This window comes from Zalophus californianus, chromosome 3 (assembly GCF_009762305.2).
Source record: "Zalophus californianus isolate mZalCal1 chromosome 3, mZalCal1.pri.v2, whole genome shotgun sequence".
Taxonomy (NCBI): Eukaryota; Metazoa; Chordata; class Mammalia; order Carnivora; family Otariidae; genus Zalophus; species Zalophus californianus.
In genome coordinates, this window is record NC_045597.1 from 58,162,449 (window position 1) to 58,450,806 (window position 288,358).

Here is a 288,358-nt window from a genome sequence, read left to right on the forward strand (position 1 = left end):
GTCCTGGTGAGAATATTCCTCTTTCAGTAATTGATAAAACAAGTAAATGGTACATTTTAAAAGAGGTCATGACCCAAAGAAGAAATCACAAGGAAAATAAAATATTTTGAACTGAACGTTAATAAAAATACAACATATTAAACCATCTCATATTTGTGAGATAAAGCAGCTGAATCAGTGCCTAAAAGGGAATTTATCTAAAATGCTTACAACTTAAAATAAATTATTGAAGCTTCCACCTTACAAAGCAAAAGAAAAAAAAGAGGAAATTAACCTGAAGGAAGTTGAAAAAAGGAAACAATAAATTTAAGGAAAATCAATAAAATAGAACATGAATCCACTTATTAGTTCAGGGAAAATCGGTGTAACTAAAATTTGGTTCTTATAAAAGAACAATGGAGGCAATAAAGCTTTACTTAGACTGGTCAAGAAAAAAAATCAATGAAAAAAATTAAAAATTAATAAAGTTTTAAATGAGTTAAAAATTCATTGATATAATATACTGTATCATATCCTGGAGGGGAAAAAACCACACAATTATCTCAATAGATACAGAAAAAACATCTGACTAAATCTATTACCCTTTCATGACAAAAATACTTAACAAATTAGGAATAGAAAGAAAATTACTCAACCTAATAAGAGCTTCTGTGAAAATCCCTCCAGAGAACATGACACTTACCAGTAAAAGACTGGATGTGTTCTGCTAAGGAACAGAAACAAGACAAGGGTGTTTGTTCTCACCACTTCTATTCAACATTGTACTGAAGGTTCTAACCTGGGAAGTTAGGCAAGAAAATAAAATAAAAGGCATCCAGATTGGAAAGGAAGAAGTAAAATGATCTCTATTTTCAAATGATATGATCTTGTATATTAAAAAAAAAAAAAAGTCCTAGGAAATTCCTTAAAAACAATGAACAATCTAAGAATAAAATAGGAAAAGGGCGCCTGGGTGGCTCAGTTGTTAAGCGTCTGCCTTCGGCTTGGGTCATGATCCCAGGGTCCTGGGATCGAGCCCCACATCGGGCTCCCTGCTCAGCGGGAAGCCTGCTTCTCCCTCTCCCACTCACCCTGCTTGTGTTCCCTCTCTTGCTGCGTCTCTCTCTGTTAAATAAATAAAATCTTAAAAAATAAAATAAAATAAGGAAAACAAGTCCATTTGCAATAGTACCAAAAGAATAAAATACTTATAAATGAATTTAACTAAATAGTGTAATACTTATATTTTGAAAACTATAAGACATTGCTTAAAGAAAATAAAGAAGCCTCATTAAATGGAAAGACATTTCATGTTTATGCGTCATATGACTTACTATGGCAAAGTTAAGTTGGAAATATTCCCCAAACTGGCCTACATGTCAAAGCAATCCCTATTATATCTCAACTGGCTTTTTGCAGAAATTTACAAGCAGATCTAAAATTCATATGTAAATGAAATTTCAGAATCATCAAAGAATTCTTCAAAAATAAGGAAGAAAGCTGGAGCACTCACACTTTCCTACTTTAAAACTTACTATAGAACTATAGTAATCAAGATAGTGTGGTACTGACATGGATAAACATACAGATCAGTAGACCAGAATTGAGAGTCCTGAAATAAACCCTCACATTTCTGGTCAATTGATTTTCAACAAGGGTGCCAAGACAATTCAATATAGAAAACAAACAAACAAACCAACAAACATTCTTTTCCACAAATGGTGGCGTGACAGCTAGTATCCACACACAAAAAATGAAGTTGGACTCTTCCTTCACATTATAGACAAAGATCAGCTCATATGAATCAAAGACCTAAGTGTAAGAGCTAAACTACAAAACTCTCAGAGGAAAAGAGAATAGGACCTTATGATCTTGCTTTAGGCATTGATTGATTTCTTAGCTAAGCCACCACAAACACAAGCAACAAAACAAAATTAATTGGGCCTGATAAAAATTAAACTTTTGTGCTTTAAGAAACACAATTAAGAGAGTGGAAAGACAATTTTTAGAATGGGAAAAAATGTTTGCAAATCATATACCTAGAACACATAAAGAATACTTACAATTCAAGGAAGAAATAAAAAACTTGAACAGACCAATAACCAGCAAAGGAATTGAATCAATAATTAAAAAATCTCCCAACAAGCAAAATTCCAGGGCCGTATGGCTTCACAGGTGAATTCCACCAAACATTTAAGGAAGAGTTAATACCTATTCTTCTCAGACTGTTCCAAAAAATAGAAATGGAAGGAAAACTTCCAAATTCATTCCATGAGGCCAGCATTACTCTGATACCAAAACCAGATAAAGACTCTACTAAAAAAGAGAACTACAGGCCAACATCCCTGAACATGGATGCAAAAATCCTCCATAAAATACCAGCAAACTGAATCCAACAGTACATTAAAAGAATCATTCACTATGATCAAGTGGGATTTATTCCTGGGCTTCAAGGGTGGTTCAATATTCACAAATCAATCAACTTGACAAGTCAATCAACTTGATACACCACATTAACCAAAGAAAGGATAAGAACCATATGATCCTTTCGATAGATGCAAAAAAAAAAAAAAAAAAGCATTTGACAAAGTACATTTCATTCATGGTAAAAACCCTCAACCAAGTAGGGCTAGAGGGAACATACCCCAACATAATCAAGGTCATCTATGAAAAACCCACAGCTAATATCCTCCTCAATGGGGAAAAACTGAGAGCTTTTCGTCTATGGTCAGGAACATGACAGGGATGTCCATTCTCACCACTGTTATTCAACAAAGTACTGTAAGTCCTAGGTACTCTAACTTTATTATGATTAGTGTTTGCATGGCAGTTTATGTCCATCACTTTAACTTGGTCATGTCTTTGTGTTTAAAGTAAATCTCTTGTAAATAACATATCATTATGTCTTACTTTTTTATCCAGCCTGATTAGTACTGCCTTTCAGTTGAAGCTTCTTTGCTTTTCAATTATATCTTCTTTCAGTTTTTTGGAGTTTTTTGGTATAGTGATTATAATATGCATCTTTGATGAATTGATATTATGCAACTTTACATATAATGTAAGAACTTCACAACAGTGATTGTATACATTTTTAAATTACAAATCATATCATTTTTTTCTTATTACTAAATGTCATAATAGTACAATTGTACAAACCTAGATTTATTGTGTAAAAATAAAATTAATGAGGAGAAAAATCTTTGCATTGTTATTCATCCTTTGCGACCATTTTCTATATGTATATGCACTCCACTGCTTCTTCTGTGAACTTGCCACCACTCAGTATGAAATGCAATTAATGGCTCAGTCTCATGGGAGCATCTTTCAAGAGGTAATATAAATGACGCTTATCCCAGAACAAACTTCTGAGAAGACAGAGAATTTATCTGCTAGATTCCCTTGTCAAAATTTTTCCTCATGGATGTTGAATCCCACACATTTCTGGGTTGTTCATGTGTAGGCACTGACAAGTCCTGCAGCGTCTCATTTGTCTTTTAGCAACAGAAAAACTCCAGGGCAGGAGGTGAGACACAATATTGTTTGGTTATAAGATGAGCTGACCCTCAAGTTGTGCTAATGTGAAGTCTGTTGCCATAATAGCATAGTCCAACAGGTGTTGGCTATCACAATGTTGTCTGGGACAAAACAAGTGGCTAATGGCCCTGAGGCTGGTGAGGCCAAGAGCATCTGAGTACAGTGTTTAATAAAATGCATCTTTTTCACCACTCATTTTCATTAATGCTTCCCATTATATTCACCCCTATACTACAATAGAAGCAGCAGTTTTTGTGAGTAGATCCTTCACTTCCTCCCTAAGGGGGAAAGAACAGGTTCATTTCATCACAGAGTCTTGTTCAAGATGATATCCAGCCACCATTTCTGGAAAGACTTAAGGCAAGAAGGTTAATGAAACAAGGTGAAGTCCCTGCTGATGAAGATAATATCAAGGTCATAATTGATAATCTTCAAGTCTCTCTCCTCTATTCTTTTGTACCCTCATGTCAGTCTATCATGGGCCAATGTCTGTCAGCAGTGGGGCAGGGATGGGGGTAGATGTCATAGATGAGACAGCTCCCATTTGGCTAAGGACAATTCTCAGTCAATACTAATAGCAGCTGAGGGATGAGTGTGCGAGTAGGTAAAGAACATTTAAGCAAAGCACCAACAGCATCCTTCCACTACAAGGGGTTAATCCTACCTCCACTCTTTTTTTCTTGCACCCTTATTTCTAGTCACTGGGGGACATAGTACTATATATTAGCTGTTGGTTCAGTGCATATACTGTATCTTGGAGGGCATTCCCCAACTCTGCACTGTCTGGAATATTTTGCTATGCAAAAAAATCTAGCTAATACAGATGAGTTACATGGTTAAGACCATGGGCCTCTGTTAGTTGTTTCCCCTCTTTTGTCATAAAATATATTCTCTGGTCTGAGCCATTATTGTGAGAGAAACCATGTCAATATATCAAGCTTCCATAAATTCTTGAATATTGGTGATAGCAGAGGCACTGAGGACAAGGAAGGCAAATTCATAACTAGATTAGATACCAGTTCTGATAAGGATGCATTACTGCCTCCTCCAAGGTAGAAGTGGTCCAACGTAATTGATTTGCCATCAAGTGGCTGACTGGTCTTCTCAAAAAGTAATGGCATATTAAAGGCTCAGTTTCAGTATTTACAAGTGGCAAGTTGGGAATTCAGCAATGGCCATTAATCTAGATAGATCAGAATTAGTGAGGAGTCCATATTTTCTGGCCCATGCAATACTTTCATCACTGCCACCATGACCTCTCATTCAACATTATTACAACAATATTGACTGTATTCCCTATGCTGTACTTTTCATCCCTGACTTATTTATTTCATAACTGGGAAGTTTGTATCTCTTAATCCCCTTCACCTATGTTGTCATCACCCCACACCTCTCCCCTTGGGCAATAACTAGTTTGTTCTCTATATTTATGAGTCTGTTTCTGGTTTTTTGTTTGTTTTGTGTTTTAGATTCACAAAGAAAAAGGTTTTAGGGTTTTCTATACATAGAAAACCCTAAAGACCCCACCAAAAAACTATTAGAACTGATAAATGAATTCAGTAATGAGTTACAAAATTAATATATAGAAATCTGTTGTTTCTATACACTAGAAAGAGAAATTAACAAAATAATCCCATTTACAATTGCATCAAAAAGAATAAAATATCTACGAATAAACTTAACCAAAGAGGTGAAAGACCTGTATCTGAAACACTGATGAAAGACATTGAAGACCACACAAACAAATGGAAAGATGTACTATGCTCATGGATTGGAAGAATTAATATTGTTAAAATGTCCATGCTATCCAAAGCAATCTACAGATTCAATGCAATCTTTATCAAAATACCAATAGTATTTTTCACAGAATTAAAACAAATAATCCTAAAATGGGTATGTACCCAGAAAAGACTTCAAATAACCAAAGCAATCTTGAGAAAGAAGAACAAAGATGGAGATATCACAATCTCAGATTTCAAGCTATACTACAAAACTATAGTAATGAAAACGGTTTGGTACTGGCACAAAAATAGACAGATCAGTGGAACAGAACAGAAAGGCCAGTAATAAAACCTGTATGGTCAATTATCTGTGGTCATTTAATGGTCAATTAATCTACAACTTATATGGTCAATTAATCTACAACAAAGAGGGCAAGAATATACAATGGGTAAAAGACAGTCTCTTCAATAAATGGTGCTGGGAAAACTGGAAAGCTACATCCAAAAAAAAAAAAAAATGGTTGAACTGAACCACCATACTCAAAAATAAACTCAAAATGCAGTAAAACCTAAATGTAAGACCTGAAACCATCAAACCCTTAGATGGAAACCATAGGTAGTAATCTCTTGGATATTGGCCTTAGCAACATTTTTCTGGCTATGTCTCCTTCGGCAAGAAAGACAAATGCAAAAATAATTTACATCAAAATCACAATCTTTTAAAAAACTGCCAGTGGAAGCCTTCTGCCCTTCTCAGTGTGCCTTAAGGTGACAGTTGACTACCCTGAGGTATCATTTTCTTTTACAAAGTGTACAATTCTAGTAACGGAATCCATCCCAATCCCTACAATTATTATTCCCATACTGTTCAAGCATCACAGCCTCTACACATTCCAATGCTCCACCTTATAGGTGCACTGCATCCTGTTTGGCCACAGGTGGGGAGGCTTAGTAATTATGATACCACTGTGTGGCCCCACTTACTACCCACATACCATGCTTCGGTCTTTATTGCTGTCTAAGACCAGTGATTAAGCCAACTCTGATATCCCATCCTGAATGTCTTCGGGACACTTTGGAGCCAAGTCTTTTAGCTTTGGTTCTCTAGAAGATAGAGACTGAGTGCAATTTGAACAGGAGTGAAGGCAAAGGCGAGTGGGCAGGGAAGGAGCAGAAACTAAAACAATGATATAGTCCCAAACTAGTACCACTTGGTATCAAGCCCAGTTGATTGCTCAGTGTCAAGGGCTCATGCTAGGCATGGGGACACCCTAGTTAGCAGAACAGATATAGATGTACTCTCATGGACATGGCTGGCTTTATGGGCAGGTGAGCTGTGCAGTTCTATAAGGCTCCATTTAGAAAGGCATTGTGCTTTGTTTAATGTTCCACACTCACTATCTTGAAAATCTCAATAATTTGTGAAAAAGGGGCCTTACATTTTCATTTTGCACTGGGTCCTGCCAATTATGTTATCTGGTCCTGCTAATGTAAATTACAGTTTAGTAGGGGAAACAATCATATTCTCTCTCCTGAGGAATGTGAATTAGTGACATGGAGAGGGGGTCATTGTGGCAGGAGAAAATTATAAAGAGATGAAGACTAACAACGTTCACAGAGGCAGGAAGGACGGGAGCCAGCTACGGGATGGATGACAAAGTACATGAATGTAGCATGAGGGACTCTTATTTTTTAGTTTTTTTGTCTCTTTCACTTACCCCCCTAAACTAATCAATAATCTTGATTAATTAAGGTAAACAAAGTGGATCTCTGTTTCTTGGAATCTGAAAGAATCTAAGAACATACATATATGGAGGTGATTTAAATCATGGAAATGAAATAGAGGAAAAGGAGAGGAGAGCTGAGAATCTTTTAGGCCACTGTTATCTCACACTATCTCTGAAGGACCTTTCTTTTCTTTTTAATTTCATGAATTGATAGTTCTGGAAAATAAAACCTTTAAAAATACTTGAAAAATGAAATGAAAACAAAAAAGGCACACCAATTCCAAACTCACATTTTTTAATATTTTCAACAGATACAAAATTACATTTCAAAATCATAGAACAAAAAATTACATAGCATAAAAAAAGAAACTACAAAAACTACTTTGTTCACTGAAAGTGTGCATATAGGTTATTAATATAAAGATTTGCTAATACATGGTTAGGTTTTTTTTTTATCATTCCATAGTCATAACAACTAAATAAAAAGTTGGTAGTGAAGGAACAATTTTCCTATATTAAATGCTATATTTAACATTTTAAATTTGTCAGTAGTAACAGATTTTAACATGACAAATGAATGTTTCTTGTGTTAAACTACCTAAATTAGGTTGGATTGCTGACAATGCCTCTAGCAGGAGATATTATGTATCCAAACTGTTTCTATGTTTTACTCAGTAACACTCACAGTAGAGAAATTAGTTTCTCAAAGATATGTTTAAGGGAATGGAAGTGATTTTAAAACAATTTCAGCAAGCTCAGGACATTCACTTTTAATTTTTACCCAAAATGGAGCAAATAATGCTTGTTTCAAAATTCATCTTCCTTATCATTAATAGTATCAATTCTTTATCAGTTTCAAAAATTTGTCCTATTAAGTTATAGTTACATTTAAAGTGTCCTTCAGTTAAAGAAATGGATTCTGGATCCATGAATTCCCTATGTGTGGAGATTATTTGCATGGAAAATAAAAATTCCAAATGTTTTATCAAACTCATAATTAGTTTCTTTATATTTTATATGTGAATGCTACTGAATTTTGATGGCCTTATTCCTTCATCAGTCAGTTACAGTTTTAGTACTTTACTATGAGTTTTGGCTATGAACTCAATAAAAGGGGGATGATACTTCTGAATAAAATTAGTAAAAACACTTGGATCTTTAATTCTTTAGAATCACTTCTCTGGACATTGGTTTACTATTATTACTAACATACTACTGACATGTGTCTTTTCTTGACAAAACAGGACAGTAAGGCTTATTTCACCATCTATAATTTAGGGTTAAAAACAAATGACACAAATTTTACTTCCCTAATGTAGCTATGAATTTCAAAAAACAGGCTTGATTAAAAATTAAAATGACTGTCAATATAACAAGTTAGAAAAGTAAACAGATATTTACACTTTCACAGATTTGTATTCACTTTGGGGTTACAGTTAACGAACTAACCTTAAGATTTAACTCCTAATAACGTGGTCCTACTGCACAGGGAAGATTTTACTCCTAATAATGTGGTCCTACTGCACGGGACAAGGACACAGTCATGCCATCTGCAACCACGCAAGTTGCGAAACACCTGAACTGTCCCATATTCTGTTTAATGAGAGGTGTTCAAAGATCATGTGCCTGGATATAGCTGAAATATTAAATCGCTATAAATGCTGCTAAGCACTTACTCTTAATTTCTGTGCTTATTTCCTTGTGGATAAGATACAGGCAAACTGGCAGTGGTCTAAAGAACACACTTTGAGTTATGCTGCTCTAGGGAACCTGCACTGAAGACAGGGAGAAGAACCAGTGGGGAGTTTACAAAGGAACAGAAGGGAGGAGGAGGAGAAAAAGGAGACCACGGATTTGTGGAAAACTAGGGAAGTTTTAAGAAAGAGGAAGTGGTTAACTGTGTTAATTGCAAGAAAGGTCAAGTAGAATGAAGATCAGAAAGAAGTCATTGAATGAACAAGTAGGACATAGGTAACCTTTAAAAGAGTGATTTCACTGTTGGAGGAGGATCAGGAAAAGCATCTTTTAAGAATCTGCAGAATTTCTAATATTTCTTTGGTTGTGCAACAGAAAGCCATGTGGGGGATATAAAACTTCTGATCGACCGAATGTTTCTGAGTTGTGTGTAAGGATTTTAAATGTAGTAGAGAAACATAGTTAAATCAATCCATGGTAAAGACACACAACCTTTTGTAAATTGAGAAATCTGTCTTTGATTTATCACAACTGTGGTAAATCCAGAGCTTGATAAACTGGGTTTAAAGAAAGTCAGATCTACATATAGAGTTTACTTCAGTTCCCAGAACTTTCCTCCGCTCTCCTGGCCTCTCTGCTGTTAGCAAACAAGCATTTACTGTGTGCCTAACCCTGCTGGCTACTATAAGGCTACAACAAAGCCTAAGATTTGGTCTCTACCCTTGAAGGGGCTCATAGGATGCATATTATTAGTCATAATGCTTTCTGGTGTAAACAACTGAAAACCCCAGCTCAGTTGAGGTCAGCTCCAGGGTGGGCCAAATCAGAGACTCATTTGTCATGGAGGATGCAGATGTTTTTCATATTACTACTGTAACATCATTAACATTTCTGCCTTATCCTCAGGTCAGCTTGCCTGAAATCACAATGGCTGCGGCGACTGTTTCGGTGTCACAATCTCATGAGAATAGGTAAAGGTAGAAGAACCATGTCACCTCTGTATCTTATTTTATCAGGCTGCCAGCAGACAATCTTTGATGTTGCAAAGACCAAAACTACATCCTGAGCTCCTGCCTACACTAATCCCTGGCAAGGTGAAGAGGATTCCCACTTTGATGCTGTTCATTCTCTGGAGCTGGGGCTGGGTTTGGGCCCTACTTCCTGACAAACTTTTGGCCCCCAAGAGATGGCTTCTGAACTTAGGCAAGACTGGCTGTTGAGTAGGCCAATGACTGCCAACTCTTTTCACATCCTGACATGTATATCATGGTATATACAGAAAATGGTAATCCACTGTACAACTGGCTAAGATAAACCCAAGAGGTTTGCAACCCTGACTTGACTGAAGGCTCCTGCGGTCTCAACCCTGGTCAGCTCTTCCAAGGATGAGAGGGTTCACATAAGAACACAACTATATTTTATTCACAGTGCCTCAGTTGGGAAGTTCTGACCGGGCAATCCGCTGGATCTGCCAAAGAGAGAAAAACATGTACTCATACTAGACAGTCTATTATTATAGTAAATATTACAAGAGAAGACACGTAGTTTCTAAACCAACGTTCGGTGGTGTAAGCTCTTCCGGCAAGCTCTTCTCTGAGGTCTTCGTGCCTTTGCGCATGCTCCTCTTTTCTTGGTGCATTTTTTTTTTTTAAAGATTTTATTTATTCATTTGACAGAGAGCGGACAAGCAAGGGGAGCTGCAGGCGGAGGGAGAAGCAGGCTTCCCGCTGAGCAGTGAGCACTACAGGACGGGGTGGGGGGCGGGACCCAGCGTTAAGGTAGTTAAAATGGCCAGCACAATCCCTGGTACATAGTAAGCCCTCCTTACATGTTAGGTGTGCCTGGCAAACTTCTATTGAGCTGCCACTGCTTCTCTGAAGATGTCCCTTAGACATTTCGTTGGTGCCTCCCGTTTTGACACCGCTATTAGAACATTTATCACACTATAATTTGTTCTTTACCCACTCCCCCACTCCCCTTCTGTGAACAGTGACCCTAAAAGGCCAGTAATTGTTCTACACCTTATATCTCTCAGTGATCGTCAAAATTCACTTTCTGTTAGGTGCTCTACAAACGTTTGTTTTTGTTTTGGCCGATTCTGCCCAACGGATTGGGCGGGAGGAGCGTGCTAGAGAGGGAGGGCGCCGCCCACGGAGGGAGAGGGGCGTGACCGCCCAGGGTGCTCACGCTCGATATTCCCGGCGGGGCCAGAGTTGCAGCCCCAGATCAGCCCACAGATAAAAATGGGGCCCAATCTCACCCACCAGACCGTACGGTGCCCCGTTACCGGCACCCAGGCCTGAAAAGGAGAGTTTGGAGCGGAGACACGTCCGGGCGGCGGCGGCTGCCTCAGGGAGAGTGCCTTTGCCCAGGCCGGGGGTACACGCCCAGCCCGCCCGACCTCGCGCCCCCGCCCAGCGCACCGCTCGGCGCCCCGTTTCCCTCCCGATGCCGGCGGGCCCGGGAGCCTCGCGGACGTGACGCCGCGGGCGGAAGTGACGTTTTCCCGCGGTTGGACGCGGGGCTCGGTTGCCGGGCGGGGGAGGGCTCGTCCGGTTTTTCTCAGGGGACGTTCAAATTATTTTTGTAACGGGAGTCGGGAGAGGACGGGGCGTGCCCCGACGTGCGCGCGTCCTCCTTCCCCGGCTCTTCGCCACCATTCACTGGCGCCTGCCCTGGGGGGGAGTCATGCCGCCCAAAACCCCCCGGAGAGCAGCCGCCGCCGCCGCCGCCGCCGCCGCCGCCGCCGCCGCCGAACCCCCGCCGCCGCCGCCGCCCCCTCCCGAGGAGGACCCCGAGCAGGACAGTGGCCCCGAGGACCTGCCTCTGCCCAGGTGAGCGAGCAGAACCGCGGCGACCGCCACGAGAGAAGGGCGCCCCGAGAGTGCGTCGGGGCAGGCGCCCCGGCGTCTAGGCGGGGGCGCGTCTCCGCTGGCGGCCGCCTCCGGGCTGGAGGAGGGTCCTCCCGTGTCCCCCACCACCGCAGAGCGCCTGGAGGAGGGTGACAGGGGTCTGGGTTCGGGAACGAGGGGAAGGAAGCCGGGAAGGGTCTCGGCTCCAGCTTGACAGGTGTCGGGCGGGTGGGGCTCGGGTCCCTGAGCAAAGTGACAGGTGCCGCCTTTCCTCCTCTAGGCGGAAAAGCTTGCAGGCGGCGGGTGATTTAGAGGCCCCATCAAAGGCAAAAAAGAAAAAAGACTGACTAGTGTCTGCTGGAGATTTTGTCTCCTGTTGAGATCTGTAGTATTTCGGTGGTCGTTTGACTTTCTGTTTTGGTATTCTGCGATGCAACAGCTGAAAGTGTTCCTCTGGGCGTGCACTGCATCTGAAGCCCAGTCCTGGGAGAGGCCAACCAGGAAAGCCATCGGACGTGAAGTCCAGGGTCCTGCGTGTCAGTTGCCCCTAGGGTACTCGGCTGAGGTGTTTTTGTGGCGCTCCCTTATATTCAGAGCCATGGGTAGTTACTGGAGGAACATAACTCTTGAGAGGAACTGGTGTGTGGGAGAAAGTTTTGTAAGACGTTTAGTCTAAGTGCTTAAAAGTTGCTCAACTTTTCTTTTATTCCCGTCGCATAAAACTCTTGTATATTATTAATCTTCAGCATTTTTCATTATTTCTTTCATTTTGCCTTTGAGCCAGGAAACAACCTTGTGTCCTCTCGTTTTGTTTTTTTGGGGGGTACAAAATTAGTGATGTTCTTGTGCTCACATGAAACTTTTTTCCCCCCCCAAGTGGTATCTAACTTTAGGCGAGTCCATGATAATGTAGTAGAACATGACGGGGGGTATTTATTCCATTGCAACATTTCTACTTTTCTTGATTGTGAGACTTTATAGTTAAGAAGCTAAGGTTGAAAGAGTATGATTGCCATTATTATTGTCAGTACCGGTTCTACTTTGAGACTACATATCGATTTTGGAGGAATGGGATTCCTTTCAGTCCCTCACCTCTTCCTCCCCTGTTCTAGCCCGTTACCAAGTCCTATTCTTTCAACTTGCCAGACACTAACAGAGTTCAGACAAATTGTAAAAAAATTGGAATGGGCTTTTGGGATGGCCTGTGAAAGGCTATTAAAAATACATATGTTTAAATGGATTGTCTTATGGGTGAGTTAAAAATCACACTCACGGGAAAAAAAAGTCTAGGATGTTCTGGGAGAAGACACTTAATTTCTGAATAAGCTCTGATGTATCCAGTACTTGAAGGTTTTCATTTGGAAAAAGCAGTAAATTTACTCTAAAGAATTCCATGTTATCCAGTTATTATAGGGTAACCCAGAAATACTGAAATTATGGCCATCACCTGGGAAAAGAATGCCTTTCTTCCCCACCCCAACATTATGTTATATACTTTTAAATGATGGAACTATCAAAAAATCTCCTGTAAGTCAAAAGCATACAAGATACACTCTACTCTTGATTATCAATACCCACAAAAGGTTTCACTAGTATGGGCAGTTGAACTCTGTAGATTAGCTGCTTAGCAAGGGTAAAAACTAGTGCCAGGCAATCCGAAGCCTAGCAACTTGCTTAGGGATGGATTCAGGGCCCACTCCACCTGCACTTTCAGTGACAGTGTGTTTCTACCTTGAAGGTTGAGATCTTCTTTCTGTTGCATTATATCTGACCTAAGTGGTGAAGTTGGAAGGAAAACCTTCACTAGGAACAGCACTTCACCTTCATTGTTGACATAATCAAAAGTTAATTATGTTTTGAAGGAGGGTTGGCAGTCTGGAATAGTGGTCAAGGGCATGGATTATGGAATTAAACTATTGGGTTTCCCACTTACTGGCCATGACCTCGAATGAGTACTTTAACTTCTCTGATTTGGTACTTATCTGTAAAACAGGATAGTAAGAATACTTATCTAATAGGCTGATGTGTGGATTCCACTGAAACTATGCATCTAAGGTACTTTGTACAGACAGGACTAGAATAAATACTCAAAAATTATTAAGTATTCCTCATATTATTATTATTAGGTGTGAAATAGGCATTAAATGAATGAAAAGGAATTAGCCAACAAGAAATTATTGACTACCTATCTTGGGTAAGGAGGATCAAAGAGAAAAGGCTGAAATAAGCATAGCAGTAATTTATGTTAAGTTAATCATCATGTAAGAAATGCTAGTAGTTAGAGAGATTATGTGAGACATTGATAAGTTGTAGACTGCATTTTAGCAAAGTTCCTGATACTAAATTGATTCTGTCATGTTATATATGGGCTTTCTTTGTGCTGTTATTGTCATCCCAATTTTCCTATACAGCTTTAGCTATCATACTTACTTATACAAAACTATTTTGCTTTTTGAACTGTATGTGATTCACCAGGCCAGCAAACATCTTTCACTGTGTTGTATTTTTGTTGGAAACACTATGAAAAAGATAAACATGTTTAAATTCTACCTGTAATTTTGTTCAAGGATAAATAAGATTTTAAAGTATTTAGTGATGCTTTTTTTTCAGAACAGTGCTGTTATATGCAAACCATTGAAAGAAATGTTTACTTAATTAGTTTGATTTGTAAGTATATCCCTATTATATGTCTATTTTTATCTGGTAGGCTTGTGTTTGAAGAAACCGAAGAACCTGATTTTACTGCATTATGTCAGAAATTAAAGATACCAGATCATGTCAGAGAAAGAGCTTGGTTAACTTGGGAGAAAGTTTCGTCTGTGGATGGAGTATTGGTAAGGATTTCCTTAACATTTTTTGAAAAATTTCTCATTTTATTTATTTATTTTTTTAAAGAAAATTTTATTTATTTATGTTAGAGGGAGAGAGAGAGAGCCTGAGCACAGGGAGGGGCAGAGCGGGAGGGAGACAGAGAATCTTATTTTATTTTATTTTATTATGTTATGTTATGTCACCATACATTACATCATTAGTTTTTGATGTAGTGTTCCATGATTCATTGTTTGCGTATAACACCCAGTGCTCCATTTAATACGTGCCCTCCTTAATACCCATCACCAGGCTAACCCATCCCCCCACCCCCCTCCCCTCTAAAACCCTCAGAAGGAGACAGAGAATCTTAAGCAGACTCTGCTGAGCACAGAGCCCAATGCAGGGCTTGATCTGAGGACCCTGAGATCATGACCTGAGCCAAAACCCAAGAGTTGGACGCTAAACCGACTGAGCCACCCAGGCGCCCCCAAAATTTTCTCATTTAAAAAAATAATTTTGAATTACTCTAGATAATTTGGAAAATAGAAAAACATAAAGAAAAGAAAAGCAAGTAATAATTTTGTTACACAGAGGTAAATAACATACATCTGATAGCATTAAAAATTTTTAAAAATCTCCACAGGTAAACCCCTCCAAAGTATTTTAAAGCAAATCTTAGCTATCATATTTTATTCATACATACTTCACTCTGATACAAAGACTTTTTGAAAAACAAAGCCATACCTTATAATTTTTAGTATCTTATAATGTGTAGTGTTCAAAATTCCTGATTGTTTCAGAATTAGTTTTGTTAGAATTTAGAATCTTTGATAGCATTTGATATATTTCTTTCCTTTTTTTCTTTGCATAAGTATATGTGTGTATATGTAATATTACTACTACTAATAACACCAGCAAATAATTACTAGTGCTTTATATGTACTGGGGGAATATTATAAACATTTAAAAAAATAACTCATTCAACAATCCATTGAGATATGAAATAAAAAATCTTTATTTTACATGTAAAATGTAAAATCTTGATGTTTTAGAAGATACTGAAATAGAGTGAGGTTAAGTAACTCGATCGAGGTCCCTGGCTTGGTCATTTAAAACACAGATTTGGGACCATACATGTAATTACATATAGTTACATATAATAGTTTTGTATCTTGTTTTAAATTTTTTCTCTTTTTTTCATGAGTATTTTATTATGTTGTTAAATATTTTTTTGGTATTTGATAATGTTTCCAATGGTACTATAATATTTTATACATTAGATATATTTTAATTTGCTAAAACTCTTACTATTATTGGACATTTTTTTCCCCACAACTTTTTGGCACTGTAAAATGATGTGATAAACGTCTTTATTCATAAGAATAATGCCTGGCAAAAGGTAAGTCCTTGATAGTTTGTTAAATAAATTAATGAATAAATCTGATTATTGGAATACATTTTTACAAGTTGAATTACTGAGTCAACAGCTATGAACATTTATATATCTTTTGGGAATTATTGTTAAATTACACTCCAGACAGACACTTTTAATGAATTTACTTTCTTTTTAGCATTGTATTATTGTACATGTCTGTCTGTTTTTACTGATCAGATTAACACAGCAAAATATGTTAACGTACATCCCATAAAAATGTTTAAAACCATTAAAAAATTCTAGTATCTTAGTCCATTTGGACTATTTTAACAAAATACCACAGACTGGGTAGCTTGTAAACAACAGAAGTTTATTTCTTGCAGTTCAGGAGGCTGGGAAGTCAAGATCATGGTTTTGGCAGATTCTGTGTCTGTGTGAGGGCTCGCTTCCTCCTTCATAGATAGCACCTTGTCATTGGCTTTACAAGTCAGAAGGGGTGGGAGTTTTCTCAGGCTTCTTTTATAAGGCACTGGTCCCAATTATGAGGACAGAGCCCTCATGACCTAATCACTTCCTAAAGGCCACAACTCCTAATACCTTTACATTGGGCATTAGGTTTTAAGCATATGAATTTTGGGGGACACAAGCATTCAGTGCATAACCTCTGGTAATAAAAAAGAGAAAATGAATCCAATTTCAAAGACCTGAACATAATCTGGAGCTCCTTACTAAAAAGGGAGGAATATTGAAGTATCTTGGATGAATGACTTTGGTATTATCTTCCCAAAGCATTTGTACTTCCATTGATTTGGGTACTTCATGTACAAAGCTTTTTTTGTGCATATGCAGTTACAGGGAGTCATAGCTCCTTCACCTCTTGCTCACAAATGCTAGGCTTTTAGTTTTCAGAAAGTTGGGAAGGAGCAGCAGATTATAGAGAGTATTGGGGAATATTGGTAGTTTCCAATTTATGAGTGGGTTATGTTCCCAGTCTCTTTGTAAGTACAATATAGTAGTTAGGCTTCCAGGCTAGTTCACACAAAACTGTTTTTTTACTGAACTGTAACAGTAATAGTGTCTTCAGACTTGACTACAAGTATGAATAAATGTTACTACTTTCTTATCCTATGCTTTTACCCTGGCTTTATCCTTACCTTCCATAGTAACTGGCACAGTTTAAATCTCATTTCCTAGTGGAGCTGGAGGAAGACAAGGAAGGAATTTCATCTTTGGGATATTGGGTACCTGTTTTTTCCAGGGGTGTATGACAGAGGAGGATGTGGTATTGTCCTATTATAATTACCAGACGTTTACCTAGAAATATTATTTTAAATGATAGTTAAGTTTTTGAGGGTTGGCCTGAGCATTTAATCTCTGATTATACAGTCATTTCTAAGGGAGAATGTGACAGAGCTTGTGCAGAGAAGTGAATGTTATGACAAATGAACCCATTTCTGATGTAGCTATTCCATTCTAGCTATTCTAGATAACAGTTGGCTATCTTCTTTTAAACAAGAAGAAAAATGTAGTAGCAAAGGGAACTCTTTTTGGCAACTGGAAGTAGATGATGTTTATTGGAATAGAGGGTGGGTTAAGAGCAAGGATTTGTCATCAGACAGACTGACTCAAGTCTCAGTTCTACTGTTTACTAGCTCCATGATCTTAAACAAGTTACCTAAAATCTCCAAGCCTCAGTTTTGTTATTTGTAAAAATGACTAACAATAATTTCTGGATCTTGGAGTTAATAGTGTAGATTAACTTCATGCACATAAAGCACTTATTAGTGTAAATGAATGCCTATATTAGATCATGCAACCAGAATAATTTGACTTAAGAACTACCCTGGAAAATTTTATATTAATATAATTTTTTAGGAGAAGTTAATCAGTTAAAATCCTTGAATTTTTAAAAGTTATTTAAATTTCAGTAATATTTAATATACAGTGTAATGTTAGTTTACTGTACAGGATAGTGATTCAGTACTTCCGTACAACACCAGGTGCTCATTACAGCAAGTGCCTTCCTTAATCCCCATCACCTATATCACCAATTTCCCCACCCACCTCCCATCTGGTAACCATCAGTTTGTTCTCTGTAGTTAAGAGTCTGTTTCTTGGTTTGCCCCTCTCTCTTTTTTCCCCTATGATCATTTGTTTTGTTTCTTAAATTCTACAATAAGTAAAATCACATGGTATTTGTCTTTCTCTGACTGACTTATTTTGCTTAGCATAATATTCTCTAGCTCCATTATGTCATTGCAGATGGCAAGATTTCATTCTTTTTTATGGCGGCAATAATATTCTATTGTATAAATTCCACATCTTCTTTATCTGCTTATCAGTCAGTGGACACTTGGGCTATTTCCATAATTTGGCTATTACAGATAATGCTGCTATAAACATTGGGGTATCCCTTTGAATTGGTATTTTTGTATTCTTTGGGTAAATATCTACTAGTGCAATTACTGGATCATAGGGAAGTTCTATTTTTAACTTTTTGAGGAACCTCCATACTGTTTTCCAGAGTGGCTGCACCAGTTTATTCCCACAAACAGTGCAAGAGGGTTCCCTTTTCTCTACATGCTCGCCAATGCCTGTTATTTCTTGTGTTGTTGATTTTAGCCATTTTGATGGATGTGAGGTGATATCTCAGGTTTAATGTGTATTTCCTTGATAATGAGTGATATTAAGCATCCTGTCATGTATCTGTTGGCCATCTGTATGTCTTCTTTGGAAAAATGTCTATTCATGTCTTCTGCCCATTTTTTAATTGGGTTATTAATTTTGGGGGGTGTTTTATAAGTTCTTCATATATTTTGGATACTGACCCTTTATCTGATATGTCATTTGCAAATAACTTCTCCCATTCCATAGGTTGCCTTTTAGTTTTGTTGTTTCCTTTGCTGTGCAGAAGCTTTTTATTTTGATCAAGTCCCGATAGTTTATTTTTGCTTTTGTTTTCCTTGCCTCAGGAGACATATCTAGAAAGAAGTTGCTATGGCCAGTATCAAAGACGTTACTGTCTGCATTTTATTCTAGGATTTTTAAGGTTTCAGGTCTCACATTTAGGTCTCTAATCCATTTTCAGTTGATTTTTGTGTTTGGTGTAGGAAAGTGGTCCAGTTTCATCTTTGGCATGTTGCTGTCCAGTTTTCCCAAGACCCATTTGTTGAAGAGACTTTTTTCCCATTGGATAGTCTTTCCTGCTTTGTTGAAGATTAACTGACTATGTAGTTGTGGGTTCATTTCTGGGTTTTCTCTTCTGTTCCATTGATCTTTGTGTCTATTTTTGTGCTGGTACCATAGTTTTGATCACTGCAGCTTTGTAATATAACTTGAAATCTGGAATTGTGATGCCTCCAGCTTTGTTTTTTAAGACGGAATCAAAACCATATGAATATTTCAATAGATGAAAAAAAAACCCCATTTTACAAAGTACAATATCCATTCATGATAAAAATCCTCAACAAAGTAGGGTTAGAAGGAACATAACCTCAACATAATCAAGGCCATATAAGAAAAACCCACAGCTAATATCATCCTCAATGGGGAAAAACAGAGCTTTTCCTCTGCAGTCAGGGACGAGACAGGGACGTCCACTCTCACCACTGTTATTACTAGAAGTCCTAGCCACAGCTATCAGACAACAAAAAGAAATAAGAGACATCCAAATCAGGAAGGAAGGAGTAAAACTTTAACTATTCGCAGATGACACGATACTCTATATAGAAAACTTAAAAGACTGCTAGAACTAATACATGAATTCAGTAAAGTCTTAAGATTCAAAATCAACATACAGAAATCTGTTGCATTTCTATACACCAATAATGAAACAGCAGAAAGAGAAATTAAGGAATTGGTTCCATTTACAATTGCACCAAAAACAATACCTAGGAATAAACCTAACCAAAGAGGTGAAAGACCTGTATTCTGAAAACTATAAAACACTGATGAAAGAAATTGAAGATGACCCCAAGAAATGGAAAGACATTCCATTCTTATGGATTGGAAGAACAAATATTGTTAAAATGTCTTTACTATCCAAAGCAATCTACACAATGCAATTCCTATCAAAATACCAACAGCATTTTTCACAGAGCTTAGAACAAACAATCCTTAAATTTGTATGGAACCACAAAAGGCCCCAAATAGCCAAAGCAACCTTGAAAATAGTTGAATTTATAAATGTATGTGTAATGATTCTGATGTGGTACTTTTTCTAAAATTTAAGGAAAGGTTTGTGGTATTTTGTCTAGAAAAATGTTTTTCCCTTTTCGTATAAATGTTTAATAAGCGTGTAATATGTAATTGCTGTCATTATATTAGATGGTGTTCATACCGCATATAGCATATAAATAAGGGACTTTCCATTAAGAAATTGGCCAGGAGTGCTGTTATGTTGTGACTTACAGTGAATCAGTTGTTAGAATTTTGATTTTCTTTCTGCATCTTAAATGACTGCGTGGGTGAATGGAAACGGCCTTGGACCTGGAGGCAGGAAACTTTTGATTATAGTAGTTGCATTTTAGCCATAGGATTTTAGGTAAATTGGTGAATTCTCCAAGTCTCAGTTTGTTTATCTGTAAAGCAGAAATGACATCTGAATGTCAACCTCTTAGGGTTTTGTGTGTGTATATATATTCAAGAGCTTTGAAATATATTGCCCTTGTTAGAGGCATTTGTTTTTGTGATATGGGTCATTATGTATAGGAAGATAGTTGAAAGAAATAGTTTGGAATTGGAGTAATACTAGGCATTCCATGTAAGTTACACAGTACTACAGTCCTATGAAACCTCTTCATGCAGGGTTCTTCATGCAGGGCTGAAGTCCTTCTTTTGCAAATAACTTCTCCTTTGCAAAAGGTTCTTCTTTTAATAACCTTAAAAAAAAAACCAGAATATTTAATTAATTAATTAATTATTTTGAGAGAGAGAGTGTGCACATTCATGGGGGGGGCAAAGGAAGAGGGAGAGAGAGAATCTTAAGCAGGCTCCATGCTCAGTGCAGAGCCTGCTGCTGGGCTCGATCTCATGACCCTGAGGTCATGACCTGAGCTGAAATCAAGAGTTGGATGCTTAACTGACTGAGCCACCCAGGCGCCCCCAGTGACAGTTTTTTATTATCAAATATCCAGTGTTCAGAATTTTTCAATTTCATAAAATTTTTTCACACGTTGTAATCAGGATTCAAATGAGGTTCGTATATTGTAATTTGTTGACTTGTGTCTTAAATCTCTTAATCTATAGATTTTACCTTCTACTTCTGTTCCCCATCCCTTTCTTTTCTTATAATTTATTTGTTGAAGAAACTGGATGGTTTATTCTGTAGAATTTCCTACAGTGTGTATTCTGCAGGTTGCATCTCCTTCATTGTTTAACATATTTGTCTAATTCTCTGTATTTTCTGGAAATAGATCAGGCCTAGAGGCCTGGAAGAAATACTTCAGAGATATTTTTGTGAATGCCCATTGGGAGGCAAACATCTTGTTATGTCTCTTTTTTTGTTATAAGCGATTACTGTTGACCATTGACTGGATCCATAGGGGTTGCTAAATGGTAATCTGATAACTTTATCATTCCTCTTTCAATTATTAGTTGTAATAATCGAGAGAAACTTTTTTCGTTAACTGTTCTTTTTTTAAAGGTTTATTTATTTATTTATTTATTTATTTGACAGAGAGAGACTCAGCGAGAGGGAATACAAGCAGCGGGAGTAGGAGAGGGAGAAGCAGGCTTCCCGCGGAGCAGGGAGCCTGATGTGGGGCTCGATCCCAGGACCCCGGGATCATGACCCGAGCCGAAGGCAGACGCTCAATGACTGAGCCACCCAGGCGCCCCTCATTAACTGTTCTTATTCTAAAGTATAGTTCATCAGGAAAGGAAGGATAAGTGCTTTATGCTTTGCTTTTATTGACTAGTTTTTAAACTAACACATTTGTTCTGTAAGATTCTCCAAAGATGACCAATGATTGTAATCATCTTTCCAAATATTATGTTGACAGTGCCAGTAGACCAGGTTGGCTATACATAGATATTTAATAAGATCTTTATTCAATAATGTGACATTTTATAATTTCAAGAATGTTATCTAAGTGGGATTGTACGGTATTTAACCTTTGGGACTGGCTTTTTTCACTCGGAGTAATTCCCTGGAGAGTCATTGAAATTGTATATCAATATATTAGTTTGTTAGGGTTGCCATAACAAAATACTACAGACTGGGTGGCTTAAACAACAGAAATAAATTTTGTCATATTTCTGGAGACTAGAAGTCCAAGTTGAGATGTCAGCAGGTTGTTTCTTCTGGGACTTCTCTGTTTGGCTTGCAGATCGCCACCTTCTCCTTGCACTCTGGAATGCTTTTCCTATGTGCACGCATCCTTGGTGTGTTTTTTGTGTCCAAATTTCCTGTTCTTATAAGGACATTAATCAGATTGGATTAGGGCTCACCAAATGTCCTCACTTTATTGTACCTCTGTGAGGCCCTGTCTTCAAAACCAGTCACATTTTTGGATACTTAGAGTTAGGACTTCAGCATATGAGTTTTCAGGCGTTGGGCAGCGGGCACAAGTCAGCCCACTGCAATTTTTTGTTGTTGTTGTTCAGTAGTATTCTATGGCATGACTGGACCGCAGTTTGTTTAACCATTCACTCATTGAAAGATGTCTGCCTCATTTGTATGTTTTAGCTGTTATGAATACAGCTGCTGTGAACATTTGTGTATAGGTTTTTGTGTAGATACCAGTTTTCATTTTTCTGGGGGAGTGCAATTGCTGGTCATATGGTATGGTCATATGTGTTTAATTTTTTAAGAGCTGCCAAACTTTGTTCCAGCTGTACCAGTTTATATTCCTACCATCAATATATGGGTGATTCAGTTTCCTTGCGTCTTTGCCAACATTTGGTGGTGGTACTATTTTTTTAAATTAGCCATTCTTCTTGGTATGTAGTGATACCTCATTGTGGTTTGAATTCACAGTTTTCTGATGGCTAGTGATAGAGGATATTTTTTAAAATAGACTTTTCTTTTTAGAATAGTTTTAGGTTCACAGCAAAATTGAGCAGAGGGTACAGAGAGTTCCTATATACCCTCTGCCCCCACACATGATTAACCTTTTCCATTATCAACATTGCCACAAGAGTGCTACAGTTGATGAACCTACTCTGACACATCATTATCCCCCGAAGTCCATAGTTGCCGAAGGTCTTTTAAATGTGCTTATTTGCCATTGTTTATCATCATTAGTGTATTGTTTTTAATGTTTTTTGCCCATTTTGAGTTTCCATAGGCTTTCTATGTACACAATTATGTGTGAATAATGACAGCTTTATTTCTTCCTTTATAACCTTTTGCTTTCTTTCCCTTGCCTGTTGCACTGGCTAAGATTTCAATACAATGTTGAATAGAAGTGGTAAGAATTCCTACTCTTATGGAGAAATCATTCTGTCTTTTACCATTAAGTGTAATGTTAAGAGTAGGTTTTTCTTAGATGTCCTTTTTCAGATTAAGGAATTTTCCTTCTATTCCCAGTTTGCAGAGTTTTTTTTTTTTTATTGTAGCAAATAAATGTTGGATTTTATTAAATGCTTTTTCTGCATCTATTGTGATGATCATATTTTTCCTTTTTTAGACTGTTGATGTGATGAATAATATTGACTGTTAAAGCAATTTTCCATTCCTGTATAAATTCCACTTGATCATGATACAGTATCCCTTTCATATATTGTTGGATTTGATTTATTAAACTTTTGTTAAGAATTTTTGCATATTTATTCATGATGGATATTGGGTCTTTAGTTTTCTCTTTTTGGTTACAGGTTTTTTTTAGTGTTTTTTTTTTCCTTCAATTTTTGTTAGATTTTGTGACAGAATAATGCTGGCCTTATAGAATGAGTTGGGAAATATTTTGTTCTGTAATTTTTTTGTAGAGTTTGTGTAAAATTGGTATCATTTCTTTGTTAAATGTTTGGTAAAACCATCTGGGCCTCGAGGGTTTTTTTCTGTGGGAAAGTTTTTAACTACAATTTCAATTTCTTTAATAGATATGGGCAATTCAGTTTTCTTACTTTTTTTTTTTTTAAGATTTTATTTATTTGCCAGAGAGAGAGAGAGAGCGCGCATGGGCATTTGCACAAGCAGGGGGAGCAGCAGAGGGAGAAACGGGCTCCCCGCTGAGCAGGGCTGGGATCATGACCTGAGCTTAACAGACTGAGCCACCCAGGCGTCCTTTTTTTTTTTTTTTTTTGGTTTTCTTACTTTTTTGGCGAGCTTGGGCGGTGTGTGTTTTTCAAGGAATGGGTCAATCTAACTTGTTGAATTGGTATAAAATTGTTTATGATGTTCTTTTATTATTATACTTTATTATACCTTAATATTATTTTAGTAAACTTCACTATTGTATCTTACATGGTATGTATCATATATTATTAGTATAAAGCATGATGAAATGATCTCCTTATCCCTCATGTTTTTTGCTCTGAAATCTTTTTCTAATATTAATACAGACACTTAAGCTTTCTTTTGATAAATATTTTGTATCATATACCATTTTAAAAAAATACTTTTACTTTTAACCTCTTTGTATCTTTATTCAGTTGACCCTTGCACAACATGGGTTTGAAGTGGGTGGGTCCACTATACATGGATTTTTTTTTAAAGATTTTATTTATTCATTTGAGAGAGAGAGAGCACGAGAGTGGGGTGATGGGCAGAGGGAGAAGCAGACCCCCGCCGAGCAGGGAGCCCAATGCGAGACTTGACCCCGGGACCACGACCCAAGCCAAAGGCAGATGCCTAACGGACTGAGCCACTCAGGCACCTGGATTTTTTTTTCAGTAAATATAGTACAGTACTGTAAATGTATTTTCTCTTCATTATGATTTTCTAAGTAACATTTTCTTTTCTCTAGCTAACTTTATTGTAAGAATACAGTATATAATACATGTAACATACAAAATATATGTTAATCACCTGTGCGTATTATCTGTAAGGCTTCTGGTCAACAGTAGGCTATTAGTTAAGTTTTAGGGGAATCAAAATTATACATGGATTTTCTTCAGTTCATCCTTCTTTCCTTTCTTTTTTTCTTTTCTTCTTGAGAGAGATATGGGGGCAGGGAGAGAAGGGAGGGAGAGAGAGAATTTTAAGCAGCCTCCAAGCCCACCATGGAGCCCAATGTGGGGCTCCATCTCACAACCCTGAGATAAATGACCTGAGCTGAAATCAAGGGTTGGATGCTTAACTGACTGAGCCACCTAGGCGCCCCACAAAGATTTTCAATTTCATAGGGGTCAGCAGCTCTAACTCCCATGTTGTTCAAGGGTCAACTGTATTTAAAGTGGGTTTCTTATAGGCAACATATAGTTGGGTTGGTCTTTGCCTCTTAATTAGGGTTTTTAGACTGTTGACATTTAATGTGATTTTTGAAATGGTTGGGCTTCAGTCTACCACCTTGCTGTTTGTTTCTACTTGTCTCATCTTTTCTTTGTTGCTTTTCCCTCTTTTTATGCCTCTGTTTGCATTGACTATTTTTTTATGATTCCTTTTTTGTCATTTGTTGGCTGGCTTGTAAGCTATAACTTTTTTGTGTTATTTTAATCATTCTTTCAGGGTTTATAGCATATATTTGAAACTTTTCACAGTCTGTTTTCAAATGATATTATATTACTAAATGTACAGTATAAAAACTATGTCAGTATGCTTTCATTTCTTCCCTCATGGCTTTTATCCTGTTGTCATACATTTTACTTGTACATGTGATAGAAACCCCATAATATAGTGTTATTATTTTTGCTTTAAACAATTATTTTTTAAAGAAATCTAAATAATAATTTAAAAAAGTCTTTTTATTAGCCATGTAGCTATAATTTCCAGTGTTCTTCATTCTTTTATAAAGGTCCAGATTTCCATCTGGCATCACTTTCCTTCCTTGAAGGATTTTCCTTAACATTTTCTACAGTGCAGGTCTGATGATGAGTTCTGTCAGCATTCACACATCTGAAAGTCTTTATTTTGCCTTAGTTTTTTTTTTTTAAGATTTTATTTATTTATTTGAGAGAGAAAGAGCGTACAAGCTGGGGGAGAAGTAGAGGGAGAAGCAGACTCCCCAATGAGCAGACAGCCCAATGTGGGGCTCAATCCCAGGACTCTCAGATCATGACCTGAGCTGAAGGCAGCCGCCCAGCTGGCTGAGCCACCCAGGTGCCCCTTGCCTTAGTTTTTAAAAGATATTTTCATGGTTAAAAAATTGTAGCTTGGGGGAAACCTGGGTGGCTGAGTTGGTTAAGCATCTGCCTTTGGCTCAGGTCATGATCCCGGAGTTTTGGGATTGAGCCCTGAGTCAGGCTCCCTGCTCAGTGGGGAGTCTGCTTCTCCCTCTCTCTCTCTGCTTTCCCCCCTGCTTGTGTTCACTCTCTCTCTCAAATAAATAAATAAATAAATGTAAAAAAAACGTAGCTTGGCTTTTTTTCCCCAAGTCCCATTATGTTCTAGCTTGCATTGTTTCCAAAGATAAGTCTGCTACCATCCAAATCTTTGTTTCTCTGTATGTAAAATGGTGTATTTTATGATCTTCTTCTCCCTAGTGAATATTTAATGCTAGAAAATTGTTTATTTATTTTTAGAGAGAGAAAGAGCGTTCCGTTTTCTTCCTCTTGCATTAAGTGTTTTTATCAGATGATTTTGGATTTTGTCAAATGATTTTCGGTGCTTATTAATATAATGATGTTTTTTTTTTTTTCTCTCTTATTGGTATTACTTTAATTGATTTTCAGATCTTAAACCAGCATGGAACTTCTAGGATAAATCCTACTCAATCATGGTGTATAATCTTTTTTATATGTTTGTGAATTTGGTTTGACAGTATTTTGTTGAGGATTTTTGGCATATACTCATAGGAGATTTTATCTTTGTTTTCTTTCCTTATAATTGTCTTTGTCTGATTTCAGTATCAGGATAATACTGGCTTCTCACAGAGTGAGTTGGGAAATCTTCCCTCCTAAGCACTTTTTATGGAGGAGTCTGATGAATTGTTACTAATTTCTCTTTAAATGTTTGGTAGAACTCACCAGTGAAGCCATCTGGGCCTGGACTTTTCTCTCTGGGAAGTTCTAAAATTACTATTCAATCTCTTGCTATAGGTTTATTCAGATTGTTTCTTTTTGAGTCAGTTTTGGTAGTTTGTCTCTCTTAAGGAATTTGTCCATTTCATCTGTTATAAGCATTCATGTTATAATTCTTTTTATTTCTGTAAGGTTGGTCTTTATGTCCTTACTTCATTCTTAATTGTAACTGATTTAAGCCTTCTTTCTTTTGTCTTGGTCAGTCGAACTAAAAGTTTCTCTATTTTGGTGATCTCTTAAAAAAAAAAACCAGTTTTTGGTTTCATTGATTTTCACTTTTCTGTTCTCTTTCCTAAACTGTTTCTTTCCTATTTTTTTCCACCATTTAATGCTTTATATTTAATATGTATATCAGATAACATTATTAAAGTTAATTGTGAACTTTCATCATGAAATACTCAGATAGGTCTAATATATAATTATATATAGTGTAATTATTATAATAGTAAATAATTGGGCTGCCTGCTTTTAAATTGCTTTTCCTTCATGGAAGTTTTCATCGTTGGCCAATATTGTTTACTGCAGTGTATTTTCTTCTTCCTAAGGACCCATGCAAGGAATTTAACCTTCATCTTTGAATGAAGAGCAGCTAGGTTTCTTCTGAGAACTAATTTACTTAATTTTGTGGTCACTGTGAATCTTCTAATTGATTATTTACTATTTTGGATGCTAACATCCAAGGCATTATAGCATGCAGTTTTCCAGATACTAACATTTTTCCTGTTATTTTTTTATCATCACTTTTATACTTTGCTTTCAAAATTTCAGAGAAAAGTATATTCAAAACTCAAATATTCTTTTTTAATTTTTTTATTTTTAACATTATTTATTTAAAATTTTATTGTTATGTTAATCACCATACATTACATCATTAGTTTTGGATGTGGCATTCCGTGATTCATTGTTTGTGCATAACACCCAGTGCTCCACGCAGAGCGTGCCCTCTTTAATACCCATCACCAGGCTAACCCATCCCCCCACTCCCCTCCCCGCTAGAACCCTCAGTTTGTTTTTCAGAGTCCATCATCTCTCATGGTTCGTCTCCCCCTCTGATTTCCCCCCCTTCATTCTTCCCCTCCTGCTATTTTCTTCTTCTTCTTTTTTTCTTAACATATATTGCATTATTTGTTTCACAGGTACAGATCTGTGATTCAACAGTCTTGTACAATTCACAACACTTGCCATAGCACATTCCCTCCCCAATGCCTATCACCCAGCCACCCCATCCCTCCCACCCCCTCACCACTCCAGCAACCCTCAGTTTGTTTCCTGAGATTAAGAATTCCTCATATCAGTGAGGTCATATGATACATGTCTTTCTCTGATTGACTTATTTCACTCAGCATAACACCCTCCAGTTCCATCCATGTCGTTGTAAATGGCAAGATCTCATTCCTTTTGATGGCTGCATAATCCATTGTGTATATATACCACATCTTCTTTATCCATTCATCTGTCGATGGATATCCTGGCTATTTCCACAGTTTGGCTATTGTGGACATTGCTGCTATAAACATTGGGGTGCACATACCCTTTTGGATCCCCACATTTGTATCTTTGTGGTAAATACCCAGTAGTGCAGTTGCTGGATCGTATGGTAGCTCTATTTTCAACTGTTTGAGGAACCTCCATACTGTTTTCCAGAGTGATTGCACCAACTTGCCTTCCCACCAACAGTGTAGGAGGGATCCCCTTTCTCCACATCCCCGCCAACATCTGTTGTTTCCTGACTTGTTAATTTTAGCCATTCTGACTGGTGTGAGGTGGTATCTCATTGAGGTTTTGATTTGGATTTCCCTGATGCCGAGCGATGTTGAGCACTTTTTCATGTCTGTTGGCCATTTGGATGTCTTCTTTGGAAAAATGTCTGTTCATGTCTTCCGCCCATTTCTTGATTGGATTATTTGTTCTTTGGGTGTTGAGTTTGATAAGTTCTTTATAGATTTTTGGATACTAGCCCTTTATCTGATACGTCATTTGCAAATATATTCTCCCATTCTGTCGGTTGTCTTTTGGCTTTGTGGACTGTTTCTTTTGCTGTGCAAAAGCTTTTTATCTTGATGAAATGCCAATAATTCATTTTTGCCCTTGCTTCCCTTGCCTTTGGCGATGTTTCTCGGAAGAAGTTGCTGCGGCTGAGGTCGAAGAGGTTGCTGCCTGTGTTCTCCTTTAGGATTTTGATGGACTCCTGTCTCACGTTTAGGTCTTTCAACCATTTGGAGTCTATTTTTGTGTGTGGTGTAAGGAAATGGTCCAGTTTCATTCTTCTGCATGTGGCTGTCCAATTTTCCCAACACCATTTGTTGAAGAGACTGTCTTTTTTCCATTGGACATTCTTTCTTGCTTTGTCGAAGATTAGTTGACCATTGAGTTGAGGGTCCATTTCTGGGCTCTCTATTCTGTTCCATTGATCTATGTGTCTGTTTTTGTGCCAGTACCATACTGTCTTGATGATGACAGCTTTGTAATAGAGCTGGAAGTCCGGAATTGTGATGCCGCCAGCTTTGCTTTTCTTTTTCAACATTCCTCTGGCTATTCAGGGTCTCTTCTGGTTCCATACAAATTTTAGGATTATTTGTTCCATTTCTTTGAAAAAAGTGGATGGTATTTTGATGGGGATTGCATTGAATCTGTAGATTGCTCTAGGTAGCATTGACATCTTCACAATGTTTGTTCTTCCAGTCCATGAGCATGGAACGTTTTTCCATTTCTTTGTGTCGTCTTCAATTTCTTTCATGAGTATTTTATAGTTTTCTGAGTACAGATTCTTTGCCTCTTTGGTTAGATTTATTCCTAGGTATCTTATGGTTTTGGTGCAATTGTAAATGGGATCGACTCCTTAATTTGTTTCTCTTCTGTCTTGTTGTTGGTGTATAGGAATGCCACTGATTTCTGTGCATTGATTTTATATCCTGCCACTTTACTGAATTCCTTTATGAGTTCTAGCAGTTTTGGGGTGGAGTCTTTTGGGTTTTCCACATAAAGTATCAGATCATCTGCAAAGAGTGAGAGTTTGACTTCCTCTTTGCCGATTTGGATGCCTTTGATTTCTTTTTGTTGTCTGATTGCTGTGGCTAGGACTTCTAATACTATGTTGAATAGCAGTGGTGAGAGTGGACATCCCTGCTGCGTTCCTGACCTTAGGGGGAAAGCTCTCAGCTTTTCCCCATTGAGAATGATATTCGCTGTAGGTTTTTCATAGATGGCTTTTATGATATTGAGGTATGTACCCTCTATCCCTATACTCTGAAGAGTTTTGATCAAGAAAGGATGCTGTACTTTGTCAAATGCTTTTTCTGCATCTGTTGAGAAGATCATATGATTCTTGTTCTTTCTTTTGTTAGTGTATTGTATCACGTTGATTGATTTGCAGATGTTGAACCAACCTTGCAGCCCAGGGATAAATCCCACTTGGTCCTGGTGAATAATCCTTTTCATGTACTGTTGGATCCTATTGGCTAGTATTTTGGTGAGAATTTTTGCATCCATGTTCATCAAGGATATTGGTCTGTAATTCTCCTTTTTGATGGGGTCTTTGTCTGGTTTTGGGCTCAAGGTAATGGTGGCCTCATAAAATGAGTTTGGAAGTTTTCCTTCCATTTCTATTTTTTGGAACAGTTTCAGGAGAATAGGTATTAATTCTTCTTTAAATGTTTGGTAGAATTCCCCTGGGAAGCCATCTGGCCCTGGGCTTTTGTTTCTTGGGAGATTTTTGATGACTGCTTCAATTTCCTTAGTGGGTATATGTCTGTTTAGGTTTTCTATTTCTTCCTGGTTCAATTTTGGTAGTTGATACATCTCTAGGAAATGCACCCATTTCTTCCAGGTTATCTAATTTGCTGGCATAGAGTTGCTCATAATATGTTCTTATAATTGTTTGTATGTCTTTGGTGTTGGTTGTGATCTCTCCTCTTTCATTCATGATTTTGTTGATTTGGGTCATTTCTCTTTTCTTTTTGATAAGTCTGGCCAGGGGTTTATCAATCTTGTTAATTCTTTCAAAGAACCAGCTCCTATTTTGTTGATCTGTTCTACTGTTCTTTTGGTTTCTAGTTCATTGATTTCTGCTCTGATCTTTATTATTTCTCTTCTCCTGCTGGGTGTAGGCTTAATTTGCTGTTTTTTCTCTAGCTCCTTTAGGTGTAGGGTTAGGTTGTGTATTTGAGACCTTTCTTGTTTCTTGAGAAAGGCTTGTATTGCTATATACTTCCCTCTCAGGACTGCCTTTGTTGTATCCCAAAGATTTTGAACAGTTGTGTTTTCATTTTCATTGGTTTCCATGAAGTTTTTTAATTCTTCTTTAATTTCCTGGTTGACCCATTCATTCTTTAGTAGGATGCTCTTTAGCCTCCATGTATTTGAGTTCTTTCCGACTTTCCTCTTGTGCTTGAGTTCTAGTTTCAAAGCACTGTGGTCTGAAAATATGCAGGGAATAATCCCAGTCTTTTGGTACCGGTTGAGACCTGATTTGTGACCTAGGATGTGATCTATTCTGGAGAATGTTCCATGGGCACTAGAGAAGAATGTGTATGCCATTGCTTTGGGATGGAATTTCTGAATATGTCTGTGAAGCCCATTTGGTCCAGTGTGTCATTTAAAGTCTTTATTTCCTTGTTGATCTTTTGCTTAGATGATCTGTCCATTTCAGTCAGGCGGGTGTTAAAGTCCCCCACTATTATTGTATTGTTGTCAATGTGTTTCTTCGCTTTTGTTATTAATTGCCTTATATAATTGGCTGCTCCCATGTTAGGGGCATAGATATTTATAATTGTTAGATCTTCTTGGTGGATAGACTGTTTAAGTAGGATATAGTGTCCTTCCTCATATTACAGTCTTTGTTTTAAAATCTAATTTGTCTGATACAAGGATTGCCACCCCAGCTTTCTTTTGGTGTCCATTAGCATGGTAAGTGGTTTTCCACCCTCTCACTTTCAATCTGGGGGTGTCTTTGGGTCTAAAATGAGTCTCTTGCAGACAGCATTTCGATGGGTTTTGTTTTTTAATCCAATCTGATAGCCTGTGTCTTTTGATTGGGGCATTTAGGCAATTTACATTCAGGGTAACTATTGAAAGATAGGAATTTAGTGCCATTGTATGGCCTGTAAGGTGACTGTTACTGTATATTGTCTGTATTCCTTTCTGGTCTATGCTGCTTTTAGGCTCTCTCTTTGCTTAGAGGACCCCTTTCAATATTTCTTGGAGGGCTGGTTTCGTGTTTGCAAATTCCTTTAGTTTTTGTTTGTCCTGGAAGCTTTTTATCTCTCCTTCAATTTTCAATGACAGCCTAGCTGCATATTTTGAGAGGGGTTCTCTGTGCCTCCTGGGTTTTGATGCCTGTTTCCTTCCCCACATTAGGGAAGTTCTCTGCTATAATTTGCTCCAGTATACCTTCTGCCCCTCTCTCTCTTCTTCTTCTGGGATCCCAATTATTCTAATGTTGTTTCGTCTTATGGTATCGCTTATCTCTCGAATTCTGCCTTCGTGATCCAGTAGTTTATCTCTCTTTTTCTCAGCCTCTTTATTTTCCATCATTTGGTCTTCTGTATCGCTGATTCTCTTTTCTGCCTCATTTATCCTAGCAGTTAGTGCCCCCATTTTTGATTGCACTTCATTAATAGCCTTTTTGATTTCGATTTGGTTAGATTTTAGTTCTTTTATTTCTCCAGGAAGGGTTTCTCTAATAACTTCCATGCTTTTTTCAAGCCCAGCTAGTATCTTTAAAATCATGATTCTAAACTCTAGGTCCGACATCATACTAATGTCCGTATTGAGTAGGCCCCTGGCAGATGGTACTACCTCTTGTTCTTTTTGCTGAGGTGATTTTTTTCATCTTGTCATTTTGTCCAGAGGAGAATAGATGAATGAGACAACAAAATGCTAACAGGTTAACAACATCCCCAGCACATATACTCTAAACAAATCAGAAAAGACCTGAAACCAGGGGAAAAGAAAGGGAAAGAAAGAAAAAAGAAAGAGAAAAAAAAAGAAAAAGAAAAAGATAAAAACAAAAACAGAACAGAAGAAAAATAGAATATGATCAGGCTAGTGCATAGATCAGTGCCACACACTAGATTTTGGGTGTATTTTGGTCTGTTAGAAGAAAGTCCTTCTAAAATTTTAAAGAAAGAAATAAAGAAACAAAATAAGGGTTGATACAATGAAGGGATGGAAGATGACGGTAAAGATGAAAATTATAAAAGATTTTATAAAAGGAATTGGTAAGACAAGTTGCTTGAAAAAAGAAGATAAAAAAAAAAGGGAGAGAATGTGATCAGGCAGGAGACTAGAACAAAGCCATACACTAGTGATTTAGGGTATATTTTGATCTGTTAGAGGAAACTGTATCTCAAAATTTTAAAGAGAGAACAACTTATATATATATGCCCAAAATAAGGGTATCTACTATGAAGGGGTAGAATATGACTCTAAAAATGAAAAATAAAATTTTTTTTTTCCAAAAAGGGATTGATAAGATGTTGGTTGAAAAAGGGAAAAAGAAAAATTAAAAAAAAAAATCAGTTAAAAAATTAACTTTGAAAAACTAATGAATCAAGGTAAAAAAGCCATGAATTCTAGTGCAATATTCCCCTAGTGCTGGAATTCTCCCGTCCTCCTTGATCGGTAAACTTGGTCTTGGGTGGCTGTTCGTGCTGATCTTCTGGGGGAGGGGCCTGTTGCCATGGTTCCCAAATGTCTTTGCCAGAGGCAGGATTGCCCCGCCCTTGTTGGTTCTGGCTAAGCAATCTGCTTGGGTTTGCTCTCGGGAGCTTTTGTTCCCTGCAAGCTTTCCGTACAGCTTTGGAGGACGAGAGTGAAAATGGTGGCTTCCCAATCTCCGCCCGGAGGAGCCAAGAACTCGGGGCTGTGCTCCTCAGTGCGCCCCCAGAGAAAAGCAGTCAGTCACTCCCGTCTCCCCGGTCACCGGCCGCACTCCGTGCCCACCCGGCCTGTGACCGAGCATTTCTATCTCTGGCACCCGACTCAGTGTGGAGTCTCCAAACCCAGGCAGATACCTGTGGTGCGCTCCTGCACCGCTCCTCCCCGGGGGCGGAAGGGGAGTCTCCCCAGATCTGCCGCTTGTTGGGTCCCTGCTGGAGGAGCAGTGGCCCAACTCTGTCGCCGATCACAGTTTATGGCAACCCCGAGCTGAGAGCCCGTGCCTCGGCTTCACCTCTGCAGCCGGCTTCCCCGCTCCGATACCTGGGAGCTCTGCTGCACTTGGGCACCCCCGGTCTTTCTGTGACCCCAAGGGTCCTGAGACCACACTGTCCCGCGAGTGTTCCATCCCCCCGCTTAGCCACTGGAGTGATGTCCCTCAGCGGAGCCCACTTCTAAAAGTTCCGATTTTGTGCTCTGCTGCTCTATCACTTGCCAGAAGCAGCTGACGGAGGCCCCCTCCCCCGCCTTCTATCCTCCTGAATATGGCCTCAGATTCACTTTTCTGCACGTCCTACCTTCCAGTAAGTGGTCGCTTTTCTGTTCAGAGAGTTGCTGCCACTCTTCTCTTCGATCTCCTGTTGAGTTCGTAAGTGTTCAGAATGGTTTGATCCCTATTCAGCTGAATTCCTGAGACCAGACGAAATCCAGGTCTCCCACTCCTCCACCATCTTGCTTTGCCCCCTCAAATATACTTCTTTTTAAGAAATCACATTTTATAGTAATAAAAGTGAATATCCATTCTTTCTATTTCTACTTCTGTAGAAATAACCATTGATAAGTTTTCATTCATTCTCTACCTCCAATCCTTCCTCCTTCCACCTTACCACATAGATATAAAGATTTTTGTCTTACCTAATTGAGGTCTTATGAACTGTCTTAAAAGTGTAAATAATTACTATTTATTATTATTGGAGTAGGCAATAGGTTCACATGGTTCAAGATTCAAGAGAAATAAAAATTAAACAGTGAAGTCTCTCTCATTCCTATCCCGCAGACACGTACTTTTTCCCTCCAGAAGCAACTGATAGAAGTTTCTAGTTTTTGCATTGTTCTGCACCTTGCTTTTTTCATGTAGCAATGTATCTTGAAGAGCACCTCACCCTCTGTGTTTAGCTTGATACTTTTAGTGGATGTATTTTCCATTGTATGGACATATAATTTACTTATGTACTCCCTTGTGATAAAGATTTGGTTTATTTTTGAATAGTCGATACTACAAACCTCTGCAGTGAATATCTTTATAGCCACATTTAATGCACAAGAAGACTTCTGTAGTATAGATTTCTAGAAGTCTAACCACTGGGTCAAAATTTAATAGATTATATCTTTGTTCATAGAATGAAAGTCTTTGCTCAAATCTCACTTTTTCAATGAGATCTACCACTACAGATCTAATACTGTAATCTGCCCTTATTCTCCCTCAAATTCTCTATCCACTTTACTCTGCTATTTTTATAACATAGTATATAGCTTACTTATTTATACTGATTTTTGTTTATTGTCTTTCTCCTCCCCCTAAAGTGTCAGCTTCAGGAAACAGGAATGCTTATTTTGTTTATGTATTCCTAGCAGTTAAAATAGTGCTTGTTGCTGTAGGCATTTAATAAATATTTATTGATAATTAAATAAATAAGAGAATAATGTTCAGAATTACACTTCCCCAAAATGCCCAAGTTCTTTATCCATATATTTTAGATTTTTCCTTAATTTTATTATATATAGTTTTAAGATTTTTAAAAAAAATCCTTTCTATTATATTTTGGGATACAAATTATTGAAAAACAGCCATAATGTATTTCTTTCTAAAAAATTACCCCCCTCCCCCACAGGGTGCCGGAGTGGTGCAGTCAGTTAAGCCATTAGCTCTTGGTTTTGGCTGGGGTCATGATCTCAGTGTTGTGAGATTGAGCTCCACGTGGGGCTTTGCGCTCAACTTGGAGTCTGCTTCAGATTCTCTCTCCCTCTGACCCTCCCACTTGTGCTCTCTTTCTCTCTCTCTCAGATGTATAGATAAATCTTTAAAAAAAATTACCCGCCCTCCAGTTCCCCCCAAACATAGAGCCAGATCTGAATTTCATCCCACCTGTCTATTAGGAATAGATACCAGAAGGATACATCAAATACTCTTTCATAGGATTGAAATGACTGTTGAGATTGTTTATGGGCTTCCAGGTGTGCTAGGTTGTCAACAGGTGTTGCTTTGAAATAAATGGTTAAATAATCTGTCAGTGAATTAATATTTTTTCGTATTTACATTCATCGTAATTTTAAAGGCTTGACATTCATGATAATTGATGTTCAGATTGGTAGTTATTTTTTTTTTAAGATTTTATTTATTTATTTGCTAGAAAGAGAGCGAGAGAGGGAACACAAGCAGGGGGAGAGGGAGAGGGAGAAGCAGGCTTCCCGTTGAACAGGGAGCCTGACGTGGGGCTTGATCCCAGGACCCTGGGATCATGACCTGAGCTGAAGGCAGACGCTTAAAAACTGAACCACCCAGCCTCCCGATTGGTAGTTATTCCTATCTGCTTTATTTTCAACTATAAACAGATAATCAAGTTTATATGAGACCTAGGTATTTAGGAGAGTTTTGAAGTAAATTATTTTATCAAACTCTTAATACTCTTCCTGTTTTAATTTATCTTTTATATGTGCCTTAATTTTCTCATTGTACAAACTATTTTTTAAGGTAACTTGAATCTGAATCATATTGCACTCAAAACCACCAAACATTCATTATTAGCTTTCCCCACCTTGGCTCTGTTTCAGAAAGTCTACCAAAATTTTTTTAATTAAGTTTATTTTTCTTGTTTTATTCAAGACATAAAAGCCAACAGCCAATGCTTTTTATCAACGTGAAGGTAAATTGTGTTACTGTGCTACATTGAATTCTAACAAAAGTGACAAATGCCCATTCTAATTGCCTTCCTCACAAGGGCATTGTGTAACTGGATGGCTATTTTATTACCTGAGGTTTTATTGTAAGTAAACATATGGGTTTTCTTAAATTTTTTTAAATATTGGAAAATTTGCCAGATTATCATTTTATGACTTGGAATCCTAGAAACTCCCAGACCACAGCACTTTGATGATCAGTGATCTCTTTTGGTTCCCTTCCAATCTGGGATTCTTTTATTCTAATGCCAACTCATTTATTCATTATTGATATTTTCCTTTTTTTAAGTAGTATATGCAATATTGGTAGAAGGAGTTGGCATGCAAACTTTGGAGATACCTTTTATCCATATAATTCAATTTGAGTTGTAGGAATGACCTCTCTCAATGTTTTTCAACCTTGTTTCTAAGAATGGTAGATATCAGTTTCATAGATCTTTTACAGAAAAGCTGATTATTTAGTGGCTATTTGGGTTTGGTGGCAGTTTTCTCTCCTATATGGTTATATCTTCTTAGGTGGATCATCTTTGGGCCCCTGACCAAATAAACTAAGCAGACAGCTTGACCAGAAACTAAGTTCCAGGTTAGTTATTTAGTTATCTAGTATCATTTCTTTGTGTGAGTTACTATTGCTCATACTCCCTAGTTGTTACCAATGTGTGAATGGGAGTTGAAGAAGCTATAGTAGAACCATTTGTCTTACCTCATACTTTGTAGTGGTGATTGAATTGCTGCTTGTTTTTCTGAGCATACTAAAGGAGAAAAAAAAGCTATTCTATTCTATATTGGGGTATAGCTATTAGTACTGCTTTTAAAAAAATACACATTTAACACCAAGTTCGTGCTGGATACTTTCCTAAGCTCTTGGGGGTACAGCAATGAATTAGGCATAACTGTTTTACCTTCCAGGTATTTACAGACTACTTGGGATATGGACAAATAAGTAAGTAGATCACAGTTCAGTTAAGTGTTTAGATATTCCTATCCACTGAGTTCTGTAGAAGTTCTTAAGGGAGGGAGCCCCATCTCTTGTACAGTGGGCCAGGTAAATCTGGACTTGCTAGGTACTTATTTTTCTGGGAGTGGAGTCAAGTCTCTCCTCACAACGGCTTCGCGTAACTGTGGCTGATTCACCTGTTGGTCACTCCTGTGTGTTGTATCGGAAGTGTGATTGAGGACCAGTAAGCTTCGCTTTCGCATTCCTTTTCTTGGCTATGCCGCTCTTGACTTTCACTTCTTCTGAGTACATCAAAGAATGTTTCTAACACTAACTGCTGTCAGCCAGTATCACATAGGTGAGGGAGGTGGGATTTTCTGACACATTAGTCTGTTATCCCTTTGGTTCCTACATACAGCCTTGGTGAGGAGGAAATCCAAGAGTAGAAGATAAAGACAGCTCTTATCCCCTCTATTCCTCTAATACAATCCTATAATACATTTAATTTATAACCTTATTGTTAATCACTCATTACAATCCTGTGAGTCAAGAGTAAGGATGTGTCCTACTGACCGTGAGTTAGAAAGCATATTTCTTTTTTACAAAATATTTTATTTCTTTCTCTGAGAGAGAGAGAAGGCACGAGCACACCGTAGCAGGGGGATGGGCAGAAGGAGAGGGAGTAGCAGACTCCCTGCTGAGTGTGAAGCCTCAACTCCCTGATCCCAGGACGCTGGGATCATGACCTGAGCCGAAGTTAGATGCGTAACTGACTGAGCCACCCAGGCGCCCAAAAGCATATTTCTTATGGCTTATTTTCATCTTGATCATAGCTAGTATTTTAAACTTTTAAAATTGAATTGAAATTCATGTTGAGTTATGATAGGTAAGGTAATTTTCTGATGCCTCCAAGATGATTTGTGTTACCACATGGTGGCGCTCTTTTGCAAGTTAGTGCATTTTAAAGCAGCAAGGACACATCATCAATTGGGGGTTTATCATTAGGGTGGTTCAAGTGAACTAACCTAAACGCTACCTTAATATGTAGCCTCTTCAAGTGTTGATTGTAGATTTTGATTTAAACTATAATATATGTAATTAATGTTTTAATATCTTTAAGATTTTTCTCATTAGTATTCCTAGTATTTCTCTTTATTGCTTTGTATAAATTTAGCACTTATTTATTTATTTTTAAAGATTTTATTTATTTATTTGACAGAGAGAGAGAGAGAGGGATCACAAGTAGGCAGAGCAGCAGGTAGAGGCAGAGGGAGAAGCAGGCACCCCTCTGAGCAGGGAGCCTGATGTGGGGCTCGATCCCAGGACCCTGGGATCATGACCTGAGCCGAAGGCAGATGCTTAACTGACAGAGTCACCCAGTGCCCCTAGCACTTTTTAATTTATTGATTGACTTTTCCTACTATAATTGTAAGGAATTTTTAGAAAATATATCTAGGATTAATGAAGAAAAAGAAAACCATTTGTAATCCTACCACATAGAGATATTAACATTTTGATATGTTTTTGCTTTCCCTTTTAAAAAAGTTTCACCCAACTGTGATCAAAGTATACTCAGAATTTTGTATTTTGGTGGTGTTTTTTTTTTTTCTCTTAACACATCTTTGATATTTTCCCATGTCCTTATAATCTTTGAAATATTTGAAGGGTTTTATATCATTGTGTGATAGAGCTGCATCACAATTTACTTAAATATTCTACTTTAAGATATTTAGGTTTTCCCCACTGTTTTTGCTCTTACAAATAATTCTTTAAACTCTATGGCACTAAATCTTTTTTCATAATTTTTATTTAAATTTTAGTTATTTAATATACAGCGTAGTATTGGTTTCAGGAGTAGAATTCAGTGATTCATCACTTACATACAACACCCAGTGCTCATCACAACAAGTACCCTCTTTAATACCCATCACCCATCTAGCCCATTCCCCACCCACCTCCCTCTGTCAACCCTGTTGGTTCTCTATAGTTGTTAAGAGTCTCTTATGGTTTGTTGCCCACTCTCCTTTTTTCTCCCTTCCAATATGTTCATCTGTTTTCTTTCTTAAATTCCACATATGAGTGAGATCATGTGGTGTTTGTCTTTCTCTGACTTATTTCGCTTAGCATAATGCACTCTAGCTCCATTCATGTTGTCACAAATGGCAAGATTTCATTCTTTTTGATGGCTGAACAATATTCCTGTGTGTGTGTGTGTGTGTGTGTGTGTGTGTGTGAGTGTTTGTTTGTTTGTATACACACACCACATCTTTATCCATTCATCAGTTGATGGACATTTGGGCTCTCCATAGTTTGGCTATTATTAATAATGCTGCTATAAACATCAGGGTGCGGGTACCCCTTCGAATCTGTATTTTTGTATCCTTTGGGTAAATAACTAGTAGGGCAATTACTGGCTCATAGGGTAGTTCTATTTTTAACTTTTTGAGGAATCTCCATGCTGTTTTCCAGAGTGGCTATATCAGTTTATATTCCCACAAACAGTGCAAGAGGGTTCCCCTTTCTCTGCATCCTCACCAACACCTGTTGTTTCTTGTGTTGTTGATTTTAGCCATTCTGACAGGTGTGTATCTCATCATAGTTTTGGTTTGTATTTTCCTGAGGATGAGTGATGTTGGGCATCTTTTCATGTGTCTGTTAGCCGTCTGGATGTCTTCTTTGGAAAAGTGTCATTCATGTCTTCTGCCCATTTTTTAACTGGATTATTTAGTTTTGGATGTCGAGTTGGTAAGTTCTTTATAGATTTTAGATACTAACCCTTCATCAGATATGTCGTTTGCAAATATCTTCTCTCATTCCATAGGCTGCCTTTTAGTTTTGTTGATTGTTTCCTGCACTGTGCAGGAGCTTTTTTATCTTGATGTAGTCCCACTAGTTCAGTTTTGCTTTTGTTTCCCTTGCCTCTGGCGATGTATTACACTAACTCTTGATTCAACGCTCCAGATATTTTCGTTGTATAAATTCTTAGATATAAAACTGAACTCTTAAGGATCTTCATGCATATTATCAAAATGTCTTTCAGTTGGTACTATTGTGAGGTTCAGTCTTTTCAAAATATGTTTGTTAGAAAGGACCATTTTTTCTTTTGCAGAATGCTTGTTCTTGTCCTTGCCCATTTATTTTCTTCATCTTTTACCATTTCTTTTTGGTAATTCTTTTGGCTGGGTACAAATAATTTTTCTCTGTTTTAACCATTTTTAAGGTCCTCTTTTAAGCCCTTTTCATAATTTTCAACTAAATTTTTAAGAAAACACATTAGGTTACAGATTTTAGGTTGTAAATTGCCATTGGAGAATAAGCTGTGGGGATGTCTGGGTGGCTCAGTCAGTTAAACGTCTGCCTTTGGTTCAGGTCATGATCTCAGGGTCCTGGGATCGAGTCCCACATCAGGCTCCTTGCTCAGTGGGGAGCCTGCTTCTCCCTCTGCCTGCCGCTTCCCCTGCTTGTGCTTTCTCTCTCTCTGATATAAATAAATAAAAAAATCTTAAAAAAAAAGCTGTGGATCTTGAGAAAACAATCAGGGCTGGCAAGCCGGGTAAGATACGCTAATCATTTGTATAGTGGTGGTAGGGTTTGCTGTGGAAGTAAATGAGATTGCTGAGAAAAACAATGTGGTGGAAAAAGTCTTCGGCGTTAGGAAACACTGAAAAAGTTGTGAGAGAGAAAGAAATGAGAATGAGGATATTAGAGTGTTTTAAAAGCTAAGGGAAAAAGTTTCATTTCAACAGTGTCAGATGCTACTTAGAGGTCTTTGTGGATGAAACCCAAAAAAGTCCATTTAGTTTGGAAAGAAGGATCTTTGAAGACCTAGATAGAGAATAACCTCAGTATAATACTGAGAGTATGTGTTCAGTGGGTGTACTATGTGTGTCCTGTGAGAGTATATATGGTGAGTATGTGTGTGAATAGTGAGCAAATGAAAGGTTTGTATGTGGAGGGAGGATAGTAGCTTGATAAGGTCCAGAGATAGAAATATAGGTTATTTTTTGTTTTTAAGGTGATATAGGCTTATTTGTAAAGAGAAAGAAGCTTTTAGAAGGGAAACTGTTAGAGAAATTACAAAAAGATAGAGGGAGTAATGAATAAGCCGCCAGGTCTTGAAGGAGATGAGAGGCAGTGAGATTGAAAATCGGAGGTAGAAAGGCATTAGAGTTTTAATTTGAGAGTGGAGGAGAATGTCCATTTGTAAAAATCAGAAGAGAAGACAAATTTAGAGATGAGGATGCAGAGACATTTTAAAAAAGACTGTAAGATAGGGTAATTAGAAAGTTTTTGATGTGGAGAAGAATGTTGAGGCTTTAGGGATTGTGATTCTTTAAGCTTCTCTATAAAATAGAAATTAAGAATAAAGAATAGTAAAATAGTTCAGAATACAGAACTCTTGGTGGGGTGATGAGATTAAGGATTCAATAGTGAAAATGTTAGGAACATCAATGTAGAAATGTAATAAAGAAATATTCTCGAAAAAAATGGAGCAGTACTAAATTGAGTGTTAGGAAACTTGGGTTTTAGGTCTGTGGCATTGACTGGCTATATTGTGCAAGTCTCAGTTCTAGTCTTTAATTTCTTAATCTGCACAATGAGAGGTGAATCAGGTGACCTTTTCAGATTGAAAAATCCTGAACCAAACTAAAAAAGAACAAAACATATAAAACCACATTAATCAAGACATTGTAGTATTGGTGAAAAGAAAGACCAGTCAGTGGAACAGATCGGAGGATCCAGAAATAGAATCCACACATGTATGCTCAGTCTTTGTACATACAAATTTGAAGGTAATTCAGGCAGGAAGGATATTCCTTTCAACAAGTGATGTTGGAGCAACTGGATGGATATTCATGTACGAAAAATGAACTTTGATCCCTACCTTGCACCACTTACAAAAATTAACTTGAATTCGAGACCTAAACTTGTAGAAGATGACATAGGAAATCTTTGTGACCTTTGGTTAAGCAGAGATTTCAAAGATCATACCACTAAAAGCATGATCCATAAAAGAAAAAAAGTGAATTGAACTTCATTAAAATGAAAAACTTATGCTTTTTGAAATATATTGTTTGAGAAAGTGAAAATACAAGTCACAGACCAGGTGAAAATTTTTGCAAAATACCTATCAAAGAATTTGAATCCAGAATGTATGAATAATTCTTACAGCTTAATAAGACAAACAACTGAATAGAAAAGTAACAAAAGTTTGGAAAAGACGCTTTACCAAGGAAGAGATACAGATGTTAAGTAAGATTTGAAAAAATAGTCAATGTCGTTAGTCTGTGGGAAAATGTACCACTACACACCTATTAGGATGGCTAGAAAACAAGCAACAAACATTGGAAAAACAGTTTGTTAGTTTTTTATAGACTTAAACTGACTTTTAACATAGAACTTAGCTATTCCCCAACTAGGTATTTGCCCAAGAAATGAAAACATACATTTATTTAAAGACCTGTACTTGGATATTTAGGGTTAGGGTTAGTAGCATTATTTATCAGTGTATTCAGCTGTTAGAATGGATAAACAAATTGTGGTATATTCATACAATGGAGTACATTCAGAAATTAAATGGAATAAATACTAATAGATAACAGTATAGATGAATCCTCCCAAACATTATGCTAAGTGAAAAAAGCCTGACAAAAAAGACTACAGACCATATGATTCCATTGGTATGACATTCTGGAAAAGGAATTAAAATCAGATCAGTGATTGCCTGGGGCTGGGGGTCAATAGACCCGATTTCCTAAACACACACACACACAAATCCTTTATTCCCAAGGATGGATATTTATGGTAGGGAGAAGATTAGATAGTGAGAGGCTCTGAGACAGCTATGGTGTAGTGGAATGAGCGCTAGATTCACTGATAATAGTAATGCTGCTGCTGCTAATTAATTCTGATTCAGTAGGTACAATGCCGGGCACCAAGCTGATTACTTAAGAGCATCCTCACTGCTAATTTTTGTGGTGATTCTAGGATTAGACACTATTATCGTCATTCCTATTTTAGTAGAAACTGAGGTTTAATTGGATTTAAACAAGTTGCCCACAGTTAACACAACTCGAGTATGTATTCAAACTCTTGAGTGTTTGACACCAAAATCCATGTTCTTAAATAAGAGAGTGTAAGTTCCAGGAAGATACGGAATTTTTGTTTTTGTTTTTGTTTTCACCACTGTATTCCCCAGTCATAACCATGACAGTTGTATAATGTGTATTTCTTGAAAAATTATTAGAGATCTCAAATTTTGGAAAGCGTTAAAAAAACAAATAGGAAGGTACAAAGAAGCCTATATGAAGATAAAGATGATATTTAAATTAGTGTATTTTAGTGATTAGACTGATGTTTTTCATTTAAACATTTATCATATCAAATGACTTTGTGTTAAATTGTGTTGTCTATGTCCTAATAAAATCTGCTGTTTTAAAAAGTGATCAAAGTAATTATAGAGTAGGATTTTATAGTTGATTCTAATCTTTCTGGTTTTATAAATTTTTTCCATCTAGCAAATCTTGGTGGCAACCAGGTATAAGATCAAACCAAGTCAACGTTACTGGTTACAACTAAACTACAAGCCCTTCCTGTGTGTGCATGCGTGTGTGTGTGTGTGTGTGTGTGTGTGTGTGTGTGTGTGTGTTTAGAAAGTCTACTTCTAGGACTCTCCTAGTTGGAAACTGATCATTTCCTTTCCATAGATACATAAAAATATTTGCTTGTAAATGAATAATCCGGTTGATCTCATCTGTAACCTGGTTCCCTCTGACATATTTAATATTCAGTAGCCTGAAGTTTAGAAGGAACATTAATTTTTCTTCCATAGATAAAGGTATATCAAGAAGAAAAAACACTATACAAAAAAGAGTTAATTGGAATGCAGCTAGAACAACAACAGCAACAATAGCAAGCTTTATAAATCATCTGAAATAACGGTCATACATTTTGCTCATAAGAAAGTTACTTAGGTCCTTAAAAATCAGAACCTATTTATACAACATTTCATTTAGGCATTTTATCATTTCAAATGAGTTTGTGTTGAACTGTGTTCGCTATGTCCAAATAAAATCTGTTGTTCTTAAAAAATGAATAAGCAATGTTCTCCATTTTAATAACTTTAGTTACTTCCTTTCTCAACCTTTAAAACAGTTAAAAAAAAATACTATAGTTCCTGAAAGTAGACACATTGAGAGCAGTTAGGTTTAACAGGTGATAGCCTGTGAGCAAGGAAGCAAACCAAAAACATAAGAAATAAGCACAAAAATTAAAAAAGTAATGTAGTGTGGAGGTTATTTATTATAGGGACAAACAACCTTTTACCTCTTAGTTTCTGAGAAATTGACCATATTAATATAAACACATACAAAGGTTGATGTTCATTTTATTAAAATATACTTACTAGTCATTATAACAGTCAAGCTATGTATACTTTGTTCATTTGCAGAAATAATATATAATATGGTTTCAAAAATCAAATTTATTGAAGCAGATTTTACAGACACTAAAGTCAACCAATTTTGAGTGCATAGGTCAATAAGTTTTAACAAATGTATTCAACATGCAATTACTACCATTAATTAAGATATAGAAATTTTTGGTTACTCCAGAAAGTTTTCTCCTCCTTTGCAGTCATTCCCCAGATACCTCCATTCCTGTCCCTAGACAGCCACTGATCTACTTTTTGCCATTAAAGCTTAATTTTGTCTTTTCTAGAATTTTGTAGGAGAGGAATCACACGGTACACAGGATGTACCCTGTTTTCTCTGGCTTCTTTTTCTCCATGAAATAATTTTGAGATTTATCTATGTTGTGTTTATTAGTACTTTCCCTTTTTATTGTTGAATAACATTCCATTGTATGGATATACCAGAGTTTATCTGTTCACCTGTTTTTGGATATTGGGTTGTTTCTAGTTTTTGGTTTTTATGATTGAAGCTGCTATTAATATTCATGTACAAAGCTTCCATTTCTCTTGGGTATAAATATCTGGGAGTGGTATTGCTAAGTGTTATAGAAAGTATATACTTAACTTTATAAGAACTTGCCAAACTTGTTTTTCAGAATGGTTGTACCATTTTACATGTTCACCAGCAATGTTTGAGTATTCCTTGCTCTACAATCCTCACCAACCTTTGATATTGTCAGTCTTTTTAATTTAATCATTTTAGTGGATGTGTAGTTGTAAGTTTTAAAAGATTTTTATAGAAATGCAACAGATTTCTGCATATTGTGGAATTTAAGAAACAAAACAAACAGGCAAAGAAAAAAAGAGAGACAACCAAGAAACACACCCTTAACTAAAGAGAACAAACTGATGGCTACCAGAGGGGAGGTGGGTGGGGGGGTGGGTGAAATAGGTGACGGAGATTAAGGAGTGCTCTTGTCGTGATTAGCACAGGGTGATGTATGGAAGTGTTGAATCACTATATTGTATACCTGAAAGTAATATAACATTGTATGTTAGCTATACTGGAATTAAAATAAAAACTTAATAAAAAATATTTATTTTCCAAGGAGCTAAAAATCATGGAAAAGTTTAGAGTTGAATAATGATAAACTTTTTATTATCAATACAATTTGATAATCCAGGGATGCCTGGGTGCCTCAGTTGGTGAAGCATCTGCCTTAGGCTCAGGTCATGATCCCGCGGTCCTGGGATGGAGCCTCACATTGGGCTCTTTGCTTGGTGGGGAACCTGCTTCTCCCTCTGCCTGCTGCTCCCCCTGCTTGTTCTCTCTCTCTCTGACAAATAAATAAAAATCTTTAAAAAATTTGATAATCCAGAATAATTTTTAAAAGATTTATTTATTTGAGAGAGAGATTGTGAGCTGGGGGGGGCGGCGCAGAGAGGGAGAGAGAATCCTGCTGAGTGCAGACCCTGACATCATGACCTGAGCCAAAACCAAGAGTTGGCCACTTAACTGACTGAGCCACCCAGGCACCCCAGAATGATTCTTTTCTTAAAGCTTATATATAATTGAGATTTCAAAACAATGTAAATTTGCATCACATACTTCTCAGCTCTATTGTAACCTCCAACTAAGAGTAAGCAAATAGTTCAAGGTGTGTAATAGAATATCAGATAATTTGGTATCTTTTGTTTTCAATTTAATATAATCAAATTTTACCTACAAAACTTACATATCTAGAAAGTAATACATATTTTTAGGGGAAAAGGTATTCTAATGATAATGAAAAAATATTCTAATGATAATCATAGCCATCACTCATCAAGTACTAATTATATGTCAGGCATTATGCTAAGGGCCTTAAATGTATAATCTCATTTAATTCTTACCAAGTGAGATATGTATTATTATTTCCACCTCACAAAGAAGGCAATTATGGCACTGAGGGATATGAATTTCACAAGGTTAAAATATACTTGAGTCCATAGATTGATTAAAAAATGAGTGAATCAGGGGTGCCTAGGTGTGACTTGGTGAGTTAACTAGTCAACTCTTGATTTTGGCTGAGGTCATGATCTCAGGGTCCTGGGATTAAGCCCAGGTCAGGCTCTGCAATCAGCAGGGAGTCTGCTCAAGGATTAGCTCTCCCTCTCCCTCTGCTCCTCCCCCTGCTCACATGCATACACAGGTGAGCTCTCTCTCTCACTCCCTAAAAATAAATGTCTTTAAAAAACAAGAGTGAATCAGAGCAAAAGGAGGATAATCATGTAAGAAAGTACCCTTGTTTTTTTTTAAATAATTTATGTTATGGACTTGAAAATCTTTTAAGTTGGCTCTGATGACATTGGATTATTTAAAAATGAAAGTATTTACTTCAGAGAACTGACCCCTAAATTTTTCACAGTAAGTTGTAATTTAACTTTTTGATCTTTCTAGTAATTTTTTTGACTTATAATATAAAATTTAAGTGTTTTTGATTAGTGTAGAATTAAATGCTCTCAAGTATATACCATCATAAGGATTTAAAAACAAGTGTATGTTGAATAAGAAAAATATTATCATATAATACAATTTTAATATGTATCTAGTATGTGAATGATTAATGAAGTATTTGAATCTTTTTTTTTTGTACCCAGGAAGGTTATGTTCAAAGGAAAAAGGAGCTATGGGGAATCTGTATCTTTATTGCAGCAGTTGACCTAGATGAGATGCCATTCACTTTTACTGAGCTACAGAAAAACATAGAAACCAGGTAAAATTTATTACATCAATATAGGCCTCTGCCATCAAAGAAAAGTATTTCTGAACTTTCCTCTGGACTAGTGAGAAATGCTAAAATTAAATAAAACTTTTATTTTTTTTTTTTGAAGGTTTCAAATGTACTTTATTTCTTCAACCATGCCATACTTTAATGGGTGCACAGTGCTTTTACTTGGCATCAATTATGAGTTGGTTTTGCAACAATTCAGTATTACACCAACTGGGATGTTTACTGATCTCTCCATTCCTTTGGGGTGACTCTGCCAACAGGGGACAGGTTCCACTCTATTCCAATTTGTGTTGCTGTATATGCCCATACAGCAATACAGAAAGTGGCTCCACTAGCTAGTACGGCATTACCATATTTGTCATGGAAATCAGGTGTCCTTTTCTGGTGGCTCTGCCTTGCCATTGTTTGTGGAATGCTTTGAACTCTGAGACGACTTAGAGCGGTTCTGACTATGGGAAACATTCTGAAGCTGAAGATACAACGGTGCAACTGTAGCTGCTGCTTTGCTACAACTTCGTCCCAAGTCTCCTTGCAAAGAGCCCTGAAAAACAAAATCTAAAATTAAATAAAACTTTTAAAGGACTTAGGTCAACCAGTGAACTGTCCTCTCCTGGAGCCTTAATGAATGTGTATTTATGTTATAGTTTCTCAAGAATGTAGCAGTTTGTGTCCTGGGAAATTTTTCATCATGTTTCCCACTTTCTAGAACTTTCTCAATTGTAGCTGTTGATAAAATGGACAAAAAGAACAAGGGTTTATAAAGTAGGCTTATTTAGTTTAAAATTTTTATAAAAGTGGTGTGAGTCTATCTTAAAGGAATTTAGTTAACATTTATTGTTTGATTGCTTAATATAATGCATGCATAATTATATATTTTTTGAGGCTGTATATTCAGCTGAGTTTCCATAATTAGTCCAATAATTGTTTGTTGTTGAGCTTATAAGCCTTATAAGAAGAATTTACTAATTTGTTTCCAATAACTCCTGAACTTTATCTTGAGCAGCTTTGTGGGACATCCAGTCATTTCATTTGCAGCATATTTACAAAATCTAACAGTAAATAATTTTACCAGAAAGGTAGTAGTATATGTTTCTTCTCGGATAAAATCATCTAGAATTAAACATAATTAGTATTTTATTTAAATGAGATAAATTAAATTGCTGTATTTTTCAGTAACTCTTTTTCTTACTACCTTTAAATAAAATGTGGAAACAAAGACCTTGTATATTCATATTTAACCTATTGAATTAGAATTGGTTTACCTCTCAGAGATTTTAGTTTTAATTTATTCATAAAATTACTAAGTCAAAATAGTTTTATATAGCTGAAAATTATGTAAATAATTTAAGTAAATTCTACATTAATTTATACATTCATGCAGTAGGTGTTTCAGTGGCCTAGAGGAATGAAAAGGATTGAATGTTTCAGTTAAGATAGAGCGGGTTTAATGGGTCTCTGTTGTTTTACAAGCTATATGACCTAGAAGCGATTGCTTAGCTTTATTAAGTTTCAGTTTCCTCATCTGTGAAATTAGTGTGTGAAATCTGTGAAATCATCTGTGAAATCCTCATCTGTGAAATGAAAATTATTAGCTATTTTATAGAATTATGAGAATTAAATAACTTATAATGAATTGAAAAGTAAGTAGTTCATAGAATCAGTGCTTGTAACTTAACCATAGATATTGATGAGGTCTTGATCTCTTTCCTGCTGTAGACCACCCCTCCATGCCCTTCCCCTGCAAAATAAATAAATAAATAAATAAGAAAGGAAAGAAAAACAGTTGTTAGGCTCTGTGATACTGTGCTAGGTTCTAATGATACAGAGGTGAGAAATAGTCTCTGAGCTCAAGAAATTCATTCCAGTGGGAAGATAAAATTAAACAGATGGCTGCAATACAGTGTTATAAAGCTATTTATAGACTACTAAATAAATATGACAGAAAGGCTATTACATCTTTTATCTCTAAGATGAAAGAATTTTCCTGGCAAAGCTTTTCCTGAACGGAACAACACTTGTAATTGGGCACGTCATAAATAATCTCCCTACAATAAATATAATTATTTGTTACAGCTTTTTCCTAGGTCATCTCTTTGTTCTAATAACTATCCAGGAATGGTATCTAGACCACTGCTGCTTAAATGTGCCCTGGTAAAGGACTTTTTTTTTCAATAAGTCAGGGACTGACGTTTAAAAAGTGTATAATATAAATTAATTATTAGAAAAATGAAAGAAAAAAAATTATACAAACCGCAGGACCAAACTTTTTATTATTATATTCAGCAGGCATAAAATTAGTGTTAAATTGCTATAAAAGTTTTTATATGCTTACTCTCAATTTCTGTATTTATTTAATTGTGGACGAATAACAAAACATATCAATCCATGGAGCACTGCTGTAGAATAAGTAGTTATTTTAGATTTGTATGTCTTAATTATGGCTCTTCATGCCTGCTTTTCATCTCTGTAGCCTTCCCTCTTCTCTTCTTTCCTTCAGAGAAGGGCTGCAGAAGGAATAGAGACTCACTTAAGTTACCCCTAGAAAAAGGTGGCTTTGTAGTAATAATTCAGTTTCCATAGTGCTCCATAGGTGTTGCCATATTATCTCATAAAAACTGGAACTGAGTGTGCTTCTTGAATAAATGCTTTTCTGAGGTTGATTTATTTTTCTCTGAAGGTATCTAGACATTTACTCCATTCTCTTTTCTCTTGTGAGCAGCATCATGATCATCTACTCCATATCATTTCTACTTCTTTATTTGCTGTTCCATATTGCTTGTCATGGCTGCCCCAGTCCCTTCTATGTCACAAGTGCTTTAATGACCTTCTCTTGGGTTCTTTGTTCGCTGATTAGCTGAAGCTTTTATTTTTACGGTTCTTGAGATGAATGTCTGAGTGGTCCAGCCCATTTTTTAGAATGAAGCCTTAACTCAGTTGCTGGAGAGTGTATGGGTGGGTCTGGTGACTACCCTTGAGTTCATTTAGCTGCTATGGTGTAATTCCTTAGACAAACTTGATTAGAAATGAGTGTGTGAGGTGCAGTTGATGATTGCTATGTTTAGTGCCCTATTTTTTTATTAGTGAAAAATGTATGTATTAATATTTCAAATAGATTAATTTTTTATAGAAAACAATAAAGAATGATTTAAAGTCATTATTTAAACAACCTAAACATTTTAATCAGTTTTTCTTTTCCCTTCCCCAACAATTCAGTCCTAAAACCATTGGTGGGGGAAGAAAGTAGGTATGTACATCTGTGGTAGGAGAGAGCATGGGGTGCAGAGAAGGATGTTAGAGCCCAGGTGGGTATTCACCTGGGTGTAGTTGGGGGTGAGGGTCCTGGTATGGGCTGCTTGGTGTGCAGTGTCAGAGATCAAGCCAGGTGTGTGGGTAGCCAGACCACATGTGAAGCGAGTGCAGTCTGGGCTGGGGAGTCAGAACCCTACTAGGGTGAGGAAGATGTCCATGTTGAGGGGTCGGGGCAGTCTAGGATGGGGAGTCAGTCTGAGGAGGAGAGGAGAGTGCCCATGTGGGAGAGTGGGTAACTTTGGAGGTGGAAGGTAGTTAAATGCAGGGCGATTGACTAAGTGAGTAAATAAAGATAAATGGATCGCAACTTTCTCACTATTAAGGAAGAGTTACAAATTTGAAAAGGGAAACATTAGAATAAACTATGTGGTTTTATGTTGGAATTGGATAAATGGATGTGAGCTTACAGTTTTCAAAACATATAGGTATGTGTAGAAATAAATATGTATGTATATGTCTATCATAACAACCCTTTTTTTTGGTATAAATAGAGGTAGGCATAGGTATATACATATAGGGTTGTAGGTTGAGGCTAGTTGATTTTTACTCTTCAAACTAGTAAAATGCAAAAAGTAATTCCTTCCAAGGAATATAATAGTGATTTGGCATGGAGCTAATAAACTTTTGAATTGAAATGTCTATGCTTTGAAAATGAAATAAAATGAATTTTTTCAGTTACAGATTCACTTTTTTCTATTCCTTTCTTTGTAGTGTCTGCAAATTCTTTGATTTACTAAAAGAAATTGATACCAGTACCAAAGTTGATAATGCTATGTCAAGACTGTTAAAGAAGTATAATGTATTGTGTGCACTCTACAGCAAATTAGAAAGGTAAAGTAAAAATTTTATTAGGATTACACCCCAGGGGCGCCTGGGTGGCTCAGATGGTTAAGCGTCTGCCTTCGGCTCAGGTCATGATCCCAGGGTCCTGGGATCGAGTCCCGCGTCGGGCTCCCTGCTCCTTGGGAGCCTGCTTCTCCCTCTGCCTCTCTCTCTCTCTCTCTGTCTTTCATGAATAAATAAATAAAATCTTTAAAAAAAAAAAAGATTACACCCCAGTTTTGCATGTTACTGTTGATGATTAGATTCCATCTGGGAACTATATTTAGTAAAGTTATTAGGTATTACCCCTTAGATTTGTCCCCTTTGCTGTTAGTTTTTTTTTTTATAGGTTCTTAGCTTTCTTTTTAATCCAGTCATATGCACTGTGAATGTTTCCTCCAAAATTGTTATACTGTCCTTTCATATTTCTCATTCGTTTTAACAAACTTTAAGACTTTAGTCTTCTCTGCCAGAGACTTCCAGTTCTCAGTGGAAGAGTGACCTAAATTTAAACTTCTTTCTAATGTGTTATTTAGTTTAGACAGAGAAAAACATACTGGTAGTAGAAGGTGTACATGACCTATACTACCAAGCTATGATTTGTATTCTCAGTGGTGTAAATGGAGACTTTTCATTCCTTTTAACTGGGAGAAAGATGAAATTCAGATAAACTTGGGTTAAGTTTTTAATACACTTTTCATCCAAGTCGCCACTGCCACTGGTAAAATGCCAAATCTGGCATGTGGCTGTTACTCTGTTCATTGTGGGGCTCATTTCACTTGGTGAGAATATATGAAAGTTAATATTTTAGCTAAACAAATAGTTGTAAAGGGAGAGGGAAGAGTATTTTGGGGAGAATGAGTATGGAGATAGTGCTGGAAAGAAGCATCTTCTCAGAAGGATACTTCTGTTTTCCCTTTCCTTCTTTTTCGTTGGTATGTCACTAAAACTTCAGAGGTGTGATGGAGGATAAGAAAAGTGGAGAGAAAAATCAAGATTGGCCTATGGCTTTTGAAGGAATTTTTCTTGCTCCTTGTTTTTAATTGTAATAAGCGCATTGGCCATCATTATTTTCTTTTGTCTTTTCTTGAATAGAGTAAAATCTATTTGCATAAGAAAAAAGGGATTTTTTTTATTATAATAAAAATTAATTTGTACAAGGAATGTAGACTAATTATAAAGCACTTGGAAAACACAGAAGAGCATAAATAAAATATGAATCACCCTAAATTTTAATACTGCAGATAACTAGTTTTCATATTTAGAATATTTCTTTCTTTTAGATATTGTTTTATGTAAATTGTATATGGTATATATAATTTTTCTTTTTTTTTTTAACCTAACTGGGACTTTTCTGAATGCTTCTGTCCCTTAAAAGTTGTTTATGGCCTTTTAACTCATATCTTGGAACTTATCCTAAGAATGTTATCTTAAATACAAAAAAGCTTTAGAAATTTTTATCACAATATTATTTAAGCCAACGAAAAGCTGGAAACAACCTATTTATGCATGACTTAAGTAAAGAGTAAGATATAAATATAATCTAAACACTAAATATTATAAATGTAAAATAAAATTTGCTGAGGAATATTAACAATATGCAAAAATGCTTCTAATATTAAGTAAATATAAAATTTGTTGAGGAATAAAACAATATGAGAAAAATGCTTCTAATGTTAAATAAATAAAGCAGGATATACTGTGATTATAACTGCAGAAAGAAGTTGTATGTATTGAATGAAGTTATGTATTAACACTAATGCACTGAATGACAGTAGCTGAAAAAGAAGTACCAAAATGTTAACCAAGGTTTTGTATGAGTAACTTGCATTTCTAAAGAGGATGTGTTACCGGTATAATAATTTAAGCCAAAACTTCTCTAAGCCAATATTTAAAAAAAATCTATTCTGTAAAGACTAGTACCTCAAAATCTATAATTATCAGGTTATTTCTAGATACAGAATTTTAGTGAGAATGATTTGGAGTGCAATCCTGATTTTTTTTTCCTGCTATAATAAATTTAATTAGATACTTCTAGGTTTTTTGCTTTACTATCTCAGATCAGAAATCTATTTGGATATTTATTTCTGTTTTACCTCTTTCCTTTACCCTTCATACCTTCTAGTGATACATTGTATTTATCATTCTTGTGGGGGCTAAAGGAAGTTAGAAAAGAAAGTTAGAAAGTGGAATATTATATGGATAATTCTGAAGTATTTGAGTTCTTCCTACCTCCCATGCCCTGTGTTTTTCCTTTAGGCCAGTTTTTGTAAAACGCTGGCTATTTCAGATTAGTAAGTAGGGTTCAAGGTCAGAGTTCACAAAAATTTTCTCTACAACAGTATCTGGTATGATGCCCTACCAAAAAAGAGAGGCTCTGGTACAGTTTAATGTTGAAGAGAACGGAATCTTTTGAGTCAGACAGATTTGTATTCTACTCTGGGCTCCAGCATGTACTTTTGTGATCTTGGACAAGTGAGTTACCCAACTTTAGTGCTTAGTTTTCTAGAGTGTAAACGAGTTGATAATGGTGCATACCCTGTTACGTTTTTTAATGTGTTAAATGAGATAATGCAGACAGTGCTGAGTCCAGAACCTATAATAAACATAGTAAACTTTCCACAAATGTTTTCATTTTGTTTTTTGTTTTTCTTAAGTAAGCTCTATACCCAGCGTGGGGCTTGAACTCTTTTTACCCAGAGATCAAAAGCCACATGTTCTATCAACTGAGCCAGCCAGGTGCCCTTCCAGGAATGTTTATAAAAAAAAAAATTTCTGGTGCAGTTTGGGAATTTACATACTATACCCACCTTAAAGAGTCAGACTGTACATTCACAACCCAGGGTTCTTAAAAGTCCTGTATAATAAAACATGTTGAATCTGTTGTGTTTATCATTTCCTAAATGATTAGACTACTAATATATGTTTATATGTATTTAAAATCAGTTAACTTCTGGAAATAGTGTTTGTAGAATATTCTTTAAGAAACTTTAGGCTAGCTATCAGCTGTTTACTGCAAATAAATTAAGAAACTGCAACAAGCATTAACTAAATGGCTATTAGTACTCAGCTATAAGTTAGATGCGGGGGATACAAAATCTAATGATACTATGATTATAGTAAATATAGTAACTAAATTATATTTTTTAATAAAAAAAGTACAATGATGCATGTGATGCTGTATGGTAGAGGATTGTATGTGGAAAGTAGAAATTTCATAGTGGGCAAAATAATTGTGTATGTTTAAGGGCAAGAAGGGTAGTTGTGGGGTGCTTTTGATCAAGTAAAAACTATAGGAGAAGGCAATGTCTGAACAGGTTTAGGGATAAATTCACCAAGCAAAATGTGTAGGAACTGGGACTGCGCTTCCCAGGCAGAGTGATTAGCATGTGTCCAAAGGCAAAGCAGTAGCATGGTGTACTTTGATACTGCTCATGGCTGAAAGGTAGGAAGGGATCAGACCGATAGTGAGCTTGGACTTTGCCCAGCAGACAATGGAGTCATTGCAGGATTTTAAGCTGGGAATGACAGTCAGATCTCACCTTGAAAGATTACTCAGGCCTTTGTAAAAGGGATTTAGAATTTTTATTAACTAGTTATATGAGATAATTTAGTGTTTATTGGCCTTAAAGTGGATTGGTGGAGTTTTTTGTATCTTATTTGTACCTTTTACTGAAGAGCAATTAGGAAAATTAACTGTGATATCAAAGCCTGTTCATTTCAGAGCAGACTGTATGTGTGTGTGTGTGTGTGTGTGTATATATATATATATATATATATATATATATGGCAGTATGCCATAGTGATTATGGTCACTTTAAAAAAGCTAAACAGATCTAAGTATGAATATTACTTTAGTCACTTACTGACTATGTGAGCTAGGAAAAGTTACTTAACCTCTCTCAACGTCAATTTCAATCTAAAATATAGCCAGTAATTCTTTCCTTGTAGGGTAATTGTGAGAATTAAGGAAGACAGTGTTAGTGGTTAGCTCACCTTCCAGCACATACGAAGTGTGTAATAAACAGTAGCTTTTTAAGTTTTTATTTAAATTCTAGTTAGTTAACATGTAGTATAATATTGGTTTCCTATTGGTAGAATTTAATGATTCATCACTTACATGTAACACCCAGTGCTCATCACAAGTGCCCTCCTTAATGCCCATCATCCATCTAGCCCATCCCCCACCCCACCCCTCCAGCAACCCTGTTTGCTCTCTATCGTTGTCTCGTTATGATTTGCTTCCCTCTTTTTTTTTATTTCCCTTCCCCTATGTTCATCTGTTTTGTTTCTTAAATTCCACATATGAGTGAAATCATACGGTATTTGTCTTTCTCTGATTGACCATATTCTGCTTAGCATAATACTCTCTAGCTCCATCCATTTCATTGCAATTGGCAAGATTCTTTTTGATGACTGATAATTGGTAGCTTTTAAAGTTATTTTTACCTTCATTAATGCTTTCACCGAGAAATATAATAATGTAAGCCATGAATTTTAAATATTCTGGTAGCTATATGACAAAAAATTGAAACAAGTGAAATTAATTTTAACATTTTATTTAACCCATATATCCCCAAATATTTCAACACGTATCATTCACACAAAAATTTGTGCGCTGGTGTTCATAGCAACATTATTCATAATAGCCAAAAAGTGGATTATTATTCATAAAGGGGAATAAAATACTATTATATACTATAACATGGATGAACCTTGAAAGCATTAAGCTAAGTGAAAGAAGCTAGACACAAAAGTCCATATAAAGTACACAAAAATCCAAGACAGAATGTATAGTGATTGCCAGGCATGGGAAGTACTGTTGATAGATATGGGGTTTGTTATGGGGGTGATGGAAATATCTGGAATTAGTTAATAATGGTTGTAAAACAAAGTAAATATACTAAAAATTACTGAATTTATACACTTTAATTACATAAATTTAATTAAACATAAAATTAATTTTATGTTATATGAGTTATATTTTAATAATAACATGAAACTAATACAAAAGTTATTAATGAAATATTTCACATTCTTTTTCTCATAATAAGTATTTTTGAATACTTTGGTGTGTAATTTACATTTATAGCACAACAACATTTGCACTAGCCACATTTTAGGTGTTCAGTAGCTGCAAGTGCTTGTGGCTACCATATGAGCACAGATTTATATTAAATGCAATTATCTTTCACTGTATGATAGCATTTTATTATGAGTTACATTAAGTTACAAAATAATTTAAAACAGTGCATCAGACATTAAATATCTTTTCTATAATTATAAAAATTCTTTCTTGATACTATCTGCTTTTTATTATAAGGTAGTAATTTTTTTTTAAGATTTTATTTATTTATTTGAGAGACAGCGAGAGAGAGAGCACAAGTGGGGTGGAGGGGCAGGGGGAGAGAGAGAAGCAGACTCCCCGCTGAGCAGGGAGCCCAACGTGAGGCTCTCTCCCAGGACCCCAGGATCACGACCCAAGCCAGAGGCAAATGCTTAACCGACTGAGCCACCCAGGTGCTCCTAAGATAGTAATTTTCTAACATAAATTTTTTATTTACATATTTTTTGTGACCTCTTTCCTTAGCATATTTTCATGGATCATCCATATTGTAGCATGTTTCCATACTTAGTTACTCTTTACTGTGGAGTATTATGGAGTTCCAATACTTTGTTACTCTTTATTATGGAGTAAACCATTGTGTATGATTTACCACATTTTGTCTATCCATTCATCGGTTTATAAACATTGTATTGTATGTCTTTTAAAGTAGTTGAGAGTATAGAGGAAAGTGAGTGTATATTTATACAGTTTATTACCTTAATTGTCTTGTTACCATTTCTTGTTCTCTTCATTTGTTCCCATGGATTTGGTTTACCATATAGTGTCATTTGTTTAGTCCAATACAGCTTTGATCTCACCCACCTCCTTTGTGCTGTTATTGTCAAATACATCACATTCCTATATGTAATAGGTTCAAAAATATAATTATATACATACCATGTTATACAATTGCTTTTTACATTAATTAGAAGAAAGGAGAAGAAATACTCAGTTATACCATCTTTTATAATAACATAATTACCTTTTCCAGTGCTCTTTGTTTTTTCATGTGGGTATGAATTAGTTTTGGGTTACTTGTTTTCAACCTGAAGAACTTCTTTTAGTATTTCTTGTAAAGTGAGTCTGTTATCAACAAATTCTCTGTTATTGTTTGGGAATGTCGTTATTTCATCTTCACTTTTTTTTTTTAAAGGGCATAGCCGCATCTTTTTTTTTTTTTTAAGATTTTATTTATTTATTTGAGAGAGAGAGCATGAGCTGGGTGAGGGACAGGGGAGAAGCAGGCTCTCCGCTGAGCAGGGAGCCCGATGTGGGGCTTGATCCCAGAACTCCGGGATCGTGACCTGAGTTGAAGGCAGATGCTTAACTGACTAAGCCACCCAGGCACCGCTCATCTTCACTTTTGAAAGATAGTTTTGCTGGATGTGATTCTTGGTTAACTTTTTTTTTCTTTCAGCACTTTTAATATGTAATCCTACTGCCTTCTGATCTTCACTGTTTCATGAGAAGTCAGCTGTTAATGTTATTGGGTTCCTTTATACATACTACATCATTTTTCTCTTGTTGCTTTCCTCATTTTCTCTTTGTCTTTAAACAGTTTTACTGTGATATATCTGGTGTGGATTTCTTTATATTCATCCTACTTGGAGTTTATATTTTTTGGATATGTAGATTAATGTTTTTCATCAGATTTGGGAAGTTTTCAGCTAATTCTTTAAATTAATTTTTTCTGCTCTTTCCACTCCCCAACACTTCCCCACCCCCACCCCCAGCTCTCTTTCTGGTACTCACATTACACATGTATTGGTATATTTTTTGGTATACCACATTTCTGTGAACCTCTTCATTTTTCTTTTTTTCTCCTCTTTGTTCTTCATTCAGCATAATCTCTTTTGACCTATCTTCAAGTTAGTGTTTACTTCTTGTGCCAGTGCAGATCTACTGTTTAGCTCATCTAGTGAATTTTTCATTTTGGTTCTTGTACTTTTCAACTCGAATTTCCATTTGGTTCTTTTCAGATAATTTCTCTTTATTGATATTTAATGGATGAGACAATGTCAGAATACCTTTCTTTCTTCCTTAAGCATGGTTACCTTTAGTTCTTTGGACATATTTATAGTAGCTCCTTTGTAGTCTTTGTCTGTTGAGTCTAGCACCTGGGTTCTCTGGAATGCAGTTTTTTGTTTTGTTTTGTTTTTTGGGTTTTTTTGCCTGCTTTTTTCCCCATGTAGAGGTCATACTTTCCTACTTCTTTGCATATTTCACTTATTTTTGAAAACTGAACATTTTTGATAACACTGTAGTAACTCTAGATACTGATTCTCCTTTCTCTTGGGGCTTTCTGTTGTGGTAGTTTGTTTAGTGGCCTAGCTGTATTATTTCAGTGAAGTCTATTTGTCCCATAGTGTGTAGCCTCTGATATTGCTCTTCAATGTAGCCATTGGGCATGTGGCAGTCACTCTGAGGTGAGTCATTTTCAAGGGGTTCTCTTTGACAGTCTTGTCCCCTGATCTCTTGTTAATACCTAGCTGTTACCTTCCACTAATTGCTGACTGTTTTGCTCTTTTTGACAATACCCCACATCTGAAATTGCTTCACAGTCTGACCCAATTAAATTTGGCTCCCTTTGCAAGAATAGGCTTTGAGGTCAGCCTTGAGGCTTGTTCTTTTTCCAGGAGAGCTCTTCTTAGCTGTTTATTCACCTGGTTCTTTCTTAGGTGATTTAGAATTTAGCTTGTTGCTTTCATAGAACTGCTAGCCTCCTCTTAACTTTCTCACCACCAAAATTTCCATTGTTTTCAATAGCACTTAGCCTTGAAAGTCCCCACACTGTGTTCCAAATATAGTTAATTACCTTGGAGAGAGCTTCAGAACTCTTTTTTCTTGGGGTGCCTGGGTGGCTCAGTTGGTTAAGTGTCTGACTTCGGCTCAGGTCATGATCTCGGGGTCCTGGGATTGGGCCTCGCGTAGGGCTCCATGTTCAGCTCTCCTCCCCTCTCCCTCTGCTCTTCCTCCCCGCTCTCCATTCTTGCTTTGTGTCTCTCTCTTGAATTTAAAAAAAAAAAAAATTCTTTTTTCTTAAGACTTTCCTCTCCCCTGGACATCATTTCTGTGCCACTGCTCGGGAGGTCAGAATGGGGACAATGTCCTCTTCTTTTGGAATGTCACCTTTGCTTTAAGAGTATCACTGAGGGGGTGCCTGGGTGGCTCAGTTGGTTAGGTGGCCAACTCTTGGTTTCAGCTCAGGTCATGATCTCACAGTCATGAGATCAAACCCCATGTCTGGCTCTGCACTGAGCTGAGCATGGAGCTTGCTTAGGATCGTCTCTCTCCTCTCCCTCTGCTGCTCCGCCCCTGTGCACGTGCACGTGCCACTGTCTCTCTCTCTCTCTCAAAAAAAAAAAAAAAAACAAACTTAAAAAGGGGGCACCTTTGTGGCTCAGTCAGTTAGACATCTGCCTTTGGCTTGGGTCATGATCCCAGCATCCTGGGATCAAACCCTGCATAGGACTCCCTGCTCAGCAGGGAGTCTGCTTCTCCCTCTCCCTCTGTACATATTCTCTCTCTCTCTCTCTCTCTAAAAAAAAAAAAAAGTATCACTGAGAAGAGGTAATAGTCCCTGGTCTTCTCAGATTGTCTTTAATGTCTGAAACCTCTGTCCTGTGAACTAACTGGGATAAGAGAAGTCAAGGCCCCAGTATTGACCTGCTGTGCCTGGAAGAGAAGTTTTGCACTATGAGTGGGGGCTAAGTGGAGGAAGGGAGTCCCAGACCCCTCAGCTCCTCTTGCCTGGGATAGACGTTCTACAGCACAAAGCTTGGGATGATTAGAGATGCCAGTCACCTTCCTTTCCCAGAGTGATAGTCCTAGGCTGGGAGCTGGGGAGAGAGGGAGTCCTGTGTCTTGGCTGCACCTGCCCAAGGTAGAGTTTTATGATGCTGAACTGGAGAGGAGGAAGTGAGTTTTGCTTTGAATTCCACAGACTATTTTTGTTTTTGCCAGGAGTTAGTACATTTTCTTGAAAAAATGTTTCTTTTTTTTGCTGTATGCCCTTAGGAGAATTTCCAGAGACTTTAAATGATTTTTTAAATAATTTCAACCAATTATAGTTATTATACTGGGAAGCAGGTCTGTGGAGATTCTAACTCCTCCATTGTCCTAAACAAATAGGTTTTTTTTTTGTTGTTTGTTTTTTGAGATTTTACTTATTTATTTGACAGAGAAAGAGAGCACAAGAAGGCAGAGCAGCAGGTAGAGGGAGAGGGAGAAGCAGACTCCCCACTGAGCAGGGAGCCCGACATGGGTTTCGACTCCAGGACTCAGGATCATGACCTGATCTGAAGGCAGATGCTTAACTGGCTGAGCCACCCAGGCGCCCCAACAAATAGGTTTTATAGTACTTTTAAGTTGAGTTATTTTAGTGAGGCTAATAGTTAAGTAAGCTTTTATGACCTGATCTGGGATTCTAACTAGATCAAGATTTAATTACAAAATGTATTCTGAGTTACATATGCACATAGGGAATCCAGTCCTTTTGTAATTAGATATTACAGTGATACGTGAAATGCCATGTATTGGAAAAATTTACTTTAACTTTTTAAAATAATGTTATGTTTTTTTGTCTTTAAAATGTATACTTTTTTTTAAGATTTATTTTGGAGAGAGTGGGCACATGAGTGGGCAGGGGGCAGAAGGAAAGGGAGAGAATCTCAAGCAGACTCCCTACTGAGTTTGGAGCCCAGTGTGGGGCTCCATTCAACAATCCTCAGATCAGCACATGAGCCAAAACCAAAAGTTGGACACTCAACTGAGCCACCCAGGCACCCCTAAAATGTATATTTCTTGAAATAATATGAAAAAAGCATGATAAAATTGATTTCTAAATCATGAAAAAATTTTTTAAATGACTTTTAAAAAAAGCCATAATGTGAATATAATTATTTCTTCCTTTTAGGACATGTGAACTTATATATTTGACACAACCCAGCAGTTTGTAAGTAGTTCAGAGCAAGTTATTTTTATCTTTCTGGTTTTTTAAAAATTTTTTCTGGAAGAATCCCAAACATGTTGATAATGCCAGGGTTAGTTTAATTGATTATAGCATGCTTTTCATAAATTAAGGTCATAGATTTAAACCCTATGCAGATTATTTATCTTCTCACAAAGAAAATGGTATGAAATATATGCCCTTTACTACAAGGAGAGCTAATAGGGTGGAAGTGGATTCAGTGCAACATATCACCAGTTCTGGGAAAAAGGCAAATTCACTGAGTTAATCTTTTTTGAGTGTCTGTTATTGTCTAATATTGGCATTTTATTAACTTAAGACCAAGAACATAGTTTTTGTGTAAGAGTAAATGTGACAGTATATATTAAAATTTCCAAATTATTTTTTTAAATGTATGATACATGTTCCAACCGTATACCCATGAAAGAGCTCTAGAGATTTTCTTTGGAAACAGAATGAGTAGTATATGAGATTTTCTGCCCCACTGAACTGGTGGTATTAAAGATGATTGATACAAAGGGAAATTATGTGTTTATTAGTTATATTAATCTATTCCAGTTGTTAATATCAACAGGTTATCAAGGCATAGTGTTAAATTGGTAGAGTTATCCAAACCTTTATTTTTCTGCATAAGTGTTGATTTTAATTAGAAAGCAAGGAGCAGAAAAGTATTAAGTAACTGGAAACCAAGTACATCATTGTATACCACTTCTTGTGCATATTTTTAGATTATAATTGAAATATTAAATATTTCCTTTACAAAATATATACTACTGTATGGGCTAACTATAAATATCTTGGTAAAAACACTAACTGAATTGAGACAAATTGAGTTATTTTGTAAATTGTGCATTTAAAATGGATTATATTCTCTTATGCAATCAACTTAGGCCTATAATTTAAAATAAGGAAAAAGAAGAGATGTTTGGAAAACTGTCAGTATAAAAATTTTTTTCTGGTTTCTATTTGTTTACTAGGATATCTACTGAAATAAACTCTGTGTTGGTGCTAAAAGTTTCTTGGATCACATTTTTACTAGCTAAAGGTAAAGTCATTATGTTTGTTACATGTTAATGTTTCAAATGTAATAATTCTTTTGGACTAGGTTCAAAATTTTTTATCCAATTTAATGTTATTTCCCCACACTCACCAGTTCTCTGTGTGGCTTGTCACCTGTTAGCAAGTTCTTGTAATTCTGGCACTGGAAGCAACTTTGGAAATGTCTCATTTCATTTCTGTTTCTAATATCCTTTAAAAATCCTTCTTCCTTCCTTTTTTTTTAAGAATAGTGTTACTGTTTTTATAAATATGGTACATATTCATGATACAGAATTCAAATAATACAGCAAATGCAAAGAAAAATGTAGAAAAATTACCCCAGGCCTACCCATAAATAAATAAATAATCATTAAAATTATATGATTGTTATTTCAGGTATATTTTTATGCATAGAACCTGATAAAAAAGATTGGAGATGTGTGCATTCACAAACATCTAATTTTTTAAAAATAGGATATTATAGTGTAACATGTAAACATACAAATTAGTTTTACTCAAACTTTACAGAAGAAAATAAACAAGAGAAATGGGAGGAGTTGCTTAAATTTAGATAAATGTTTGTCACGTAAGCAGTGTTATTTCCTAAAATATTTCTCTAAGATTATGAAAAAGCACTGTTAAAAAATTAAGGTTAGAATCTTTATTTTACTTTGTGTTTTGATTTAAAGCAATATATATTAATCTGCTTTGAAGGAAAAGAATGTTAGTACAGGATTACCACTCTTCCTGTCACCTCCCCATCCATCACTTTCAGATTTGCTCATTGTATTATCATTACATTATCAAAGATCATAACATTTATATTCCATTCTGTAATTATAATTACTTGTTTAGTTTCAGTTCTGTATGTCAGTGGATTCTAAGCTTATTATCATTCCTCTGTTATAACTTCTCCATTTCTGAGTTCTTTATTTTGATTCATCCTTAGCTGGCTGGATTTTACCAAGAAGGAATTTTTCAAAAAAGGCTTTTTGGCACTACATTCCCTATGTTTGTCATGTTTATGGATCATGCCCATAGTCTTTATACTTGAAGGACTACTTGGCTGTCTACGCTATTCTTGTGTCATATTTGTTTTCCTCAGGACACTGTTTTCTGGCATTGAACAATGCTGTTGAGAAATAGGAGACTAGCTTTAATCCCCTCCCCCACTTACTTTTGAATACTTGATTTTTTTTTTAATTTGATGTTCAATACTTTAACTAGAATATCTCTTGATTTTTATTATTTCATATTAGTTTTTCTTATAACACTGTATCTCTTTTTAAACTGAAGGTTCTGGTCTTCATTTGAAAGACGCCTTAACACAAATTTTTAAATGTTATTCTCTTCAGTTAGGTATTCTATTCTGTTATGTTTCAGGAACTTAACTTTTTTTTTATTTTTTATTTTTGAAGATTTTATTTATTTGACACAGATAGTGAGAGAGAGAGCACAAGCAGGAGGAGGGGCAGGCAGAAGGAGAGGGAGAAGCAGGCTCCCCGCTGAGCAGGGAGCCCGATGCGGGCTTCCATCCTAGGACCCTGGGACCATGACCTGAGCCAAAGGCAGATGCTTAACCAACTGAGCCACCCAGGTGCCCCAGGAACTTAACTGTCTTATGTTGGATTATTTTTGTCCTCCATATTTACTTTCTTTTCTTGTATTATTTTGATCTTTGGTCTTTTTCTCATTTACTGTTTTTGTCTCAAGTCTTCTATTTTGAGCTAAACTATGTTTTTTTATTATTATTATGTTACATTTGTCACCGTACAGGACATCATTAGTTTTTGATGTAGTGTTCCATGATTCATTGTTTGCATAAACTATGTAAATGTGTAATGTTGTAATGGTGTTATTTAGTCCTCACTTTTTCCTTAGCTTTTTGTTGTTGTTTTATATAATTTGTATTTTATTTCTTAGTGCAAGGAGTTGTAGGGCATTTTCTTTTTATAGATTATCTTCCAGATTGGGTTCTCTCTCTTTTTCTCTTCTTATGTTATGAGTCTATTTTTTCTTTTCTTTTTTCTTTTCTTTTGTACGTTTGCATATTCTCTGTGCTTCTTGTCCTCTCTCCCCTCCCCATGTTACTAGGACTTTATGTGGGCAATCCTGACCTGATGTTCTGCTTTCTCCGATGTGGTTGGTGTGTGATGGTCTGTTCTCTCTGATGTAGTGTGAATAAATCTCTTTTCACTCTCTTTGCATTTTATCTTTGGCTAGTTGTGTTCCCCAAAGAGCTACATTATGAATACGGGCTTTTTATTTTACTTACTTTTAGTTAGGGGGTGAGGGAGAAAGTGGAGAATTCACCTGGAATGATATGAGTCTTTGTTGTTCTGAGATTTTTGTTAGAATGAACTCTAAAATAGAACACTCTAGTGATAATTGCATCCTGTTTCTATAACGGGATTGTGTTGGGATTCATATTGGTCTCCAGTTCAGCATAGCACACCGGAATCTCTGTGTTTGTCAGAAAGTTAGCTATCAAAAAAAATAAAAAAGAAAAAACAAAACCAAAAATCCCCCCCAAAACAACAACAACAAAAGAAAGTTAGTTATCGTTTATTTCCTCTGTTTTACCCTTATCCCATCATCAGCAATTTCTCCTCCCTCCAAGTCAGAAGAGGAGGAGATGAGGATCCTCTGAGTCAGTATCTCTTAAATTTGGTGTTGGTACTGACACTTAGCTAGTACAGTTTTTCCTTTTATTTTATTGGGTATTGGAGGAGAATTCTTTGATCTGACTTCACCTTACTACTTTTAGCTGTAAATCCTTGATATCATCCTTTACTTGTATGGTATTTCTTAATACTTCTAAGTCTGTTACAAACATATGTTTGCACTATACCTATGGATCTAAAAAACCTGCCAGATGCAGGGTTATCTGCTTTTTCACATAGTTTCTATACCTTCAGTATTTGTTGGGATTAATAATGGTTTAGCAGTCAGATACCAAGAAGATAGAAAGTGAGCCAAATTAAACTTCTAGAGCAACAAGCAAATATATCATAGCTTATATTTGATTATGATTTGTATAGCTACATTATTTTTTCCTCAGGTATTTATTATATGCATTCATTTTCTCACAGCTCTCCAGTTGTATATTTACTTTTTAAGATTTTTTTGCTAAATAATTACTTTATAGATGACTTTTCAGTTATATGTTAATTTTGTTATTAATGGCTTTGTTTGTGGTAATATTTTGTAGCGTGGTTAAAATAAAAAATATGTGAGGTTTCATAAATAGAATTAAAGATTACTATGTAGCATACTTCAAAATTATTTTCAGAAGTAATAAATTCTATAGCTCTTACCAAAACTGGAAATAAGTTTAAAAAAGCAAAAAACAAAATGAATTTAGACATAGGGAATGAACTATAATAATAATTGCTAGATGTCAAAATCTCATGGTAGACTTATACTTCATTTATTTCATAACTTCATGTACTTTTATTTATATTTTTATGTATTTCAAATCTGAGGTTTTGCAAAACAAACAAACAAAAAATTAAGTTCTTTAACATGCCTTTATTCTTGAATAAATCAGCATATGCATATGCCCATACCCACAATTTTCCCTGATTTAAAGATCTCAATCTCAGTCTCTGATCTGTTACTTTACATTGTAAACCTGTTTTATTTTCAGGGGAAGTGTTACAAATGGAGGATGATCTCGTCATCTCATTTCAGTTAATGCTCTGTGTCCTTGACTATTTTATTAAACTCTCACCTCCTGCATTGCTTAAAGAACCATATAGTAAGTATTTTAAATAATTTATGCATCTCCTACATCATTACTCAGCAGTTGTTTATTTAATGTCAACTGGGACCAAAACATGGTTCTAGAGCTAAAGGAATGATAAAAAATAAATCAGACGTGGACTCTGCCCTCAAGTATTATAGGATATAGAAGTATAGAGATAAAACAAGTAAGCAAATAAGCAGTATGTGACCACTTTCTAAGTGGTATGGGCCAAAATACAGTAAATGCTGTGAGAGTTCAGGAAGCAAGAAAGATTTTTAGCTGGGGAAGACCAAGGAAGACCTTATAAAAGAGGTGGATTTGAACGGAGTATTGAAGGGTAGATAGCATTTGAGTATTAGGGGAAGTTGGGATAGCATATTCCCAGTAAAGAGAAAGTTAAGAGGTAAGGCACAGATATGAATGAAACTTCTTGAGAAAGAGTGGCCCATTCTGCTGGAGGAGATTACCTAATTTGTATTATTGGATGCTATGATTATTATGTGACAAATTTTTTTTTGCATATGAGTTGTAATTGATCTACCTCAGTGGGTGATGAGGTGGGAAGTGTTCTTAAATGAAAGTAACTGTTGCTAAAAAAAATTAAACATAAAAAATTAAAAATAACTCTTGCTGAAATAGATAGCATTAAGCAAAGACAAGTATAGCCCTCTTAGAATGGAATTGCTTCTTTTAAGAGGTGGCATCAAGAGTAGAATTTCAAAATCACTTATATCACAGAAAAATGTAAACTTAACTAAGGCTGAACTGATTCCTTGGTCCTAAAATGATTAAAGTATTAATAATACTAAAAATAATAGAGGACAGATCAAAACATGGAAGTCTCAGTGTTGGTGGAAGTGCTTGAAAAGCTGAAGCCTAATTAATCTTTTTGAACTATAACTTCATGGGAAGTGAGTCTGGAGCAGAATTTTTAAAATGTGTTGAACATCATTTGACAGAAAAAGGTCAATAGCAGAAACCACATATAGAACAGGAGAAAAAAATAGAAAACAAATATATTTTTAAAAATTCTGAATCTGTAAAGATTATATGTTTTTTCTTCACTTTTTTTCAATGTTATAAGTTTACTAAATTGATGTAGGATGTTACTTTAGGTTGACAGGTATTGTTGTTTTGGATTATTAAAGTACATTTTAATTTTCTAAGTCTTATGTTAAAGAGAAACCAGGATGAGGTGATAAATTTACTGAGTAAGGTAAACTTCTAATTAACTTTTTATTATGGAGAATTTCAAGTGAATACAAAAGTAGACGGTAGTATAATAAGCCCCAGGTACTTAAATTACCTACTTCAACATATAACTTATGGTCTCTCTATAGCCCCATCTACTGCCCAGTTGCATCAACTATATTATTTTGAAGCACATCTTTGCATACCATTTCATCCTTATAAATTTTAGTATGTATCTCTAAATATAGTCTTTTTAAAAAGCATAATGACTACCATTGTCACACCTAAAAATCACTTAATAGTTTCTTAACCTAATACCACCAAATATCTAGTAAGTGTTCAGATTTTCAATTGTCTTATAAAAGTGATTTTAAAACTTTTTTTACAGGTTGACTAAATCAGAATCTAAATGAGATCTATATCTTATGATTGGTTGATACACTTTTGAGACTTTTAAAAAACTTCCTTCTCCATTTGTCTTTCTCTTTTTTTCCTTATAATTTATTTATTAAATAATTAGGTGGTTTATTCTGTGGGGTTTCTCGTGGTTTAATTTTTTCTGATTATGTTCTGTTGTATAGTTTAACATGTTCCTGTATTCTCTCAGTTTTCTGTAAATTGTTGGTCAGGCCTGGAGGCAATTAATACTTTTCATACTTAGTCATCTGTTATCTCTTTAATAGCTGAATTCATTTTCAGTTTGAATTGGAAATGCTCAAAGTAATACAGGAGATTTTTTTTAAATCCCCTTTACCACATAATATTTATATACTTTTAAAAAAATTATTTACTATGGTATTAGCTTAAACTTTTAAAATTTACTTTTATAATATGTCTAGCAATTGAATCCATAAATACTTTTTTTAAGACTCTTTAAGATAGAAAACATTTTTTCCCCTTACAGACTGAGTAGGATACATTTAGAATTAGTTTTTAAGTTGGCTGTTTCCCTTGCCTTCTCCATATTTGCCTAATAGCAAAAACTGTTATCAGTACATAACCTAAAATAGATAATCAATAAATAGATGAAACTGTTAGCCTTTTAATGAAGCCTAATAAATAAAAGCAGAATGTTACTAAAATTATTTCTCATCTCCCAAGTTAGAATACTTCATTATTTTATACAGTGGAATGTGCAATTGTTCTTATCTAATTTACCATTTTTACAGAAACAGCTGTAATACCTTTTAATGGTTCACCTCGAACACCAAGGCGAGGTCAGAACAGGAGTGCACGGATAGCAAAACAACTAGAAAATGATACAAGAATTATTGAAGTTCTCTGTAAAGAACATGAATGTAATATAGATGAGGTAATTTAACTTCATGATTTCTTTAAAATGAAGTAGATTTAGATGTAAGTTCTTCCTAACAGTATATACTTCTTTCATGACAAGCTTGCTTTTGTACTTAGTGCCAATTCTTTTGCAGGAAAATATTTAGAAAAAATTTATTTTCATGTTCAGTTATTTTGATTTTAAAGAGAGTAGCTCCCTTACTCAGGAATCACTGAAAAGGTACATCTTTATGGCAGTATTTTTCAAATGAATTTGTTCTTTGATTCCTCTGTGGTTAGTGATAACCCCTAATGTTTTAAAATACCCTAAGAAAACCCTGGTGTTTTGGTTTAATGATAAGTAATATCAGCATGAAGTTTCTGTTCAGCCTATCCGCTCTTTCCAAATATTACACCAGATGAAGTGGCTGGTAGAGAATACACATGAACACCCTGGAATTGCTTATCTTGTTCATAGAATCGGGAGTGTTGGAATTGGAAGGAGTCTTAGGAATAATGTACTCAGCCTCCTTTTAGTAATGAGTAAATGAACTTCCAGAGATTGATAGCTAATTACTAACAGGGCTAGACTTTGGGAAATCTGCTACCAGTTGCTGCTTTCAGTGTACTATGCTGTTTCTCTCATAGATGGTTGTATTGTCCACAGTTCACTACCACCAGATAGCTGTGTGAAATGTTCCATCTTTGAAATTTCTCTGTCAACTCTGGGAAGGAATGGAGGGTGATCTCAAAATCTAGTTTAAGAAATGTTGGAATGATTTATCAGGTTATCTTAATGTTAGCACTGTGGGCTTTTGTCAGTTTCAATAAAGATACACCTGTGGTTGTAGATGTATCAACCTTATACATATAGGTTTACTTTTTTACTTTTCTAGGATCACAAATAATCTCTGCTAATAAGCTCACAAATGTAGTTGAAATATTTTTTTTAATCCAGTCTATTGCTAAGTCCCTCAAGATAATGAATATACATAAATGCAGTTTTCTAATTCCTGGTTGTTAATTCTCTGGGTTTCAGAACTACTTATAAAATTTCATTTCTAAAATCAGGAATAAGTCATTAAAATTTTTTTCATTTTAAATAACTTTTTGTAATTTAGAATATTTATAGGGATTATTTTTAAAGTATAACTGATTAAAAACTATGGTAGTAATTGACATTAATTGACACTTGGTTATTTAGATACAGCATTTTTGGTTATATAACTATTGGTTGGTTACATTAATGGCTATATATTTATGGGTTAATTAAAACTAAATGGTTAACTAGAACTACCTACTTTATAAATACTCCAGTTCAATGGGAGTTAATTAGAAAACAAAATTAATAAGTTACAGAAGCCTAATTCTTGCAACTTACTTTGAAGAAGATATGAACTGATATTATTTCCACCTTAATAAGTGTAGACTTCAAATTTGGAAAAGTTAAATAAGTAAGTTGTTTAAAATTTTCTAACACATTGCAAGTGTAGAACAGGCAGGAATATGACTCCAGGTTTCCTGATTACAGTCTTTATTATCCATGTTAAATAAATGTAAGGTGCTTTGGTATGAAACTGCATCATTCTACAAAATATTGTTATTTGATTTTGAATTGAATTACTGGGTATTCTTTACGTGTGTGAAATTATTTTCTTGTAAAAATAGGCTATTCTCTTGAATTTTTGCTAAAATAATTGACTTGATATTTCCTTAGCTAGCTATCAGATGGTGAGTGTGAAGTGGCCTAAAAATATGCTTTAGGGAGAAATCAGAAACAGTATAGAGAAGAGTCTTGACTGTGATGATAGATTGGGTTTTAATTCCAGCGCTGCCCCTTCCTCCACTTCCTAGCTGTGTAACTTTGGTCAAGTTGCTTAATTTTTTTGAGCCATCTTTTCATCATCTGTTAAATGTAGAATATTGAAGTTGTGGTTTCAATGGATTCTCTTCTTATAAATCCTCTTTCATTAATAGTTCTCTACTATACTTCCATTCTAAGACTTAAAATCTGCCTCACATAAGTTAAAAAGTAAATAATTGAATAATTATAAATAAGTATCACTAGGTTGAATGTAATGTCAGTTAACACTTTCCTTCTAGTGTTAATATATTGTGACAAAGATTAAGTTTTTTTTAGTTTAATGGCTATGTTGTAACTTTATCTTTTTCAGGTGAAAAATGTTTATTTCAAAAATTTCATACCTTTTATGAATTCTCTTGGAATTGTAGCTTCTAATGGACTTCCAGAGGTAATCTGAAAGAAAACTTAATTAGTAAAAAGTTAATGTATTTTGGGACTTTTGGGAGGGAGGAGTAGCTGTCTAGTTTCTTAAAATTACTTTTTATTAAATATTTTTTGCCCAAGGAAAGAAATCTAAGGAGAATTTTGGTGAACCAACTTTATATAAGTAACAGAAAACCCTTTTGAATATATATTCAGATGTATAAATAAGCAGCATTTGTAATTTGCACTAAAAATTGATTTGTACTAAAATTTTTCAAAAATCAAAGTGTAGGCTTTTGAATTTCTGAATGCTGTTATATTTAAATATAACTAAATATGCACAATCAAATTTGATTCTCATTTGCTATGCATCCTTAAGCATAGGATACATGGATTGATGCCATCAACATGATTGGCATTACTGTATTGTGGAGCATCTCTTTTGAATATTTTAAACTACCTCATTTAAAATAAATTCAGTTGAAACAGCTGTGATTATATATGCACACACTTAGTGGTGTGCTATCCATCTATCTGTTTCTTTTCACATTTTGCCTCAAATGTCTTGCTCTTCAATGAGAACAGAACAACTGAGAACTTTATATGGTAAGATGAAATATGTGGAGAAAAGGATGCTTAGATAAATGAAGAACAAGTACTCAGGGATAAAGGAATGTTTTAGAAGTACCTGGCATTAGTTACCAAGACCAAAAGACATGAAATCAGATAGCTAGTTTGCTGATTCTGTGACCCAAATTGGTGACTAGTCCTTGAATTAGTAAACTTACTCATCCAACAGTTATTTATTGAGTGCTTAATATATTCCAGGCGTTGTGCTAGATATTATCCATAAGAGATAATATCTCTTAGATATTATCTCTGAGATAACTGTGAGTTATCACAGTCACTGTCATTAAAGTGTTAGTGGGAGAAAAACAAAGAAAGAGAACACTACAGGAATCTGCAGGTGTCTGGTAGAAGTATGCACAAGTTGCTGTGGTATCTCAGAGGAGGGCCACCTAATCCAAAGTGGGGCAGATTGGTTTTGTGGAAAACTGTGTGGAGGTGTGATTTCTGAGCTGAGTAAGCTTTGAGAAATGGCATTTCCAGTGTTAGAAATGACAGATTCAACGGGACAGTGATATGTGATGGTGTGGTCTGTTCAGTGAACTCCAACTAATTCATTAGGATGGGGGTGCAGGAGAGAAGACTGGTGAGATAGACTAGAGAGGCAAGAAAAGGGGCCAAATATTGTGTTACTGAGTTTTCTTATTAACTGATGTACCAAAAAATAGGCTGTTCACAACTCTAAAGAGTCTTGGACACTTACTGTAGTTTTTCTTCCTTTAGAAAAGATTACGTTTTTTTTTTAATTAAATTAAATTTTATTATGTTATGTTAGTTTTAATAGAAATCTTAAGATAAACCTTACATTTACCCCAGCATTTTTCATATAGCACTAATAGCTCCCAATCAAATAAATGATTGATAATTAGTGCCTCACTAAGATCGGGCAGGAACAATGATTAAACTTAATCAATGTGAATGGCTGTTTTACCTAAAAAACTTAGACAAAAAAATTTATATTTAACTGGATTTCTTCCTGCCACTCCTTTTGAAATGTGATTTTAGTTCTCTCGGGTTAGAAACCCTCAGACTTTAAAGTCATAGCAGAAGTCATGCCAGGTAGTTGTCTGTTGGGCATTGGTTTTTAAATTATGATTAGAAAATTATGAATCAGAACTTGTAAAAGAATTACAGATTCTAGCAAATGAAGAAGTATCTGGGATTAGGAATACATAGTGCAAATCTGTTAATTGGGCTAATTAATTGAGCTAATACTCTTGTCCAAGACACTTAACTAAAGGGAGTTAGAGTACATCAAACAATTTAGAAAAGATAGGGAGAATATATAATCAAGAGGATTTGTTATGTTTGAAAAATATTTTTATATTGATAAGCATAGTGGAAGATTAGAAGTGAGGGATGTAGGAGATGTTTGGAGGATCTTGGCAATTTATATAATAATACCTACTGTTTTGTGTTATTGGTGATCACTGTCTACATAAAATTCTAAGGAACAGGATGCATGCATAAAATCAGTTTAAAATTAGAGTTAAAAAATAGGAATTTTTCACTTTTAGATATGCTTTATTTTTATTGCATGTGAACTCTGTATAAATGAAATGTATGTACATAGAGTCTTTAAATCTGTACTTCTGTGGACTGAGAGATGTAGTGATATGAAAAGGATAATCATCAGAATTGTTTTTTCTTTTGAGGTGGAAAGTCTCTCTAAACAATATGAAGAGATTTACCTTAAAAACAAAGATCTTGATGCAAGATTATTTCTAGATCATGATAAAACTCTTCAGGCTGATCCTGTAGACAGGTATTGTACATGGTCTAATTTTATTTGTTTAGATGCTTTTGCTATAGGTTGATTTTAATATAGATAGATTAAATAGGTTTTTATTTAACTTCATGATCTTTAAATATCATTTATAATAAATTACTTCAAGTGCCTTTCTATAAAGCTGATAATAAGGTAATCAGTATTCTAAGCATATAATATACAAATAGAGATTTAATGTGAATTGTCATCTCTAGCACTATTTTTTTTTATTAAGCTGAATTTAATTTTAAAACATGCACTAAAAGAAAATTGTTGAAGTAATTAGTTTAGTTCACTTAAGTAGTGGTCTCTCTTTTTCCTACCCTTTCATCTGCTATTACTTGCGTGGTTCTTTTTTTTGTAAATGTTAATACAAAAGTATATTCTCTTGAATTATCATGTAGAATTCTAAAGTAGATTGAGAGTAATTGCAAAAAATCTGAATGATTATAAGTATGTTTATGTCTTTAGCATGAAATCTTTTAATGTTTAGCTGAAAATATATATAACTTTTACATTAAATGCAAATAAAATGTTTCAAATTTTATTTAAGTCAAAGGAAAGTTTTTGGAAGGCATAATGACTGAAAAACTTGCTTTGATATTTTTTAATACTGAACAGCTCAGTTCATAATACCATCTAACATCTAGAGATAGCATCTAACTTTCACTTTTAAAAAATTGTTAATGATTTGTGCACCTGTTTTTCATAAACCTAGTAGAAGAAACCCAACTGAAAAACAATGGTGAAAAACAAAATTTTATTTATTTAAGCAGCTTTTGGATCATCTGTTTCCTATCACTTCTGTTACTAAGTTACCATTTTGTATGATGGTATGAAGGCAACAAGTAATATACTGCTCTTTTGACTCATAAAACACAAATTGTGCATTTTCAATCTGAATGACTTTGCTTATCATTATTTAGTTTTGAAATGCAGAGAACACCACGAAAAAGTAACACTGATGAAGAGGTGAATGTGATTCTTCCACAGACTCCAGTTCGGTATGAATTTTCTTACTTTTGATTTTCATTATAATTATTTATTCAGTGCCTTATGAGTTTGTTCATTTGGTCTGTTATATATTTATGTATACATGCAACAAATATATATTGAGTGCTCTTTGCCTGCCAGGTATTTTACTAATTGCTGAGGACATGATTATTAAACCTAGTTCTGTCTGTCCTTAAGGAGTAGAACCTAGAATGGGAATGTGTTTCATCTCAGTAAATAAAAAAGGAAAAAAATATATCATCACCCTTTGCTCTGCATACAACTTAGAAGAACTGAAACCATTTTTCTATCCTTTTCTTCACTTCCCACATCTAACCTGCTATTAAGTCTTATTTAATCTGCCTTTAAAATATCTCTAGCCCATCTCCTATCCTCCGTTTGGACTCTCACCACCTTTGTCCAGGATCTCCTCCTCTTTGTTTTGGATTTTTTGCAGTAGCCTACTAACTGATCTTGCTGTGTCTACTCTCCTCACTGTTCCTCTCTCCCCACTACCAACTGTTTTCTCCAGAGAACCCCAGAATAATATTCTAGAAATGTAAGTCAGATCATGTTCACCCTGCTGTCAAACCTTTTGACTGCTTCCTGTTGCATTTGAAATATACATTCCTTCACAGTTCCTACAAAACCTTATATGATCCAGCTTTTGTTGCCTTTCTTTTTTTTTTTTTTTAAGATTTTATTCATTTATTTGACAGAGAGAGAGACAGCAAGAGAGGGAACACAAGCAGGGGGAGTGGGAGAGGGAGAAGCAGGCTTCCCGCTGAGCAGGGAGCCCGATGCGGGGCTCGATCCCAGGACCCTAGGTTCATGACCTGAGCCGAAGGCAGACGCTTAACGACTGAGCCACCCAGGCGCCCCTTCTGTTGCCTTTCTAACCTCATCTTGTTTTCCTGCTCATTATGTACTAGCCAGTTTCCTGAATGCTCGAGGCTCTTCTTTTGTACTTGAGGACTTTCACACTTGCTTTTCCCTCTTCTTGAAACTCTTCCTTCTTTTTTTTTTTTGCTTCTGAATTACCAACAGCTACTCTTCCTTTAGGTTCAGCACAAATACTGCTTTTTAAAAGATTTCTTTCTGAAGTAATTTCCTTTATTCTTTCTCATACTTTCCTGTTCTATTTCTTCATAGTGTATATCACAATTTGTAATTAAAAATTAATTTGTATGTTTCCTTGTTTTTGCTAATACCCATAATAGCCTTTAAGTTTGATACCATGTGGACCATGACTATTTTGTTCACCATTTAATAATTAGGACCTAGGGTAATATTTGGTACATAGAGGGAAATCAGTAATATTTTTCAAATGACTATGCAGACATATAAAGATACATTTCTGTATAAGTGTAAAGTATAGTGATAAACTTTTGACAAACTAATGAGATGGCACAGAAGGGACTTAATAAAGGGACTTTATTGAACTGAATTTTGAAACATGCAAGTCTGTGACACAGAAGAGCACCTTTTAGGGAGTAGGAATAGCATGTGCAAAGGCATGGGAGTATAAAACACCATAAAACATATGGTAAAGTATAAAGTATAAAACATACCATAAAACACAACACGCTGTGTCTGGGGAACTATTAGCAGCTCTGTATTGACTCACTAAATGGGAAGATGAAATGGCAGGAGAGGAGGGTGAATACTAGATCCTGAAGGGCCTAATATGCCATACCCATAAGTTTAGACTTTAGCTTGTGCATGATTTGGGCTATATATGGGTGTTAAATAGGGGTAAGGATAAAATTAGAGTTGATTTTTGAAAGTTTATTTGGTAGTAGTTTTTGAGGGGATGGACTAAGGAGGACATGGTGAGAATTAGACCTGTCAATCTGTCATAGTGGTTCTTAACCAAGGGTGCAAATTAGAGTAACCTGAGGAGGTTTTTTTCCAAACTACAGATGCCTAGACCCTACTACCATACACATAGTGAGTCAGAATCCCTGGACTGCTCTATTGCAGTAATTCAGTGGAGAAATGCTGAGGATCTGAACCAAGAGTAGGCAGTTGGAATGAAAGAACAAGAACAGGTTTGATAAATATTTGATGAATTCATACTTAGAATATTACTCATGAGGCATTTATGGGACATGAAGAAGTAGTACGTAGTGGGATATAAGGATCTTACAGATTTGAGAATCATCTGGGGAAGTTAATACCATAAAAATAGATGAGTTTGCCTGAAGTAAAGGTATAATAGCAAGAATGGCTGGCTAAGGACTGAGCCCTAAATAATGCTAGCATTTATTCATTTATTTACTTAGTTCAATAAGCCAACATATAGTACATCATTAGTTTTTGAGGTAGTGTTCAATGATTCATTAGTTGCATATAACACCCAGAATGCTAGCATTTAAATACTAGATAGAAGTTAAAAAGAACGAGAAGGCTGCCCAGAGAATGAAGCCAAAAAAGCCAGGGGATGGAGGGAGTTTAAGGAAAAAGCAGATGTTTGAGTGTCACATACTTCAAGGAAATCAAGTATCGGAACAATGAGAAAGATCTTTTGGTATTAGCAGCTAGTTATTTGTGGCTTTAGTCATTGTGGGCTTAAATGGATTTGAAGATGTACTATAAGTTTTAGAAGCAATAATATTTGAAAGGTGAGGAAGTATAAATATCAGTTGAGAGAGGTATAATAGTTTGGTGTAATAATAAGGAAGATAGAAAAAAAAAAATCAGGATGTTTGTCATCTTTTTTCCTAAATGGAAACTTTCACCAAAAGAGGTTAAAAGACTTAAAAAGACAAGTTCTTTTTCCAAACTGAGCAAACGACATTGGTTCTAATTCTTCCTGAGGTTACAGAAATGAAAAAGAAAATGCTCACTGAGCATGTTTACTAAATAATATTTAAGGACTCTTTCAGCCATAAACATTCTATAGTTCTTTGTATCAATAAACAGTACCTACAAGTAGCAATGTACTGCTACTCCAAAATTGGAACATCAGTATTTACTCTACAACAGACACACACACACAATTATAGAATTAAAGAAATCTTAAGGGACTGACCCAATTTTATGCTTTAACAGTGTAGATTTCTAAAATTATGTATGCTTTCATCTGAAGACTTCTATAAAGGAAAGTCACATGCGTCTTCATTTGAATTGCAATATATCCTACCATTTTTATTTGAAAAACTTTAATAATTGATTGTAATAATGTTTTCTTTAAAAATTGTCATTTTGATACCAGTTTATATGTTTTCTTCTTAAAATATCATTAATTTGGCCGATTAATGTTTTATTGAAATGTAGTTTTTATTAGTAAATAAATATATCAGTTCTTCAATTATAAACTTAGTGATTATGAATATGTTCTTTCTTAAAGGTTTAAATAAAATGTAATTCCCTTTTGCAACTATGTGGATGGAACTAGAGGGTATTCTAAGCAAAATAAGTCAATCAGAGAAAGACAATTATCATAGGATCTCACTGATATGTGAAATTTAAGAAACAAAACAGAGGATTCTAGAGGATGAGAGGAAAAAATAAAACAAGACAAAACCAGAGAGGGAGACAAACCATAAGAGACTCTTCATCATAGGAAACAACCTGAGGGTTGCTGGAGGGGAGGGGGTAGGAGGATGGGGTAACTGGGTGATGGACATTAAGGAGGGCATGGGATCTAATGAGCACGGGGTATTATATAAAACTGATGAATCACAGACCTGTACTTCTGAAACGAGTAATACGCTATATGTTAATTTGAAAAAAATGACAGAAAAAAATGTAATTCCTTGTAAGCAACAGTATACTAAGGGTTTTATAAAATCTTATTTCAGAGAACTTCTTAAAGATAAACAGGATATAGTGAGTTTGAAAGATTCATTTAACTTGTGAAATAGATACATTTTGTTTATTTATTTGTTTTCCTTCATTGCTTAATATGTCTTCCTTTTTTTTTCTCTCTAGGACTGTTATGAATACTATCCAACAATTAATGATGATCTTAAATTCAGCAAGTGATCAACCATCAGAAAATCTGATTTCCTATTTTAATGTAAGCCATAAATAAAATGTTATGTTTGTGTTATGTTGACAAAGAAATTTGAAATTAAAAGTTAAAATACTGAGAATTTTTTTAAATATCTCCCAACCCAAACGTTCTTGTCTGTTACCTTACTTCTTGCTTTTTTGAACCCTCCAAATTAGATCTTGGTAGTATTGTATTATTTTGGTAGTGTTATTTTTAGATTTTTTTCATGTTTGCTCTTTGCCTTGCTCATCATTCTTTCTTGCAACTTAGACCTCATTTCTGATTTCATTTTCTTTCTTCTTCAGGTACATACTTTAATAATTCCTTTAGTGAGGGTTAGTTTGGGGTGAACTTACAAGGTTTTTGTCTTAAAGTATCTTTACTCTTACTTTTTGTAAGATAGTTTAGCTGAATCTTCAGTTCTAGATTGATGTTTACTTTCTCTTAGATATTTGTAAATAATACTTTACTATTCCTGGTTCTCCTTGTTGCTATTTAAGAAATCCGTGAATCTGGGCTCCTGGGTGGCTTAGTTGGTTAAGCAATTGCCTTCGGCTCAGGTCATGATTCCAGAGTCTCAGGATCGAGTCCCTCATCAGGCTCCCTGCTCAGCAGGGAATCTGCTTCTCCCTCTAACCCTACCCCTCTTATGCTCTCTCTCTCAAATAAATAAAGTCTTAAAAAAAAAAAGGAAATCTGTGAATCTAACCGTTGCTTTGTTATATATCTTTTCTGTCTGCTTTTTTGATCTTTTCTTTGAATGTGATACTAAGATTTAACATTTCTCATAGCTCTACAGTCTTTTTTATCCTATATTCAGCCCATTTTTATTTACATTGCTTGCCTGGACTTGTGTGCATTTTACAACTCCTGTAGACCCAAGTTTGACATCTGAAGGGCCACTCACTGCTATACAAACAAGGGAGCGAGCAGGAGATCATGAAAACTAGCATCTGTGTTACTTGCTTGCTTCTTCGCTCCTTATTTAAATTCAAATGAGGGTCAGGACTCAATGAAATGCTCATCCATGGATAAGGCCAGGAGAATTATTAAAATTTGGCTTATTCCGGTAACTGTGCTTTGTGTAGTTAACATTTTATTTGATATCATAACCTCCCTGTGGCTTTGTCATATTCTTTTCTCATCTTTTTGCTTATATGCCTCCCAGGAATTAGCAAAGTAATTTCTGTCATCATATTCATAATTGTGTTGGCTCAGAACTGATTTTGTTTGGGAATCTTTTGTTGTTGCATACAAATTTTTGGATTGTTTGTTTTATTTCTGTGTAAAAGCCATTGGAATTTTGATAGGGATTACATTGAATCTATAGATTGCTTTGGGTAGTATGGACATTTTAACAATATTAATCCTTCCAACCTATGAGCATGGGATATCTTTGCATTTTTTTCTAGCTTCTTCAGTTTCTTTCATCAGTGCATTATAATTTTCCATGTACAGGTTTTTCACCTCCTTGCTTAAATTTATTCCTAGGTATTTTATTCTTTTAGATGCAGTTGTAAATGGGATTATGTATTTTTTTAAGATTTTATTTATTTATTTGACAGAGAGAGAGGCAGGGAGAGAGGGAACACAAGCAGGGGGAGCAGCAGAGGGAGAAGCAGGTTTCCCGCGGAGCAGGGAGCCCGATGAAGGGCTCGACCCCAGGACCCTGGGATCGTGACCTGAGCCGAAGGCAGATGCCTAACGACTGAGCCACCCAGGCACCACCTGGGATTTTATTCTTAATTTCTCTTGTTAGTTCATTATTAGTGCATAGAAACAAACCTGATTTCTGTATATTGATTTTGTATCCCGCAACTTTACTGAATTAATTTATTCTAACAGTTTATTGATGAAGTCTTTAGGGTTTTTTATATATCATATGTCATGTGTCAATAGACACAGTTTTACTTCTTCCTTTCCAATTTGGATGCCTCTTCATTTTCTTGCCAGATTGCTCTGGCTAGGACTTTCAATACTATGTTGAATAAGGGGACAATGGGCATCTTTGTCTTGTTTCTGATCTGACAGGACAATCTGTCAGCTTTTTACTATTGACTATGATATTAGCTGTGGGCTTATCATATATGGCCTTTATTATGTTGAAGTATATTCCCTCTATACCCGCTTTGTTGAGAGTTTTTATCATAAGTGGATGTTGAATTTTGTCAAGTGTTTTCTGCATCTATTGAGCTGATCATAGGATTTTTATCCTTCATTTTGTTAATGTATCACATTGATTTGTGAGCGTTGAACCATCCTGGCACCTCTGGAATAAATCTCACCTGATTGTGGTATATGATTCTTTAATGCATTGTTGAATTTGGTTTGCTAATAGTTTGTTGAGAATTTTTGCATTTATGTTCATTAGGGATATTGGCTTATAATTTCCTTTTTTTGTGATGTCCTTGTCTGGTTTTGATTTCAGGGTAATGCTAGCCTTGTATGTTTGGAAGTGTCCCCTCCTCCTCTATTTTTTGGAGGGCTTTGAGAAGTTTTATTATTCTTTTTTGAACGTTTGGTAAAATTCATCAGTGAAGCTGTCTGACTTTTGTTTCTTGGGACGTTTTTGATTATTGATTCACTCTCCTTACTAGTAATCATTCTGTTCATATTTTCTGTTTCTTCATGGTTCAGATTTGGTAGGTTGTATGTTTCTAAGAATCTATCCTTTTCTTTTTAGGTTTTCCAGTTTGTTGGTGCATAATTGTTCATAGTAGTCAGTTATGATCCTTTGCATTTCCATGGTATTAGTTTGTAATATCTATGAGACTTTTTTTTGGTGGGTGGAAAGGCTAACAAATCTGTTCTTTAACTTAGCAGCAGAAAATTTAGATAATAGGGTTTTTTATTTGTACTTTAGTATTTTTTGGTCACTAACATCCTAAAATAGAATTCTTTATGTTCTTCTTATTTTCAGTAGTCATGTTTACCTAGTTTTTGTGGAGGTGTTTCCATGGTATAAATAATTGAAAGTGAAAAGTTATATCTTATAGGACAGAAAATGTTAATTCTGATTAAATAATATCCTCAACATTGATTTATGTTTTTCCTCTTTAAAGAACTGCACAGTGAATCCAAAGGAAAGTATCCTGAAAAGAGTGAAGGATGTTGGATACATCTTTAAAGAGAAATTTGCTAAAGCTGTGGGACAGGGATGTATGGAAATTGGATCACAGGTAACTTGAGTTCATTTTGATTAGTGTCACTATATGGTAAATAACCTCAAGTGAAATATCTTTCCAAATTATAAAGGTATTATAATAGTATTGGTCCTATATTAGTAGATTCTGTATCTCAGCTGCCTGTGTATGCTGCTGTTTATGAAAAACTTTATAAGAAAATGCCCCTTACACCATTACAGAAACCAAAAGTAAACATGTAGAAAGTTTTAGAAAAAATGTAGACGTTTAGAAAATATAAGTACAAGAAGATTAAAATCTTTGATGCTATTAAATTTTTTGTATATATTCTTTGGCTTCTATATATATGAATATTCATGAATGCATATACTTAGATAAATGGGATCATATACATGCTATTTATTGGTGATATTAATTTTACTATTACTATTATCATTTCAGAAAATCTAAAACCTATACATTGGGTAAAAGTACGGGCTCTGAATCAGAACCCTGGGTTTATATTTGGTTCTATCATTTATGAGCTATCATTTAACTTCTCTGAGATTCAGGTTTCTGTATTCTGCTTTGTTTGGAATTAGTGAGATAACATACAAAAATATCTTTGAAAACTGTAATCTATATACATTTATTTCAGTGTAGTGAGGTTATATTTTGATGCTAACCATATTTTAAATAATAGTATTTAGAAGTCTTTTTTGGTTGTATATGAAACTTATGCTTATAATTTGAATGAAGGAATATGGTTTGTGTGTGCCTATCTAAAATTTGGTTATTCTTTGAACTAATGGGAATTATTTATTTGGTTAAAACTTTTTGCTGATAAGATCAGTTGGGTTCAATTTTTGCCTTTGCCAGTTTTATGGACAGACTATTCTCAGTCCTGGAGAGTTATCTTGAAATTATATTTCCTAGGCCACAAGAAGTATTACGTTAGTATGTAAAATGGTTAATAAGTACCAGGTGTATAACATATCCTCTGTGTGTGTGTGTGTCTTGAATGTTGTAGACTGAAGTGGAATGAAAGAAAAGGAAAACCAAGTACTGGACCTTCCCTCCTGATAATTTATTGAGAATATTAACCATCATTTTATATGGAAGTCTTGAATTTTAGACAAGCTAGCTTTTGTGATCTCTTGGTATTCATATTCCTAAAAAGAATCAGAAATATGTTTTTAAGAGAAACCTCCTTAAAAATTAATAATTGTGATTTTCTAAAGTAGTGGAATCTAATTTTTTTTCTTTGTAGCGATACAAACTTGGAGTCCGATTGTATTATCGAGTAATGGAATCCATGCTTAAATCAGTAAGTTAAAAAGAACATAATAGAAAAAAAATTCAATGCTGACACAAAAAAGGCATCAGCTAAACATTTTTTTATCTGTTTTAGGAAGAAGAACGATTATCCATTCAAAATTTTAGGTAAATTCTTTAGTTTTAGTAAAACAATTCTTTCTTTTTTATAAAAGTAAATGTTTCAAAATCATTCTTTTCTTTTCCTTTAGCAAACTCCTGAATGACAACATCTTTCATATGTCTTTATTGGCATGCGCTCTTGAGGTTGTAATGGCTACATATAGCAGTAAGTTAAATTTTAGTAAATAAACATTTTAGTTCAATTTAAAGTTAAAAAAAACTTATCTAAGGTGTGGTGTGTTTTTTTGGGGGGATGGAGTTAAGGAGACAGTATGCATAATGTAGATCAATATATACTGAAGAATGTAAGTAGTCATCATAAATCATTTAAATGGGTTATTATCTGAACCATTTCAGGTCATTTTGGAAATAGTACTTCACTAGGCTCTTATTCTTGGCTATCCTGAGTCTAGGAAATGAACCTATTGAAATCCCTTCCAAGACAGGAGATTGTAAATTACCAAAGGAGTGCTAACAAGTAGCATTTACCTATATGGAAACACTGCTATAGATTCTGTGGTCATGAAACCAAAGTTTAGAGCTAGAGTCTACTAGATAAACAGAACAGAGGCCACTCATAGTATTTTCTTTTAAATATAATTTTAGACATGTATTGTTTTGCAAATAATGTTAACAAATATAAGAAGTTTTGTTTGCAAAAACAAAGAAAATTTACCTAAGGATACAAATACATAATAAAAGAGAAACATATATGGAAAACTATGAATCCTCATTAATAACCAAAAAATGCACATTTAAGAGTTACCATTTTCTAACCAAATTAGCAAAATCTTAAAGAATCCTTCCCTCCCCACATCAGGAATTAATGAGACTGTGAAAATGGTTATGCTAATGTATCGCTGGCTAGATATTAAACCCGTTCCTGATATAAGTTTAGAGTATTTAACCTTTGAAAATTTGATATAAGCATGAGCCCTCTATTCAGGAAAAACATATGTGCACATACACTCAGAATTTAGAAGCCTACTTCCTATGAGTCTATGGAAAAATTTCTGCTCTAGGGATGCCTGACTGGCTCAGTCAGTAGAGCACACAAATTTCCATCTCATGGTCATGAATTCAAGTCCCATGTTGGGCATGGAGACTACTTAAAATAAATTTAAAAGACAAAATTAAAAAAAAAATCTGCTTTAAATAAAAATTTTTGTTTAGCTTTTCTGCTGTTTTAAAATTTTTGTTTGATAAAACCTTCCAAACTGAAAATACGTAATTCAAGGCTTAACATTTCATACCTAAGTTACATTTTTTCTTTCATTTTTAGGAAGTACATCTCAGAATCTTGATACTGGAACAGATTTGTCCTTCCCATGGATTCTGAATGTACTTAATTTAAAAGCCTTTGATTTTTACAAAGTGATTGAAAGTTTTATCAAAGCAGAAGCCAACTTGACCAGAGAAATGATAAAACATTTAGAACGATGTGAACATCGAATCATGGAATCACTTGCATGGCTCTCTGTAAGTAACTAGCTAAAATAATTAAAGATATTAATATGCAAATGGATAACAGTTATCTGTTAGTGAGAGGTATTTGTTAAAATTTACCTCAAGAGCACATAGCAATTTAATGAATAATGCCATTTCAGTGTGTAGCCCAAGAGTTAAGTGGAATATTAAAATGGAGTTTTCTTTTACTTGAGCTCCCCAGACCATCTGATACAATGATTTATTTAGGAATAGCTTTAATGAAAACATGGCACTTTAAAACAAAGCAGAATTCCTTAAAGTATTTGAGCAGTATATTTAAAATAGAGGTGTCATGTTTGAAAATTTTAATGCTGTTAAATTCCAACGAAATGGTAAAAATTGGGATTATGCTATTTAGGTGATTTAACAAAGTACAGATTTCTGGTTCAATTTATTTGTATTTCTTTTTGTTCTATCATTAAAGATAGTCCAAAAATCTGCACTATTGTTCAGTTATTGTTCAGAGCATTATAGGAGCACAAATCATATTCTCTAGGTATTCTATTTATAGCATATAAGCTATTGATAAGGCTTTTGTTTCATAAAGATGGCATTTTCTGTGTAGTAATAGTAAAATATTTATTTGAAGTTCTTCTGTGTTATGCTTTTTAAATCTGCATAGTTGGGTAATTGTGACTCATCAGATTTGTAAATTAATATAGAGTTGGTTTCTTTTGAAACTGTGTTGTATGCTAAGCATATCACTTTTCATTTATGACAGTATATAGAAATGGCAATGAAAACATTAAGACTTTAGTTACACTAGAATTCTAATCTGTACATGTAACCCTTAGTTTTAATTTTTTAATGTTTTAAAAACCTAATGGCTAAGAGATAACTTATTTCTTAGTGTTTTCTTGCACTGCTGTATGAACAGAGTAGATAGAACAGGAGAGAAGTAGGGGAAGTTGATAGGAAGCAGTGGCATTGCTGTAATTAAATTTAGTAACTCCATTATACAGGAGCTTCTACTTTATAAGAAAAGACGTGTTTAGAAATCTAGGGGATTTCTTGGGGATTAAATGAGAATGACAAAAATGAATCAATAGATAAATAAATATAATAAGAAGTACTTTTCAGAGGCTGATGTGCCCTCTCCTTCTAGACATTGAAATCAAGACATTACTGTATCAAATGAAAGTGACTGTTTTTATTTCTTTTAGAGAATTATTTTTTTTCCCATCAGTACATGTCTACAGCATGGCTTGCTTTGGGGTAGACATTGTGAAGATACAGAAAAGATGTGGGCTCTAGAAATTGTGGAGGAAATAGAAATTTACTGTTTATAAGTTGCTTGTGCTCAAGCCTGTTACTGGTATTTTCTTTTAAATATAATTTTAGACATGTATTGTTTTGCAAATAATGTTAACAAATATAATAATGTTAACAAATATTTGTTTGCAAAAACAAAGAAAATTTACCTAAGGATACAAATACATAATAAAAGAGAAACATATATGGAAAACTATGAATCCTCATTAATAACCAAAAAATGCACATTTAAAAGAGTTACCATTTTCTAACCAAATTAGCAAAATCTTAAAGAATCCTTCCCTCCCCACATCAGGAATTAATGAGACTGTGAAAATGGTTTTGCTAATGTATCGCTGGTTAGATATTAAACCCGTTCCTGATATAAGTTTAGAGTATTTAACCTTTGAAAATTTGATATAAGCATGAGCCCTCTATTCAGGAAAAACATATGTGCACATACACTCAGAATTTAGAAGCCTACCAGTTACTGGTGTTCTAGGATTCTAAACAATATCCCTTTATTTTTGAGAATTTTTGGAGAAAAAGTGAGCTGTCCAAAGTCAGGAGAAATGTTTAATTTATTAATAGGATGTGGAAGTCATAAGCCTCTACATTTAAATTCTAAATGTGGTTGGTGTCTCTAGAGGATAAAATTATAGATGATTTTTATTATCATATATTTTTAATGTTTGAACTTTTAAAAACATTTTTTTGCTTTTAAAATTTTTACTTTTTTAATCATTAAGGGAATAGGTTAAGTGTGAAGATAAGTCATACCACACAAATAAAATACTGTGAATTTTTCCTAAGAGAATAATTGACGTTTTAGAGAAGGTACATACTATAGATATATTTGAGCTTTCACAAACCTTTTTTTTAACTGAAGTATAACATATATACAGAAAAGTATATATTACAAGTTTATAGTTTGATGACTTTTTCATAAATTGAACACACTCCTGTTACCAGCACCCAGATCAAGAATCAGAGCAAACTTTAATAGTCTTTAATTTTGTATCACAATAAGAATTTTTCATTAAACTGTAGATTCAAACAGTATTGTTTATCTAGGGAAATATCAAGTGAGGTACTACTTAATTTTTCTTCCCAATAATTTAATAAAAGAAAGAACATCATCGTCTTTTTAATGGTTGCATGGGGAAGGGTTCTGGCATCTTTGCTTCACAATCTTGAGAAATAATAAATCAAGAACAGAGTAACTTGAAGGAAAAAGCACACCCTTCTTTGTTTTGGTCCCAGAGAGATTAACAGGCAATCTATAAGTATAAAATGCTAAATAAACAGTCTATTGAAAAACCTGGTGAAATCTTGTTCCCTGGAAATTTAAGGGAATTAGAGGTGATTCAGAACAAACCATACCTAAGGGTTAGATTAAATGACTTCCAGATGTTCAGGCCTTTTAAATCTGTTAAGCAGTTTATAATGCCAGCAGATAAGTGAGATTTGGATATCTTTTAACATATTCAAAATTCATCAGATTTTTCTCAAAAAAAAAAAAAGCTTTATAAACCAAGATACACTAGGTACTTTATTTTCTAAATGGTCTCTCTTCCTGGGAATATTGTGGACTCTTCCTATTGATCTCCCTGCATCTCTAACTACCTTAAGACTATTTCTCTGGCAGCAACCAGAGAAATCTTTTTTTTTTTTAAGATTTTATTTATTTATTTGAGAGAGAAAATGAGAGAGAGAGAGAGCACATGAGAGGAGGGAGGGTCAGAGGGAGAAGCAGACTCCCTGCTGAGCAGGGAGCCTGATGCGGGACTCGACCCCTGGACTCCAGGATCATGACCTGAGCCGAAGGCAGTCGCTTAACCAACTGAGCCACCCAGGTGCCCCAGAGAAATCTTTTTTAAAATGCAAGTATCATCATGCTAACTCAAAAACCTGTGAGGGACCTATGCATCTGGTGATGGTGGAGGAAGACCCAACCATATGACTCCCCTCAAAAAAGACAGTTATAAAACCTCTACATGATTTGGAAAGCAACTGCCTGAAATCTCTGGACAGGAAGAGGAGTAGACAGACTCTTCAGGAGAGAAGAGGAGCTCAGAGCCTGGGAAGGAAGCTTTTAGCCCAGGGCTAAGTGGGGAAGTGAAATAGGACAAGGAGGTGGGGTGCAAGTGAGAAGAAAACTGCAGGCTTTCTGGCTGGGGCCGGGGAAACGAAAGGAAGAAAACAGAAGCTGGGGAAACCTTGGCTGCTGAAGGGAGTGGACAAATCCTGTCTACTCACTTCTCTGTGTGAAAACTGAATTAATGCAGTGTAATGGATTAACAGCAGCTTAATGAAAGAAGATCTGAACTGAGACAGGAGCTGCTGCCCAAATAAAAAGTTTACAGATCCAAGTTCAGTGAAAATAATTACGTGCTTAAAAACAGAATGAAGTAGTGCCTATTTGAGAAAAAAAATAACGGAATATGGAAATCTTTACAACTTAACATTTATGATGTCCAGGATACAATTCTAAAATTACCCAGCATATTAAGAGGGTCAAAGGAATTGGGTGTAGATTTTTAGAATGGGAACTTTAGGTCAACTATTTGATGCCTGAAGCCTCTTTTTTTAAAGGGAGCTTTGTTGCCTCCCTTTTTCTTCCATCAGCAGTTCAAAATGTGGTCTTAGACTCCCTGGTGTCCCTGCAACCATTTTAGGGAATCTGCAAGGTAAAAAGTATTTTTATACTGCTATTAAGATGTTACTTATCTTTTTTACTCTGTTGACATTTATACTGATAATGTAAAAGTGTTAGCTCCTTTGCAGGTATCAGAGCAACAGCATCAAGCTGGCTAGTCATCATTATATTCTTCACTACCACAAACTCTCCATTAAAATACAAAACAGAACACATCAGTTTCATTTAAGAATGCCATTGATGAACCAGTAAACAGTATTAATTTTGTTGAATCTCAATTCTCAAGCACATGTTGTTGAAAACAATTGACAGTAAATATTGCCAGTGGTAAATTTTTGAGTTTTCAAGGGAAGATTAGAATTTGGTTAAGCTTGTATCCACTGTAAGCATTACAGCTTCTCAGTACTTCAGACACTTCTGATGAAATCAGTGGTATATTAATAAATGTGACTTTTTGATATTGTAAAGGAGATTTGTCAGTGTTTGTAAGGTCTCCATAATTCAGTGAATCAATATTTCCAAAAGACCAATGAATCGTGTTATAAAGTCATGTAAGAAATTTATTCAAAGTTTAAGGTAGACCCATATAAAATTTTTTAAGATATTCATAACATAAAAATTAATAAAGTTCAAGATAGACCAACAGATTTTAAGGTCTCAGAATATAAAAAGTTTATTTTTGTTCATTGATACTGTTCCCAGTTCCACATTGCAACTAACCTTTAAGGAACTATAACTTGCCAAGTTTTAGGGTAGTGTAAAAAAAAAAAAAATCCATTTTTATCTTAAAGTTCATTATTTATTAAATTCTTAGAAATTTTCTGTTTGTATTTAAGTTAAACTTATTTTTACTTAAAAATTACTAGTACTGTATATATTGATCTAATTCACATGAACAAAAACTTTTGGGGCCTTGAATAATTTTTAAGAATGTAAGAGAGTTATGAGTCAAAATGTTTGAGAAGGCCTGCCTTGTATTCTCTTCTCCATTTAGTCTTGTCTTTTATTGTAACTCACACAGCCATGGTTTTTTTGCCTGTCCCTGAGTTCATAGGCCCAACTTAAAATAATTTCCCCACCGTTTTAGTCACCAGAATTTCAGTTCTACTTCTACTCTGTTGTTCATGACCATCCTAGTCTATAGTCATTCTTCCTGCTTTACAGCCTTACAGGTGTTTGTTTATACTACTTACTAATCGTTTATAAACTTTATATCTTATTACACGTGCATATCTCATGTTCATTGAGTTAGTGTGTATAAAGCACTCAGAACAGTATTTAACATTATGCATGTGGCGATTAATTACATAAGTGGAAGTGAAGGATAAAGAGGGGTCAACTAATGATGAGATATAGGTCCCATATGGGTAGAATCACTCATTAAGGTACCTAGGATAAGATGAGATTTGCCTGGAAAGATGGGTTTCATTTGATTATGTTGAGTTTGAAGTGACTGTAGGTCATTCAAGTAGAGATGTGCAGTTGCAGTGGGATATGTGTGTCTGGAGCTAAGAAAGAAATGCAGGCTCATAATATGAACCTGAGAGCTGCTGGCACATATACAATAACAAAAATTGCCACCCGTATTGACAGTTCATTTTGTGCCAAGCATTGTGGTGAGTTCTTTTTAATGTCTTTCATTTTTATAATAATTTATGAGGTAGTATTCTAGATGAGGAAATCAGTGCTTAGAAAGAACTTCAATAACTTGTCCAAACCACACAAGCTAAATGGCAGCGCTGTGGTTTGAACCCAGGTCTCTCTGGTTCTGAAGCTGTTAATCTATGTTTTTACCAAGTGACTAAAGTTTGGAGAATGGATAAGATCGCCTAAGGGGAGAATGTAGTACAGTAGTTCCATCTTATCCATGGGGGATGTGTTCCCAAACCACCAGTGGATGCCTGACACCATGAATAATATTGAAGCCTTTATGTTCTGTTTTTCCTATACATACATACATACGTATCTGTGATAAAGTTTAATTTATAAATTGGGCACAGTAAGAGATTAACAGCAGTAACTACTAATAAAATAGAACAATTATAACAATATCCTGTAATATGTGAATGTGGTCTTTCTCTCAAAGTATTTTATTGTACTGTAGTTACTCTTCTTCTTGTAATAATGTGAGATGACAAAATGCCTATATGATGAAGTGAGGTGAGGTGAATGACATAGCGTTAGGCTGCTACTGAACCTCTGATGATACACCAGGATGAGAATCTTCTCCTTCTATACTGCATTTGAGTGTGGGTAACTGAAACCATAGTAAGCAAAACCACAGTCAAGGGGGGCTACCGTATAGCAAGAGAAGGTGGCTAATGATAGAGTCCTGAGGTGCTCTGACATTTAAGAGCTAGACAGAAAAGAGAAGCCTACAAAAGACTGAAATAGAGCAGCCAGAGAGATAAGAGGAAGTGGTGTCATGAAGAGAAAGCATTACAAGGCCCGAGTGTGTGCTTGCTGTTTAAGATACTGTAGGGGCCGCCAGTAAGAACTGAAAAGCATTCATTTGAGCAACAAGGAAGCCACTGGTGATGGCAGCAAGGACTGTTAATAGAAGTAGTGGAGGCAGGAGTAGATTGCAGTGGGATTTTGATGAGATGTGAATGAGGGATAAAGTGGAGACAGTGATTGTAGATAGCTTTTTACTGGAGTCTTGTCTGTGAAGGGAAATTAAGATATAGCTGCCAAGTGTGTGAGGTGGAGGGAAGATTAATTTTTTAAGATGGGAAAAGTAGGATTAAATGTGGATGGAAAAGAGCCATTATGAGTGTTCTGTGTTGCAAATGACATATTAATGGCCTAAAACAACTGTTTTATTTAGCTCATGATTCTCTGGGTCAGGGACTTGGGAAGAACTTGACTAGGCAGTTCATCCTTGACTGTGTGGTGTCAGGAGCAAGATCTACTTCCATGATGCTTCTATTTTTTCTTTTTTTCTTTTTAGAGAGGGAGAGGTTGGGGGCAGAGGGAGAGAGAGAGAATCCTAAGCAGGCTCCACGCCCAGTGTGGAGGCCAACATGGGGCTCAATCTCACAACCCTAAGAATGTGACCTGAGCTGAAATCAAGAGTCCATCACCCAACAAATTGAGCCATCCAGGCACCTCTCCACGATATTTCTTCATTCACAAGTCTGGCCCCTTGCTTCCCCTCAGCACATGGTCACCTTTTCTTTCCTTCCCTTCCTACTCTAGGTGGCATCTCATCCTCCTGGCCTTCTCATATGAGAAGCTATGCATCGCATAGCATTTTGGTTTCAGGATACTCATGCATCTTACATAGCAGCTGGCTTCCAAAAGGCTTTTGAAAGGACCATAGCTGGAAGCTCTGGTGAGAGCAGTCAGAGGGCCTGTCCAGATTCGGGGGGTTCCCTTGAATAGATGTCGTCTCTTGTTTGAGGAGAGGCAAGGTGGGATGGGAAATATTGTGTGGCAAATGTTAAGACTGGAAGCAGTTACAAGTAAGGTATGTGGGTGCCATGGCAGAAAATGAGGAGCTTTCCATCTTATGGCTTTTATTTATTTCTTTTTTTTACAAAATAGAGTTGAGGTAATTTGCTAAGGGTGGGTTGATGGGTTGGGGTAGGGAGGGCAAAGTGGTGTAGTGAGTTTGAGGAGAGTGGTCACAATTTTAAATTGTTGCTGAGGAGAATAATAGAACTGAGTGATGAAAGATATGAGGATTGCCTAGCAGCACTGAAGGACATGTTGAAGGTATAAATTTTAAATTTGTAGTGCCACCCCCACTCTTTGTGGTGGCATTATTTTTTTCCAGCATCACCTAACAGCCAGTTGTAAGATTAGAAAAAATGAACAGCTAGATTGACCCAGGATTTTGGGTTTTGCCTTCACAGATGCAGTAGAGTGATAATGGGGCAAATAAGATGAGGAAGTTGATCAGAGTGATTAAAGTGGTAAGGTTGTAGTTTCAGTTGCATAGAGGATGTAGGAGGAGACTGATGAACAAAGTCAAAGTTTTAAGAAACAGCTTTTATTGGGGTGCCTGGGTGGCTCAATCAGGTTAAGCAGCTGCCTTCGGCTCACATTAGGATCTCTGGGTCCTGGGTTAGAGCCCCACATCAGGCTCCTTGCTCAGCAGGAGTCTGCTGCTCTCTCTCCCTCTGCTCTGCCCCCCCCATTCTCTCTCTCTCAAATAAATAAAATCTTTAAAAAAAAAGAAACAGCTTTTATTTATTTATTTATTTATTTATTTATTTATTTATTTATTTATTTAAAGATTTTATTCATTTAAGAGAGAGAGACAGAGAGAGAGCACAAGCAGAGCACAAGGGGGAGAGGCAGAGAGAAAGGGAGAAAGCAGACTCCCCGCTGAGCTGGGAGCCCAACTTGGGGCTCAATCCCAGGACCTGGAGATCAACACCTGAGCCAAAGGCAGATGCTCAACCATCTGAGCCTCTCAGGCGCCCCTTAAGAAACAGCTTTTAATGAAATTTAATAGAGAGTAAGAGATTTCAACTTTATATTCCAGAGCTAGAACATTTTGGATAGTTTACTGTATTCTAAGAAATAGTTCTGGGAGCACATGAATTATTTGGAGTGGAGGTGAAGACCATTGGAAATGAGGTGGTCAAGGAACCAAGAGGCTGAGTGAGAGATGAAGTCACCCAGGACATGTGGTAGAGAGGAGGAATGTGGACTAGGGACCAATGTCTTCAATGCTTGATGGAAGTGATTCTGAGATAAGACGTTCTAGGAGGGGCAGAGGGCTAGAGAGTTCCTGAAAAGGAAAGCTCCTAACTTTTTAAAAAATGTTTTTCACAATACCTAGTTCATTGTCTTACATATAGAATTTAGGTGCATAAACAATGAGAATTGTAATGTCTTCTTGATTAATCTACTCCTTCGTTATTATGAAATGACCCTCTTTGTCCCTCCTACTATTCTTTGCTCTGAAAACTGTTTTGTCTGATTAGTAAAATCACTCCAGCTTTCTTTTTATTAATATGAGCTTGGCATATTTTTTCCCATTCTTCTACTTTTAACCTATTTGTGACTTTATACTTAAAGTAGGTTTCTTATAGGCAGCATCAGTGTTTCATAGTTTTCAGATACATATCTTTCACCTCCTTGGTTAAGTTTATACCAAGGTATTTTATTCTTTTTGGTGCAATTTTAAATGGGATTGTTTTCTTAAGTTCTCTCTCTGCAGCTTTGTTATACAAGTGTATAGAAATGCATCCAGTTTCTTGGTATTAATTTGTATCCTGCAGCTTTACTGAATTCATTTATTCTGCTAGTTTTTTAGTGGAGTCTTGTGGATTTTGTATATATAGTATCATGTCATCTGAACAGATCAATTACTAGTAATGAGATTGAACCAATAACCAAAAAACTACCAAAAAATAAAAGTCCAGGACCAGAGAGATTCACAGGTGAATTCCACTAAACACTTAAAGAGATAATGTGTATTCTTCTCAAACTATTCCAAAAAACGGAAGAGGAAGGAAAGCCTCCAGATGCATTCTATGAATCTAGCATTACCCTGATACCAAAACCAGACAAAGACACTACAAAAGAAGAAAACTATAGGCCAATATCCCTGATAAACATAAATGCAAAAATCCTCAACAAAATATTAGCAAACCACATTCAACAATACATCAGAAGGTTTATGGATCTGTGGACTTTATATGTTTCATCAAATTTGGAAATTTTTGTCTATTATTTTCTTAAAATATTTTAGTTGACTCCTCCTACCTCTCCCTTCAGGGATTCCAGTCATAAATGTACTAGGTGACTTGAAGTTGTCCCACAGCTCGCTGATACTCTGTTTTTGTTTATTCCCCAGGTATTTTTCTTTGTTTCATTTTAGATAGTTTCTATAGCTATGTCTTCAAGTTCATTAATTTTTTCCTCTGAAATGTCTAATCTATTATTTTTCTATTTACTGCATTTTTAATCTTAGACACTATATTTATCATTTTTAAAAAGTTTTATTTGAATCCTTTTTTGTGTCTTCTATATCTCTCTTTAACATGTTTGGGGGAAAAACATGTTTGGGCTTTCCTTTACCTTCTTGAACATAGGGAATATAGTTATAATAACAGTTTTAAAGTCCCTGTCTATGAATTCTAACATCTTTGTGTTTTTAGGTCTGTTTCTATTGACTGATACTTCTCCTTTTTTTGTCTGCCTTGTAATTTTTTTATCAGGTGCCAGACATTGTGATTTTTACCTTATGGAATTCTGGATATTTTCATATTCCTTTCAGTATGCGTTTTGGTTCAGTATGTGTTTTGATCCTTTTCAAGACTTTTGTTGTTGTTTTTAGACCAAGCCCATGCAGTCTTTAATCTATGGCTAATCTATAACACCCTTCTGAGTACTCTACCTGATGTTCCATGTAGTAAAAGGTTTTTCCACTCTGACTGGTGGAAATCAGAGCTCTTCTTGGCCCCGTGTCAGCTTCTGGAATGGTTCTGCTTTTTCCAGTGGTTTTTCTTTGGCTCTGGATAGCTTGTATGCTCTGATGGGTTCTCCCCTGAAGACTTGAGCATTACCCTCCGTAGATCTCTGGAGCTCTCTCTTTGCAACTCTTTTCCTTTCTGTGTAACTCTATCCTCTCTGGTATTTTGTGCAGCTAAATTTAGCTACCCTGGCTTCCTTGAATTCTAACTCTGTTTTTTCTGCCAGGAAGACCATGGGGCTTTATTTCAGTTTCCTCTTTGCCTGTAGCCTGGGAACTCTCTCCATGCAGTAAACTGAGGCAGTGGTTGGGTTTACCATTTGTTTTCTTTTTCTCAGGAATTACTGTCCTTTGCTACCTGTTGTTCAATGCAGAAATCTATTCTTTCATTTATGTTGCTCAACTTTTTAGTTAAGACAAGTCCTATTTGTTCTTTCATCATCATGGCTGAAAGAGTTATGCATAGTATTTACTGATAAAATTTTTATAAATATGTATAAGGAATATTTAGGATACCCTAAATATTTTATTTCTGTTTTCCTATGTTAAATGCATCATATCTTCTGACTAATACTGTTTTGGAGGGGTACTTATTATATGGAGATCATAGAAGTACTAGTTATTAACTATTGTTTTAATTTTGGTAAGTCACAAGAAAGTTGAGTATCCTTTAATTGTTGTTAAATATAGCTGACTCATTAAAATGGATTCTATCATACTACCTTTCTGTAGTCACCAAACATTAGCAAATTTCTTCCTTCAGCACTTTTACATAGACAAGATTAAAAACATTTCTCTTTTATTATTTTTCCAAGTTTTAAATGAAGACCTGTTTTACATGTCAGCACAGTTATAATGAATAGCTCATATTTTTAGAGTCCCAATTTGATGACAAACTTATAAACAAATTTTTAATCTTTTTTGGTGTCCTTTGGAAATGCCACATTTGACAGGAAGTGAACACAAAAGGCAGAAAAGCCTGTGGCTTTGAAAAAGCCACAAAGGATATCTGTTCTATATTTGTATGTTAGATCATTAACCTCTGGTGCACTTTACAGAAACGTTTTAGTATCTACCATGAGACATTGTTTTTTTTAAAAAGTTACATTTTACTGGGAGCTGTGTCTCAGGAAAGTGAGTGAACTGTAAGATAATGATTAAATCATATATAACACTTTTCTAAGAATATGGGTAAGGATGATGAAATAATATAATGCCATATATTGAATTTATACAGTAGCCATGCTATTATAAAGGAAAATATTTTATGTTGGGTTTTTAAAAGCTCTTCATGAGTTATTTAAAATAACTGTATATTTACTTTTTTGCCAGCTAGAGAAAACCTTTTAATTTTTTTTAAAGGATTTTATTTATTTGAGACAGAGAGAACAAGCAAGGGAGTGATAGAGGGAGAAGCAGGAGAAGCAGACTCCACCCTGAGCAGGGACCCCAACGCGGGGCTCGATTCCAGGACCCTGAGATCATGACCCAAGCAGAAGGCAGACACTTAACCATCCAGGAGCCCCTGTTTTAATTTTTAAAAATATTCTTTCGAAAGTATAGCTAAGGCTTTATTTAACCTTTCTCACTCTGACCCAATGTGTTCCTAATTTCTTGCCCTTAACTCCCATAACTAACTAGTAGCTTCTTAAGATTTAGGAGACTTGACTTCATTAATCAAAACTGAAATTTCTTTTTTGTTCTAAATACAACTTTGCTTACCAATATCTATGTCTTTACATTACTTTTCAAGTTACTCAGGCTCGAATGCTGAATATTCTTTTTTTAAATTTTTTATTGTTATGTTAATCACCATACATTACATCATTAGTTTTGGATGTAGTGTTCCATGATTCATTGTTTGTGCGTAACACCCAGGGCTCCACGCAGAACATGCCCTCTTTAATACCCATCCCCAGGCTAAGCCATCCCCCCACCCCCTCCCCTCTAGAAACCTCAGTTTGTTTTTCAGAGTCCATCGTCTCTCATGGTTGGTCTCCCCCTCCAATTTCCCCCCCTTCATTCTTCCCCTCCTGCTATCTTCTTCTTTTTTTTTTTTCTTAACATATATTGCATTATTTGTTTCAGAGGTACAGAACTGTGATTCAGCAGTCTTGCACAATTCACAGCACTGGCCATAGCACATACCCTCCCTAATGTCTATCACCCAGCCACCCCATCCCTCCCCTCCACTCTAGCAACCCTCAGTTTGTTTCCTGAGAGTAAGAATTCCTCCTATCAGTGAGGTCATATGATACATGTCTTTCTCTGATTGACTTATTTCACTCAGCATAACACCCTCCAGTTACATCCACATTGTTGCAAATGGCAAGATCTCATTCCTTTTGATGGGTGCATAATATTCCATTGTGTATATATACCACATCTTCTTTATCCATTCATCTGTTGATGGACATCTTGGCTCTTTCCACAGTTTGGCTAGAATGCTGAGTATTCTTTCCTTCTTTTTTCTATAGTTAGATACAGAGTCTTACAATTTAAAGAAAAAAATGTGTGTGTCTCTTAGATTTATTTTATTATTTTTTGAAATCTTATTTTCATTTACATTTAGGCTCCTATTTGATCTCCCAGCTTTGCCACTATCCTCCATTTAAACTTTGGTGCCAAGTTAATATTTCTAAATGTTTATGCCATGTTCCTGTTCAAGAACATACAATAGCTCTCTGGTGCCATTCAGAAAAATTTAACCTCTTTTCTCTGGTTGTGGAATCTGGCCCTTCCTGGCCTCATTTCCACTATTCCTCATACACTTACTATAGCCAGAGAGTTCTTTCATTTGTGGAGCAAACCACATTTATCCAGTGACAGATAGCCTGCCTAACATGGAATGTGGAATCAGAAGACCTGGCTTTAGGTCCTCACTCTTTCGTGTGCAAGTTAATGTTTTTGTCTTAGTTTCTTGCTTTGTAAACTGAGATAGAACAAAAGATTTGAGTTCTTCTAGTTCAAATATTTTATGTTTCCACAAAACTATTTAAATGTTAAGAATTATTTGCCAATACTGAGTATAGATCCATATTCCTTTAGATTGCTTCACAATTTATAAAATATTAAAGGAAGATTCTTTCATAAAAAGGTTACACAGAGGTCTCATTACCCTGTTCTCCTTTAGCTCAATTTTTCCCCGTTCTCTTTGGGCCATGCCTGGTATTCTGTACATCAGATATTTTAAAGGAATTGTACTTGTCCTTGTGAGATATATAATAACATGGGAAATAGTCCCTAGTCTTAAAGGAGCTTGGCACCTGGTGGAAAAGTAAATTACTGTAATATATTATGAAATAAGATAAGCCACAAGGGTCAGAAGAGGGAATGATCGTATGTAGATAGGAAAAGACTTGCAACAGATGTAAAAATGTGGAAAGACACAGAAGTAGGAAAACCTGGAATTAGATACATTGGGGGAAATTATGGCCCAGCTTTGGCAATGGTAGATGAGTACTAATTTAAGACTAATTTAATCTTAAAAGTTAAAGGTTTTTTTTTTTTTAAGTTAGAGCTTTTAACCTTGTTAAAAATGGAAAGCTAGTTCTTTTTTTTCTTAAAGCTTTTTTTTTTTTTAAGATTTTATTTATTTATTTGACAGAGAGAGGACAGCAAGAGAGGGAACACAAGCAGGGGGAGTGGGAGAGGGAGAAGCAGGCTTCCCGCTGAGCAGGGAGCTTGATGCGGGGCTTGATCCCAGGACCCCAGGATCATGACCTGAGCCAAAGGCAGACGCTCAACAACTGAGCCACCCAGGTGCCCCTGGAAAGCTAGTTCTATTAGTAAATGAAATACTATACAAATATACCAGTTAATTTTATGCACTAATTAAAAATGAAGTGTGTGTGTGTATACCAAAAGTATTGTCTAATTTAATTCTCACAAAAATCCTTTGAAGTTGTTAAAACTATTTTCATTTTATAAAAGTGGAAACAGGCTTGGGAAGGTTAAGTAATTTGTCTAAAGTCACCCAGTTGGCATTTGAACCCAGATTGGTTTGATTCCAAATTCCATGTTCATCTAGTAAAGTGCTCCCATTGTGCCATATTATTTCTGTTGATTCATACTGTTTTTATTACCACTATAACGTGTAGTCAAGCATGTGGTACATTATAAAAGGCAACAGTATAAATAATTTTATTCTAAGTGAAAATACAATATATATATTTTTTATCTTGAGTAACAAGGTAAGTGTTTTGCCTAGAAGCTAGTTCATAATAGGAAAGGAAGAAAGTACCATTTGTGGACTAGCTCCTTTGTGCAGTGCGTTGTCATTATTGGTCTACTGTATCCTTTAGGAAGAAGAGATTAAAAGAAGACTTTACAAAAAAGAGCAAATTATATTTTAAGAGAAAGTACTAGTGTGCCTATGTGTTTGATTCACACAACTCTCAGAAATGAGATTTTAATATAATACGTATTTTTAGAATCCACAATAATTTAGGGTTGATTAGGTATTTGGATTGACAACCTCAAGTAGATTGAAGGGAGGGATAAAAATGAACTGAATTATAAAGCTAGGACTGTTTTCATAGACTGAAATGTTAGAACTGAGTTTTCTCTCAGTTTTTAATAAAAGATCCCAGGTATGCCTAAAGTCTTCTATAAGAATGAAAAATGTAGAGCCTGAAAAGGGAAAGTAAGGAAAGGCAATATTGTAGAAATAAAATTTTTGGTAGTATCCTTGTTTTCTACTAGTGGGCTAGTCTAGAGAAAAATTTAAAAATACAGATATTCAGAAAAGCACAAACAAAAATAAGGATAATAACTTAGTTTATATGAATATCCACTGAAATATGAATAGATGATTATTTTAAAAGATCTAAGAATATAAGCTCAGTTTAGTAAAATAATTCCATTTCTTCATAATTGTTAATCAATGAAGCATTAAAATGGTTTTTTATATGGTTCCTCATATGTTAAAAAAACAATGAATGGAAAACCCAAAGTAACTGAGATGACTTTTATAAATTAATCCAAGTCTTCTCCTGTACTAAATGCTGATATCAGCCTGAGTTCTTGATCCAGATCTATTTGTGGTTTTAAATATAAAATCTTTTCCTTATGTAAACCTTTACTCAAGTGCCTTCTAGTCTTGCATGCCATGTTTGACTGTTTAGTCTGTTCTTTTCTGTGTGCATTTCCTCCTCCTTTAATCTTTAGAACACTCTGACACACATGAGTAATTGGTAGAGTTCACTGTGGAGACTTGTCCATTCATGTCTCCCTTTCTTCTCCCCTATTGTCCATATTATATATGTTTTCCTTATTCATGAATTGGCACAAGGGACTAAAGAAATCTAGGGATGTTAAAAAAAAAAAAATCAACAACTCAGAAATGTCCCTTAGGTGTAGCTCCTAGAAACTTGCTGTAGGAAGCAGTGCTTTTACAAAGCTCATCACTGGCTTCATTCTTTGGAGTCTTTCCTGATCATCATACAGACCTGCATCAAAATGATCCTCACTTATGCATATAACATTTCAGTGTAGAAATCATAATAGATCATACTTTTGCATGTGTGCTGTTACAGGCACTGTTAAAAGTACTGAACTATGTTAACTCCTTTACTTTGCAAACTCTCTGAAATAGATGCTATCATTATCACCATTTCATAGGTGAAGAAACTGAAGCACAGAGAAATTGAGAACTTTTCCTTATAAAAAGGTATAACTGAACTCCAGCATTGTTAAATGTGAGCAGTGTTTGCTGTTATACTGTGGGTGGAATTTGTTATATTGCAGGTCCACAAAACTTAAGTTGATGGCAGAGCCAGAATTTTAACTTGGGTTATCTGGTTCCAGAGATGGTATTTTTTAACCTCTGTGCTGCCTCATGGTGTATATTAGCTTCCTATTGGATATATGCAGTGTTGTAATTGGTTTCTTTATTCTTGCTTTATCTCTGTTTGTATCTTTATCTCTGTGTCTCTGTGCTGCCGCAGGAGAAACCTGGGCTTTGAGTTACCAGATCTCAGTTAGTTTTCACAGAAGGTAAATAATGCTATCCCTATTTTACGGTAAGAAAAGCTGAGGTTCAGAGATACTACTGTGGTGTAACTTGCCGTGGTGTGATTATGAACAAGTCATGTCTCTGCATCTCAAGTTTCCTTGTGTGTAAAATGGGGATAATAGTATTTACCTTTCAGAGTTATTGTGAGGAATAAATGAACACTTACGAGAATGGTACATTTTAGAAACAGAACAATTATTACTTCCTTCATTCCCTTTTTTCTACTATACAGTGATTTCTTAAGAACAGAGAACTGAGAATACGGTTAAGCATTATTGGATCTGTTTATCCTCACTTACTAGAAGTATGAACTTTTCTCCTGAGGCACTCCCCTCCCCCATTGCCTTTTCAAAATGGAAAAAGTTCAGGGGGAAAAAGGTGTAACTGAACTCCAGCATTGTTAAATGTGGACAGTGTTCACTCTTATATGGCAGTTGGAATTTGTTATATTGCTTTAGTTATGACTCATGTCAGTAATTACCTGAGGGCAGTGTTCATTATTCAAGTACAAACAAGAAGGGAGATAGCAATTGTAGAACAAAAGCTCAGAAGGATCCTCTGTGCTTATTAACCTGTGGAAGTGGAAGCAATTGTACTCTTGTTCAGAGGGTCTTCTACAAGGTCTTGATGTTTGGAAATTGCTTGAATATAATCTTAGAATTTTCAGTCTCTAAACTCGTAGTTAAATCCTAACTCTAGTAGTGAGAACAGTTCTGGAATCTGGATGTGAAAGAAACAAAAAAGTATCTTATGTAATATCTATTTTAATTAATATAGTTTCTAAATCCCTCCAGCAAAATAAGAAGCTATTATTAATAATGAGTTTAGTAAAATTTTTAGAAACACTCTGGGGCAGTTGTTCTAAATCATTTAATTAAGTTCTGTTACTTTTCATAATAAAAAGAGCTGACTTTTTGATATTTATCTTTTCCAAATATTTATGGCATGTTCTTAAAATGCTGAACGGTCACAACCTAGTTTTGTTTCAAAATGCATGTCAGTGGCCCTTGTGTGTGTGGTTTTATTAATTTACTGAGTGGGTCTTCATATTTTCCACTATTGTCAGAAATAGCCAAATATCAGAAGTATTTATGGTATCTTCCTGTAAGTGTGGATTTAGAACTGATAAGGAGATGTAGAATAGGAAACAGCTGGATTTGCTTCTCTTTCAAAAAACTTTTTATTCTTCTAAGTTGCAGTGTTTCTTGCCTCTGTTAAAATATAACATAATTTGTCTTTAAGATTTGATTATACTCTTTAAGAATTCTCCGAAGACTAACAGAAATCTGTCTTGCTATCTTTTATTTAAGTTCATTTCCTTTTTGGAGTTTAATATCTGGTCATTTTTATCCTTACCAATAAATTAATAAAAACTTGTTTATTTTTATTGCTATCTGATCATTATCCTTACTCTTTCTATGTTTTAAGATAATTATCTAAAAGTTTTTCATTTGGGGCACCTGGGTGGCTCAGATGGTTAAGCGTCTGCCTTCGGCTCAGATCATGATCCCAGGGTGCTGGGATCGAGTCCCGCATCAGGCTCCCTGCTCCTTGGGAGCCTGCTTCTCCCTCTGCTTCTCTCTCTCTCTCTCTCTCTCTCTCTCTCCCCCTCCCTCTGTCTCTCATGAATGGATAAATAAAATCTTAAAAAATAATAAAAATAAAAGTTTTTCATTTGTATATTAAGTAACACTAATTTTTATAACTTAAGTTTTTTCATTTTGGTTTTTTTCTTTTAAACAGTAAAAATGAGAAAGGTAGAAAAGCAAAATGACTCCTCTCTTACCAATACATGAGTCCTAAACAAAAATGAACACAGGATTTCGTAATCCAGTACTGAAATCTTAAAAATATAAACTTGTTCTTAAAAATATAAAGTTTTGCATTGTCTTTGTAATAGGCATACTGGAAATTTTCAGTACTATGTACTTTTAAACCAGGATCTAACTCACATATTTAAACAAGGTCTTCTGAAAATAAACTTTTCCACAGTCCAGTTTCAGGTGAAGAATAAATGGCATGAGTGGACGGAGATTGCCATGATAATGCAAAAAATGATATACTTGACCTTTATAATTATTTCTGTTTGAACAACAACAACTTTTTCTATAATCTCTTACAGACAAACTATTTAATTGTCCCTTTTGATTTTTTAATACATGGCCATATTTTTCCCTTCTCTTTATATCAAAATTATGTGTGTTTCAGTTTAAAAAGGACTTACAAGACAAGAACACAAAATATAGCAATTTTTGCCCAACAGTTTTGAAACCAGTTATGTTGGCCATCAGCAAAAATCACATATGTGACATATAAGCCAAAGGTATAATTTTTAGTGCTGTTTTAGTATTCATTTTTATTTAAATAAACTGCTTTTCTTTATACATAAAATCTTTTCCCCTGGAAAGCCTAAATTTAGTCCAGTGTGACTATTTTACACTCATGTAATGAAATAAAAGTTCTTTATTTTTAAAATAAAGATTTATAATAAAGTGATTCATAGGTTTTTATGACCTATTAAAATATGAGCTAACAATTTATTAAATAGTTTAAAATATTAGCATTTTTAAAGAAAATAAATTGAAAGTTATGTTGTTCATAATTAATAGATTTGCTTTGTTTTGATGAAAAAACCCTTTGCATATTATTTTGCAGCAGCAGTAAAAGGGTTTAAGTAGTATAATGTTTTCTTGTGTAATTTATACTGTGCAGTTGCTTTTATTTTTTATGTATTTATTTTTATTTCAATTAGTCAACATATAGTACACCATCAGTTTCAGATGTAATGTTCAACAGTTCATCAGTTGCACATAACACCCAGTGCTCATCACATCACGTGTGCAGTTGCTTTTAAAAATGAGAATATTTCTGGTTCAAAATAGCAAACTGACCACACACCTTTACCTCCTTCCTCCCCCAAAACCCGTCCAGAAGTTACAGAAAAGAAAAATAAAAAGCACACGTGGGCGTGAAATCCTGCAATACTGAGACTATAAAGTAGAAAACTATGGAGGGAAGTTGAGGGGTTGATTCAGGTTTGAGGATAAAAAGTAAATGAGGGGTATATTGAAGGATACAACAAAATAGAGAAAACCACAGCTCTGAATACACACAGGAAAGGGCTCTGGTGGAAGTGGGAATCTTAGCCTCCAAGCTCAAAGTAGCAGATATAGAGAGTAAGGCAGTAATCAGGAGAATTTTTTTCAAGTGCTGTCTGCCAGTAGCTCTCGAACTTGAGCATACATCCTAATGACCTGGAGGGCTTGTTAACACAAAGGTTACAGATTGCTGGACGCAACCCCAAAGTTTCTAGGGTAGGGTCCAAGAATTTACATTTCCAACATGTTTCTAGGCAATGCTGATGTTGCTGGTCTGGCCACTACCTTTTGAGAACATCGGTCCATGAAACATTTGGACCAGTCCCCCACCTCAGTTCATGCCAGCCTATAAAATCAGGAAAATGTATATTCCTCTTTACTAATGAATTAGGAAAAGTTGCCCCTCTGGATACAGGTACCTCTGATTTGGTATGCAGAATTTATGCTGAAGCCCTGTGCTTTTGTGCAGTGCACAAACTATACATATACATGCCTGGCCCCACCCCAGCTTTTGTACACACACACACACACACACAGTACCTACAGCTTCCTGCTGGGTCTATAAGAGAAGCAGAGCAGAAAAGTAGGCAAATCTATAAATTAGGTAGGTTAGGTAAATTAGGTAAATGTGTAGACTTCTATAACAGATTTGAAGAAAAAAATGAGATAGGAAAGGTAATTCTGCTTAAGAAGAAAATGCATCCAAACTGCTATGCTGCAAGGTTATATTGCCCTAATTTTGGTATTTTTTGGGTAACCTCAGTTCAATATCCATCCCCAAAAGAAAGACCAGATTAAAAAAATAACAAACGAAAATTTTCAAAGCCAGGAGGCTTCCAATGGAAAGGGGTTCATAGGTTCAAGCAGGATAAATGAATATGGATACATCTTGGTGGAAATTTGAATTCCAAAGGTAGTGAGAAAATTATAAAAGCTTCCAGCAAGAAAAAAGTAAGTTATTTACAGTGGAGTAAGATCCAGATCAGCATCAAAGTTCTTAGCAGGAGTATTGGATATCTGATAACCTAGAATTCTATAACCTACATGTCAAACAGGAGGGTAAAATGAAACAATTCTCAGACATCGAGGGACTCAGAAGGCTTATCTCTTGACTATCCTTTTTGAAATAAAATTACTAGAGAATGTGATTTAGCTAAGTAAAAAAGAAATCCAAGAAGGAGAAATTGTGGGATTTAAGAGTTAAACAGAGGAGTGCAGAGAGAAAAAAGTGGGAAGAATTCTAGGATACAACAGGCCTAGAAAATAGTTGTTCCAAAAAAGAAATCCATAGTTACATAAAGAATGTCTTAAAGAACACAGTGGTTTCTTTCAGTAATTCTATAACCTCATCTAAAGGCGGGAATTCAGTAGTAATGTTTAAGGTAAATCAAGTTTATGGTGATAACTGCAAGAGTTGAATTCTTGTGTCACAGAATAGTATTGACAAAGGAAAATTTGCCTCTCTTCCTTGGGCTTTTGATGAATTAAGTGTACCATACATAGGTTTGATGATACAAGAGGCAGTCTTTATTTTCTTTACATTTTTGTGTGTAAGTATAGGATATTTATTAGAACTGTATTGATAAATATCCAGAGTAGGTACTATATAAGTAAATACATATTAGTTCTTAGAAATTAATCTTCAGGGGCACCTGGGTGGCTCAGTTAAGTGGCCAGTTCTTGATTTCGGCTCAGGTCATGATCTCAGGGTCCTGGGAATAAGTCTCATGTGCTCAGTGGGACTGAGCCCCCACTCATTGGGGCTCTGTGCTCAGTGGGAAATCTGCTTAAGGATTCCTTCTCTCTCTATAATAAATAAATCTTTAAAAAAAAAATCTTCAAATCACTTCTCCTTGTATACCTGAAACCGATACAACACTGTATGTTAACTATACTGAAATTAAAATAAAAATAGAAAAAGGGAAAAAAATTAAATCTTCAGTCTGGTGGGTAAGTAATATTTAATTTGTTCTTAACTCTTAAGCCCTTTCCTTCCCATCTCTACTTCCTCCATTTCAACCTATGTTAGATGCTATAAAGAATACAAAGAAGTACAAAACATAATCCCTTTCCTCAGGGAGCTTGAGGTATTAGGAAGATAAAAAGATAACTAACAAAGGCAGTTAAAAAAAAAAAAACCAAATAAGTGGTACAGACAATAAGCATTATCAAAGAAGATTTTGTTTAGGAGTAGAACTGGTCCTTGGAGGATGAAAAGGATTTTATCAGAGTAGAGGGGCACAGTGAGTTTTATTGACTGGGGTGGGGCAAGTAGTGTGTTATGTGCCTAAATGTCTAGAGTCAATAAAATAAGAGTTACGAGCACAGGACATGTAGTAGACCAACCAAGAGTGGAGGAATCTTATTTGGGAGAGAGAAAATAAACCAAAAAATCAAGAGGTCAGGGCTGTATTTTGGAGAATGTTGAACTTTGAAACTGGACTTTCCCTTCCAGGCAATGGAGAATCTGACAACTTTTAAAACCGGACAGGGGCGCATGGGTGGCTCAGTCTGTTAGGTCGCCAGCTCTTGATTTCAACTCCAGTTGTGATCTCAGGGTTGTGAGATTGAGCCCCACTTCATGCTCTGAGCTGGTCATGGAACCTGCTCGGTCCCTCTCCCTTTGCCCCTCCCCCCACTTCTCCCTCCCTCTCAAAAACAAAACAAAACAAAAAACTCCAAAACCCCCCCAAAACTGGGCATTAAGTGACTGGTTTAAAGTGGTGATTTAATAAGTAAATGTGGTTGACCTGTCCTGCATGGTCGAAGGGAAGAAAGCAGGAAGCAGGCTGAGGGGGTGCCCGGGTGGCTCAGTCAGTTGGGTGTCTGCTTTCTGATTGGGTTGTGATCTCGAGTTCCTGGGGTCAAGCCCTGTGTCTGTTCAGTGGGGAGTCTGCGTCTCCCTCTCACTCTGTGTTCTCCCTCTCTCTCTCAAATAAATAAAGCTTTAAAAAAAAAAGGAAGCAGGCTGAGAATGTAATTGTAGTAGTCCCAATATTACATGGTAACAGTGGTGACAATGGTTATTAAAAGGAAGGAGGGGGAGTGAAGGGGGTACGGTACCTGGGTGGCTCAGTTGGTTAAGCATCTGACTATTTCAGCTCAGGTCATGATCTCGGGGTTGTGAGCTCAAGGCGCCCCCCCCCCCCGCCACACACACACTAGAACTCATGTCCATCTTTAAATAGAATTTTAAGGTTCATTCATTCAACAGGTGATTGAGAACTATTACCTGCCATGTACTAATATGGATATAGTTCTAGATTGGGTTTGTTTTTTTCTTTCCCATACTTGTTGGCTTTAGTTTTTTGACTGTGTGGAATAAGAAGTGGCACATACAGCTCACAGACCAACTACCTGATTCTGTAAAGTTTTATTGGAACACAGCCACACTCATTCACTTATGTATTGTCTGTGGTTGCTTTTGTGCTATAAGGCAGAGTTGAAAAGTTGCAACAGGACCATATAGTCTGTAGGCCTAAGATACTATCTGACCCTTGAAGAAAAGAGTTTCTGATTTCTGATGTATAACATTAACATGTTTCCCAAAGTCTTACACTCAGATAAGTGTCATAACCTTCAATATCCTTTCTGTGCTGTTCCTCACCCCTATTCTTTGTGTTTCTTTTGGTAAAAATAAGCAAATATATGTATGCTGTTTTATTTTGCCTTTTGTTATACCAAAGATAGCCTACCATATATGTATTGCTACTTTTTTCACTTAACACTTTCTGGCAATCTCAGCATATCAGTTCATAGAGCTCTTTCTCATTCTTTATTACAGCTGAATGGTGCTACATTGTATATGTGCTGCAATTTATTCAGTCAGTCTTCTATGCGTGGACTTCTAGGTAGTTTCCAATATTTACAGTTTCAAATAATGCTGCACCTTGTACATATGTTTTTACATTATTGAAATTATGTCTTCAGGGTACATACCTAGAAATGAGAGTGCTGGCTCAAAGAGTAAATGTGTGTGTGTGATATTGCCAAATTCCCGTCCATAAGGATCATACCGTTTTCTGTTCCCATCAGCAGTGTATGTATGTACCAATTTCTCCACAAGCGTCACTCATTTAATTTTACAAAGTGATGACATTAAAATATTCTTCCTGGGCGCCTGGGTGGCTTAGTTGGTTAAGCGACTGCCTTCGGCTCAGGTCATGATCCTGGAGTCCCGGGATCGAGTCCCGCATTGGGCTCCCTGCTCAGCAGGGAGTCTGCTTCTCCCTCTGACCCTCTTCCCTCTCGTGCTCTCTGTCTCTCATTCTCTCTCTCTCAAATAAACAAATAAAATATTTAAAAAAAATAAAAAATAATAAAATAAAATAGTCTTCCTATCTTTCATCAGCATCATTTCAAAAAAGAAAGGCCATTTTAATAAGGGAGAAAGAACATAAAGGATTAGAACAGCTCTTTAAGTTTAAATTGAATAAATAATCTCTTATTGTGATTGTTTTCTTTTTGCTGAAGACAAATGCATCTCTACTCTGTAATCAGAGGAATCTTTTTGAAATGCAAATCTATCATGTCTCTCCTAACTGGAAATTCTTCAGGGCTTTCCACATCTCCTCAGATCTTAATATGGCTTTATTATGGCCTATAAATACATGTAAGGTCTCAGCCTTATATCTCCAGCCACTTTAGGTTTGTTTTAGTTCTTTCAGTATACCAAGTTCTCTCCCAAGGACTTTTGCATGTGCTACTTCCCTGGCCACCATTAAAGAAATAGACAAGTCAAAAACAAACAAAAAACCCCAAATTCTTATCCTGGCTCTACCTTAACTTGTTCTGTGACCTTATGCAAGTTACTTAGCCCTTTAATTCTTCAGTTAAGATGACCTATACGCTCTTTTAGTTTTAAATTGTGAATTTACCAGAAGTCATTTTGATGGGAAGTTTAATAGAACGCAGCACATTCACCCTATGGCTCTTAACTATAACTTGGCTTTAAGTATATAACACATACTTGTTTTTCATTCTTACTCTTTACTTAAATTTTAATTATTTTCAAATTAGTTGATGAGTTGATTCTATATGAGTAAAGTAAGGTTTGAGTTTGAAAAGTGGTTATTAAATTCATGAATTATCTCTGTTTCTCGGGTGTTGTGTCTTGGATTCTGTTTTTGCCACTGCTTTTAGCACTTGAATCACAGTGTGATGAGAGATAATTTTGTATCCTTTTAAGGAGTTATTGAAGTAAATCTTTTTTGAGAGCAGGAGGAAGGGGAAAGACTTGATAGAGTAGTTGGCCTAGAGTTAATTTCATACTATTTTATTATCCTGATCTATTGCCCTGTTTAATTGATAATTCTTTGTTTTTTTGTAAAATTGACTGTCAGAAAATGGGTAATAGACATCAGGTAAAAAGGTTGAAGAAAGAGATTAAATAGGTAATTAAGAATTTGTGATTTTAGGAAAGTGTGTATGTTGATTTCTGGAAAATGTAATTAAGTAATATTGACTATTAAATACTCTGGTCTGTTTAAAGATGTTTTGTGTCCTTATGTTTGTCCATTAGTTCCTTTTAATTTAGAATTTATTTCTTGGAGATCATGTTATAAATGGATAATTTGATTCTCAGCCCAGCCCAACAGAGCTTTTTAAAAATATTTTACCTTAGGATTATGTTAAGATTCATCTGTTAGTAAGCACTTTATAAAATTTTTTATATATTTATTCACAACTAAGAGCACCAGGTTATATCTTCCCTTACTTGCATCTGGGGTTGGATTGACATGTAAGTACTAAAAAAAAGTTTGGGTGTTGAGAGGTAGTAAAGATTCTGTTAGGCAATGGTAACCTAATATACTGACAAGAGATCGTATATCTGGTTCATTCATTAGGGGTCCAAAATTACAGAAGCAAAAAGCAGTTGCTTTAGATACGAGTTGTGACTTAAATGCTTGGGGATATGAAGTTTTTTATTACATTTTATATTCCTCAACTGAGTGACTAATCTTTAAATACCAGTATGTATAAGATTTATACCTCAAATTTACTTTCAGTATTTTGAATGTAGAATATAAAGTCAAAACTCCTTGATGAAGTAGTGTCTCCAGTTTCTTTAAATTTTTTGTACATATATTATGTACAGCACATATATTTTCATACATGTCTTTTAATAAACTAGTTACTTAGTTATTTTCTCAGAAAAGGTCATTTCTGAGTTTAGAACCAGTCATTAGGATCCTGGGGCGCTGATTTCCACACCTTAAAAATGTTCTCATCTGTTCCTTTGAAGGGTGTTAATGTGGAACAGAAGATTAATTAAATCATCTACTCTTTTACAAAGATGTTAAAAAGAGTGGGCATAGTTTTTTGGTAGGGAGGGCTTGGTACTCTCACTTTAAAGTAAAAAAAGTAAAATTCTCAAGAGTTCTCAAGAGGCTTTCTGGGGAAAGAAGAAAGAGAACATTTTGAGTATGTAATTTACCATAACATGCAATGCTAACAAAGGAAAATAACTTTAGAACACTTTCTGTCCATGTAGTTAAGCTTTACCCAGGATTTGAAGTTCTAGAAGATAAAACTAGTATTCATTATCTGTTAGCTATTACTTTGTGAAAAATCTTACAAAACTTTGATTCATCTTTCTGTTGACAAGAGGGCAACAAAAATGTCTCCAGTAATCACAGTAACAACAAATATCTAATGACTGTTTTGCTTGTATTTTAAAGTAATAGTCATACTTTGAGATCTTGCTCACAGATCTTTAAGCTAAGGAAAGTTCTGAGAAATCTCAGTTACAAACTCTCAGCCCCTTTTCTCCACATCATTAGGTTGTTAGTTGCTTTTCAAGAGTGGTAGGTATATTTATTTTCTGAAGAGTGATATCAAATAAAGGTGTACTACAGGGCAAATTGAAGACTTTAAGGATTTATTTTGCCTTTGGTTTATCTAAAGGAAACCATGGCTACCTGAAGAAAATCCCCCAGTTATTTTCTTGAAAATAGATTACTTATCTAGCAAATGATTATGATTTGTCTGAAATCATTGTAGCCCAAGCCCAGAGAACAGCAAAAATCAAATTTAAATTAAGAGTAGTTGTCCACGACAACCCTGTTGGGACCCCTCTCACTCTTGAGAGCTTCTTCTGTATCTTTACTTAATAAACTTTTATCGCTTTAAAAAAAAAAAAAAGAGTATTTGTCCAAAGTTGTGTTCAGGACTTGAAAGATTAGATGTAAAAATCAAATACATTGAATGCTGAATTTAATTATGTCATTTTTCTCAAATAAAAAGCATTCTTTTTTAACTTTGGAGAACTGCTTGAATTTGAAAGAAAATATGTTGGAAAATGAAAAAGTTTTAGAGTAGTTGGTACTTAATATCTACTAAATTATAGCTCAAATCGATACCTTTTCTGTGTTTAAGAAAATGAAAATGTAGTTGTACTGAGTTATTTGGCCCTGTAGTTTTGGTGCTTTTTACATAAGGAACTGTGTTTTTACTTTATAAATTATTTTGAAGTACATTAACATTTTGCATACTGGAAATAATATTTTCGGCTGTTCAATATTAGACTTTAAATGGTCAAAAGAGAGAAGGGAAGTAATGTATTTACTGATCACTTTCTAAGCACCAAGTCTTGTATTTCACTATCTTACTATCTGTGGTATTTCTGACTTAAAATGCACATACAGGTTACTTATTGTGACAAAATATACCTTTAAAATGTACCTCCAAGTAGTATTTTTTTTTAAGTATACCTAGCAAAACAGCATTTTGTTAGTTTCTTCCCTCTCAATTTTGGTGGCATATATTATTTTGAAATTGAACACTGTTATATCCAGAAAATAGATCAAAATGATAATTTTTAAAGTATACATACTACATGGTTAGATAGCACTTGCTTCTTATGAATTGCCTACAAAGACAAAAGCCTGAATATTATCTGTAACTGCTTGAGATCCCCAAATAGTTAATGTGTTGTTATTCTAGAGAAGACATTTTTAGCTATTTTTTTCAAAGAACACTCCAAAACCACTTGTTATTTCAAATTATTCTCCTTTCTCGTTTATGTTATAGTTCAAGAAACATGATTAGTAGTTCCAATTCAAATTGAAATAGAAATTAGATATGTTGAATAAAAATATTAAATATGTAAAACACTTGTTATAAATCATTTAGTTTAAAATTGCTAAGAAATTAAACAGCACACATGGTCACCACATGATTTAAATCATAGTCACTTTTAGACTTTGAACAAGTCTTTTAGGAATTTTTTAATGAAGAGGAAGGTAGAGGTCAAAATGGCTCAGAAAAATAAAATAGTATGTATACAAGAATAGAATACATTTTAATGCTTAACACAGCAAATACAATTTTTTATACTAATAACTTTAAAATGTCCACTTGTTTATTTTCTTTCAGAGGTGGAGAAATAGTTGTCCAAGAAAACACTTCTCACAGTTGAAGGAACTTACGAGGTTCCCAGTGTAGTCCCAGCGGTTTCATTTCAGGCAGCTTATATTGTAGATTCACTGTCAAATATCTTATTTTTTAAGGTCTGTAGGTTATGTTGAATAAAGTTCTCTGTGCTGTGAACTTCAGAGAATCTGAAGTCACTTTTCCTAGCAGACCAGTTTTTCATTTTTATTGAATTCTGAATCGTTTCTGACGTGAAGTAGTAAACTATAGGGTCAAAGCAACAGTTTGAAACAGCAATGCAGAGAGTGATTGGGTACATGGTCCTTACTGCTGCCACTGCTGAGCAATTTACAAATGTTTGTGTTCTCATAAGAGAATATAAAATAAGATTGATATTGTAAGGCACAAAACAGAAGCAGAATATGACCAAATGTACAAAAATCATTCTTAAAACTTTAGTTTTGTTTATTTTGCTTCTACTTAATGTAACAGGTTTATTTAAAGTTCTTAGCACCACACTAGAACAAGTTACGTTTAAAATTAGAGGAATAAAAAATCCCACTATTTCGATGAAAATTACAATCCTTGAGAGATACGTTTTCCATGTGGCTTCTGGAAATTTTTCAAAGCAGGCTTCTGAGGAATTGTTCCCCAGAGAATTGGTGGACTGAAAAAATACTGCTGGTGCACTTCCTCCTATCACAGTTAGCCACACAGCAATGCACACGAGTTTTGCATTTCGTTTGGTTCTTAAAGTCTTTGACTTAAATGGGTAGACAATTGCCAGAAACCGATCCACACTAATACAGGTTAAGAACAGAATGCTTCCATACATGTTGGTATAAAACAGCATCACTGAGATTTTACAAAGTACATCTCCAAACGGCCAGTTCTGTGTTGCAAAGTAAAAAATCCTGAAGGGTAAAGTAAAAACAAACAGCAAGTCTGACATTGCCAAGTTAATCATGTATGTTGTGGTTTCGTTTCTCACTTTGAGGGTGCAGATGAAAATGTATATGGCAACACAGTTGGATATTAACCCAAGCACAAACACCATACTAAACATGCACCCATACAAAGTGTACTTAAAGGAGTCATCATAGGAGCAATTGGAGCTGTTACTGCTTACCATTATAAAGGCACGTCCAGTTTACAGAATTGAAGTCCTTTTGTCAGCTGCAGTCTTCTTTGGTATTCAGATTGTGACTTTATACCCTCCAGAGTATTTGCAAATTCTTTGTATCTTTGGATAGATTTATAAATATTTCCTTTTTCTTTGAAATCTCGATAAGAAACATGAAATTCGTTGTTGTAAAGTTTCCACTTGGTTCTTCAACAGGAAAATATTCTCATTTTCTAATCCGAAAATCCGTGAATCCAGGGTTTAGGTAACCGACGAACAACTTTTGAAAAATGTAGTCAGTGAAGCCAAGCTATTGGATTATTAATTTAAAGAAAAGCTGTGTTCTGAGATGGGAAGAAAACTCATCTGGTAAACTTGTATTTCAGTAGTCAAGATGAATATTCCAAAATTAAAGTTTCTCTACGCTCCAATATATTTAAGATGAAGGTAGTAGTCTTTTTTTGCTTTCAGTGAAGAGTTTTCAGACACTTAAACATTCCCAGTTTGGTCTCACTTCTTGCTCCTTTTAAATGAAGTTTTCCTTTTTGGTATTCCTGCAGTGGATTCCAGATGGTGGTAAGCAGAAGAGTCTTTTAAAGTTTCCGAAATAAATTCCTAAGCATGTTAGCTCTTGCTGAATTGAAGCCTTTTCCTCCGTTGCCAGATGTATTGTGAGATGGGCTTTCTCTGAAGTGGAAAAGAAAGCCTTGCTAGATTTGTAGTATGACATCACAGGAAGAAGAGGTTGGGCTTGGACAAAGAAAGGTTTCAGCCCCGTTTGTTTACTGTGCCTTTAATCTGATCATGTGTCTGCTGGGAATATACCTAGGAGGCTTGCAAATGGTCACTGGCTGTTGAGCTGAGCCTCTGCCCTTTAACTCTTTTTATGCGGAATTGCTTCTGGGATTTTGGCCACCTTCTTTCCTTTCTTTTATTTCTATTTGGTAATAAGAAATCAGTATTAAGACTTTTTCTCTTATTTGATTGCTTTTGTGTTTGGAATACGAATTTTTTAAAGAAATAAAATGTATATGAGTGTGTATAAATTGAAATTGTGGTATTTTAATATAGCATTGAAAAAACTGTTTAATGACTTAGGAAAAAGAGAAATTTAATCTTTAGGTGTCAAAAATATATATATATTTTAAAGATTTTATTTATTTATTTGAGAGAGAGAGAATGAGAGATAGCATGAGAGGGAAGAGGGTCAGAGGGAGAAGCAGACTCCCTGCCGAGCAGGGAGCCCAATGCGGGACTCGATCCCGGGACTCCAGGATCATGACCTGAGCCGAAGGCAATTGCTTAACCAGCTGAGCCACCCAGGCGCCCTAGGCGTAAAAAATATTTGACTGACCAGTGGTAATTTTGCCACTCCTGGCTTCTGTTTGCCATAATTGCACATCGAGATTTAATTGGTATGATTGTGAATGGCTCCAATCCTGCATCTCTTCCATTTTTGATAAACAATTTTCTAACATTCTTTCCTCTTTCCTATAAAATTGAGTTAATATTTTAGAGCACTTCCGATTTTTAAGTTACTTTCACCAAAGAATAAATTCAAGAATGTTCATGTTTGGCATGGTATTAATCTTACTTATGCACGGAACTAACTTGTGTTTTTTTAAACAAACTTTTTTCCCCCCTAAATTGAATAAAATAAGTTTTGGAGAATAAAAGTTATACTACTTGGCTAAATTTTAGGTTCATAATTTTATTTTCATTACCCTCAACCTGCCTCTTACCCCTCTTAATATGACATTAACTATGTGTGGTTCAGATTTTGTTTTCATTTAAAAGCTCCTATGAGTTGTTTCGGAATGTATTTATATTTAAGGGATACTCATTTTTTTAAAGTCCAAAGAACTTGGAAGAATAAAGTATGTGCAGGATGGAGGTAATTGAATATGGTTGTTACTTCCTCGGGGATTGACAATACCACAACCTCTGGACACATACGTGTTTTTCTTGTTCTAAATTACCATTTTTCAGAGAAGGCTAGATCCAGTTACAGTTTACTGTTGCTGTTTTCTAGTTTGGTTCAGTTTGGGCCAAAACTCTGTCTTTCGAAGTATCTATTAGGGAAATTTAGGGAATTTAAGAGTGATTTGTTTTTCCTTCCTAAATTACCTAATTTAAAAGTAATATGTTGCAGTAATATGTTTTATGCTGATTTTTTACCTTTTTCATTATAAAATTAAGTTTAGCACCTTCTGTTGTTTGTTGATGAATCCTGCCTGAATCGTATTCTCTTTTTTTTTGTTGTTTTGACTGGGAAATTTATAATCAAGTGACACCAAAAAATGAGTATTATTTATAATCAATAAACTTAAACGTTAAAGGGTTGAATTCTTTGTGTATCGCTCTGGTATGAAAAAGAGGTAGCATGTGTAAGTGTTCATATTAGAAAGCAGGTGAATAGTAATGAAATAAGGAGTAGTTAATAAGCTTGTGTTCTTATTGAGAAAAATTTTCTATTGTAGTTTCTTAGTAATCTATTAAATCGATAATCTCTTTAGTCATCATTAAATAAAATAATAAGCAGTCTTATGCCCTGACCTTGTTTACTTCTGCTTTCATTTTAATATGGCATTGTCTCAAACAAAGAGGTAAAATGTATTAATTCTGCATTGGAATATTCTTCTACATATTGATGTTGTTATTCACTGGACTTGTTATTCACTTAACTATTCATTTCTAGTTTTTCGTGTTTGAGTTATTGGTGCTTATAGATCACTATTTGTTGAATTAAGCTTTTTGTTATTATCAGGATATTAGTATATGTTTGTATTTTTAATTCTTAACACAGGTTTTGACCCTGTTAGTGATACATGTTTGCTGATGAATGAATCATAGTAATAAACTTTACTTTTGTTGAAAACTGTTTCTGTTAAGGAAAAGAGCAATAGCAGAGGGGCCGTCTGCTTCAGAGATTATTAAATGCTGGATTTTTCAAGATACTTAATTTGACTTCTAATTAAGGAACCAAAGTGAAATTAGATACCTTGAAAATTCCTGAGGTTAAGATTTGAAAAATATAGTAACTGCTTACAAAGGGAGTTAAATAAATATAGGGAATTGAGTATATTTAATAGGTGCTTTGTATTTGATAGCCTCAGACCAAACTGTTATTTTAATATGAGATTTGTACACTTTTGAAATTTAAGTCTGTGAATCAACTTATTTCTTGAGTGGGGCTTTCTAGGGCCCTGAAAAAACATGTACCACTGATTTGAAATTTAGTGACTCTGATTATGTGAGTCTTCACTTTTCAAATTTTAATTTTATCAAGAAGCCAGGTAAATAGCCAGCTAGTCTATAAAGTGGACCTTTTATTCACTACAATAATAGTATAAATCATTTAGTTGTGTAACTCGTTTTTTATCAGGTTGAGAGAGAGTATTCTGTTAGTTAACTATTAGAAGTTTAAAGATTTGGGCAACTTGTGAGATCTTGACTAAATTTCTGCTACAGCTATGATATTGAGGAGGCAAGAATCTGACTTTTTTTTTCTTTTTTTTCCCCCTATGCTGTAACTTTTTTAAAAAATTTTTTATTGTTATGTTAATCACCATACATTACATCATTAGTTTTTGATGTAGTGTTCCATGATTCATTGTTTGTGCATAACACCCAGTGCTCCATGCAGAACGTGCCCTCTTTAATACCCATCACCAGGCTAACCCATCCCCCCACCTCTCTCCCCTCTAGAACCCTCAGTTTGTTTTTCAGAGTCCATCGTCTCTCATGGTTCGTCTTTTTTATGCCTGATTCAAAATAGGCTCATAATAGTTCATTGGATGAATAAATAAATCTTTATTGGACACCCACTATAAACAAATAATGTGTTAAGTGTGCTCCTCAGCAATTCTTACTGTCTCTTTGTTTTCATAATGGTTATTTTCTGACCTTGATAGCAGTATCATTTTTATCTTGTCCCCCTTTAATTCTCACTGCCACCTTTCTGGGGTAACCCTGTCACTCTTGCCTGTATGGTTGTTATAATGCCTTGTCTTCTTATTTCCAGTCCCACCCTTTTCTATTTCCCCCCTGCTAGCCTGTCACAGATCAACTCATGAATCCATCAACTATTTATTCATTTATACCCTTCTTGCTTCCAAAAAGAATATAAAGCAAATGATAATTTTAAAATTGTCATAACTGATAGAATAAACATTTAAGATTTTAGTGTTTTATTAAATGTAAATTATACCTAAACTTTAAAAGTTTAAAAAGAAAGTATAGAACAGTTAAAAAGTTTAAATGTGGGGCACCTGGGTGGCTCAGTCAGTTAAGCATCTGCCTTCGGCTCAGGTCATGATCCCAGAGTCCTGGGATGGAGCCCCGTGTAGGCTCGCTGCTCAGCGGGGAGCCTGCTTCTCCCTCTCCCTCTGCCTGCTGCTCTGCCTACTTGTTCTGTCTCTCTCTCAAAAAAATAAAAACCTTAAAAAAATTTAAATGTGAGAAATTATTCTATATATTAGTCATTTTCATTATTCTAAAAATTGTTCATTTTGAACACAATAAAAGTTTGCAAAAGGCAAAAAAGTCTTAAAACCCAAATTCATTATATATTAGCAAAAGAATAAAAGCCAAGTGTTAGGTGGGGAGAGAGAAGGGTGGGAAGGGGCAATATGTGAAATAATGATGTTTGAAAAATCTAGGCTAAGAGAAGCTACTGCATTTGATGCAAGGCAGAAAAGGAAAACTTGGTGGATTATGTTGCTTTCATTTAATGAAAGAAAACATTCCAGAGTGTCAAGGGAGAAACTTCTTTGCTTTATCTCAGAAATACATTGTGAATCTTTACAGGTGAACCATTAAATGACCATAGGAGGTTGTTTTCTAGTGGCAGAACATATGCCATTTCTCATTGGACCTCAATTTAAGAAGAGTACCCAATGTCAAATTATGGTTCTGAGAAACATATGTTGGTAGATTAATATAGTCCAAATATATGTGGTAATTCTGGTTTAATTCTGAGGAAAGTTTGATAGTCTAGTGCAAGGGATCTCCACCTAAAGACCTTGACATCTCTAAAACTCCTGTTTTATTCGTTCCCCTGAGGACTGGCTCCATGGCTTTGATGAGATTCTGTGACTAAGAACAGGTAAGAGACCATGGATCTAAAGAAGTGAGGGATTAGCAAGTCCAGTAGGCTACTTCTTGAAATATCTGAAAATCTCTGAAATATTTTGAAAGTTTTTCTCTATGGATAGACTAGAAGGAAAAAGACTATTTGCTAGTGCAGGTTATGAATGAAGTACAGAATTGTGTATGTAGGCAATAAAATGTAAATCTGTAATTTTTTGCATTTTGATAGGGAAGTGTGAAAGTGTTGTGTACAGAGCACCAGCAAAGAATCAGAGAAGCTTGTTATGCAGTCATTTGACCTTCCTAAGGTTCTGGCTCCTTGGCTATAAATTGAGGGGGTTGGACTGCTAAGAGGTCCCTTCCTGCTTCTGTATCTGATTCTGATTCTTTTAATACTTTGAATGCTTAAGCTGCTAGTTTGGTTTTTTTCACTCTCAGGTATAACAAATCAAGGAGTCACTTTTCATTTTTTATGTTTAAGGATTTCTAATTTTGAAAACAGGTACAAGAAATATGTACAAGAAATATTCTTTGCTTAATACAAGAGTCTCATAAGGGGAATTTTGTTAACATTTTGTTATGCTGTAAAGATGTAACATTGAAAAAGACTTTACTTTGTATTTCTATAGAATTATTTTTTAAAAGATTTTTCTGGGGTGCCTGGGTGGCTCAGTCAGTTAAGTGTCCAACTCTTGATTTCAGTTCAGGTCGTGATCTCAGGGTCCTGAGATCGAGCCTTGCCTCAGGCTCCACTCTCAGTGGGGAGTCTGCTTAAGATTCTCTCTCTCTCATTCTCCCCCTCCCCCTGCTCTCTCTCTCTCTCTCTAATAAATAAATATTTAAAAATAAATAAATAAAAAGTTTTCTTTCCAAAGCACAAATAAGATGCCATGTTTTTATTATAAAATTGATCAAAACTCTAAAGTGATTTCTCATTAAAAATTTTGGTGGCCATAATTGGATTTGTACCTAAAATAACATCGAGAATACGAGATTTATAAAACAATTGGATGGGAGTGTTGTGAAACTTAAACTGAAATAAAGTTGTTCAAGTTCAAAATAAAGTGTGGAATAGTGAAATTTTAAAATGTAAGAATAATACTCTAAACTTACTTTGTTTTGAATGCAGCAAATTTTTGTTGTGATGAGATGTGACTCTTAAACATTCTCTCCCATCTCAAATTTATACTTATTAAAAAAGTTTTCTCACTTTAGAATCTTCTGAAGCCTATTAGGATGAATTTTTTAAGTTCAGACATGAACAAAACTTTCAATTTGAGAAATGAACATTTATAATTTATGTCAATAGAATATATTTATTTTATATAAAAAGATCTTTTAGTTAAACAAATTTAGCATTACTGTGTGTTGATATAATTTGAAAGTGGTTTACCTTTCCATCATTATTGCAAACACTTAGTAATTTTTGTTACTCTTTACTCGAGCATGAGTCATCTACCCAAGTTCAGAGGGTTGAACCAGCTTGTAGGGTTGGGTGGAAGTAGAAGAAAGATTTTTAGGGTGATGAATGATGATTTATAGCAAACTAAAAGTAGATGGGAATGGTAGTTGAAGCAGGTTCAAGCAAAGAGGGTAAAGGAAATTAAGAGGAACAGGAATGTTGTGATGTAAGACTTAAAACTTGAGTAAATCTATTTATTACTGCCAACACTTTGAGTTGTTCCTTCTTCCTTTTTTCCTATCTCTCCCTGCTCCGACTCTTTCATCTCTGCCTCTTAAAATCCTATCACATTTTTTATGGAGACCTCTCAATTTCATCAGTTTTTTTCTATACTTCCATAGTATTTAGTCTGTCTTCCTTTTAAGACATATTCATTCAATTCGATTAAGATTAAAAAACAAAGAAATAATTGCAGTACAGAGTATAACAATCGATGTTTATACAAAATGGAGATGAGAGTCAACCAAGTCGGTTAAAGTGCCTTCAGAGGAGGTAATGTCTCAAGAAGGCAAGCCTTTAAAGTTGAATAAGAGGGCGCCTGGGTGGCTCAGTTGGTTAAGCGACTGCCTTCAGCTCAGGTCATGATCCTGGAGTCCCGGGATCGAGTCCCGCATCGGGCTCCCTGCTCGGCGGGGAGTCTGCTTCTCCCTCTGACCCTCCCCCGTCTCATGTGCTCTCTCTCTCTCTCTTTCAAATAAATAAATAAATCTTTAAAAAAAAATAAAGTTGAATAAGAGTTTCACATTTAAAGTCTTGAAGGCTAGAGCCATGCCTGGTAATGATGTCTTAGTATAGTACTATCAGTATAGTCATGTTGTCTTTTTCAACCAAAAACACATAAAATGATTTGAGTGACAGTTTTCTCAATTTTCTCAAGAATGCTACATAATTAGTTCCACTCTAAATTTCTAGAAGAGAAGTTAATTCATCACATCCAAAGTATGCTTGGGGGCATAGGGGTTAATTTGGTTATAAAATACAGTTGAGGAAGATTATAGGTTGGTTGTGGTTTTTAAAAATCTTTCACCTACTTTAGAAGCAGGAAGATATAGTGTAAAAAAACCAATCTAGGTGTTAAGGGACTTAGACTCGTAATTCCGGCTCTGCTACTAAAAATTAATGTGACATTGAGCAAATAATTTAACTTCTCTATTATATATTTGTAAAAAAAGAATATTGAACTAGATCTTTAGAATCATTTTCAGACCTTACATTTCTAATTTAATGTTCATACTAATTTTAAATGATACAAAGAACATATATTATTGTCTCCAAGAAAGTGAAGTTCAGAGAAGTTGTGGTTTGTCTAGAATTATATAAGTGATTAAATGATGGAGAATCATGAAGCCAGAACTAGAAACCGGGTCCTCACTATTAAGTACCCAACCCAGTTCCTTGTGCTTTGTTGTTAAGTTAGAGAATGCAATTGAATGAGTGCGGCGGGGAGGGGGGGGGCTGGAACTAGTATTCCAGTTCCCTGATGTCTAGTCATGTTTTCCTGCTATTCCTTATTTTTTCTTAACACAAAATAAGAACCTTGGTTTGTAGCTTAGGTGAATGCTAAGGAGAGAAGAACTTTGTTTTTATATGTGTAAGCTATGTAGACTTTTGGGGAAAGATTGTAGTCTAAAATTATGACAAATTTAGCTTAACCTCTTGGAGTAGATTAAAATCATAATGCAACCATCCTTCATTTTTAGCTTCATCTATATTGATTTTTTAAAAGAGTTTGGAATTGGAAAAAGTATGCACCAAATTTTATATGGATAGGACGGAAATATTTCTGTCTCTTTTAAATAATTAGAAAAGGGGTTTCCTGTAAATAGTAAATTTAACATTTTCCAGCAGTGTTTATTATTAGAAATCCAGTGTTAATTTTTAGTTTATTTCAATAAGCATTTGTTGACTTTATCCATTACTGAAGTATGGAGATAGGGAAGGATTGCTCTTTTAGGATGCTCCTGAAAATCTGAATGCTTGTGGCCAGAAAGCTGCTCTTTGATACACTTGAGTTCTTTTGTTCCCAATAATGAAATTGTGTTTTAGGGAAACCAAGTTTGGTGCTTTGGAGTGACTCAGAGGCAAGTTGCTGAAAATACATCGTTGAGTTAGATGTGTACATCTGTAAAAGTTCATAGGGGATGTCATAAGAAACTAGAAGGATTGATTCTCTATTCTCAGATTGCTCTGCAAGAGTCTTTATGTTCTTACTCTATACATAGTGATAATAGACACACATTGTTGATGTGGTTCAATTTTATTTATTTATTTGAAGAGAACAAGCATGAGCCAGGGTGGGGAAGCAGTCTTGGTACCAGGACCCTGGGATCATCACCTGAGCCGAAGGCAGACACATAACCGACTGAGCCACCCAGGCCTCCCCAGCTTTTTTGATTAACTGGTGTCACTCTCATTAAATAAGACAATCCCTGCATTAGCAATAATCAACTGGAAAATGTAATGGATAAAAGATTCCACTTAGGACAGCAAATAGTATAAAATACCTTAAGAATAAATGTAATTGGGAAAGAACAGGATCTAGATGAAAACAAAAGACCCAAAGCTTTAATGAAGGCCATAGAAGAATACCTGAATATGTGACATGCAGTTTTACTGGGACAAATCTATAAGTTTAATGCTATTTCACTAAAAATCCCAATAGATTTTCGGTGAATGTCCTGAATAAAATGATGTGTGTGTGTGTGTGTGTGTATAGTGTGTATATATTGTGTATTACATGTAGTGTAATATACATATATAGTATAACCTAGTGATTTTACTTCCAAAAATTTTGTCTTTCCTTCCCATTCATGTTCCTATCAGTAATACCTATTTCCTCACACCCTCCTCTAAACCAGATTATTATGAGCCTTTTAAACCCTTCCTTAATTAATATGTCAAAAGTGGTATCTCATTTAATTTGCAATTCTTTAGTTCTGAGTGAATTTGAGCCCAGAAATAGACTATGAACCTGGGGAAATATATTAGCACTTCAAATCAGTAGAGAAAAATATGGATAGTTCAGTAAATGCTCAATGGGTCATCAGGGAAGTAATTTAAAAAGGGAAAGAAGTGTACTTTAACTTTTTTTTTTTTAAGATTTTATTTATTAGAGAGCAGGAGAGGGGGAAGAGTCAGAGGGAGTGGGGCAAGTGGACTCCCCACTCAGCAGGGAGCATGATGACCTGGGACTCTATCCTAGGACCCTGAGAGCATGACCTGAGCCGAAGTCAGATGCTTAACCAACTGAGCCACCCAGGCTCCCCTGGACTTTTAAGATTTTTTTTTTTTTTTAATTCATTTGAGACACAGAGATAGAGAGAGAGAGAGAGCATGAGCAGGGGGAGAAGCAGAGGGAGGGGAAGAAGCAGGCTGCCTGCTGAGCAGGGAGCCTGATGCAGGACCCAATCCCAGGATCCTGGGATCATGACCTGAGTCGAAGGCAGACGCTTAACCATCTGAGCCACCCAGGCGCCCCTGGACTTTAACTTTTTGTACCAAAATAAATGCCAACTAGATCAAGTATTTAAATGTAAAAAAAGACTCTTAAAGAAAAAAAAAGACTCCATAAACTTCTGGGAAAAAATTGAGTATACTTAAAAATAACAGAGTAGTAGAGACTTTCTAAGTATTATATGAAGTCTTCAGTTTTAAAGGAAAAGATACATTTGACTAAACAGTTTTGTTGCTGGAATACGTAGAGTAGAAGAAAATGTCAGTTTATCATATTGCACTTCATATAATAATATAATGGTGGGCACCTGGATCATTCAGGAGAGTATGGGATTCTTGGGGTTGTGAGTGCACACTTCATGTTGGGCATAGAGTTTACTTAATAAAAAAAAAAAAAAATAGGGCAGCTCGGTTGGTTAAGCGACTGCCCTCGGCTCAGGTCATGATCCTGGAGTCCTGGGATCGAGTCCCACATCGGGCTCCCTGCTCAGCGGGGAGTCTGCTTCTCCCTCTGACCCTCTTCCCTCTCGTGCTCTCTATCTCTCATTCTCTCTCTCTCTCAAATAAATAAATAAAATCTTAAAAAAAAAAGAATAAAGCTAATGAAAATTAACAATCCATTAAAAAATGGGAGAAGGATCTGAACAAGAATATAATTTTTTCTTTTAACTTAAAAGTGACTTGCAGTTTTTGATACCTGGATTAATATTTTTAATTTTTAAAGCTTTGGCTTTCAAAATAAAAATGAGTGTACATAATTTAGATTCCTTTTTTTCTTTTTCTTCCTTACAAATGACAGATTTTTAAGATCTAGTTCTATGAACATTATTTCAAATACATTTAAATTAATCTGCATTATGCAGATGTTTTGCTCTTAACTAGAATTCAAAGAGACAGGCTCTTTTAACAGATACTGATACTCAAGGTATATGGAAGAATTAATCAGTAAGATTCTAAACCAGGGTAATCCATTCCCAGAAGGAAATTTCCATGATTGCTTCTTTTATTGGTTTGCTGGTGTGATTATTTTAATCAACTGACTTCACATTCTTGGAAAACTTGAGTGTTTCCTATCAATACCAGATGTCACCAGTACTGCCTCACAGAAAGTTTAGAAACAAAAGACCGGAAGAACTGACTCTACAAAAGGGCCCCTTTTAAAGCCCAGCTTTTTGTTGTTGTTTTTAGTTAAAAGTGGACTGCTTCAGCCAGACCAAAGAACAGTTGCTGGATTGTTGTCCTGGTTATATAGATAGGGAAATAGGATAGGCACATTTGAATTTTTTCCTTCTTATGTTATCTTTAATCTTGGATCTGCTGATATTTATTTGTTTACTCAATAGCAAATATTTACTGAGCGCCAACTGTGTGCCAGGGGCTCTTGCAGTTGCTGGAAATACAGCGGGGGAAAAAAATTCCTGAGCTTATTTATATTTTATTTGGGGGAGACGTGCAATCAATAAGTAATTACATTATTGGTCATATGGTGGTAAGATCTCTGATGAAAAATACATTTAGGAGGAAAAGGAAAGTGTTCTAGGACAGGCTTGCTGATAAGGGGACATTTGAACAGAAGTGAAGGAATGAATCATGTGGATGTCTCAGGGACTAACCCTTAACTGATAAACAGTCTTTAAAAACACCCTCCTCAATTTGGATTTCCAGCCTCATCTTCCATAACTTCACTCTCCAGGTTCTTGTACCCAGAATTTTCATGGCAATTGGAAATCTCCAAATAGCATTTCAACTTGATAAAATTCCACAGGTCTACTTGTAATTTTTCCTTTGCATGACACCTTATAAACTTGGTTTGGTTTGATTTGGTTTTGGCTACTTGACAGCATTCTTGAAACTAAATACTTCTAGGAGAGTACCTGTCTTTCATTAAAAGGAGCCCCAGGCCAACAATTTCATTTCAAGTCAGATCCCCCCCTGACTTCTGCCTTCCTGTGCAGTTATCAGGTTCATCTTTTACTCTTTGATGCTTTGGCTAGCACCCTATTACCTCAGGACTGAATTTTCTCCTGGGTTCAGTTTCCCTGATAGCAGTGACATCTGATAGATTATTATCAATTGACTTCCTTGACTTCTGTTAATTATCTGTCCTACATATGCCTGAATGAACATCTGTGATCTTAAAAGTACTTATATATTACAGTTATCTTTTCTCCATCATAACATGGTGTCCTATTTTGGATCCACCTTTAGATTCTGTGTCAGTCCTTCAAGGAGCCAACTCTTTTCCTTACTCTTGTGTTCTGACACAACTTGTTACCTAGCCCTGCTCATTTTTGGAACCGTGACTTCACTTTTCTTTGACACAACTCGATCAGTTTTTAGGCACATATGAATCATTCCATGAGGCTAGTTTTTTAATAATTTTTCCTAAGAATAAATTTATTGTTTATAATGTAGGAGAGATACTAAGATTCTTAAAGAGTAATAGAAAAAAATTAGAAAAGGTAACACAACTCTCCTGCTGTAATAAATCAGCTGTCTGTCATTTTCTAGTTTTTAAAAAATATATATATATGTTTTTTTTTAGATTTTATTTTTTTAGTTTTTTTAGATTTTATTCATTTGAGACAGAGAGATACAGAGAGAGCATGAGCAGGGGGAGAGGCAGAGGGAGAGGGAGAAGCAGGCTCCCCGCTGAGCTAGGAGCCCAGTGTGGGACTTGATCCCAGGACCCTGGGATCACGAGCTGAGCCAAAGGCAGATGCTTAACCATCTGAGCCACCCAGGTGCCCCTAAAAATATATATATGTACATATTAAAGTTTTATTTAAATTCCAGTTAGTTAACACATAGTGTCATATTAGTTTTAGGTGTACAATATAGTGATTCAACACTTCCATACATTACTCAGTGCTCATCACAACAAGTGCACTCCTTAATCCCCATCACCTATTTAACTCATTTCCCCACCCATCTCCCCTCTGGTAACCATAAGTTTGTTCTCTATAGTTAAGAGTCTGTTTCTTGGTTTGTAGCTCTCTTTCTCCCCTTTGCTCATTTGTGTTGTTTCTTAAATTCCACACATGAGTGAAATCATATGGTATTTGTCTTTCTCTGACTGACTTCTTTCACTTGGTATAATACTTTCTAGCTCCATCCATATCATTGCAAATGGCAAGATTTCGTTCTTTTTTATGACTGAATAATATTCTATTGTATGTATATACCACCTCTTCTTTACCCATTCATCAGTCCATGGACACTTGTGCTGTTTCCATAATTTGGCTATTATTGATAATGCTGCTATAAACCTCTGGGTGCATGTGCCCCTTTAAATCAGTATTTTTGTGTCCTTTGGGTAAATACCTAGTAATGCAATTGCTGAATCGTAGGGTAGTTCTATTTTTAACTTTCTGAGGAACCTCCATGCTGTTTTCCAGAATGGCTGCACCAGTTTGCATTCCTGCCACACAGTGCAGGAAGTTTCCCCTTTCTCCACATCCTCGCCATCACCTGTTGTTTCTTGTGTTGTTTTTAGCCATTCTGACAGGTGTGAGGTGATATCTCAGTGCAGTTTTGATTTGCATCCCTGAGGATGAGTGATGTTGAGCATCTTTTCATGTGTCTGTTAGCCATCTGTATGATGTCCTTGGAAAAATGTCTATTCATGTCTTCTGCCCATTTTTAAATTGGATTATTCATTTGCTGCATGTAGAGTTTTATAAGTTCTTCATGGATTTTGGATACTAACCCTTTATCAGATATGTTGTTTGCAAATAAATGTCTTCTCCCATTCTGTAGGTTGCCTTAGTTTTGTTGATTGTTTCCTTTGCTGTGCAGAAGCTTTTTATTGAGATATAATTGACATATAACATTATATTAGTTTTAGGTGTACAATATAATGATTCGATATTTGTATATGTTGTGAAATGATTACCACAAGAAGTATAATTAACATTCATCAACATACATAATTACAAAACTTTTCTTGTGATGAGAACTTTTAAGATTTGCTCTCTTAGCAACTTTCAGATATACAATATTATTAACTGTAGTCACCATGCTGTACATTACCTACCCATGACTTATTTATTTTAAAATAAACTGGAATTTTGTACCTTTTGACCTCTTTTTCCATTTCGCCCTACCCCCGACCCCTCTGGGATTCGTGTCTGTTCTCTGTATCTGTGAGCTCAGTGTTTTTTTGTTTTTGTTTTTTTTTGAATTCCACATATAAGTGAGAGCATACTGTATTTGTTTTTCTCTGACTTATCTCACTTGGCATAATGCCTTAAGGTCTATCCATACTGTTGCAAATGGCAAGATTTTCTTCTCTTTTATGACTGAATAATATTCTATATACAGCACATTTCCTTCATCCATTCCATCAATGAACACTTAGGTTCTAAGTTTTTGGTTTTTTTTTTTTAAGATTTTATTTTTAAGTAATCTCTACATGCAAGGTTGGCCTTGAACTCACAACCCTGAGATCAAGAGTCGCATGATCCACCAACTGAGCCAGGCAGGTGCCCCAAGATGGAGGTTTAATTTAAGTGTTTGCTGTTATACTTACATAGTTGAAATCAGAGAATAGTATCTTCAAGGTTTAGAAGGGAACACTGCTTTTTCTTCATATGTCCTATTAGATAAAAACATTTTCTACTAGATAAGAACATTTTCTACTGTATCTTTTAATCTATCTTACCATAAATTTTTCAAAATGATTTTAGCCACCATCCGTTTTAAACAATATGAAAAATAAACTAATTTCTGACATGAACATACATATAAACTACTAAAGCCTTGGTACCTTCCATTATGACATATCTGAAATGGAACCTTTTAGGAATAGATTAACTTTTTAGACTTTAAGCTTTTTAAAAAAAATGCATATGTGCTTTCCTTTTTTTTTTTTTTTAGATTTTATTTATTTATTTGACAGAGAGAGACACAGCAAGAGAGGGAACACAAGCAGGGGGAGTGGGAGAGGGAGAAGCAGGCTTCCCACAGGGTAGGGAGCCTGATGTGGGGCTCGATGTGGGGCTCGATGCGGGGCTCGATCCTAGGACCCTGGGATCATGACCTGAGCTGAAGGCAGATGCTTAACGACTGAGCCACCCAGGCGCCCCTGCATATGTGCTTTTCTGTTTATATAAGTATATGTGGGTTAATTAGAAAATAGAATGTACTTTGATGTTTTAAAACACTGAAAGTCATTTTATATTTACTACTTTGTAAATTTAAAAACAATTGTTGGTCAGAAGCAATAAAATTCTTATCTAAGATATATACAATCTGAAGGAAAGAGTTGAGATTCTGCTGTCTTGCTTTCTAATATAGAGAAGGCTTTTTCAGGGACTACCTCAAAGTAGTATACCTGCTGGGATGAATCTAGCAAAAATTTTTGGTCTAAGAATTTCTGCCACCAAATGAGCCTTAAATAAGTATGCTACAGAAGACAGACTATGTAAACCATTTAAAATTACTAGTCAGAAACACTATCAAAGCTTAATTCTTACTTGATAAAACTGTTTTGCTGTTAATGAAAATGCATTTTTTTCTTTTTAGTAGCTATACTGTGCATTACAAAACACTGATATATTTGAGAAAATTTCAGCTGAACTAGAGAAGTGTATAGTTTGGTTTATTAAGATTTGTTTTATTCATCACCTTTGAATTAGTTTCTTCTTGAGAAGGAGCATGTCTTAAAACTTTTATCTGTTACCTCCATATTTATTTAAAGGTTACTTGAAAATATGTTCTTAAAATATTGATAATTAGAAGAAATAATCTTTTTAATAAAAATACTTTCCATTTGGCCATACTATAAATTGAAATCTTAAGATTTAGTTCTCTACTTCAGTGAATCTGTTTTGCGATTCAGTCTTAATAATGAAAAAGTGGATTTTTTAGACAGGTTATTACACCATTGCTCCATTAGCAATGTCTGGAAATAGCATTAACCATTTTGCTTCAAGTGCTGTTACCACAAGCTCAAGATTCCTAAGATTGCCTTTGCTCACCAGGAGGCTTGGAGCAGCAAATGGAATCAGCAGAAGGGACACAGCCACAACAGGTAGCCTGTCCCAAGACTTCCCTTTCTTGCCTTAGAGACAGCAGGGCTCTGGAGGGACACCAGTTAGATTCCACCCTCCACCTCCCCACCTCCCACCGCCAACTAAGAGACACCTGGCAGCCTGACCTGGGGACAGCGTGCGTAGGTTCATATATCTACCACTACAGTTAAGAAATTGAACAGTTGTATCAGATAAGGAACTGCACCCATCATACAAGGAGCTAAACCCACATCCCTCCAGCCTCTCATGCCTGTCCTTAACACCTGGTCACTATTAATCTGCCTTCTATTTCTAAGATTTTGTTATTTCAAAATGTAACATAAATGGAATCAAATACTATTATCTTTTTAGGGTTATCTATTTTTTTCACTCAGTCAAATTTTCTAGAGATATATTTAAGATATTACATGTATCAATAGTTTGTAGTTTTTTATTGCTGATTAATATTTCATAGTGTGAATGTACTACAGTTTCTTTAACCATACTTGTATTGAAGAATATCTGGGCTGATTCCAGTTTCTAAGTATCACAAGTAAAGCTGCTGTGAACTTTGTGCACAGGTTTTATATGAACTTGAGTTTTCATTTCTTTGGGATAAATACCCAAAGAGAACAATTGCAGAATTGTGTGGTTATTGTGTGTTTTATTTAATCAGACTGCCAGAGTATATTCTAGAGTGGTTGTACCATTTTAAATTCCCACCAGCAATATATGAGGGCTCCAGTTTCTCTATATCCTTGCCATCATTTGATATTGTCACTTTTTTTTTTTTTTAGCCATTCTGACAGTATAGGGATAGCTCATGGAGTTTATACTTTACATTTTCCATTAGGATGATGGCTAATGATATTGAATATCTTTTCTGTGTTTGTGATCTGTATTTCCTCTTTGGTGAAATGTCTTCTAATATCTTTGCCCATTTTCTAATTGGATTGTTTGTTTTATTACCATTGAGTTTGTCAAGTTCTTTATATATTTGGCACTAGTCTATTATTGGAGATGTGGCTTACAAATAATTTCTCCTAGTCTATAGCTTCTTTTTTTATCCTCTTCTCATGGCCAAAGCTTTAAATTTTGATGAAGCCTAATTTATCAATTTTTCTTTTATGGATCATGCCTGTGGTGTCAAGTTTAAGATCCCAAAGATTTTCCCCTATGCTTTTTTTTTTAAGTTTTATAGCTTCACATTTTATATTTAAATACATGATCCATTTTTAGTTTATTTTTTAAAAATCTTTTGTAAAGATTTTATTTTTTAAGTAATCTCTACACCCAACCTGGGGCTTGAACTCACAACCCTGAGATCAAGAGTCCCATGCTTCACCAACTGAGCCTCCCAGGCACCCAATTTTTAGTTTACTTTTGTACAAGTTTGGAGATTTAGGCCAGGGTTCTTTTATTTGGGCTTATGGATATTTTCAAGCATTATTTGTTGTAAAGCCTATCCTTTTTCCGTTGATTTGCTTTTGCACCTTTGTCAAGAAGGGAATAAAGAAGATGATGGAACAAATAGATGTAGTATTTAAACTAACCATTATCAGTAACTGCATTAAATATAAATGGTCTTAGCATCCCAATAAAAAGGCAAAGATTGTCAAAGTGGTTAAAAAAGAAAGACCCAACTCTGTGCTATTTACAAGACACCAGTTTTAAATATAAAGATATATATATGTTAAAAGTAAAAGGATGAATCTCCAAAACTTAGGAGCCTGGATAGAACTGAGGATAATTCCAAGATTTGTACTGTCAGTGGTTAGGGGGTTGATAACACAGTTAACCAAAGAAGATATTGAAGGAGTCATAGCTGATTGGTGATGAGGGTAATGAGTTCATGTTAATGTTTGAACATGTGAATATTTGACATGTTTGTCACAAAATGTTTGCCTTATCAATGTGGAGGTCTGAGATATCTAGCTGGAAATAATGGATCTGGAACTTGAATAAGTACCTTTAGTCAGAAATGTAGATTTAGGAGAAATACATAATTAAAGCTGTGATAGTGGCTCAACCAGCATATATATTGGCAAGAACATCCTGAGGAATATCAATATTAAAAAAGTAGTAAAGTAAAATGAGAAAGAACTGTCAGAAAGGTCAAGGCCCGCCTAGATTATCTATTTTGTATTCGAGTTTCCTTTTGCAGGGTAAAATGATCTTATAATGATTTGGCTTAGGCTAGTACAAAAACATTTCCTGTAACATAGGTCCAATAATATTCCTTAAAATACCCAGAAAACAATAGCAATTCCCATCTTCCACTTCTGTTATTAATTTTTCTTTTTTTTTAAGATTTTATTTATTTGACAGAGAGAGACAGCGAGAGAGGGAACACAAGCAGGGGGAGTGGGAGAGGGAGAAGCAGGCTTCCCGCCGAGCAGGGATCCCAATGTGGGGCTCGATCCCAGGACCCTGGGATCATGACCTGAGCCAAAGGCAGATGCTTAATGACTGAGCCACCCAGGCGCCCCTATTATTAATTTTTCTACTAGCACTAGAGACTTTGTGCTTACTTGGATAACCAGAATCTCTTTTAGGAACACCTTGACTTGATAACCTTTATTTAAGTCCTTGACTCTCTGGAAAAGTTCATACTTGCTTTAGAAATGTGTGTTAATTATGAAATTTAGAATAGCCTTAGAGCTTCTACTTTTTCTTGCATATTATTTATTCAGTGGGATTTATACTAATCTTGCTGATAGAGTCTGGTTTCCTTCACAAGATTAAGTGGCAAAGCATAGTGAAGTGTTGTCCAGAGAGTGATCATGCTGACAGTTAAATTTAAGCAGATAAGTAATGACATGAGACAGCTTGCCTGAGTCCAAGAGAAAAACTGGTCTCTCAGTCCTGGACATAGTGCTACAGATATAAATACATAACTTTCAAAAGTTAAGTATTCCACTAAATATTTTCTTTTTTTTAAAGATTTTATTTATTCATGAGAAACAGAGAGAGAGGCAGAAGGAGAAGCAGGCTCCCCGCTGAGCAGGGAGCTTGACACGAGACTTGATCCCAGGACCCCGGGATCATGACCTGAGCCAAAGGCAGACGCTTAACCATCTGAGCCACCCAGGCACCCCTCCCACTAAATATTTTCTTTATAGTCTTCTAAAAAAGTCAGTTGCTATATTAATTATCTATTTGCTGTATAAGAAATTACCCCAAGATGTGGCAACTTAAAATAACTAGTTTGGGGATGCCCGTGGCTCAGTCGGTTAAGCATCTGCCTTCGGCTCAGGTCATGATCCCAGGGTCCTGGGATCGATCCCCACATTGGGACTCAGCGGGGAGCCTGCTTCTCCCTCTGCCTCTGCCTGCCACTACCCCTGCTTGTGTGCATGCTTTCTCTCTCTGACAAATAAGTAAAATATTTAATAAAAAAAATAACTAAAGTTTGTTATATCACACAGTTTCTGAAGGTCAGAAATCTGGGAGTGGCTTAGCTGTGTGTGGTTTTGGTTCCTGTTCACTCAGGAGAGACCCTCAAGTTGTCAACTAAAGATGCAGTCAGCTGAAGGCTTTGCTGGAGTTGGAGAATCTGCTTCCCAGTTCACTCACATGGTTGTTAGCAGGCCTTATTACTTCTTCACTGGTTGTTAGCTAGAGGCTTCCTTTGTTTGCCATGTGGCCTCTCTCCATGGGACTTCCGGGATCCTAAAACTGCAGGGCATGCTGTCACTTCTGCCATATGCCATTGACCAGACAGTCTAACAATATAGGAGGAGTCTTCACGAGGATATAAATAACCCAATGGTAGGGATTATTGGGGTGATCTTGGAGGCTGGCTGCCACAGGTGATATTTAATGTCAATTAGAAAGCAAATCGTATCACTTTTCTTCTTGGTGCTTTGCTGTATTTTAATTTAATCCTTGATATGGCTATATTGTATAACATTCTAGAAATATTTGAGTATCCATTATATGCTAGGCTAGTCACTGGGGTTTTATTTTAGAGCTATCTAAAAGTCCCATCTGGACCCTGCTAGTCACCTGCTTAAAATCCTTTAATTAGTTTAATCCCCTGCTCTTTCCTTGTTATAAAATCTATGTTTTAGCTTTATGGAACGAATCATCTCAGTCTTGAGGACTTACCCCCCTGGTGCCATTCTGAGTCCTTTATATACTTATCATCTAATTGTTATAACAACCAACCCTATGAGGGAGTATTATTTTCCTCATTTTATGGGAGCTACGTGAAGTTTCTCTAGGGCCATATTTTCTCTTGTTTCTGAGCTGTCTATTCTGCTTTCCACTTGAAATAACTTCTATCTGTAGGACTCAAATCAGGCTTAACCTTCTTCTAGGAAGTTTTCCCCTAAGGTACCTAATCTGGATTCGATGTCCTTCTCTTGATTTCCAGTGTATATACCCTGTGTATCCTTTGATTATGGAACTTACTGCTCTGGATGGCTGTTTTTTATTTACTTATCTGTTTCCTTCATTAGACTAGAGACTGTAGCATAAGGATTAAAAACCCGGGCACTGGAGTGAAAAAACTTCTGGCCAAATCCTGGATCCACCACTTACTAACTGTGCCTTTGGGCAACTTAATCTTAGCCTACCTTTCTTCAGTTGTAAAATGACATAAAAAATAGTACCTTCCTCCTAGAGTTTGTTTTGGGAATGAAATAATATAAATAAAGTTCTTGGTGCTAGCCTGGCATTTGGTAAATCTATAAACTCTTCAAGGGCAGAATTAGGGAATGCTTATTATGTGCCATGTACTGTATCAAACCCTTTGTGTAGTTTATTTAATTCTCACAACAACCCTATGTAGTAGGTACTATCATTAATGTTATATTCTTCTCAGTGGCTATAGTGCCTGTCATAGAATGTGAGTATTTGTGGAATGAATGAATGAATTGTAGATGGAATTGTGGGGAGTAGAGCTAATTGTAGGGGGAGACAACGCCATGGAAACACAGCTAAAAACATGATAGTAGGCACAAAGAACAAAGAGAAAATGAGCAAATGAACCTGGTTTACATTGTAGTGTAGGAACTAACAGCACATGCTCTTGAAACAGACTTTGGTTTAAATCCCTGCTCCACCATTCATTAGCCATAAGACATGGGGCAGATTTCTTAACTTCCATGTTTCAGGTTCTTTATCTATAAAATGGGGATAATAATAGGATGCATTTTATAGATTTACTATGAGGATTACATGAGATAATGTTTGTAAAATATTTTGCATAGAACTTGGCATACAGTAGATGCTCAGTAAATATTTTTAAATTGAGAGGATCAAGAAGACATTATTTTGGTAGTGAAGGAAGTAAAATACTATGAAGTATGTGGTAATGACTTTGAATCATTAATTATAGTTATCAAGATAAGACACAATGGAAGAAAGATCACAGTTTTTATTCTACTTTACAGTGTGGTACCCTCACTAGACAATACCAAATTTTTGCTGTGGGTCTGGCATTAAAAATTCGTTCTCACAGGGGCGCCTGGGTGGCTCAGTCAGTTGGGCATCTGCCTTCAGCTCAGGTCAGGATCCTGGGGTCCCGGGATTGAGCCCCACATCAGGCTCCTTGCTCAACGGGAAGCCTGCTTCTTCCTCTCACTCTGCCTGCTCCCCCTGCTTGTGCTCTCTCTGTCAAATAAATAAATAAAATATTTTTAAAAAATTAGTTCTCACAAAGTTAATGTAAATGTTTCTAATATTCTGTCTTCTTACCTTATCATCACTTTAGCCCAAATGTTGGGAAAATGAGAACCAAAAGTCTTCTGTCAGTGATTGACTATGTTATGATTTAGGGAATTTCTGAGTTTCACCACAGAGACTACACTTTTATATCTGACTGATCTCAAATTTACCTGGGTCATTAGTATTCTAGAAAATAGAATTTAGGGGCTGGTTGAAAGGATGCCTTTTGAAACCTAAGAAGGCAAGAAATGGAGTTGTTAAAATAGTATTGCTATTTAAGAAAGAGTGAGTCAGTTTTTAGAAATTTTTGTCAGAATTAGAAAACTAAAGTTAGTTTTTAAAGAGGTGGCGGGGAGAGATAAATATAAGGGAGACATGGCAAGGATCAGGTGGGAGGGAGCTAGAATGGTAGGATTGCATTAAGATCTGCTGAGGAGCTTTTTTAAAATGTAGATATTACCCCTTCCTGGCATTATCAGAATTTTAGGGGTTGAGGAGAAATCTAACCTGTGTGTTAAATAAAGCTTCTGTGGGGACTCTGACATATGCTGCCTTCGAGCTAAATTAGAAGCTATATCAGAAAGTAAAAGTTTACCTTATAAAATATAACTGAGTCATTCTAGGGATAATCTAGGCCATCGATGGTCTAGACTTGAAATTAATGAGTGGAGATTCTGAACTCTTACTATACTTAAAGACATACCACACCATTTAACAGTGCTTGTTTGAATGTACAGATTTTAGTATAATAGTTTAACAATCAGTTTTACTATCTCCTAGTTACTTTGTAGATTGTTTTCATTGAAATTAAGTACAAAAATTAAGTTGGCTTGGCTATACTGATGTGCTGAAACTAAACTGTGCCCTTAGAACCTTACGTTACCTTTACATGTCAAGTTAGTGTTGTGTCCATATTTGGCCAACCCTTATTTTAAGGCTTCAGAACAAGAATGGCCAAGGGATTTCCAAAGCCAGAGCAGGTGTAGAAATAGTAAATGTTCATATCAACAAAAACTGGTTGCAAGGAGCCTAGGCCCAAGCCAATAGGCCTATTCCTACTGACTCAGATCTAGTTCAGTTTCAGATTGGAAACTTTAAGGATTATAAAATTCTGAGAACTCAAGAGTATGTCCACCTAGAGGTGGAAGCAGCAAAGCCCAAGACCAGTGAAATTTCTCAATAATGTTGGCTTAAGTTTCTAAGTTCGTTTTATTTTCTTGAAAGCAATTCAATGTCTAGTCCTTAAATAATTTTTGACACAAAACTTTGGCGCTATGAATAGGTTAAACCTGCTACAATATTTGCTGTCATGGTATAATGTAAATAGGTAAAGGGTACTAATTAGATTCCCAAAGGTAAAAATCTGGTGATTTTGATTCTCTGGTAGAGAGGCCCTGGTTAAGGCAGGAATTATTTGAGAAAAATGACTTTTCTTATGATTATTTAATCATAGGGTGTATATTTTTGTTCTTTTTACTTTTTTACAAATTCATATTCAGCATTATTAATAGATAATTGATGATTCCTCACTTCAGCATGGCAAGCATGTTTATTCCTCACCTTTGAGCTCTCATCCATCCATCTTGTGCTTTTCTGCTCAGTCATAACCCTCTACTCCTTCCAAGTTTGACAAAACATCCTTGATATTTTCATCATATTCAGACATGCTAGTTCATAAGCTTTCATACCCTATTCCTCTTTTAATGTCCATTTCTCACACTGTATTGTTTCCCTTTATAATATTAATTCTGCCTACTGTATGAATTTTTATTCATTTTGCAAATATTCATTATAGATTTTCTTATACTTTCAGTTAGAATAAGATCTCTTCTTTGGATTAGGAACAATAACTTTCCCACAACATTTAGGGTAAATTATACAAATAATGACCCTGTAACACGATTTTATCATGATTGTTAGAACAAAGGACGCTCTCATTGGATATACTTGCTGTGGCCATTGAAGCTAGTACTGATGGGAGTGGACTTTTAACTCCTGTAATATTTCATTTAGAAAAATGGCTGTCTTAGTTGAATTGCATAAATTTTGCCGTCGCCCTTGGAGCTGCCTACCCAGAGCAAATATGTCAAATATCTTCAAGTAAACCCTGACCCAGTTTTAGAATTCTTGGCTAATTTTGAGTTAGGAATTCTTTTTTTTAAACAGTATTTTAAAATTAATACAAGTGCAAAATATATTTTGTGAATTACATTTTTAAAAGACTTTAAATAATATCCAATACCACAAAATAACTTAATTTGAAATAAAGAAAATAGGATCTACCCAAATTGATATACTTCTCATTGTTTTTGAAAAAGTTGATGAAGATATCAATTTAGAAAATACTTTTAAAAATACATTTTAGGGTACATAGTTGTTTGAAATATTTGTGTGTGTAAAGTTGTATATAATTGACATAATAATATTGCTACTTTAAAGTTTTCAAGTTCTTAAAAATATCTGCTTTTAGTCTATAATTTAACAAAGGGATTGCTGTTTTGAGAGACTTAAAAATTGCTCTAAATGATCACTTTTTAATGAAAATCTAGTTAGAATTTTGGGCCTCTTTTGCATAATTTCTAATATTTAACACGTGTGTTTTTCAAAAACAGTGCTTCTAACTAAACATGCTCAAACTGATTGTAATATAAATTGTCTAGCTTTGTCAAAATTTGATTCATAGTTCATCATTGTATTGTTTTGGTATTTATTATACCAAATAGTTACCCTGGAAAGGAAACTAATATTTTATGTAAACTCTAGTCACTGCTTGGTAAATTATATAATTATGTTAAGCAAATATTGTGGAAGTTGTAGATAGTCATCTCTGATTAAATAAGTATGACTTTGTGTTATTTTCTGCTAGAAGAATGATTATCGGGCACATTTCACTTTATTAAATAGTGTGTAATACCAGGATTAGCCTTGGTAAAATTAATTCATGCACTTGTTTTATTGCCGCTGTCTTTTATACTAAGAAATTAATGAAAATTATAGTATAGTCAGTGGATAAGAGCTCAGACTCTGGAGCCTGGCTGCCTAAGTTCAAATCCTTTTATTAGTCTCATTTTCTCTATCTCTCAAGTGGGGATAGTATACCCACAGGATTTTGTGAAAATTAAATGTGTACATGCAGTAAGCATTTACTAAATGATAGCTATTGTTAATAACAGATGTTAATATAGATTTCTTTTTTGGTATATCCTTTGGATAAAGATGGAAAACAATAGTTAAATTAATAAAATGTTTTTTGTAAGTCGTATTCTAATACTTGTTCTAGGAAGCTGCTCTATTCCTTCTTTATTTTTAAAAAATAGCCTAAAAGAGTTTTGGTTTTTATATTTATAAACCTCGAATATTATTATCCTACACTCTGAAAATAATTTTAGTGCATAACATAGTATATAGTATGCAGTCATAATTTACTAAAATAGTTAATGTTTGTGATCCATAAAATGAATAATGATAACACTTAATGCACAGATTTATTTTGGGGATTACATGAGATAATACATTTGAATTAACTTTGTAAATTGAAAGTGCTTTAATTCTCATCTAAGCAAACCATGAAAGTGATATCTCATTCCGTTTTGCCAAATGTATCTTAAATTAACTAACTTTCATTATCAGTTTAGTGTTCAGTGCTCCAAAGGGCAAATTTCATAGTAGGGTCAATGCAAGTACAAGTGAATGCCTCCTTAAATTTTGCATCCAAGGCACCTCTCTTGCTGTACCCTAATCCTGGCCCTGTTTTATACTGCTTATACACATTTTTCTCTTGGAGAGAAGATAGGCTGAAAGACATTTTGGTTGATAACATACTACTGCTGAAATAAAAATAACCCAGAGTATACTGGTAATTTCATATTTTCAGTTGTGCTTGCAGTGAAGCTAAGGACTTAAGTAAGTTAGTGAATAGTAGGTTTTTCTTTTTTAAATTTCAGGTCAACTGCATTAATTCCTTAGTTATATGCATACGACTTGCTCTCACTGAACTTGGTACTAAACCTGCCTGGCACATTCTTCATGCATGTTGGAGCTAGGCAGTTGGAAATTGATAGGAAATTCTGCCGCTTGAAACAGGGCTAAGGCAGTATGGGTTATGGTGACCTCTATCACCTGGAATACATTCCTGAAAGCAAACAATAAATCATTTAGTTATTCAGCAAATATTTGTAGAACCCCAATTCTAGGCTAGGAATGTATATAATAGGAAGCAAGACACAGTTGGACTAGCTATTTCCATATTAGTGATTTATGACAAGAAAAATCTCTATCCTAAAATATAGTTTCTTTTGTAATAGATGTCCCATTTCTCTTAGATTATTCAAACTTTTAAGCATGGTCTTTATAATTTTGGATCATCAGGCAGCTATTTTCCTTTTTCTCTAGCAGCCTCTCCATTACTGCACCACCACTTTACTTTAGTACCAGTAGCCTCTTTTTATTTCCTAAAATAACACGAGTTTCTCAGCACATTTTCTTTCATCTTGGGAGACTCTGCCTCTTGGTCCTCTCAAAACACAGACTCTTTTTCTTCTTTCAAGTCTTAGCGTCCGTTACCTTCTCACATACATCTTCCTGGAACCACCCTCGAGGGTCTCCATTTGTATTCTTCATAAGAAATTCTGTTGTTTCATAGAATTTTTCTGAATCTGTCATTACCTACTCATTTCCTTGTTTGTTTATTGTCTACCTCTTCCCGTTGGACTCTGAGCACCATGTGGGGAGGAGTCGTATCTGTTCCTGGTCCATTGGAAGTATTCAGTAAATGTTTGATGTTTAGTGGATATGGTTTTTACAGACAAAACTAATTTTTAGTTTTGCTGTAGGTTGCCTAAGTGCTCCGCTGTACTTCACTTTGAAAAAAAAAATGTTTTCTAAATAAGAGGCATTCTGAAATACTTTTCATGTTTTTATTTTCTTTGTGTAAGGTACACATACATACATGTTTGACTAATGGTTACAGGAAAAAGATGGGGGAAAGGAGTAGGTAAATATTTTATTTTTAAAGGATCTAGGGTATATATTAAAGTGGAATTAACCTCAAAGGACTTTGAACACTTTTGCCTACTCACTTTTTTCATTTATTCAACAAATGTTTATTGAGTCCCTACTGTGTGTAGGCAATTTTAGACATTGGGGATACGGTTGTGAACAAGATAACTGAAGGAGACAGTTAATAAACAAGTAAACAAATGAATACAGAATATGATTTCAAATAGTGCTTGGTACTGTTAAGAAAATAGAGCAAAGTTGGGAGTAGTAGTAAAGTGGGAATTAAGACTGTCTTGGACAGGATGTTCAGAGAAGGCTTTGCCGAGGAGATGCTATTTGAGGAGACAGTGTGAATAATGGAGTGGGTTGAGTCATGGGAAGCTCTGGTAAAGAGCATTGCAGACAGAGGAAACAGTAAATACAGAAACTGAGACAGGGAGAATCATGCTGTGTTCAAGGAACAGAAAGATGACCAGTATGGCAGGAGTAAGTAAGGAGGAAAGTAGTAGAAAGTGAGGCCTGAGAGGGGGCCAGATCTCAAGGGACTCTGGCTTAGTAAGCCAGGATAAAGAGTTTGGATTTATTCTAGTGTAGATGGGAAGTCATTGGAGGGTTTTGAATAGTGGGGGAGGGCATGGGGAGGAGTTTATCAGCTTTATTGAGAAGAACTGAGAGGCACCAAGAGTGGAAGTATGAGAACCAGTTGGAAGATGCCTTTGTGGTAGTATAGACAAGAGACAGTATTGGCTTAGACTATAGTAATGTTAGAGATGATGAGAAGTTAAACTTGGGATGTATTTTGAAGTTAGAGCAACATGACTTCCCAGGATTGGATAGTGGAGTTCAAGGGAAAGAGTAAAGATGACTCCTCTTTTGCTTTGGACAACTGTATATAAGGAACGATAATGATATGGGAAAAACTAGAAAAGAGCAGCAGTTTTTTGGTGGTAGAGGGTTGTTAAAGTTTATTTTACACATAGACATCAATGGAACAAGTTGAGTTAGGTGGAAGAGGACCCATGCCTCTGAAATGATTCTTCAAGTCCATTGATACCTGACAGTTGGGGGGTTGTTTATAATTATTACTTCCTACCAGAGAGTGTCTTACAGAGTAGACAACAAATATTGGGTGGATGGATGGAATGTATGAATATATGAGGTGGACCGTCATACATTTGAACAGATACATTGTCCTTTGTGTAAAGGCATTTGTTTAGATATATTAAGTAAGAACTTAACCATACTAATTTCAAATGTTTACATAACACTTACTCTGTGCCCTGCTCTGTTGTAAATGCTTAACGTGTATTATTAATCCACTTAATTCTCACAGTATTGTGATTTAAGTATTGTCGTTAGTATCTCCACTTTACAGCTGAGAGAAGTGAGTCATGAGTCATAATGAAGTTAAGCAGCTTGCTCAAAGTCATGCAACTAATAAAGGCCAGGATGTGAACCCATGTCATGTGGCACCAGAGTCTCACACCTGTCCACTGCACTATACTTCCTCCCATTATCATGACATACTCATTATCATAAACTTATATCTGTATATCTGTGTGACCACTTGGGTTGGGGGAGATGAAGTAATAAAAGTGATACTTGAGTGAAACATAAAGACTATTGGTAAAAAATGCTACCTTAATCCTTGGAGGAGGCTAATCTGAAGAGAAAGTAAAATGCCTGATTAGTAGCATACCTAAATCCTATAAAGGCTCAGGTTTACTTGCATTTCTTTGTCTTTTTTTTTTATTTTTTTAATGAACATATAATGTATTATTTGTTTCAGGGGTACAGGTCTGTGATTCATCAGTCTTACACAATTCACAGCACTCACCATAGCACATACCCTCCCCAGTGTCCATCACCCAGCCACCCCATCCCTCCTACACCCTCCACTCCAGCAACCCTCAGTGTGTTTCCTGAGATTAAGAGTCTCTTATGGTTTGTCTCCCTCTCTGGTTTCATCTTGTTTCATTTTTTCCTTCTTTGTGAATCTTAGGGTCTCTTAAAATGTCATAGAGAGAAAAATGGAAATAGGCCACTTCTGAATATATGTGGATTTACACCCACACTATTTTAGTTAAATAAATATTTTTTATTATGTTATGTTAGTCACCATACAATACATCATTAGTTTTTGATGTAGTGATCCATGATTCATTGTTTTCATATAACACCCAGTGCTCCATGCAGTACGTGCCCTCCTTAATACCCATCACCAGGCTAACCCATCCCCCCACCCCCCTCCCCTCTAAAACCCCCAGTTTGTTTCTCGGAGTCCATAGTTTCTCATGATTCATCTCTCCCTCCGATTTACCCCCCTTCATTTTTCCCTTCCTTCTCCTAATGTCCTCCATTCTATTCCTTATGTTCCACAAGTAAGTGAAACCATATGATAATTGACTTTCTCTGCTTGACTTATTTCACTTAGCATAATCTCCTTCAGTCCCATCCACGTTGATGTAAAAGTTGGGTATTCATCCTTTCTGATGGCTGAGTATTATTCCATTGTATATGGAACACATCTTCTTTATTCATTCGTCTGTTGAAGAGCATCTATAATTTTGTATATAATTTGTCAGTACCTAGAAAATGTAAAACATTGACTATGACATCCATGCATTAGCTGGTGTTGTTAGCATTACTTTACTCCGATGAAAGCGCTTACTTAGATTGCACTTCAGAGTGCCCTTAATGAAAGGAAAGAATAGGAAAGAATTACTGATAATAAAAATTACATTATATGGCGCCTGGGTGTCTCAGTCAGTTAACTGTCTGCCTTCTGCTCAGGTCATGATTCCAGAATCCTGGGATCAAGTCTCACATCAGGCTCCCTGTTTAGTGGGGAGTGTGCTTCTGCCTCTGCCCCACGCCCCAGCTCATTCTCTCTCTCTCTCTCTCTCACAAAAATAAAAAATCTTTTAAAAAATTACATTATGGGGGTTACAGAAAAAAACCCAATATTGTTTATTTTTTAAAGATTTAGCTTAACTAAGTTTATTGTGGTTTTAGTCAAACAGAAATTTTTTTTCTTTATGATTTCTGGGTTTTGGTCAAACCCACAAAGTCCTTCCTTATCAAGAAGTTGTAAAGATACTGTATTTATTTCTAATAATTTTTAAATTTTGTTTTTTAATATAAGTAATTCATTTTCTATATATTCCTTTCAAATTGCTAAGTTTTTCAACACTTCATTGAATGGACTATTCTTAATATTTTTACAAAATCTACTTTTCTTCTACATTGCTTTGTATATTTACTTACTGTTGTGCCACTTTCCCTTTTGAGATAAACCCAGCATCTTGGCAATCTGTCTGTTTTCTTTTTGTTCTTAGTTTATGGATTAAAAAAGTAAAACAGGGGCGCCTGTGTGGCTTAGTCGTTAAGCGTCTGCCTTCTGCTCAGGTCATGATCCCAGGGTCCTGGTATCGAGCCCTGCATCAGGCTCTCTGCTCAGCGGGAAGCCTGCTTCTCCCTCTCCCACTCCCCCTGCTTGTGTTCCCTCTCTCGCTGTGTCTCTCTCTGTCAAATAAATAAATAAAATCTTTTAAAAAAATAAAATAAAAATAAAAAATAAAGTAAAACATGTAAGGGCCCCCTTTTTATGAACTTGTAAGCAGTCGCCTCCAGAAAATTATAAATTTTGAATCAGTATTTTAGTGACTTTTACTGCTGGTCTTATCTTTTTGTAAATGATATTTTAAAAATTAGACTTTCAAACTTTTTGCTTGATATGTAGAAGTGTAATTATTTTTCATATTGTGAATAATGGTATTGTCATTTTTTTCATTTAATACTTTAATCTTATATTTCTTTTTCTTGTTGAGCTAGGTGGAACCTCACATACAGTGTTGAATAGAAAGCATGATAATGGGCGTCCTTTTGTTGTCTCTGATTTTTTAAGGGCAATGCTTGTAATGTTTCACTATTACATTGTTTGCTATGGGTTTTGGTATGTTTGTGTATGCCATTTATCAAATTAGGAAGTACGTTGCCATTCCTGGTTGAATTAAGTTTGCTCTTTCCTTCTTTCTTTCTTTCTTTTTCTTTCTTTTCTTTTAATTACAAATGGGTTTTAAAATGAGAACTTATTCCTTCATTGATTTTGATAAGATTTTTCACCTTTGACTTATTTATTAGCAAGGTGAATTGCATTATAGATTTTTTCATGCTGAACCAGTTTTGCAACATGGATAAACTCAACTTTGGTAATGATATATTCTCTTTTTGACACTGCTGATTTGGGTTGCTATTATTTCTTGTTTAGGATTTTTATATCTCTGTTCATGAGTGAGAATGGGCTATAATTACCTTTTTGATGTCCTTGACAAGTTTTCCTATCACTGTTGTACTAGCCCCATAAAATGAGATCAAGAATGTTTCGACTTTTTCTATTCTCAGAAGAGTTTGAGTAAAAGTGGAATTATCTGTTCTTTGAATGATGGGTAGATTTCACTGGTAAAACCAAAAGTGTGTGATATGCTTGATATCCTTGTAGGGAGATTGGTATTTTCACAGTGGAGAGAAGGATCTCATCTGAATTCTGAATTGCTGCTGTCAGTTGTAACTAAATCTGTAGTGCTCACCATGTCAGACAATATGATTTTGATAAATACATGGGAAAATCATACTTACCAATGTGGGTTTAATGTCATCTGGTTTCATGTAGGATTCACCTTTATTTGATCTGATTAAACAAGCAAAAGACCGAGAAGGACCAGCTGATCACCTTGAATCTGCTTGTGCTCTCAACCTTCCTCTCCAGAGTAATCACACTGCAGCGGATATGTAAGTAGAATGGATGTTATGCTCTTCATTCAACCTGCAACTAGGTTTTGAGCATGATATAATGCAAGATCCTATATAGAAACTGTAGGGAATAGAATTTTGAATAAGATATCAGTCTTGCTTTGAAGAAGCAGGAATATAAGGCACATGACCCAAATAAAGATCAGATAAAGTGGTACAGAGTGCTGCTGAGATCACTCAGGGTTGCTATAAGGAGGATAATTTTCATGATGGAGATGGCAATTTAGTTAGGCCTGAAAGATGGAAAATAGGATTTCTGTATGGAAACTGGAGAGGAGAGAGGAGACACAAAGTGTTCCAAGAGTCAGAAATGGCATGAATTCCAAAGTGTAAGGCCAGGAAAGCAGGAAACGTTTTCAGGGAGTACAGATCAGTGCATTTGGGGTAAAGCATAGGATAGGCGATAGGCACAGGACCTAGGGTGGGATATGAGACTAAATCAGTTGATAAGTACATGATGATGCTGATGATGATGGAAGAAGAAAGCAAATAGCTAATATTTATTGAAGGTTCACTGTGTGCTGGACAGTTGCCTAAGTACTTGAGATTCTTTTTTTTTTTTTCCATTTAATCTTCATAACAGCCCTGTAAGGTAGTAGATTCTGCTATCAGCCTCAGTTATCTGTAAATAGGAATGAGAGAGATAACATAACTTGCCAAAAGTTAACAGAAGAAATCAAACCCAAGCAGTCTGACCCCAAAGCTCATGTTCTCAAATATTCCAGGTACTGTGCCTTTCATAGAAATGTGCCTACTGTTATTTCTATTTAGTTCTGTCTAGGAATTGACATTATAATGTCCTGTAATTAGTTCAGGGGCTATTTTCCAGAGATGTCCTTTCCATGCTAACTTGTACCCAGAGTATTTCTAGCATATGATGCCTCTGCCTCCACATATAAATTTGTTTGCTGGGTTATGCACTAATATAAATAAGTCAAGCCTTATCTCTTTCTTAAGTGCCAGGACGTTTTCTAGGCACTGGGAATAAAAGGCGAGTAAGATGGACTAGGTTCTTCCCCTCATAGCGTTTATGTTATGGGGGGAATAAACTAATACATGATGTGTTTTTAGAGTATACTAAATTTGGGCATCTGGTTGGCTCAGTCAGTAAAGCATGCGACTCTTGATCTTGGGGTTATGAGTTCAAGCCCCATGTTGGGAGTAGAGATTACTTAAAAGAAAAAAGAGAGTATACTAAGTACTATAATGGAAATAAAGTGATGTGAGAGAAACTGAGAGAGTAGGAATGTTTAGGGAAGCTTTTTCTGATAAAGCGATATTTGACCTGAGACCTCAGGGACAAGTGGATGCTGGCTAGGCACACATCTGCATCATGGACGTTCCAGGCAGAGCAAACGGCAAGTGCAGTGGCCCTAAGGCAGATCAAACTTAGCTGGTCCAAGGAACAGAAAGAATCCCAGTGTGGCTGGGGTTAAAGTGAGTAAGAGGAGTTTGGGGGTACAAGACAAGTTTGGAGAGGCAAACTGAGGCCAGACCCTTTAGATTCCCTTGGGCCATAGGAAAGGGTTTGGATTTTAGCAGAGCAATGGGAAAGCATTAAGGTTTTAAGTAATGGTGCAGCTTGCTACACTTTGTATTTTTAAAGGGCAATTTTCTGGCTGCTATTTGAAGTGCAGGTGGGTTTGGAGTAGGACAGGGAAGAAGTAGGAAGACCAATTTGGAGATAGTTTTAGTAGTCCAAGTGAGACATGTAAGTGACTTGGTCTAAGATATGTCAGTAGAGATAGAAAGAAATAGAATGATCTAGGATGTATTTTATTTTATTTTATTTTATTTAAGATTTTATTTATTTGAGAGAAAGAATGAGAGATAGAGAGCACGAGAGGGAAGAGGGTCAGAAGGAGAAGCAGACTCCCTGCTGAGCAGGGAACCCTATGCGGGACTCAGTCCCGGGACTCCAGGATCATGACCTGAGCCGAAGGCAGTCGCCCAACCGACTGAGCCACCCAGGCGCCCTCAAGGATGTATTTTAGAGGAAGATTTAATAAGACTTGGCTTTGCATTGAGTTTGAGGAATTGGGAAAAGGGAGAAATTAAAAATAACTCCTAGGTTTTAGATTTAAGAAATGGGATGTAATGTGGAGTCGTTTATTGAGCTGGGAAAAACAGAGGGAAGAAATCAAGAGCTCCCCTTTGGCCTTCTTAAGTTTGAGATTCAAGCAGTGATGTTCTGTAGGTTGTTGAATATTTGTACCTAGAACTCCAGGGAGACCAACCCCTGTCCAAGTTAAGTTTGTCTACAATATTGTGAATTAGTGAATTGAAGGGAAATCCAAGATTGGAAGTAGACCAGACCCTGGTACTTAAAAGATTACTTTTAATGGTGATTCCTACATGTAGTAGAAACATCCACAGTAAAGTACAAATCCTCCTTCCTGCTTAGAATTATTTCTCAACTACTAAGACAAAATTAGAAAGTAGATCTGGATTATCCTATAAAAAGCAACACAAGAGTGGTAGAATATCAGAAATTGAGAGAGAATATTAATATCTCTCTGTTGATTTACATCTGATATATTTAGTATATAGGTGTAAATCTTCCTGACAATGTATCTGAATACTAGAATTCTGTACTAGGTGATATTTGTTTTATCATATATATGAACCATAGTTATCAATGAAACATTTTTAAGAGGAAAATCAGAAACATGACAATACTATTTTGGTATCAATAACTTATTCTTTTAACCTGGAGTTATTTTATGATCTCAATCTCACTATAATTATTAAAGTTGAACATATATACATATGCAGCTATCTTTTTATCAATAAAGCGGTAACTCTCAGAAAAAAACCATTCATTAAAATAGTTAGAAGTGATAATGACAAGCTTAATTTTCCTATTAGGCTGTATCTTTTCCAGCTTGTGTTTAAATAGCTTGCTGAAACTGGTACAGCCACTCTAGCAAACAGTACGGAGGTTCCTCAGAAAGTTACAAATAGAACTATCCTATGATCCAGCAATTGCACTACTAGGTATTTACCCAAAGGACACAAAAATAGAGATATGAAGAGGCACATGCAGCACTATCAACAACAGCCAACCTATGGAAAGAACCCAAATGTCCATTCATTGATGAATGGATAAAGATGATGTGGTGTATATATATACAATGGAATATTATGCAGTCATAAAAAAGAATGAAATCTTGCCAATTGCAGCACTGCCAATTGCAGTGACATGGAGCTAGAGTGTATTATGCTAAGCAAAATAAGTCAGAGAAAGACAAATGCCATATGATTTCACTCACATGTAGAATTAAGAAACAAAACAGATGAACATAGAGGAAGGGGTAAAAAAAAAAAAAAAGAGGAAACAACCATAAGAGACTCTTAATGACATTGAGAACAAACTGCGGGGTGATGGAGGGAGGTGAGTGGGGAATGGGCTAGGTGGGTGATGGGCATTAAAGAGGGCACTCGTTGTGATGACCACTGGGTATTGTATGTAAGTGATGAGTCCTTGAATTCTACTCCTGAAACCAGAACTGCACTGTATGTTAAATAACTAGAATTTAAATAAAAATTAAAAAAAATAGTTTGCTGAGAGAAGGAATTTGGTACAGAAAAACAGATTAAATAGATAAGATATGTTTGGATGCATGTGTACAGCTGTGTGTGTGTGTGTGTGTGTGTGTGTGAGAGAGAGAGAGAGAGAGAGAGAAAGAGAGAGAGAGACTGTTAGGGAACTTCAAATGAAGACTTTTTCTTTGAATATGTCTAGGTATCTCTCTCCTGTAAGATCCCCAAAGAAAAAAGGATCAACTATACGTGTAAATTCTACTGCAAACACAGAGGCACAAGCAAGCTCAGCCTTCCAGACTCAGAAGCCATTGAAATCTACCTCCCTTTCACTTTTTTACAAGAAAGGTTAGTAGATGATTATTTTCAAGAAGAAGGACTCTGGAACCTGGCTGTGACTGGGTTCAAATCATGGCTCTTCTGCTTACTAGGTGTGACCTTGGCAAAGTCACTTAATATCTCTATGCCTCAGTTTCTTCATCTATAAAGTGGAAATGATAATAATAATAATAATAATCTATTTTGTAATGATAATAACCTACCTTATAAGATTTTTGAGTTAATTAAATGAATTAATACATAAAATGCTTCAAACAGTGCCTAGCACATAGTTAGCACTCAGGTGTTGTTATTGTTGCTGCCGCTGCTTTTGTCAGGCTTTCAAATTTATGTTTGGAAATATTTACCTGTGACATAAGTCTTGCTGTGCAGGTGTGTATGTAGAGTTAAGATTGTACAGTGTGCTGTAGTCTAATGTAGGCACATCTCCCGGTAATTAGGTTGTGCAGCCTCTCTGATTATGTGTGTATGAGGTGGAGCAGGCATGTATGTGTATATACAGCTGACCCTTGAACAGTGTGGGGATTAGGCGTGCTGATCCCTCCATGCAGTCAAAAAACCACATATAGCTTTTTGACTCCCCAGAAACTTTACTAATAGCCTACTGTTGACTAGAAGCCTTACCAACAGCATAAACAATTGATTAACACATATTTTGTTATATGTATTATATACTGAACCCCTTACAATAAAGTAAGCCAGAGAGAAGAAAATGTTATTAAGAAAATCATAAGGAAAATACATTTATAGTACTGTCCTGTATTTATTGGAAAAAAAATCCATGTATAAGTGGACCCTCTTAGTTCAAACCCATGTTGTCTAAGAGTCAGCTGTATGTGCAGGTGCACACCCACTGAAGCTCTCTGAAGGGACATGAAAGGCCAGATTCCTCTGTGAGAAATCTTTTTTCTGATTTTATTCAAGTCAGAAGAGTTTTATAGGCATGCTGTACGAAAACTCTTAAGTTAGAGCAGTGTTTCCAGAGTGTGGTCCTCAACCAGCAGAATCCACCTTACCTGGAAAGTTGTAGAAAGGAAAATTTTTGTTTAGGCCCCATCTTAGAACTAGTCAATCAGAAACTCTAGGATGAAGTGCAAAAAAATAAAAAAAAAAAAAAATCCTTATTTTAACAAAACTTCAAGGCAAGTGAGAACCACTGGGATAGTTAACTAAAAAATTCTGATTACTTTATGCAAGTCTTTGAAAGGTACATATAAAACAAGAGTCATTATATTTAAAGTAGATGGGAAAAAAATTCAATTTTGTGGATTCCTTTTCTCCAGACCTATATCCCAGTAGTATTTTTATAGACTTTCTAAATAAATCTTATGTTAGTATTCAAGCATTATTTTGCCTTCTACATACCTAGCTCTGTACTAGGACTAGGGATTACTTATTCTTAAAATAGTGGTAGAGGTGAGGTTACTGTTCAAATGCTGTTTAGTATTGGAGGGAATGCAAACTGGTGCCATCACTCTGGAAAACAGTATGGAGCTTCCTCAAAAAGTTAAAAATAGAGCTACCCTGCAATCCAGCAATTGCACAACTAGGTATTTACCCAGAGGATACAAAAATACTAATTTGAAGGGATACATGCACCCCAGTGTTTATAGCAGCATTATCTACAATAGCCAAACTGTAGAAACAAACCAAGTGTCCATTGATTGATGAATAGGTAAGAAAGATGCGGTATAAATATGTAATGGAATATTACCCAGCCATAAAAATGAATGAAATCTTGCCATTTGCAATGATGTGAATGGAGCTAGAGTATTAGGCTAGGTGAAATTAGTCAGTCAGAGAAAGACGAATACCATATGATCTCACTCATATGTGAAATTGAAGGAACAAAACAGATGAACATAGGGGAAGAAAAAAGGGAAAATCAAGAGACAGACTCTTAACCTATGGAGAGCAAACTGATGGTTACCAGAGTAGGAGGTGGGTGAAATAGGTGATGGGGATTAAGGAGGGCGTTTGTGATGAGCACCGGGTGCTGTATGGAAATGATGAATCACTAAATTCTACACCTGAAACTAACATTACACTGTATGTTAACTAACTGGACTTTTAAATAAAAACTTGAAAAAAACAAAAAGATGAAATGCTGTTTAATGGCATTGTGGTTATAACAATTTAGTATTTTGAAAAATCCACTTGTAATTCAAAATGAAAATAAACATGACTAATTCCCCTTATCTCTGCAGTGTACCGACTAGCATATCTTCGACTAAATACCCTGTGTGCACGCCTTCTGTCTGACCACCCAGAACTAGAACACATCATCTGGACCCTTTTTCAGCACACACTGCAAAATGAGTATGAACTCATGAAAGACAGGCATTTGGATCAGGTAAGAAAATAATGCACTTCACCTCTCTTCTCCTACTTATTTGTTAACTGTGTACTCATTTCTTAAAAGATTAGATTCAAATGAGAAGCTAGATCAATTTAGCAGACTTAATATATATGCATTTGTTGGCTGCCTTTTATAATTTTGCTGTAATTCTTAGAGCTTTAGAGCTTGAGAGTATTTCAGTAACTTGTTTAATGACATAAAAGATCTTATTTACAAAAATCATTGAAAAACTATTTATTGGGGGTTTTAGGTCTTGTGGTAAACTAGATTTCATGTTAGTATGGAAAAAGCATGAGACTTGAGAACAAGTTGATCTAAAACAATGCCTATTGAATGAATGAATGAATGAACAAACTAACAAGTGAATGACTTAATTTACAGAGAATGATCTCTTATATCTTCCTTTTTCTTCTCTATATGCAGAATAATAAGAATTTTTTTTGGTTAACAGCTTATTGAGATAAAATTCACATACCACACACATTACCGATATAAAGTGTACAATCCAGTGGTTTTTAGTATATTCATAGAGTTGTGCAACCATCACCAAAATCACTTTTAAAACATTTTTATCATGCCAAAAAGAAATGCCATACCCTTCAACACTCACCTCCTGTTCCCCTACTTCCTCCAGACCCAGGCAACACTGATCTTTATATGTCTGTAGATTTGTCTGTTTCAGGACACTTTATATAAATGGAATGATATAATATGTTGTCTTTTGTGCCTGTCTTCTTTAACTTAGTGTGTAATGTTTTCATTGTTCATCTGTGTTATAGCTTGTATCAGTACTTCATTCCTTTTATTGCCAAATAATATTACATTGTATGGATATACCACATCATATTTATCTGTTCATCATTTGGTGTACATTTGTTTTCTACTTTTTGGCTATTATGAATAATGTTGCTATGAACATTTATGTACAAGTTTTGTGTGGATATGTTTCCAGTTCTCTTGGATATATACCTAGAAGTAGAATTGCCAGGTCATATGATAACTCTATGTCTAACCTTTGAGGACTGGCCAGATTGTTTTCCAGTATATCCACACCATTCTGCATTTCTACCAGCAGTGTATGAGTTTCCAGTTTCTCCACATCCTCACCAGCCTCTTATTTGCTTTTTTGATTATAATCATCCTAGTATAGAGTGGTATCTAGAGTGGTTTTAATTTGAATTTCCCTGATGCCTAATGATAATGATTGAGAATCTTTTCATGTGCTTATTGGCCATTTATATATCTTCTTCAGAGAAATATCTACTCAGATCATTTGCATATATTTAAATTGAGTTGTCTATTTATTATTGAGTTATAAGTGTTCTTTATGTAGTCTACATAAAAGTCCCTTATTTCATATGATTTGCAAATGTTTTCTCCAGTTCTCTGAGTTGTCTTTCCACTTCCTTGATGGTGTCCTTTGAGGCACAAAAGTTTTTAATTTTGATCATGTTCCGTTTATTTTTTCTTTTGTTATTGCTGCTTTTGGTGTCAGAGCTAAGAAACCATTGCCAAATCAGAGATCATGAATATTTATCCTTGTTTTTCTCCAAGAGTTTTATACTTTTAGCTTTTACATTTACATTTTGATTTATTTTGAGTTAATTTTTGTGTATGGTGTGAGATAGGGGTCTAACTTCACTCTTTGGTATGTGAATACTACTTGTTCCAGCACCATTTCTTAAAAAGTCTTTTCTTTCTCTGTTGACAGTTGTCAAAAATCAACTAACTGTTTATCTGTAAAAGTTCATTTCTGGTTTCTTAATTGTACTCCCATCGATCTATAGGTCTCCTCTTATGCCGGTGCAACACTGTCTTAATTACTGTAACTTTGTAGTAAATTTTGGAATATGGAAGTGTGGGGGCGCCTGGGTGGCTCAGTCAGTTAAGCATCCGACCCTTGATTTCAGCACAGGTCATGATCTTGGGGTCATGAGATGGAGCCCCACTTGGGGCTCCATGCTCAGCAGGGAGTCTGCTTGAGATTCTCTCCCTCTCCCGCTGCCCCTCCCCCACTTGCACACACACTCTTGTGTGCGCCCTTTCTCCCTAAAATAAATAAATAGATACATCTTTAAAAAAAAATAGGGAAGAAATTTTGCTCTTCTTCAAGATTTGTTGTACTATTCTGAAGCTTGCATTTCCATATGAATTTTAGGATCAGCTTGTCAATTTCTGCAAAGAAGCCAACTGGGATTTTGATAGGGATTATACTGAATCATAGATCAATTTGATGAGCTGTCTTATCTTAACAATATTAAGTATTCTAGCCCATGCACATGTGATATGATGTCTTTCCATTTATTCAGATGTTCTTCAATTTTTTTCAGTTATGTTTTAAAATTTTCAGAGTTACAGTCTTGTTATATTAAATTTATATGCCTCAGTATTTTATTCCTTTTAACACTGTCATAAATGGAATTGTTTATTTAATTTCTTGTTTGCATTATTCATTACAAGTGTGTAGAAATACAGTTAATTCTCATATATTGATCTTGTTATCCTGCAGTTTTGTTGAAGTAGTTTATCAGTTCTAATAGTTTTTAGTGGATTCCTTAAGATTTCCAATATATAAGATCATATTATCTTCAAATAGAGATAGTTTCACTTTTTCCTTTTCAATCTAGATGACTGTTATTTCATTTACTTGTCAAATTGCTCTGGTGCAGAACCTCCAAAACAATGTTGAATGAAAATGGTGAGAAGGGGCGTCCTTGTCTTTTTCCTGGTCTTAGAGGAAAGCATTCAGTCTTTCACCATTAAATGTATTGTTAGCTCTGGAGTTTTTGTATATGCCCTTTATCAAGTAGAGAAAGCTCCCATCTATTCCTAGTTGCTTTTATCATGAAAGTGGGGGCTGAATTTTGTCAGATGCTTTTTCTGTATCTATTGAGATGATCATTGTGGTTTTTCCCCTTTTATTGTATTGATAAGTGGTATATTACATGAATTGATTTTCAGATGTTAAACCAACCTTGCATTTCTGGAATGAATCCTGCTTGATCGTAGTATATAATACATTTGATGTGCTGCTGGATTCAGCTTGTTTTTGTCAAAGATGTTTAACATCTATAATCATAAGAGATAATGGTAATTTTCCTCTGACGTCTGGTTTTAATACCAGAGTACTACTATCCTCACAGAATTAATTGGGAAGTGTTCCCTCTTCTAATTTCAGAAGAGTTTATGAAGAATTGGTATTGATTCTTTTTTAAAGGTTTGGTAGAATTCACCAGTGAAGCTGTCTGGGCCTGGACTTTTGTTTACAGATAGTTTTGGATTATTAATTCAAGTTCATATTTTCTGTTTCTTCTTTAGTAAGTTTTGGTGGTTTGTGTCTTTCCTTAAAATTTTCCGTTCCATCTTAGATACCTGTTTTGTTGGTATGCAGTTGTTCATAAAGCTCCCTTATAATCCCTTTATTACTGTAATGTCAGTAGTAATGTTCCCAATAAGAATGTTATTTTCAGCAAACAGTGAATTAGTGTATAAGGGTATAACCTCCAAATATGTATATTTTACAAGAGTACATTTGGATATATAAATTCTAGTATGTTGTATTTTAAAAGTAGGCACTCATTGCCTTATACTTTTCTACAATATAGAAAGAATGTAGTGCTAAGGATTTCTAAAGAGATTAGGTATGTGAAATCAAGATTTTTGCGGAGAGGTACCTTAGGAAAAGAACTGAAGTAGGAGAAAAATGTGAGTTAGCAAAAAAGATACTAGATGGTGTTCTGAATGGGAAGAATAGTAGAATTGGGGCTGGTAGGGTGCTGAGCAAGGGATGATGAGTAGCTATTCTTGGCAATAGTAGATATGAGCAGAATGTTGCAGAGATATGAGTACTTAAATTTGGCTATCAAATTCATACAAATGAAGAAAGTTTGATTTTTTTCAATTTGTAGGGAATCATTTCAAATCTTATTTTTACATTAAGAATAATCTTTTTATTGAAATATGCATATAAAAACATCCATTTATCATAAGGATACATCTTAATGCAAATTCATCAACTGAACTCATCTGTGTAACCTGCATCCAAATCAAGAACATTACCTACAATACAAAGACTCTCTCCTGCCCCCTTCCAAGCCCCTTACCACCATCGCCAAGTATATTTAATATTATTTTATCTGATAGTTTGAACCTTTGACACAACTGGCTTTTTTTTAAGTGCTAGTTACACAGTTAACTGATTCCAGTTTCAGCTTTTCTGGGAAAAATCTAAGGAACAGGGGTCAAAGTTAGGGTTATTTACAAACCAGATGATCAGTTCTAATAATCAAGATTTGACTTTTGCATTTTGTTCTTTAAACACAGTTTGGGTTAAACACTTCACATCACCTTTCAAACTGAGCTCAGAATGGGAAAAGATAATCCTGTAGAACTTAAATTTCCATTTTTTGAAACTAAAAGAAAGATAACAGTACTTTTTAGAGCACAACTATGTAACAAAATTCTGATATTTTTATATCACATTAATTTACTAGATTATGATGTGTTCCATGTATGGTATATGCAAAGTGAAGAATATAGACCTTAAATTCAAAATCATTGTAACGGCATACAAGGATCTTCCTCATGCTGTTCAGGAGGTAGGTAATCTTCCATGGTAAGATTTTTTTTGATATATCCATATCTATAATATGGATAACGTAAGTCATTAATTAGATCATATATTCTGACCTCATTATGTAAATTCATGTATGAATTTTTTTACCTTTATATTACTGGTTAATTATTTGTAACTAAATGGAATTAGAAAGTTAAAGCACTTTAATATCCAAATTCATATGATAAAGTTAATAAGGAATACTGCATCCTTACAATAAACAGGATATTTGTAATAAATTTTTACATGTATATATACTTAAAAAAAATCTGTGACATTTTACTTCTGGTAGAGCAGCTATAATCCAAACCTAAGAAGACTTTTTCAGATTATTTTTTCCTATGTAATATGTGATTCTTACTGTTAAAAAATAATATGATCTATTAAAAAAGAAAATGTAAAGAGATTTTCATTTAACAGGTGTTTTTATTCTTCTTCCTCAGACATTCAAACGTGTTTTGATCAGAGAAGAGGAGTATGATTCCATTATAGTGTTCTATAACTCGGTCTTCATGCAGAGACTGAAAACAAATATTTTGCAGTATGCTTCTACCAGGGTATGTTGGAAGTATCCTTTGATTGGGAAAATCTAATTATAAAATGGATCTTACTAAAACATTAAAAAAATAATCTACTTTTTGTTTTTGCCCTAGCCCCCTACCTTGTCACCAATACCTCACATTCCTCGAAGCCCTTACAAGTTTTCTAGTTCACCTTTACGGATTCCTGGGGGGAACATCTATATATCACCCCTGAAGAATCCATATAAAATTTCAGAAGGGGTGCCAACGCCAACAAAAATGACTCCAAGATCAAGGTTTGTGTTTTCTCCTAAGGGAAGGGGCAGAGAATAAGAGGGGGTTATTTTGATCCAGGCACAAAAATATAAAGCTTTCTTCACTTAAAAAATATTTATTTACGTTAAGTGACATGATAGAAATTTGGCAGGAAAGAAAAATGATCTTTTTACTTAAGTGGGTTTACAAATTTAGTCCTCAACTTTCCTGGTTGCGGGGGTCTGTTCTTTTGTGAACAAAGAACAATTTTTGTAGTAGGTTTAAAATCCTTTTCATATTTTTTGTAAGCAGCCAGTCTGCTAAACAAAGTAGATTACTTTTGTTTAAGAATTTTTATTCTGTAGTTTTATTGAATGTCCTGTAAACTCTGTGAACCTGTTCATCTTGCTTTGTTATAAAAATGTGGATGACTGATTAAATGTAGATGACTAAATTAAGTCTTTAGAAGTCCCTCCTAATTCTGCCTGTAGCTTCCTTACATTACCTAGGGCAGGTGTCATGTCTACTTCGGAAGGGTGCTGTGGATTAGGGAGATGATGAGTATGAAGCTGTTTTAAATTCCTAGATGAAAGGTTCTATGCAACTACAAATCATTATATTATCTTCCACATCCAACCACAAGTGCTTTGTGGCTTTGAAGTGCTTCCATTGACTTATTATATGTTATCATGGGCTGTTTGAAACTGACCTTATTTGTACAGAGTGGTAGGAAGATTAGCTAGTACAGTTAATGTCTCATCTCCTCAAATTGTCAGCTCATAGAGTTATACTTAATGGGCAAGAAAAACAAACGGGAGGGGAGATATTAGCCTTTTAGAAAACATTTGTGTGGGGTGTTTAATTATGTAAATAATGCATACTCATGGTAAAAATTTGAAACTCTACAGGAAGAGATAAAGTAGAAAATAATTGGCAAGTGATATAAATCCTCTTGCGCACCCCTGTACCATCTTTTATTTAGTGTTCTTATAGTATCTGTGTATGATATCTACAACTTACATTCTAAGTTGCTAAGATAATACACCATGTATTTTTAATTTACACAGTCCCATATTGCCACATGAAAATGTGTATTTAGGTAATGATAATTGATCCATATTATGCTTACGATGATGGCTACTTGCTGAACTTAGTGAAATCACTTCTCGGTTGAGGTTCTTCAAAAAAAATCATATTCTCAAAGTCTTGATAAATCATTGATCAGGCATTAAGAGAGCATCTTAACATTCTATTTATCCAGCATATTTAGATATTAATCAAATATATATAGAATGACGTCCACTTATCAAGGAATTGGAGTACAATAAAATATATCTACTAGTTCCATGTGCATATGATCATATCCTTGTTATGTGAGGCTAATGCTGTTTTTCAGCTTTATTATTAAAAACAATTACATGGTTCACTCATGGCAACCACAGATTCAAAATCTATGATATATACACAAAAAATAAAGAGAAAGATAGCCAAACAAACTCTAGGAACTCATCAATCCCAAAGGAAAAGAGCAAGAGAAGAGGAAAGGAACAGAGAATAACTACAAAAACAACCAGAAAACAAGGAACAAAATGGCATTGAGTACATACCTATCAATAATAACTTTAAATGTAAATGGCCTAAATGCTCCAGTCAAAAGATATAGGGTGGTGGAATGGTTAAAAATACAAGCCTCCTATATGCTGCCTACAAGAGACTCACCTTAGATGTAAAGACACATACAGACTGAAAGTGAAAGGTTGGAAAAACATTTACCATGCAAATGGAAGCGTGAAAAAAAAAATAGGGTAGCAACACTTACATCAGACAAAATAGACTTTATTTATTTATCTATTTATTTATTGGAAATTGACTTTTAATAATGAAGTACAAGGGGGAAGGGCAGAGGGACTTGCACCGGGTGGCCAGGTGTCCTGCACCAGGGCCTGGGCTGGCTCCACACGGTGCTGCTGCAGGGGCTGTCACTGCCGCTTGCTGGCCGCCTTGCTGGCAAGGTCTTTGGCCTTCTCTGTGGCTGCCAGTGCTGTCTCCTCCACCTTCTCCTGGCTTCCTTGGCTGTCTCAACGAGGGTTTTGGAAGGGGCCTCACCTTGCAGCTTGGCCAAGATGTACTCAAGGCCCTTCACAGTCTTGGCCACGCTGCTTTTAAACCCTGCAAGACCAAATTCCTGGACAGCTCAGGAGACACCAAATAAGCTAGAGGAGACCCAGGCTTCCAGCGGATTGCGGTCCAGCCGCTGTTATCAGCGTTCACATGGTACACACATCGTTCTGCCACCACCGTCAGCCCGGCGTGGTTGATGAACCAGGTGAAGGTGGACATGGTCTGGTTCTGTGGGTCCACAATAGAATCCTCCAGGATGTACCCCGAATGAGCAACATGGGCAGGAAATAGTCACTCGGCCCATTGGGGCATCCTGTTGGTCTTGGTCAGGACACGCCAGGACAGGAGTTTCTGGTCCGGCATCACCTCCTGGTGCACTGTGTCTTTTGTCAAGACTTGTTTGCTATAGGGATTCAGGTACCACTGCCAGAAGATAGCGAACACTTGGTCCCAGGACCTCCGGATGCTCTGGCCCAGGAAATACTTCACCATCGTCCCGGCCAGGGTGGGCTCAGCACCCGCGCAGCATCAGGGCTACGAAGCCCGCGGGTGATGGGGGGGGACGCAGAGGCGGGACCGGGACTCAGCGCACGCCCCGCCAGGTTCGCAGCTCAGTCACCACCACGCTGGCCCCAAGCAGCTGGAGCCGCCATGAGTTGTCGGGCCGGGTGCAACTCCAAAATAGACTATAAAACAAAGACTGTAACTAGAGACAAAGAAGAGTATTACATAATGATAGAGGGAGCAATCCAGCACAAGGATGTAACATTTGTAAGTATCTACGGACCAAACACTAGAGCACCTGAATTCATAAAGCACATATTAATGGATATAAAGAGAGAAATTGATGGTAATACAATAATAGTAAGGGACTTTAACACCCCACTTACATCAATGGAGAGATCATTCAGGCAGGAAATCCATAAGGAAACAGTGTCTTTGAATGACACTTTCCAGCAGATGGACATAACACATATAGCACATTCAATCCGAAAACAACAGAATACACATTATTCTCAAGTGCACATGGAACATTCTCCAGAAAGGATCACAGATGAGGCCACAAAACAAGCTTCAATAAATTTAAGAAGATTGAAATCATGCCATGCATGTTTTCCAATCACAGCAGTATGAAACTAGAAATAAATCACAAGAAAAAAACTGGAAACAAGCATGTGGAGATTAAACAACATGATACTAAACAACCAGTGGGCCAACAAAGCAATCAAAAAAGAAACAAAAAATTCATGGAGAGAAATGAAAATGAAAACAAAATGGTCCAAAATCTTTGGGATGCAGTGAAAGCAGTTCTAAGAGGGAAATATATAGCAATGCAGCCCATCTCAAGAAACAAGAAAAAGTTCAAATAACATAACCTTACACCAACAGGAACCAGAAAAAGAAAAACAAAGCCCAAGTTGAGTAGAAGAAAGGAAATAATTAAAGATCAGAAATGAATGACATAGAGACTAAAAAAATAGTAGAAAAAAAATTAATGAAACCAAGAGCTGGCTCTTTGAAAAGATAAACAAAATTGGTTATCCCTTAGCTAGACTCATCAAGAAAAAAAGAGAAAGGACCCAGATAAAATCGGAAAGGAAAGAGAAGTAACAATTGACATCACAGAATTACAAAGGATTATAAGAGACTACTACAAAAAATTGTATGCCAACAAAATGGACAACCTAGAAGAAATGGATAAATTCCTAGAAATATAGAATTTTCCAAAACTGAATCAAGAAGAAATAGAAGACCTGACTTTTAGTAATGAAATTAAATTAGTAATCAAAAAATAATCGTTCAGGCAGATGCATTCACAGGTGAATTCTACCAGACACTTAAAAAAGAATTAATACCTATTCTCCTCAAACTATTCCAAAAATAGAAGAGGAGGGAAAGCATTTATAAGGCCAGCATTACCCTGATACCAAAACCAGACAAATACCCCGCAAAAAAAAAAAAAAGAAAACTATAGGCCAATATCCCTGATAAACATAGATGGAAAGATCCTCAACAAAATATTAGCAGACTGCATTCAACAATATATCAAAAATATCATTCACCATGAGCAGGTGGGATTTATTCCAGGGGTGCAAGGATGGTTCAATATTCACATATCAGTGTGATATACCACATCAACAAAACGAAGGATAAAAAATCATATGATCATCTCAATAGATGTGGAAAAAGCATTTGACAAAATTCAGAATCATTCATGATAAAAACTCTCAACAAAGCAGGTTTACAGGGAACTTACCTCAAGATAATAAGGCTACATATGAAAAACCCACAGCTTATCAACATGTATCCCACATGATAACATCATGGTGAAAAACAGAGCTTTTTCTCTAAGATCAGAAATAAGACAAGGATTTTCACTCTTACCACTTTTATTTAACATAGTACTGAGAGTCCTACTCATAGCAATCAGAGAAGGAAAAAAAAATGAGAGGCATCCATATTGGTCAAGAAGAAGTTAAACTGTCACTATTTACAGATGACATGATACTATACATAGAAAATCCTAAAGACTCCACCAAAAAACTACTAGAATAAATGAATTCAGTAAAGTTTCAGGATACAAAATTAATGTACAGAAATCTATTGCACTTCTATACACTAATACTGAAGTAGCAGAAAGAGAAATTAAGAAAACAGTACCATTTACAATTGCATCAAAAAGAATAAAATACCTAGAAATAAACTTAACCAAAGAGGCAAATGACCTGTATCTGAAAACTATAAAACACTGATGAAAGAAATTGAAGATGACACAAACAAATGCAAAGATATTCCATGTTCATGGATTGGAAGAATTAATATTGCTAAAAGGTCCATGTTTCCCAAAGCAATCTACAGATTCAATGCAATCCCTACCAAAATACCAACAACATTTTTCACAAACTAGAACAAATAATACTAAAATTTGTATGAAACCACAAAAGACCCCAGATAGCCAAAGCAATCTTGAAAAAGAACAAAACTGGAGGTTATCCCAGGTTTCAAGATATACCTCAGAGTTGTAGTAATCAAAAGAGCATGGTAGTGGCCCAGAAATAAACACATGGTTCAATGGAACAGAATAGAGAGCCCAGAAATAAACTAATGATTATATGGTCAATTAATCTATGCCAAAGGAGAAGGGGGGAAAGGTAGTCTCTTTACTAAATGGTGCTGGGAACACTGGACAGCTACATGTAAAAGAATGAGAGTGGACCACCTTTTAATACCATACACGAAAATAAACTCAAAATGGATTAAAGACCTAAATGTGAGACCAGAAATCCTAAGACTGTTAGAAGACATCATAGGCAGTAATTTCTCTGACATCACCCATGGCAACATTTTTTCTAGGTATGTCTTCTAAGGCAAGGGAAACAAAAGCAAAAATAAGCAAGTAGAACTACATCAAAATAAAAAGCTTCTGAAAAGCAAAGGAAACCGTCAACAAAATGAAAAGCAACCTAATGAATGGGAGAAAATATTTGCAAACCACATATCTGATAAGGAGTTAATTTGCAAAATTTATAAAGAACTCCTATAACTCAATAGCAAACAATCCAATTAAAATGTGAGCAGAAGATCTGAATAGACATTTTTCCAAAGACGACATATGGATGGCAATGGACACATGAAAAGATGCTCAAAATCACTAATCATCAGGGGAATGCAAATCAAAACCATAGTGAGATATCACACCTATAGAATGACTAGAATAAAAAAGGCAAGAAATAAGTGTTTGTGAGGATGTAGAGAAAAAGGAACCCTCACACACTGTTGGTGGGAATGTAAATTGGTGCAGCCAACTATGAAAAACAGTGTGGAGGTTCTTCAAAAACTTAAAAATACAAATACCATATGATACAATAATTCCACCATTGGGTATTTACCCAAAGAAAGTGAAAACAATAATTTGAAAAGATACATGCACCCCTATGTTTACTGCAGCATTATTTACAATATTTAAGATATGGAAGCAACCTAAGTGTCCACTGATGTATGAATGGATGAGGAAGATGTGATATATATATATATATCTAGATATATATACGTACACATACATACAAGGGAATATTATGCAGCCACTAAATATATATACACATATATATAAAAGGATATTATGCAGTCATTAAAAAGTATAAAAGCATGCCATTGGAGACAACATGAATGGACCTAGAGGATGTAACACTAAGTGAAATAAGTCAGAGAAAAACAAATACCATGTGATTTAAAAAAGATTAAACAAAAACCAGAATCAGACCTATAAATACGAAGAACAAAGTGATGGTTGCCAGAGGGCAGGGTAGGATGGACAATATGGGTGAAGGTTAGTGGGAGATACAGGCTTCCTATTGTGGAAGGAATAAGTCATGGGCAATAAGAGGTACAACATAATGAGTAGTGATACTAGTGATAATGGTCAGAGATACTGCGGTAATGATGTATGGTGACAGATGGTGGCTACACTGTGGCGAGCACAGCATAATATATAAACTTGATGAATCCCTCAGTTGTACACCAGACACTACTGTAACATTGTGTGTCAGCTATACTCAAATAAAAACAAAAGAACAGAAATTATATGGTTCAAACAAGGACAAGCAGACTAATAGATTTCCGATTCTAGGATATATGATAAGTAGACTTTACTATATATCAGTAGAGATCTTAATTAGAATTCTGATTATTAATACTGTAATTTTTTGCTAATTGTTATGTGAGTTTTTAATGAGGAAATGTGAAATTTTAATTGATTACTTACCCATTGATTTATGAAGAATTAAGTATGGGTAAATTTAAAATTTTCCTTTACCTTCTTTAAATGCAGACGATGGCAGAATACGTTCTTTCAGACATGTAATTCTTTAAAAATCTAAGAGACCAGCTCAGTGTATGATTAGATTAGCACTGTTAGAATAAGCCCCTAATGACTGTAATTTTGTTGTGGTTCTAGGGTAGAGCAAACCTTTGATTTGGTATTTCTTATAGCTCAGAATGATATATGTTCATCTCTGCACGGTTATATATGATCTTCATTACTAATTTGTATTTTATCTTGACAGAATCTTAGTATCCATTGGTGAATCATTTGGGGTGAGTATTTTCTTTCTATGAAGTATAAGGGTGTACACTGTAACCATAAAAGAAATTGTAGATTTCTACAACTTGAATTGACAAATACTATTATTCAGACACCTCAGCAAGGCATGTTGCATAGAATTTAGAAGATAGATCGATAGCAGATTTATTTTCAAATCAAATTTAATTTCAAGTTATACTCATAATTGGCGGTTTTCTAAACATCCTTTGAGATTATATAATATGTTACATATATTTTTCTAAGCCGGCAGTTCCTTGTCACTTGGAGCCACTCATTACTCACAAATGGCATCTTGCTTCCCTCAGAACAAGAAGAAAGAGACTGAAAGAGGGAGGTATAGAGCAAAATGGAAAACACAGTCTTTTTGTAACTAATATTGGAAGTGATATGCCATCACTTTTGTCCTATTTTTGTCAGAAGCAAGTCACACTAGGTCAAACCCACACACTCGGGGAAGAGAGGATTACACGAATGTAAAAACTAGGAGGTGAGGATTAGTGAGACCCATTCTAGAGTCTGCCTACCCCACTGCCCCAAGTATAACTAGAGATAATAGTTTGTATACTGAAAGACTGGGTGTTGAAATGTATGTTACAAATAGCAAATACTGTGACATTTAGCTCAAGGTAGGCTGCAGCTGTCAGGCTCCACAAAGGACATGTGGAACCATGTAAGTAGGGTTGGATCTGGATACATATAGAGTAGTGGTCCTGAAACTTTTCTGCTTGAAATAACCTCTAAAAGAGTTGAGAAAATGTTATATGAACTTACATATTTTAAAGCTGATAACTAAAAATCTTACCATAAATTTAATACATACACAGGAATTTAGTTTCATATTATATATGTGCTCTAAACTTATTTCCATCAAAACCTGTTTTTGCATTTAATTGTTATTTTTTTATTTTTAGTTTTCTAAAGATTTTATTTATTTGACAGAGACACAGGGAGAGAGGGAACACAAGCAGAGGGAGTAGGAGAGGGAGAAGCAGGCTTCCTGCCTAGCAGGGAGCCCGATGTGGAGCTCGATCCCAGGACCCCGGGATTGTGACCTGAGCCGAAGGCAGATGCCTAACAACTGAGCCACCCAAGCACCCCTGCATTTAATTTTTAGAAAATTACCTCATTTAGGGGCACCTGAGTGGCTCAGTCAGTTGAGCATCTGACTCTTGATTTCCACTCAGGTCCGGATCTCAAGGTTGTGAGATTGAGTCCTGCATCAGGCTCTACACTCAGCTTAGAGTCTGCTTGAGATTCTCTCTCTTTGGCTCCCTCGGCCCCTCCCCTGCTCACGAGGACACACAGCCTTTCTCTAAAATAAATAAGTAAATAAAATCTTAAAAGAAAATTGCCTCATTTAATTTTTGGAAAAGAAAGCTTAATTAGTAAAGCTAAATCTTTGTCAAATCAGTCAGTCAAATTGGACCTAATTTCTACCGATAGTCTGGTTTCACTTTTTAGTTCAGATGAACATACTCATACACATCCCTGAGGTAACCCCCTCATTCCAGTTCTAAAGTACATAAATAAGAAATAGAATTTTTCCATGTGCTTGTCCTTGGATGAAATAAGGTATTGTGTCCCATTTGGTATTTATTACCAAAGCTTGCTTTACTTTGCTGTGACAAGATTCTCCCTCAAGAGATACAGATCTCAAATCATCTCTAGTAATAATGACTCAAAATCTTTTGATATTTGATTTAAAAAACTATGAATTAGCATTTCAGTAAATACTGTGTCAGTAATGGTTTAAAATATATAAACTATATGACTTAACGTAATATTCATAAAGTGAGTCCAAAATTATGATTGACTAGACATTTCACTTCTTATTAGATTCTTGTGATATTCTCTCTGGTTATGCCCTCAAACAAACAAACAAACAAAACCCATAAGGTTCTAGAAAGCCATTCCAACTTTACATGCTTCTGAGAAGTAGCCCTGGTTTTATGTGTGGGTGAGTTCCAAAAATGAGGAACCAGGATTTTCAGAGTGGTAGTCAGAGTTGTTGGAGGAAGGGGAGGAGCCTCATAGGGAGAGACAGGAAGATATTTAATTGGGGCAGAGTTAGGTGTAGTTACACTGATTCTAAGATTTTTCCATATCTCATTTGGTGCAATGAAGCAGAAAATTAATAAGGCAGATATTACCTCTGCCTGATTTTTTGATACCCCTCAAACTACAATTAAGGGTTGCTAACTACAAAATGCTGGCATTTAATGATTTAAAATAAATAATTCTGTAATTTGTAGACTTCTGAGAAGTTCCAGAAAATAAATCAGATGGTGGGTAACAGCGACCGTGTGCTCAAAAGAAGTGCTGAAGGCAGCAACCCTCCTAAACCATTGAAAAAACTACGCTTTGATATTGAAGGATCAGATGAAGCAAATGGAAGGTAGGAACAGTTGTTGAATGTTTTTCAGTAGCTGAGCTGGTCCCATGGGGAAGCCAGAGTGCCGGCTCTGCTCCTAACTTCCACCAAACCCTTTTATACCAATTTTATTTGGAAATTGTGAAGATTGCTCAAAAAAATAGGAATGTATCCCAAGCTTAACACCATTAAATCATATACTATCTACTGAAATTCATTGAACATATCAGATAATAACAATCTGATCTTTTTTTAATTTTTTTTTTTACAAAGCCATTGATTAAATTTTGTTATGATTCACATTAGATTTTTAAATGCTTACTCTTGAAAAAAAACTACGGTGTTTTATAAGAATCACTGACAAAATGCAAAAGATTATAAATTTGTGATGGTTTGTATTTTAGATGGTTTTATAAACCTCTGAAATTAAAAGCTACTCACTAAAATAAGAGTATAAAATAAGTCATTGCAACCACCATAGTTATTGAAAATTTGAGTTTTCCATTTATACATACACATTTGAAATATCTTCCCTTTTTTAAATCTGCAGTAAACATCTCCCAGGGGAATCCAAATTTCAACAGAAACTGGCAGAAATGAGTAAGTACTTATCATTTCACCCTACATAAATGAAACCATTATTTGTATTGCAAAAAGCCTTTTCATGCTTTAAAGGAATAAATACATTCAATTCCCTAAATTAGCACACTCGCTTATGCACTTAAAATGTAATCCAATCAAGAATGTACTCTTTACCCACAGACATTTGTGGATTAAATGTATGCTGCAAAATGAAGGTCATCTTTACCCTCTCTAAAATCTCTACTGCAGGAATACTAAGAAGTGAAACCACATTTTCAGCATGAATGGCTGTGGTTAGAAATACCTCAGGAGAGCAAAACTATGATGAGGAACTCTTTAAGAGCATTGGATATAGGGAAAGGTTTTATAAAATTAGCATATAGGAACATCATCATCCTTATTTGAAGAATAATTTTTTATTCTGTTATTGAACTTCTCTTGTTTGCAAGTTTTAAAACAATGTCAAACAAAAGTTTTCCATTACTGGAAATCAGAATTTTGATAGAGCTCCAGATCATTGTCAAATCATTTTTCAAGTTATGCAGAAAATGAGATTCCATCCCAAGCTACTCCAAGATGATACAAGATTAACCCAGGTAGAATAAATGGAAAGTACTTTAAGAGGAAGGCAGACACATACTGACCACCCCCCGGGCTGTCCCAGGGACTAAGCTGTGGTAGGGAGTGTGACTTTTCCTGATGTTTCCTGATCATCTGCTGCCAGGCCCATCGACAGGAAGAATAGCTGGTCCTGGGAGAGAAGACAAGTACTTTGGAGATAATAAGATTTAAAAACTGTTATTCCTAGGTCATAAGACTTATCAGTAAGAACAATACCAGTTGAAATATGACTTTTTAAAAAGGGGCTTCTCTAAACATGTGCCCCTAAATACTAATTATTTAAAGTATGAAGTATTTAAAAGAATGCTTTTGATTTTTTTAAACCATTACTATGTATATTATTTTGAAGAGAACAATTAACACTAACTATACCAAGAATTCACATGTTTTGGTTATAACGAATCTCTGTTTGGATTTTACACCGACTGATCCACTTCTGTTTCAACCCTGAAGTAGTTGTGGCATTTCTGCTCAGAAGGTGAAAATAGACACAAAGTTTCTGACCAGAATGAGGCCCTGAAAACATTTGGAAGCATTTTGAAGCTCACAAATACGCATTTTACAAGGAGCAGAAAGCTGTAAAAAAAATATGTATGCTTTCTTAGAGAAGAGTTCAGTTGCTGTGATGGGTACATTTTCCAGCTTGCGTCGCACTTGGCCGGCAGCGAGGTGAATTCCCGATGCCGATGCCTGGCTGGAGTTCAGGGCCTGGATGTGCCTGCAAACTGGAGAGAAGCAGCAGGAGTTTAAAACCCCAGGGCTAAGGAATTCTTCACTTTTCCTCAAAGAATGGCATTCAAACAAGACCATCACACAGTGCTAGATTGCGCAGAGGGGGAAGACTTAGAATTCGTCTTTTCTTTCTTTTCCAAGTGTGAATTTGTGCTTCTTTGAAATGAAAAGCTTCTGCCCACCACTAAAGTCAGTTAAGAATTTTTAAATAACTTAAAAGAAGTTTTCTGCTTTTGTCTACATTGTAGTTAATACTGTACTTATAAAATGTTTCCGTTGAAATTAAATGAGCCATGAGCTGATGGCTTTGCAAGGTGCCCCCAAGCACAAGGGGATTGCTTGCGTTGGGAGGAGTACCACTCCCTTCAGGGGACCATTCTGGGCCAGCCCGGCATTCTGCTCTGCCCCAGGGCCAAACTCAACCTCAGCATCTCTGCAGCAGTGGTCTGCAAAGTTGGGCACACCTGGGAGTATATGAGGCCACCTTTTGGGTACATAGAGAAAATATTAGAATCTCTATTTTTATCTCATCTGTTGTTCATGTTTGTTTGGGCTATGTGTGTTTTATAATTTAGACACAAACATAAATGGTATGCATATACACAGACAAGTTTAGTGGTACATGCTTGGAAAAGAATTCATGATAAAAAATTTGGAAGCCACTGCTTTGCCAGGCCCTGAACTCCATCGATTTGGCACAAGAGTAACATTTATGGCAGCCCTTTGTCAACTTACCTAGCGCCATCAGTGCTCTTGACATTTCTTCATCCTCTTTCCAGCATCTACCCGAACACGAATGCAGAAGCAGAAAATGAACGATAGCATGGATACCTCAAACAGGGAAGAAAAATGAGGGTCCCATGACCTCCGTGGGCACCGAGTACACCTCTGGCCTCATGGTCTCTCACAGATCCCACTGTGTGACTCTCCCAGGTTCCGTTTACGGCCGCATTAATACCTATCTTCAGCTCTTCTGGTGGATATCCAGTGTGCGCACAGGCTTGCGTGTGGTGTGCGTGCAGGGGATTCCTAAGCCACTTGCAATGTCGTAGTCAGTAGAATATACTTGTTATTGCACAAGATTAAAAATCTTGTGTAAATACTGCCATTTAAATTTGTAGCGGATGTTTCCATTTCCAAAGTATAATTGCTCTGCTCTACAAATGGGAAGGATGCCCTGGGAGTGGTGGTCCGAACAACCCAGGCCTATTTGAGTACTTTGTCTTTTCTTGTGGCATATATGTGACGTTTGCTATTATTTTTATTAATTTATATTTATATATTTTTTTTAATTTAACATGAACGCCCTTAGAATATGTGTCCTGTCTTCCAAATGCAATTTGGCTGACTACTCCCCCTTCGCCCAAATGATCCTGAACTCTTCTAAAACAGGTATTAGAAACTAGAAAAAAAAATCACTAATTTTTACACATTAGATTTTTAGTTTACTAATGGAATCTGATGTACTGTGTGCTTGTTTTATAAATTTTAGTTTTTAAACACAAGCAGAAAACAAAGTATAAACAAATGATGTTGTCATACTACTGATACAGATTTCATACCTCAGGACTTGTAAGAATTTATTGATTCTTTTCTTCATCCAACCCATGCTTTAAAAATGAGGGTTATTAATAGTACTCTTGGTTTTTATACCATTCAGATCACTGAATTCAGGAAGTAACCATCTAGTACTTGGAAAATCAAGTGTTCAGCTAGAGCTTTGCTAGAGAGGGCCCTAAGACAGTATATCCCAAGTGCACTTTCTAATGTTTCTGGGTCCTGAAGAATCAAGATATAAAACAATTTTATTCCACAAACAGACTGTTAACTATAGGAGCCTTAATTTTTCTTTCTTAGAGGTTTGTCTAATTGCATCTCAGCAATTATTCTGCCCTCCTAAACTTGGGAAGGGGTTTTCTCTGGAATTGTACATGTCTTCCATGTATCTTTTGAACTGGCAATTGTCTATTTATCTTTTATTTTTTTAAGTCAGTATGGTCTAACACTGGCATATTCAAAGCCACATCATTTCTACTCGAAAATTGCAAGTAATCAAAGGTCTTTGGGTTAGGCATTCATGTTTCTATCTGGTTTTGTGCAAAAGCTTCAAATGAAAACAGCTGTGTTAGAAAAAGAGGCGCTTTCCCCTGACACCTAAAGGTGTATTTAAACTATCTTGTGTGATTAACTTATTTAGAGATGGTATAATTTAAAATAGGTGATATTTAAGGTAGCATCAGCTAGCTTTTAGGAAAATCACTTTGTCTAAACTCAGAGTTCTTTTTAAAAAGAAATCTGGTCTTACTTGTTAGAAAATGAAAATTTATTTTGTGCTCAGTTAAGTTTCAAACTTATTTTTGGCAGTTATAACAAGGCACTAGGAAGCTTTCTCCCATTTCCTCATTAATTTTTGCATGAATATCATAAAAATCAGTTAGCTTTTAGGTCAAGGGCTACCATATTTCTGGATTTTTTGCTAATGAAAGCTCACGTTAGAGTTAGTGCCAGAATTTTAGGAACTTCAGAAATCCTGTATTGAGATTTCTTAAATAAGTCTTCAGATACTGCTTTTATCGCTTTTTTGTATTGGTTGAAACTGTACATTTAAAATTGCTATGTTACTATTTTCTACAGTTAATAGTTTGTCTATTTTAAAATAAATTAGTTGCTAAGAGTCTTAATGGTCTGATGTATTCTTTGTATCAAGTGCCTTAATGTTCTCTTCTATCTCTGAGTTCCCTTCTGGTGTCTCATCCATTCTTAACCTTTGATTAGCTTCATATGCTGATGATCCCCAAATTTATTTCTCCAGCCTGACCGCTTCATGGAGGTCAGAGCCCTCATAGCCAATAGAACTCTTGAGTCTCACTGTCTTCCCCCACCCCCTGAATTCTCAAAATAGAAACCAAAATCAAACAAAATACCTTGTTTCTGCCCTAGTCTTTCCCCATTTTACCAACCACTTACTTGGTCAAGCCAAAACACTAAGAGTCATTTATCTGCTTTTGTTGAGACCACTGTTTAGGACGTCTACCTGGTCCTCTCTTTCCTCTTTACCTCTCAGCTTAAGAGCCAAAATGATCCCTTTAAAATATAAATGGAGGGCACCTGGGTGGCTCAGTTGGTTAAGCGACTGCCTTTGGCTCAGGTCATGATCCTGGAGTCCCGGGATCGAGTCCCACATCGGGCTCCCTGCTCGGCAGGGAGTCTGCTTCTCCCTCTGACCCTCTTCCCTCTCGTGCTCTCTATCTCTCATTCTCTCTCGAATAAATAAATAAAATCTTTAAAAAAAAACCACATTTATAAAATATAAATGGATTCACATTGCTACTCAGGTATCCAGACTCCTTACCATGGCCCGGGAAGTGGCCTCTCTCTGCTTCTGCATCCTCTTCTCATGCTACTTTCTCCCTGCTCACTGTGCATTAGCCACGCTGACCTTTCCTCACAACCCTCTCCCTACCTCAGGCTTTTCTACTTGCTGTTCCTTCTGTCTGGAGTGCTCTTCCCCGAGAAGCTTGCATAGGTGGTTCCTTCCAGTCTTTCAGGGCACATCAGCTCAGAGGCCTGCCTTGACCACACAAGCTAAAACCCTTACTCTGTATCATCATGTTACTCTCCTTCAAAAGTGTAACAGCGTTTATCACCATCAGAAATTGCCTTAACATGCCTATTTTTTTTCAGATAGAATTGTAAGGCTTATTTATTAAATATGTCTTGAAGGATACATTCATAAAACAAATTGCATTCATGATTCTGCAGAAAGGACTTTCCCATTCATTGATTAATTCAATTTTTGAGCACATACTCTATGGTAATAATTTTAGATGAACATATATTAGACTTCCAAATAGCTCATTCTTTTTGCCAATATTAGGCATTAATCTTTCTTGAACACTGGGTATTGGCATAACCAGCTGCTACCGCTAATGTTAGATCTGCCTTAACATGCCTATTGTCTGTCTACTCATCCCTGCATCAACCTCCCTCCTCAGATGGGAAGCATCAGTCTGGCTGATCTCAGAGCTCTAGCACCTAGAAGAAGCCCATCTGTAGTCCAAAAAAAAAAAAAAAATGTATTTTGCATATTTTTCCAAGTATATGGAAACAAATAATAAATGTTCTCTTCCTCTTTTAATATGTCATGTACTGAGTACCTGCCATGTTCCAGGCACAGCTCTAAATGCGAGGGGTACAGCAATGGGTAAATAAACCTAAGATCCCTATCTCTGTGGAGCTTCCCATCTAATTGTAGTTTCAGGGACAGGGAACAAGTGAATAAACAATAGTGTGTCTGATTGTATTAAGCGCTGTGCAGAAAAACATAGCAAGGAGGATAGGGAGTGCTGATCGGAAAGGAATTTAAGAATGTAAAATAGGGTGGTCAGGGAGAGACTTCCTGAGATGACCTTTGAGCAAAGCCTGGAAAAGGCCAGGGAGTAAGTTGTACAATGGCGGGAAAACAGTCCACAGAGCAGAAAAGCCAGTGCTTGGAGGTGGCAATATGCCTGTGTGCTTGAGGAACAATAATAGCACGTCCGAGAAACAGAGATAGTCGTGAGACAAGGAGTGGGGAAGCAAGAATCTCTTCATCTCATACAAAGTGTGTGTGTGTGTGTGTGTGTGTGTGTGTGTGTATGTATTTTTTTTTTAAGATTTTATTTATTTGAGAGGGAGACAGCGAGGGCAGGAACACAAGCAGGGGGAGTGGGAGAGGGAGAAGCAGGCTTCCCGTGGAGCAGGGAGCCCGATGTGGGGCTTGATCCCAGGACCCTGGGACCAAGACCTGAGCCGAAGGCAGACGCTTAACGACTGAGCCACCCAGACACCCTGCAAAGTGTATGTATTAAAGGCCTTTCCTCCCAAACATCCCATATAGATATAGATATCACGAATCCACAGTCTTTTATCTGCAATTCTGAAATCTAAAAAGCTTAAAAACCCAAGTCAAGTGGTCTGTGTGTTTGGTGACAAAAGTCAACGTGGCATCAAAAGCGTATCTAAACTGACATAGAGCTGTTTACAGCCTTTATCCCACTTAGTAGGAATATTCTTGTTTCACTACAAAAATATTAATACATTGATTTTGGGAATCTAACCTCGGCCCTACTCAGGTATTACATATTATGCGGTATATGTACCATAGGTACTGAACTCGAAAAAAAAAGTATGAAACGTATCTGGTACCAAGGGTTTCAGGTAAGGGAATACCTCGAATTTAAGTAATATGATTTCTCAAAAACAGGATGGGAAGTGAAATTGTCTCCTCCCAGAACGGCCGCCTGTTTGTTGCTGAAGGAAGCAAGGCAAAGAGCTTAGGGCCGGAAAAGCAGCAAGCATACCTCAGCGGACTGTATTTTTGTTGGATGGGGATCTTACATGAAATGCATCTCTTAGGGCAAGGCAAAATCGAGCAGTCTTTATGACACTACAAGTTTTTAGTCTGGATGATAGAAAATTAATCACTTCAGAGATTTAGCGTTCTAGCAGTTAAAGCTCTTTATAGTAAAAAGGACAAGTTCAAATTCATTTATTTATTTACTCCTCATTACAGTTCTCAGGTGCAAATGGTGGGAGAAAAACCCTATCTACTAGTTCTACTGCCATCTGGATGATTTCAAAGAAACTGGCCTGTCAAAGCACCTTTTTGTTCCTCATTTTTGGACTGGTGTCCATGGCATTAGTAATGATTCATTCAGTAGAATTTTCCTTTGGACTAAATATGTATTTTACAGGACAACAGGAAACCTTGCCTTTAGAAATAGCAAATTTCTACCACAAGTATAGCATCTTACGTAGAACTATATCTTGATAACGCAGTATAATGTCTGAACGGAATTAAAACAAGCTCTTTTAATATGAAGCTGGGTATTCTCGGGAATCTTTTTCTGTGTTTGTTATTTTGGGAGTATACTTATATACTAGCACTGGCATATAAGATAATGACAATTTAATATGGAAGTTAAATGTATGCCACAGACCAACCTCACTTATTTCCTTGACAGAAAATGTCATGATTTCAACAGAATTGAGTGAGAGGAAATCAGTATGGTTTATGTGTTTATGCTTTGGCAAAGACTGAATTAAAAATAACAGGTATCATTTTTCATTTTTCTTTGCAATTTTCCCAACCCGTCTGTTGTAATATTAGCACGGGGAGGGCTAATAAGATAGACCAAAGAAACCCAAAACAAAACAAAAAACAAGACAAGACTATGTAGTTTATCATTGTTTCTTTTCATTATCACTGCTCAGGAATCCTGCCTCTAAATAGAAATCATGTTTGGTCCAGAATGGCAATTTCTTCAGGTCTCAGCTGAAGAACATTAACCTTTAGTTTTAAAAAGCATTAAATGATATCTTCACAAACCTCTATTGGCGGGTGATGGTATTCCTATAAAATCTTAACCCTTCTCTGTGTAAGCTGTATTGGAATTATACCAGAAGCTCTAAATCATTGTACTTCCTTGTGTGAGCAGAGAGGAAACAGAACTGGAGAACAGAAAAACCTAAGATGAATTTATGTAAGATAAAGGATTTGTTAATCTCTGATGCAGTGTCATTATGATGAAAAATGTACCTTTTCCCTCACATATCCCTAACTGAACAGCAAGGTTTCTGGGGCTCTACAAACACTCATCTGTTAGAAAGAAAGTGTTGTGATCCTTCATATAGGAGTGTTGATGGCAAGCCTATCCTCAAAGACCAGAGAGAAAGGAATGTATTTTTCAGGGATGTATCCACGGGACTCATCTGTCATCTCTCAGCTGGCCTAATTAGCCCTGTCTTTTGTGGAGTCCCAGATTTTAAGGGTTAAATAGTGATTTTCATACTTGGCTAAACATCAAAATTACTTGGGGAGTTTTTTAAATGTACTGAATTAGAATCCTTAAATCTGTATTTTGTAAAAGTTCCAGAGATCATTCTATTGTACACAGAGATAAGAACTGAGAGACATAGCAGTGCAAATCTACACATAGCAAAGTTTAGAAAATCTGGGTAAGTCCATCCAGCCCTTTTGAGGAACTGGTACTCTGGAAGCATGGCTATTGACTCTGTGGCATTCGGGAAAGGGCAGGCCATTTCTCATGCCTAAATAACCTTACCTGTTCCCTTTGAGTGTTCCAATATTTTCTAAAATTTTATTTATTTGAGAGAGAGCACGAGCAGGAGGAGTGGCAGGCAGAGGGAGAGGGAGAAGCAGACTCTGTGCCGAGCAGGGCGCCTGACGTGGGACTCGATCCTAAGACCCTGGATCATGACCTGAGCTGAAGGCAGACACTTAACCGACTGAGCCACCCAGACGCCCCGAGTGTTCCAATTTCTACGTGAAATGATTTCATAAAAGAAAGAGGCATCAAGAAGCTTCAGAAGACCCCGTCAGAAATAGACAAGAAAGGAAGAGGTTTCAGAAGAGCTCATGAGGATGGAAAGGCATGTCAGTGGCGCAGGAGGCTGAGGCAGGGAGCGTCAGCAACGCAGCCTGCAGCTGTCCAGCAGCCCGAGCTGATAGCTGTGGCCAATCCCACGTCGGAATGTTACTCTGCTAGATAAAATAGCACATCTATCAAATAATCAAAACAAATGGTATATATGGCTGACTTAAAATAACAAATAGCTGAATAAGACTACATAATTCTAAAAAGAGCATTCTGATTTAGAACTAGAGACATCCAGGCCACTTTGCCCCTACCAGCTAAGGTCTGCAAAAACAGATAAAAAGGAACTAAGGATTCAAAAGTGACCTCACTGGGGGTCCTGGGTGGCCCAGTCAGTTAAGTGTCTGCCTTCGGCTCAGGTCACGATCCTGGGGTCCTGGGATTAAGCCCCATGTGGTCAGGCTCCCTGCTTAGTGGGGAGTCTGTTTCTCCCTCTCCCTCTGCCTCTCCACCCGCTTGTGCGTGCACGGGTGCTCTCTCACAAATAAAGTCTTTAAAAAACAAAAACGAAGGTGACCTCACCAATAAAGAGCAGTCACGTTTAATAATATGAACAGTAATTATGTTATGTGCCATTTATGTTTTAGGATGGGCTTTGCTATGATACCTTATCTGAGTAGCTGCTTCCAAAAATAAGCTTTTATCAAATGGGTTTTTGTAAATCTAAGTGATGTCAGGTTGATATAATTTTGCCGCCCCTTAGGGATTAAAAAACCACACATTTGTCCTATTATCTGCAAATAAGCACTTTATTATCAAATGGTTCAGCATCAGAACAAGGTTTCTAATTCCAAAAGAGTTTTTCTTTACGTAATATATTGTGAAACACGTATCATATAGTGAAACCACGTATTAGAGGAATCTGACGCTACATCCTACATCCCGTTCCAGTTTCTTTCTTGCAGTTGGGTAACTTGTTTTGATCTAAAAAGTATAAATTTATCTCATTCTTGTTAATGCTGTCCATGAAATGCGTGAGATCCTTTTCAGCTAGCACTTCATAATTATTCTGTGCCAGGTTAAGAGAACTGTTTTATAGTGACATAAAAGTCAACTACAAGAGAAACGCATAATCATCTTTACTTACACAGGCAAATCTCTCTTAACACAAAAGGGAAAGACATAATGCAATTATATAAGGCAGATGAGCCCAGAAATAACATTCATTCAGAGACAATACTTCATATTCAATAATCCCATATGAGAAATTAATGACTCAGAGTAAACAGGAAATTAAAATTAGCCCTTGGGACTCTGACAATTATTTGCCAAGGCTGTTTGTGGATTTTAATTAATGCTCATAGTTAGTCACTATGACTCAGAACCAGTTACCAGAAGAATACGAACCTCACTTGTTACAGGCTATTTCAAATTTGTTTTTGTGCAAGTTATTCCTTCATCTAGTATCCCACAAATAAAGCTGTTCTAAGGGCATGCTTCAGATTTATAAGAAATTAACTGAGTGCCTACTTAGTATGGAAGGCGCTGTGCTGGATGCTGACAATATGTTATGACAGCATTCCTCGTCAAGCTTTCTGTGTGATACCAGCTTTTGAAAGAATGAAAATTTGGCTAGAATAGCATATACTTAGACCAATGTACCAAAAGTGTCCAACTTAAGTGACTCGAAAGAGGAAATGGTAAATAAGACATTTCAGTTTTTTTCCCTTGGGCTTAGTCACATCTGATCAGAGCACTGAATGCTTTCTACCGTCAACTTCAGATTTCAGCTGATGGGGCAGACTGACAACCGCCTTCTTTCGACAGAACGTAAGTATTCAGTCAACGGTAGCTCATCATAAATACTATTAAGGAGAAGTTATTCTCTGGCTTTTGCAGGGAAAATGGAAATGCTAAAAATTATTTCTTGCAGGTGAGGATCAATTTTTAAAGGCTCCAACTCTGCTTGCTTTGCTGATAAAGTTCTTGAGAAGATCATGGTCCATTTCTGCAAAGCCTGAAGTCTGTGTTACTACAGTCAAATGGTTTATGCAAAACCTGAAGCAGAATTCTTCTAAATCCTAGGAATAACAACAAAAAATGTTTTAACAAATTTGTCTATCCCAATGCAATGCAACATCGCATGAAAATTCCAAAGACACAGGAAGGAAAAAGGATTTGAGAGCCAAGAGGAAGAGATGTCGGTACCGCACAAAACTGGGCGGCTAATGTGAGTCTATGCTTGTAAAAATTTAAGTAACATGGAGTAAAATATTCAAGTTCCTCCATGCCAGCCCACACAAAGAATCTTTCTCTTCTCAGAGATAGGCATAGGCACCATGTGTATGAATTCTTGAGACAGTATTTGCATTGTTCATTCCATTTGCAAAATACTCCACTTTTATATTCCCCTATAGGAGCTCAAAGGTTTCTACCTGAAAAGAGTTTCTGCTCTGTGTTAGGCACTACCCTTGGCACTAGGCATAAGGTTGGGAGCAAAACAAAGTCCCTGCCATTCCTCAAGGAGCTTACTTTCTAGAAAACCGAGGGCCGGAAGGTAACCATACAGATAATTCACATAAATAGGGACTATGAAGAAGTCTTGAAGATGAAGCCTAGTTCAGGTGGAAACACCGTGTGCCCACTGCCTCATCACTTGGGAGAGAGCCCGCCAGCCCCCAGGACTACCCCCATGACTTCAAGAAACTTGAGGAAAGACTGTGCAGAGACGATGCCTAGCCATGAAGCATTTTGCATGTTTTAGGGCCCAATATATGATTAGGTTGATGAAAGACATTCACTATGCTTTTAAATGTGAAGGTTTCAAGGTGGGTTAAGATTTTTTTTAAATGTTAAGTGAAAAAAATCCAGTTTAGAGAAATCTGTATCACGTGACCTAGGGAAAAACAGAAGGAGCTGTATGAAAATGTTAATGTTCTCTGGCTGAGGAGTCATCTTCTTCCTCCTTTTTATGTTTTCCAAATTTTCTTTAATAAGCATATTTATTTATATAAGCAGAAAAGAAGTTACAAGCTTTTCTCTGCCCACCACTAAATGTTCCTGTTTTTTAACCAAAGGAGAGGATATCCTTATAACAAAAGGAAATCGACTCCAAGAAGTATGGCCTGCTTCCTAAAGATTTAGCTCTAAGACAGGTTTTCCTTTCTTTATTATCAAAACAATACACGGTCACTGTAGAAGGTTCAGAAAAAAACAAGCAAAGATAGGAAATAAAAATCATCCATAATCCCACCATTCAAAGATGACCTTTGACAGTCTTTTTTCTCTATGTAGATAATGAATCTCAGTCTTTTTAAATTCAGCTACTTATGCATTAATAAAGAACAAAAATAGGGGCATCGTTTTTCAATTAATAATACACTGTGAGTAGCTGTATAATTTCATAGTATATAACATTCTACAGTGGAAACAATCCTCCACTGTTCCTGTTGGCTTTTTCTAATTTTTCAAAATTATAAACAGTGCTGCAATAAACATCTTTGAAGCTAAGTCTCTGTCCAAATCCGTGATCACTTCCTTATGATAAATTCCTACAAGGGAATTCCTTAAAGAATTGCACCTTTAAAGCTCTCAGTACACTTGGTACGGATCACCCCCGACACGACTGCCCCAGTTCACACCCTCAGCGGCTGTTCAGGAGAACATCCATCATGCTGAGGCTGCATTATCTTTAAGATTATGTTTCCCTGTGTCACAGGTGAAAAATTATACCTTGTTTTCACTTATATTTTCCATTTATTCATAAGCCCATTTTGTTCTTGGTCCATTTATTTCCATCAAACGCTCATGTTTTCTTTTTGTTTTCCAAGAATTCTGCATTAACTATGGTAAATGTGCTTCATGATATGTTGCAGATATTTTCCCCAGTGTATCATTTACTTTCTAATTTTCTCGGTGGTATTTTTGGTGTATAGACTTTTTTTTTTCTTTCTGAAATCAGATCTATCAATCCTTTCCTTTATGGCTTCTGCCTGGGAGACCTACCCTAACAATATATAAATGTTCACTTTTTCTGGTGCTTCTGGTTACTTCACTTGTTTACATTAAATCTTTAATCTCTTAGAGTTGATTTTAGTTTAATGTATGAAGTAAACACCTAACATTTTCCCAGAAGGTCAGCTAGTTGAAAGAATGCTTTTCTGACCTGAGCATCGTACTTCACGGCAGCCGAAAGCAGAGCGATGGCATTCTCCTCACAGATTCCTTGCTTGATAGTTTGCTGGCAGAGCTTTTTCAAACGATTTTCTCTATAAAATGTAGCCAAATCTAGCAACCCTGGTGGGAAGAGATGTTTATTAGAGGGAGTGATTTCAAGCATCCTGCTTCAACTCGCTCCATCCTTCAGAGAGCATACTTGAACATAAGCCTTGGGGAAGAGCTGTGTATACACAGACGTGCGCTGACTTCCATCCTGAGCGTGGCTCTACCTGGGAACGCAGCTGAACTGAGCAAATACAACCCACAAATGAGCAGCTGTGGCAAAGCAGGCGCACAGTGAAAATGGCCTGCATATTTTTCCTAGAAAGGCTGCTCGGATTGTCCCTCCCCTTGCATTATGACCTGTCCTCCTGGGTCATTTCCCTCAGCACATGCACATGCTGAAACAATGCTCATAATTTTACAAAAGAAAAAAGAGAAACTTTTCATGGATACATGTGCCTCCCATCAGTCTCCCCCATTTCTCTGCAAACCTGGGAAACATCCTCTCTGTCTGCTGCCTCCATGTTCTCATTTCCCATTCTCCCCCGAAGCCATTCCAGTAGAATCCCATCCCCTTGATGCCCTGATGCCACCAATGCTTCCATGGAGCCAGACCCAAGGGGCTGTTCTCCAGTTCATCTCACTCAACATTTACACAGAATTCCATGTGGTTGGTGACACTCTTGAAACTGTGTTACTTGCTGCTGTTTTTCTTCTCCCTAATTCTCTTCAGTCTCTTGGCTGGGCCATTCTTCCTAACTTCCCCATGTTTGAGTGCCCCAGGGTTCAGTCCTCAGTGACCTCCAGCACCAACCCCCTGCCCCCCAGCTTAAAATGCCATCTAATACATACTGATGATTCCTGCTGTATTCTCTGTCGCCTACTTTCACATCAGTCACCGCAGAGAGAGAAACCTATGTAAGCCAAGGATATGGCTCTCTAAATCTCCATGAGAGCATTTGTTAATCAGTATAAAGAACGCCAGAAATACTTTGTCGTTATGAAAGGCATGGTGTTTGGCTAGGAGGCCCGGCTAGAAATACTGGAGGCTCCTCCTGCCCTCGCATGAATGGGACGAAGCAGCAGGAGACCAGTAGTGCCCGCTCTCGGAGAGGCACACTTGCTAGGTCTACACTCAGGCCTGGCTTGCCGCCTGATCAAAAGCTTAGCTGTATCCTCTACTAGAAAAGGGTCACATCTACTGCAGGCTAACCTTTCATGCAAGGTGCTTCACGGAGGCCTAAAGCACAAAGAGCCAGGATTTCATCAATCTGACAACATCAAATGTTTCTCCATCTCTCTGCTACTAAGTTGGGTGCACGTGGGAGGACTGGACTGGAAGCTTGTTTTCATTGTAACATGACCAATACTATCAAAATTATAGAAGAAGGGCCATGGCCCCATGGAGGAACTGAAATCTTTTGAAATCTTGAGAGCTATGATGGCTCAACTGTTTTCGGTCAGTTCTCCAAAACTCCCAAATTCCTATATATAGCCCCACACCCTCCTGAGCTTCAGAATTACAGAAATGCTGCCCTCAGAGAAGACCCTGTCCTGAGCCCCAGCTCAAAACAGCCTGGATCTGCACCTCCTCCAGGCACAATCCTCCCCACAGTGACCAGGGAGCCATGCACCCACTCCTAGACCACACTTGGATTACAGGGGACTCTGGAATTCCCTACCTAATTGGCCCTGAGGCCACATATGTGGATATTCCCTCCCCTGCAGACCATGCCACCAGTGCACAGATGCCCAGCCCCAGCAGGATGGGGGTAGATGGAGCTTGTATGCGCCGGCTGGGAGGCCCACACACCCCTTGCAATGCAGGGTGTAGCTGGTGGTGGGTAAAGAAAGATGGCTGGCCGCAAGCTGGAGGCCTGAGGTCTGTGCTTCCTGTGCATTCCCTCGAGGAACTCTAAGGAGTCCTAAAATCCTCAGTTCCAACTACAACTCCAGCCTGGCCTTTCAGTTCTCAATAAAGGTGTATTTTTCAAAGTATGAGGACTGAACATATTTCAACTGAAACACATAACTTTGAATTTTTATACAAATGTACAAGGGCCTTTATTTGGACTCCCACCCAGGGCCCTGCAAATGTTGGGAGTGGGCCTATAAAAAGAACTGCCATGCAGATGTCTAAGAAGCAACTCAAACTCCTTTGACTTTTCAAACTCAAGGGCAAAACCTGTTGCTTTCCATCTTCCTCATCTTAGTGAATGATATTTCCATTAACCCAGCTACTCAGGCCAAATACCTTAGAGCAGTGATCCTTCTCTCTTTTCCTCACACCCCACGTGCCATCCGTGAGCAAATCCCATCAGCTTCATCTTTAAAATATATCCAGAATATGATCTCTTCTCAATACCTCCATTGCTACACCACCCAAACCCAGGGTATAGTCACCTTGCAACTGAACCATCATAATTACTGGTCTTTTAACAGACACATGAAAAGATGCTCAACATCACTCAGCATCAGGGAAATGCAAATCAAAACCATAATGAGATACCACCTCACACTTGTCAGAATGGCTAAAATTAACAGAGGTAACAACAACAGATGTTGGTGAGGATGCAGAGAAAGGGGAACATTCTTGCACTGTTGGTGGGAATGCAAACTGGTGCAGCCACTGTGGAAACAATACAGAGATTCCTCAAAAAGTTAAACATAGAGCTATGCTATGATCCAGCAATTGCACTACTAGGTATTTACCCCAAAGGACACAAAAATACAGATTCAAAGGGGTACATGCACCCCAATGTTTATAGCAGCACTATCAACAATAGCCAAACTATGGAGAGAGCCCAAATGTCCATCAACTGATGAATGGATAAAGAAGATAGAATATTAGTCATCAAAAAGAATGAAATCTAGCCATTTGCAATGACGTGGATAGAGCTAGAGCGTACTATGCTAAGTGAAAAAAGTCAGTCAGAAAAAGACAAATACCATATGATTTCACTCATGTGAAATTTAAGAAACAAAACAAACGGGAAGGGGGAAAAAGAAGAGGAAAGCGAACCATGAGAGACTCTTAACTATAGGGGGAACTAGGTGGCTCAGTTGGTTAAGTGGCTGACTCTTGATTTTGGTTTAGGTCGCGATCCCAGGGTCCTGGGATTGAGCCCTGTGTCAGGCATGTGCTCAGTGGGGAGTCTCCTTGAGGATTCTCTCTCTCCCTCTCCCTCTGCCCCTCCCCCTGCTCTCTAAGATTTTATTTATTTGAGAGACAGAGCACAAGTAGGAGGAGTGGGAGAGAGAGAAGCAGGCTCCCTGCTGAGCAGGGAGCCCGATGTGGGGCTCGAGCCCAGGACCCTGGGATCATGACCTGAGCCGAAGGCGGACACTCAACTGACTGAGCCACCCAGGCGTCGCCAAAAAGAGACTCCTAACTCTAGAGAACAAACTGAAGGTTACTGGAGGGGAGGTGGGCGGGAAATGGGCTAAATGGGTGATGGGCATTAAGGAGGACATTGGTTGTGATGAGCACTGGGTGTTACACGTAAGTGATGAGTCACTAAATTCTACACCTGAAACCAATCTTACCATATATGTTAACTAGAATTTAAATTAAAAAACCGAAATAAAAAAATAAATCACATCACTCCTACTGTAGAAGTTGCCTCGCTTCCCCTGCCCCCCATATCCACACAGATCCATTCTCTCTTTCTTCCACGACCACTTCCCCCAACCTCTCACGCAGCTGGGGTTCTGTCCTTGGTCATCTCTGGTCCATGGTTTGGAATAAGTGGAACTTCCAGGACCCTGCCTTAAGAGACACTGGGATTTGCCCGCTGCCCCTTCCTCATGGTCCCTTCCTCCATCCTGCCACAGGTAATGCAAACACAGCCTTGGACCATGAGTGCAGGAGCCACACGTAGGGATGCCCTGCACTGTCTCCCTGTGTGAAAGAGAAACTATCCTGTTTAAACCGAATTTTTAAAAAAATGTTGCTGTTAAAGCAAATCCTAAGTAACAGAAGCCTCATGCGCAAAACCTTCCAAGGCTTTCCATCATACCAAGAATAAAACAAGCACTTCACCACGGCCTCCAAGGGCAGGCGTGTTCTTGCCCACATCCCGCTGCCTGACCTAATACTTACCACAGTGAGTGTCACTTCCCTCACACCCCCGCCTCCCTCCCTCTCCCTCCCTCCCCCTCCACACGCCCCATCTGTTCCTGCCTCAGACTTCTGCACTCACTGCTGCCCTGTTTAGAAGGCTCTTCCCTTGGGCACTGCTCGCCCTCTCTTGCTTCCCCCAGCTCTCTGCTCCACGCACTTCCTCCCAGAGGCTTTCCCAGCCCTCCTAACTGACCGCCTGGATTGACCTGTTAAGGACTGGTGTTCATCCGAATACCAGCTCCCCAGGGTAAGGGCCAGAGCTGTGGCACATATGGGGCATGGGCACTAAATCATTCGTGGAAGAAGGGAGGGCAAACTATAAAACTTCAGAAATCAGATTTCTGTTTCCTGATCAGGTACAAAGTGAGATTGGATGTATACATGTGAAACGAATATTTCATTTAAAAATTTGAGGGCTGAACTCTAATTCCTTATAGAAGTAATTCTTTAATTCTCTGCGCCTCTGGCCAGCAATATTGCTGACGGCTGTAACCTGAGATGTAGGATGTTTTTCACTCTGCGCCTGTTTGATAACCTGTATTGCTTTTTTACTGTCCCCACGCCTGAGGCGCGGGGAACGCCCCACACCACCTTCAGGACAGAAGGCCCCAGAATGCCCACAGTGTTCGGTCCCAGAGCCATGTGGAGGGACATTCCTGGCTCTGGAGACCGGCAGGGCTTATTATTACCGCATGCATTTATCTTGTTTATGCTGCAAACACCCGGAAGGCAGACAGTCATGGGCGTTACTGACGGACACTAGTTTCGCGAGAATGGCAGCCCCTCCACAGCGCTGGTGGTGTGACAGCTACCAAGTCACCCTGTGTACGAAGCAGTAACAAGGGAAAGGGGTCTGGGTCTGACGCCCAACAAGAGAACTACGTCTGTGGTCGCCCGCACAGCCACTTCCGCCTTGCCAGCCCCTCAGCCCGCTGCCGACCGCCGGGACAAGTCGGGACAAGTCGGGACAAGTCGGGACAAGTCGGGACAAGTCAGGGAGCGGTTACCTACTGCCTCCTCCGGAGGAAGGCTGATGCTGTCCGTGTATAGGTATTCCAGGAAGGCTCGGTAAACAGGATACGAAAATTCACTCATTTCTACGATATCATCCTGGTTGTCTTCCAGTGAAGAACGAAAATGCTCACACCTGAAGGAAGAGAGAAGCCCGTGGGCCCTCGCTCCCGGCGAGAGCAGACCCCCCCCCCCGCCCCGAGAGACACGTGTTCGTGGGGCTCACAGAGGGGAACTGACAACGAGAAGGGGAAACACAGCACCGCGCAGGATTCGCTTCCACTTGCACACCTGCGTGTCCCTGTCCTGGTCCCTCGCTTCCTGTGCTGGCCGGGGAGCTCACCCACGAGCACTTACCGGACGAGGCTGCAGGTGCCGACCCGCCATCGCGGAGCGGCCCCGGCCGCCATGCGGGGCAAACACAGGGCCGGCCTCCCAGGCCTCATTCCCGCGCCGCGGCCGCTGAGCGGCCTTTATGGCAATCAGGTGGGGTTATTTTCATGAACGCTGAGTAACTTTGTTTCTTTACCTCCTCCTCTAGGTTGAATGGTGTCCCCCCTCCCCACCCCCCCTCCCGATTCATAGGTTGATGCCCTAACCTCAGAATCTATCAGTATTTGGAGAAAGGGCCTTTACAGAAGTCATCAAGTTAAAATGAGCCTAATCCGGTATGACTGGTGTCCTTATAAAAACAGGGAATTTGGACACAGACATGCACGCAGGGAGAGCCCCACGGAAAGACTGGGGTGATCCTGCCCCAAGTCGGGGAATGCCGAAGACTGCCAGCAAACAGCTGGAAGGTGGAGGAGAGGCATGAAGTCTCCCTTAGGGGAAACGCACCCTGACAACCGCTGGACCGTGGACTTCAGCCTCCAGAACTGGGGGAGAATACGTGTCCGTTGTTGAGGTCACTCAGCGTGTGGCACTTTGTTACAGGAGGCCTAGCACACTAATAACCCCCACCTCTTCCAGGTAGGCTTAGGATCTATCGCGAGAGGGAACACATGCTGTGCGGCCTAAGAAGTGAACCTGAGACTAAAATGCCATGCTGCGTTTGTGATTCACTGTAGCAGGATTTAAATATCTGGTACACAATGACATAATGATTTTTAAAATCGTTATGCTAAGAGAAAGAAGCCAGGCACTAAAGATTACACTTTTCCATTTAAATGAAATGAATTCCATTAACATAAAGTTCTAGAAAATGCTAACTGATCTAGAGTGACTGAAAGAAGATCAGTGCTTGCCCCAGACCCGGGGCATGAGGGACCTTTGAGGGGTGACAGAAACGTTCTATATCTTGATTTAGGGCAGTGGTTCCACAGGCATAAATATACATATTATGTATATTTTGAGGAGTCAAAGCTCCTCAAACTGCGCACTTCAAAGGGATGCAGCTCATTGGCTCAAAAATTATACATCAATAAATCTGATTTTTGTCATCTGTGTTAACTTTACCCCAGACCTTGTTGTCCTGCAAAAGCCTCACCTTCTCTTTTTTCCGAGCATCTCAAAGTTCACTATCCCACAACTGATGAGGGGGGTGACAAAGCTCAGTTCCTAGGCGGGGAAGGCCCCTTCTGTGGAAGGGGCCCACGCAGTGCTCAAAGCCCAGAACACACTCGCCGAGCGAGCGAGCATCGGCTGGCTGCCCTAACACCAAGGTGCACAGACCACCTGCAAGGTCTCTACGGAAGCCGAGAGTCCTCACTCCCTGATGCCCCCTCCCCCCCGGCTCTCACTACACCGGCCCCGTTAGTTCTCATTTCTCGTGTCACGCATACTGTTTCCCTGGCTACACTGTATGCTCGTAGGGCAAAATCAGCCTTACTTAGCATAGTTCTGTGAACACCTAGAACATAATGAATGTATTTATTTCAATTCTCAAAATCAATGATTCCTTACCTAATTCTGAGAAGGACTTTATGTGCATAAATGTACTTTCCATCCACCAGGAACTTCAGGTCGGCCGTATTGGGGTTGTCAAATTCCCTCTTGAGCGACTCGGCCACTGTAAGGTGGTCGTCGGGTTCTGAGAGAGGAACACCAGACGTTTCTAGGGTTAACTACAGACATAGAGAAAACGCAGGCCAGAATATAGCACCGTTCTGTGGACTCTCATGAAAATACCCAAAATACATGACCAACGGAGCAATGCTTTTTTTCCCCTAAATACGGATTTTCACATCTCTATCATCAAGGATAAGAGCCTCACACACATCTGCTTGTAAATCTGGCAAACCAATAACTAAAAAGCCCCAAAGGGCTCCACTCAATGAAATTTTTGCGTGTTTCAGTAAATAGACTCGCTAAAAATGAAAGATATAGTTTCCCAGGAAAATTAAAAGCAGTGAAATAAAATTGCTTTTAATGTAGTATGTGATGTTGGTTTCTGATTCAGGAAAAATTAATCCATCAAATTAGTTTCCTTTCACAGGAGCCCATTAGACAGAAATCAATTGTATGATACTGCACCTAAAAAAGTCCTTACTATCACAACAGAAAGCGCCAGAGCTGCCTTCCTAGTGTTCAGGCCAGCACCCAAAGGGACAAAGACTGCTCACCTACGGACAGGAGGCGCCACGAGACGGCAGGCGTGGCAAAGCAGGCGAACACGTCGTCGGTGCAGGAGAAGTGGGTGAGGTGGGGCAGGATCACCGACTGGCCCCGGCACTGGCCCCACATGTACACGTGCCCGCCCTGGGTCTTGGCCGCCGACGTGTGCGCGGAGTGGCAGGCCGCGATCTCTATAATTCTAAGTTCACAAAGAAAGACCAAGTGAACACGGCAAACAGGAGAAGAAACAAGTTGATTTCTCCTTCCCTTCGCCTTAACTGATTTTAAAAAAAACAACAGAAGACTTAATCTCCTAAATTTTCAGGCACCAGTTATTTACATTTTAGCTATCCTTCAACGGCGCAAGTCATGAAGATCTGCTTGTTACCACTTCTAGCCAGTAGGCCTCCAAAAATATGTACGATCCCGTTGTGAAATGCAAGTACAATCCAAGGGGAGAGACCAAAACGAACAAATTAACCAAACAGTGATCTGATTTTTTTTTCTTAAAACAGGACTTAATGAAGTATGTAAAAAAGACTTGGGCTACTTAATGCAGGTCTTGACCCAATATCGAGAAATATTTTCATCAAAATTTCACCAATTTTAGTGTTAGATGGAACATGCTGTGGGCCACCCCAACTCGCACTACAAACAGTAAGGTCAATAGTTCTGAGTCACTGGACTCTCTCTTCAAGAGCCCAAGAGAGCAGATTTCAGAAACTGACATATGCTAGACCCTAGCACGGTAAGTTCATGATGGCCACAGGGGTAGTTGTCTGTATACTTCTCTAATGGAAAACTCTGTTGTTGTTGATTTGGAACTAATTAATTTTCTCTAAGTATAAACCACTATACAGATTCAGAAAACATAGCGAACTAGTTTACCCTAAGTGAGGTCGCCATCCTGATTTTGTCATAGCAGACCATAATACCACCATCCTCAGTGACTTAGGCTCAGAACTTCAGAGTCATCTTTGACTTCTTCTCCCTTCTCACTTAACCACTTTTTTTCAGAATATCCAGTTGACAAATCATAGAGATTCTCTCTTTGTAATTTCTCCCATCTACCACCACCCTAGGTAAGGCACACCCCATATCTGGACCAAAGTAACAGCCTCCTTTGTCTCCCTGCCTTAGACTCTCTCTTTTCTGAACCAAACTGCACAAGGCTGGCAGGTTAACAATCCTCTGAAAACACCATTCTCATCAGTACTTTCAAACCATCAGTGGCTTCCCACAAGATAAAATCCAGACATGTGGCATTAAGGCCTTCCATAATCTAGCCCTCTTTCCAATCAATTTGCCTACATACCCTATGTTCCAACACACAGATGTACTCACTGCCCCTCAATATTCTTATTCACAGTTAAAGTCCCTTGTTCAAGAATGTTCTTTCCTTTCTCTCTGCCTTAGAAATCCTGCCCATCTTTCAAGGCCCAGCTCAAATAGCCCCAAACTAAGAGGTCTCTTGTTCACCTGAGCTCTTGAAGCACATCCTGTCTACACCACTCCAGCCTGGCCCTTATCCTCTCTGGGATGTATGTCTTACCTCTTCAGCTAGATTATAAGTTGTTGGTAGGCTGAATCACCGGCTTATTTCTCTCTGTGTTTCTCTCCTTAATATGGTGTCTTCCTAAGCAATTTATAGGTCATTTTATTGACTAATTGGGAAAGACTCAACAACACAGAGTGACTGAGGGGTGTAAGACCCCACTGACAGGCTAGCAATCGAAGGATGGAGACATCCCTCCACGACCTGTTTTAACTGGATGTTTCCCAGCCAAGGAGGGAAGATGGACATCATACAAGCTGGAGATGGCTTGCCTCCAAATGTATTGTTTTCATGTGTGGCCCAAGCAATTTCACTGATTTATTCAAGGGTAGTTCTCAGCTCTTGAAGACAGGAGTACTAGAAACAAGGCTACGTATGATGTGCCACGGTGAAGAGCCTGGATGCTGGAGTCAAACAGAACTAAGGGTTCATCCTAGCTCTACTAGGCCATCTGACCGTGGGAATGTTCCCGAGCCTCTAGGAGCCTCAGTTTCATCACACTGCAAGGCTAGTACGTGAGAATTAAATGATAAAACGTCAAACACCAAGCACAGTGTCTGGTGTACAAATAGTAGCTACCAGTAGAGGTTTCTTAACAGAATTACTGCTAAGTGTTTTCAGTGGCAAAGCCTCCCTCATATAGAGACTGCACATTTCCAATGATCAATTCAGGTAGTGAGACCTTTCCTACCTACATGGTTAAGTCAATGAATGGGCCCAAACTTCCACTATGGGCTTTACAAAAGAACCTTCCTTGCCCACACAGGGAAAATGGCCAATACTATTTGGCTTCTCTTTTCAACAAATAAGGAAAAAAGGGGAAGGAAATAGAGTAAATACATTTATTCAAATAAAGGGCATCTGCTATTACCATCTACCCTCACATGTTACACCAAATGTGAGGGCAGCAACGTACTTCATTTTAACGTGGCTTGATGCAATGGGCGGGGGGTCAGACAGCAGCCTGTGAGGGCCAAGTTACTTAGACTCTTATCATCCATTTTATCGTCTTAAAAAAAAAAGGTGAGGAGAGCAGAAGACAAGGTAGCAGGCATTTCACAGCCTTGTGGTGAAGAGTAAATGAAATCAGCTACCCAGCACAGGGCACATTCAAAACCAGTCTCTTCTGGTGACTCAAGTGTTTACCAATGGCTGCAGGAACTCTGGGAGACCACTTAAAATCTCTTTTCCCTGATAATGTTCTATGAAAAATGTAACTGATGGAAACACAACAGTGTCCTTCTACCCAACATCAGAAAACCAGAATAATTTAATTCCTACATTTGCTTCTGGAATATCTTTATGAGCCTCATGGAACAGGAGCAGCCTTCGCCCTTACAAGAGGTGGGAACACGGCTTCGTGGAGAAAGGATGGAACAGACCTGGCAAAGGGGTTGGGATGCAGAAGGCTGTGGAGTGCTGGCCTTCCCTACGCACGACCTCGTGACGTTTACCTGGAGCACCTAGCAGCGCACGGGAAGTCAGGGGTGGGGCACGGGCTTGGCTGACGGCAGCAGCTGCTACAGGAACAAGAGTGGAGACAGTTTAGAGGGAGCCTTCAGGTCTAAGCGTGGGACCCAACCAACTGCCAAGGCTTCCTACTGTGGCCCAAGGTCATCTGTTCTTAAATCTGATTCACACCAAGAAGCAAATTCCGAAGGTCAGATTTTCCAGTCTAATATGCAACAGACAGTGACTGTGAACTGAGCTAACCTTCACTGGCAGGATGTCTGGCATATTTCACATTTTAGTTTGCAGCCCCGTGCAATGACAAGAAGGTACTACACGTTCCTAATAAATGAGTTTTGTGTCACCTCCCCAGAGTGATCCCCAACGACTGCAGCTTAATGGGTGTGGTACTAGAAACGAAAATGCAGAGAGTGAGGGAGAATGTAAAACAGAAAACAATGAGGAGAGAAAAAAGGTGACTTGTGAGCAAGAAGAGTGGAGAACAAAGAATGGTAATAAGGGTCCAGAGCAGTGACTCCCAAGCCTGGCTTTGTAAGAGGCCAACATATTACCAATTATCACAAGGTGTCACAAAATTCACAGAAACACAAGGCAAAGTTAGCTTTAAATCAATTTGACTTCAAATATGCTTTTATGAAACTTCAGGAACAAAGACAAATGCTGGTAAATCAAAATAGTGAGACTTCAGAAAGATTGGGAATGACTGGATTAGAGAGAAGAGAATCACTTTAGTCATTAAAATTACTTTTATGTGAACATAAATTGCTAACAAATGTTATTAGCATTCTTCATCAGAAGTAGATCTCTGTGGGAAAAATTTTAAAAGGTTTTCCTTGGGCTGTCATTTGAGCAAAGGATCCAGCGTAGACAGATTTTCACTTTCCACTTCTGTGAATAGGTAACCAGGACTGGGAGATCCACCCCACCCTAAATTCAATCCTTTTGTTTCTAATTAGTCAAACTTCCATGAAATGGGTCCCAAAGAGTCAGAAGTGAGTTCTTGAGAGATAAGTCATAACATATCTGCAAGTTTCAGTCACTGAAAAGGGTGGGTACGTGCAAAACAAGTCCCAGCAGACTTACAAATTCCTCCCTCGCAATATTCGTGTGGTGGAGAGCCTGCAAACTCAGGGATGACCACAGCGAATTCAGGCACGGAAAAGAGAAAAGCAGGAATATCTCCTTCAAAACATTCATTCATGATATTTAGAGCCAAAATAATGATTATGTGGACAAGAGTGAGCATGCAAGTGTGCAGCTATTTCCACGTTTTTTTTTTACATTTATAATTCAAAATTTGATAAAAGTCAAAAAGATTTTTTAAAAAAATTGAGTTTTCTTAAAACAGACAAAAAAGCAGTACTCCCAAGTACCAGGTAAGGAGCTGACACTCCATAACTCCCTTGCCCTGCTTTTCTGCCTCTCCTGCCTCCCCCACCACACTGCCCTATAATCCATCTGGCCCAGCGTGACTAGAGTCAGAAGACCTGGCGCTCATTCTGGGGTGATCGGGACCAGCAGTGCAACGTGGGGCAAGTTGCCGGTGGGCAGATAGCAGTGGATCTGGCAAGTCCAGTTGCAGATGAGTTAAAACGTATGTGAAGTGTGACAGCACCAGAAAAATGGTAAAGTGCCATACAAATATGTTGTTCTTATTTCCATGACACCTTTACTTGATCCTTTAACACTTCTTTGTTGTGTCTAAATACTAAACATCCCTACTGACTGGATTTGCTAAACTGAGGCAGTTTTGTGATTGTTCAAAGCCTCAAGACTGTCCCTTCTCTTTCCACTGAGTAGCTCTGAGCCACCTTTAAGGGAAATGAAAATAGCATGGCTGTGTGCATCTATGCACACCCACCGGTTCCTGGCCTCCGGTCCCTCTCCTCCTCCCCAGTCCTTAAGAGGTCCAGGGTCTTATCCTAAGATTTTGGGGAAAGAAACCAAAAACAGGTCTTTTTTTTTAACCTATTTGACACAGGTTAAATAAAATTAGCCAAGCTTATAACACTCAAATGAAAACAAGTGGGTTGAAAATGACAATCTGATTCTTCACTTTTGTTGTTAAATATTCCAACAGGAAAATATAAAAGAATTGTATAAAAATGCAAGATAATCTATGTGTCCATATATTTACTTTAAAATCAGATTTAACAACAATTAATATGCACAATAAAAAAGGAAATATATTAATTTCTACAATGATTACAACCCTGGTTTAACAGAAAGACTAATGAAATAATTTTAAATATGTAGAATGAAAAGGCAGTGATACAGCCATGTTTGAGACACTCAAAAGGCTTTCAGAAATAGTAGGATAATTTGGGGAAAAATTCTGGATTTTTTTAACCAGCAAATTACTTAACACAACCCACAAACAAGTGGGCAAAACTAAGTCTTAATTTTCTAACCATTTTACACTTCCTCATAGTGATAGCTTGGGAGCTAAAATAATGAGACAGTCCTATCCTTTCAACTGGCACATTTTATAAGGAGCTGAGTGAATAGCTTTATACCCTACCCTATTTGAGATACTTTCATTTTTCTAAGCCACAGAAGATTGACCTCAAGTGTTATTCAACTTCCTCTTAAGAATATAAAACAGAAAACAAGAAGGAGGAGGAAAAGGTAATTTGTGAGGGAGAAGAATAAAGTAGCATAGTCGTTGGAGGTTTAGTCCTTGTGGTTAGTGTAGAGTAGCTGAAATATGGGAAAGTGAAAGTAGAATATTTAACATACAAATTCCCCAACAGTTCAAAAGCCAATTTTATATTTATTTATTTTTAAAAGATTTATTTATTTATTTAAGAGAGAGAGAGAGCATGAGTGTGGGGAGGGGCAGAGGGAGAGAGAATCCTCAAGCAGACTCCCCACTGAGCGTGGAGCCCGATGATGGGCTTGACCCCAGGACCCTGAGATCATGACCCAAGCTGAAAATAAGAGTCAGCTGCTCAACCGAGCCACTCAGGTGCCTCCAAAAGCCAATTCTGAAAAGGAATGAATGCTCTCATGAAAGAACATTCTAATATTAGCAGCAAGTTCCCTACAATTCTATATCATGTCTACGTTCTGTTTTATCACTAAAGAACATGCAAGTTATTTTGAAAATGCACATATTACCTGTCCTTTTCCATGAAGACAGGCGCAGGATAGGACTGGTTACTTTTATTGCCAATGCCCAACTGGCCATAAGAATTTGCACCCCAAGCATACACTTGGCCTTCATCTGTTAACACTAATGTGTGTGCGTAGCCACAGGCAACCTGTAAAGAGGAAAAACGAAATCCACTTAGGCCTGCAAATATGCTTTCACAAGACAGGTTAAGAATCAAAGATGCAAAAAAAAAAAAAAAAAGAGGCATCCTGCTGAGAGAGGCAAAACATTAAGGTAACTAGTACTTGTCCAGAACTAGCTTAGTCTATGTGTGGCCAAAACTGCAGTAAGTTCAGCACGAGTCATGGTGACATAAGTCTGGTTTGTTCAGCTTTAATATGGCATTCATCATGCTCACAGAGATCAAGGGGTGTGGAGTGAATATGGAACACACTTTTACTTTTTAAGAATTTTTTTCTTTTTTATTGTAAAAGTAAAACATGTTCAATGTTGAAAAAATGTAGAAAAGCATAAATATGAAAGTAATCTCAAGATCAGGATTATTTTTCTACTTCTATATAGATATAGGGATATGTATCATGTCTCCATGCACCATGTCTGTATCTTTGTTTTTACTTGACATCACAAAGCACTATTTCCATATCATTAAAAACCTTTTGCAAACATTTCCATTCATACAGATTTAGTATAATTTATTCAACCATTAACTTATTTGATTAGATAAATTATGTTACATCTATTATTTATTTATTGAAGTTAACATTTTTTTTTCTTTCTCTCTTTCTTCTTTTGTTATATCTTCTCCAATAGTTCTGTAAGTGTCTTCCTTTTTGGTTCCTTAGGATAATACCCTAGGAATAAAATTATAGAACAAAGGGTATAAATACTTTCAAGGCTCTTGATATATACTGCCAAAGTTTCCTTGGAAAAGATTGTAACAATTTACATTCCAACAGCTATGTATGAGAGTGGCCTAGAAACATAAATTTCCTGATGAACATCTACAACTTAATTCAGGGAAACAGAGCTTTAGCTTTACTTCAATGAAGAAAACATCAAGCAGCTAAACTTTCCATCTGCCAAGAAAACTGCGTCCATTGGTATCTTTGCCACTAAAGACTTAAAAACAGGCACATATAAATGAGTTGTGGACATACCCGCTGGACACGAATGCCTTGCAGAGCTGCTATTCTACAGGGAGTTGGCTGGTTGCCGCTACTGCCAAGTCCAAGCTGCCCATTTCCATTGTAACCCCAGACATAGACCTGAGGGAAAACCAGAGACTCAATGCCCATGAAACACAGAAGCAAGCAACCTCTCTGTTGAGAAACATGCCATGTCAGTATGACACTGGTAAGGCAAATGGGTTTTTTTAAACAACATACGAAATAACTTTCTTACCTCCCCAGTGTTCACCACTGCCATTGAACACATCTGCCCACATGCTATGTTCACAACTACTTTATTCTGTAAGCAGCCCATGACTCTTCGAGGGATCGGCTGATTGGCTGTTGATCCAGATCCTACCTGCCCGGAGTTGTTATAACCCCAGGCAAATACCTGGGAATTGAAAAATGAAACACGCTAATTTATAAAGTGTCTCAAATGGACACTAACATGTCCTTATAGTGTCTCACCTTCAGTCTCAAAGTGCTGGATATCCATAAATTCTCACACCACAGGCAGAGAAGTTTTTATAAAATTCATTCCTACAGTGCTCGCTTCGGCAGCACATATACTAAAATTCATTCCTACAAAATGTGTTACTTGATAAAATTAGATTATCGGTATTATCTACACAAATAGCAATAATTCTGTTCAGATATCACATAATATTATTAAAATATCAACTTTACCTTAGCCATGTTTTCCAGCATTTTGGGATTTTTCTTTTTGCAAATAAAACTCTTGAGTATAGCAATACAGAAGGAACATTACAGCCTTATAAATCTTGCAGTTATAGAAATCCCTACTACATAAAGGTACACTTCATGATATAACCACCAGGACTATGAATTGCTAACAAGAATAAGACTGAATTTGAGGAAGATGGTTATTTTAATCAAATGATCACATTTCTAAGACTGCTATAAGAATCTATATAATCTTACTGAAAAAAAATCAATGAGATTTATGCTAATTATTCTCACCTCTCCATCAGATGTTAGCACCAAAGAATGGTAAGACCCACAGGCAACTTCAGTGACTTGTTTGTTTGACAAATTAGTAGAAATATGACAGGGCACTAAACCATGATTAGTTGTCCCATTGCCTAGCTGGCTATAAGCATTATGACCCCAGGTAAAGACTTCTCCTTCTGAAAATAAAAAGAAATACAACCAGCTTTCAAAACAGCTACTTTATTGTATGATCATATATATTGCACACCTCCATGAATGAAAACTAAAAATTCACGTGCAAAAGCACCAAACTCATTCTACAAAAGAATACATTTGGAAAATATAAACTATATTCTATCTCAAAGCAACAAGATAAAATTTAAATGGATACAATTTTAATAACTGGATGATAGGTTTTTAATAAACAGCAGAGAAATGCTCCTAAGAGTAATAGGAAGAAACATCAGATGGAAAGTCAAAAGACTGTAAGATCATTTAACTTCTCTGGGCCTATTTTCTTATCTATAAAATGATCATCAAGTTAATTTTAAAATCGTTGTTATTATATTATTTATTGTGTAGTATAATACATATTCAGAAAAGTTCATAAAATATATATGCAGTTTTATAAATAATTATAAAGCACATACCCATGTACTACCACTCAGGTCAAGATATACAACCTGATGCTCACTCCAAAAGTTCCCCATATATAATCTTGAATAAGAGAATTCAGTTTTTCCTGTTCTCGAACTTTAAATAAATGGAATCATATAGTATATACTCCTTTTGTCTGTATTTTCTACCATATTATCTCTTTGTGTTACATTCCAGATAATTTCTTCTAATCTTCCAGTTTATTAATTTTCTTTTGATGTGTCTAAACTGCTATAAAACTTGCCCACTGAGTTTTTCATTTTGATAATTATATTGTTTATTTGGTTCTTTTTCAAATCTTCTTTGATCTCTGCAGGTATCTTCAAGCTCATTTTGTACTTTTTCAAACACAGTAAATATAGCCATCTTGTAACTGGTATCTGATAATTCTAATATCTGATACTTAGTAGTCAGTTTTTGTTGTTTTTTTTGCTGGTTCTTAGTCATGGTGCCTTGTTTCCTCGTGTACCTGGTTATCTTTGACTATGTGCTACTAATTGCCACTGAACACTCATTTTTCATTGGCATTATACTTCCTCAGTCCTAGGATGAAGTGAAGGTACCTTCCTCTAGAAAGGAACTGCATTAACTTCTGTGATGCCATTAAGGCACTTAAAGGTGCTTCTTTAATAAATCCAAGGCTTGAGATTTCTTGGACCGCTCAGTCTGATGTGAACTGGAATACAAATCCATGAGTACAACCCTTTGGGGAGAGGTTTTCTTTCTTTGTTCCTCCTTGCTTTGCTCACAGCCAAGGATTTTTCTTTTCAGGGCTTTAGAGATGGGAGAGTTAGCCCATCCTTGCCCCTAGATTGTAGCCCTTTGTGGACCTAGCATAACATGTTAGGTCTCTGACTCATGATCCCTTCTACCTCATGAGTACATCAAACCACAACTCCATTTAATTGGAGGCAGATGCCCTTAAGGCAACTAGCTCTAAGTTCCCCTTTAAGCTTAGTTCATACTTTCTCTTAAATATGATCCAATAATTAATTCCTCTCTGCCTTGTCAGTGCTTTGATGACTCAATGAAAAAAAATTAAATATTTTATCTAGAATTTTTAGTTGTTTCCAGTGAAGAAGTGGTCCAAAAAATCTAGCCTATTACTGGCAACCAAAATTCCCGAAAATTTATGTGAAATAAGTATACAAAAGAGTGTTTATAAACCTTATTTTCAGTTCAAAGAATACTAATAAAATGAATACCCAGCTTAAGAAAAACTCTAAGGTATGATTTAAGTATAACGTCCTATTAGTGTGAATTCATGAAATACCCATGAAAGTATTCAATTCCTTATACTACTAATATCAAATATAGCCATCAGTCACTGTTGATGGTCAGAATCCCAGAGTGCTAGGAGTTAAGAGGGCATCTTGGACATTAGCGCTAGTGTCTTATTTCATAGATCAGGGATCTCAGGTTCAGAAAGTCCAGAGTGAATTCAGCATTTTAATGCAAAATAGTTCAACTTTTAAAGTATAAACAATAATTGCTAGATTCCATCTGCTCCATTATCTTACTCTGATATTCAGATAGGTTCATATTTCCTGTTGTCCAAAGTACAGTCAAGTTCACAGGGCAGAGCCAGAAACTCCTACCCAATCAAAAAGTATGTTCTTGATTTAAGGGGTGGTCCTAAGTCTTGTTTCTCAATAAATAAGGCAGTGGCTAAAATTCTACCCTGTGTCCCTAAGTTACCTGTTGTTGCAAGGACAATATGGGGGCCACTCCCATAGCTGAGGCAGGCTATTTTTTTGCCATTTAAAGAATCCAGTCTCCGAGGTTCGATGGTACTCTGGACGTCACCTAATCCCAAACAACCAGAGCAGTTTGTGCCAAGCACAAAAATCTGTGGGAAAAACCACTGTTAGTTCGAGCACTTCTATTTCTGACAAACCCATAATTATTGCTTCATTGTGTAACATTATATAACAAATAAGAATCTACCCTCCATGCTTTTCTTAAAATCTTAATTCCTTAGTTCCCCCCAAGATCTTCAGCTTGGCAAATCCATTACTGTAAGTGGCTGAATTTTTTCTTCAAAATTTACCTCATCATTTACTGTAGTATATAAAACTTCATTGCCAGCACTGCCAAAGACACAGGCCTGACGAATTAACTGCAGTTCTTCCTCAGAACAAAGGGAGAAAATTGGCCACTTTCCCACATCTAACATCTTCAAAGATGATAGAGTAGCCTGTACTGGCTGAAAAGGAAAAATAAATAAACAAATAAATAAAATTTAAAAATATGTGTAGGTGTGTGTATGTATATATATTTATATATTTATACACACACACTCACACACATTAAGACTATTAATTAAAAAATACTTCTTTTTTCCTTCCCCTTTTCCTTCTGTGGAAGTCAGCACCGGCTCAGGGAGGCTCTGTTTTTGAGAGGCCCCTCACAGCTACGGGAACTGTCTTGACAAGCCCACTGCTTCGGTCCTGCTCTCACAGCAACCAAGGGCCAGAGACCCCGGCTGCGATCAGACCTCACATGCTCATTTTCCTCAGGGCCACAAGAATCACCTAAGGCTGACCTCTGTACTTTCAGTGCTGGCTATGTCTTAAATGTAGCTCTGGAAACTAGGCTGGTTGGAAAGGCAGGAAAAATGGACAGAGAGAGAGCACTGCGATTTCATCAGGCGCCTGAGTCTTGACGAAACGCGTTCTTGGAAAAGAACAATGCTAAAGGTGACACCAAGGAGCTGGTCCAGACGTTCTGGTTCTGGGGTGCGTTCTGACCATCAGTTGAGCAGTTAGTTAATGGCTTCCCTCACCACCACCACCCCCACTCAGGTTTGGGGATTGGTAGGAATATATACCCAGAAAGTACGTATTTGTTTGCTAGGGCTGCCATAGCAAAGTACCACAAGGTGAGTGGCTTACACCAAAGAAATTTATTTTCTCACAGTTCTGGAGGCTAGGAGTTCAAAATCAAGGTACCGTCTTCCTGTGTCTTCACATCATCTTGGCACTATGCATGTCTGCCTCTGGGCCCAAACTGCCCCTTTTCATAAGGACACCAATCATACTGGATTAGAACTCACCGTAATAACCTCATCTTAACTAATCACATCTGCAATGACCCCATTTCCAAATAAGGTCACCTTCTGAGGTACTGGGGCATCTTAGTGCATTTGGGCTACTCTAACAGATGCCAGACTGGGTGGCTTATAAACAGCAAAAATTTACTTCTCACAGTTCTGCAGACTGGGAATCCAAGATCAAAGCACCAATGTGCTCATGTTCTGATGAGGGTCCCCTTCCTGCTTCATAGCCATTGCCTTCTTACCATGTCCTCATGGTGGGGGAGGGGCTAGGGATCTCTCCGGAGACCCTTTTATAAAGCACTGATCCCATTCATTAGGGTTCCACCCTCATGACTTAATCACTTCCCAAAGTCCCCCCCTTCTAATAACCCAAACTTTGGGGGTTAGGATTTCAACATATAAATCGGGGTTGGGGGAACACATTTAAACCTGTAACAGTGAACATTAAGATCATAAGCACCTGTGCTCCCATAAGAGCAAGCAATGTGGACACTGTAAAGCTGTTTTAAAGAGAGCTTTTATTTATTTGCTATACTGGAAACATTTTTCATACATGCTTTCCAGCTTTCAAAAATTTGAGGATTATAATAAGATGCATAAACAGCCAACGTGTCCTTCAAATGGCATGTCTGGCTCTTTCTCTTAATCACCATACTCCTGTTTAATTTAAAGGAGCAAAGGATTTTCTAAGGCCTATCTTTCCCATCAGCTATTAAGTCAACCTTACCAGGAAAGAGTCCTGGTAGAAAGCTGATTGGACTACCTACTTATTTTCTACAGACCTGAAAGCATATTTGTCCCACCACTTTGGGAGTCAGGTAACTGTATGTGTGTACACACACACACACACACACACACACACATTATGATGACTTGGCTCACAAGATGATGGAGACTCAGAAGTCCCATGATCTGCATCTGCAAGCTGGAGACCCAGGAGAGCTGGTAGCATAATGTAGTGAGTCCAAAGGCCTGAGGACCAGGGGAGACAGTGATGTACATTGCAGTCTGAGGGCAGGAAAAGATGAAGTGAAATGACCCCGATCAATCAGTGAAACAGGAAAAAAAGGGATGAATTCCTCCTTCCTCCACCTTTTGTTCTATTCAGTTCCTTAACAGCTTGGATGATGCCCACCCACACTGGGGAGGGCAAACCATTTACTGAGTTCCCCAAATCAAAAGCTCTTCTCATCTGGAGACACCCTCACAGACACACCCAGAAGCAGTGTGTAATCTGGCACCAGTGTGGCCCACTCAAGCTGACACATCAAATTAAGCAACACACCATGCGAAGGAGCCCATGTGGTCATGGAGGCAGAGACTAGAGCAACCCAACTCCAGGGCCATGAACACCAAGGACTGACAGGAGCCTCCAGAAGTTGGGAAGAAGAAAGGAAAGCTTCTTCCCTAGAGCCTTCAGAAGGCATGACCCTGCTAACACCTTACTTTCAGACTTCTAGTCTCCAGAACTATAAAAGAAAAAATTTCTATTGCTTTAAGCCACACAGTTTGTGGTACTTTTTAAAGGCAGCCCTAAGAAAGTTATACAGAGGGTAGGCAGCTTGTAACTGCTCACAGCATCATCCTGAGTTAATGTCAGCGCCTGAACCAGGATGAGCTCCCCTGACGCCAAAGCCAGTCACTGTCCCTCAGCATGCCACTCAAGTTCTAGGACCCCGTCTGGAGAACGAAGTCCTCTGTTATCTTTGGGGCAACACTCAAGGCCACTACAGAGCTAAGGGCAGAATCTCTTGTTATGTTAGCTTTTAGTCTAAGCTTCTACTGTAAATTACACACCTCCTTATATCCTGAAGGAATCTTATCTTCTCTGGGGTCTGCATTTTAATTTTTTTTCCTATTTAAGTCTATAAATTTCAAAAAGAACAACGTTTGGGATGTGGCATCAAATATTTATAGATGAGCTAATGTGCTAGTTAAAAGAATTCTTACATATTATTTCTAATCTTCACAACTGTAGGGCATAGATATTGCTATCCTCATTTTAAATACAAGGAAATTGAGGCACAGAAAGACTAAGTAATCCTCCAAGATCACTTGTGTCTAAAGATTGCTTTCTACACATCACATGTTGCAGAGAAAAAAAGTTCACATAAAAAGTTATACCACTGGTAGATCTAATTTACAATTGCAGGGCTTTTACTGTTCTCATCCAGTCCTTGACGAACAGGGCAGTAATACACACTGTGGGTTACCTTCCATGAACAGGACGGACAGCAATATACCAAGAGAAAATAAGCACTCCTATCTCATTTTTTTCCTTTCAAGCAGATTTTTGGATTTCAACCTGCCCTGCTACAAAAATCAAGTGGTTTCTTAGATGCCTAGAATCAGGTTGTAAATCCAACAAGCTCTTAAACACCTGTCTACAAATCATTAGTTCTGAACTTTCTTCCTGGCTCACCTGTACCAAACCTCTAGTACCCACCCCAGGACTCTACTAACCACTGGGATTCTAGCGTGTGTGTGTGTGTGTGTGTGTGTGTGTGTGTGTGTGTGTGTTGAAGTGTTACCTGAATTCATACATCTGATAAGGATGTCACAAGTCAAAAGAACATCAGGTGTGACAGTATCATGTATTGAGGGCCAGATACTAAAGGTATAAAAATGAAACATGATCACTCCCTTCAAGGAGCTCACAATTTAATAAAAAGCAAATACTTACAATATAACCTGGGAGGTTATTGTATATATTGTATATATTACAATATTACAAGGGAGGTGTGACTACGCTGCTTTTAAATGTCTGTCAGAAGGCTGGCTCCTGGAGGTGAATCATCAAAAATTCTTCTTTTCTAAGTCTTGTGGGAGAGTTATCTCATGGAGGAACTTATGACTTAATTTATGAAAGGCACACATTTACACTTTTCTGAGGTAAATATTTCATATCAGTCTCAAGGAATTGTAGCATCTTTGCTCTCAGAAGAAAAATGTTTCTCTGCAGTGCACTCATGAGTGAGTGTAGCTGGGCACATTGTATATATCCTGAACATGTACATATACTGTACGTATATGTATAATTTGTATATATAACAGGAGTGCACATAGCATAGGATTCACACAGAGCACCTGTAGGTGAAGCATCCACCTTGCATGAGAGCAACTCTGCAGAAGGAGCCCAACCACCTTTGTGCCCAACTGTTATGTAAGGGACCAGCTGAGCAAGAGCCAAGGGCGGGCAACAGAAACATCTGCATGGGGGAAAAGCACTACCAGGGAGTGAGAGCTTGACAGTAAACACAAGAAGTCATCAAGATCGTGTCCCTAGAATTCAGTCCTAATTTGGCCCAGGTAACCCTCCTTCCTGCACGTACGCCTACGATATAGGCAGTAACTATTCCTGGCCGGCTTTCCTTTCCTTTCCATCCAGCACCCCCTCCCTCATCTTTCACTGGCATCTGTTTGGGAAATGCAAAGTGGTGAAATTTTAATATTAGCTCAAGGAAAATATAATTAAGGAAACACAGCTCCATAAAATTAGAGACCAAGATGCATTTTATTACTCCTTTGAGTATGTCCTACCTATATAACCGTCTCTCCAGCCAAAGGAAGAATTGAACAGATTATGATACTTCACTTAACTCTAGACAACTAAGTTGTCACAATTAAGTTTAAAATACAGCACACAGAAATAGAACCAAAATTACCTGTTGGGCATGACTAACAAAAAAAAATTATTTAAAGAAACCCACTAACACCTTGCCTTTGCAGGACTTCCTGGCAATGTAACGCTTTATATCTAATAGTAATTTCATCGCTAATTCTGTTAGTCTATTTCTTTTATTTTACAAAATCTGTTCCTTCCGGGAAAAATTAGGAATTTTTCTATTAACATTTTAGAAGATTCTTAAGTTCTATGTACTACTTTTATAAGCTACTTTTGTATTTTCCTATAAGGGCTCACATGGTAATACTATGGTTTGGTTTCAGAAGTTTTGCATCTTTGTACACTATGCTGGCTTTGTATAATTATTTACATCTTTTATTGTGCTTTGATCATATAATTATTTACATCTTTTATTGTGCTTTTACCATACTTTATTTAAAAACAGCAGAAAACAGAAAAATGAAAATTAATAGTGGCAGTTAATATTAAGCTCTTAGTAGTGAAGAACAGATAGTGTGTCAATTTAATAAAATTAACACAAGATGGAAATCAATGTGCATGCTGAAAGATGTGAAACTTTTAACACAGTTGGACACATTGGACTTAAGCTGGTTGACTGTATTGTTGAGCTGTGATGGAAAAGGAATAAGTTAAAGAATATCAATGATGAATTAAGAATATGTCATCTAAGATTAGGTATTTTATAATTTTGTTAAATCTCTGGGAATGAAGTAAACATTGATCAACTCAGACCCTTCTGCAGGACGGTATTATCTGTGAAAGTAGGGATGGTCTGTACACCTCATCCAGCTCCAACAGCACCATCTCTGGGAACCCTGCTTTACCCCTCAAATAATACCACAGCCTTCTGCTGGCCCCTTTAGCATTCTCTATACCCACAATAATTATGTTTGCATCTGAGGCACTACATTGTAAGCCCCTCAAAGACAGATACTATCTCACTGATCTTCCTGTTGGGTGACCAGTAGATGTTTGATACATATTTCATGCAACAGAAAATACATGCCCCAAAGGCATGATTTTTTTTCTAACCTTGCCACTTTCTCCATAGGAAAGGGAAAGCTCTTCTTCCATATGGACTCAGTCCTGTGCAGTCCCCTAAGGAAAAAGTATGTGGTAAAATCAGGATCCCATATGTCTAATGAAACTAGGCAGGTTAAAATGATTTTACTTCCAATGAACAGAGAAAATAAGCTAAGCTCAAATATGGTGAAGGGAAGATAAGGGAATTAAGGTCTGGGCATGAGAGTTAATAGCTATAAAACCCAAAAGGTATTTTAACTGTTCTGGAACTATCATATGGTCTCTTATGGGACTCCTCCTGCAAAGGTCTGGAAAAGTCATCCCAGGATAAAGGAAGACTCTTAAATCTGTAAGGAAATAAGTAGAAATTTTCATTTTACAGTTGACCTACTAAAGGTAAGAAAAAATAAATTTTAGACCTTGGTCAAATTTTCCCTGGGATTGGAAAGTTCCAAATCACTGTGAAGAGCAGACTTAGCAGTTCTCAGCTCCACTGAAGAGTATATGACTTGCTAAGCTGGGGGGAAAAAAAAAGGAGGAATGAATGAAAAAATGAAAGGATGAAGAATGAATATGGCTTTGTTTATCCTAGACCTTAGCAACAAACCTGCAACAACAGCCACCAAGTATGCACCAACGGTACTCAGTGTTCTCCCCTTAATTAACCATCTCCACAATGACTACTTTCTACCACATAAAACTAACAGCAGAAGCAACTCTATCAAAAGATATGCAGCATGCGCTCCCGCTTCAATCAAAGGACCCCCTTTAATATTTCTCGCAGGGCAGGTCTGCACTGTGGTTCAATCATTACACAGTTAACTATCTCATCACTAAAAATAAATATAAATAAATATTCTCTCTCCTCCCAAAAGCAATTGAATGAAATTATATTTAATAATGTTGATATTTCTGATTTATTAGTTTGAGTTCTATTTACTCAAATACAATCCACATTTCAAGGGCTAACATCAGAACATTTTATCTGCTATTATCTACAAGCAGTTAGAACCTTATAATAGATAAAAACAATAATCAAAATAAGGTCAAGTCTTAACAGTGTTCCTTATCAATGTTTTATATGCCCCTGAGGATACTGGTAAAATTTTGTTCTCCTCAGCTATAAAAAGGTCTCTCAGAATACAAGGAATAATCACATATTCAGAATAATTATAGCTCAAACTATGGCAATTGATACAAATCATTATTTCTTTTTTTTAATTAATTATTTATTTAGAGAGTGTGAGCAGGGGGAAGGGAAGAGGGAGAGGGACAGAATCTCAAAACCAGACTGCACGCTGAGTGTGGAGCCTGAGGCAGGGCTCAATCTCATCCCCCTAAGATCATGATCTGAGCCAGAATCAAGAGTCGGTTAATTAACCAACTGAGCCACCCAGGCGCCCCCAAAATCATTATTTCTAATGTTTGGAAAAGATACTCGTTTTTAAAAGAAACAGACTTTTCTCACTTATAAACTTTCAAAACTTGATCTAGTTGCCAATATGGAAAGATAATTTCATGTGACACTTATTCCTACGTGATCTGTCTTCTCTATTAATTTGCAAGCTGTTTAAGAGAGGCAACCATGACTCGTTCACTGCTATAACCACCGCAGGACACGGCTCAGAGAAGAACACAAGACTATATATATATCAGTTGAAAGCATTCTTTGAATACAGCTTTTTGTATATTGGAGAGTGCCTGCATCGAGGTTCTTTTCCTTTTGTTTCATCCTAACTGGAACATTTTCCACATTTACCCCAGGTTTACTAGAACAAAAAATAAAAAGAGGGGAAAGGGAAAAGAGAAAGAAGAGGAGAGGAAAAAAATTAGAGGAAGGGAAGTCAAAGGCAAGAAAAAAAAGGGAAATAAATAAGAGGAGTAAAAGGGACCAAAGAGGAAATGTAACTGCCCCTGGTTGTAATGGAAGCCACTTTTGTTCCTAGGAGAAGGGAAATCCTGCTCATACACTGAGATCCTAGAACAGCAATCCTGGGTTGTTCCCCATCCCATCCCTCTACCATTGTAGGTAACCAATTTTACTGGTTTCTGGTTTATTCTTCCTGTTTCTTCTTGCAAAAATAAGCAGATACGTGTTTATGTTTTCATTTCCCAATTCCTCCTTATACAAAAAATAGCATACTTTATATACTCTGGCAATCTGCTTTTTTTTTTCCCCATTTAACAATATCTCCTGGAAATCACTCCTTATCAGTTAACAGAGATTTTTTTTTTTTAATCAGCTGAATAGCCTCATTTTTTTTTTAATCCTGGTTTTTTTAAGGAAGAAAATAAATAGCTTTTTGGTGTCTTTGATCAATTTCAAGTACAGTAACTCTGTAAAAATTAGAAGGGTGGAACATAGGCCATTCTATTTGACTAATCAAGTTAAGACATAATTGCATGAATGGCATATTGAAATTACCATATTTCAAGAAATAACATTTATAAAATTCAATTAAGACTAAACATAAGATTAGTATAATTTCATTTTTATTGGTCAGAATGTTGTTGAAGATTTAAAAATTATTCAAGAATAATTACTATTGTACAGTACCATGAAAAAAATTGTTGAATTCTCTAGCATTATGGAAGGTAGTTGGATTTTTTTTTTCTAACATTATTTCAATGTCATCAAACATAATAGAGAAAACTAGCTTCTCCAATTTGCACTGCTTGAGGAATACAGTTTATGGAATATATGTAAGGATTATAATTATCTTCTCCTGTTATCTACATGATTTCACTATTATTATTATTATTTTGAGAGAGAGTGTGTGAGCAGGGGGAGGGTAGGAGGGGCAAAGGGAGAGGGAGAGAATCTTAAGCAGACTGTGTGTGCTGAGCACGGAGCCCAATGAGGGGCTTGATCTTACAAACTTGAGATCATAACCTGAGCCAAAATCAAGAGTCAGATGTTTAACTGACTGAGCCACCCAGGTGCCCCTGACCAGGTTATTACTATTATCAGTGTTATAGTAGTATATCAATATATACTTCTTTTTTTTTATTATCTTATATTAATCACCTTTACATCATTAAATTTTGATGTAGTGTTCCATGATTCATTGTTTGTGTATAACACTCAGTGCTCCATTCAGTATGTGCCCTCTTTAATACCCATCACTGGGCTAACCCATCCCCCCACCCCCCTCCCCTCTAGAACCCTCAGTTTGTACTTCTTAAAAATCCACAATATACATACAGAATACCACATCCATGAATTCTAAATAACAGTAGCAACAATAATAAGAGTTAAAATAAACAGTTACCCTGTACCAGATATTAAGTTCCTTATATTATTAAACTTTATAATAGCCAAAAGAAACAGACACAATCATTGCCTCCATTTTATGGACATGTTTCCAAAACTTGACCAATCATCACCAACCAGTCAGGGTTAGAGCCAGTATCTGAACCCAGGACGATTTCAAAACTCCTTTCCTGGACCCTTCCCTGTATTGCAGGGATATTTAAGTTTTCCTGTGCATGTTCCAGTTTTATTATGTACTGCCTGGTTGGGAATGTTTCATCCAAAAATTTTGTACCTGACTGTTTTAAATTTCTGGAGCCCTGTGTTCAGTCATCTTTAATCCTGTTCCTTCTAGATTCTTGTAAGATTGTCTTCTAGGATAAAGTTAATGTGACTGAAAAACATAAATACATAAATTCTATTAGAGAAAAACAGAGAAGACGAAGAATATACCATCTGGCAACTTTAACAAGCCATTATTTATCTGAGAAGTATATAGTTCAAAAATTGTATTAGCTCTATTATTAAAAAGTCAGCAGTAGAAGTGCTCAATTATTAAAAAGTTAATATTGTAAAATATAACCTTTAGATATTACATTTATAAGTTTTGAGACCATGCTTCAACAATTTGGACACTGTAACATATGAGAAAAAACACAGACTAAAAAAAGTTTAATTTGTAGTATGTCAACACAAGGAAAACGCAAGGAAAGCCATCTGGAATGTGAAAAAAGTAAAACTTTAAAACTTTTGGAAGAAAGTATAGAAAACATCTTTGCGACTCTTAGGGCAGGGAAAGATTTCTTTTTTTTTTTTTTTAAAGATTTTATTTATTTAATTGACAGAGAGAGAGAGAGGGAACACAAGCAGGGGGAGTGGGAGAGGGAGAAGCAGCCTTCCCGCCCTGCAGGGAGCCCGATGCGGGGCTCGATCCAGGGACTCCAGGATCATGACCTGAGCCAAAGGCAGTCGCTTAATCAACTGAGCCACCCAGGCGCCCCGAAAGATTTCTTAAATAAGACACAAAAGCATAAACCACAAAGAAAGTTTACTACATTAAAACTTTTTTAAAAATATGGCATACTAAAAGATGAAGTCAACAAAGGAAAACACATGCCACAGAATGGGAGAAGGTATTTTCAACATATATAACTGATGGCTTGCAAAGGATTTGCATCCAGAATTGATAAAGAATACCTAAAAATCAGTAAGAAAAAAAAATCCAATTTAGAAATGGACAAAAGACAAGGCAATTCACAGAAACAATTAATAAACATATTAAAAGATGCTCAAATTCACCATGGAAATGCAATCACAGTGAGATAGATCTCACCCATCACCTCTGCAAAATTAAAGGGGGACAATTCCTTGTGTTAGTGAGGATGTAGATCAAATAGCACACTCATACTGCTATAAGAAACATAAACTGGTATACTCACTTTAAAGAGCAACTCAACAATATTTAGGTCAGAGCAGTGTCTTTCATTCAATCTTTTTTTGATACATATATGTACCTGAAACAAAGTCTCACAACATAATTCTTACCCTTATCATATGAGGTACTTAGGGATATCTTCTTTTCTATTTTTTCTATCTTACTCTATTCTATTCTCCCCCTACTCTATCCTATTTTATCCTTTCCTATTTCATTTTTAAAAGAAAATGTTGGTCTCAACCCACAAAATAATTTCAAGATCACTAATAAGTCATGCCTTATAGCTTGGACAATGCTGGCCTAGACGAACTCTAGAGCATATATGCAATTGTTTGCAATGGCAGAAAACTAGAAATGGCAAACAGAATTGATCAACAGGATTCATCAACAGAATCTATAAACTGTGGTATGTGCATACCGTACAGCAATTAAAATAAATTATGCAGAATCAACGCAGATAAATCTCCAAAATAATTTTTGCCAAAAATCACTAAGTCACAGAATGGTACATACGATACACTATTTGATAAGTTATTTGATCTAATTTGATAAAGTTTAAAACATGCAAAAAACAATACTATTTGGTAAAATTTAAAAACATGCAGAAAGCAATACTATTTTAATGTGTTGTGGACACTGACATAGATAGATAGATAGATAGGTATATATAGATATATATGGCTGGACTTTGATGGGAATTTTTTTCCATAGGAAACTGTTTTTTTTTTTAAGATTTTATTTATTTGAGAGAGAGAGAGAAAGAGAGAGAGGGAAGGATCACAAGTAGGCAGAGCTGCAGGCAGAGGGAGAGGAGAAGCGGGTTCCCCACTGAGCAAGGAGCCCAATGCGGGACTTGATCCCAGAACCCTGGGATCATGACCTGAGCCAAAGGCAGACGTTCAACCAACTGAGCCATGCAGGTGCCCTTTTAGGAAAGTTTTGATGAAGGCGATGCTAAAGATAAAATTTTCCATGTAATTCTTTCAATGAATTGGTATGATTTCACTTTTCCATCTGACAAGACAGTTTTCAAAATGTTAAGCTTAAATTATATTAATCTGAGTACAGGAGAATAAAGTTACCCAATTTTTTTAAAAGATTTTATTTATTTATTTGAGAGAGAGAGAGTGCACAAGCAGGGGTAGGGGCAGAGGGAGAGGGGGAGGCAGACTCCCCTCTGAGCAGGGAGCCCAACAAGGGGCTGGATCCCAAGCCCCTGGGATCATGACCTGAGCCAAAGGCAGACGCTCAACCAACTGAGCCACCCAGGTGCCCCAAGGTTACCCAGTGTTAAAGAAAACACAATTTGGGAATCATAATACATCCATTCTAATATTAATATTGCCTTGACCATGGACATAATAATTCAATAAGGCTTGATAATCACAATTCATAAACCATAATTTCTTTTGTCATCAGAAACATAAAATTTTACCAATACCAAAGAAGATAACAAATAGAATAAAGAATAGGTGGTATATATATGCAATGGAATATTAGCCATAAAAAGGATGAAATCTTGCCATTTGCAATGAGGTGGATGGAACTAGAGAGTATTATGCTAAGCAAAATAAGTCAGTCAAAGAAAAACAAATACCATACGATTTCACGCATATGTAGATTTGAAGAAACAAAACAGATGAACACAGAGGGGAGAAAAGGAGAGGCAAACCTGAAAACAGATTCCTAACTATACAGAACAGAGAGAGCTGCTGGAGGGGAGGTGGGCGGTGGGATGTGGTTAAATAGGTGCTGGATATTAAGGAAGGCACTTGTGATGAGCACCGGGTGTTACATGTGTGATGAATCACTAAATTCTACACCTGAAACTAATATTACACTGTATGATAACTAACTGGAATTTAAACAAAAACTTGAAAAGGAGGTGCATCTGAGTGGCTCAGTCAGTTAAGCGTCTGCCTGTGGCTCAGGTCATGATCCCAAGGGTCCTGGGATCAAGTCCTGCATCAGGCTCCCTGCTCAGCGGGGAGCCTGCTTCTGCCGCTCCCCCTGCTTGTGCTCTCTCTCTGTCAAATAAATAAATAAAATCTTAAAAAAAAAAAAAACTTGAGAAAGAAAAAAATTAAAAAAATAAAACTGCTTACAAATTTCCCCCTTTTCTGCACAGGAGGGCCATGTTTCTTACAGACCCAGAGCAGAGGTTGGCATCTGTATCAAGAAGATCTTCACAGTGATGGTGTCACAGCTTAAGACAGTCGTGTGCAATTCTTACTCTGTTAATTTACTGGGTTTTCAGACTTACGACATTCATATTAAAGTGTCTATGCTTTGCAAAATAGTTCCTTATGCATTTCCTCATTCTGTTTAAATGTAATAAAAAGAAAACTATGTTATTACAGAATCATACTGTACTCACATTTGCCTTGCACATAAAAAGAAAATGGGAGAATAAATACCCTTTCAAAGCAGAAACTTCTGCCACTGATCTCTGTCTTCAGAGGACCTAAACTGCATCACAGGGCCAATGTTGTGAGTTCTTCCAAGAGTAATTTTCAAAAGCAAATATTTATCAACTAAGGTAATTTTTTGTATGACATTTCTTTTTTTCTTTTTTTACCTTTGTGCCAGTTTCTTGCCAATGTGGGAAGCCAAAAATCATATTATAATAGGTACATTATATAGTATATTGGAAAGTGATGGTGCCATAAAAATGAAAATGGAGCAGGACAAGAAGGATGAGGAATCCTGAAGGTTGATGATAGGGTTTTCAATTTTAAACAGGGTGGTCAGAGAACCTCCCTGAGTATATGATCTTTGAGGAAAGACTTGAAGAAAATGAAGTGAGCTATGAGTTCATCTAGAGCAAAATGATCCATACACAAAGTCTATCCAGTACTAAAGCTCTGAGGTAAGAAGGTTTTGAGCAGAAAAGTAACAAGATCTGATTTTGTTTTCAGAGCCACACTGGTTCTATGCTGATAATATTTCTATTATTTTATTTTTCTTTTTATTGAGGTATAACTGACATACAACATTAGTTTCAGGTATATAATGTAATGATTCCACATCTGTATACACTGTGAAATGATTAACACAATAAATCTAGTGACCACCTAACACCATAAAAAGTTACAATTTTTTCTTTCAGGGCACCTGGGGGGCTCAGTCGTTAAGCATCTGCCTTCGGCTCAGGTCATGATCCCAGGGTCCTGGGATCGAGTCCTGCATTGGGCTCCTTGCTCAGCGGGGAGCCTGCTTCTCCCTCTGCCTCTGCCCCTCCCCGTGCTTGTGCTCTCTCTCTCTCTCTCTCTGACAAATAGATAAAATCTTAAAAATTTTTTTTTTTCTTTTTCTTTCCTGTGACGAGAACTTTCAAGATCTACTCTCCTGGCAACATTCAAATATGCACCTACAGTACTGTTGACTATAGTTAGCATGCAGCACACCACATTTCCTTGACCTATTCATTTCATACCTTGAAGTCTGTACCTCCCAAGCCCCTTCACCCGTTTCATCCTTCCCCCTCAACCCCCTCACTCCTGGCAACCACCATTCCATTCTCCATATTCATGACTTTCGTTTTTTTTGTTTCTTAGATTCCACACATAAGTGAAATCATACAGTAGTCGCCTTTTTCGCATTTACTTCACTTAGCATAGTGACCTCTAGGTCCATCCATGTTGTCACAAATGGCAAGATCTCATCCTTTTCTATGGCTGAGTAGTATTCCATTGTGTATATATACCACACCTTCTTTATCCATCCATCTGTGGACATTTAGGTTGTTTCTATATGTTGCCCATTGTAAATAATGCTGCAATTAACATAGGGGTGAATATATCCTTTCAGATTACTGTTTTTATTTCCTTTCAGTAAATACCCAGAGATGGAATTACTGGATCATATGTGATTGTAATTTTTTGAGAAACCTCTGTTTTCCATAGTGGCTGCACCAACTGACATTCCCACAAATAATGCACAAGGGTTCCCTTTTCTTCACAACCTTGCCAACACCTGTTATTTCTTGGCATACTGATAACAGCTATTCTAACAGGTGTGACCTGACATCTCATTGTGGTTTTGACTTGCATTTCCCTGATGGATTTGTGATGTTGAGCATCTTTTCCTGTGCCTGTTGGCCATCTGTATGTCTCCTTTGGAAAAATGTCTATTCAGATCCTCTGCCCATTTTTAATTGAATAGTTTATTTGCTATTGAGTTGTAGGAGTTCTTTATATTTTTTGAATATTAACTCCTTATTGGATATATGATTTGCAAATATTTTCTCCCATTCTGTAGGCTGCCTTTTCATTTTGTTGATGGTTTCCTTTGCTTTTTAGTTTGATGTAGTCCCACTTGTTTATTTTTGCTTATTTTTGAGTCAGATACATAGTAGTATCTTATGATCCACTGTATTTGTGGTGTCAGTTGTAACTGATTATTGGTATAAGAGCAGACACCTCAATCAATGGAAGAGAATAGAGAGTCCAGAAATAAACCTATGCATATATGTTCAACTAATTTACAACACAGGATTCAAGAATATACAATGGGAATTAGGACAGGCTCTTTAATAAAGTGTTGGGAAAACTGAATAGCTACATGCGAAAGAATGAAACTAGACTACTCACCTTAAGCATACACAAAAATCAACTCAAAATGGATTAAAGACTAGAATGTAAGACTTGAAACCATAAAACTAGAAGAAAACATAGGCTGTAAGCCTTCTGACATTGGTCTTGGCAATGCTTTTTGGATGTAACTGCTCTTTCATTTCTGATTTTATTTGAACTCTATTTTTTTTCCTTGGTGAGTGTAGCTAAAGGTTGGTCAATTTTGTTTATCTTTTCAAAGAACTAGTTTTTAGTTTCGTTGATCTTTTCTATTAACTTTTTAGTCTGTTTCATTTCCACTCTGATCTTTGTTAATTCCTTCCTTCTACTACCTTTGGTTTTGTTTGTTCTTTTTCTAGCTTCTTTAAGTATAAAGTTAAATTATTTGAGAATTTTCTTATTTCTTTAGGTAGACCTGAATCCCTGTAAACTTCCCTCTTACAACTACTTTTGCTGAATCATATAGATTCTGTAAGTTATATTTCCATTTTCCTTTGTCTCAAGGTATTTTTTTATTTCTCCTTTGATTTTTTTGATTGACCCATTGGTCAATAGCATGTTGTTTAATCTCTGTATGATTTTCTAACCCTTTCTCTCCCTTTTCTCCTTCTGGGACCCTTACAATGCTAATGTTGTTCGACTTTATGTTGTCCCATAGATTCCTTAAGCTAGCTTCATTTTTTTTAAATTCTTTTTTTCCTTTTTATTGCTCTGAGTTCCACTGCCCTGTCTTCTTGATCACCCACCCATCATTTCTTCTGCTGCATCCAGTCTGCTGTTGAACACCCTCAAGAATATTTTTCAGTTCAGTTATTGTATTCTTCAGTTCCATGGCTTCAGTTGGTACTTTCTTATATATTCCTTTGTTGAAGTTCTCACTGTATTCATTCATTCTTCTCCCAAGTTTGGTGAACATCTTTTGACTATTACTTTGAGACCATAAGCATAGACGCTGTTGACCTCTAGACCAGGCAATCTGCAGTGTCCCCTGGGTGACAGTTGCAAAAACTGGGGCTTCAGACCAGTGTATAAGCTCCTTTCTGAGAGGTCCTGGCAATTTGTAGAGAGGCTGAGGGAAGGCAGAAAGATGGCATCCCCCAGGCTATATTCCCTTTGTAGCCTCTAGATGTGTGGCAGACCTGAAGTCTGCCCCTTGGGCTGAAGTGCCAGGACAAGTAAATAGGCTTTCACAAATAGACTGGGGATGTGTTTTAGTCTGCTGTCTGTGCAGTGCCCTGAGGGTAACAGCCTACCAAGAACTGTTTCTCCATTCATTATAGTCCTATGGAACCCAGGAACACAAGCATGCCTACCCACAGTATCATGGTAGAGGAAGAGTGCAAAAATGGCACCCACCAGCACCTCTGTCCCCAGAGAGAGTCCCAACAGTCCCCTGGGTCTGTCGCATCCAGCAGATGCTTTAAGGTTAGAAAACAAATCTTCTTCACATATAGTCTAGGCACTTTTCAAACTGCTGCTTTTGTGCTGATTCCCAGGGCAAGTGAGTCTTCACACAAGCCCTTTAAGAGAAATATCTCAGTTCTCTACACCCTTTAAGAGAAGTATCTCAGTTCTCTACAGCCTACCAATAGATGTGAGATCCATTGGTTTTCAAAGCTAGATGTTTGGGGAGCTCATCTCTACTTGCAGGTCCCAGGGGTTGGGGTACCTGATGTGGAGTATAAACCCCTCATTCATCAAGGAAGTTCCAGATTTGTGAGATTCTTCCCAACTGTGGGTTGCCACTCTGGCAGTTGGGTTTTTGGTGAAACCATCCATATGTAGCCCTTTCACTGTTGTGTTGTGAAGTAGCTATTCAGCTAGTTCTCAGGTCTTTTTCAGAGGGAATTTTTCCATATATAGCTGTAGATTTGGTAGGTCTGTGGGAGGAGGTGAGCTCAGGATCTTCCTACACCACCATTTGACCACCCCCCTCAACATTTCCTATTATATCTGTTTTCTTAAACTTGTACAGTTCAGCAATTTATTTCCAAATTATCCCTGTTTGGAACAGATAACTCCTTAATCTTACAGATTGTATTTTAAGAGTTTCCCCTACACTCTTAAAAGCTACACAGTTGGAGACTGGTGGATAAGAAGACAGTCTTTTGATAACTGAACATGATAAACATATCAATTTTTATCCTCTCAAAGAACAGGTCAAATAATTCAGTTTCCTACACAACATATATAATAAGCAGCCTCTACATATTATTGTTGGTAATCAATGTTAATCAGTGTGTTTGCTAGTAGGATAATGTGTCATATTACTTGGTAATACCTCTGACCCAAATAAAGAGTTAAGCTGATTATAGGACATACATTCATTTGCCTAATTTATTCAACAAATGTTGATCTGGTGCCTGTAGTAGGTACTAAGCTGAAAGCAAATTTACATAAAAGAGAAAACAAAATAATGTGGAGCAAAAAGATATCCACCTCCCAGGTGCTTGTGTCAACATTACTCCAACACAACAGCACTTGTGGGCCTTAAGATCTAATAAGTTAGACACCCTGTATCTATGAGAACAAAGCATTTTCCATAGAAATTGATATTTTGCAATTAACCAGGAACTTCTAAATGCTGATAACCATTCTTCAAAAGTAATCCCTGAAGTGAAAAAAAAATAGTAATTTCTGCAAAGAAAACCCAGTGTTTTATATATATATATATATATATATTATATTGTATATAAATATATAAATATTATTTTGTTTATTATATTATCATATATATTATACATATTACATTATTATATAAAATGAATTATTATATATAAATATACATTATTAATTCAACTTAATAATATGAGGTCAACTCTAAAACTATGCTTGAAAAATATAATATATAAAAAAGTTTTCTTGCAATATAGAACTCAATGCTTTTAACAAATTCTCTGATCTGGGCAATACAGTTGATGATGCTTTTATAATGAACTCCAGACCAAGTAACTGTCAATGGGGTAATGATGATTCCCAACCATATGCTAGCTGAACCATTAAATGGTATGTCATCTGTAAGTTATGAATGATAAAAATATAAGAAAACATGATCCCAATTATCACTTGTGAAAAAGGATGATAGCTATAATTTACCTCTACTTGAATGAGAGGTCATAAGCCTACTACAAATAACAGTAAAAATACCTACACAGCTGCTAACTAATGTGGTACAATTATAAACAGGATGGACAAAACTGAAAAACTAAAAGCACAACTAAAACAAAGGTACAACCTCAAAGGAAATGATATTGCCAGGTTTATAATAAGCATCAAACTGACTTAGAACACAGAAACATCATTGCTATTTTAATTATGTTCGTAAAAAGGTTTCCAAATTTCACCAAGAGAGATGAGGAAGATCTTCAGTCCCAAGCAAACTTGTATTAGTTTGAAGAGATTACTGAGTTCATCAAAGTTAGCCTTTTCAAACACACACAGCAAAAGTACCTTTTTCAAATATGAAAAATTATCAACATAAACTATATGAATGTTTTTATGTTGTTAAGCTAGTTAAAATGAGTTAGTACTTGAGAAATTTGTAAACCCATTTGAAATTTAGGTCCTTATAGATCTAGTACAATAAAAAAACAATCCTAACATGCCTATGAAATAAAATCCTAATTGTGAAAGATCTTTGTCCCACAACATAAACATTCCTTCAGCATGGTAGGCTTTCTTAGCCTTGGCTCATTTCCATTTGGGATTCATTTTGTTCAGTATCATAAACATTCAATGTAATACAGAACATATTATAATGTGATCACTATTTATGATTTACTTACTACCTGTCATCCACTGGTACTTGTTACCTCAAAATGTCTTCCAAGGAGAGATATACATAATAGATACTAGCTCAGGTTAGATTAGCAAGCCTGAAGACACATAAGACACACACATAAGATATATGTTGAAAAAAAAAAACTATTATGCCTTAAATTTCCTAAAAACTCTTATATTGTTAAGATGGGATCACCATGTGAACTTGACACATATTCCTTCCGGATAATGAAAGTGAGAAGGATACCTGCCTTCCACCGAAGGATACTATAAATATCCCTCCCAGAGAGGCAAACTATCTGCTCCTTTGAAGTAAATATCCCCATGTAGTCCTCTATTTTCAGCCTCAAACAGGAGTCTTTGATGTCATTCTGCTACCCTGATAATTCCACTCCTGGTCTCAAATCTCTCTTGTCTGGTCAATTTTGATTTATACTAATTCAACTCCAGTAAACCTCAAAAATAGTGGCATCTTAGGGGCATTTTAATTTCACTTTAACCAAGTGATAAAACCAAAATTAAATATGACAAACTCCTAAAGGCTTAGGCAAACCCCCATAGGTACCTTATATTTATAGTACCAGATTAATAGTTTTGATATTTAAACATAATGTTTGTAATCTACTTAAGTAAAGGGCCCAAAAGACACACTTTACTTTCTAAAACTGTTCCTCTCTATCAGCCTCTTTTGTCTAAGTCTTGTCTGGTTCATTCAGAAATCTCTAACAGAAATAATTTAATACCTTATCACATGACATCATACCAGGTGAACCTTCAACATAGTTTCAAATAAAGAAAAGCAATTGACCACTCTTAGAAAACAACTTCAAGGGGTGCGGCTCAGTCGGTTAAGCATCTGCCTTCAGCTCAGGTCATGATCCCAGGGTCCTGGGATTGAGCCTGCTTCTTCCTCTCCCTCTCCCTGCCGCTCCCCCTACCTGTACTTTCTCTCTCTGTCAAATAAATAAAATCTTAAAAAAAAAAAATTCACTAATCACAGTCAGAGAGACATTAAGAAGCAATTGCAAAGTACAGTAATACGTGCAGAAAATAGACACTTTTTCCTCAACACATCTGTAGTAGTCATTTGGTTAGTCTCTTCCACTTAAGAGCCCAGTCTCTTCATTTGATGTATTAGGTTAAACTGTAAAATTCTGAATAATTTGAACCCAATTTGGAAAAAAAATGTTTTACCTATATACTATAAAATAAGGTTTTATTTGTCACAATGGTCATGCTGTGGGCCCCCATCAAATTTATAGTGGAGAAGGGCGAGGAACATTTTCTCCCAGAAAGATAATTTGAAAACCTAGTTCTCTGTCTTGAACATCACCTTCAGTTTATCCTTCAGACCCACCATAACCATAACCATTGCAACCCACACCTGTACTCTCAGGCCTCTTTCTCTGCTCTTCTTTTTCATTTTTCATAGCTCTTATAATTTTCTAAATGAGAAACAAATATGTTTACTGGCAATCATTCTCTTCTAGAATGTACGCTCCAGAGGGAAGAGATCTTTGTCTATCTTGTTCACTGACATATCCTAAATACCTGAACAGAACCTGATGGGAAGTAATCACTCAATATTTGTTGAATGAATGAGTGACTACATACTGAGAATTCAGAACAAAATATTTCTGGTGTCAGATTTCAGTTTCATTTATACAAATATCTATTGTGCTCTAAATATGCGGGAGATAGAGCATACACATATAAATACGTATTATCTGACAGTGATAAGTGCTAAAAAGCCAGAGAGAACAGGGTAAGAGGTTGGAAAGAGAAAGCAGTGGCTATTTTAAGTGACATGAGTCACCTCTCTGAAGTGATGGCAATTGTTTTGAGCCTTGGATTAAGGTAGGTGCCATACATATATGGGTGGAGGGGGAAAATGAGCTTTGAGCATAGAGGAAATGGCAAATGCCTAGCCCCTAGGGTGGAGGAACACTTGGTAAGCCCAGCAAGCCCAATGAGGCCAGCATGGTGGAAGCGGGGTGTGCAGGAATGTATCATTCCAATTGCCTTTACCTGCTACTTAATAACATATATGTATACTGACCGCCTAATGCCCTGGGAAATAGAGGTTACCTTTCAGTTAGAGTACTCAGATTCTCTGATAGTAAGTGCTTCTTCTGTTCCAGCCCACAAATGTCTGTAACAGCACATCATAGAAGATTACAAGGCACAGTAATGACATTGTTAAAAACCGCTCCAAGTAGCCTCAGGAGTCACCAAACTGACTTTAACTAAGTACCACTGTGCAGGAAGATGTAAAGCCAAGTTTGAACTTGGTACTAGAAGGGTGCGAAGCCAGGCGGCTCAATAAACATTAAACAGTGACGCTCGTTCTGAGTCTGGGGGAAAGAGCGTCGTTGTCCCAAAGCAGTTGGTGAACTCTACCACGTTCATTCAGCTCTAAGGCTAAGTCGCCAAGAGCGGTAGGAGGCAGCTCCGTGACATGCATTTTGTGACAGTCCTGGACTCGCACTGCTCCATTTTATGTAACTTCCCAAAGACAAAAACAAAAAGTTCGCTCTGAACTCGCCTTCCAACTCAGGCCAAGGCGGAGCACTTGGAAAGTTTTCAGCATCTGAAAACTTCTATTTCCGGGGCTGAGCAGAGCAATACCTTCCTGCTTAAAGGTTTACGGCGATTCCTCCCATCCCTCCACAGCAGCTTCACCTAGCTTAGCCAAACTTTCTGTGCTGTCCCTCGACAGCAGGACCCAAGGTTGAAGGCATCATACTGAGCTAGCGAGCAGGTTCGGGGCCGGGAGCTAGGTGAGTGGGTTTTCGGGACACCAGCCTCGAGTCGAGGCGGCCGAAATGAAAACAGTAGCAGCCTACGCGGAGCGACGAATGGGGAGAGAAAGAGAAACTCTGAGGCAGGCGCCACCCCCGCAATCCGGAACGACGCCCTGCCTCGCGTGCGGGAGGCGGCGAAGCCTCGCGAGCCGCGACCCTCGTCCCGCGCACCCTGTCAGCTAGGAGGCTCGCGCACGCGCAGCGCCGCCAGGGCCCGCGGCCTGGGGGGGGGGGGTAACAATCGCAGAGTCGCGCGCCCAGCCCCCGCCGGCGGGTTTGCGCACGCGCGGCGACGCCTCGGCCCTAGGCCTGGGCGGGGGTGTAAACCCCCGGGGGCTGCTCGTCAGCCGTCGCTGCGTCCCGGAGTTCGGACTGAGAGGGCGGGGAGAAATGGCCCGTTGCGGGGGAATCTTGAGAGTGACCGGCTTCGAGTCCGGCGTCCCCTCTTGACTTCCTACGCCATCCTGTCCCCTTACCTCAGCGCAGGCCCGAGCCGCATCCGCTCCGCCCTCTGGGTCGCCGTTACTGCTCGGTCGGGGGCCCGGCGCAGCGACGAGTTGGCGCCTCCCCCTGAAGCCGCCCGGCCTCGGCGGGTTGCGTTCGGGTGCCAGGCTGGGGATGGGAAGGGAGGGGAGCGCACTCGAGGGGAGGGGGGCCGGCGACGGAGCCTCGCCCCTCCTCCTCTCGCCCGGCAGCCCACTGCCGCCCCCGCCCCTTGCCCGCCGACTCCCCGTCTTCTCCGAGCGAACCCCAGGACTGCGCCCCGCCTCGCCCTCTGGGCCCATCTCCGCCCTGCGGGACACCCCCACTTCTCCAGGGTTCTGGGGTCCCAGAGGCTTGAGAATTTGGAGATGCCTGACTCGGAAGGGTGAGGCGAGTGTGTGGTGCTGTGGGAAACCTTTTCTACGGTCCGTGTCCCGCCGCCTGTCTCTTTTTCTTGTGGTGGTCCCTCCATCAGGAAGCTCAAATCCCGTCTCACACGGTTTACCCCTGCTTTTCACCTCACTGCTGTGGGGCCGAAGTCCTGTACCCTTCTAATAACGAATGTTGAAATAATGAGTGATTTGTCTTGAGGGGGTGACCTGAGTTACCTTGGGACCAAGGTCTTCCGGAACAACCGCACTATCCCTTTACTAATTTTAATAATTTCTTGTATTACACTGTATTTCTGTTGGCCTTGGTAGGTTTTAGTAAAATGCACCACGGCTTAATAAAGTGCAATACTTTCTTCCACTTTACTACACTTAACGTTGACCTGAGTGGGTTTTGGTAAAATGCTTCACAACTACTGTTACTAGCTGTTCCTGTGAGGTAAGCTGAATGCCTTTACACAGGTTTTTAAATGAGGACACAGGTTCAACGTTTAAGTGACTTGCCAAAAAGTAGTACAGCCGGATAGACTGAGATGACAACCCACAGTGACCATGTCGGTGTTGTTTGGTCTGGTCTTTGTCATTCATTGGGAAAACATCCTTCCAGAATGTCTAGGTGTTTTTATTGCAGTTGTTGTAGTTGGCAGACGTTTATGTCTGTTATCACAGGATAGTCCATTAAAACCCAGAAAGAGGCTTGCATTTACTTGACTTTGTAGGTTGTAAGCAGGGCAAGAGTCTTACATGCATGGCATTGCCTAAGACAAGCTTTTCCCTTAAGACAATCAGTTACCCTTTGGCCTTTTAATATAAAAGGTAACATAACCATAATTGAAAGGACAGCTTGGGTTTTTTATTTGAAAAGTTTAATTAGAAGGAACTCCTTTGAAAGTATTTAAGGGAGAAGGTGGTCAGACTTAAGGAAGGTAGTGAGATAAGGTGGGGTTATTACTAAACATACCTTCCTTTTACTATTTGTGATTTTTATATCTCACTAGATTGTGAAACTCTTGAGAGCACAGATCATGCCTTATTTCTGTACCATAAAATGCTTAATAAATGTGGAATCAAATTACACTGATTACATGCCCTTTAGCTCTTCAAATATGCTTCCATACGTCATTAAGAGACCTAAACATAAGCATTAATCCATGGTTGGTTTACTCTCATTTTGGATTGTTTGTGCCAATTCTCCTGGGCTTGACTGCCTGGATAAACCGACCTCTTAAGAGTGGTTGATACCTAATCCAAAAAGGCTTTAAGTCACCTTTTCTTATACCCTGATCAGCTGTCTCCTTCCTCTCCTTGTGGTAAAGCTGCATAATACTGAGTCTGCATAAAAAATCCACTGGCTTATTTTTCTGTTCAGGAAAAGGCTTTTCCTCTGATCACCACCAAAGCTAAAATCCATCATTAAACAAGTTTAGAGCCGGTTCATTAGACAGGAATTGTTTCTAATTCAAACACTCAAGTTCTCCTGCCACCTTTTCCCCTTTATCCAGACTATTTTGTATTTAAGGCATTTTAAGAGTCACTATTTAAAGAACAAAGTTATAGAAAACCACTTTCATACAGAATGTAATGCATAATTTACAAATCAACCTCTATAGTAATTCTTTCTCTAAAGGTATAATACTTTACAAATAAGTATTTTAAGATTTAGGTATTTTTAAAATAACTTTAATACCTTAAATATACCTTTTGGGGCGCTGGGTGGCTCAGTCATTAAGCGTCTGCCTTCGGCTCAGGTTGTGATCCCAGGGTCCTGGGATCGAGCCCCTGCATCGGGCTCCCTGTTCTGCGGGAAGCCTGCTTCTCCCTCTCCCATGCCCCCTGCTTGTGTTCCCTCTCTTGCTGTGTCTCTCTGTCAATAAATAAATGAAATCTTTACAAATATATATATATATATATATATATACCTTTTAAAATACTTTTTAAAGGTCATGAAGTTCCCTTAGGACTTTTTAAAGGTACTAAGGTGATTCTAAATGATAAAAAAGCATAGGCTTTCTCCAGTTTCCACCATGAATCCTATCGCTAATGGAGAACTTTTGTTAAGATGTGATTGTAGCAAGAATGATCAGAACAGAGGATTCAACAGGTATAGTCCCAAAATATAGAAGAGGAAATTTCCTGTAACAAATCTAACCTCTAGAGCAGTTGGGAAGAAACTTTTAGAATACCTCTATTTTTATCTAAATTAAGAAATGAAACTTTACTAATATTTAATATGTATATTGACAATAGTGCATTTTTTTTGTAATCCAAATACATGACCAAAAATAGAGACCACTTCTCTAGAGTACCATCAGTTCTGTAGGAAGCATCTGAGTTCACTGCATGTTTTGACTCTATAATATTTTAAATACAATAATTTGGATTTATACAACATTTTAAGTATAATAATCTTGAAATGTATTTAACATTGAAAATTTTAGCTTTGTTATACTATGCAATAAGTAAATGTTTATTCTTTAACCACTTTTAGCATGAGTTGTTTATTTAACAAATCCTGGTAATTTGTATATTGTTTCTTTGCATTATCATAGAACTGAGAGTTTAAGTATAAATCCTCATTTTATAGATGCCCAGATTATGAAGTAATTTGTCTCAAGTCTTTGGATTCATAGTTTCAGTGCTTTTTCCAATGCATCATCCCACTCATAGGACAAATAGCAGAATCCCATTATCCATCAAATGAATGATAACAACAATGCCATTGCACAAGATGGGAAGGTGAGGTATTTCTCATAGAACTCTAAGAGGAAGAAATTCTTTTTTAACCTTTTACTTCAAAATAATTATAGATTCACATGAAGTTGCAAAAATAGTACAGAGAGGTCCCATGCGCCTGCCCCCACTTTCCCTCACTATGTTTAAGGTAATAATACACTGCAAACACGAAGATAAAGCAAAGACTTGGATTGAATCAGCTGACCAAACTCTGGGAAAACTAACTGGCCAGAAGCTGAAGGTTGAAAAGGACTGTTTTGGGGCAAAGAGTCTGAATGAGGGGAACTGTTCTAGAGAAAAGAAGGAGGAGAAGGGAAAGGAGGAAGAAGACCATGAAACACAACACATTCCTTGGTCAGAAGAGAAGTGATAGCCTCTATACAAGGTAGGTATTTTTTGTGCTTTTTTTTTTCTTTTGGTCTATTATTTCATCATTTATCATTTCTTTTAAAGTATTCCAGATAATGTCATTGCTATCGTAACCTCTATCCCTACAGATCACAGCAGGTTTGCAATAAAAAAGAATAACTTTCTGACTCCATCATCTAAGGGCAACCTTGTAGGAATATTAGCCCTCCTTAAAGCCCATAGGGGCTGGGAAGATGGAGTATTCTAGTATAATTCTGTAGACACCATGTAGCATCCTCCTCTTTTGCCACTCCTGAGTGAGGACAGGAGACCCTTCTGGGGTCCTGGCTACTCCCAGTTGTGTGGGAGAGAGTAAGTGCCCAGGCCACTCCGCTGGAGAAGGCACAAAGGCAGCACTGCCCAGCTCTCTGTGTTTTAGAGAGATGTCAGTTCTGCTTTGGCTTTGCAGACCCTTCCTCTTTGCCATGCTATATGGCATGGTGTATCCCAGCAGGGTGCTAGGATACAAAGCAATGAAGATAAGATACATGTACATGTTACTGCGGCAATAATGAGAGAACAACAAACTACCAGAAGGAGGTCAAGAAAGGCTTCCCAAAAGAAAAAAAACTTTGGCGTTAAGTTTTAAGGATGTGCACAAGTTAGCTAAGAGACCAAACATTAGGGATGGGAGTGCTAGGGAAGGGAAGCATTCCAAGTAGAGAAAGAGTATGATCTGTTCGAGAATTGTAAGCTGCTCAACAAGGCAGAACAAAGGATATGTGGAGGGGATAGAGTAATAGTAGAAGACTAAAGTAGCAATAATTTCTTGAGTGCTTTCTTGGGTTGCACTCTTTATAGTACATTGTCTTAATTAGTCCCTACCATAAACTGCAACTTAATTCTGGCCCTGTTTTTCAGATGAAATACTAGAGACTTAACTAACTTGCCTAAGGTCACATAACTAGTAAGCACCGGCTAGGACTCAAATCTATCTCTGATTCCAATCTGGAGCTCTTTCCATTTGACCATGTGGCCCCTTTCCACATGAAGTAGAAAGCAAAGTGGCCAAATAATAAAAGGGCTTGGCAATGCAACAGCAAGATATATCACCGATCTAACAACAGATTTTAAGCAAGAGAATGACATAATGCCCTTTGTGTTGAGGAGGGCCCCCTGTTGTGCAGTGGGGAGGATGGTGAGCCTGGAGCCAGGGAGGTCATGTTAAGACTCTATCCAGTCAGCCCAGGTAGGACAGTAAGAGTCCTTGAACTCAATGCAACAGTTGGATGGGCTTAGAGAAAGAAAATTTTGAGAAAATTTTGATTATTTTGAGAAAACCTTAATATACTTCTCCATAATAATAATAAGTCAAAGAAATAGAAACATTTTAATTGATGCTGGGAGCATATTGAATATTGATAAAACTCAATATTCAATATTCATTTTTGATAAAAAATTTAATAAATGGCTACATATATGCACTGGAAGCTAGCTTCATGTTTAACAGTGAAATTCTAACAGCATATCCATTAAATATTGGAATAAATACATACTTAATACTCTAATGCTATTCTGGAAGTACTAGCTAATGCACTTAGATAAGAAAATAAAGCAAGGAATATGAAGACTAAAAAGGATGCAGAAAATTTATTATTTATAAACTATGCAATTAGATTTGTTGGCTAAAGGGATACACACAGCTCCTTTCCCCTACCTCCTAGCTCCATTCCAATTTTGGACTGATCAACTTCAAAGGCATTTTACAGGTACCCTCTCAAGAGAATGGAGCTCTTCTGTGCCCTGGTAGCACATTGTCCAGTGGAGCTACTGGGAAGGGCTCTTGTGACTCTTTTAATAGGGCTTGAGGAAACAATGTCAGAGCCCCCCTCTTGGGAGATAGTCAACATATTAACTCCACTTGTGGCTTTTCATTCCTTGTGCCTGAAAGGCAAGACAAGCTCAGTGATGTAGTCTAACTGCCCCAAGTTTTGGAGCAAACACTTTTTTATTCTTGCATAGCTTTCTCCTGGCATTGCAGGGGCAAGAGCCACAACTGAGGATGGGATTCTAAGGTAGAAATAAACAGGGAAGATTTCCTGCCTGCTTTTGTTCTAAATCATGTAGGCATATATAATGTACTGGTATGGCCCAATTTGCTGAGTTTAACATTAGAGCCCAGGGCAAATCATCACATAATAGTGATCATTTGCCTTGCTCCATTTTTTTTTTCATTTGGTTTGGTTTGGTTTTTGTTCATTTTAACGGGGCGTGTGTGAGTGTGCACGTGCGGTGCACATGTGTATGTATTTTTCTTGGGGACTTTAGAGAAAAGAAGGTCAAGAACAGGATTTGGGTTTTTCTGGATTTCCTTGTCAAAACACACATTAGTTGTTCCCACTTTTGGCATGACCTATGTATACCTCAAAAGCCCAAGAAACACACTGAAAAACTTTTAGAAATAATAGAGTTTAGTGATGCAGCCAGCTCAAAATCAATACACAAAAATCAATATGAAGAAAACTATAAAACTACTGAGACAAAGGAAGGCAAAATGGAGAAACAGCTATTTGTAGATAGGAAGACGCGATAATATAAGGATGCCAATTTTCCTAAAATTAATTTAAGTGTAACATTGTCTTGATAAAATTTTCACTGACTTTATTTAAATAATTCTAAAATCTCAAAAGTGTAGTTTGGGAGAGCCCTTTGGAAGGCTTGACTTTAGGTATTAAATTTGTCCTTTGACTCAATAATCCCGCCTTTAGGAATTTATTAGTATGAAAAGATTATGCAGAAAGGTGTATAGCATTTTTATAATTGGGAAAAGTAGAAAGCAACCTATATATTCTATAAACAAACTAGTTAGATAAAGTATGGCAAATACTGTTGATTGTCCACCTAAAAGCTACCCTCTCTTTCTCTCTCTTTCTTCCTCTCTTTTTCTTTTTTACTTTTTATTAGGGGAAATTTCAAACATATACAAAAATAGACAGAATGATTAATATGTCCCCCATGCACCTGTCATTCAGCTTCATGAATTAGCAATTCACAGCCAAACTTGTCTTATCAGTACTTCTCTTCACCACCATATTATTTTGAAGCATCTTATCATTTCTTATCATTTCATCTGTAAATATTTCAGTGGATGTTTCCTAAAGATAAGAGTCTCTTTGAAAAACAACCAAAATACTATTATGATATTTTGAAAAATAACACTAATTCCTTGATCATGAAAGATCCTTTCAGAGTTCAGTTTATCTTACAAGTACCATATGTTTTTTTTTAAAAGTTTGAGTGACTTGGGATTCAAAGTATACATGTTGCAATTGGTTGATATGTCCTTTAAGTTTCTTTTAACTCTCCAGCACCTTTTGTTTCCTTGCAATGTATTTGTTAGAGACACCAGGGTTCTTTGTCCTCTAGATCTTCCAAAATCTGGAATTTCCTGAAGGCAGTCTCCATATTTCCCATAAATTAGTAACCTAGAACCTTCCTTATATTCAGGTTTTATTTTTTACTTTTTTTGGCAAGATGACTTCTAGATGATGTTGTGTCCTTCATTGAGAGGGTTATAATGTTGGATTGTTTCTGCAATGTTAATAGTTGTTGATACTCAATGCCTATACCATGTTATACTGACTGAATATGATACACTGAATTAAATACTAATGTAATTCAGTAGATATTTTAAATGGTGCAATCCTAACTCTATCATTTCTTCTTCATTTATTAGCTGGAATACGTCTATAGAGGGGAAATACTTTCCTCAATGATTTGATTTCCCGGTGATATAGGACACACATGATTCTTTCTCTTAATTTGCCAGTTTTCAAAACAATGAGTTGTTTCCCTAGCATGCTCCAATTGTGGACCCAAATGAGTTTGCTTGCTATCATTGTGCATTCATGGATTTAAACTTGCTTCTTGTGTTTCATCTCCTCTTTTTCTTGCTCACAAGAACCCTGTTTCTGTTCAGGTAAGTAATGCAGTGAGTCACAGAGAAGAAATCCTAGCTTGACTGGACTCTATCTTATTAATTCATTCTCATTTGGCACTGTCTAAGGTGGGGCATATGACTGGGTCCTGACTGTAGACACATATGAGGAAGATCACTTCCAAGAAAGACCCCTCCACACACTCAGGTGCCCCCCTTCTCCCCCCATCCCTCCGACCCCAGCTTTTTTCATATATCACATGAGGACTTGATGTTTAAGAGAGCTGCTACTCAAATTGGACACATCCCAGTGGATACATGTGATACACAGGCACAGTATGAACATTAATACTGCAGATCTAGACTTATTGACAGAGGAAGCTATCTTATGATATGTTGCTGATACAGTACACATTGTTAAAACTATTTACATAAGATTGACACAAGCGCATATATTTACACCAAGACTTGCCTGGAATTAAGTTCACTGACTGATGAGAGATTGGTGAATTCCCACTTTATTTGTTGTATTTTTCTATAAGGTATAAGGTTTAAATTTTTATGTAAATAATAAACTTTTTGGAAAGTATGATTCTGGGCAATTCTCACTTCTCTCATGTTACTTATAATGAATTCTTTTAAAAAATATATCCCATCATAAAAATTCTTTTTTATAAGACCCCATAACTCGCATCACATCACATGATTTTTCTGCATAGTATAATCGTCATGCAGGAAATGTTTTGATTCTGGAATAACATTTCCTGGTAAACATTTTTGGAAACATTTTAAGCATTTCCTGATCTGAAAATTTTTGTGACTTTTTTTTTTCCTTTGGGTATATTATTGTTATAATCAACAATACTGTTGAGCCCAGTGGGACATAATCATCCTGTTGAAGAAAAAACTTTCAGAAAAACATGAGTTTTATTAGAGACATTTTCCAGTCACTAAGAAAATACAATTGGCACAATTTTCACTTTGTGGTAAGAATAAGAAGTAGTCTCCCTTTAGCCTACATTTTAAGAAATTTCAATATCTTTGGCATACTTAATCTCCCAAGAACTGCATATTCTTAAAAACAAAAAGATATTAAAAAAAAAAAAATCTAGGCCTCCACAGAGTAAATTGAAGAAGGGCCTTTTTTCCTATTGTTAATTATCCTTTATGTGGCTGGTTCTGCCAGCACATCAGCACAGGAAGCCAGGGCTATGCCAACCATGACAGTAATCAAAGGAAATAGAACCAACAGCTCCCTATGCTCTGTGTTACCGTAGTTAATGGGGCAACTTCACTGAAGGAGATAAGAATCTAGAAAGGCAGTTCCTTGAGGACATTGATGAATTTTAAACAGAGATCAGATACAGTCACCAGGATGGCATGGGGAGACAGAAGGATGTAGAGAAACAAATGGAGAAGTGGCTGCAGGAGTCCATATGAGAGACAATGCAAGCTGGAATTTGAGCAGTGATTTTGGGATGGAGAGGAGAGAAGAAAGGAAGGAGTAAGCCAATACTTTATATAGCCTCTCTCTTGTTCTCTCTTAACATCAGTGGAGTCTTCAGCAGGATTTACTTTGTCTCAGCTGGGGTATGGGAAACTGAGAACAAGGTTTCTTCTATCCACCCTTGGGTCAGAGCTTTGAAGGAGGAACCATTTGCTTTTTCCTGGCAGCCAGCATGGAAATGATGAAACTCTGTGCCAAGTCATTTGCCAGTTTGTTGTGTGGTCTGATAGATCGAGCCACTCCCAATGATTGATAGTAGGACCTATCTCCCACTACAGATAGGGATGCGGGCTTGACCCCAGTGTAGATAAAGTAGGCCACCAATCCCAAAGCCATATTATAGCCTTGACATCTTCTCCCTGTTCCTTCAGTGAAGTGTTATTCCTCACGCCCTCACCTGGGAGTGTTCTTATAACTTCTGGAGTGGACCTGGTCATTTATAGCCTTCCTGTGTAATTGGCTCTTCACCCAAATTGCTTTGAGGGGACAGACTGTATTGAAGCCTGGTCAAAGGTCAGACAAGGCCTCTGACTTCTCTGCAACAACAGGAACTCAAAACTGATGTTACCCCTCCAGCCTGAACCAATGTTGGTCTGAGAAAATATTGTGGCATATCTGCAACCTGGAGGGAAATCCTGGGACTGTCTCCCTGCCAAGCCATTCAAGAATCAGGATCTTAGATTTGCTCTGGGTCAAGAATGCTGTCCCAACCAGTGAAAATACAAAGCATGGGTCAGTGAGAAAGTATGAGTCCCACCTAGAAGAAACTTTATTGAGACTCTACTCTTTAGAACTGGTTCTATTTAATCCTGCCCCCTTCTGAGATTCCTATCTGGTGTGCTAGTTCCTAGCCAGGGTTTCATGTCTCAGACCCAAGTCACTAGAGAACACTTGGAAACCAGTTCACTGTCTTATTTTTGCAAGGCTTTGTGTAATGTTTCTAAAGCTTAGTAGTATAGTCTGGACTGATGATGTCATATATATCACAGTGCAATGAGAAACAAAATGAAATTTCTAACTCTTTTTGTACATTGAAATAATTGCCTGTGTCATGAGTTGAAGTAAGGCCACCTTTTGGGGTTCCTAAAATTAAAGTTAGGAGGGAGGGCTGTAGAAAATTTCTCACCCTATTCCCTAGAACCACCTAGCCTGGTATATGGTCCATGTACTGAACCCTTGTCCCAACATCACCACCCAAATGGCTATCAATGCTATTCCCAGAGCATTTCCCAAGCAGCATATAGAAGGAAAAAATAAAGAGTAAGACTTTAGGCAAATTAGGAATCAATTATTAGTCAATAGTTTACAGCAGGGCTGCAAGATAAGCAGGACATACACCATCAAGAAGCCAGGAAGGGGTGACAAGATGCTGCCCGACTGTGGCTATACTTGAGGTTCTTATACTCATCTCTTACCTCAAGTCACTTCAATTCCAATCTCTTTCCACAGGCTTTGACAGGGCTTTCTTTTGGACTTCTCTATGATTAGGATTGACAGTAGCTCTTCTCTGGCTCAGCTCTGGGCTTCAGTGTCCTTTTTGTCTCTCCACAAACCCTTGTTTCCAACCCTTCCACCTTTTGTCATCTCCATCTGTGACCCAGGACTTCCTCCTACTTCGTGCATCAGAATGTCCAGGTCCTAGTTTAACCAGTCTTCCTGGTTCCTAAGGCCTCAGCTCTTCCTTTTCCTTTTCCATGTGGGGCAACTCAAACCAGCTCATGGTTCAGATGCGTCTCCCTCATCTCCCTATAAGCTCAGAGAGATCCCTGCCCCAAACAGACAATCCTCAGAAAGCTCACTGGTTCCCTATTTTGTCTTTAGTGCTTGGGACTTGAAGGTGATTTATTATTCTCATACCAGGGACACTCTTTCCAGCCCACCTTGGAGGATACAGGGCATCCCTGACTGCATACATCCTGCGAGGGAGAATTGTGTTTTGGCAGTAATGCCGGAAAGCCAATTACCTCTGAGTCGTGCATTTCTCTATTGTTCACACGAAGAGTATGCAATCTTGTGTCAAAATTATTTTCAGACAAACATTGATGTTTTCAGCATTGCCCCCCAAGCTGCTGTCTTAGCATATCTCATTTGCCCTGAGCTGATGTGACCTTAGAAATAAATTAGTGATAAGACATGAACGATGGGAAATGATCTGATGTGTGGAACTATGGCAACAAGGAGAAAAGGAACTAGCATTTATTTGTACTGTCAATGTACTAGTTACGAGACACAATTAATCACAATCATAGTCATAATATTTACTGTATGCATATCACGTGTAAGGCCCTGTGCTGAACCCTTATAGATGACCTAATTTAATCCTTACAACAACCCCATGAAATAAGCACCATGTTACTGTCCTCGTTTTGTGAATGAGAAACTTAAGCTTAAAGAGGTCAAGTAACTTGCTCAAGATGAACTGGGTTTCAAGTCGTGTTTGAATCTCACATCTACCAAGTTTTCTCTCTCTCGCTCTGTTTCTCTCTCAACTTTCTTTTTATTAGACTTCCCATAGGTTTGACTCTTTTATTGCTCTCTTCAAATAATCAGCTTTTGGCATTGTTAATCGAGTCTACTTTTCTTCCTGTTTTATTATTTTCTGCTTTTATTTTTATTGATCTGTTCTTTCAACACTCCTTGAATTTATGTTGTTCTCTTTCTAGCTTCTTGAGTCAGTGCTTAGAAAATTTGTGTTCTAAACACATGTGCTTAAGGCGATGAGTTCTCTTCTGAGTGTTATTTTGACTACAACCCACAAGATGTTAGCATTTTTATCATTTCTGAAGAGTATACTTTCAATTCTCATGTCCTCTTTAACCCAGAAGGTATTTAGAAGTAAGTTTAGATAACCAGATTTTTTGGTGGGGAAGGAGTACTTAACCTTTGGTTAGTAGTTTTTACTTGAGTACCTTAACAATCAAAGTAGCAGTCTGTTTCTGATATTATGAAAAATATGAGTATCTTAATGCTACACTGAATTTTGCCATTTTCATTTATGTTGTTCTTCATTGGAGGAGAAAAACCATAAAGGAAAATATTGGTAGCCCATTTCTTTATTATTTATATAGTTATTTACTTTTTGCGGAGCAGGTGGGTAATGTCTTTCTGCTAGAAGGAAAGTTCCATGAAGGCAGGGACTTTGTTTGACATCACTGAATTTTCAACATCCAGAACAGTGCCTGCCTAGCACATGGTAAGCACTCAATCTATCAATCTCTCTATCAATTGCTATATATGCAGCTTTAATGAGGTATAATACTATACATACCTATGTATAATATATGTCTATATGTGTATGTATGTATATGTACAGCTTTATTGAGGTATAATTGACAAACAATAAACTGCACATATTTAGAGTATACAGTTTGCTAAGTTTTAACATAGGTACACACCCTGGCAACTATCACCACAATCAAGATAATGAACATGTGTTACCCCCAAAAGTTTCCTCATGTCTATTTGCAATCTTACCACCACCATCCTCATGTTCCTTTCTCCAAAAAACGACCTCCTTTCTTTTTATTTATATCTTCTAAATGTTTATATAAGTGATATTATACAGTATGTACTCTTTTTTTAATCCATCTTCTTTCATTTAGCATAATGATTTTGAGATTCATCCATGTCGTTACATGTATCAATAGTTCATTCCTTAATTTTATTGCTTATTAGTATTCTCCTGCATGGATACAACATAATTTGTTTATCTGTGTACCTGTTAATGGACGTTTAGATCTGTGAACAACTGTGTATAAATTTTTGTATAGATATATAATTCAGTTTCTCTTAAGTAAATTCCTAGGAGTGGAAGGGCTGGATCACATGGTAAGAATAAGAGTTGTTAAAATCTTTTCCAAAGTGGCTGAACCATTTTACATTCCCATGAGCAATATATGAGAATTCCAGTTTCTCCACATCCTCACCAAAACTCAGTATGGTCAGTCTTTTAAATTTTAGACATTCTAATAGGTATGTGCTAGTAACTTATTGTGGTTAATTTGCATTCCCCTAATGACTACTGGTGAGGTGTGGGGAACGGGCACTTTTATGTATTGATGGGGGGTGCCTGGGTGGCTCTGTTGGTTCAGCGTCTGCCTTAGGCTCAGGTCGTATTCCCGGGGTCCTGGGAACGAGCCCCACATCGGGCTCCCTGCTCAACAGGGAGGCTGCTTTTCCCTGTCCCTCTGCAGCTCCCCCTGCTTGTGCTCTCTTGCTCTCTCTTTCTCTCAAAAAAAAGATAAAATCCTTTAAAATATATATATATATTATGCATTGTTGATGGGACCATACATTGGAACCCCTTTTTTGTATTGCAAACTGAATTTTGATAGTTCATTAAATATGAACAAACATTGACATAGTAATCCTATTTCTAGAAATCTAGAAACCTATTCTGTTATGAACTGGGCATAAAAGCTATCAGGCTAAACTCAGTTCTTTCCATAATTTTCTTCTGACTCAGAAGTGGTATTCTTAGACCTTCTTGCTAGTCAATTTCTATTTCTCCATAACACTTTGACAGTGGTTGGAGTGTATGAATTGTTCAGTCCTGCAGTGGTGATTTAATCTAAAATGCAACTAGAAATCTTAGTTTAAAGATGGAAAACATGATATAGTATTGTAGATTGGAGCTTTGCTTTTCTTTTCTTTCTTTCTTTCTTTTTTCTTTCTTTCTTCTTTCTTTCTTTCTTTCTTTCTTTCTTTCTTTTCTTTCTTTCTCTTTCTTTCTTTTCTTTCTTTTTCTTTCTTTTTCTTTCTCTCTTTCTTTCTTTCTTTCTTCTTTCTTTCTCTTCTCTCTTTCTTCTTTCTTTTTCTTTCTTTCTTTCTTTCTTCTTTCTTTCTTTTCTTTCTTTCTTTCTTTCTTTCTTTCTTTCTTTCTTTCTCTTTCTTTTTCTTTCTTTCTTTCTTTCTTTCTTTCTTTTCTTCTTTCTTTCTTTCTCTTTCTTTCTTTTCTTCTTTTCTTTCTTTCTTTCTTTTTTCTTCTTTCTTTCTTTCTTCTTTCTTTCTTTCTTTCTTTTCTTTCTTTCTTCTTTCTTTTTCTTCTGCCTGCACAGCACATTTGGTTGCAGCACCCCATTTCTCTTGGGGAATGCTTTCTCAATTCCATACAGTCTGGATGGGACTATCAATCATACTGCCCATTACTCTCTAGCTGTGGGGTGGTCACGTGACCTACTCATGGTTCATTATAAGCTTGGTATACTGATTAATCTAGGAATGGACATACAGTTCAGCAGGAAAAGAGTTTTCCTCTGGATTGATACACAAACGTGAGGAACCAATTGCTTTTCTGCTGGGGTTGCTGTGCTGGGAAAATGTGAACCTGGTGCTGTCAGTGAATGTCTTCTCGAGCTGCATGGAGGAAGCCTGTCTTTAGTGGAAGGGAAAAGAGACCAACAGACAGAAGTAAACAGATGCAGATGTGGAAATGAAGAGAGATAGAGATGAGGGGGTGGTGAAGAGAAGGAAATGAAAAAACAATAATCCTTATTATGCCTAAATCCAAATTCATCCCTGGCCTTCCCAGTTTGATCCCAGTTTGATAAGCCACCTTACTTTCTCCTTCAGCCTTCCTGTCTCTCTCTTCCTTGAGTTAACTTGTCTTGGGTTTCTGAACTTGCAAGTGACAGAATACAAATTGCCAGCTATCATTGTCTCATCTTTGAGCCCGATCATGAGTCTACTCATACAAACTCGTGTGAACAATGTAGTTTTCTAAATATTTCACAGAAGAGAAAAAAAGGAGGAGGCTGACAAGATATATCCACAGCACACAGCCAGCAAACAGTCATAGGGGTTCCTTGTCTCTCCATTCCTAATCGAGGTGGTTCCCTTTTGATTCTCCCACTTCACAACCTCCAGGTCCTTTGGTTCCTTCTGTTACATGGAACAATTTAACTATCATTTTTTATCACTTGAGTATTTTCTCGAGGTTCTGATTTCTATCCCAAGTACTTTTTCTTTAAAACTAAAACCAATGTATCTATTTTATTTTAGATATTAGTTGGTCTCAAACTGTAATTCTTAAGGCATGACTTCTTGGTTAAGTGGAATGGAGTATGTGATTCACACACCCCTGTATGCCCAAAGCAAGCCACTAGCAATTGCTGCCATGAAAACTGAAAGTGCTCAAACATTTGTAAATGAAGAGAAAGGGACCAGAGATAGAGATGCTTGGGTCATTCCTTAGGCCAAGCTTTGATCAGTTTACCAACTCAGCTATATGCAAGGAAGAAATGGAGCAGATCATCAGAAAGGGCTACATCCATGCATCCATGCATGAAGTCTTTTATTGCACAGTGGTTCTGCCCAAGAGTAATCATGACCCAGGATTAGTTCTGGAATCAAATTAGTATTCCCTCAATGGGAGGAGAAGAGGAAAGGATGAAGATGGTATGGCAGAAGCTACTGTTTGTCCCCACAATATCAGCTCTCTTCTTCTTCAGTAATAAAAGCCTTCAAATTTAGTTGGGTTCTGGCCACCTAGAATAAAAGCTGTATTTACCGGCTGCCCTTAAAGCTATGTGTGGTGTATGGCTAAGTGCTAGACAATAGGATGTAAGATGATAGGTGTCTTGAAAGTGTCCTTAGAGGTGCGGGGATATGCCTCCTCCTCCAGTTTTCCTCCTTGTTGGCCAGCATGCAGATGTGATTGCAAGATCTGGAGTAACCTCTTGGGCCACAGGTAGAAGTCACATGTTTAAGATGGCAGAGCAACAAGTTAGAAGGAGTCTGGGTCTTTGATAATTGTGGAGTTGCCATAGCAGCCTCTCTCTTATGAATCCTCTGCTCATTGTAGCTGAACCTATTTTAACTGATACCAATAGAGATATCACCTACTTTATTGAGGTAATATCAAGAAGGCCCTGAACTCTATGCTAAGAAATGTAGATTTTTTTTAATACATGATAAGGAACAAATAATGGATTTTTAGATATGAAGAAAAATTCATTCATGTTTGTAGTACTCTTGCATTTTCCCTTTACATCACTAAGAACTAGAGCACAACTTTTAAAATTTCATGCGTAGATCATTAACCACATGAGCAAAGAGAAGAAAGGGAACAATAGAGGTGAATTTGCCAATCTCAGTCTTCCCTTAAGACAAATTTAGTACTGATATGATATACATAGGAATTTCTAAGAAATGAGTGGACAGTGTTGGAATAAAATTTTCAGTTAATAACATCTATTTTTTTTCTAGCTCTGGAGATTTACTCGTCTTTTGCATAAAATTATTTACTCTTTTCTTTTTGGATTAATAATCAGTAATGGAGCACTAGTAAGTAGGAAATAAATTAAAATTAAATAAGAAACTAGGGTGGTACAATGGACATTTGTAATTTTTGGCTTCCCAAGTTTCATTCTCTGGTTCTAACAGCACTGTGGTTTCCTGTAGAGGAACTTCCACTTTCAATATGAGTGTAAAAGGATATGGTCTTCAAAAAGTCCTTCTGTCATTATCAAAAAGTTCTGAATTTTTAAAACCCTTCTAGTTGTTATTATTTGTAGATACTCTGTCTTAAAGAAGTTGATTTTTGCCTGAGTGTGATTGTGATCATACCATATATATGACAGCACAAATTTTCCCCTCAATATTTTTGAGATTTATCCATCGTGAATCATTTTGATCTAGTTCATTTTATTTATTTATTTGTTTGTTTGTTTATTTATTTATTTTATTATGTCCGATTAGCCAACATATAGTACATCATTAATTTTTGATGTGGTGTTCAACGATTCATTAGTTGTGTATAACACCCAGTGCTCATCGCATCATGTGCTCTCCCTAATACCCATCACCCAGTTTCCCCATCTCCCCACTCCCCTCCCTTCTGTGACCCTCAGTTTGTTTCCCAGAGTCCATAGTCTCTTCATGGTTTGTCTCCCTCTCTGATTTCTTCCCATTCAGTTTTCCCTCCCTTCCCCTGTGGTCCTCTGTGCTATCTCCTTATGTTCCACATATGAGTGAAACCATATGATAATTGTCTTTCTCTGCTTGACTTATTTCACTTATTATCACTTAGCATAATCCCCTCCAGTTGCATCCATGTCGATGCAAATGGTAGGTATTCATCCTTTCTGATGGCTGAGTAATATTCCATTGTATATGGACCACATCTTCTTGATCCATTCATCTGTTGAAGGGCATCTCGGCTCCTTCCACAGTTTGGCTATTGTGGACATTGCTGCTATGAACATTGGGGTGCATGTGCCCCTTCTTTTCACCCAAACAAGGGGTCGGTTTTTCTGTCCCTTTGCCAATGCCACATTGTTTTACTTTTTTTAGTTTTATAGTAAATATTGCTATTCAGAAAAATATCTTTCTATGTATTTTTTCTCCTTTCTTATATTTATTCTTTCAAAATTTTCTTAGCTATTCTTGGCCCTTCCCTATTTACTTGATGTTTAGGCTCAACTTGTTAAAGCCCAAGGTAAAGTCCCCTGAAAATTTGTTTGGATTTCCATTGAATTTGTAGATTAATTTGGGGGAAGAACTGATATTTGTGTGATACTGACTCTTCCCAACCATGAGCATAGTCTTTTTCCCCATTTAGTTAGGTCTTCTTTTATGTTACTATGTAATACTTTGTAATGTTTTCATAAATGTCTTTCATATATCTCATGTTAGTTGTATTCTAAGGTTGCTTTTGTAAATGGAATAATTTTTAAAAATTACATTTTAATTGGTCATTGCTAGTGCACTAGATACCACTGAATTTTTAATATTGCTCTTGTAACACACCACTTTACTAAACTCTTTGTAGATTCTCTTGGATATTCTGTATAGACAATCCAAATCTCTGGAAATGATTTTTTCCCTTGCATTTCATTTATCTTTCTCATTTCTATCTCTGGCCAAGACCTCTAGAACTAAGTTGAATGGAACTAGTAATGGTAACATCCTTGTCATGTTCCTGACTTGAAACAAAATGCTCTGTTTCACTATCAGGTATGATATTTGTAGTATGTTTTTGATAAATACCTTTTATCAGTTGAAAAGTTCCCTTCTCACCTTAATTTCTGAAGTGTGCTTTTTGATTACTTAAAAATTGTTAATTAATAAATATTGAATTTTATTAAATTTAGGGGAGCATATATTGAGATTATATATTTTTAAAAATTTATTAATATAGCAAATTACATTAATAGGATTTCATGACTTACACCATCCTTATATTCCTGGAATAGCCCCTGGTCATGTTAATTTTTTATACACATTGCTGAATTCAGTTTGCTAATTTTTTATTTGGGATATTTGCATCCATATTCATACCTAAGCTTACACACAAATCTTCCTTCTTATACTTTCTTGCCTATTTCTGATTTGGGAAATGATTCTTCTTTTTTTATTATACAAAACATTTTGTATTAGAAAAGAGTAACTTATTTCTTTTTTTCTTTTTAAGATTCTATTTATTTATTTGACAGAGAGAGGCACAGTGAGAGGGAACAGGGGGAGCTGGAGAGGGAGAAGCAGGCTTCCCGCCGGGCTCGGATGCGGGGCTCGGATGCAGGGCTCAGATGCGGGGCTTGATCCCAGGATCATGACCTGAGCTGAAGCCAAATGCTTAATGACTGAGCTACCCAGGCGCCCCAAGAGTTACTTGCTTCTTAAAGTGTTGGTAAAACTTGTTTGTAAAATTTTCTGGACATGAGACTTTCTTGGTGTATAAATTTTTGACTTCTGATTTAATTTCTTCAACAGATATGATTTGGATTGATAGTAATTTAGTATGCATGGTAAGTCTTTATCAATTATTTTTAACAATTGTCTGTTTGGACTTATAAGTTGTCCTTTGGTTTTACTGCTGCTTGTCCTATATCAAATTCTCGAATATTTTATTTTATTTTATTTTTAAAGATTTTATTTATTTGAGAGAGAATGAGAGACAGAGATCATGAGAGGGAAGAGGGTCAGAGGGAGAAGCAGACCCCCCGCTGAGCAGGGAGCCTGATGTGGGACTCGATCCCGGGACTCCAGGATCATGACCTGAGCTGAAGGCAGTCGCTTAGCCAACTGGGCCACCCAGGTGCCCCAAATTGTCGAATATTTTAAAATACTACTTCTGGGTGTAGATCTATTCCACTTTTTTTCCCCCTCTTGAGTCAATTTAGATGACTTACATTTAACCCAAAACTCTCTATTTGATCTAAATTTTTAAAATGTATTATTATAAAGTTTTTAAAAATATAGTTAAATCCTTATAGTAGTTCTTTCATTTCTTTTGTTTTTTAGATTTTTTTAAATTTTATTTATTTGAGAGAGAGAATGAGATAGAGAGAGCATGAGAGGGGGGAGGGTCCGAGGGAGAAGCAGACTCCCTGCTAAGCAGGGAGCCCGATGTGGGACTCGATCCTGGGACTCCAGGATCATGACCTGAGCCGAAGGCAGTCGCTTAACCAACTGAGCCACTCAGGCGCCCCAGTTCTTTCATTTCTAATATGGTTTCTTTGTGCCTTCTTTTTTTCTTGATCAGTTTGGCCAGAGGTTTGCTTAGACTTTATTAGTCTTTACATAGTCCTAATTTAAAGGGGTTTACTCTGTTTTTTTTTTTCTAACTTTTGACTGAACACTTAGGTCATTTATTTTCAATATTTTTTTAAAATGTAGACATTTAAGACTGTACATTTTCCTTAAGTATCACTAGCTATATCTCCCAGGTTTTAAAAGGCAATAACATCATTCAGGTCTAAACACATCTTAAATTTAATCATGAATCTTTTCTTTTCAGGCTACTTTTTTTTAATTTAAATTCAATTATCCAATGTTTAGTACATCATTAGTTTTTGATTTAATGTTCAACAATTCATTAGTTGCATATAACACCCAGTGGGTATAACACCCAGGCTCATCACAACATGTGCCATCCTTAATGTTTTCAGGCTATTTTTAAATTTTGGTTCTAATTTTATTGCTTTGTAGTCAATGTGGTCTATATGCTATTGAACATTTGTACTTTTTAAGACTTCCTTTATGGCCCACATAAGTATTTGGTTTTGTAAATTCTTTATGTGTGTTCAGAACTTTAGTTGTTGGGGCAATTTCTCATGTACTCTTATATTAAGCCTTTTAATATTATTGTTCACATTTTCTAACTTTTTTCTATCATTTATTTTTGTCTTCTCTTTCACCTATTCTGATATTTTATCAAATTTTCCTTTTAAAAAAATATGTTCTTAAGGCTATGTTGTTCATTGTGTACAGAGTCAAGATTGTTATCTCTTCTGATAAATTATTTCTTTCTATCATTAAGTACCAATCCACTTTATCATTAAAACTAAAGTTTGACTTAAAGTCTCTTTTGTCTGCTGTCGCTATAACTACATCTCCTTTGTTTTGCTTAGTATTTGCTTGGTATATCTGTCTGTCTTTTTCTTCCTCTTACTTTTGACCTTTCTGTGTCCTTGTGATTTGAGTGTGTTTCTTACAAAAAACACAGAACTGGATTTTAAACGTTTTCCTCAGTGAAGCTCTGGTCTTTAATAAGCTAGTTTGGGGTGCCTGGGTGGCTTAGTCCATTAAGCACCCAACTCTTGATTTCGGCCTGGGTCATGATCTCAGGATCCTGGGATCTAGCCCCACGTCCGACTCTGTGCTCAGTGGAGAGTCTGCTTGAGGATTCTCTCTCTCTCTCTGCCCCTCCCCTTGCTCATGTGCTTTCTCTCTCTCAAATAAATAAATAAATCTTTAAAAAAATAAGCTAGTTTATACCATTGTATGTGTTCTAAATACTGACATATTTGGTTTTATTTCTGCTGTCTTATTTTGTTTTGTATTTACCTTGCTTTGCTTTTGTACCCTCCTATTACTATCACTTTTCTCTAATATTGGATGCTTTCTTGGTCCTTCAACATTTTAATTGTTTTATTGATTACCTTAAGTTTTTAGCACACATAATTGACCTAATAAACTCTGAAGTTGTAATAATCTGTTTAATTGAACCATGCCTCCCAGTATTCATGCTCTTATGCAGTGCCCATCCCTTGAGACTGGGCTTATCTTTAACCAACTGAATATAGCAGAAGTGATGCTATGTTAGGTCACAATCTAAGATTTTAAAAGGCCTGGTAGCTTCTACTTTTATACTCTCAGGAGCCCTGAGCTTACATGTAAGAAGTGTGGCTGTCCTGCTGGAAAGCCACATGCAAAGACCATTTGGAAAAGCCCATGGAGGGGGAGAAGCCTTGAGATTATGCAGAAGAGAACTGAGGAAATGGACTGACAGTGGGGATCAAGGTCCCAGCATGTGACCCCAGTTGAGTGGTCCAGCCAGCACCAGGTGGTTGAGCCATACCAGTACAGGTACTGGACAAGTGAATGAAAAAAAAATCTACCCACAGAACTGTGAACAAATAAAATGATTGTTGTTTTAAGCCTCTGATACTTGAGGTATATTGCTACACAACAACAGATAACTGAAATGTTAATGAAATCTTAATCTTCATACTGAATTACATACCATTCTTATGCTTTAATTCCAGTTTTCTCCCTGCTTGCCAATCTTTCATGCTGTGATCTTTTTGTGATTCTATATCCCTTTCAAACATCTCAAAATTAGTCATTTTTTATCATGTTTATAGTTAATCATTTATGGATATACCAACATGCCACCTGTCTCTTTGATTCTTGCATCCCCATAGTCCAATTTTTTTCTGATGTAATTACATCCCTTAGTTGATCACTCAGTAACAACCTGTGAGTAGTAAGCTCAATTTTTATTAGTTTCAAAGCCTCTTCACTTTGTTCTTATCTATAAATGATAGTTTAGGTTGATATAAAATTGCATATTGGCATTTATTTTTCTCTTAGTACTTTGAAGATAATACATTATTGTCATCTGGTTTCTATTGTTGCTATTGAGTCACATGCTATGCATTTAAATTTCATTTCTTCTTTAGAATATGTATTTCTTTTCAGGTTGTTTTAATTTTTTTCTTATTACTCTTCTTATTATGCCAATCTACTATAATGTAGGACATTACCTTTTTTTCCACCTCAGAACTCATACTTTCACAACTTGAGGGTTCTTTCATCAACTGAGTCCTTTTTAATTCCAAAGTGATATTCTTTTCACCTAATCAAGTTTTTAACACTCAGTACCCACATTTTATGGACGGTATGCTACTGTAGAGATTTTGCATTATTCACAGTTGATGTAAGTCAAGACTAATCCTTGCCACAACCTGAAATGATCTTAGAAATAGGAAAAAAAACAACATGAATTCTTTTAAAAAGTAAATTCCGTTAAGGAGAACTGTTTGTTTGTCAGATGTGAAACTGTTACATGTTTCACAAAATATGAATGGTCTCTTTAGTCTAAGATTCCATGAAGAAGTCTTTTTTCAGGTTGAAAAATAGTTTCTAGGTTTTGATCATCCCATTCATTTTTAGATTTCTTGGAAATTAAAAAAAGTGGAGACTATTTTAGTAATTGTTAATGTTTATTTCTCATAAAATACTAAAAAATATTTAGTCCTCAAAGTCCTATGCTTGCTGAATTCATGAACTAGTATGTGAACAGATTAACAACTAGCCTAGATTTTCTGATTCAAAATGCTTTACTACTCCTTTTTAGGTATTGACAGAACTATTAAAGTGAAAATCATCAAGAATATAGAAGATATGAGAAACTCAATCAAATAACAGGATCTAATTGACATATATAAACATTCCACAAAACAATAGCAGAATTCACATTTTTCTTTTCCAGGCAACATGGAACATTCCCAAGACAGACCATATCATAGACAGTAATAACAATAACAACAACAACAATAATAATACCTCAACAAATTTAAAAGAATTGAAATCATACAGATTCTTTTCTCTGCCCATAATGGAATCAAACTAAAAATCAATAATTGAAAAACAACAGGAAAATGCCTAAACACATGAGAATTAAATGATATACTTCTAAATAATTTATGGGTCAGAGAGGAATTCTCAAAGGAAAGAAATACGTAGAGCTGAGTGAAATGAAAATACAACATATCAATATATGTGGGATGCAGCCAAAGGAGTCCTGAGAAGGAAATTTCTAACACTAAAGGCTTACAATACAAATCAGGAAAGTTCTCAAATCAATATTTTAAGTTTTTACCCTAAGGAACTAGGAAAGGAAGATGAAGATAACCCCAAAGCCAGCAGAAGGAAGACAATAATTAAAATATAAGCAAAAGTCAATGGAATAGAAAAATAATAAAGAAAATCAATGAAACCAAAAGCTGAATCTTTGAAAAAAATCAATAAAATTTATAAAATTCTAGCAAGACTGACCAAAATAAAAAAAAGACACAAATTACCAAAATCAGAAATAAAATAACAGATATCATTACATATCTTTTAACTATTAGAAAGTTAATAAAGGACTACTAAAAACAACTTTAAGTTTATAAATTTCACAACTTAAATAAATGGAACAATTTCTTGAACATCACAAACTACCAAATCTCAACCAAGATAAAATAGATAATTTGAATTGCTATAAACATTACAGAATTGAATTCATAATTTAAAAGCTCGTGAAAAGTAATTCTCCAGGCCCAGATGTTTTCACAGCAGAATTCTAACAAAATATCTAAAGAAGAATTAATAAAAGAAACAGAAGAAGTAGAAATACTTTCCAACTCCTTTTATGAGACTAGTATTAACCTGACATTAAAAACTGACCAAGACAATAATTTAAAAAAAGAAAGAAAGAAAAAAGAAATTTATAGGCCAATATTGTTCATAAACTTAGACATTAAAATCCTTAACAAAATCTAAGCAAACTGAAATCCAACAGTGTATAAAGAAATTATACACCATGACCAATGGGGACTTATTCCAGGAAAGGAAGTTTGGTTCAACGTTCTAAATCAATCAATGGTATGTCAATAGGTTAAGGAAAAAAATTGTGTGATCATATCAATTCATACAGAAAAATCACTTGACAAAATCCAACACCAATTAATTCTAAAACAAAACAAAATAAAATAAAAACAGCATGAAAAATCTGGCTCTCAGCAAGTTAGGAATAAAGGGGAATAACCCCAATTTGGTAAAGAGCATCTGTAAAAAACTACAGCTCACATCATAGAATTCTCAAAACTCAACATTGAAATACAACAAGAGAAACAAAAATGGACAAAAGTTGTGAAGAAACATTTTACTGAAGCGGTCATATAATTGGCAAGCAAGTATATGAGAAGATGTTCATCATCACTTGCCATTTGGGAAATTCAAATTAAGACCATGATGAGATATCACTGTGCACCAATCAGAATGACTAGAATAAAAATAATGACAAAACCAGGTGCTGGCAAGGATGAAAAGAATACGGACCACTCCTACATTGTTGGTGGGAATATAAAATAGTATAGCTACTCTGAAAACAGTGGCATTTTCTTATAAGACTAACTAGCACAATTACCATATGATCTAGCAACTGTACTCTTGGGCAAAGAAATGAAAACCTGTAAGTCGTTCATAGCAGTGTTCTGTAATAGTTAAAAGCTGGAAACAGCCTCGATGTCCTTTAGCAGGTAAATGATTAAATAAACTGTGGTTAATATAGACCATGGAATACCACTTAACAATGAAAAAGGATGGACTATTGACATACATAATAACTTGGATGAATATCCCAGGAATTATGCTAAGTGAAAGGAGCCAGTTTTAAAAGGTTACATACTGTATGACTCCTCTATGAAATATTTTGAAATGACAAAATTTTAGAAATGGAAATCAGACTAGTGGTTGCCACGAATTAAGAATGGAGGGAGGAAATGTTGTTATAAAAAGGCAATAGGAGAGATCCTGTGGTAGTGGAATGTTATATATGCTGACTGTGCTGATGGGTATATGAACCTGCATATGTGATAAAATTGCATAGATCTAAATAGATACTTACAGATATGTACATACTCTGGGGAAATATGAATAAGATGGGTGCAAAGTGTTACCCTTGAAGTAGAAGGTATAAAAAATTCAATTAAAAAATGCTTTACTAAATAATCTAAATTTCCTTAGTTTTTCTACTAAAGTTCCATTCTTTATCCTTTACCTGATTTATTGGACATAATTACAAGATAAACTTTATTTTGTAGTTTAGTTCTCTAAGAGGAGAGAAAATAGTAGGATGGATAAACATTCCCAACTAGCAAACAGTTAACAGATCATTCTTGGTTCTAGTGTTTTTGCAACTGAGTCAGTCATATTAAGGATCATCTTCTTTAATTAAAGGAGCAGAGCTGTAAAGAAGACACTTGGCTTGGATGTGGGCAGGCAATACTTTATTTGATAATGAAGTGGTTAAGACCTTCTGTTTTTAGAGTTCATATTATGCACGGCATCACAGAATTGAAAAGACATATCTCTTCAGATCTATCTGTTCTATCTTCCTACCACTGCAGAATTGTTCTCTCTGCTACACTCATAATAAATGATGATTACTATTATTAATACTAATAGCCCCAACAACATGATAGAGTATAATGGCTCTAGTGATTATACTGAGAAGTTTGATAGGAGTTATTTTCCTGAGCTCATCCTAAAATTTCTTCTTGCTCAATGTTATCGTGTTATTTCTATTTATTTATGCCTTAAAATACCCTACCCACTACTTCTCCTATAATTAGAAGATCACTGGAATGAGGCTCTTTCATTTTGGTTTTCTCTTCACTGCCTGCAGCATTGTGGGCACTCTGTAAATACTATTCCACTTTTGATGTTGACATCTTCAAATGGAGACAGGTGGCTTCACAAGTTAGGACAGTTGCATCAACCAGGATTAATTTGATAATTTGCTTCAAGCTCATTACAGTTTTGGCTCTTCTCTAAGCACCTTGATTTTTGAAAGATTACTGCTGATAACCCAGGCTACTTCATTCCTTTAAGACTTCCAACCTAAAATGCTTAGGAATTTTTATGATTCCATTGTTTACAGTGATATTTAGTTTTTAAAAATACATAAAGTCAAGACAAGGCGGGCATTTGTCAATTAAATGTTGGTAATTATTGGTATTCTAGTTTCTGGTTTATTTTTATTCTGTAACAGAGATCCGTAGCAGATTAGCATCTGAATTGGTGAATTTCCAAGCTCTTAAGCAGAAGACTGAAGTGCATAAAAAAATTAAGCAGTGATTGCAACATTTGTTGCTGCAATGTTTTCGAAAAAGGAAGTAAGTGACTGAGAGACCCAAAACAACCTAAGAAACTTACAGAAAACACATCTAGATACAATAACAGGACCTGAAAAGACCATATTTTCTACAGTGCTTGTCAGAATAGTGAGCTTAAGGAAAGTGTTTAGTGAGTGTTCATTGAAATGGATTTACCAAAAAAATCTATACACATAAATTTGTACACACAAATCTGTTGTTGAAAGCAAATCTATAATGCTGCTGCTGATAAATCAGACAACAAATCTAGTGCAAATAGATTTTATGTTGACCAACACACCGAGGAACAAGGTCGTGAAAAGAGGAGGACTTGGTGGTGCTGCCATTTCTACGGTCTTAGGGCTCTGCCCCTTTCACAGAACTTCCAACAGCGCCATGTTGGGACAGAGCATCTGAAGGTTCACAACCTCTGTGGTCCGTAGGAGCCACTATGAGGAGGGCCCAGGGAAGAATTTGCCATTTTCAGTGGAAAACGAGTGGCGATTACTACTATGGTGACTTTGTACTTTGGATCTGGATTTGCTGCACCTTTTTTCATAGTAAGACATCAACTGCTTAAGAAATAAGGATGTTTTCAATGGATCGTGGATCACCACATCAAACACTAATAATGTATTGTATGGTGACTAACATAACATAATAAAATTAAATTAAATTAAAAAAAAAATAAGGATGGGCACCTGGGTGGCTCAGTCATTAAGCATCTGCCTTCAGCTCAAGTCATGATCTCAGGGTCCTGGGATCGAGTCCTGCATTGGGCTCCCTGCTCAGCAGGGAGCCTGCTTCTCCCTCTGCTGCTTCTCCTGCTTGTATGCTTTCTCTTTTTCTGTCTCTGACAAATAAATAAAATCTTAAAAAAAAGGATGTTTTAATCAATCCATCAAACAGATGTGAAAAGGAACATTTTAAGAGGTGCAGTCTCTTTGAAAAAATGGATCAAACTCTTGAATTCAACGTACTCAATATGTTTATAAATAAACTTATGGCATGAATCCTTAATGCCTCTTCTCTGAAACATGGAATGTAATAATTGTGCTTATTTTTTTATTTGGGAAATATTCCAGGATTAGTTTGTTTGGTCTAATTAGTGTGTGATTTAGCCTGTTTCTTGTTTTTAGATTTTGAGGTTTTATTTAATTTTTGATTACTAGGTCAGGACCTTGTTGGTAATTTATGTTATTAAAAATGCAAACTTGAAAAAAAAAAGAATTTATGTTGACCAGTGTCTTCCTCCCTGAATGTTACCTTATAGAAAAAGTGATGTACCCTGACTTGAGATATTTAGTACCTTATCTGTAGGAAGTTCCACTGACCTCAGAGGAAGAGAAAGAGAAAATGCACACAAGAGAGATCCAATAAGAGGCATTGAGAAAGAGATCTGAGCCACAGAAATAGTTCTCCACAGGACGTGTGGCTTCACATTTGGACAGCCTGGAGGTTCTGGGTGTGAGTTTCTGTTCCACCATGTAGTCATCCTCTTGGGCCCAAGCTGCAGACTCAAACTCGATACAATTTCTCCAACTAAATAATTTGTACCAAACTTAAAGCATGACAAGCAAATTAAGGTTTTACTATATGTTCAAACTTGAACAAAGTATGGGAAAACAACTTTTTAAATGGTTTGTTACCTGCAGTAATGTGAAAAGGAACCTAATGATAATTAGGTTAATGGAAGATGCAAATGAAGGCTCTTGACCACTATTTCTGTCCTCTAATGTAACTTAGATATTAGGAAATGCCATTTTCCATCTCTCTCTAGAAGGACAGGCCTGTTAACCACAATGGTCTCTTTGCCTTAAATTCTTCCCATTAGATACCCTACTCAGTGGTATCTCAACTCAGGATTGCTGAAACCATCTCATACATAGCTCAATAGAAAAAACCAAACAATCCAATTGAAAAATGGGCAGAGGAGCTGAACAGACATTTTTTCCAAAGACATCCACATGGCCAATAGGTATATTAAAATGTGCTCATCATCACTAATCATGGAAATGTAAGTCAAAACTACAATGAAAAATCACTTCACCTGTTAGAATGGCTAATATCAAAAGATGAGAAATAAAGTATTGGCAAGGATATGGAGAAAAGGGAACACTTGTGCCCTATTGGTGAGAATGTATATTGATGCACCTACTACAGAAAAAGTATGGAGGTTCCTCAAAAATTTAGAACTAACATATGATCTAGCATTTCCACTTCAGGACATTTAATCAAAGGAAATGAAATTACTACCTTGAAAAGAGCCCTGCACCCCCATGTTCACTGCAACATTATTTACAATAGCTGAGACATAAAAACAACCTTAATCCACTGACAGATGAATGGATAAAGAAAATATGGTGTATAAACACACACACACACACACAAACACATGCACGCAAGTGGACTATTATTCAGCCATAAAAGGAGGAAATTCTGCCATTTACAACAACACAGATAGATCTTGAGGGCATTATACTAAGTGAAATAAGTCAGACAGAGAAAGACAAATACTGTATGGTCTCACAAATATGTGGAATCTGATAAAATTGAATTCAAAGAGGGGTACCGGGTGGCTCAGTCGGTTAAGCGTCTGCCTTTGGCTTGGGTCATGATCCCAGGGTCCTGGGATTGAGCCCCACATCAGGATCCCTGCTCAGCGGGGAGCCTACTTCTTCCTCTCCCTCTGCCTTCCACCTGCTTAGGCTCTCTCTCGCTCGCTCTCTCTCTCTCTCAAATAAATAAAATCTTAAAAAAAAAAAAAAACTGAATTCAAAGATACAAAGAACAGATTGGTGGTTACCAGAAGCTAAGAATAGGGGGATGGGCGAAATGGGTAAAGATGGTAAAATGGTATAAACTTTCGGTTATAAGACAAATCCTGGGAATGTAATGTACAGCTTGGTGACTATAGTTAACAAAACTGTATATTTGAGAGTTGCTGCGAGAGTAGATCTTAAAAGTTCTCCTCACAATAAAAAATATTTGTAACTATGTGAGGTGGTTGATGTTAACTAAACTTATGGAGGTTATAATTTTGCAATATGTACGTACATCAAATCATGTTGTACACCTTGGACTAATACAGTATTATATATAAATTATATCTCAATGAAACTAGAAAGAAAAAGATTGCTGAAACCAAGAGCAACTGGCAGAAAACATTTTATTACCTGCAATACTTGATTGCATTCTCCGTTGGCCAAACTGCTATCTATTCTTCAATGAAATCAGAAAACGTTAAACTTGATTCCCGTCTTCTGAGTCCCTCACTGAACTGACATGTACCTAATAATTAAATGTTCCCAGAAATCATGGTTTAAGTCCTAGAGTCATATACTCTTTGCTTATATCTCTGTATTGCAAACTTCTTTCTGGGAGATGCATATGATATCTAGCACTACAACTATAATAAGGATGCAACTTAATTAACAAATATATTTTTTATTGTCCAAATGTCCAAAAAGAATTTAAATCAGTGAATAATGGAATAACCCTGGGCCATGTCCCTATTGTCCTGCTAACTGCTGGCTTTAGAAGTCACCTGAATTCCCTGGCTCTCAGCTTCCTCATCTGTAAAACAAAAGGATTCAGTTGGATAATCCCTGAGGTCCCTCCCTGCTCCAACACTTCCCAGTCCTGTGGAGTATGGAGAGAGCAATCTTTTCTTTTCATTAATCTATAAAGTTTCCAATTATTGATCTCATTTTCTGGTTGCTTTGTATACAAACCTGAATTGCTTGAATTGTTTAAAGGTAATTATCACATTTAAATGTAAATATTTGAACTACAAGAAACGGTGGCCAAAGGAAACTTAACATAAGGCTATGTGAGCCTTCATTTAGTTAGAAAAACTTCCTGTCTCTGTTTCATCCACTATCAACACATCCAAGCTTGCTCGGGCTTCCATACACTTTTAATAATCTGTTTGAGTCACCAGAAAAACAAAAGCAATAGATCCTGTTAGTGTTTAGGCTGTTTGCGGGTCAAAGAAGCGCCCAGGGGAAGACATGATACACAGTTGCCAACCGGCGCCTTGAAAAGAGATGGAAAATGAAGTTGTGACCAGAAAGGGAGAAGGGTGCTTAATATCCTCATTTTTTTTAAATGTAGAAATAAAGAATGATAAATAAAAGCTATCTCTTCTCTGGGAGTAATTGGCTATAACAGCTCGTGAAAAAAATATTTTTATTATTACAGCAAAGAAAGAGTGATGATAATAAGAGGCCATGGCAAAGAAAGGATGTTTACACCAGTTTAAAAAGATCATCTTTCCTTGTCTGTGATTGACTTCCTCTTTGGGCTGCTGACCTATTATGACAGTGATAAGAGGCACTTTGCGGGATTTTACAAATACTGACTCTGCATAAGTTTGTAGTTATCAGAAAACTTGGTCTCCTGCTCTGTATTTAAGCAAGAAAAAGAAAGAAAGAAAGAAAAGAAGGAAAGAAAGAAAGAAAAAGAAAGAAAGAAAGAAAGAAAGAAAGAAACAAAGAAACAAAGAAAGAAACAAAGAAACAAAGAAAGAAAAAGAAAGAAAGAAAGAAGAAAGAAAGAGAGAAGGAAAGAAAAGGAAAAAAGAAAGAAAAGAAAACAAATTGTGCAATGCAGAGTTTATCTTAGAATTGAGTATTCTGGGAAAGAAAGAGGGAAATTGTGTGTGTGTGTGTGTGTGTGTGTGTGTGTGTGTCAGTGTGAGGGTGTGCACATACCCCACAAGAGGCATCAGACTTTAATTTCTGTAGACATCAGGTGATAGTCCATCTTACTGCTATATTTTGCAGGGATTCTTACAACTGGGAACGTGAAGGGTAAGTTCTTTAACGTGGCCTATTTGACTTTATCACATGAAATCAAAATGTCTTTCTTCTCAGAGATACTACAAGTGAGTTCCCGAGATCTCTGAGTAGGTGCTAATACAGTGATAACCTCCTCAGTGATATTCTGGCTTTTTGTGCCTCAGGTTCTGTGACACGTAGGTCCTTCAGGTGTTGCGAGGCTTTAAGTCTTTTGGGGCAGTAGTGTAGGGCGTGATGGAGAGAGAAACTTTGTGTGTTAAACAAAACACGTTAAACAAATTACAATATGTATCGGAACTTTATTATGCTCTTTTCATCAAAGTGATTACCTATATGCATGTATAGACTTCAAACATCAACACATAGAGTTTTCATTTCTTCCTATATTCTCTAATATACATACATAAGTATAATGTGTGTTCTTTCTTTTTAGAAAATCCAGTACAATAAAATCTGAAGTTGGAAAACAGATAACCCTCAAAGGGATTTTTCATATTATCAAAGGATTCCTTACTTTCCAGAGTAGTTTCCCCACCCTAAAAATTCCCCTGTGCTTTACCTATTCCTCCTCTTCTCCAACCCCAAGTGCCTGACAACCATTGTTCTGTTTACCTTCTCCACAGTTTCACCTGTTCCAGAATGTCATATAAATGGAATCGTACAGTATGTCACCTTTTCAGACTGGTTTCTTTCACTTAGCAATATGCATTGAGGACTCACCCATGGCTTCACATGATCTCTTTTCCACATGCCTATAAGTCTTTGAGTGTTTTCTGCTTTCTAGGATAGCACAGGTTCATTTTGTATTTTCCCTCCCCTAGCTCTGAAACTATTCCTTTTCTCAAGGAGCCATGGAGTGATTTAGAAACCAATATCTGGGCAAAGGTATGTCAGTTGCTATGGGGTTTCATTGCTTCTAGGACCCTTCACTAGAGAGAGTTAGAATATATATTTAAATCATGGCCGAATCACACTGAATCCTCTGCTCCTAATCCAAAACCACACAACCACAAACCCGATGCCCCCTAGTCAGGTGTGTTTCTTGTTTGGTATTCAAGTTTGAAAGCCTTTATTTCTCATGTTGCTCGGAGAATGACTCAGTAAGGGGAAGGCTGCTGATCTGAAGGTTGATTACCATTTACGGAGACCACTTCCGCCCCCCCATCCCCAGCAGAATATGGCAGTTTCCATTTCTTTTGCCTGGCTCTGAAGGAGCAATCTGTTATTTCTTTTAGTACCAATTAAAAAAAACCAAAAGACCCCAAAACACCAATTTCCCCAAATCCTAAGTACTCCATGTGTCTCTGAGGTTCTGAGGACAACATAAATTGCACAGCTTTCTCCAGGGAGAGCAGAAAAGAGAAGAGAACAGAAAAGACAGGGCTGTCTGGTGATCTCTTTAAAGCCTCTCCCTTTGTTTCTTGATATTTGCACTCCGAGACTCAGAGCTTATTTCTGTTACCAGAAAAATAAGATACAGTATCTGAACTACCCTTGTATTCCCTTATGGGTCAAGGGTGTGCTGTGAAGAATGTTGCTGAACTTTGTATCTTCATTGGCTCCAAAAGGCTGCTCTATTTCATCAAAAGACAATTGTTTTTCATAACAAAGCTGGCTCAATTTTCAAGTGGCGTCCCATAGTTAAGGTGACTGTAACAAGAGCAGAAGTGCAGGTTTCCTGCTTCCTTCTTTCTATGAAGTCAAGCGGGGAGTGAAAATGAACTGCCAGCCTCCAGCGGAAGATCTTTGTCTTCCTCCTGCTGTGCTTTGTTGGAGTTTCCAAATTCCACATGCAGCTCACACAAGGAGGCCAAGGCAAATTTTCCAGTAGCTTCAGCCAGGATTAACTGTACCGTCTTGTTCTTTTGTTAAGTCCCTTCCTGAAACAAAAACGAAGCAGACCCTGAACCTTCTTCATAATCTTCGTGAGGCCGAACACCGGGGCAGGGAGTGCTGGGCTTGAGAAAAATCTCCCCTCCTGGCTGGTTTTGCCACTTTGGGCCGTGGGCGGGTGCGGAGGGGGGGTGGCCCTGGGCAAGGCGCTGGCCTTCTCTGAGCCGGTTTCCTTCTCTGCAAGAGGAGAATAAAAGTCACCCACCTTGCTTACCTCATAAGGGCGTTTGAGGCGCAAATTAGATGCGATAATGTCAAAGAGCTTTGTGAACTCCGAAGAACTATAAATACAAGGTGTTATTAGATGCCGTCGAAAGTAAATGATGAGACAGCTTGATTTAAGTAATTTCAAATGCCTCAGGGTCAAGCAGCACTGTGTGAGAGCGTTAGATATTTTTATTGCTCTACAGTAAGGGGAGAGAGGGTAGGGCTGGTGTGGGGAAGGTGGTGCTTTTCTTTTCCTCCGTGTAAGAGCAGGGCAGAGTGGAAGCACTCTCTGGAGAAGGCAAGTAATATCACAGGGGTTTTGAGAACCATGATGGTGAAGCAGGATTTAACTTACAGGAGCCAGACAGGAGGTGGGAGGGGCTGAATGTGGTCTAGAAATAGTACAAGTGGACTAAGAGATGTGGCCCACAAGTGGAAGGAAATAGAGGAAGTCGAGCCTGATAAGGGCAGAGGAAAGGCTGAGGCTAGTGCACAGAAACCAGCCCAGGAGGGTGAGGCAGGATGTCTCCAGGCTTAGGACTAAGGAGGCCAAGGCATCAGCAACCCCAGAGGCCAAACATGGAGAACCAGATGGAGAGGGTTTGATAATCCTCCCAGACCAGTGGCTTTCAGACACTTGGGAGAGTTACTTATTTAGGAATGTCCACTGTGTGCCAGGTGCTGGAAAGTGGACCCTGGTTTTAAACAAAATCTTACACAGAACCCCGATATGTTAAAACAGAAAAACTGAAGCTGTTCTGTGGAAGCAAGGCTTGGATGACCCAGGGCCAGTCAGCTTCCCTCTGAGTGCTCTTGGCAGCTCCCAAGGCACTTCTGCAGGGAGATAGGGCTTGACTAAAAGATGGAGATAGGCCCGCTCATCCTTGTTATATCTCTGGCACCTAGCACTTAATAGATGTTCACGATTTCCTGAATGAGGGGCGCCCAGGTCACATGCAAGTTGGGGACCAAGGTCAACTGTATCCCACAAGAATGGCGTAGACCAATGCCTCACACATGTAAATGTGCCCACAAGTCACCAGGAATCTTGCTTATATACAGACTCTGATTCAGAGGGTCTGGGCTTGGATCCAAGATCCTGCATTTCTAACCAGCTCCCAGGTGCTGGGCTTGGAGTACCAGGGATATAGATGGCCCTGTGCCCTGCCTTGGGGAATCTGAGCAATCCAGAGCCACCAGAGAGCCTTGGGCATCTAATGAGATGAGGGGACACTAGGGAGGCAGAGAGGGAGCTTTAAAAGAGGGAGACAGGAGCAGATGCCTCACAATTCTGTGGCGAATGAAGTTTAGGGTCTCAGAGGGAAAGGTCTAACGCTATGGGTTCCCCTTGAGAAAAATGTTACCCAAATGTGATGGCTATTGTTGTCATTTGAAAAGTCATTAGAAACTCGCAGGCGTAGGTCTGGCATTATGATTGTCTCTGTTCTTTTATGGGACAGCGCAGGTCAAGGACGTTCTTTTGACAGAGACTAAAATATCTAGGATTGTGGGAGAAAAAGCAACAGTGTCTATTCCTTGCCATATATTTTATGTACTTTTTTTTTTTAGGGGAACAAAGAGGTAGTCTGCTTATTCTTCAAGAAACATCTCTAAAGTTTTGACGGAATCAAAGGGCTCATGCCACTAACGCCTTCCTCTATTCTCAGCCCTGACTGCCAACCCAGAAGCAGGTCCTGATGCAAATTCAGGACCAGGAAGGCAGTTCACTTGGTCACTGCAGTTGTGGTTCTCTGAGTCTTCATTTTGTGCTTCACGAAAAAAAAAATATATATATATGTGCACCCCCATATTTGTGTGGGAGCTGCTGGGAGATTCTCCCTAACCTACTTTTACTGTGACTGGAGAATTTCCAGCTGTCTGTGGCTACCAGAGCTGCCTGAAGGCTAGGAATGTTCCGGTTTCATTTTGAAACCAGGCACGCAAGCTAGAAATATCAGCTTTCATTTCAGATACGTGAACTCAGAGGAAGCAAATGTTTGGCTGACTGTTTCCTGGGGTATAGTGTGAAAAATACGCTTCTATATGTTTGCAATCGCTCAAAAAATGAGAGGATTTTTTTTTTTTACTCATTTGACTTAGCACTATTAACCTTCAGTGCTTCCAAATGTACAGTTTGAAAATGAAGTTTTAAAGTATTTTTAAGATAAGTTTTTCTGCATAATTCCTCAACTCTAGGGTTTGCCTCTAAACGTAATGGCAAATCTGGAAAATAATAAAATATGTCAGTTTGTTGTCTGGATCACCCAGCAAACACTGATAAGCCTATAAAGTACAAGGAAGATACTGTGCTAGGTTCTTTGCCTTCATTAGGGTCCAGATGCCCTAAGTGTGACAGGTCTGGACACCAAGCCCTTTAGTGAAGAAGGCTCTTGCCATCCAGGGAACTTGATGCTATGGGTGATTTTCAGTTATCAGTGTGGGGTGGTAAAAAAAAAAATGACTTGGGAATCCTTGTTAGTGTGTTGTCTTGGACAGGCCCCTATTCTTCTCCTTGGATTACTTCTCCACTATCAGTTTGTGTCCTTCTCTGTGAAATATGAATAATAATACCTCCTCCTTAAAGGAGATAATATGAGAGGCACAAGATAGGCCCCTAAAAATGTTTTTTTCCCCATGAGCCAGAAGTTTTTTTTTTTTTAAGATTTTATTTATTTGTGAGAGAGAGAATGAGACAGAGAGCATGAGAGGGAGGAGGGTCAGAGGGAGAAGCAGACTCCCTGCTGAGCAGGAAGCCCGATGTGGGACTCGATCCCGGGACTCCAGGATCATGACCTGAGCCAAAGGCAGTTGCTTAACCAACTGAGCCACCCAGGTGCCCCCCAAGAGCCAGAAGTAAACAGACTTTCAAGAATAATTTGTGCTGGCTATGGAATGTATTGTGATCTTTTTGCCTTAAATCATCTTTCTCGTTATATTTTGCTTGGTCTACCAGTTATATCAATCCTTACTTCTTTTGTATATATAACTGATGATGGAAGAGCAGATCCAAAGTACAATTTGTGGCTAGCCCTTGTAGTTATAATCCACAGAATGCATAAATACATGCAAATAAAGGAGAGGTGACTGTTTTTAGAAAAAATGGTAAGAAATCAATTCATTGATTATCCATCCTGGTGAGGTAAAACGAAGATTTTAATGAAGAAGAGAACTTCTCTGGTGCCTACTAGTAAGTGTTAGAACCCAGAAGAGTTGGACTGGTCTCCTTTCTTTCCTGCTTCCCTTCAACACCCAGTGTAGTGTCCCCTCCCCCACCACCTCCACACACACACACACACATCCCTCCCTTGTCAGCCGCCAGAGAAAGCACTTACTGGGAAATGCTCCTTCCCTTGCCCTTTGCTCACATCCTTTAAGTCACGTAGCTAAGGTCAGCTCTGGGGAAACAGGTGCCAGTCTTCCCCATCGCCCTCCCTGAGCCTGCTTCCTCCCCTCCCCTCTCTGGGCAGAGGTCATTACGTGGCATGTCTGGGCAGAATGACTGGAGCACAGTTTCCTGCCTGAGCACCAGTTAGAGGGAATGAAGCTGAAGCTGCAGGGTGCCTCCCTTGCACTGGCCCTTCTAAGGCCCTTGACAGGGGTTCTCATGGTCATATAGCTTTTTATAAAATTTGCAAGATGTAGTTTAACCACAATCAGTGAAGATCCTATTTCTTCTCCTCTGATTTCCCTTTCAACAAGCTACCCTATCTGTTAGTGATGTTGTGGGATCCCATGGGCGTTCAGGGGTGTGGGGGAGTTGAGTTTGAGATACATCTAGTTTGGGTTCAGTGGGATATACTTTATGTATGCAGTTAAGTTATTGCTAGGAAGACTCCTGTTGCCCACTCGCTGGGAGTTGTGACAGGCAGATGAAGGGGACAAAGGTCATTTCATGACCTGCTGTGTCCTACAGCATCTGGCACTAGAAGTATGAGGTGAGTGGAAGAGCAACAAGGCTTGAAATATTTGGAGCCAGAGGGCAGTTTGTGGAACATTCTGCCAATCATCACTAAATGGAAGATTCAGTTCTCAAAGAAGCCAAGTCAAAATGCGAGTTCTTTCCAGTCGGGCATATACTTGGAAATGCAGCATAGACAATTATAATACATTATAGATTTTTTTTCTATATCTTTTGATGGGACTTATATGCAACAACGTTTATCAAAATTCCTGAGTTTGCAGTTTGCAGTTGACAAGTCTGAAACAGTACTGCAAAAGCAAGGTGTCTGCAGTAGTTCATAAACAAACCACAAAAAAAAGAGAGTTTTCAAAATTTAGAACAAGAATCTTAAAAATGTACATGACTTTACCAATTATGAACAGGAAACAAGAGAGAAATTTTATAAACAACCAATTATTAAAAATAGATTTTAATCAACTCTACTCGAAGGAAGACTGAATTATTTTTGTATCCTCTCCATAGGAAATATGACAAGGGGCACCTGCATGACTCAGTCGTTTAAGCGTTTGACTCTTGATTTTGGCTCAGGTCATGATCTCAGGACTGTGGGGTTGAAACTGGCATTGGTGTCCTTGCTCAGTGGGGAATCTGCTTGAAATTTTCTCCCTCTCCCTCTGCCACTCCTTGCCCCTGCTCACATGAATGCTCTCTCTATTTCTCTAAAATAAATAAATACATCTTTAAAAAAAAAAGAGGAAAATATGACAAAATTTTTTCATATGGAGAAGTAACCGAAGATTACACATCCAAAACAGTACAGGAAAAAAAACAAAACAAAACAGAGATGTGTCAGGTACTTAATTAGTAAAATGTTTTGTAGCTTTTATGGATTTTTAGATTTTTGGTATTTAACAGTTTTTAAAATGTCATAATTTATTGTGATGTGTTTTCTCCTTCTAAATAAATATTCCCTTTCATACCTAATTTTGGGTGCATTCTTTTGTATTGTTTTTCTTAGAGAAGATCCCCCAAATCATATAAGTTTTAGGTCCCATAAAACCTGGATCTTCTCCTAGTGCTAAGGTATGATTTAAAAATTTCCAAACATGCAGGGATTCAAAATCAGAGATGCAGAGAGCACAGAAACGGAGACCAAAAATGATGTTGCTGGTACACCATAATGACCCTACTCAGCCGCCCCAGACACAGCCTGGGCCCTGCTTCTCGCTGGGAAAGAGAGGGATTTGATCTGGGCCACCTGCCCAAGGCCTCTTCATCCCCAACAAGGACCTTGCTTTCGTCCTTCCAGAGTCACCATTGCAACCCCTCCTCCTCCCCCTTCCCTTTCTTTCCTGATGACCCTGAATTTTTTTTTTTAAGATTTTATTTATTTGAGAGAGAGAGAGAGAGAACCTGTGGGTAGAGGGACAGAGAGAGAAGGAGAAGCAGACTTCCTGCAGAGCGGGGAGCCCTACGCGGGGCTCGATCCCAGGACCCTGAGATCATGACCTGAGCCGAAGGCAGATGCTTACTGACCGAGCCACCCAGGTGCCCTGAATTCGTATTTTTATAATATTATATATGTTCTAGCTTCAAAAGGCAAATAGCATATGATGTTTATAATGAGAAATAGCAGCTTTCTGAGGCCTTCTCCCCATGGGAAGCTGCTGATTCTTTTTTTTTTCTGGGTATTTATCTCCATACTTTATTTAAATATTTTGTATTGCAGTTCATTAAGTTTTTAATTGTAAGCATCATCTGTTGACTTTTTACTGTAGAAAGAAACACTTTAGTTCTCTTCCATCTCCCTCTCCACCTTCCAATATGGACATTTCTTAAATGGGGGTTAAATCAATATTTGCTGTTTACATTATTATGAATATGTACAATTTTTTTTTTTTTTTTAGCAGAGACCTCTCTCTCCTCCTGCTCCAATTTGGACTGATTGCTCACTGGATCTGCTGCCAAGCTTTGATTCTACACTTCCCTTCACTACCACCCTGCACTCCCCTCTGCCCACACCCTGTTGGAGCCCCTGGTTCCTTGTGTCTACCTATTTTGTGGTTTAATCTCTTACTTAGGCAGAGCATGTCCTTCAGGAACTTCCTGAGAAAGAGATGGTGGAGGGAAAATTTAAAGCCTTGGCCTGCCAGAAAATGACTTTATTCTTCCTTCATATTTGAGTGATAGTTTAGCTAGACACAGAATTCTAGGTTGGAAAAAATTTCCCTCAAAATTCTGAAGACATTTTCCTCTTATCTTATAGCTGTTGATGCTACTGGGAGATCCAATACCATCCTTTCTTAGTTCTCTCTATAAACTTGCAGGATCTTTTCCTTATTGCTGGTATTCTGCAGCTCTGCGGTGACATGACTTGTTGGGCCTTTTCTCTCTCCTTTTTCTGTATCTGGAGGTATTTCAGTTCTGGAAAATATTCTTGTGTTATTTTCTTGATAAACTCGTCCTTTCCATTTAGTCTGTCTTTTCTTTCTGGGACACCTAATATTGTTTTATATTTTATAGAACTCTACTTTATGCCAAGAAGAGTTCTAGGCTCTTGGGACATATCAGTGGACTAAAGAGTCAAAAACCTCTGCCCTCCTAGCACGTGTTTCCTGACAGTGAGGGGTTCAAATACTGGCTCCCTCTCTGACTGGCCATGATACCTTGGATAAGACGTTTAAACCTTTCCTGTCTCAGTTTCCTTATTTCTAAAGTAGAGCTTATACTAGAAATTGCTTCTTATTCCTTCAAATAGAAATTGGTCGTTTGAGGACTGAATGACTTATTTCATACAAAGGGACTAGAACAATACCCAGCACACAGGAAGATCTATAAACATGTTTGGTATTAATTATTGCCTGACTAAGCATGTGAGTCACCACAAACACAAAATCAAAACTTCAATCCCCTTGTGCAACTTGTCATTGTTCACTTGAGGATAAGCTGGGGCTGGGATCATAGGAGTTACTGAGTCATTCCAGCTCTTCCAATCCTGACCAGCTTTCACATTTCAGCACAATGTAAAATGAAGTGTCACCTGCACCAGTAAGTGAAGAGGTTTCCACTGCCTTAGCAAAGAAGTCCACCTTAATGGTTTCCCACAAGTATCAAGACTCCAATTAAACTCCTCTTGGGGGCCAGAACTGCGTAGGAAGGTCACCATTTGATTTTTACCATCCTCGGGCTTGGATCTGGAACATTAAATCTACATACCAGGGAAACTTCAGGTTCTTCTCTGATAACCTGAACCTACTCGCCTGGCTCTGCTCCTATCACTTTGAAGCTCACACTACCTCTGGTCTCAGCTCCCACTTTCGAAAGCAGAATGTCACTCAAAGCCCTCCAATCTCCCCCAGGAAAAGCCTCTAGTTCTCACATCAGAATCTGAACTGCCATTGAGTTCAGAGACTAAGAAGCCCAGAGTATTGAATTGAAAGAAAATAACTCTCCTTTTTATAATGTCATCTAGCAAGCAGAAAAGATCAATTTATTTAGTGAGATGTTCTGGGAGAAAAAATAATTTTTAAGGAGTTCTGAGATTTTTAAATGGGTTTCTCTAAAAGTTTTCTCTTTCTTGTTTCTGATACATTTCTTATATTCTGAATTTGGGGTATAGTTGAAATGTCTAGGCTTGACTGTTGGGCGAAAGACACCGTCAAGTTAGGGTGTGTGAAAAATGGGTCTCTGAGAAATTATGGCTAGCTCCCACTTTTTCAGTCCTTGACAACAAGGTCACAAAGAAGGGGGAAGTGGATTAATCGCTTAAAAAAAGCATAGAGGAGGAGGTTGAAAAAGTTAGAAAAGTCAAGTCTCTTGGAAACTGTGTGGGAATTCCACCACTTTATCTTTAGGACCCAAGGTAATGATGGTGATGATTACAATTGTGATGATGATGATGACGGCACTATGCTCACATAAAAGCTTTTCATCTGTAGGCTCAAAGTGCAACACAACCACTAATTAATCCTGAAGGCAAGGTCAGCAAATATCATTACCTCCAATTTGCAAACCAGGAATCCAGACAGGAGGAGACTAAATCCTTAACCAAGGCCATCTCAGAGTGAAGACTAGAAATGAGGAGTCCCTGCATCCTTACTTTCCACTGGCCACCTCAAAGTTGGCTACTGAAGGGCTTTCTTTTATTGCACAGAGAGAACTAGCTCCTTGCTGCATCTAACCCTCTTTACAGAGTTCGGTGAGGGCAGGGAGGAGAACTGGTAGAATGATATCTCCACCACAAAGTGGTTTTGGGGGCTGCCGCATCTCCCACCATGAAAACAGAAGTGTGGAAGGTATGTGTGAAACCCTATCATCAACTTGAAGGCCAGAACTGAAACTCTTGCTCTGCACCACCTATAATACCCAGCACAGAGTCCAATCATAAATCTTCACAGTTTTGGTTATTTCTTGATTAATAGTACTATTCTTTGGCAGGGAAAATAGATACTTCCTTTTTCTCTAAAGTCTATTGACTTCGTTTAATTTTCTTGTCTCAAGAGGGAATTTCAGAGAGTGTGGGAGAGATGGTAGCTGACCACCAAGGATTTGTCTTCCCTCCCATGTAGAGTTGTTTTGGGGAAGTGGCTGCCCAATTGGGAACAGTATTTCCCAGCACTTTGTGTCTGGGTGACTAGTTCTGGCCAATGGAATGTGAAAGAAAATGGTGTGTCATTTCCAGGCTGAAAGAGTTTGGTGCCTGATGTGCTTCCCATCTTTCTACCTCTGGTAGCCACAGTAGGGCTACATGTGGAAGATGGCAGAGCTAAAGAACTCAATTTCCTGTGTTCCCCACTTGGAAGGGAATCCACAAGTCATAGCCACATTAGACTTCAGGTAAGTGAGAAGTCAACCTCTTTTATTGTATTGAGATTTAGAGTCATTTTTTTACTGCAGTTAGCCTACTCTAATACAGGGATAAACAACAACTTAGAGATGAAGCAATTAGGCAAAAGGAAAGTAAGGGCAGGGAAATAAGATAAACACAAGCACAAAGTATGTACAGAAAACACATACTATAAGGTACTATACAAGTTGTTGGAAATGGACAAAATATTTGGCTTTGAGTTCCCCAGCATCCAGACCAGAGGGGAATTCTACAAGCTACAAGATTCACAATGCCCAGAAGAGAAATGCATATTAACACTCAGGAGAAATATATATTTTTCGGGTTCTTTACACTGAGAAACATTTCCTCTATGAGGCATGAGAAAGGGGATCAGTGCTATATCAGTTGCATTGGGCCACATCCTTAATAGCATCTGTACAGTGGCTATGCCAGAAATGTTCCTGTAGCTGATATAACATCCCTTGATGCAAAAAGTGGCAGTATATGAAAAGGTGGCTCAAAAATAGCACTTTTAAGAGAGGCCAAGATAATGTAGTGCTCCTCAATGGTCTGGCTTAATCCAATGTCCAATGACCCCAGGTTGTAGCTTCCTTGCTCTGACATGGGCTCTAAGTTATCACTTAAGAATCAGAACCATACTTCTGGATGAGCCATGAGGTAGAAGCCCAACCACACCACGCTGCAAGAACACAGCCTGATCCACTGGATGGATGACCTTGTCCTCTGACCAGATGTGTCAGGAGGCAGCCCAGCATCTGACTTGTTGACCATAAAGTGAGGAAGTTCCCCTCCCTGACTTGCTTGTTGAGTGGATGGTCCTGGTGTGGATGTTCATTCAGTTTCCACATCTCAAGAGCAGTGATGGGAAGGAAATCAAGGCTGCACCTACTGAGGTCACCCTTGGTTTCCTAAGGTCTACAGGTGTGGATGAGAAACATCTGGCCAGGAAGTCAGCCTGCCCGAATCCTTGGAGTGAGGGCACTCAGCCACGCCGTCAGGAAAGAGGAAGCTCCTCAGCAGTATTCTGGCCAGCACTTGAATTCTTCAAGTTTGCAGAGCAGTGAACTGCTTCATACATCTGCCCTAACAAGGGTCTTCACAATGAGGTAGATTACATCTTTCGTGAGACCAGGTGCTTAACCCTGCCTTCAGAGATAACTCATCTCGCTCTGAAAGAAGTAACCGTTCTGAGGGGAAGAGATGTATCATGGGGAATGGCTTGACTTTTCTCCCAGAAAGCGTGTTGTCCATTTGCCTAGTGGGAAAGAGAGGTGCGTGCATGTCCAAGAGCTCAAAGCCATTTCACTCCCGTCCTTCCCTCTCCCCTTTCCTGCCCCTTTCCCGTCCCCTCCCTTTAAGACACAGATGGAAATAATACATTAACTATAACCACAGACAGTGTAATTATCAGTGATATTTATTTACAGAGGCTGATGGCAACAGGATGCAGTGTCTTTTTCTTCTTTTTGAAGTTCTTCATGGGATTTTTTTTTTTTTTTCTCAGCAAACATTTAATGAGCGAGTCCAGGGAACTGGTATAGCAGAGTCAGTTAAAAACATGAGCTTCTGGCTCAGCGGATCTAGGTTTGATCCCATATGTTCTTATTACTTTTGCAAACCTATAACCTCTCTAAGCTTTGGCTTCCTCGTGTGATTTTCTGTGAGGTTTAGGGGAGATAATGAAGCAAAATGCCCTGTAGGAGTAACTGAGGATACTACTCATTAGCATCCTTTCTCTCCAGGTTTTTTATATATATTACACACACACACACTATATATATATACATACATATATTTTTACTCAAATACATATATATATTTGCTCAAATACATATATATATTCCACATATATATACATTCACACATATATATAGTGAGAGAGAGAGAAAGACAGGGAAGGGGGGAAGGAAAGAGAGGAAGAGAGAGATATATTCCTGGTCTTTGGTGAATTCAATCACTTTGTTATTTGGGGGGGTAAGAAAGACCCTTCTCTGTCTCCTGAGAATATTGTAAGACATACATTAATTTTTTTCTAAATGTGGTAGAATTGAATTGGTTTTATTTTAAGAATTTGTGTGAATTTCAGACTCCCTTTGAGAGTCTGGTCTGAAAAAACCATAGGTATCTGGAAAAAAAAAAAAAGCAAGAATCAAAATGTTAAGCTAAAGTTCTGTGTCTTATCATCTCTTTGATACTTGTATGCTTTAGAACCCCTTCCTAGATTTTCATTCCTCCAGGGAGAGGGTGTATGGGGGTGACATTTTTCTTCTTCAACTAATTTCTCATCCCCACAGCTTCAAAACCAGTATCACATGCAAGGATCGCCTCCTTGAGTCTGACCCATGGAGGGAGTCCCTGGAAGCTCCTGGGAAGGTAGTGCATCTTCTTAAGGGCAGAGGTGATTCTGGGCAGTCCCTGGCTGCAGCTGAGGCATAGGATGTGGGTTTTCACCTTCAGAGTTTCCCCTTGAGACCTCTGTGGCATTTCTGGGGCTAACCCTCTGCTTACAGGGGGCAAAGCAAGGCTAGTAAGAAACTCATGGAGAATGGATGGAAGCCCTTCCTGCCCCTTTCCCCCCTCACCCTCCTGACTTATGCAACACTCAGACAACGCCTCCATTTTAAGGTGGGCTAGGGCTGAGTTTTCCAGTTAACAGTAAACTGGAAACAACTTTTCAGTAAACGTCCAATTTCACCGTTCAGGTGGCTATAGACGGAGTGCCTTAAACAGTAGAGATTTATTTTCTCACAGTTCTGGAGGCTGGCAAGTCCAAGATCAAGGTGCTACATGTACAACGTCTGGTGAGAATGTGCTTCCTAGTGAATAGATGTCCCTCTTCCCTCTGTGTCCTCACATGGTGGAAGGGGCAATGAGTTTTCTGGGGTCTCTTTTATAAGGGCATGAATCTCATTCATGAGGGCTTCACCCTCAAGACCATATAGGAAAAGTGACATCTCCCAAAGGGCCCACCTTCTAATACCATCGCATCAAGGGTTAGAATTCTAACATACAAATGGAGTGGGGCACATAAATATTCAGTCCCTTGCATCTTGGTACCAGGGTCCTGGTGTTACCATCTGGAAATAGGAAGCCAGTGGTTTAGTCTGGAATAAGCCAGTGCCTAAATAAGTCTGCTTGGGAGTGGGTCAGCATCACAACTAGTCTACTCTGATAATGTGAAGAGAAAGGGCACGGCTAAGTCCGTGATACTAGGCAGGGTGGACACTTGTGTCCTGTAGATTCAAAACCAGAGTGAGTGTGTCTTTATTAATTTAGTCAGCTGCCTGACCTTTGCTGTTCATTTCTCAGTCTGCCTTTCCCTCTATGGGAAGGGCTCATGCTGGTGTTTACTACACATGGTAAACTCGGCGAGAGCTATGGGCATTTAATGGCGTTTTATCAATAACTCTTTGCCTTTGGTGGTGGTGATGATAGATTCTTTCTGGCAGGTTTTACAGTTCCTGATATACTAAGCCTTCTATTTTTGCAGTTAATCGTATGCTTAAATGTATGTGCTTATACACATATTTATAATATATACATATACACTGTATGTAGTATACACACATTTACATATATACACGTACACACATGCACACAAGTATTTTGAGCGATGCTCCCAATTTTATTTTATTTCACTTATTTTTTTTTAAGATTTTATTTATTTATTTGACAGAGAGAGAGAGGAGAGAGCACAAGCAGGAGGAGCAGTAGGAGAGGGAGAAGCAGGCTCCCCGCCCAGCAGGGAGCCCAATGTGGGACTCGATCCCAGGAACCTGGGATCATGACCCGAGCAGAAGGCAGATGCTTAACCATCTGAGCCACCCAGGCGCCCCGAGATGCTCCCAATTTTAGAAAAAACAAGAGGACTGGTTGGTGGTGGAAAGCAATCCGTGGCTTGTATTGTATATTTCATTTGTAACTTTCAGTCCCTTGACAGTATCAGGTCCCTTGGAACTGACATTCTGTTTGGAGGGCACAGGGGTGGTGAAGGGCAGTTGGAAGAAGGGCTGAGTGGAGGCCATGGTCCTTTCACACCCGCCCAGGCGGTTCAGCAACAGCTACGAAGCCCACCATGTGGAAAGACTGCCTCCCTCTTCTGTCCCTCAGCTGGAATTCCTTCTGCAGGAGCATAACCTTTTATTTCAATTCCAGTTAAACAAATATTCCAATGCCCCAGTGGAGGCAACAAACACCCACATGTTAAAACTTGCCTAAAGGCACTTTTTACCTCCAGAAAGAGAAGTGTGTAGCCTTTTAGCTGGGGCGGAAGGGGGGCCACCACAGGGGGCGCGGGTGTGGGTGCGTTACTGGAAAGAGGAACCAAGAGCCTCAGAGTCAGAACTCATGACGTCATCTGTTCTTTGAGCCTGATCTCCCTTCCCCGTCTCATCTTTCAACTGCTGACACAGCAACGTTCAAGATGAATCATGGATTATTTGTCTACATGCTTTACGGGTGCTTTAAATTTTAATTTAAAAATTTCGGTCATTTATTCAAGGCCTGGCAATAATTAACTGACAATAAGGAAATGACATGATTTTATTAGAGGAGCACATCAGAAAATAATTTCCTGGACTTTACATACAGAACTGTAAACAGCTGAAATCACATTTGGGCTATTTTGCGTTGTCCGGTGCAAAGTCCTTTTAAGTTATAGATGGCGCCGGGTCTTCCTGAGGACTGTTGGACTCACGCAGTCTGCGCAAGCGCGTGCTAGGGGAGGCCTCCACCCCCCCACCCCCCACCCCCCCCCCCACCCCCCCCCACCCCCCCCGAGTCGGCTAGACCTGCATTGTCCAGTGTGTGCAACCAAAAGCTTCTGTGGAGCTGGAAAAAGTGTAACCGTTCTCCCATCAAACACTTTTTTTTGAACACCCCCTTGGTGTTGGGAACTGTTAGACTCCGCAAATAAATTAGAAAAACACAAAAAGCACAAATAATACAGTGTTAGCCTTGGAAACATGTACCTGACACAGAGGCTTTTCCGGTTTCCATTCTGGTCAAACAGCTACTCCCCTCAAGGACAAACGCTGAAGTTTATTCTTAACGCTAATTAAAATTGCCTGAAGGCAAAAGAGGAAAGGGCCTAGAAACAATTGAGGAAAAAAACCAACCCACAAGTCTTTTTACAGCCTCACAACATTTTCCCAATGCTGCCCTCTGCAGAGCAAACCTGGAATCGCAATTCAGCCGTGTGTGCAAAATTCTCGACATGGGTTAGTTTGGAGAGAGCCCGAAGGTCCAGGGGCCTTCAGACTTCGCTCAAAACCCCACTAAAATAATTGCGAACGATCATGTCCCTCTCGCACGTTTTTAAGAAACATAGATATATGAATTTCTGTGAAGGATGAACGTTCCACATTTTATTTACATCGTTGCAGGCTGAGCTCATCGAATTTGTGAAAAATGCCCTCTGTAGCACCTCATGGTAAATACAGACCTCATTGCCAAATCAATCAATCAAATTAGAATTGCTTTTCGGCGGGAAAAAAACAGTTGGATCGTTGTCCGTTCAATGTAACTGTTTTGGAGGTCATGACTGCACTCTTGCGCTCTGACCCAGAGGCAGGTGAGTAGCTGGAGCAGGTATGGGCCACCCCCCTCTGGCTTCTTTGTCTACCTCCGTACTGGGCGTTTTGGCCAGCAATCCCCAAGATGGGAAACCTCTTGACTTGTCAAAATGAGCAGACTGCTGCTGGAAAGTGGCATTTACCTTTTGCTAAGTAGCTCCTGGGGACCAAAACTTATCTTCAAGATTTCAAGAGAGACAGAGAAGGAAGAATTACTTTCCAGGAGGTCTCATCTTTTTTTTTTTTTTTAATTCTTTTACTTATTTATTTGACAGAGACCGTGAGAGAGCACAAAGGGGAGCAGCAGGGGGAGAGGGAGAAGCAGACTCCCCGCTGAGCAGACAGCCTGACATGAGGCTCCATCCCAGGACCCTGAGATCATGACCCCAGCCGAAGTTGACACTTAACCAACTGAGCCACCCAGGTGCCCCCAGGAGGCCTAATCTTTAAAAAAAATTGACAGAGGCACATCACGGTCCTGCATTCTAGGTAACCCTGAAGCAAAGCGGTTGTCCATTCAAGGAGTAGAGCAAGAGTGGAGGGATAAGCAGAACCACCTGATCCTAACGTTGGCCAGAGTGGGGCTCTCAGGTGAATGAAGGCAGTATCTGTGCACTGCAGGACTTTACCCCTTAGGATACATATCTAGGGAAATCATTTTCTACATCTTCGACTTCTGTGTTCCTAAAACCAGTTGCCTGAGAAAATGCCTGTGGTGGCTCTATCCATGGGCTGCCCGCTCACCTCTTGTCTACACCCGCCTTCCACAGTCCCCTTCTCCCACCCAAAAAAAGAAAGACAAGCACCTTTTACCATCCTGCATTTGACTACATACACCGTCATGGTGTGAGAATGTGCACCAGAAAACAGCACCATAAGAAAATTCAGATCTAAGAGGAGGAGTTGCAGGAGAGCAAAGCAAGGGGAGCTGTCATCTTTCCTTCTTGAAGGAAATCCTAACGGGCTTGGAGTGGAGGATGTGAAGATGATCTCCTGTCTGCCTTGGAGTCCCTTGAATACCAGACTAAGACATTCTAGGTCTTGCACTGCCTGACTCCAGTCCGCTTTTCCAGGCTCAGCACCTGCTGTACCCTGCATCCCACTGATGGGAATAGAACGTTCTTCCCCACACACTGTGTGCTCTTCCCTCTGTCTGACTTGCTTTGACCTTCATCTTGGTCTGTCGAAGTCTCTTTCAAGACTAAAGTACTGTTTCCTGATTATTCCCTAGTACCAAGCCTCTCTCCTTTCTCTTAATCCGATAACATTCTGTACTGTCTTAGGGCATGTATTATATCATGCCTAGTGCTATAACTATTTAACTTCACGTCTCATGGCTCTTTGAGGAGAGAGAGGCAAATTCATCTTTATATTTCCCCGTTGTCTAGTTCAAGATCTGGTATAGAGCAGGTACTCAGAAAGCATTACAGGTCCCAGGTCCATCCCAGGTTGTGTGAGTTTATAAAATATACCTTCCAAGTAAATACGGATTTGTGTTCTCTGATCAAAGGATGCACTTCTCATCACACATCTAAAGAATGACAGGATGAGTTTTGAAACTTAGTAGCTTCTGGAGTTCCAGCAAAAAGCATCTGTGAAGGTAAGAAAATTATGAATGTGATTGGGGATTTTTGTCCTGCATGATGACACACTTTGGGTGGTATTTCTAAAGCACTAAATGGTGCTTCTAGGTCAGTAGACCTGTATTCAGTGATGACATAAAGAAAAAACAGGAAGCTCAGTCTGGGCTCATGCATTTCCCCACTTCTCTTGTAGGAGATATTCTGCTGATGACCCAGATTCATTTGTTGATTGAGATAGTCTTTAATACGTGCCAAGTATCAACGATCTTTGGGAATGTTCCCAAATCTTATCAAAGACACGGAAACATAATAAGATCAACAGACATCATACTTCATGGTAACTCTCTAAGCATATTGGAACCCCCAATTAAATGTATGGCTGAGATTGAAATGATGGTCATACCATCACTTAATGGAGACAGGATAAATGAAAAATAGAACAAGGGATGAAAAAGTTCTACCTAAATCATACCTAAATTGGCAGGGACCAAGCTCAATTAGATATTCATAGATCTGCATATAAATGGAGTGGCTGGAATGGTTCTGCAGGATAGTTGTTCTTCAAAACAAATCAATTCAGACAAACCAAAGATTTCAGAAAATTGCCTTACATACAATGCATAAAGAATTATGCCTCTGGAAAAATGTGGTTTTATTTTACCCTGTAAAAATGAAAGTCTTAGCTAGTGGGAGAGCACATTCTTGAGTGGAAATGTGTGCCAAGGCTTATGGCACAGCCCGACAGTTTCCTGCCTGGGAGCTTCTTGTTAGATCTGCTGGTAACGAGCAGAGTGACTTTGCCCAAAGATTTGTCCATTTTTATACTTAAAAAATTGAACAATGGCCAATGAGTGCAGATAGGAACCCTTTGGACCACTGATTAGTCTTATTGGAGAGTCACCATTTTTTTTTTTAAGATTTTATTTATTTATTTGAGAGAGAGAGAGAGTGAGAGTGCGCGAGCAAGGAGGGGGAGGGGCAGAGAGAGAGGGAGAAGCAGACTCCCTGCTGAGCTGGGAGCCCAACATGGAGCTCCATCCTGGGACTCCAGGATCATGACCTGAGCCGGAGGCAGACGCTTAACTACCTGAGCCACCCAGGCGCCCTGAACAGTCACCCATTCTTTAGATGCTAAAGTTTAGAGAATTCATCTACCAAGTCTCTTACCCAACCTGCCCTTCCTCATTGAGCACCTACTACAAGATCTGCACACCTGGCACCTGAATAGTTGGCAGCCAGGGTGTTCCCATGGAAACCAGTTCTACTCCGGGAGAGTTTTCTAGTCTGGCTGTAAGTTGGGGTCAGTGAGGGCAGCCTCCATCCTGCTAGAAACAAAGCCAGCCTTTCACAGGAGTGAGAAGCTGGTGCGTTACCACATGTTTTTCCAACATCCCCTATAAAAACCCTTTGTGGTGCTCGCTGGATGACCTCTCACTGACCTTTCTCTTATGTTCTAAATGCCATTCTCATGCCAGGCTTGGTGAGGGTTTTTATTCTTTCTGTAATAGTAGGATTGTCAGATTTAGCAAATAAAGATATAGGACATCCGGTTAAATTTAAAGTTCAGATAAAAAACAAAGAAATTTTTAATATACAACACATGGGACATATTTATACTAAAAACTATTCTTTATCTATCTGAGATTGAATATAATGGGATATCTTGGTGGCAACTCTGTAGAGAGATTCAAATGTCCTAATTTTCACATCCATTGTTTCTGCTGTTTATCCTTCGTATCAGGAAATAATGTGGCACAACCGGAACTACTTTAGTTACCTAAAAAGAACATGCACTCTCCCCCCTGAAAAAAAGTATGAATAACACATAATAGATACACTTTTTATTAATGAGTGTCCTGAGGGTTTTCTAGTCTCTGATGTGATAACTATTTCCTGTTAGTCTTTACCTCTTCGTTTCCACCTCTGGCACCACTTGTCTCACTTTCTTCAGTAAAAAAAGGAAAAATCCTTTATTTCACCTCTGCAATGTGAAGGACAGCTGTTCTCAAATCCTTTAGCTATATGGTGTTTGTGCTCTCACGAGTTCTGAATCCAATCATGGAACAACCACCCTGTACCTACTCTGGGTTTCTGTTGCTGAGTAGTGCGTGTGGGAAGTAAAGATGACCCTCATGTTTCAGTTTAAACATTTGGAAAAGACACTTTGCTTTCTTTTCTTTCCTTTTTCTTTTTTTGTTTTTGTTTTTAACTTAGCATAGTAATGGGGGAGGCGGTCTAGGGATCAGCAACAGCCCATGTCTTCATGGCTCACTTTTGGATACTTCTGTTTTAACTATAGTCAACATTCAACACTTCTTGCCAAGGGTTCTCACGTGTGCTGGGCAGCCCCTCAGGGGGGCTGGTGGCCTCACACTGCCCAGGACACAGTGTGTCCTGTGTGCAAGTTGAACACCTGAAGGCAAGTTCCTTGGCAAATTGTGTTTGGAGACATAGCATTTAAACTTCTGGGTGGCTCAGTCAGCTAAGCGTCTGCCTTCGGCTCGGGTTGTGATCCCGGGGTCCTGGGATCCAGTCCCACACAGGGCTCCTTGCTCAGCGGGAAGCCTGCTTCTCCCTCTGCCTGCCGCTCCCCCTGCTTGTGCACGTGCGCTCTCTCTCTGACCAATAAATAAATAAAATATTAAAAAATAAAAAAAACTTCCATCATTGCTAAAAACATTAAAAACAAAACAAGAACAACAACAACAACAAAAACAACTTCCATCATTGCATAAAGTTAGGGGGTTTAGGGATGAGGGGCTAAGTGGGAAAAAAAAAAAACCCTGCACTTTTTTTTACTCATCTCATTTAATCTTCCTGAGGTGACCACGGCAGATAAACATTGTAATTTCCTCTATTTTTCACATGAAGAATCTGAGACACAGAAAGCTGAGTCCAGGATTCAAATCTTTTGAATCTGGCTTCTCTGCTCCCATCATTCTTTTTCTCTTCCTGGAGGTTTCCCATGGCTATAATTTAATTTCCTTTATGCAGCAGCTGAAAATAATAACATATTTTCTATAATCCTTCGTGTGTGTGTGTGTGTGTGTGTGTGTGTGTTAAACAAATACATGCTCTTTGTTTAACAAATATTGCAAATCTCCAGAAGAATACAAAGTAGAGGTGTCTGCATCTCTGACTTCTTTTCTATTTCCCCAAGGTAACTATTTCCCTGAGGTCACCACTCATGAATAGTTTGGGGCCCAGTGCCAGTATTTATCGTGGACATGAATTTCTTGGTGCTTTCTGTCTCTTCCTCAATTTTTGCCACAGGCCTGCCTTTCCTTCACTGGGTGATTTCTTCACAGCTTTCCAGTGTGTTATAGAAGCCCAAAGGGTGTCTCTCCAGCTTGGGTCTTCAACCCGTCCTTGCATGGTCCCTCATTTACTTCAGGAAAATCTCTCCTTTACTGAGGACTTTTTTCTTTTTTAATCCGGGAGTGTTTTTTGGCTGGGGGAGGGCATGGTGTGGCAGTGGATAGGAGGGTAGGAAGGGTGGAAAGGAAAATCACCGTGTGGGAATAAATGAGTAGGCCTTCCCACCGAGAAGAATTTCCTCAGGTGATAGGTCAGGAGGTTTAAGAGGCCTGTTGTGAGATTTTTACTGGAGCCCAAATAATTTATCTCAAACAAAGTGCAGCGGGGCTTAGCTTTTTGGCTTTCATGGAAGGATTTGTTGGGGTAGCTTAGTGTTTTGATTAATTAACTTAAAGCCGGGATTCCTATATAAATACAAATTGTCACCTCCCCCACTCCTGAGTCCCTCGCAGGCATAGAAATGGGTAACAGCTGATGAAAATGAGGTGAGTTGGAATTATTGGCCGGCTATGACTTCATTGGAGTTTCGTCTCTCAGAGGGTAACCATCCATCCAAGGTGCAGGCTCAGGCTTCGCCACCCAGGCTGGCTCACAAGACTGACTAATGGAATAGGAACGCAGGGCCCCAGTAAGGCAAACATGTCACCAAAATTCTGATCTTTGTAAATACAAAGGAACATGTATTTACGAATTTCTGCAGTGGTTCGGACTCTGACTTCTCGCTCGCTGGTCATGGATGCTTATTTTCCAGGCAAAGCAGAGTGAGTTGGAGAAGGGAGGACTCAGAGGGTGGCCCGAGCAGGGGCAGACCGGCCCCCTCCCAAAGCGGTGGATGGGCAGGTGGAAAGAGCCAGGCTTGGTGGTCACAGGTCCCTGCTATTGATGGCTGAGTGAACTTGGACATGAAACCTAACCTCTGGGGCCACTGGAAGTTAGTGGACCTGAAGCTCGCCTCCCTGGATGTGTCTGCAAATTCCTTAGCCCAGTGCACATACTGACTGCCTAACAAAGACCAGCTAATATGTGGCTATTACTTTGTCCCATCTGGATTTTATCATTTCTTAGCTTTTGACACTTTTCTCTCAGAACCTGCAGAGGGTGGCAGAACGCTTTGGTAGACTTTCCCTTCTTGCCGTCTCAGGTTCTCAAGGGCCTGTCTCCCAGGTTTGATGCAATAGGCACAGTGCCAAAAGCCCCTGAGACTTTTAGGGGCCCGTGATAATATTTTAATTTCTCTTAAAATCAGAAGAAAAAAACCCCACGCGTTAATGAATACATAACAATGAATCCAGCCTGCGTTATATTGATCTTTATACTGGTGCAGTTGTCAGATAAAATGTTTAATACTTTCTTTTTCTTTTTCTTTTTTTTTTTTAATGGAGGAAGGGACTTGGAAGGCAAAAGAGCCTTGAGCCCTCAAATCATGATGCAAACCTGGAGGTTCTGGAACTTACTTCAGGTTGTCAGTTGGCAGCCGGAACTGCCTTTTGGCAAAGGCCAGAAGGGCCGAGCCACCAAAATCCCTTGTCCGTGGGGGTTTAGGAGACACCCTTTATTAGCTACAGAAAAGCACAGGCACCTTTTTCTGGAGAAAACCTTCAGTGCCCGCGTAAGCAGAGTAAATAGCCTCTGTTTGCCCAGGTGACTTACCGGTACGAGTCTGAAGGGAGGCCTGAGGGGATGATGAACTGCACTGAATTCAGTGTTTAGGATGAGGAAGGCCACATGAGGACACTTTTCAAATAGCTAAAACTTGCATCTTAGATCCTTTATAGGTGCTTGTTGATGCCAGGATTTGTATTTATTCATTTATTACTTATTTATTTATTTTTAAAGATGTATTTATCTGAGAGAGAGAGGAAGACAGAGAGAGCACAAGCAGGGGGAGTGGCAGAGGGAGAGGGTGAAGCAGGCTCCCCGCTGAGCAAGGAGCCCGATGTGGGGCTGGATCCCAGGACCCTGGGGTCATGACCCGAGCCCAAGGCAGACGCTTAACCGACTGAGCCACCCAGGTGTCCCGATGCCAGGATTTTTAAAGGAAATCTCTTCATAATATACGACATTGCCTAGCCTTTTCTTGGCTTTTTTCACTTTTATCAGGGGAATGTACATGCGCAGACAAACACACACAGCCTAATGGTCTTAAGGATTAAAACAAATATCAACGGTGTCTTGCTTCATGTTTGTGTCTCTCAACCTTCTTATTCCTACTCCTTGAAGACAATCACCTTCAATCCTCCTAAACCCCTTCTATTTTTCTGGTATTGAACTCTGTATTTCTAAGGAATATAAACATACTGCTATTTTCTGACTCATCAGTTTCAGACAGTAGCTATTGTCCTGTTCCGAGAGATGAAGATTTAGCTGCCATACATCCCCCACCTTATTTTCTCCTTTCTCCCCCAGCTACCAATAACGTGATACCATAATTTTTTATTCAATCTACATTTAGAAATTTCATTATTAGCACTATGGAAATGTCCACCACTGAGCCAACAATTATATCCTCTTTCTTATATCATATTTAGATTGTCTAGAAGTTAATATTTGTCTCACTTTAAATATTGGTTTAGTTATCATCTTGTACCACTCTTTAATTCTTCCTAAAGAGTCCAAGGAATGTGTAAACCATGATCAAAAGCATCACATAAGTTATCCGTTGCTCTCAGCCCTCTGGAGCCCTGCTAGAACATGGAGTGGGCTTACTGTCCACACTGCTGGTCTCCTGGCATTCCTTCCTATGGCTCTCCTGTGTGGGATCATAGGGTTCCAGATCCACTGATCACCCCTTTTTTCTGTTCACACTCTTTCCCCTTCTTCTCATGTTTACTCTTTTGATGGTAGCTTCTTTTGGAAGCATATCAGGGACATAAATTTTTTCAAGTCATTGTGCATCTAAAAATGTCTTAATTCTGCATATTTTCTTGACAGATTGGCTTCCTAGAATTTTAAATTTCCAGTGTTGTTGAGAAGTCCAAAGTCATTCTGATGTTTAGTCCTTTATATTTGATTGTGTTTCCTTTCTGGAAGCTTTTAAGACATTCTCTCTATCCCAGGAACTCTGAAACCTCATGACCCCTCATGGGTGTTTTTCACTCATTGTGTTGGCCATTTGGTGGGCTCCTTTCCACTTAGAGACTTCCTTCCTTCAGCTCTGTTAGATGTTCTCGTACTTGTCTTTAACATTTTCTTCCTTCTCTTTCTTCAGTTCTCCCTTTGTAGGCCTCCTATTAATCATATATTGTTCCACTTGATACCAATCCTCTAATTTTCTTATTCTTTTCCCCTCCCTGTCTTATTGTGCTTCCTTCCTGGGTCATATTACCTTTATCTTCCAAGTGTTCTATACACAGAAAAGTCTCTGAATCTCAAAAATCTTTTATCATCTTCTAAAACGATGTTGACATTTCTTGTCCATCCTTGTTTCCTCTTGTGTTCTCTTTACCCATGTGGATTTATACCTTTTAATTCCTCGATCGTCATTTTGGTGGTGGTTTGCAGAAGGAGGTTTTGGGGGAGTGGCGCTGGTAGGGATAGGACAGAGTGGGTGTTCAGTACTGGGGCTTTCTGGGGGTTTTGTTCCTATTTCATTCCTGATCTGCTTATCTCATAGGACCCGGACACACCATTGGGTTCAATCACTACCCTCCCCTCAATCTGTCTCTTAATGACATCTTCAGTATACAGAGGCAGAGGATGTAATGGAAAATATCTGGATTGGACTCTTATGAAGTAAGCTCAAACCCCAGCTCTGTGCTCTATTAGCAGTGTCAACTTAGTCAAGGCATCAAACCCCAGTGCCACCATGTCTTTCTCTGTGAAATGACTCTCATATCTGCTATACACCTGCTATGATAGGTGGTTATTGAGAGCATCAAATCAAGAGCTATCATGTGTAAGAGTGTTGGCAAACTATAAGGCATTACGAACACGTTAATTAGAATTGACAATGAATGGTACCGACAGCTAGTTGCTCAAGAGGATCCCATGTTCGAAGGCAGAACACAGGGTTTTCTACTTCCCGGCTGCCTGCCCATTCTGAGTCCTTCTGAATGCTTGTTACAGACTATGGTTAGACTCTTAGGAGCCTTGAACTTGGAAACTCAGTCACCCTTTGTGGAGGAAACAAAGATGAATCAACATGTGCTGAGCAGGACTTCTGCCCAAGAAATACAAATGAGCAGCTAGGGAGACTTCAGTTCACCCACTTTCTAAGCAAGGTGACCAGGGTGTCAAGGTATAGTCATCAGGAGGAGTGATTAGAAGAAGGTGGGTGTAACCAAGAAAGTTGCAACTGGCTTGTACCTTGTCTGAAGAAAGAGTTTGCCAACCCAAGGGCAGATCTGCAGAGTAAAAGGGAGGTCAGGGAGCAAAATGTTATCAATGTCTTCAACACCATCCAGTGAAGACGCCAGCAGACACATGCCCATGACGTCTGCTTGGGAGCTGCATTTTCTTAGCATAGATGGCTGTATCTGTCTACGTAAGCTTATCAACACCAACAGGACAATAAAACACATTTTTTTGGTCCCAATTTTATGTTGATTAAAGAACTCTTCAATCATCCAACAAATATTTATTGAATGCTTGGGATACTGCAGTGAACAAAAAAGACAAATATGCCTGCCTTCCTGGAGCTTATCTTCTATAAAGAAAGAACGTCTTGAGTGACCATTCACTCTGCTAGGGGTTGGAGTGACGGTAATGAGAGCTAAGATTGGCCCTCTAGGGACTCACAGTTAATAGATATGGCTTCCCAGTTAGATTTGTCCATAGGGGAAGAACCGCTGATTCGCTAATTCAAATACCCAGTCCCTTGGGCATACTAAAAATTAATTGCATTCTGGTCTTGTGATTTGGGTTAGCTTGAGGTAGTCCTCAACACTCACCGGACTCCGATGATGAGATAAACCGAGCTGGGCTTTCCCTCCCGCCCAGGCTCAGTGCGAGCTCAGCCAGAGGCCTGGGCAGGGGCAAGCCTGAGGCTGAGCAACAGTGCCCCTGAGTGCCACGCTCCCAGTGATCTCTGCCCAGAAATCCTGAGGCTGGAACTGCTCTCTTCGCGTCTGCACCCGGAGGAAACACAGCTTCTCACAGACAGCAGTTTTACCCACCTCACTGCGTGCCTCAAGTTCTGTTTTCTTCAAGGAGGTGCAGGGAGAGGGGTCCTTTTCTTTGAATTGGAACTGCCCAAAAATGGACCCTCCGGGGCTCTGATCCTCTCTCTCCAAATACACACACACACACACACACACACCACATGCACACTACACACACATACACCCCCCGACACATGCCCTACACACACACCACACACACACACACACACACACAGGCATACACACACCCTCCCTTTAACTAACATTATAGCAAAACAATATATTTTTTTTCATTTGCTCATTCAATAATCACGTATTAAGACCCTAGTTAAGTACCAGGCCTGTTCTAGATTCTGGACATTCATGATGAACAAAAGACAACAAGGAGCTTACTTTTTGTGGGGAGAAAGACAATGAACGTGAAAACAAATAAATATAATATGATATGATATGCAGTTGTGGTAAGTGTTATGAAATGGAATAAAGCGAAGTTTGGAGACGAGGGAAGAGACCTCATGGGCGGGGGTGGGGGTGGTGTGGCTAGATAAGGTGGATAAGGAAGTTTGGGAAGGCCTTTCACCTCCTCAGGTGATCTGTGAGCAGGGTTCCTTATGATTTAATTTCCCCCAATTTCCAACCTTACCTCTTTAAATGCCAAAAAAATTTTTATCCTAACCAGCTTTGACTGAAATTTCTTGAAAGCCTCCGTACGCCTCTGCCTTATACTGCAGGACCCCAGCATCTTTTCTTAATAAGAAAAACTTCGATTACTGGGAGCCCCTGGCAGTGCCCTGGGCTAGAATAGAGGCCAGAGGCTCTCAGAGTGTGTCCCCCTGGACCAGCAGCATCCGTGTCCCCCTGGACCAGCAGCATCCGCATCCTCCAGAACTTGTTGGAAATGCACGTCCTCAGGCCCCACTCCAGACCCACTGGATCTGCAGCTCAAAGTGGAGTCCAGCAAGTCTGCTCTAACAAGCCCTCCGGGTGATTCTGATGCTCACTGGGGCCTGAGAGGGGGATGCCACCAGCGGCGGATACGGTGGTGGGCAGCATCTCTGCTCCATCCCTAAGGGGTGCTGCCTCCTTCCTGGAGGCTCTCTCTCACTGAGGGTTGTCAGTGTTCATTCGTCAGGGCTGACATCAGAATGTCTCTGTCTAATTTGTATTCCCTTCAAATTTGCTGCTTCTAATCAGCTCTGTGCCGGGAAACCAGATCACCAGCCATAATTTCATTATGCAGAGACTAGGAATAAATTCGAGGGCTGCCTGCTTGTTAGTAATTTGATCATTCGCCGTCATGGCATTGGCTGGTGGAGGGAACGCAGGCCTCTGGAGTCAGATAGACCTGGACTTTAGTCCAGAACCCCACCCATGCGCAGAGTTTGCCAGCTACTGTGTATGCCCATCCCAGTGATGCCTTCTGGAAATGGGAAGTGACTATATGATGGGTTCAGAACCCTACCGGCCCCACTGTGAGATAAATCTGAACTAAAATGTCATTGCTCCCCTGACCTCCATAAGCCTCCACTCTGACTGTGTTTGGGGCCTACTAGAATTAGTGTCAGTTCAGAATTAGTGTCCAGTGAGCCCCTGAAGTCTGATTATTTCCTTTTCTCCAATGCAGTCACCCTGGTCAATGCCAAAGGTCCGCTGAGGGGAAGGCTGGGACGAAGGTTAATAACGCAGATTTTTAGCAGTGTAGCAGGGTCTTTTCTCAGGGGCATATAGCCTCCCATTTTACTGGTTGTGTAATCTTGCTGGAGTTAGAACAAGAATTGTCTGGCACCAGTGACATGCTCAGTAAGTGCTGGGACATACAAGGGAGGGACTGAGCTAAGTGTGATTTATTTTGCTTGTCATTGTCTTTCAGAAAAATTTGCTCAGTCTTCATCCTTTTTTAAGAAACAGCCTTAAAAATGCTTTTGTGATGTAATCACATACCATACAATTCATCCATTTAAACTGCACCATTTAATGATTTTTAGTGTATTCCCCAAAATGTACATCTATCACCATAATCAATTTTAGCAATTTTTTTTACCCTAACAAAGAAACGGTACATCCCTTAGCCATCACTCTTCCACAATCTCCTTATTGCCCCCAGCCCTAGGCAACCATTAATCTATTTTCTATCCCTATAGATTTTCCTGTTTTGGACATTTCATATAAATGGTATCCTACAGAATGTGATCCTTTGTGACTGGCTTATTTTACTTAGCATAATGTTTTTGAAATCCATCCATGTTGAATAGTATATATTAGTACTTCATTTTTTTTACTGCCAAATAATATTCCATTGTATGACTATATCACATTTTATTTATTTATCAATTGATGAATTTGGGTATTTTTGTTAAATTTTTGGCCATTATGAATGATGCTGCTATCAATATTTGTGTCCAAATTTTTATGTGGATGTATATTGTTATGGACTGAATGTTTGTGTTCCCCTAAATTCATATATTGAGGCTCTAACTCCCAAAGTGATGGTATTAGGAGGTGAGGAATTTGGGAGGTGATTAGGTCATGAGGGTGGAGCCCTCATGAATGGGATTAGTGCCCTTATAAGAAAAGGAAGAAACCAAGAAACTGCAGTGCATGCTCTCTCTCTCTGTCTCTCTCTTTCTGTCTCTCTCTCTCTCTCTCTCCACCATGTGAAGACATAACAAGAAGATGCCAATTGTAAACAAGGAAGAGGGCTCGCACCAGAACCCAAAACTACGCTGGCACCCTGATCTCAGACTTCCAGCCTCCAGAACCATAAGAAATAAATATGTCTGCTCTTTAAGCCACCCAACCTATGATATTTTTGTCATAGCAGCCCAAACTGACATACGATGTATGTTTTCATGTATCTTGGATATACCTAGAAATGGAATTGTTAGGTCATATTGGTGGCTCTATGTTTTTTTTTTTTAAGATTGTATTTGTTTATTTGAGAGAGAGAGAGAGCACGAGTGGGGGTGGGGGGAGAGGCAGGCTCCCTGCTGAGCAGGGAGCCCCATGTGGGACTTGATCCCAGGACTCGCGGATCATGACCTGAGCTGAAGGCAAATGCTTAACTGACTAAGCCACCTAGGTGCCCATTAACTCTATGTTTAAACATCTGAAGAGTTGCCAGACTATTTTCCAAAGCAGCCGCACCACTTTACATCCCCATCAGCAGTGTACAAGGGTTCCAATTTCTCCACATATTTACCAGTACTTATTATCTGACTTGTTGAATATAGCCATCCTGGTGGATGTGAGGTGCTGTCTTATTGTAGCTTTGATTTGTATTTCCCAGCTGGGTAATGATGTTGATAAATGTTTCATGTGTTTATTGGCCATTTGATATCTCCTTTGGAGAAATGCCTATACAGGTCCTTCTCCTATTTTAAAATTGGCTTATATTTTTTTATTATTGAGTTGTAAGGGTTCTTTTTGTATTGTACACACAAGTTCTTTATCAGATATATGATTTGTAAATATTTTCTCCCATTCTGTAGGCTGTCTTTTTAACTTTTTTTAAGATTTTATTTATTTATTTGACAGAGAGAGACACAGCGAGAGAGGGAGCACAAGCAGGGGGAGGGGCAGAGGGAGAAGCAGGGTTCCCGCTGAGCAGGGAGCCCGATGTGGGGCTTAATCCCAGGATCCTGGGATCATGACCTGAGCTGAAGGCAGATGCTTAACGACTGATCCACCCAGGTGCCCCTGCCTTTTTACTTTTACTTGCTGTCCCTTGATGCACAAAAGTCTTAATTTTGATGATACATTATTTTCTAATCTATTTTTATTTTGTCACGTGTGCTTTGGTGTCATACTTAACAAACCATTGCCTAATCCAAGATCACAAAGATTAATCCTATGTTTTCCTCTAAGACTTTCATAGTTTTAAGTCCTACATTTAGACCTTTAATCCTTTGAGTTAGTTTTTGTTCATGATGGTGTGAAATAAGGGTCTAACCCCATTCTTTCCAACCAGCACCATTGGTGGGAAAGACTTTTCTTTCCCCATTTAATTGTCTTGGCATCTTTGTCAAAAAATCAGCTGGTCTACCCATTTTGTTTTAAATTTTTACCCCAAAAAACTTTGATGGTGCAGATATTGATATGGGAAAAAAACAGATGAACAAACAGATGCATTGAACAAAAGCAAGCAGTGCAGAGTATTCAACTATTTTTGGATGGCAGCGGAGTATGGCCTCCATCCTATGTTAAATCCTTCTACTGTCTGTTTTAGTGCACACTGGCCAGTTTGTCCATGAACTTGCTGCTTGACATCATGTGTTGAAAAGATTTTATTCTATCTCAAAGCAAACAAAACAGAGACCCCTGAAAAGATGCTGGCTCTAGACAATTTAATAGACCTTAACATTGGCGTAATTCAACCAGTTTTATTTTGGCTTAGACTGAACTTTTGGTCAACCTGGGAGTCCACTAAAATTTTAGTTGTAAAATAAACCTGTTGAGGACGTTGCTGCTTTTCTTGTGGAATCATGGCATCTTTTTCAAGGCTGCAGTTGAAAAAGTTGCTTGGTTCCAGGATTGCCTTCCCACTAAACCTCTTGATTCAGGGAGGCTGCCCATTTATAATAATGGCATAGTGATGTTAAATGTGTCAGAAATTGCAGGAGCTGAAAATCAAATACTATCCATTGCAAACAGATCTCTTGTTGATAGGGAAGGGAAGAGGGAATGTGTGTTCTCTAACAACTTGGGATCAGTTCAAACATGCCAGACTTGCCCCATGGTTCAGGCACTGTCTGCCAAGCCACAGAGGCAGGGAACAGAGGTTTCAAAGAGAAAAACCCTCTTAGGAGAGTTTATCATTCAAACCCATCAAATGGAGGCTCACATCACTCAACCTTCGGTGATCTTCATTGTGTGAGTTGAATCCCATTCAGAAAAATTACAGCAGAGCCCAGCAGGCCTGTAAATCAACTCCAATTATTGGAGATTCTTCAGCCTGGTCTCAGATTTCAATGTCATTTCCATTTGTTCCACTGAATACCTATTACATGCAAAGCTCCATATGAGTATTATGGGGAGGTGGGAGTAAAGATGAATATAGAAAGGCACAGTCTGCATTGTGATAGAGTTTATAATTCAGGAGGACTTTGCCAGAACTGAATATTGAAGGAACCATGCACTGTTTAAAAAATTATGGAGTTTTATTAGGCAATAGTTCCTGCATTTGGTGTTTCCCCTTGGGGTCAATGATTCAATAGGATTAGAATCAGCAAAACTGTTAAAATAATGGTTATGGTTTATTGCAGTGAAAGGATACAGATTAAAATCAACAGCAGAAAAAAGTGTATGGAATAGAGTCTAGGAGAGATCTGGCACAAGCTTCTGGTTGTCCTCTCCCAGTGGGGTCATGCTTACTTCTTCGGGCAACAATGTCTGGCAATGCACACAAAGTAGTGCCAAAAGGGAAGCTCACTGAGCCTTAGAGTCCAGAATTTTTATTGGGGTTCTATTATACATGCATGGCTGACTGCCCATGTGGTTGACCTAACTCCAGGCCCTCCAGAGATTAAGGTAATACCATATGGCCCAAGGCCTTCAATAAATCACATTGTTAGCATAAACTATATGGTATAGCCTAACAAACTTAGGTAAACAAAGATACTTTTATCAGGCAGGATATTCCAATGACCTAGAGATTATCTCCTAGGAACTGAATAAGGGCCAAACATTTCTGGGAAATGTACATGTTTGGACAACCCAGACTTGCTGAAATTATCCTTTACTGCACAGAACCCAAATGCATTCTTACTGTTAAAAGAAAAATTCAGACATTAGAGACAGGTCTAAATCACCCCTCTTCATGTAGGAGCATCTTTACAAATGTAATGTTTGCCTAGGTGCTGTTGCTAGAAGCTCTGTTGTAGTGTGCACTGGGACTCTTGTCTCAGAACAGCTTCAACAGAGGAGGAGCAAGATGGTGGAGGAATAGGAGACCTAGATCCCTATCCAGGAATTCGGCTGGATAGGGATCAAACCATTCTGAACACCTACGAACTCAACAGGAGATCGAAGAAAAGAATAGCAACAACTCTCTGAACAGAAAAGCAACCACTTTCTGGAAGGTAGGACGTGCGGAGAAGGGAATCCGAGGAGATATTCAGGAAGATAGACAGCGGTGGAGGGGGCCTCCGTGGGCCGCTTCTGGCAAGTGATAGAGCAGCAGAGCACAAAATCGGAACTTTTAGAAGTCGGCTCCACTGAGGGACGTCGTTCCGGTGGCTGAGCAGGGGGTGGAACCCTCACCGGACAGTGTGGTCTCAGGACTCTCGGGGTCACAGAAAGACCGGGGCTGCCTGAGTGCAGCAGAGCTCCCAGGTATCGGAGCGGGGAAGCCGGCTGCCGAGATGGAGCCGAGGCGCGGGCTCTCAGCTCCGGGTTGTCATAAACCATGATCCGCGGCACAGTCGGGCCACTGCTCCTCCAGCAGGGACCCAACAAGCGGCAGATCCGGGGAGACTCTCCTTCCTCCCCAGGGAGGAGCGGCTCAGGAGCGCACTGCAGGGATCTGCTGGGTTTGGAGACTCCACACGGGGTCGGGTGCCAGAGATAGAAATGCTCGGTCACAGGCCGGGTGAGCATGGCGTGCGGCCGGAGACCGGGGAGACGGAAGTGATTGACTGCTTTTCTCTGGGGGTGCACTGAGGAGCGGGGCCCCGAGTTCTCGGCTCCTCCGGGCGGAGATTGGGAGGCCACCATTTTCACCCTGGTCCTCCAAAGCTGTACCAAAAGCTTGCAGGGAACAAAAGGTCCTGGGAGCAAACCCGAGCAGATTGCTTAGCCCGGACTGGCAAGTGCGGGGCAATTCCACCTCCGGCAAAGACCTTTGGGAACCACGACAACAGGCCCCTCCCCCAGAAGATCAGCAAGAACCAGCCAAGGCCAAGTTTACCCATCATTGAGAATGGCAGAACTCCAGCGCTAGGGGAATACAGCACATAGAATTCATGGCTTTTTCCCCCCTGATTCTTTAATCTTTCCAAAGTTAATTTTTTAAATTTTCTTTAATTTTTCTTTTTCTTTCTTTTTTTTTGAATTTTTCTTTTTCCCTTTTTCAACCAACATCTTATCAATCCCTTTTTAAAAAGTCTTTTTTATTTTTCATTTTTAGAGTCATATTCTATTCCTTCATTTTAGTTAACTTTATTTTTTGTATATATATAAGTTGTTCTCTCTTTAAAATTTTGGATACAGTTTCTTCTAACAGACCAAAATATACCCTAAATCTCTAGTGTATGGCTTTGTTCTAGTCCCCTGCCTGATCACATTGTCTCCCCTTTTTTGTGTTTTTGTTTTGTTTTGTTTTAACTTCTCTTCTTTTTTTTTTTAAGATTTTTATTTATTTATTTGACAGAGGGAGACACAGCAAGAGAGGGAACACAGGCAGGGGAAGTGGGAGAGGGAGAAGCAGGCTTCCCACGGAACAGGGACCCCGATGTGGGGCTTGATCCCAGGACCCTAGGATCATGACCTGAGCCAAAGGTAGATGCTTAGCGACTGAGCCACCCAGGCACCCTTTCTCTTCTTTCTTTTTTCAACCAACTTCTTATCAATTCCTTTTATAAAATCTTTTATAATTTTCATCTTTACAGTCATATTCCATCCCTGCATCGTATTTACCTTATTTTTGTACATATATAAATTTTTCTTTCTTTAAAATTTTGGGAGACAGTTTCTTCTAACAGACCAAAATATGCCCAAAATCTAGTGTATGGCACTGATCTATTCACCAGCCTGATCATATTTGATCGTATTCTTTTTTTTTCTTTCCCTTTCTTTTTCCCCTGGTTTTGGGTAGCTTCTGATTTGTTTAGTGTATATTTTTCTGGGGTCGTTGTTACCCTGTTAGCATTTTGTTCTCTCATTCATCTATTCTCCTCTGGACAAAATGACAAGATGGAAAAACTCACCTCAAAAAAAAAAAAAAAGAATGAGAGGCAGTACCGACTGCTAAGGACCTAATCAATATGGACATTAGTAAGATGTCTGAACTAGAGTTCAGAATGACGATTATAAAGATACTAGATGGGCTTGAAAAAAGCACGGAAGATACTAGAGAATCCCTTTCTGGAGAAATAAAAGAACTAAATCTAACCAAGTCGAAATAAAAAAGGCTATTAATGAGGTGCAATAAAAAATAGAGGCTCTAACTGCTACGATAAATGAGGCAGAAGAGAGAAGAGAGGAGTTGGTTCTTTGAAAGAATTAATAAGAATTAATAAGATTGATAAACCCCTGGCCAGACTTATCAAAAAGAAAAGAGAAATGACCCAAATAAATAAAATCAAGAATGAAAGAGGAGAGATCACAACCAACACCAAATAAATACAATTATAAGAACATATTATGAGCAACTATATGCCAGCAAATTGGATAATCTGGAAGAAATGGATGCATTTCTAGAGATGTATAAACTACCAAAACTGAACCAGGAAGAAATAGAAAACCTGAACACACCTATAACCACTAAGGAAATTGAAGCACTAATCAAAAATCTCCCAACAAACAAGAGCTCAGGGCCCATGGCTTCCCAGGGGAATTCTACCAAACATTTAAAGAAGAATTATTACCTCTTCTTCTGAAACTCTTTCAAAAAATAGAAATGGAAGGAAAACTTCCAAACTCATTTTATGAGGCCAGCCTTACCTTGATCCCCAAACCAGACAAAGACCCCATCAAAAAGGAGAATTACAGACCAATATCCCTGATGAACATGGATGCAAAAATTCTCACCAAAATACTAGCCAATAGGATCCAACAGTACATTAAAAGATTATTCACCACGACCAAGTGGGCTGCAGCGTTGGTTCAACATCCACAAATCAACCAATGTGATACAATACATTAATAAAAGAAAGAACAAGAACCATATGATCCTCTCAATAGATGCAGAAAAAGCATTTGACAAAGGACAGCATCCTTTCTTGATTAAAACTCTTCAGAGTGTAGGGATAGAGGGTACATACTTCTATATCATAAAAGCCGTCTATGAAAAACCCACAGTGAATATCATTCTCAATGGGGAAAAACTGAGAGCTTTTCCTCTAAGGTCAGGAACATGGCAGGGATGTCCACTATCACCACTGTTATTCAACATAGTACTAGAAGTCCTAGCCACAGCAATCAGACAACAAAAAGAGATAAAAGGCATCCGAATCGGCAAAGAAGAAGTCAAACTCTCACTCTTTGCAGATGATGTGATACTTTATGTGGAAAACTCAAAAGACTCCATCCCAAAACTGCTAGAATTCATACACTAATTCAGTAAAGTGGCAGGATATAAAATCAATGCACAGAGGGGTGCCTGGGTGGCTCACTTGGTTAAGCAGCTGCCTTCAGCTCAGGTCATGATCCCAGGATCCTGGAATCAAGTCCCACATTGGGCTCCCTACTCAGCAGGGAAGCTGCTTCTTCCTCTCCCTCTGCCTGCTGCTCCCCCTGCTTGTGCTTGCTCTCTGTCTCTCAAATAAATTTTTTTTAAATCAATGCACAGAAATCAGTTGCATTTCTATACACCAACAACGAGACAGAAGAAAGAGAAATTAAGGAGTTGATCCCATTTACAATTGCACCCAAACCCATAAGGTACCTAGGAATAAATCTAACCAAAGAGGCAAAGAATCTTTACTCAGAAAACTATAGAATACTCATGAAAGAAATTGAGGAAGACACAAAGAAATGGAAAAATGTGCCATGCTCATGGATTGGAAGAACAAATATTGTGAAGATGTCAATGTTACCTAGAGCAATATACACATTTAATGCAATCCCTATCAAAATACCATTAACTTTTTTCAAAGAAATGGAACAAATAATCCTAAAATTTATATGGAACCAGAAAAGACCCCGAATAGCCAGAGGAATGTTGAAAAAGAAAAGCAAAGTGGTGGCATCACAATTCTGGACTTCAAGCTCTATTACAAAGCTGTCATCATCAAAACAGTATGGTACTGGCACAAAAACAGACACATAGATCAGTGGAACAGAATAGAGAGCCCAGAGATGGACCCTCAACTCTATGGTCAACTAATCTTGGACAAAGCAGGAAAGAATGTCCAGTGGAAGAAAGACCGTCTCTTCAACAAATGGTGTTGGGAAAACTGGACAGCCACATGCAGAAGAATGAAACTGGACCATTTCCTTACACCACACACAAAAATAGACTCAGAGTGGATGAAAGACCTAAATGTGAGACAGGAATCCATCAAAATCCTAAAGGAGAACACAGGCAGCAACCTCTTCGACTCAGCTGCAGCAACTTCTTCCTAGAAACATCACCAAAGGCAAGGGAA

The 288,358-nt window shown here is 37.5% G+C and overlaps 4 protein-coding genes and 2 pseudogenes across 25 annotated transcripts; 2 read left to right on the plus strand and 4 right to left on the minus strand.

Annotated features, from left to right (window-relative positions):
• The first annotated feature begins 10,928 nt into the window (after positions 1 to 10,928).
• On the plus strand, positions 10,929 to 171,436 carry RB1 (RB transcriptional corepressor 1). Of its 2 annotated transcripts, XM_027589124.2 has the most exons (27): positions 10,930 to 11,490; positions 14,216 to 14,342; positions 47,638 to 47,753; positions 51,792 to 51,911; positions 61,925 to 61,963; positions 62,956 to 63,023; positions 66,666 to 66,776; positions 69,125 to 69,267; positions 71,405 to 71,482; positions 73,740 to 73,849; positions 74,779 to 74,856; positions 78,782 to 78,869; positions 81,908 to 82,024; positions 83,238 to 83,294; positions 83,379 to 83,410; positions 83,494 to 83,570; positions 84,687 to 84,883; positions 145,206 to 145,324; positions 149,091 to 149,236; positions 151,435 to 151,580; positions 156,080 to 156,184; positions 156,645 to 156,758; positions 156,855 to 157,018; positions 164,162 to 164,192; positions 166,452 to 166,594; positions 167,121 to 167,170; positions 169,285 to 171,436. In XM_027589124.2, the coding sequence occupies exons 1-27, from the start codon at positions 11,345 to 11,347 to the stop codon at positions 169,356 to 169,358; spliced, it is 2,796 nt and encodes a 931-aa protein (XP_027444925.2). In that variant the 5' UTR covers positions 10,930 to 11,344; the 3' UTR covers positions 169,359 to 171,436. The 2 variants fall into 2 exon arrangements, with proteins under 2 accessions (XP_027444926.2, XP_027444925.2); XM_027589125.2 differs by lacking the exon at positions 61,925 to 61,963 and having other exon boundaries at positions 10,929 to 11,490; positions 169,285 to 171,180.
• On the minus strand, positions 47,856 to 57,760 carry LOC113919563 (cytochrome c oxidase subunit 7B, mitochondrial-like). The gene is made up of 2 exons (XM_035726649.1): positions 57,726 to 57,760; positions 47,856 to 48,312 (listed from the first exon to the last, which is right to left on the minus strand). The coding sequence occupies exons 1-2, from the start codon at positions 57,743 to 57,745 to the stop codon at positions 47,991 to 47,993; spliced, it is 342 nt and encodes a 113-aa protein (XP_035582542.1). The 5' UTR covers positions 57,746 to 57,760; the 3' UTR covers positions 47,856 to 47,990.
• On the minus strand, positions 112,530 to 114,552 carry LPAR6 (lysophosphatidic acid receptor 6). Its single transcript, XM_027589126.2, has one exon. The coding sequence runs from the start codon at positions 113,849 to 113,851 to the stop codon at positions 112,817 to 112,819; it is 1,035 nt and encodes a 344-aa protein (XP_027444927.1). The 5' UTR covers positions 113,852 to 114,552; the 3' UTR covers positions 112,530 to 112,816.
• On the minus strand, positions 158,957 to 160,214 carry LOC113919653 (annotated as a pseudogene).
• Positions 171,437 to 176,675: 5,239 nt separating the features above from the next.
• RCBTB2 (RCC1 and BTB domain containing protein 2) lies at positions 176,676 to 221,264 on the minus strand. Of its 21 annotated transcripts, XM_027589319.2 has the most exons (17): positions 220,762 to 220,897; positions 207,988 to 208,086; positions 204,859 to 204,956; positions 204,449 to 204,514; positions 200,653 to 200,778; positions 198,763 to 198,918; positions 198,411 to 198,561; positions 196,086 to 196,252; positions 195,337 to 195,495; positions 195,093 to 195,200; positions 193,941 to 194,083; positions 190,805 to 190,870; positions 187,804 to 187,994; positions 187,145 to 187,271; positions 185,236 to 185,375; positions 180,050 to 180,180; positions 176,676 to 177,965 (listed from the first exon to the last, which is right to left on the minus strand). In XM_027589319.2, exons 4-17 carry the CDS (start codon positions 204,488 to 204,490, stop codon positions 177,825 to 177,827), a joined length of 1,848 nt encoding a protein of 615 aa, XP_027445120.1. In that variant the 5' UTR covers positions 204,491 to 204,514; positions 204,859 to 204,956; positions 207,988 to 208,086; positions 220,762 to 220,897; the 3' UTR covers positions 176,676 to 177,824. The 21 variants fall into 21 exon arrangements, with proteins under 21 accessions (XP_027445120.1, XP_027445121.1, XP_027445124.1 ...); XM_027589320.2 differs by lacking the exon at positions 204,859 to 204,956; XM_027589323.2 differs by lacking the exon at positions 204,449 to 204,514.
• A 25,961-nt stretch (positions 221,265 to 247,225) lies between these two features.
• Positions 247,226 to 247,416, plus strand: LOC113920812 (annotated as a pseudogene).
• The last annotated feature ends 40,942 nt before the right edge of the window (positions 247,417 to 288,358 follow it).

Coding starts and splice junctions, on each gene's coding strand:
- RCBTB2 (XM_027589334.2), bottom strand. CDS start 221,070: ATGGGCCCAGAGGGCGAGGCGGGGCGCAGTCCTGGGGTTCGCTCGGAG. Junction 195,496..196,085: donor TGCTAACATCTGATGGAGAG/GTGAGAATAATT, acceptor TTCAATTCCCAG/GTATTTGCCTGGGGTTATAA. Junction 177,966..180,049: donor CCGTGAAGTACGATGCTCAG/GTCAGAAAAGCA, acceptor TGTTATTCCTAG/GATTTAGAAGAATTCTGCTT.
- RB1 (XM_027589124.2), top strand. CDS start 11,345: ATGCCGCCCAAAACCCCCCGGAGAGCAGCCGCCGCCGCCGCCGCCGCC. Junction 47,754..51,791: donor CAGAAAAACATAGAAACCAG/GTAAAATTTATT, acceptor CTTTCTTTGTAG/TGTCTGCAAATTCTTTGATT. Junction 66,777..69,124: donor ATTGCTTAAAGAACCATATA/GTAAGTATTTTA, acceptor CCATTTTTACAG/AAACAGCTGTAATACCTTTT.
- LPAR6 (XM_027589126.2), bottom strand. CDS start 113,851: ATGGTAAGCAGTAACAGCTCCAATTGCTCCTATGATGACTCCTTTAAG.
- LOC113919563 (XM_035726649.1), bottom strand. CDS start 57,745: ATGGTAACAAGACAATTAAG. Junction 48,313..57,725: donor ATGGTAACAAGACAATTAAG/GTAATAAACTGT, acceptor TTTGTTTTTCAG/GGCTCTTTGCAAGGAGACTT.